The sequence below is a fragment of the Carettochelys insculpta genome, chromosome 3 (assembly GCF_033958435.1).
Source record: "Carettochelys insculpta isolate YL-2023 chromosome 3, ASM3395843v1, whole genome shotgun sequence".
NCBI lineage: Eukaryota > Metazoa > Chordata > Testudines > Carettochelyidae > Carettochelys > Carettochelys insculpta.
The window spans coordinates 18,255,228-18,543,585 of record NC_134139.1 but is presented as its reverse complement, the minus strand read 5'-3'; the positions used below and the strand labels follow the sequence as shown (position 1 = coordinate 18,543,585).

Below are 288,358 nucleotides of genomic sequence, written 5' to 3'. Positions count from 1 at the left end.
TCAACTCTCACTTTTTGAAATCTGTTAGTTTATGCTTTAATGGCTTTGATGGGCTTTACTATTCAGTCTTCTTACTTAAACCACTTACCCCATATTCTTAAACTCTGTTTTCACTCATTCTTACCACTTGGAACTCTTTGATGCTGGAAGGATTTATTCATTAACAGAATATTTTTCATAATTTTGGAAGCATACATTTTTAAATGGCAATATGACACATTTAGGAGTATTTTCTAAGCCTGGAATCTTAAGTGTAAAACAAACATCATGTTAGTGTTCTGATTTGGTGACAAATCCATAGGCAGCTTTCGGGCTGTCATTTTTCCAGCAGATCCACCTCAGCGACAAACAATTGAAATGTTGCACTTATCATGGGTTTAATGGGATTTGAAATAACACTCTCTTCAAATTCAGTCATTACTGGTGTTAATAAGAGCTAATCACTGGCAAGAGTGAATGTCTGGGAGATTATTGCATATGAACTGTAATTCACTGTCTTCAAATGCATCGTGATTTTAAATTAAACTAATCTAGACACCTAGAAAATGTCAACCAGGGTACCACTGTATAAACACAGAGAAATATCACAGAGGAAGATTGGGAACAAATAAAGTCAACTGAGTGACTTTGTGCTTAAATCAATGTTGACACTTTCTCTGCTCCTACAGTGACAGTGTAACCAAGCTCTCTTTTCAGGTGATCATTCTTGTGTAATAATTTTCTCATTTTTCCATTTGACAAATATATTGAAAGGCTTGCAACATTTCTGAAAGTAATATCAGTCCAAGGCACTGAGTTGTGCCTGTAAAACAGCACTGTGGTTCTCTGAAGTTTGGAATTGTGTTTGCACGCTCTGCACACAAAAACACGTGTGCATGCACCCGTTCTGGGGGGCTGCCAATGTTTTCTGTGCCAAACTATTGATATGTTCAGACTCTCCAATAAAAAGTTATCAGCACAGTCAGATGCCTTGGGGCATTTTGATGCAAAGTTTCCAAAACTAAATGGTTTGACCCAAATTTAGCCCAGTTCATAATTCAGTGTGCCTCTTTCCAGTGATGTCAATCAGCTTAAGATGAGGCCCTGAAAGGAATGGATCTTATGTTTACACAGAGCTTGATCTTGCTCTCATTGGCTTCAGTGGAGGCAGGACTGAGTCCATATCAAGCACAAAGTATTAGCTTGATGTGGAATAGCCTTTGTGTAACAGCCACTGTGTCTTAGTGTGTAACTGGATATAATGAGCCCATCACCTGTTCAAAGTAGTTAACTATATACATGGGTTTCTATGGCTAGTGAATGAACTTCCCAGGCACTTCTCTCATGTGTGTGACCTCTTTGCAGCACATAATCACACAGAAATGGAATGGAGTTCTGTTCGGTTGCAGTTAGCTATTGGCCCTCACAGGTTTTGAATTTCCACATGGTGACCCATCTCTCTCATGCTGCAGTGCCACATTATGAGTTGCAGGTTGGTACTTTAGTTCTGCAGGAGTGGTCTAAGCAAGCAGATAGGAGCCAGGAGCTCCAGATTCTCTAATCCTGGCTGAGTGGCTTTGGTCCAGTCATTCAACCATGCTGTTGACATCTTCCTGTTTACAAACTGGGGATACCAACACTTATTTTACTGGCTTGCAGAGTTTTTTTTGCGGCTTAGTTAATGCTCACAAAGGGGTCTGAAACTGCAAAGTGTTTTAAGTGCTAAGTCCTGTTGTTGTGCTTGGAACATGACAGCATACCCCATAGTTTCACTGAATCTCTTTGGGGAGATGGTCTTCGCTGGGGGACAAGTATCACTCGTCCAAATCATGCACGTCCAGGTTCACGGATTATGTAAGAACAAAGACAGACTTGGGATCACGCTCTGTGCAGAGAAACCAAACTGAAACATCCAAAAGTACTTGCAGGATATTTTTTTCATATTTATTTAATAAACAAATATCTTGGGGTTAATTACATCTCAGCAAATTCTTACCTGTTTTCACAATGGATTTCCTAAAAGATCAGGAATGAAATTCACTGTGCTCTGCAAATGAATTCTGGTCCAGATCCTTATCTCTATTAAGTCACTAGGAATTTTGCCGTGTACATCTAATAAAGTCCTACAGCTGTGCCCTTATATTTATTTATACTGCAGTAACATTTAGAAGCCCTGATCCTGGATTAGGGCTCCATTGTGGTAGTTGCTGTCCAAACAGAGACCAAAAAAAAAAAAAAAAAACCAGCCCAGTCCCTGACTCAAATATTGTACAGACTTAATAGATTAACTCTTATTTAGGTGATAAAGTTGAGATTAAGGCCTTGTCCACATGCAGGCTACGTCTACTCTTAAAAAAAAATTTTGAAATGGCCATGATAATGGCCAGATCGAAGAATACTAATGAGATGCTGAAATGAATATTCAGTGCTTCATTAGCATGCCACTGGCCGCCACGTTTCGCTTGCCCGTGGCTCATCCACATGGGGGTCCTTTTCAAAAGGACCCTGCAAACATCAGCTGATAGGAATAAGGAGATTTCAATGTTTGAAGGGTCCTTTTGAAAAGGAACCCCCTGTGCATAAGCCGCGCGCGAGCAAAATGTGGCAGTCCTTGAAGTGCTGTGGCAGGCGGCATGCTAATGATGCGCTGATTATTCATTTCAGCACCTAATTAGTATTCTTTGATTTGGCCATTAGCATGGCCATTTCGAAGTTTTTCTAAGTGTAGACATGGCCACAGTGTTTTTATCTATTTCAGTTAGGGTGTGTTTTTTAAACCAAAATAGCTATTCTAGCACATCTCCAAGGGTGAGCAGAGTTATATGAGTATAAGGTGCCTTATAGCAACATAGCTGACTCCCCTTCTCATATGGGTATATAGCAAGATTGGGGTAAAGCACCTTTATACAGGTTTAGCTGCATACATACTAGTGGGGTTGTATCATTTTAATGAAACTGGTATGGTAAAGATGGTTCAGTTCTGTGGGTAGACAAGTCCTAAAAGACAATCGTAATTAAGGTAACTAGATGTCCCAATTTTTAGGGACATTCAGGGCTTTTTCCTTACAAAGGTGTCTAATACCTCCCACCTCCATCCCAGTTTTTCATACTTGCTATCTGATCACGCCCTAGACAGAATGTTCCCCTCCAAAAAATATTTGCAAGATGCACTCTGTTTGGCGTAAGTCCATCCTCTTTACCCAACATAGGCTGCGTCTACACGTGACGGCTACTTCGAAGTAGCGGCACCAACTTCGAAATAGCGCCCGTCACGGCTACACGTGTTGGGCGCTATTTCGAAGTTGACATCGACATAAGGCGGCGAGACGTCAAAGTCGCTACCCCTATCGGGAGATGGGAACAGCGCCTGACTCCGACGTTGAACGTCGAAGTAGGGAACGTGTAGTCATTGTGTGTCCCGCAACATTGAAATAGCGGGGTCCGCCATGGCGGCCATCAGCTGACGGGTTGAGAGATGCTCTGCCCAGCCCCTGAGCTCGATGGTCGCCACGTGCAGCGGCCCCTTAAAGCTCCCCGCCCCCTGCCTTCCTGTGCAGGAAGCTGAGAGAGCGTGCAGGCGGCAGCCCAGCCACGCGGCCAGCCTGCACGCTCTTCTGCAGCTAGAACAACCCCCCAGCGCTGCGATGGCCGCCCCCCAGGCCCCTATGCGCCCCCAGGGCACCCCCCCAAGGGGAGCCAGGGCTCCCAGGCTGGCAGCCAGGCCGGGAAGCGGCAGTGGGGCCCCTCCTGGATGGGGGCCGAGCTTCAGGACCTGCTGGGGCTCTGGAGTAAGGAGGAGGTGCTCCAGGTAATGGGGAGCAAGAGGCAGAATGCAGATGCGTTCGCTCGGCTGGCCAAGGGCCTGGCCGCCCAGGGTCACCCTGCCTGCACTCTGGATCATGTACGCAGTAAAGTGAAGGAGCTGCGGCAGGGTTACGCCCGGGCCCGGGATGCGGCCAGCCGATCTGGGGCCGCCCCCGTCACTTGCCCCTTTTACAGGGAGCTCAGGGACATCCTGGGCCCCCCGGCACACCTCCTCCCCTCTGGCCACGCTTGATACATCAGCCGACAAGCCCCAGCAGGCCCCAGAGGCAGAGTCCACCCTGGAGGTAAGCCCTGCCCCCCGGGGGCCCCCCCAGGAGCCCACCCCCAGGGCACCAGAGAAGGAGGAGGGGGAGTCCTCCTCGAGTGATGTGGGGCTGCACATCGTCATGCCGTCGAGGAGCTCCAGCCAGGCGTCCGCCCACCGGGTGTCCCCCAACCGTGGGAGCGGACCATTAGGTATGTACCCCCCGGTGTGCACCCCCAGGGTTGAGGGGCGGTGGGAACAGATATAACCAGGGCCCTCCACATGCCCAGGTGACCATGGCCCCAAGGACAGCAGTGGCATGTCCCTCAGAAGAGTGCATCAGCCCCTGCCCCCCAGCACGACAGTGCCATGCCCCATCCCCGGGGCTGGGGGGAGTGGAACCTCTAGTGTCCCCCGGGGGGAGGGGGTGGGACACCCATCAGCAGCAGCAGCAGCAGCATCTGCCGGGGACGTGGATGGGGAACCAGCAGCAGAGGGGTGGGGGGACAAGGGCCACAGCTCAGGGCCCACACTAACGGCTGTCTCCACTCTTCTTCCCCCCCTGTGTTCCGCAGCTGCACCATCGGAAGGAGCGGAGAGCGCCGGCAAGGTGTCAGTGGTCTTGGAGAGCCCACCGGGGCCATCACTCCAGGCCAGTCCATCGGCGGAGCACCGACCAGCCCCATGGTGGGGACAACGGCGGAGCCAGCACCACCACCGGACGGCGATGGACCCCCAGCTGCTGGCCATCCATCGTCGGCAGCTGGAGGTCACCGAGCAGTGGCTGCGGGTGGAGGAGCGGCGCCTTCAGCTGCAGGAGCGGGCACTGGCCTGGCGCCAGGAGGCATGGGGGGCCTTTATGCGGACATTCAAGCGCATTGCAGACTACCTGGCCCCCCATGCTGCGCCGGCCGCCGCTCTGCCCACCCTGCCCGCTCCACCCACCGCTCCACCCGCTGCTCCACCCGCCGTCGCACCGCCACCCGCCACCGAGGGCCCTTCCGCCGAGGGGGACCTGGGGCCAGCTGACACCCGCTGGCCTTATCTCCCGGTCCACCCGGCCCCCAGCCAGCCCCAGCCAGGGCTGAGGCCAAGGCGTGGATCACGGCCGCCCAACCCCAGCACTGGACATTAAGGGGTGTGGGGCCCAGGACGTGGCCCGCCCCCTCCCCCTTTGTATATATTCCCCTCAGTTTTATGTTTGTTTGTAAATAGTTTCTATTAGACCCCTGTTGTTATATTGTTGTTGTTATGGATGCTGATACCTGCCCCCCCATGTACATAGTTCTCCCCTTCCTTGTCTTCCCCTTTTTTTCTTTCATCTTATTGGAGTTATAATATATATATATATATGTAATATTTATTCGGCCTATAAATACTTAGTTAAGAGATTAATAATAAGGAGAGTTCAACAGAGATCTGGTTTTACAAACAAATGTCTGTTTTTATTTATTTTCAAGAAAGGTGTGGGGGGGTGCTCTTGGGTGCTCTGTGGTGTGGGTGTAGGGGCAGGGAGTGTTGTGGAGGTTGGGGGGGTTGCAGTGGGGGGCCTGCCAGCATTCACCCCGTGGCCTCATCGAAATGGGCCCACAGGGCTTCCCGGACCCGGGTCCCTTCGGGGTCCACCTGGCAAGTGGGGGCGGCGGGTGGCTGCTCATCGGCCCTGCCAGCCTCCACAGCCCAGCCTGAAAGAAGGCCTCCCCCTTGCTCTCGACGAGCTGGTGGAGGGCGCTGCACACGCCCACCACCTGGGGGATGTTGGTGAGGCCCGCATCCAGGTGGTGAGGAGGCACCTCCAGCGCCCTTTGAGGCGTCCAAATGCGCGCTCCACCACCTGGCGCGCGTGGTTCAGGCGCTGGTTGAAGCACTCCTGGCTGGCAGAGAGATGGCCCGTGTACGGGTGCATGAGCCAGGGCCGGAGGGGGTATGCCGCATCTGCGATGACGCAGAGGGGCATGGTGGTGTCCCCCAGAGGGATCTCCCGCTGGGGGATGTAGGTCCCCGCCTCCAGCCGGAGGCACAGGCCCGAGTTCCGGAATACCCGGGCGTCATGGGTGCTGCCAGGCCAGCCCACATAAATGTCCAGGAAACGGCCCCGGCTGTCCACCAAGGCCTGGAGGACCACTGAGTGGTAGCCCTTCCTGTTTAAGTAGCATCCTCCACTGTGCTCTGGGGCACAGATGGGGATGTGGGTCCCATCCAGAGCCCCGAAGCAATTGGGGAAGCCCAGGGTGGCAAACCCCGCGATGGCGGCATCCGGGTCCCCAAGCCTCACGAGCCTGTGGAGGAGCAGGGCGTTGATGGCGCGGACGACCTGCAGGGGAAGCACATGGGAGAGCACCAATGAGGGGAGTGCAGGGTGTGTGTGGCCCTCTCCTGCCAGGGCCCCCCTCCCCTGCCAGGGCTGCCTCCCCCTTCCCCCGTGGGTCCTCTTACCTCCATGAGGACAGCCCCGACGGTGGCCTTGCCGATGCCAAACTGCTGGTCCATGGATCGGTAGCTGTCTGGAGTGGCCAGCTTCCAGACTGCGATGCCGACCCGTTTCTCCACAGTGAGGGCACGCCGCAGGAAGGTGTCCTGGTGCCTCAGTGCGGGGGTGAGCCACTGGCATAGCTCCAGAAATGTCTGCCAGCTCACGCGAAAGTTCTGGAGCCAGCGGTCGTCGTCCCACTCTTCGAGCACCAACCGCTCCCACCAGTCGGTGCTGGTGGGGTAGCTCCACAGCCGGCGGCATATGAGGCGGGGGGGTGCTGCAGGGTTGGGGGTTGCATCCTCCTCCCCTGCGGGCAGCTCCTCATCTGTGGCAAGGATGTGTTTAGCTGCCTCCTGCATGGCATGGAGCAGGGCGAGCACTGCTCCTACAGGGGCGGCTGGGTGGACCTCTGGCAGCTGCTGCTGCTGCTGCTGCTGCTGCTGGGGGTCCATGACTGCATCGCTCGAGGTGTGCATGCCTATGGCTCTGCAGACCGCGTGCTGTGCAGGCTCCATGTGTCTGGGAGGGGCCCTTTAAGGGAGCGGCTAGCTGTTGCCCCGGAAGCGCTAGTCCGCCCTGTGACCCTGTCTGCAGCTGTTCCTGGCACCCTTATTTCGATGTGTGCTACTTTGGCGTGTAGACGTTCCCCTGCAGCGCCTACTTCGATGTGGTGCTGCCCAACGTCGACGTTGAATGTCGACGGCACCAGCCCTGGAGGACGTGTAGACGTTATTCATCAAAATAGCCTATTTCGATGTAGCGTGCACGTGTAAATGTGGCCATATTCTAAGAGTGCATTGGGTCTGAGTATGCTGGTCATTGCTACGTGTAGGTCCTGGAAACACGTAAACTCTTGCGTATGTCATCCTGTGCCCCAGAGAATATGGATCAGCTTCTCTTCAGTGTCCCAGACGGGTCAGAAAAAGGGTAACAGACTTTTGCTTGTGCTACTGCAGGTGCATGTTCTCATTTTTCTAGTGTGCAGCTTCAGCACGCACAGCCGCGGCCCAGGACCTGCTTCGGTCAGACTGAACTTTTTGAACAAAGAACAAGCACCCATCTCTCTTTGTTCGCTGATTACTATCTTTCTGGCTGCCTCTGCTCAGTCTTAGAATCTGCACTTAAAGGAATAAAAACTTCTCCTCATTAGTGATAATAATCAGAGATGAAAATACTTGACTGGCTAATTATGGGTATTGTCTTCTAATTCCTTTAGCACTTGATCACCACATCTTAATTCTTCTTAGTTTTTCTTGTGGCACCATCCCTGCTTCTCTGGAGTGTGGTCCATTGAAATAGGTCATAGAGTCAGAAACCAGAGACCTAGGTGCTATTCCCATTTCTGTCACTGACTTGCTATGTAGCCAAGTCATTTCCTATCTCAAGGGCCAGGTTCCCTACCTGGACAATAGGGCTGTATCTACACTACAGCCCCATTTCGAAAGGACAGCTTTTGAAACTGAACGTCGAAAGACGGCCTTTCGAAATGGCACATCTACACAGACAAACAGGGAGCGAAGTTCGACCTGCCTTTTCAAATGGCCCCCACCGCAATTTCGAAGGAGAGTATCCACAGGTCCCAGGGCACTCTTCCGAAAGAACAGGGCCAGGAAGTGCCGTTGGCAGGGTCACATGGCAGATGGGTCCTTTCAGGGCCACCGCCTGCCATCCCTTTAAAGAGCCTCCCCACCCCAAACCTCGGCCTGCATGCCCAAGCATGCGGGGAGGGTGAGCGGAGAGGCACCCTGGGTCCCCATGGACTCCTAGCAGCTCCCTACCCCATCAAGGCTGTGGCCGGAGCACCGGCTGTGGTCCTGGCCACTGTGCACCAGTGGCTCTGGATGGCCACCCTGCTAGCCACCCTCCTGGAGGCCATCCTCAGGTCACGACATCCGCACCCAGTCCCCCGGGTCATCTGCCGCTTGTGGGGCTTCTCCACAACCAGCAACTAGTAGGACTGGCTGGTGCTGGAGGACTGAGGCGACAACCAGAGGCTACAGAACTTCAGGATGACCAAGAGGACATTCCTGGAGCTGTGCCACTGGCTCGCCCCACCCCCCCAGCACCATGACACCCACGTGAGGCCGGCGCTCCTGCTCCAGAAAAAGGTGGCCATTGCCCTCTGGAAACTGGTCACCCTGGACGGTCACTGATCTGTCAGCCACCAGTTCAGGGTGGGCACGGCCACCATGAGGGCTATCCTCAATGAGGTAAGCCATGGCTGTGTCACACCCCCACTGTGGGGACCAGTGGGCAGGGGACACCCCAGCAAGGGGCACTGTCAGAGACTGAGGGGGCAGCCCCTGCCAGGGACAGGGATGGGGATGAGGATGGGCAGGCACATGGGGCAAAGGGCAGGAGCCCCAGCGAGGCCTTGCCTGCAGGGTACGGGGGTGGGAGGGCAGGCACACTGCATCCCACCACACACTCACAAGCATCCCCCACCCATGCCCTGCAGGTCATCTGGGCCATCAGCAAGGTGTTCCTGAGGACGGGGGGAACCTGGACAATGCCATCCGGGGCTCAAGGAGTGGGGCTTCCCAAACTGCTTCAGGGCCCTGGATGGCACATGCATTGCCATCTGGGCCCCAGAGCACAGCTGCAGGGCCTCTGTAAACCACAAGGGCTACCACTCTGTGGTCCTGCAGGCGCTCGTTGACACCAACAGTCGGTTCCAGGACATCTGCATGGGCTAGTTCAACCGTACCCACAACACCAAGGTGTTCCGGAACTTGGGGCTGTGACGCCACATGGCGAAGGGGACCTTCATCCCCCAATGGGGGCTCCCCGTCGGGGACAGCACAATGCTACCCTGAATCCTGGCGGCGTGGCCTATCCCCTGCAGGTCTGGCTGATGAGGCCATACACAGGGCACACATGGCCTAGCCAGGACATTTTTAATGAGTGACTGAACTAGGCCCGCAATCCAGTTGAGTGGGTGTTCAGCTGCTTGAAGAGGTGCTTTAGATGTCTCCACGCCAGGCTGGAGGTAGGCCTCCACAGTGTCCTGGCAGTGGTTGAGGCTTGCTGTGCCCTGCACAATCTCGTGGAGGTGAAGCATGAGCCCTTCGTTCAGGGGTAGGCCACCAAGGTGGGGCACAGGTATGAACAGCCCCCTGCTGCCCCATGCCACCAGGCCCAGCAGGACGGGGTGTGGGTACAGGAGGCCCTGCACAAGGCCTTTGAGTGGGGGCCACAGTGACCCCCCCACCCTGAACACACACATCCCACCACCACCCTGCACACACAAACCCCACCCCCACACATGCACAGGGGACACAGGGTAAAACTGAACAATAAACTGTTTACTTGAACGTAACCATCTGCCTCTGCATGATCGAGGGAACTATGTACAGGTGGGAGGGGGAACAGCTAAGTGCGGGGGTGGGGGAACTCTTTACAGGGGCGTAGTGGCCCCAGGCAAGTGCCCTGTGAGCTCCAGGGGGCCAGGCTCGGGGCAGGAGGCTTTACCCTTTGATGGGAGTCAATGGCCGGGATCCCCATTGCCTGTGCCTGCCCCTTCCCCCCAAGTGTCCAGATGCCTCAGCGGGGCTGGCAGCACAGGGAGGAAGGGGTGCAGCTTGGGCACGGTCCCTGTGGCCTCACTGGGGTCAGCAAAGGGGAAGCGGGAGACAGGGTGAGGCCTCTATCTGGCTGGCCCTGGCCAGCAATGTGTGGGCCAGCTCCAGAAGGCTGGCCAGGGGGAGGTGGGGTGGGACCAGAGACATGAAACAGGGTTCATGGGGTGGGACTCTGTGGGTGGTGGAGTGGTGTGGGGGATCGGGGTGGGGAGGAGGGGGATGGGTGGGTGACAGGGTCACAAGGGATAGTGGGGTGGGGGTGGGAAGGGCAGGTGCAGGAGTGGCTCACAATGGGGTGGCAGCCAGGGCGAGGTGGCTAACCATGGCCTGGGTCAGGGTGTCCAGGCTGACTGCCACCCAGTCCCAGGCCTGCTGCTCCATGGCGAGTCACTCCCACTGCACAGCCTTCAGGTCCCTCAGGGCTGCATCCCCCACCTCCTCCTCCCTGCCTGGTGGTGCCAGTGGATGGCCCAGTGGCGGCCCTGCGCTGTCCCCAGTCGAGGTCTGGGCCACTCCCCCTCACCCTTGGTGGTCAGGCTCCCCAGGCCTGTGACTGGGCTGGTCTGGCTGCTGGCTGCTGGAGCTGTGGAGACAGAAGAGGGAGATGAATGGGCCATTAATCCCAAGCGACAGCCCCTGCAAACCACCCCCTTTCTCTTCCCTGTCCTGGGCGCCCTGCGGGGATTGCATCCTGGGATTCCCCATCTGAGTGCCATGAGCATGAGTTCCCCTCTTCCCCCACCCAGTACTTCCACAGCCAGGCGGCCTGTGGTGCTGTCCTGGCCACATGGTGCTGAGTGCCACACATTGGCCCTCTCAGGCCGGGGGAGTGGGGCCATCCGGCTTGCATATGGCCCAGGGCTGATGGGGGTGGGCTGCAGCCACCCTGGGCAGGACCACACAGCCCTTCCCTGAGCCCTGTGGTGACCAGCATGCACTATACATACCTCTGGGTCCCTCCAGGAAATCAGGCAAGGCACAGATGGAGGGGTCCAGCTGGATGGCCCAGACAGGACATTATTGACAAGGGCCCCCTTGCTAAAGCCCTCATCATCACTGATGGCCTAGAGCCTCTGTGGGTGCCTGGTGCTGGCCACCAGTCCTGGACGGTCCTCCCCCTTGGTCTCTGTCTTGGTCCAGCTCGGTGTCAGGATCTGCTGTATTGAGGACCATGGCTGGGCATCCCACCTTCTTGGGCCCAAGGAGGTGCTCAAGTTCCTTGAAGTAGGGGCAGCTGGTGGGCGCTGCCCTTGACCGCCCAGCTGTGTCCAGGCCCTGCAGTAGCCTTACCAAAACTCCTTGACCTTGGACCTTACCTGGCCCAAGGTGTGGGTGGGGTGACCCTGGCTGGTGAGGTCCTTGGACAGCCACTTGAACGCCGTGGCGTTGTGGTGCTGGACTCCCGTGTGGTCAAGACCTCCTCATCTGCCCAGAGGGTGAGGAGGTCCCACAGCTTGGCCTTGGTCCACAAGGGGGGCCCAGCACTTAGGGGCCTGGCTGTCCTCCTGGGAGGACTCCCCAGTGTCCTAGGGGGGGTCCCTGGTGCGATTGGGGGTCTGGGGTGCTGGCTATGGTGCTGGAGAGTAGGGCGGGCTGGCTGGGGCCTGGCAGCTGGGAAAAGGCTCTGTAGCAGCGTGGGCTCCCTGCTGCCTGCATTCTCTCAGCTTCCTGCCTGGGGCTTTGTGGGAGCCTGCTTCCTTAAATGCGGCCAGCACTGCTGCTCGCCAGCTGATTGCCACAATGGAGGACTTCCTCTTTCGAAATAGTGGGCTGCAGAGGGTCTACACTTGCTCTCTTTGGAAATAATCTCTCGAAAGGGGGCGCTCTTGCCACTGTGGGAACGGAGGACCAACTTCAATGGAACGGCCCTGTTCTTTCAATATTTCTTTTGAAAGATCAGGGAGTGTGTGTAGACGCTCCGCGTGTTATTTCGAAAGAAGACCATCTTTCAACCTCGCTTCCAAATGTACTTGCTAGTGTAGATGCACCCTAGGAGACATGATACTTACCCTTCTTTGTAAAGTACTTTGAAATCTAGGGATGAAGAGTGCTGTGTAAAATTATTCAGCAGACAGTAGCACCTGCACCCTAAATCAGAACACCACACCGTTTTCTCCAGCCTTCGCTATTTTCAGAATTTATTCTCCATCTCACCTTTGCTGGCATCTCTTTAACTCCACTCAGGGAAAGAAATCAGGTAAGCCATATCTTGCAAAAAGAGTAATACTGATATTACTTCCCAGATCAGCAGCAAGAGCTGTTGGATGACGGCCAAAGCAAAACATCATTAAGCTGCAGAAAGAAAGAAGTTTGAAGTGGAGATGAGCTTAATGTCCAAAACTGACATTTCCAAACTTGTTTTTATTAATCTTGTTTGCAGCCAGATCAATCTCATTAGAGCTGAATTTCTGCAGAGCATCACAGTGACATCCAGTGGGCCAGTTGCAAAGTGTGCATTTCCTCTAAATATCCAAAGCAAACCCGGAGCTACAGACAGCTGTTTGCTTGAAAGCCAAATTTGGGCAAAATAACGCTTCCACACTTGCATGCTTGCTCCATTTTGATAATTAGGCCTGTGAGATGACTAAGGGAAAATCACAGCACTGTGTTGCCAGAAAATTTCAAAGTGGTCCAAAGACAGGAGCCAGTTAAGCTACTGACATTAAAATATAACACTAAACATGAGACTGCTGCCTCCTGGCCTCTTTCTGCATCCTAGCAGCATTTGTTCTCTTTAAAGGGATCAATCTCAAGCACCAGCCCTTATGACTACATATGTTCAGACCTACCTATCTATCAGAGCACTAAAGGAAAGGCCAACATCTCTGTCCTGAAAAAGGGTGACAGTTTCTGTGTATGGAAACCAAATGGACAACAGCGTAATAGGGAACAGGTTGTACTAGTGAAGCACGGAAGTCAAAACCAATAACTTACTGGAATGCTGAAAAAAGGCAGGAAATGCTTGTACATCTAAATTACTGTGAAGTATTACTCCCAGCCACCTAACTCCCACAGCTGACTCATCAAAATGCCTCCCCAAAGAGTCCCGTTCAATATTTAGTATCTATCTCCTGTTACCAAAACCCAGAGAGGCATATAACCAGCCATCAAATAGGCTAGAATACATTACATGTTCGTGCTTGACACTTAATGTCAGCCTAAACCTAACCTCTAATTTTGCTCAAGCAGATTTTGGTTGTGTATTCAGTTGTATCTGAAATTTTCATAAACAGAGACTACTTTTCAAAAAATATTGAACTTTAATATTATCCATTCACTTTTACTCAGTTTGTCCAGGGTCCAGTGCAATGGTAAGTAGAATTATCTAGGTCTTTATATTCAGTCCCCTTTGATTTTACATTTTCAATGGTTTAAAATCTGAATGCATATAATCAGTAATTTCACCCTGTGATTTACATTTCCAGCTTTTCAGTTGGTTAGCTCTCAAAGTTATTAACACAAAATTTGACCAAATAAACTGTTTATAGGAAGGTATGGCTCAACCTAGCTATGAAATGCATGCTCTTTGCTGTACAATATTAATACTCTAATATTTCTTTTGATTTATGGAGACATAACAATAACCATTTGCTACTCTGGGTGCTTCTGACACTAGTTAGAGTATATTTAATATATACTGTTAGCCGTAATTGGATATAATACTCTGTATGAAAATAAAAAATTATGCTATTTCTCAATAATACTCCAAACATAATAGTAACATTCATGTCATCTAAGTTGGACCATTACTGTAGACTATTCCAGCAGGCTTGTTAAAGAAAACTTGCATAATTACTATCAAAAATTGTATATTATGCTATATTATACACATACAAAGTTTAAAACACAACACATTGGTTTTCAGAGCTTGCTTACGAAGCATTTTTCCCCAAATACCTCATAGCTCTACATCTATCCAATATGACAAAGCACTAACCTGAAGTGAAGACTTGCAGGGGTTGGGAGGGAGAAGGAAAGAGTTTTTTAAACCAAAAAAATCTTAAATGTGTTGGCCATTTTAAAATACATAAGGTTGCAACCACAAAATTAAAGTTTTCTGTTTTAGACATTTTTACGTACTAGTTTAACTGAAAACAGTTTCATACAAAAATACAGTTTTGCATGTCTGTAACTTCTACAGTGTGAACTATTCCCTTATGCTTTACAACTTATATGTCCTTTCCCTCCAGAAATTTCAGGGTTTTGGGTCTGCTGATGGGAGTTTTTCCCCCACCATAAACCACCTAACTGGTGAAGGCAGGCCTCAGAAATACCTGACCCAAATAAATGGGTGCAAAACCATCATTAATTTTTATATTTTTTTTATCATGCAAAATTGCTATGGGTTGATTTAGGTCCCAACCCTCTAAAGACTCTCACACATTTAATTTTACACACTGTGTCGTAAATGAAATTCTTCACAATGCAAAAGCACAGCACGCATGAACTTCTTTAGACTAGTCCAGGAGAGGCGTGGCCACCTTTGGAACTCTGAGAATGGCCTGTGGACTTCCAGGATTCTGAGGACCACAAGTTGGAAACCACTGTTCTATGGTAATGACAATCTTCTGTGCACCCCTTAGATGTAGTCTGTAGACCTTCAAGTATCTGCATGCCATGGGCAGAAAACTTCTGCGTTAGCAGGCCAGACCTTAGAGGCTGGTTTGAAAGATGGCCCTCAATATCACTTGAACAGTTGCCATCAATGTGAAAATCTCACTCACATCTGTAAATTCTGTATCTACATTCATTGCCTGTAACACCTAAGAGTAAAACAGCTGAAAGAAATCAGCAGGAAAACGCACACTCCTTTTCCCATTTTGTATCCTGTGTGCATTGGACAGGCCTTTAGGGATGCTCAGTGACGCCCCAGTCCTGCAGTTACCCTGGCACCCTGTCAGCCCATGTCACACCCACATGCAGTATTATGGATTTCACTTCAGGGCTCTGCATTTTCCAAGTTCGTGTCCCAAGTCAATTTTTCCTTGCTTGTAAATACTTTTATGAACAGGGTCATTTTGATAAATTTCAGTCATAGGATTTTAAAAATCTTAAGTTTCAGTGATTCAGGTACCGAGACTTGAAATTTTATGGTGTTACAACTGGAAGGATGACGGACCTGGGTCACGGTCAGGCAGGAGTGAATCTGCAACCTAAAGCCACATGCTCTACCACATGAGCCAAAAGCCTGCTGGCTGTCAGCCATGGCTGTACAGCAGAGACTTAACTCTCGCTTATCAGTGGTCTCAGTGCCTCTGGGGTTTCATAAGCATGGGGGTCCCAACCCAAACGGGTGTGGAGGGAAGGCTGCAAGGCTCTTTGAGTGTTTGCAGTATCACCACACTCATTTCTGTGCTGCTGCTGGTGGCAGTGCTGCCTTCCGGGTACATCTACAATTACCAGAAGGATCAATGACCTGGCAGTTGATCTTTCAGGGTTCAATTTAACACACCTACTGGGGCTGCGCAAAATCAATCAGGGCACCGCCATTGACCTGGTACTCCTCACATGGGGAGTAAGGGATTGATGGGAAAGTTTCTCCTGTCAACCTCTCACTGGCAGATGGATGCAAAAATCTATTTCAGAAATGTCGACACTAACTATGCAATTCTCAAAAATGGAGTTGCATATCTTACATCAATGATTTCTCCAGCAACTGCTCTCTATCCACTCAGTTGTGAACCCTGCACAGAAGTGAGGGTGGGAATACTGCGCCCCTGCCTATAACAGCCAGACTCCACTGGGGAGTAGTGTTCCCTGTAAACTGAGTGCTCGGACAGCTGCCCAAGAGAGATTCATGTGCCACCCAGCTGATTAGCAGAACGCCCACAGCAACCAAGCTGGCAGCCTATGTTTTCACTGGTGCTGCAATGGATGGTACGAATAGGAGAGGCAGACCCCACAGAGAATGGATAGATGATGTAGTAGATTGGTGCAGAGCAAGTCTACAGAAACTAAGCCACTCTGCACTGGATAGGGAAAGATGGAAGGAAATAGTGAGAGAGGCATCAGATACCAATGGGTGCTGAGCCCATGGGTATTGATGTGTACCTTAGTGCACATAAAATTTACTTCACCCATGGAAAGGAAAAGAAAATAGAGAGAACACTTCTGGGAAGTCCAGAACACTGCTGGAAGTGCATCCACCATCTGGGATGCCTCTTCAAATCCATTAATTTGGTAGAGCCAATTTATGATCATCAACAAGCCAGCAGAAAATAATTAAATCTGGTTTTTCCTAACAATCAAAACCAGATTATTTAAATGGTGCTAGTCTCTCAAAGTGGGACATTATTCCTTTAACGAATCTTCTTTAAAAAAATAAAAACAAATGAACAATGTTCCTTAAACACATTGTTATAACTACAGTAAAGACTGTGCTCTGTAAGGTTTTGAGTACCGCTTCTGAGACCCTTCAGCTTTTTCAGACTTTAGTGAGAATTAAGAGGTCAGCATTTCTTAGGATGGGGCTCCAAAACTAATTTACTTCCATATAACGAAGGATTAGCATGTTTATGATTAAACCACATTTTGCCTAATACCCTAAATTTATTCTCTCCTTTTTTGTACATAAATTATATATATTTTATATACTTATAACATTACACATCCTATTCAATTTGAAGTTAATTTACAGATTCTTGTCCTAAAATACAAGGGCTTCACAACAAATGTGTTGCTATAGTGACAGAGCAAGCCTATGTAAACTTCAGACATTCATATTCACCGAAACTCTTGAAGCAAGACTGAATCTTGGCCATAACATCCCTACTCTTGCCAAGTTTCAAATAGTGCGTGAATTATGCCAAAAATAAATGGGTGTGACTAATAGAAGCACAGCACACTGAAAAAACAAGCTTTTGCCTTTAAAGCAACATTTGCTAAAAGAGAAGATAGGTGTTTGGACAGCATAATTACTCCCCCATATATCTTTGCTTTATTTACACTCCACAAAAGACCAGCGTGCACATTTTTCCATAAATTATCCAACCACTAGGAATCGCGTCTTTGCACGCTGTTAAAAAAAAATATATCTATCTTTCTTAAGACTTGCTCCCTTTGGACCCTCCTGGCATTTGGGATCATGCATGTACCGGAGCAGGGAAATCAGTCTGTTTTAACTCATCATGTTTCACTCATACTCCACTTACAGAGTAACCCGCACCTTTCTACTGCCTTCAAACTTCAGAGTCAGATCCACCTTATCAACCCTACATCAGCAATGTAGAATCAGCCCTTCAACTTTCTTTCTTCTTATCTCCATCCCAGCCCATGCCAGCTCTGTGCACCCCAATCCTCATTCACCAAGGCCAGTCCTGTCAAAGAGCCTGTCCTGCATTTCGCATGCTATCTCCAGATCCAGAGATGTCCCACCAACTATCATGGTCACGCTTCCTACTCCAGCAAGCAGCAAAATGCAGGATAGTCTCACAAGGAAGAGGGTCACCTGGTTCTCTGAGCCAGGTCATTCTGTTGTCAGCTCTCTCCTGTTAAGAGAGAGCTTTTCAAGGCAGTTGTTCCAACATGAATGGTAATACTGGCTAATTATCTGATACACCCACTCTAACTCATGCGTCAGCATGCGGGGATGGTGGGAGGAAGTAAGACAGGAAAGTTTATGATGTACAAAAGCCCCTGTATTCACATTCAGATGTTTTTCCATCCCATACAGAATTCATGCCCTCTCTATTTTTCTTGCTATGATTTACTAACACCAAGAATGAGGAGTTATTCAAAGAAAACTTAACCACAGGGGTTAGCTGCCTCCAAGGGCAGCTCCTTCTCTCCCTTCACCGGCTCAGCAGCAGCTTCCTGCCACTGCTCCCCCTTGTCTCTCTGGTCTGGCTGAGCAGAGCTCCCCTCACAGCTCCCCCTCCTTGGCTGGCACACCGAAGCACGAGGAGCACTCGAAGTACTCTACGTGCTTCTTCCAACCTCCCCCTGTGCAGACTCAAGAAATTGCTCCAGCTGTGGGGAGCTGCAAGAATGGCTGGAAGAAACTGAATCTACCCCACAATCTGCCCAGAGAGAGTGTTGCCTGTCCTTAGCTGCTGCCCTCACCTATTGATTGATCTGGTGGTCACTGAAACCACTCTTACCTACTCACCTTCAGCCTATTCAAGGTTCCTCCAAGCCTCCCATTTCTCAAGGTTTCCCCCCAGCAGTGGAATTGGTGCAGCTCTCCTCTAGCTGAGCGAGTGGCTGAGCAGTGGTAGGGTTCCAGAGAACCATGCCAAGGTCAGATAGCCCCAGTAGGATGCAAAGGCCTTTCTTTAAGTTCTCTGCCTGACAGTAAGTGTGGAAGCAGTGGGAGCATCCCTGTTCCATTCTCCTTGTGCATGGGGCTGGGGAGCAGCATATAAGGACTGCAACAGCCCAGGTGAAATGATTCTTCAGCTACTCGTAAGATTTTAGAAGAGCAGGGGAAGGACACCGCCTCTGTACACATGACCTAAGTATTCAGCCAAGCTATTCAGGTGGCTATTGAGTTCTGGACTTGGTTTCTTCTCCTGTGCTTTAAGACCACTGTCCCCACATAACTGCAGCCCCTTTGCCTGCATGCCCAAACAACTCCTTTTGCAAGGGTCTGTTGAGAACTAGTCCAGAGTGCCTGACATAAAGGCACAGTGTCCTCTCTGTTGCCTGCAATGTGCCTATGTTTCCATTGTCCCCTCAGAGGATGTGGGGAGAAGAACATACATGGAACTTGGATAAAACAAAAGGTTTTATGTGGATGGATCTTCACCTGTGTATAAAAATGCTCTCCACATATTTTGACCTCCTCTGCAAGTCTACTTGCATCACGCCCTGTACTCTGGCCACTGGGCAGCCGCCTGAACTGTACAGCATCCCAAACCTGGTCTCGGGCAGGTTTGTTTGCTGAGACCAGGCCATGACAATGGCTGTGTGCAAGAATGTGAAAACCTAACAGGCAGGATGGCAGTATTCACCGCCTGGCAGAGAAGGGAATGCAGCAAGCAGCAGCCAGTTTCAAAATGTCCGCTTTAGGGCAGCAGCTGTGTGGCGATGTTGCCTTTTTCCTAGGCTGTTTATTGGACAGTTGTTTGTTTATTGGTCCCTGTAGCAGGTGAGAGGAGGAGTCGTTCTTTGCTCCTGCTGCTGTGATAGTTTATAGTTTTAGTCACACTGCCTCGCTGTGGCACAGGGACAACATATTCTGTACTTTTTGTTGTGGTACCTAGAGACTCCCAGGAATGGATGCCAAGGAACTTAAAAATAGACCCTTGTGAAATATGAATGTGAGAACACAAATTAGGTGTACAGTTTCATGAGAGCCCACGAACTCATTGTGTGTTGTCTGTGTTGGCTGCTGTTAGGAGCCAATGACTGGAAACTGGAAGAGCTCTTGGAAGAAACAATGAAAACACTGGTGCTCACAGACAAATTTCTTGGATTATTTCAGAATGCCCATCCTTACCTGAGGGACTGACCTCACTCTGCTCTGATGCACATTCTACTTCAGGTTCGTATCCTGTCTCCACTTACTAGAGCAGAGAGACTGGGGCCTGGCTCCAAGTGGTACAGCTTGAAACCACACTTAAACTGCACGCATGCGGAGGGCTTTGCCAATCCACTCTGCCTGGTTCAAAGTGAGGGGATGGCAACAGCTTACCACAAGCCTTCCTGTAAATGACAGCAGTCATAGCTACCAAATAGATCTTCCTATATTGCTCTGGGTGGAACCTGTGTATGGGCAGGCACGTGTAAGTGCATGTAGCTGCATGAGCCTAATTGCTCCACAGTCCACTGAAATCATTGAAAATACTGCGATTAAAACCAATGTGCTTTGAATCAGGCCCTCAGTTCTACCATCATTGGGCTCTTATGCACATGCGACACACAAACGCATGTATAAAGCTTATTATTGAGAGCATTCTTGTCCTCTCCTGCAAAATTGTAGGTGGTGGTTTTAAATGCTGGCCCATAGGTGCAACATGCTCCATTTCAAAGGCACGAGATGGGTGCTTCTGTATTTTTATGAGCCACACGGGTGCACGCTCAGGCATGGTCAGCTGAGCCCTACTCGTCGGGGGGGGAGCGAACACCATTAAAAGGAGTGTTGTCTCCAGCACTCGCTGTAAGCTGTGTGCTTGGGCATCTGCTCAGAAGAGATTCAGGTACCACCCAGCTGATTGGCAGAGCGCCCCTCCGTGCCCATAGCCAGCAGCATGTGTTTCTATGGGTGGTGCACATCCATACATGTCTTGGTGCACAGAACAAAATTTATTCCACCCACGGGTAGAAAAAATTAGCAGGAACCCTGATTGTCTCCCCTCAGAATTTTAGTAAAAGGCTTCTGGAACCTCCCTTTTTGCTCATCGCTGGCTGTTTTGCTCCCAGTTCAGGGTTTTCCCATTCCCAAAACTTTGACACATGAGCTCCCAGGGAACTGAGAGATACTCTGCCTCCTGAAGACAGGGTGGGACTGACTTTCACTCTCAGCCCAGTGCCTGTCTTTTTGTTGTGCTCTTCTCTATGCAGCTATATTATTGAGCCCAGGAGAACATATGGGAAGTCATGCTGCTCTAAGCTACTCTAGCATTCGTGTTTTGCCATCAGCGTACTGACTCTGAAGCTGCAGACTATTCCCATGTTCTACTCTCTGCATTCAGGAAGACAAGTGGGGTTACTGGAGGAGCAGGGCTAAGAATTTGAATTGGGCTGCTCTCTGATATTGTATTAGAACACATTCATTGATAGAAATCTTTATTGATCATTTCAGCATGGGCCAAAATTTCCACACTCATCTGACATTAGGCACCCCATGAACGTGACCTGAAAATGGTTTTTCTATTTAACTTAATCCCTCTTCTGAAAGAAATATTTCAATATATATACACAATTGAATGTTTCTACTATTGTTCCTCCAGTAATACTTGCAGGCACCTGGACTGGAAGAGTTTGAGGGGGCAAAACAAATTTCAGCCAGAAAGTTAAATTTAATTGGGATCCTGCTAATTTAGAATAGTTTCTGTAACAGCCTCAGTAAGTCTTCTATCGACCATTATAGCAAAGGACTATAGGTTGCAATTTGTGGACACTTGCTACCACCATAGGGATTTCTACCATGAATTCTCCCAATAACTTGATATAATGGATGTTTAAGTGAAATGGACAGGACTACTTACTGATCACCCTGGCCTTGAGCCAATCCCTGCCTCTGTCCCACCAAATTCAGTGGAAAGGCTCCATTGATTCTGATAGAACTGGACCAGGACCTAGGCTTGTCAGTAAATGTTTTCAGGATTGGACCCATAATTTGCATTGTATAGGGGAGCTTTGTTTCATTTTGCCTTTAAACAAGGGGCAAAATTGCATTCCCAAATGTTATTTATAAAAACTCTAGGGTTTTCCTATCAAATAGTATCTAAATGAAATCTAGATAAAGAATACATGCAAACATACACAGACAACAAATATCAAAAGCAACGGGGGGGTCCTATGGAACCTTATAGACTAACAGAAATGTACGAGCATAAGCTTTCATGGGCAAAGACCCACTTCATCAGATGCACCTGACAAAGTGGGTCTTTGCCCACGAAAGTTTATACTCATACATTTCTGTTAGTCTATAAGGTGCCACAGGACCCCTCGTTGCTTTTGCAGATCCAGACTCAGATCTGATCTCTGATCTACCCCTCTTATACTTGACAAATATCAAATAAATAGAGATGGGAGTGTCAACTTTTCAGAGAAGAAGAATGATTCTGAGCTTTCCAAATGAAAGCTGCCATCTTCCTCGGAACAGGATGGAAGTCCGGTGAATTGGGATGGAACGTATAACTCAGGGGAGCCGACAGTCTTGCCAGGCCCCTGGGCAAGGTGAGGGGTGTGCGGCTCTATACTCCTAGAAGGGGCAAGGCCAGGACAGGCAGCCTTCAGAACCACCTAGGCTACGTCTACACAAAAGAGTTTTGTCGATAAAACCAGGGTTTTGCCAACAAAACTCGCAGCACGTCCACACACAATATGTGTTTTGTTGACATAGTCTTGACAGAACTCAGTGCTGCCGACGTCAACCTTCTGCCTCTCCCCAGTGAGACTATAATGCCTTTCTCAACGGAATCTGTCAGAGAAAAGGCTGTGTGGACGAGCTGGTGGGCCCTCTGTCAACAGACAGGGCTTCCAGGTCACCAGGAAGTCCTGTCTGCTGTGCTTTCGGTTGGACATTCTCTTGAGAAAAAGGCTGGGCAGTGTGACCACTCTGCTCCCAGAACAGATCAACAGAGCGATTCACTTTTGTGGGTGGATGTGATCTGTCTACAGAAGTTTTGTTGGAAGATATCTCCTGACAGTAATCTCTGTTGACAGATCGCTCTGAAGTGTAGACGTAGCCCTAGATCAGTGGTGTCCAAAAGGGACAGACCCCACCCCCAGCACCACCCCACCCCAGCCAGGCACTCCCTCCCTCCAGATTACTCATGACAACTTCCCGGGAACACAGCTGCAGCCACCACTGCGCAAGCTGCCCCAGAACATGGCTGGAGCCCACCCAGGCTGGAGGAGCTGCCTCTGCCGCCATGCACTTGTCCCACCATGTCCACGGAGCAGCCAGAGGGGCGCCCCACGTGCACGGTTCTCCTGCGCTGCACTTCGCTACACTGTGTTGCGCCATTTACCACATGTGAAGCACCAGGCCCCAGGACAGTTGCCTCCTTCCTCCGCCCATTGGTGGGACTGCACATACCTTCCCAGTTTACTTTCAAATGGGGAAAGCATGTTACATTGGGTCCTCCATCCTTAAGCATGCACTTATGTATATTACTGAATAGGGAATGGACTAAGCCCCTTGTTTAAAACTTCTACTGAAGTGAGCCCTGAAAACAGGCCTATGAATTTCAGCATGGATTTATAGGCATGTGAAACAGACCTGGGGAGACACCCTGGGTTCCTTTAAAAAAAACACAGAGCCAACATAATTACAAAATAAGCATCTGAAGGGAGCATGCTAGATTTCACACACTTGGCTTTAACAAAGTACTTGGTACAGTGTTCCATGAAATCTTACTCTCATTAATTGATATTGCATTTGGATATAAACAATGTCACGTGGACTAGAAATTGGCTGAAAGACCATAAACAAAGGATTGTAAGTAAGGAGTGGGAAGAAGGTCTTTAATGGCATGCCAAGGAGAATTTTGGTTAAGTCCAGTCTTGTTGAAAAGTCATCAAGAATAAACAGCAAGTTAATGGAATCTGCAGCTGATTTTAAATAGGAAGGGAGCTAAAGCTCCAGAGATGGGAAAGAAATGCAGCCATACAAAGTACCTGGAGAGTTAGAAACCTGGGCAGAAAGTAATACAATGAGATTCAGTGTGGAAAAATGCAACCTGATATACAACTTTGTATCTCAAGCCTTTGGCTGAAGGCAGATGGATATGTACCAGCTTGAGAAACAACTACCAATAAGGGGAGAGCTTTATTCACCTAGGCTATGTCTAGATTACAGCAGTTTGTCGACAGAAGTTTTCATGGGAAGTTATTGTCTGCTCTCTCAAAACAACCACCAACCGGAAGCACAGCGGACAGGGCTGCCCAGTGTCCTGGAACCCCTGTCCATTGAAAGCCCCCTAGAACGACCAGACCAGTTTTCTGTCCACAGAGGCATTATGCCTCATGGGGAGCGGGATAAGACTTTTGATAAACAGTGTTGCGTTCTGTCGGTTTACTGTCGACAGAATGCCTTGGGAATCTGGACAGTCCCTGGGTTTTGTTGACAAAACCCTTTAGCATAGACGTAGCCCAAGACTGCTGGCAGAATGCACTCTATAATAGTCTGAACATTCACCCAGCTTTTGAGAGTAGATTCACATGTGGCGTATAGCACATATTGCTCCAGTCCAGTAGGTTGTGGTTTTAGAATAATAGAATCAGAGTTAGAAGGGACCACAAAGGTCATCTAGTCCAATTCCCTGCCAAGATGCAGGATTTGCTGTGTCTAACCCAACCAGGACGTAAGGCTATCCCGATTCCTTTTCAAAATCTCCAGTAAGGAGCTTCCATAACTGCCCCCACCCCCAGACCATCTGTTCCACTGACATTGGTTTCACAGTTAGGAAGCTTTTCCTGAGATTGAATGTAAATCAGCTATGCTGTAGTTTGAACCCACTGCCTCTTGTCCTGCCCTCTGTAGCAACAGAGAACACTTGTCTCCATTTTTTATGGCAGTCTCTCAAGTATCTGAAGGCAGCTATCATATATCCCCACCCTAATCTCCTCCTTTCCAAACTAAACAGATCCAGCTGCTTCAGCCTTGGCTCATATGGCTGCGTTCCACCCCTTTGATCATCTTTGTCACTCACTTCTGGACCCTTTCCAGTATCTCTACATCCTTTCTATACATTGGTGACAATAATTGGACAGAATACTCCAGCTCTAAGTAGCACAGAGTGAAGCAATACTATCGGCTCCTGTGAGTTGCATGCTGTGCCTCTGTTAATGGAACCTAACATTGCATTTGCTTTTTTGCAGCATCATCTTATTACAGTACAGACTCGTGTCGAGGTTGTGATCCACTACAACTCCCAGCTCATTCTTAGCTGCGCTGCTGCCAAGCCTGTTGTCCCTCATCCTATTTTTATTGGTGCATTCGGTTTTAATTCCCTAAGTGCAGCACCTTCCCTTTCTCTTTGTTAGATTTCATTTTGTTGTCTACAGCCCAGTTCTCGCATTTATCAAGATCCCTTCGATGTGTGGATCTAACCTCCAAAGTATCAGCAATCTCCTCTGCTTTTGTGTCAGCTGAAATCTTGATCAGGATGCACTTGCTATCTATATCTAGGACAGTAATAAAGATATTAAACAGCACTAGATGCAGAATAGGTCACCCGGGAGCTCCATTTTAGACCCCCACCCCAAATCTGACATCATCCTATTAATAGTTAATATTTGTTTGATGTTATTAACCAATTATGTGGTCGCTTGATGGTTATTCAACCAAGCTCACATTTCTCCAGCTTACTGATCAGAATGCTATGTTTTATACATTGCTCTAATGGGTTCCCAGGTACCAGAGTCAGGCTGATTGGTCTATAGTTCACCAGCTCCTCCTTTTTCCCCTTTTTTAAAAGAGGGGCACTATGTTAGCCCTTATCCTGTCTTCCAGGAGTCTTCCTGTCATCCTTCAGTTTGTAAATAATATTTCCAGGAGCTCTGAGATTTCTTCAGATTTCTTCAGTTTCCTGGGGTGAATAGAATCCAGCCCTGCTGATTTGAATTCATTCAAATTGATCAGAAGATCTTTGCCATGTTCTTTACTTATCCCAACCTGGTTTTCTTCCTCTCTGTTGTCTATGCTAACTTTGCTGCCATCCAGTCACGTTACTTTTTCGTGAGACAGCTAAAGCAAAGGGGGCAGTGAGCAGCTCTGCTTTCCTATTGTCTCCCGTCACCAGCTCACCTTCTCCATTGAGCAGGGGATTCACTCCATCCTGGATCTTTTTTTTGTTTGACATATTCCAAGAACCCCTTTCCTGGTGTCTCTAACATTTCTTGACAGCTGTAACTCATTCTTTGCCTTGATCTCCCTGAGTTTGTCTCCACATGCTCCCACTGTTCCCCACGTACACTTCCTTGGTGATATGCCCCTCTTTCCATTTCCTGTATTTATCCCTTTTGGGTTTTTGCCTCCCATGGCTCTTATCTTTCCTCAGCATCAGAGTAGCTATACATGGTCCTGCCATTGGGGCAGGGGGCTGGACTCGATGGCCTCTCAAGGTCCCTTCCAGTCCTAGTATTCTGTGAAACTTCAAGTATCAAGCCAGCCGCCTGTGACTTCTTTTCTTCTGAATTGGACTTTCCATGGGACCTAGCTTAATATTTCTTTCAGTTGGCTGAAATCCACCTTTCTGAAGTCCAGTGTCCTTTTTTATTTCTTTTCTTATGTCCTTTCCATTGGAACTTGAATTCTATCAGATCATGATCTTTTCCTCCAAAGTTAATGACTACCTTCATGTTCACAACTAAGTTCTCTTTTGGTCAAAACCAGAGCCAAAATGCATGTATTTGATATTTCTGCACTAGGTTTTCTACCTCAAAATTTTCCCGTTTCTTTAGAAGAAGTTTGTTGTCAGATTAATCTTAATTTATAGCTTGAATGAAACCCTAATTTAACAGTGCTCTTTAATACAAAATGACTTTAAAACCAAATGGATGTGTTTTCTGGCACTAAAGGCCCCAGTTCAGCAAAGTGCTTAACATGTGCTTAAATCCCATTGACCTTAAAGGGGCTTATGCACCTGCTTAAAAGTTAGGTATGCAATTGAATGCTTCATTGAACCAGGCTGCTTCTACACTATCACTCTCCCATCAGAGGTGGCATGGTAATAAGGCAATTCAAAGCAGGCTAATGATGTGCTAACATCCATATTCAGTGCCTCATTAGCATAATGGCAGCTGCACAAATTTCAAAGTGCAGACTTTGAATTGCAAATTGACAGTGTAGAGATGGGGGCAACTTCAAAATAAGCACTCCACTTCAAAATTCCCTAATTCCCACAGAACTAGATCCGAGTAAGAAAATGTCAAAGCGAGGCACTTAATTCGAAACTGCCCCCATCTTTGCTGTCAATCTGCAATTCTAAGTCTGCACTTTGAAATTTGCATTGCTGCCATTATGTTAATGAGGTGATGAGTATGCATGTCAGCACCTCATGACAATGCCATCTCTGATGAGAGAGTGATAGTGTAGAAGCAGCCCCAGAGTCTCAATATGCAGTCATGAAAGAAGAATGGAGTCAACTCATGACACCTAGAATTTCTCACATACCAATCCTGATGGGGGTGATTAGGCTTAATAATGGCAATAACTGCTAGGAAGGTCAAGACAGAGAAACATTCAATGCTGTCTCTTTACTTTGCTGAATCGTCAAAAAGATTCAAACAAAAAATAATGTGCATCACCTATAACTGCTTGACATCCATCACACATATCTCTCTATGGAAAATGATACAGGTGGGTGGAGGGGTATCACCAGGGAAGAATAAAATATACTTAGAAGAATAGTCAACTTAATAGAATATGTTCGTGAAATTGGCAATCAGATCAGAAAAGACCCCATCTATTTAAATCATTTTGTATCCAACTTAATACATTTGGAAAGTTCAACCAGCAAAGGTTTTTAAGTTGGCGGACATCCAAATGCCAAGACACACCTGACCTTTTGTATTCCACTTACTGTAAACGCGAAGTGACTCAATGTTCCCCTTGAGATTCTGCCGGAAAGTGGAGAAATTTCTAAATTTATTTAAAGCGATGCAGCATCCCAAGAAACATTCAACGTTGATGTCTATTAAAACTCAGGGCAAAGTGACTACAGGGTTCAACAACAACCAAAAAAAAGGACATCACTAGCATATAAAGAAACGAGATGGCACAAGAGACTCATCATAATAAACTTCATTATCCTCATTTTACACAGGCACTAAACGTTCTGCCTTTAGCAGGGAGGTTGAAAGGTATTGGCCTCACATGCAAGAGGTGGGCTGGTACAAATACATTTGTGCAGTTGTAATTGAGGTCTTGTGTTGGGGTTTCAGTTGTAAACTCCCACTATCACTAATGGTCAGCACTTACCCATAATTTCTATTCTGTGGGCTGTGAGACACCACAGTTCATTCAGCAGCTACAATGCCATAATTGTGGGGGATATGGTTACTTCTAAATAACTACCATTGTAGAGACAACCACAGTGGCCTTACGAGTGTCTATCTATACTCCACTGGGTGGAGTTAAAATTGTTTAACATGTCTTCTCAGAACAGGAAGACTGGGAGCCTATCCCCTCTGTCACTAAGACCTTCTGAGAAATAGGAAGTTTCATGCTGCAAACCCTAGTTGCCTTCGGTGACCAGGGATTTGATACAATACATTGTGCCTGGATCTTGCTGTCCTCCTGCGGTCATTTTGCTATCTAAAGACTTCAGTCTAGAGTGTACAGAATCCCTCATACTACTACACAACATACAGGCTAATGCTATTGGGGCATTAGGAAGCCACAGGAAGTCAAAGCTGGAGGGGTAGGTTCCATAGCTACAAGACAGTTTCTCCTTTGGCATTTGAGCAGCCTGTGTGGCTAAAGTATTAAGCACGTTCCCTTTTTGCCTGCATGGTGCAGATATTGGAGCTTCATAATATGGATCCTGCAACTGGTGCTCCCTCTAATTTTTTCCACACATGTGGAATAAATTTTGTTATGTGCACCAAGGCATGTGTGATGTACACCACCAATAGAAACACATGCTGCTAGCTGTGGGCTAGGCAGCATTTGACTCTTTCCTGGGTGGCCAGCAAAGCACTCAGCTTACAAGGAACGCTGCCAGCAGCCCTTCTAGCCCACTGGCATTATTTCACTCCAGCCTAAGAGGACCAGTGTGTGCCTAACTCTGCAGAGCTCAAAGAGGGGCAGAAGAGTCTGTGCACAGCTGCTCTGCCAACCGCCTCACTCCCAGACCCAGCATGGCCGTTAAGAGGGGTTCTTCTCCTGGCCCTCTACACCTGGGTTTCAGTAAGACACCCCTGGAAGGAAAAATAGCCCCTGCTTCAACCCCTGGGTGATTGTGTGTGAGCAGCAGACAAGGGACAGTACCGAGACAGGGGGTGTGTCTACACGACAAAGAAATTTTGAAAGGGGGAACATTGAAAAACAAAATCGAAATAAGGGATTTCAAAATAGTGCGGCTACACACAGAAACCAGGTCACTGTACTGCTCCGCTATGTCAAAAGAACCCCCTCCATTTTTCAAAAGGGAGCGTCCACACAGGAGTGCGGGTTCTTTCGAAATAAGCAGCCGGGAAAAACCAGGCACGGGGTCACACGGCTGCCAAGCCCTTCCGGGTCACACAGCCAGCAGCGTCCTTAAAGGGCCCCTCCCAAACACATCCACCCTGCACACACAGAGCACTGCAGAGCCGTACACAGCACTGCATGGACCTTGCTCCAAGAACGGGAGGAGAATGGAGCAACAGCAGCTGCCCGAGGCCGATGCTGCCACCCTCACCGGGACCCAGGTGGTCATCGCCATCCTGGGCGGGGTGGAAGGTCTGGAGCCCACCTTCCACCCCCCACCCAGGGTCCTGCAGGCCCTGGCAACGGGGCAACTGCCACTCCCTATCCCCCACGGCACCTCTGGACCCACCCCAGCAGCGGGGACTGGTGGGAGAGGCTGGTATTGGGCCAGTGGGACGACAAAAGGTGGCTCACGGACTTCAGGATGACGAAGCAGACATTCTTGGAGCTGTGTCACTGGCTCACACCTGCCCTGCAGCATGTGGACACCTGCATGCGGCCCGCATTCCCAGTCGAGAAGCGTGTGGAGATCACCCTCTGGGGGTCGCCTCTGGATGCTCGCCATCCCGCACATCCACCGTTCGGTGGGGCACCAATTTGGGGTGGGCAAGGCCACTGTGGGAGCCATCCTCCTGGAGGTAAGTCAGACAAGGCCCCCCCCCACCCACCCCAGTACGGGGCAGGGTGCAGGGGGGTCCCCGGCTGGGGGGCCTGCAGAAGAAGGGGTAGGGGACCCCCCAGTGTGCAGGTCCACATGTCAGTGCCCCACCCACAGGTGGTCCAGGCCATCAACTGCCTCATTCTGTGGAGTGTTGTCCGCCTCGGCAACCTGGATGATACCATGGCGGGATTCACAGCCCTCGGTTTCCTGAACTGCTTTGGTGCACTCCATGGCATGCACATAGCTATCCGCGCCCCAGACCATAGCATGGGATGCTATATAAACCGCAAGGGGTACCACTCAGTGGTGCTCCAAGCGCTCGTTGTTGCCCAGGGCTGGTTTTGTGACATTTGCATGGGCTGGTCTGGTCGAGCCCGTGATGCCCAGGTACTACACAACTCCTGGCTGGGGCAGTGCATGGAGGAGGGCACCTACATCCCTGCCCGGGAGCTCCCTCTAGGGGACGCAATAATGCCACCATGCATAATGGCTGATGGGGCGTACCTATTGGAGCTGTGGGTGATGCGCCCCTATGCTGGTCACACCACTGCCAGCCAGGACATTTTTAACAACCGCCTGAACCATGCCCGCAACACTGTTGAGTGGGCTTTCGGATGCCTCAAGGGGCATTTCCAATGCCTGAATGCATGCATGGACGTCAGCCTGCCCAACGTCCCCAGGGTGGTCACTGCCTGTTTTGCTCTGCACAATATAGTGCAGGGTAAGCAGGAGCGCTCCCTGCCCAGGTGGGTTGTGGACACCAGCCCCGGCTATGAGCAGCCACCCATGGCCCTGGGCCGCCAGGCACGTCGAGAAGGGATTAGGGTCCAGGAAGCCCTCCGGGAGGCCTTCGAGTGGGAGCCACACTGACCTCCACCTGGAGCATGGCTCACTCCCACCCTGCAGCACAGCCCCACCACACACACAGGGGACACTGGGGTGCACAAAAAAGGCTTTAATAACTGGGGGCCAACTATATACATGTAAATAAACAGCTGTTGAAAAAAAATGGTGTGGGGTTTTCCTATGGGAGCAATGGGAGGAGAACTATATACAATGGGGCAGGGGCATGCCCCCATGGCCAGGGCCACAGGCACGCTAGCCCCCCCCCAGGGGTGCGGGATCCCCAGTGGGTACGGGTGCCCCTGCCACCCCGGGTGCAGGGACCCTGTCAGGGCTGGGAGGGGGCTGGAAGGACAGGGGGGTAGAATCGGTCAGGGGCTAAGGAACAGGGTGGGCTGGGTGACGTGGGGAGGAGATCCCCCTCCTGGCTTGCACTAGCAATCAGCCAGCGACCCAGAGCGAGACAGGCAGATGGGGTGAGGGTGGGTGGGATGAGGGCGGTGTGTTCGGGGGCAGCAGGAGCGGTAGCAGGGGGGGCCAGCCGGGGGGCCAGCCGTCAGAGTGCTGCAGCCACCTCAGCCCACGCCTCCCTCCACCAGGCCCTGTCCTCCCGCTCCATCTGCAGCCACTCCCGCCACACGGCGGTCTGCTCCCGGATGGCTGCAGTGTGCGCTCCGCCGCCTCCTGTGGCTCGTAGCAGCATCACTTTTGGACCCTCCGGGGCTGGGCAGGGGGCAGCCGGAGCGAAGGGGAGGAGGGCTCTCCGGCAACGTCGGACAGTGGCACAGATGTGGTCTGGCCCTCAGAGGACAATGCTGTGGAGACACAAGGGGAGAGCGGCCACCCGTCAGTGCTGTCGGCTGGGCCCAGGGGCTCCACCCGTGCCACCCCCGCCATCCCCCGGGGTGGAGCCTCCCCTGCCAACGCCCCCATGGGGCTCCCACATGCCCGCCAGGACCTCGTCTGTGGGGCAATTGCTGGCTGCGGCCTGGCCCCCACATCCTTCCCTGGTTGGGAGGGCCGGGTGATGTCCACGGGTGTGGGTGCTGTATGGCGCTGTGCCTGGGTCTGGGACAGGGCAGGGGACTGTGGGATAGGCCCCCCCACCCAGGCCGCCCGATCCACCTGTCACCTACCTGGGGCTCCAGAGAACAGGTCTTCGGACACTGGCCTTGAGGGGGCCTGGCTGGAGGTACTGGAGCTGACCGTGATAACAAGCGGGACCCCCTCCTCTGAGTCACTCCCTGGCCCCACAGGTATGGTCTGGCTGGAGGGCCCCAGCTGCTCCTGCGGGTCCATCTCCTGATCAGTGTCAGGCCCGCAAGTGTCCACCACCACTGATGGCTCTGGGACGTCCTTTGGGCTGAAAAGCTGTTGCAGTGCCTGATAGAGTGGGCACCTCGGGCCCGCCCTGGCCCCCAGTCGGCTGCGGGCATCCTTGGCCCGGCTATAGGCCTGCCTCAGCTCCTTCACCTTGTATCGGACCTGAGCGGCTGTGCGCTGGGGGTGTCCCTGCCTCCGCAGCCCCAGGGACAGCCGCTCGAAGGCAGCTGCATTGCGGAGCCGCCCAGTGCTATGGAACAGCACCTCCTCCTCCACCCAGAGGCTGAGGAGGTCTTTAACCTCAGCCTGTGTCCGGGAGGGGCCCCTCCTTTTCTGGCCCTGTCTCTCCCCAGGCAACCCCTCAGGCAGGGCAGAGGGGGCCTCCTGGGGTGCCCTGGAGTGTGGGGGACTCGCCATCCTGCTGACAGACGTGCCACCCAGCCCGTCTTCTGGAGCGTGATGAGCAGAGCTCATGCTTCGCTATCCCTATGCGTGCTCTCAGCTTCCTGCAGGGGGTTTCCAGCTTTAAGGGGCTCGCCCAGGGACCATAGAGCCCCACAGGGACTTGCTGGTGCGTCTCCCGCGCTCCCTGGAGCCACCGCCATGGCAGACCCGCAATTTCGAAGTTGCGGGCCTGGAGCATCTACACATGCACTATTTTGAAATTTGATTTTGAAAGGGGCCGCTCTTCCCGATCCCAGATGGGAAGAGCAGTTTTGAAATTTGGGCCCAGTTTTAACGAAAACAATTTCGAAAGAGGCTGTTGGGCCTGTAGACGCTCCGCAGCCTCCTTCGAAATTGGGCCCACTTTCGAAATTAATTTCGAAACAGAGGACAAGTGTAGACGCACCCAGGGAGATGAAATAAGGTTAGTGGGGAACAGGCTGCACTAAAGCTGAAATGTAACTGTATTTAGGCAGAACTATAACAAGCTTTGGAATTATGCACCTGAACGTCTTAGGAGCCCAAGACCCATTTTCAAAAGCGACTAAGGGCAGATTTGTGGAGATTGCCAGTGCCTGAGCTTTTGATCATCTTTAGGTGATTAAATTGGGCCCTACGACACTTGCAAACCTAAGTCGCATTGGGCACATCTATACTGTGGTAAACAGCTGTGGCAGGCCAACCCTAGGTGGTTCAGGCTCATGGAGCTCAGATTAAGGGGCTATTTAATCGCAATGCAGACATTGAGCTTGGGCTGCAGACTGGGCTCTTGGACTGTGAGGTGGGAAGGTTGCACCTCATAGAACGCAAGTGTCTGCACCCCCGTAATTATCCCCCTAGCAGAAGCCCTGCAAGCTTGAGTCAGCAAGCACAGACCAGCCACAGGTGTCAAATTACAATGCAGCCATATCCATTAAAATTAACAGGATGGCAGCACCTCAGTCATCTAGAGATTTTTAAAAACGTTGAGCCTTAACGCTCACCTTTGTGAAGGTGGTTTCTCCCAGCAATGTGCATGTGCTGTACAAACAGATGACAGGTGCAGTCTCCACTGGGTGGAAGACAGTACGTGTTTTTCTCTCTCATAGAAGTACTGATTGGAGACACTGGTGCAGACAGTGCTCCAAAGAAGCTGTACTTGTTTACTTTTAGCAGGTCTTGGAGGCTATCACTTTGGTATCTAAGCAACAAACTCAATTATTTAAAAAGCAATGGATATTCCAAGAGGGGCCTTCTGGCTGGAACTCAGGGTTTAGTTGGATTTTTCTGGTTTCTCTTTCAAGGTCTTCCTTCTGTCTAAATTGAGTTACACTCAAACTTCAACTCAGTCTAATCTCTGGTCTCTGTTCCCATCCATATAGGCCTATAGCTACTTAAAATAGCATTTTTCAGAATGACTGGTAAAGCTAACATCTGAATTAGACTCAGAACAGCAGGGAATTGATTAAATTACCCTGACTGTATCTTACTTTCCTTAAACATTTCTGTTGACACTATGCACATAAGTTGAAACAAAGAAAACACACTTCCTTCTTTATATTCCCCACAGCATCTGTTGTTTTGCTTTGGTGTCAATAAGATTTGAAAACATGCTGAAATATTTCACTTAAGATATAAACAAATTTAAGGTCAGACATTCCCTGACTGAACAAAGCCAATGAAAGGTTTTCTAACTGAAGCATGCTTTTCTTCAGTTTTTATTAGAAGCTCAATGTGGTTTCTTTAAGGCAGATGATAAATTCAGGAATTGCTAGAGATATAATTTATTGTCTAAAACTTACCAGAGATCAAAGAATAGCACGATGGGCCTCTCATCAGTCTTGTTCTTCCTGGCGTGAAACTTTCAGATCTCCGAGATCTGGAGCACAGAAAACTGGAAGCCATGAGAAAAGGGAATATACCATGAGCCTATAAACTCTCCAGACAAGAGTCAGGTCTATGCTTGACTATCAGAGGGACATGAAGGCTAACTTCCAAAAAAACTTCATAATAATTAGACCCATATACCAAGTCAGATGCAGATGAAAAAGCGTGTGGGCCAGACCCAGGACTGCTGCAAATCAGCTTCAATGGAGCGATGCCAATTTATACCATCTGAGGATCTGGCCCCTTACTGGAAAATCCTGCAGTTTTTTCCTCTCATTCCAAGGAAATTGGGAAGAAAGAAAGGATGCTGCAGAGAGTTCTGAGAAGGAAATAAAGAGAACTGCCGTTCTAATGAACTTTTTCCAGTAAAAGGTCAAGATGACTAAATCTCCTATGTTAGTTGATTAATAAAAGTCACAGAAGTTTGCTTGATCTCCCATTGTCTTGCTTCCTAAACAGAGAGGACCCAGAATGGGACAGAGTTTCCAGAGGATAGTGTGATATAGTGATTACATTGTGATATACTGATTTCCCACCTCCCTTTCCCTGGTGTTCTCTTTGGTTTACTTGCAGCGAATCCAGCACTTGTGAAGGATACCTCCCCCAACAGCCATGGAGGCTAATGTTCCGGGCCTGTCCCCCTCTCAGAACAGGGAAAGAATCAAACTTCCTTCGGTGCCCAAACAAACAGTGCGCCTCCCTTCCACAGCGAAGGTAGGTCCGTCCACCCTTCTTCACCCTGAGGCAGTCTCCCAACAACAAGATCTTGGCCATTGGTTTAAAACCAATTATATTTAACCAGAAGACATATTTCCAGTACAACATGCTCTGCCACCATCAGGAGCTCATTTCAGAGATCACTGGACATCCAACAGAAGTGACTGAATGACTATGAGTTCAGAATGTCTATGTTCAGTCATTAAAAATTCTAACAAGAGAAACAAAATGATCCGCACATCCAATTACTTGTAAGGAGATAATGGTTGAATGAGGAAACAAGCTGCCCTACGCTGCTAGACAATGGGCCTGAGAGCTGTTCTAACAGGACTACTGCTAGAACACCACATGTGCATCCTCAGCCCAGTAAGTCTTCAGGCACTGTGTGTACATTGCCCAAGAGGTTTTATATTGGTGGTCTCTGTCGTGAGTTGTGTTGTGTGGCACTAGCTAACTGACTGATACTACCAATTTATTTTATGTGGACCCCAAAATCATGACCAAATACAATATACAAACAGTCATACCAAGGCTGTCCCTACACATATGCAGCCTATGTAGCTGCATGGGGCACCTGAAAATTTAGGGCACTGCTATGCTAGAACAGCAGATAATTGCAGGTCTGCCTGCTGTCTCAGTGGGGCCCCAAATTGTGGCAAAGTGGCCATGCCCTGCCCATCATAAAATGCTAGGTTACTGCTGCCCTCTGGCTCCAAGCAAGCTCCTAAGTGGCAGCCTCCACACCAACCAGACATTTAACCCCCATCCTACTGGACTGTCTCAGATATCAGCTGCTTTTGCTGTGCTGGGGTACTAGGGAAAGTACCATAGGGAGGTGACAGGGAAAGTGGGGGTTTAGGGGGGAACAAGTCACATGAGCAGGCATAGGAGGGCAAGTTGCATAAGGCTCCATAAATATAAATATCTGTAGGGCCCCATAAATCCTAAGGACAGCTCTGCCAGTATCCCATCATCAACAATGGCCTGCACCAAATGCGTGTGAGGAAGCTACAAAACTGCAGTATGGACGTGTAGGCAACTCCATTCTCCATCCTAACCTGAGTAGTTAGTGCTTTCCTCAAACCTTGAAGCATAAGGTTTCCAAAAGCTCTTTTGGTGTTAACTATTATCAGTCTGAATAGTCTTGTTATACAGATAAGCGGACAAAACAGGATAATCTGCCTCTTTAATAGCCTAAGGGATAGGGCATCAGAAGCAGCTGCCTTTGCCCCAGAAAGAAGCCCAGCAGGCAGATGCTGAATATTAGCTGACACAACTGCTCAACATTGCATGATTGGCCCACACTCTGAGTGGGACATCATGGGGTGGGATGGAGCGGGGGAGACCTGGAGAGAAAGGGCTGGAGATCAGTGATCCCTCCAACTTTTTTCATCCCTGTGTGGAATAAGTTTTGTTATGCATACTACCAATAGAAACACAAGCTATTAGCTGTGGGTGCTTTGGGCACTCTGCTAATCATCTGGACTGTATTTCAATCTCTCCTGGGTGACTCAGCTTGCGAGAAACACTGCTGGTGACCAGAACAGGAGGCTCCAAGCAGACTCCTCTCCTGGTGGGGGTCAAAGAACCAGTCTGAACCCTTAAGCAGATTGTTGTTTACTACTTTTTGCACACTTGTTCTTCTGTTTGTAAAGACAATAAGCAGATCCCTGAAGAAAGTGACATAAAACCAACCAGAGCAGGGTTAATTGTCTAGTACCAGCTGCTGATTAGGGCTCCCACTGCACAATGTACAACCTCTCTTTGGAATTGCTGGTCACAAGAACATCATGAGGCAAGGAGTTCCACAGACCCACTATACGTCACATGAAAGTCGTTCCTTTTAGCAGCTATTATCCTTCCAGCTCTTAGTTTTAATTTTGCCTCCTCGCAATGACTATCCCCTTGTTCTTATGAGACAGCATGAATAGAAGAAGTTCACTCTCTAACCTCTCTAAGCCAGCCATTATTCTATATGCTTTCATTATATCCCCTCTTCATCTCCTTTTAAAGGCAAACAACCCCTCTTTCAGACAGCATTTCAGACAGCATTTGCCTCCAAATGAGCCTTACCTTATCTCATGCTCTCTCTAACCTTCCCCTTGGGGAGGGTACTACCAAGTGAAGCTGCAGGAAGGGACGGTCTCTTGCAGTGGCCCCCAAGGAAGGGACAGTGCCCTGCACCCTGCTTCAGCCTGGGTAGAAAATTGCTTTTGTGGTTGAGCTTTGCTAATGTAATATGAACCTACACTCTAAAAAGTGCTATGACTGAGAGACTCTGGAGTTTGAAGACTGAGCTCAGCTGAAAAAGAAAACAAGGGTGGGGCACAATACACTCCCTGGCCATGAGGGGCCACTCAGCTGGTGGACGGCCCTTTTAAGGGCCTGAATTTCAGAGGTGCTGAGTCTCTATTTCCCCCATAGTCTTTTGCTAGGAGTTGTAGGGCAGAAAAAGATCAGCCCTTGCTTCTTAGGTGCAGCATTGCCTGCTCTATACCTTTGGCAGGCAATGTAAAGATGGTGAAACCTGACTGCTAAGTTTCACAGAAAGCAGTTTTATTTCAAAGGGAACTGGAATCCAATCCAAAATTCTGCAGTATGCACAGTAGCTGCTTCCAAAAAGGCAGCCACTTTTAAAATATTTATGGGCATGATTACTTTGCAGCCTGCAGAAATCTGATTGTATTCCCATACCAAAACATGGGCCTACTGAACATTTATAAAGCTTGTTATCTTTGCAAGTCAAAATGTTTGGAAATTACCAGAAAACTCAATAAACATAAAACCTATGCTGCCTTACAAAAGCCTGCTGTGGCTGACAGCTGCACAAAAAAGAATACACAATGAAATAAACATGAAAGCAGTCTTGTGCATTAATTTACTGTGATTCTTGAATGAACAGCAGAGAGGGCTTGGTAAAATGGGTATTTTTGGGGTAATAGCATTGTTCTGGTGCAATAGTGGTAAAAACCAATAATAGCTTGTTCTTAAGTAACATCTTTTAATCGCAGCTCTCAGCATTTAATATAATTATCCCCATTTACAGTTAAGGAACCTGAGGCACTGAGTGGTGATGCAATTTACATGAAGTCACCCAGCAAGCCAATGCTAGCACCAAGAATAGACACCCAGCGTGCTGAGTCCCAGGGTGGTGATGTACCTGCTCAAACACTCCACCTTCCGCAGTTGAACCCAGAATGATGATGGGTGATGGATCCCCTTTCCTGAAGGTTTTCACCTGGGGAGCCCCACCAAGGGCTCATACTCACTCTCCCCAGCTTTTCAACATCTGCATGAGACAACACAGAGCTAGAGTGAGAGGCAATGATAGGCTGATGGCAGTCAGCTGTGAGTCATTTTCCACAGCTGCAGCCAAACCTACTGCTAAGATACCACAGTGTTGCCAAGATATGGCTTCAGCTTCTGAATGAAGAGCAGCTGGTTGGAACTCAGCTCAGGTAAGAGTGAAATGAAGCTGTTCAGAAGGGAGACTGGTTTGAAGGACTGGCCAGGGTGCTATCTTTCCCTTCGTCTAAGGCAGGGATTCCCAACCTATGGGTCAGGATTAGACTTTCTAAGAGTCACCTGCTGGGCTCTTAAGGAGCCATTTGCAGCCACTTGACTTCTCCTTTGCTCCCACTCCCTGCCCTGTGGTGCTGAAATGGAACTCCGTTTAATTGGATCCTACCCTGAAACCAATTAAACTGAGTTCTATTTAAGCCTGCGGGGCCAGGAGCTACCTACAGCAGGTGTGGGAAGGTAGTAGGAAAGCTGGGTAGAAAAGGAGCTGGCCTGATGAAGGAGCAGTGGGGGTAGCTTGGAACTCTTCTGAGAGGGGGCAGTTAGGTGGCTAAGATAGTTTTAAGCCTGTAGATGCAGGGGGGTAGAGGTGGCTGGGAGCTGGTTGGGGCTCTATACCCCAGATGGTGCTTGCTGTGCTGCTGTGGGGTCCCCTGTACCCCAGCTGGGGATCCTTTGGCTGGCACTGCTGGCCAGAGCTCCATGCCCCAGCTGACCCCAAGAGATGGGGCTGCAGGGGTTCCCCCACCCCCAATCCTGGCTGGAGGTCCCCTGACTGGTGCTGCCAGTCAGGGCTCAGTGCCCCAACTGGCTCCCACCTGCAGGGCTGCTAGGGTCCCTGCCCTGGTTTTTTGGGAAGCCTTATGAGGGACAGGAAGGCTGGGCTGGGGATCCCACATGTCACACAAGTTTTCCAAAACTCTGGCAACCCAGCTGAGAGGGGTTTAAGCTGGGGGCATAGACGATTTTGTTTTCTCCCAGGGGAGAACCTCCTCTGCTCCCTCCAGTTTTGAATTTCCTTGGGTCACAAGGTCTTCCTGAATTGTCAGAATAAGTCCCCATCTTCAAAGGGTTGGGAACAGCTGATCTAAGGACTTTAGCGAGGCCTGCCTCGCTCATCAGTGATTGAACAGCGTACGTTGTCATTCACCACTCAGTTACGAGGAGACTTTACTCCTTCCTTCCAGACTAGGAAGGCCTGAGGAAAGAGTCCCACAAAAGCATTTTCCTTAAACCAGACTGGTGTCATTATCACATCACTAGCAGAACCTGACAAACAATGCCAAGGCTCCAGTTCCAGTAAGCGGCCTGTCTCCTTGCTGTGTGACAGCTGGGGGCATGTGAAGTCTGTGCTTTTGTCCCTCCACTGGCTCCTAGCCCAGTTCCATTAGCAGTTCAAGGCCTGGGTCCTGATCTACAAAGCCATCTGTAGATCAGGTCGAGGGCCAGGAACATTAGGGAGCGCATCTCCATCTGTGAGCTGCCAGGATGCCTGCACCCCTGGGAGGCAGAGCAGAAAACCCAACATGAAGGACACAAGAGCTTGAGATAAAGATTTCCTGGTGGAGGAGATGTGGCTCTGGAATGAACATGGTAGCTGCGTCTACACGTGCACGCTTCTTCGAAGTAGCGGCACCAACTTCGAAATAGCGCCCGTCACGTCTACACGCGTCGGGTGCTATTTCGAAGTTAACTTCGACGTTAGGCGGCGAGACGTCGAAGTCGCTAACCTCATGAGGAGATAGGAATAGCGCCCTACTTCGACGTTCAACGTCGAAGTAGGGACCGTGTAGACGATCCGCGTCCCGCAACGTCGAAATTGCCGGGTCCTCCATGGCGGCCATCAGCTGGGGGGTTGAGAGATGCTCTCTCTCCAGCCCCTGCGGGGCTCTATGGTCACCGTGGGCAGCAGCCCTTAGCCCAGGGCTTCTGGCTGCTTCTGCGGCAGCTGGGGATCTATGCTGCAGGCACAGGGTCTGCAACCAGTTGTCAGCTCTGTGTATCTTGTGTTGTTTAGTGCAAGTGTGTCTGGGAGGGGCCCTTTAAGGGAGCGGCTTGCTGTTGAGTCCGCCCTGTGATCCTGTCTGCAGCTGTGCCTGGCATCCCTATTTCGATGTGTGCTACTTTGACGTGTAGACGTTCCCTCGCTGCGCCTATTTCGATGTTGGGCTGAGCAACGTCGAAGTTGAACATCGACGTTGCTGGCCCTGGAGGACGTGTAGACGTTATTCATCGAAACAGACTATTTTGATGTTGGCTGCACGTGTAGACGTAGCCGGTGAGATTAGACTGACCCAGACACCCCTCAGGTCATGCTGCAAGACCTTGCTCCTCGAGAAAGCTTTCCTGGGATGTTTACAAAAACAAACATCCTGCAACACTTCCCAGGGCAGCCCAGGCAGAGTCACCTCTTTACCAGCTCTTTCCGGTGTGAGCAGCTCCTGCCTATGCCAGCTAAGCATTAGCTCCTAACAGAGCCAGCCAGCCAGTTACTCAAGCGCTCTCTTCTAGACAGCCTGTTCCCATCTTCTGCAGGCTGACAGCAGAGACACCCCACCCCTTAGGCCCTGCAGAATGTCCCCAGCCAGAGGTGCCAACAGGCACTGTGGGCCCCAGGGCAAGGTGGATGTGTACCTGGCCCAGTGCCCAGAAGGGGTGGGGCTGAGATCAGAAGCGGTGGAGTCAAAAGCAGTAAGTCATTGTTGCCACCCATACTGCAGCACTGCCCCCTGCCCACACACGCACTCCCTGACAGCTGTGGGCAGCTGGAGTAGTGCTGCTGTGGTCTTTCAAAGAGGCCCAGGGGCAATTGCCCCCTTTCCCCCCTCCCATCATTAGCCCTGTCCCCAGTTTGCCCCACTAGGATCACTGGATACCCACAGATATGCCAGGGCCTCTGTTCCCATGGGAACAGCATGCCTCAGTTTACCAGTTTTAGCTCAGAGCACTGCTCCTGTTTTACTCTAGTGCTTCAGTTTGATTAGAGTAAAACAAAGGGACAAAAACCAAATATTTAGATGTGTGACCTGGAAACAAAGGGTTACCCATAAAACAACACCACGCTATTCTTTCTAGACATTAAACTAACCAGGCATTCCCCTATCACTAACTTGAGAGCTAACCCCAAATTCTCTCCCCAGTGTTTTCAGCCAGTCTGGCTTTTCATTAGATCAGCTTGTTCCCACAGATTGAAGGAATGACAAAAGCGCCTTTCTGCGTCCCAAGTATAACAGAGCAGACCTTCGATGTCCAGCTCCACATAGGATTATTTCATACACAAACACCAGGCACAACCGATTAGGAGTGGCAGATGCTCCCTAAATGTAGGTGGTCCATCAGCTCCTGAACCATGGCCCTTCCCTCATCCTCACCTGCGGCCCTGGCCCCATGCCTCCCAAACCCTGAGCCTCCAACCCATCTGCCCTGAGCTCTTGATCTCTCACCACCCCTTCTCTGAGGCACATCTCCCGCACTGCCTCTTCCTCCCCAGACCCAGCTTCCTGGTCACTCCTCTGCACTGCCCCCCATTGCTCACCCTTCCAGCTGGCAAAATGTGTCCTGCGGGCAGACTGCCTCCCCCTACCTGTGTGCCTCCTCCTAATAATTCCCTTCTGAAGTAGCTGCCCACTCTTCAGTAGCATTTGCCTTAGCATTCTAATAGACTCTCACTGTGAGACAGAAAGTACTCCAGGGTTTGCCTTGGAGACCAGTGCTTCCCAGCCCTTGTCTGAAGGAGTCTGTCAGCTACGTCTGCACTGCAGGGTTTTTCTGAAATAACTTACTTCAGTGTTCTAACAGCTAAATAAGTTATTTCTGAAAACACTGCCAGAGCATTTCGAAATTGAGCATTCACAGCAGGGAGCCCAATTTCAAAATAAGAGCCGTGATGGGATGCCTCCCTGGAGGCCAGTGAAGGCCTAATTTACCTTTGCTTAGTACACACTGAGAAATTTTGAAATTGAAAAGGGGGCGGTCAGCAAAAATCATTGGTTTGAGTGGATTTTCTTTTTCAGGTTAAATGTCCTGTTACTCTGAAATAACAAGCTTTGCAGTATGGACACAAGGCAGGGTTTTTTCTGTTTTGGTTTTTTCTCCTGAAAAATGAGGGGTTTCCATTAAAAAAAAAAAAAGCCTTTTGAGTCACTAGTTTTTAACTAGAGGCCTAGGAATCACATTTTTAGTATATGTGTGTAAGTCCTGACGTAGTCTCCAAACATATATCTTGTAATGATTATGATGAGCAGTGTGACACAGGCTTTCACTGGAGATGTTATATGTGGTGGTGGCTGCCAGGAGCTCCAGGCCACTGCATATCTCTGGGCCCAAGTACAACTGCTCCCCTATTCCCCTCTCTCCCCCCACCCTGACTCCCCATCAGCACATCTGATTGTATGACATTCTTTTGGTGCACCCATATATTCCCCATGCACTCTTCCAGTTGGCATCCAGAGGTTCTTGAGTCATACCTCCACACCCACACAATCAACTTGGCCTAAGGCAGCAGTGCCCACGCTGGGGAGTAGCCCCATGGGGTGCAGAGGAGAGTCAGGGTGTGTGTGGAGGGCATGAGTTGCAGGGACGGAGCTCCACATTTGCAGCCATGTGCTGCCACACAACCAGCTCTGCCCCAGCCTCGCTTCTCCCCCGACCCTAGTCAGCCCCAGTCCCACCCTGCCTCCGCACGCCTACACCAGCTCCACGCTCAGCTGCAACTCCACTCCCGCCTATGCTCTTCCCCCTCAGCCCCAGATTGCCCCACCTGCTTGGCATCCAGGCCCACCCAAATCTGAGCACTGCCACAGCAGCCTGCAGCTTCTTTCAGGCACCTGAACTCCGGGATGGAGCTCTGTGCTTGCCCGTCAGAAAGCTATGCTCCAGCAGCTCTACCAGGCCATTTTCTGGGCTGACCCTGCCGCCTGCCCAGCTTGCCAGGAGAAGCCCTGTGGCTGGGGGCACCAGGACTAGGAAGAGGGCATGACCTTGGGAGAGAAGCTGAGCTAGCACAGTCCAGCTAGACTGACCCAAATTTCTACTCCTAGCCATGCCACTGCTCTGTTCCCTGGCCCCGCTATGCTCTCATTCCCTCTGCACCCCATAACCCCTGCTCCTTCCACATCCCCAGTTCTGTTCCCAGCTCCTCCTTCAGCACAAGCTCAGCAACTGAGGAAGCCTTGGATGTGCAGTGACGGGTGTGGGGGCACAGATTTCATTACTGGTAAGGGGAGGCACAACTGAAAAAGTTTAAGCACTTCTCCTCTAAGCACTGCTTCCTATAACCAGAGAAGGGAGATGAATGGAGATTCCATGAACCTGACTATGCCAATCTGTTAAACCTGGGAAATCCTTAGGCTACATAACACCCCAAAGCCGTGTCTACATGTGCACGTTACTTCGAAGTAGCGGCACTAACTTCGAAATAGCTCCCGTCACGGCTACACGTGTTGGGCGCTATTTCGATGTTAACATCGACGTTAGGCGGCGAGATGTCGAAGCCGCTAACCCCATGAGGGGATGGGAATAGCACCCTACTTCGACGTTCAACGTCGAAGTAGGGACTGTGTAGTCGTTGCGCGTCCCGCAACATCGAAATTGCCGGGTCCTCCATGGCGGCCGTCAGCTGAGGGGTTGAGAGACGCTCTCTCCAGCCCCTCAGCTCAATGGTGGCTGCGTGGAGCGGCCCCTTAAAGGTCCCCGCCCCCTCCCTTCCTGTGCAGGAAGCTGAGAGAACGTGCAGGCGGCAGCCCAGACACGCGGCCAGCCTGCACGTCTCTGAGCCACCGTCTGCCACCCTAGCTGCGATGGCCGCCCAGCAGCCCCCCCCAGCGCCCCCAGGGGACCCCCCCTAAGGGGAGCCAGGGCTTGCGGGCTGGCAGCCAGGCCAGGAAGCGGCAGCAGGGCCCCTCCTGGACGGAGGCCGACCTTCGTGACCTGCTGGGGCTCTGGAGTGAGGAGGAGGTGCTCCAGGTAATGGGGAGCAAGAGGCGGAACGCGGATGCGTTCGCTCGGCTGGCCAAGGGCCTGGCCGCCTGGGGTCACCCTGCCCGCACTCCGGACCATGTCCGGAGTAAAGTCAAAGAGCTGCAGCAGGGTTATGCCTGGGCCTGGGATGCGGCCGGCCGATCTGGGGCCGCCCCCGTCACTTGCCCCATTTACAGGGAGCTCAGGGACATCCTGGGCCCCCGGCACACCTCCTCCCCTCCAGCCACTCTTGATACCTCGGCTGAGGAGCCCCAGCAGGCCCCAGAGCCGGAGTCCGCCCCGGAGGTAAGCCCCGCACCCCGGGGGCCCCCCCTGGAGCTCACCCCCGGGACACCGGAGCAGGAGGAGGAGGAGGAGGAGGGGGACTACTCCTCCACCAACACCGGGCTCCAGATCTTCTTGCCATCCCGGAGCAGCAGCCGGGCGTCCGCCCCCCGGGTGTCCCCCGACCGTGGGAGTGGACCTACAGGTATGTACCCCCCCGGTGTACACCCCCGGGGTTGAGGGGCGGGGGTAATAGATATGTGGCCAGGGCCCTCCACATGCCCAGATGACCATGGCCCCAAGGACAGCAGTGCCATGTTCCTCACAGGAGTGCATCAGTCCCTGCCCCACCCCCCCAGCATGACAGTGCCATGCCCCATCCCCGGCGCTGGGGGGAGCGGAATCTCTAGGGTCCCCCGGAAGGAGGGGGTGGGACACCCCGCAGCAGCAGCAGCAGCATGTGATGGAGTGGGGGGAGTGCAAATGCAAGTCTCAGGCTAGATATGGGCAACAAGCTGAATAGCTCTCAGTGGCTAAGGATGATCCTGGGGCTACAACTGGCAGGGTACACCTCTGCCCTGAACAAAGAGGAGGGAGGAGCCGAGCTGGCTTTGAATCGAGGGCGGCAGGTAGAGGCTAGGGGAAGGGAGAGCTGGAAGGCAGCCAGCCTGAGGAGGGGGAAAGCTACACCCCAGAGGGACACCCCTTGGGGTCTTCTCCCCAGGACGGGTTGGAAGGACTGTCTCTGACTGCTGTACTGTCACTCCTGGGAGAAACTGGGCATCTGTGGCCTAAGAAACCTCTCCTGTCATACCTGCTGAGTGAAGTGAGAGTCACTCCCACCGGGGGACGGGGTGCAGTGCAGGGGGACCCTTGAACCCCATCACAGCAGCATCTCCCGGAGACGGGGATGGGGAACCTGCAGCACAGGGGTGAGGGGACAAGGGCCACGGCTCGGGGCCCACACTAACGCCTGTCTCCACTCTTCTTCCCCGCCTCCTGTGTTCCACAGCTGCACCATCGGAAGGACCGGAGAGCGCCGGCGAGGCTTCAGTGGTCCCGGAAACCCCTCCGGGGCCATCGCTCCAGGCCAGCCCCTCAGCGGAGGACCGACCGGCCCCATGGCGGGCAAGACGGCAGACCCAGCACCACCACCCGACGGCGACGGACCCCCAGCTGCTGGCCCTCCACCGCCGGCAGCTGGAGATCGCGGAGCAGCGCCTGCGGGTGGAGCAACGCCGCCTCCATCTCCAGGAGTGGGTGCTGGCCTGGCGCCAAGAGGCATGGGGGGCCTACATGGACACCTTCAACCGGCTAGTGGACTACCTGGCCCCCCATGCTGCGCCGGCCGCCGCTGCGCCTGCCCTGAGTGCTCCACCTGCCGCGCCACCCGCTGCTCTGCTCGTCGCCGCGCCGTCCACCGTTGCCGCGCCACCGCCACCCGCCACCGAGGGCCGTTCCGCCGAGGGACACCTTCGGCCAGCTGACACTCGATGGCCGTATCTGCTGGTCCACCCGGCCCCCAGCCAGCTTCGGACAGGGCTGCGGCCGAGGCAGGGCTCCCAGCCGCCCACCCCCAGTGCCGGACTATAGGGGCTTGGGGTCCAGGATGTGCCCCCCCCTGTATATGGTTTGGATTTATTTATTTGTGCCCCCCGTTTGCCCAGTCTGATCCTTCCCCCCCCATGTAAATAGTTCTCCCCTTCCTTGTAATCCCTGGTTTTTTTGGTTAATATATGCATACTTATTTAATATTCAATTATAGTTAGAAGTTCTTGTATATAGTTTAGTATTAGTTAAAATAACAGTTCAAAGAAAACCAGTTTGATTTTACAAACAAGTGTCTGCTTTTATTTGTCCAGGAAAAATGGTTGGGGGGGTGTGCTGTTGGGTGCTCCGTGGTGTGGGCGTAGGGGCAGGGAGTGTTGTGGAGGAAGGGGGGGGTGCAGTGGGGGGCCTGCCAGCGTTCACCCCGTGGCCTCATTGAAGTGGGCCCGCAGGGCCTCCTGGACCCGGGTCCCTTCGGGGTCCACCTGGCGACTGGGGGCAGCGGGTGGCTGCACGTCGGCCCTGCCGGCCTCCACAGCCCAGCCCTGAAAGAAGGCCTCCCCCTTGCTCTCCACCAGATTGTGTAGGGCGCGGCAGGCACCCACAATCTGGGGGATGTTGGTGGGGCCCGCATCCAGGCGGGTGAGGAGACATCTCCAGCGCCCTTTGAGGCAGCCAAATGAGCACTCCACCACCTGGCGCGCGTGGTTCAGGCACTGGTTGAAGCACTCCTGGCTGGCAGAGAGATGGCCCGTGTACGGGTGCATGAGCCAGGGCTGGAGGGGGTATGCCGCGTCTGCGATGACGCAGAGGGGCATGGTGGTGTCCCCCACAGGGATCTCCCACTGGGGGACGTAGGTCCCCGCCTCCAGCCGGCGGCACAGGCCCAAGTTCTGGAATACCCGGGTGTCGTGGGTGCTGCCAGGCCAGCCCACATAAACGTCCTGGAAACGGCCCTGGCTGTTCAGCAAGGCCTGGAGGACCACTGAGTGGTAGCCCTTGCGGTTTATATAGCGTCCTCCACTGTGCACCGGGGCGCGGATGGGGATGTGAGTCCCATCCAGAGCCCCGAAGCAACTGGGGAAGCCCAGGGTGGCAAAGCCCATGATGGTGGCATCTGGGTCCCCCAGCCTCACGAGCCTGTGGAGGAGCATGGCGTTGATGGCGCACACGACCTGCAGGGGAAGCACATGGGAGAGCACCAATGAGGGGTGAGCAGGGTGTGCGTGGCCCTCCCCTGCCCTGCCCGGGCTGCCTCCCCGCCCCCCCCGTGGGTCCTCTTACCTCCATGAGGACAGCCCCGACGGTGGCCTTGCCGACGCCAAACTGCTATGCCACAGATCGGTAGCTGTCTGGAGTGGCCAGCTTCCAGACAGCGATGCTGACCCATTTCTCCACTGGGAGGGCACGCCGCATGGCGGTGTCCTGGTGCCTGAGTGCGGGGGTGAGCCACTGGCATAGCTCCAGAAATGTCTGCTGGCTCATCCTAAAGTTCCTGAGCCAGCGGTCGTCGTCCCACTCCCCAAGCACCAGCCACTCCCACCAGTCGGTGCTGGTGGGGTAGCTCCACAGGCAGTGGCGTGTGAGGTGGGGGGGGGCGGGGTGCTGCAGGGTTGGGGGTTGAGTCCTCCTCCCCTGCGGGCCGCTCCTCCTCCTGTGTGGCAAGGAGGTGCTCAGCTGCCTCCCGCATGGCATGGAGCAGGGTGAGCCCTGCTCCTGCAGGGGCGGCTGGGTGGACCTCTGGTGGCTGCTGCTGCTGCTGCTGCTGCTGCTGCTGGGGGTCCATGACTGCATCGCTCGAGGTGTGCATGCCTATGGCTCTTCAGACCGCGTGCTGTGCAGGCTGAGTGTGTCTGGGAGGGGCCCTTTAAGGGAGCGGCTAGCTGTTGCCCCGGAAGTGCTAGTCCACCCTGTGATCCTGTCTGCAGCTGTGCCTGGCACCCCTATTTCGATGTGTGCTACTTTGGCGTGTAGACGTTCCCTCGCTGCGCCTATTTCTATGTGGTGCTGTGCAACGTCGATGTTGAACATCGACGTTGCCAGCCCTGGAGGACGTGTAGATGTTATTCATTGAAATAGCCTATTTCGATGTCTCCACATCGAAATAGGCTACTTCGAAGTAGGCTTCACGTGTAGACGTAGCTCAAAAGAGGTATCTAAGGAATAGACGTGTGAGCTTTCTTTCTATTAATATGGAGAGCTATAACCAGCTACATCTAATTAACTCATCCTGCATTTAAACTTTTCTTGTAAGGATTTGATTTAGCTGCCGCTGTCCTTAATCCATGCATGTGCAGCTTTTTTATTAAAGATAAGATGTGCACACTCGCTTTTAAAAATGTAAATAAATAAATAAACCCCAGGATAATTTAAAAAGGTCTGTAGGCGCAGATAATAAAAGTACCACAAGATGTCGCACTTACCTAAGCTAGAGGTTAACCTGGCCCTATACTAATGCATGCTGAATAGTAACAGAGAGGTAGCCCTGTTGTCTGTATTCTAACAAACCAAACACGCAGTCATGTAGCACTTTAAAGACTAACAAAATAATTTATTAGGTGATGAGCTTTCGTCGGGCAGACCCACTTCTTCAGATCTGCAGATATCTGGAGATCTGGGGGCTATCTTCAGGTCTGAAGAAGTGGGTCTGCCCTACGTCAGCTCATCACCTAATAAATTGTTTTGTTAGTCCTTAAAGTTCTACATGACTGCTTGTTGATTCTATTCGAGTGTAGTTATACTCCAAAAAGGGAGAAGGTAAAATTGATACCTTCTTGCTCAGTAGGTGTGTTCATTTTCATCACACACATACTCAAAACATATTTTAAACTATTTAGGCTCTATCAACCCTGCAAAGTCAACACAGAGTGAAACAATACTACAGGTGTATGATTCATGTGGACAGTAACAACTGTGGCACCAGCTCATGCAACAAGGTCTACAGCAAAACAAATTCAGCACTTGTGTAATTGAATGGATGTATGTTTTATGGGTCACATTCACAGCTGGCATAAGTCTAACTACTAACTTGCGTGGACTTGATGATAAGCTCTGTAATACTAAAGAATAAGATTCAGAAACCCCCCCGCAACTCCATTCATTTAATCATCTTTTCTCTATCACAATAATTGCCACAGTCCACCATACTTTACAAAGCTACCTTAAGCTGCCATTTTTATCCATTACTTATTTTCCCTTTCATTGTATCTCACATGCTTTTCAAATAGGAAATCAACATGACTATCAAGCAAAGTGAGAGTTGAGGTCTGAAACGGCCGATGCCTGCATATGGTCTTGCAAATACTACTTCTTCAAAAAATAAAAGGCAGTAGTCTAAACAAATGCTTGCTGTTTTCTGTTGCTAGCAGCCTTCTATCGATATTTTATGATGACTCATTATTAAGGTAGAAGAACGAGTATCTTTACTGAACACTTCATCTGGACTGAATGTCCTTTTAAAAATGACTAAACACTTCCAAACTTCTGATCCCAGCATGCAGTGGGTCTTTCTCACAATTTGGCCAGAATTCTTAAGGGTCTGCCTCTGCTTTGGTGCAAAGGAATTCTGGAAGAGACATTACAATTGCACCCAGCCTGAGTTTTTTCCCACTCAGACCAATGCATGATCCAGTTGTATGAACCCTAGACTAGGGATCAGGAATTCCTGACCTCTACACCCAGCTCTTCAAGTGACTCACTGGGTGACACGTCACACCATAGGAACACTAACCCAGGAACCTATCCTTGCAACAAACCCTGTTGTCAACTCTGTACACATATCTAGACAAACAAAACCAGCACAGGACTTAATTACACCAGCCACACCATCAGGGGCTCATACTCCTGCACTTCCGCTAATGTAAGATATGCCATGTGCCAGCAATGCCCCTCTGCCATGCATACTGGACAAACTGGACAGTTTCTACACCAAAGGATAAATGAACAAAAATATGACATCAGGAATGGTTGCATATACAAACAGGTAAGCCCTTATTTTAACCTCCCTGGACATTCAATAGTGGATTTAAAAGTAGCTATTCTTCTACAAAAGAATTTTACCACCAGATAACAGAGGGAGACTTCTGAACTGGAATTCATTTACAACTTTTAACACATTTTATCTTATCTGAATAGAGCGCTTACCTGGCATATGCATTGCAAGAGCAATTTCCCCACCTTTGATATTTGCCGGAATGAGACACATCTAACTAAATTTGCCTCATTGACTAGTCCTACTAGTGACAGGGATCTTCTTTTTTCTTGTCCCTACTACATAAACTATGGGTTCCTGTCTTCCAATCCATTTTCATCTGATGAAGTTGGTTTTACCTGTGAAAGCTCATGACCTAATAAATGTGTTAATCTCTAAGGTTCCACAAGACTGCTTGTTAGGGGTGACCTTGTGCTTCTGTTTCCCCATCCGTAAAAAGGTGATAATGATACCTCCTTACTTCAAAGGGGTGTCATGAGATTTAATTATATAACATTTGTAAAGTACTTAGAACTCCTGCAAAAATGCTTGGTATTTTTGCTGTGTGCAAAAAGAGCCAAGCTGCACAATGACCCAGAGGAGACATGGAAAAGAAAACCACTGTGAATTGCCAGGTGGCTTTGATAGTTTGCAAAGCTCCACTCCGGCACATCAGCTGGAAAAGACTGAGAATGAGGTTAACTTTCTCTCAAACTTACTACTAAACCTCTACCATCTGCATCACTACAGTTACAGGGGCTGCCCACATTCCCTGACATACATAGCACCCACACATCACCCACAATAAACACTCTTTGGCCGTGGCTACACTAGTCCCTGCCTTTTGAAAGGGGGATGCTAATGAGCCACTTCGGCAGACGCTAATGTGAAGCTTACATGAATATGCAGCACCTCATTAGCATAATGGCGGCCGCGCGCATTTCGAAAGAGCAGCTTTCAAAATGCACATTGCTGGTATAGACAGGGGCCTTTCAAAAGGACCTCTGCAGCCTTCAAAAATCCCTTCTTCCCCTTTGGTTTTAGGAATAAGGGGCTTTTGAACACTGGGGGGCGGGTCCTTTCGAACGGTTCCCGTCTACATGGGCGGTGCGCAATTTGAAAGTGGCACTTTTGAATTGCAGCAGCCACCAATATGCTAATGAGTTTCTGCATATTCATAGCAGTGCCTCCTAGCATCTTCCAAACTGCCTCATTACCATGCCCCTTCCAAAAGGAAGGGGCTAGTGTAGACAAAGCCTTTGTGGATGGAGGGGAAAACATCCCTGACAGCAGCCCATTATGGCTGAGAAGCAATCCCAGGTAAGTAAATGATGCAGGAAAAATATTTAGGGCAAGAATCTGCCACCTTCATTCACACTGGCTACGTCTACACTAGCCAAAAACTTCAAAATGGCCATGCAAATGGCCATTTCGAAGTTTACTAATGAAGCACTGAAATACATATTCAGCGCATAATTAGCATGCGGGCGGCCACGGCACTTCGAAATTGACGCAGCTCACCGCCGCGCGGCTCGTCCAGATGGGGCTCCTTTTAGAAAAGGACCCCACCTACTTCGAAGTCCCCTTATTCCCATCTGCTCCTAGGAATAAGGGGACTTCAAAGTAGGCGGCGTCCTTTTGAAAAGGAGCCCCGTTGGGACGAGCCGCGCGGCGGTGAGCTACGTCAATTTCGAAGTGCCGTGGCCGCCCGCATGCTAATGAGGCACTGAATATGTATTTCAGCGCTTCACTAGTAAACTTCGAAATGGCCATTTGCATGGCCATTTTGAAGTTTTTGGCTAGTGTAGACGTAGCCAGTGTGAATGAAGGTGGCAGATTCTTGCCCTAAATATTTTTCCTGCATCATTTACTTACCTGGGATTGCTTCTCAGCCATAATGGGCTGCTGTCAGGGATGTTTTCCCCTCCATCCACAAAGGCTTTGTCTACACTAGCCCCTTCCTTTTGGAAGGGGCATGGTAATGAGGCAGTTTGGAAGATGCTAGGAGGCACTGCTATGAATATGCAGAAACTCATTAGCATATTGGTGGCTGCAATTCAAAAGTGCCACTTTCAAATTGCGCACCGCCCATGTAGACGGGAACCGTTCGAAAGGACCCGCCCCCCAGTGTTCAAAAGCCCCTTATTCCTAAAAAATGTTCCCATGGCCATTTCAAAGTTTTTGGCTAGTGTAGACACGGCCACTGAGCAATATGTTTATGCGTAGTGCCACCAATGTCAGTGCTGGATTAGGCCTCACAAACCCTGGCCCTCAGAAAGGAATCGGGTTTCGTGTGAAAGCGTTCACAGGGTTATTATGAACATCTGTGAAAACACTTCTTTTAAAAGTTATGGATAAGATCTTGACAGTCTCCTATTTAGCGATAGCTGGTTCTTAACAGGAGAACTCAAAACATTCTCGCCATACGGCTTTCAGCACACAGCTTTCTGATGCCAGTTTCTTTTGCATTAACAACCCAAGAAGATTACAGCTCACTGTATAATTAGCTTCACAGACAAATTGTAGCCCCCCCGTTGGGAGAGTTTTCCCGAAAGAGTGCATTTATATTTAAGCACTTTTGCCTTTTAATGCACAAGCTTATTATCATATGATTAATACAATGGCGATTAGACGTTCATTTGGAAACTTTACAGGAGGATTTAATGGCACTAAATACTGCGCAGGAAGCTATAAAGAGATGAAAGTCATAGAAATTCGAGGCATGATTTACGCAATATGGAGACCTGCAACAGTAGAGGATCCTGCCTAATCAACTCACTGTGTCAGATTTAAATGGCCTTTATTGGGAGAGGGAATTATGACAAATTTGGGGTATTCCTATTTAAAAGAAGGTGTGACATGACTGACTGTTTTTTGTAAAGCTACAGACTAACATGGCTAGCCCTCAAAGAAATGATGTAAGAGAACAAACTATAATTCTCCATTAAGAATATGAGTATAGTCAGTCTGAATGATCTTCTACTCAACAAGGCAAATTTCATTACAATACTTACTTATATGGACCCTATGAGATTTAGCATCATAAGAAGCTTATTTTCTGTTTCCATAGTAAAAAGAAGATTTTATTGTAGTCAATCATCATCACCTCTTTAATCTGTGCCTCCCTGGTTTGCCCATAATCCCTTTCAACTCCAGAATGTATAAATGCTGACCTTTATGGTTTGTCCTTTTACCCGCCTAGGTAATAAAACATAAAGGTCTCTCAAAAATGTCCAGTGATGACACTTGTATATTAGCTGGCCTGGGAGAAAGAAAGCCCTGTGTCTGAAGGAATATTCAATACAAAGCCAAGACTTCCAATAACTAGGAGTTAAATCTCCCTATCTTTTATGTTGCTGTTGTCCTGCTGGATTTACCCACCTTGAAAAAGCCAAAATAATCCTTTGTCCATAATACCCTTTAACTACTCTTTATAAATAACTTGGGTGGGGGGAAAATACGTACAAATACATTACTTATCTTCCTATAGTCACGACCTCTAGATAGGCAGCAGGCACAACCCCACATCCTGACCTTTGATCACTCGAGCGGTTCTGGATCATATGCAGATTCAATCAGTGACACCCACAAGGAAAACAAATGCAAGCCGTTCTTATTCAGTACGTTTTCTCTTTTCTATTAACCCTGCCTGTAGCTTGTAAGTTGGTAGCATTCTGAAGCAGTTCAGCAACCTACATACTTTTTGTGAACACTTAAAAATTCAAATGGTCACACCAGTCCTGGAGATTGTCCCTGTTAGGTCTCCTTTGCTTTAAGGTTATCAGTCCCAGACTCTAACCTCTATTCCTGACCCAGTCAGTCAACAGCGATTGGCTGGATGCCCTCTGAAGGGTTCCCACACTTGATAATTGGTGGTTGTAACAACATAACAATGGCTGCATCTACGCTACCCCTCCCTTTTGGAAGGGGCATGTAAGTGCAGCCGATCAAAAATGCGAATTAGGCATGGATTTAAATATCCTGCCTCATTTGTATATTCCCACTGAATCTTGCTTCCGAAAGGGGCCACTCTCAAAACACAAACAACCATGTTGATGGTATTCCTTCGAAAGGAAACCTCGCTTTCAAAGGAACCCCATCTCCACAGCTGTTTTCCATTTAGAAAGCAGCTCTTCTGGAATGGTGAGTGGCCATTACTATTCAAATGAGTCCCTGATTATGCAAATTAGCAACTCGTTTGCATTTTGACCCACCGCGTTTGCATGCACCTTTCAAAAGAGAGGGGCCAGTGTAGACATAGCCAATATGTTTTTTTCTAAAACCATATTGAAAGGCCTAACGCCTTCCTCTGCAGCCAAAATGAAGAGCAGCGACCATTAGGTGTAAAGCTGCAAGTCACGTACTCACATGCCATCTAAACTTCATTACCATAGTTCCACACCTGGCTTCTTAAAAAGGTCGTGATGGCACCAGCCACCATCACCAGATAAAGAAACAGATCTCAAGATGGGTAGAGTAAACTTAGTTAACAGCATTTGTCTGGCAAGAAACGTTTATCAAGAGCTGAGATTGTGGAATCCTAGTTCTATGAAGATTGTCCTCACTTTCCTACCGTTTGTATGATCTCTGTCTGGTCTGTCATTGTTTCTGTCTGCTGTATAAGTAATTTTGCTAGGTGTAAATCAACTAAGGTAGTGGGGTATGACTGATTAGGTAATTATTTTGCAGTGGGTTACAACTGGTTAGTAAATTATACTAAAATAATTGGTCAAAATATAGCTAAGCAGGACCCACATTTCACTACGTAAGCTGAGGCCCAAGAAGGAAAACAGCAGGAAGGAAGAAAGGGAAAAGAACACCAAGAACACAGAAAAAACCTGGAAGAAGAACTCTGCTCCAAGACACAGCCTAGGGTCAGAGCTGCCAGGACTTCTCTGCATGACCGTGAGATGGACCAACCAGCATCCAGAGAGACTGACTTTGTCTGGCCTGCCTTTGACAGGATTGGTGAGCATTACACTGTGTGCTTAGTATGTACTCTGCTAATAAATAGAGACCAAGGCAATAAAGGCAATAAATAGAGACCAAGAATATTACTGTGTAAAGCTTTTTCAGTGGCAGAGATCCTGCAGACCCACAGGAAGTTTGTTTTGAGCACTAGCAATTGGGTAAAGTTGCATGTGTGTGTGTGTGTCTGAAGTGTGGAAGGGATAAACAAATTTGGGTGGGTCACAGTCATAATGCTTATGGAAACTCCAAGCTAACTCAATCCTCCAAGTGAAATCTCAGTGAGGTTTTACTACTAGTTGTGTCCTCTACATACAGTACAGATACCTATACAATTCAGTATAGTTCTGTCTTACACATTGTCTGTTATATATATCCGGGGGGGATTTTACATTATGTTCTATCTCACACCAAATGACAACTTGCAAACAGAGGCTATCTGCATGGTAATGAATCTGCACCAGGTGACCAAATAAAGTAGTTAGTGAGATTTTCATGTAAAACACCTGCTAGGCATGCCTCCATAAAAAGGCTCAAACACTCTCATCTAGAAAGAGGGGAAAGTATATTACCTATAAACCAGTATCCTTTTAAGGACTTCAACTGCAAGAGAAAGCAGGTTGGAACAAAGACACACACAGTATTGGTAGCTTTCATGAGTGTCAGAATACTTGATGGTCTTACTTAAAGACCCCGCTCATGGAGTCAAGTGATGACATGAGAATCTTGGTGGGGTTTTTTAAGTAAGTTTCTAGTCTCTGGGGTTTCACAGAAAAGCTTCAAAACATAATCCAGATGTATCTTAAGGGCCCAAAACTTTAAGGCAAATAAAAGATGCACATTTCTTAATTTTTTTAAGTTAGTCAATCTGTGACATTTGGGGGGCCTGATTCATGAATTTTGATCATTTGGGATTGGTGATACTGAAGATGTTCAATCAATAACTAGTGGTTCTGTCACAGGAAGCAACATTATATTACTGTGTAGCTTTCTCCAAGAATAGCGAGACCCTTTCACAGGAGAGTGGGTAACGTGGTACCATAAATGCTTCCTTTTTACAAGAAAAGCTCAGAAAGTAGACATCAAGAAGAGGAGGAGGAGGGGAAGGGGACTGCATACTGCTGAGATGAAGGACAGAGACTTCTAGAGCAGTGGTGGGCAACCTGTGGCCCACAGGCCACATGCAACCCGGGGTGGGGGGGCCATCTGTGGCCTGCAGACTCCCTGTCTGCACTCCTGCATCCGTGAATTATGCATTCATGGCTGTTCAAGCTTCTGGGTGGAGAGTGGGGATGGAGCAGCAGGTTGGTGGTGCTCCAAAAGAGCTACGAGGAAGAAGAAGAAGGAATCAGAAGTGTGGGGCTCCAGTGCCCCAGTGCACAAGTGGTGTGTGTGTGTGTGGGAGGGGGAGAGACAACAGGTCCATGGGCCACAGGTGGAATCCTAGTGGGCCACAGGCTGCTGCAGCCCATTGACATGAGGGAGGGGCCACTCATGCAGCCCACTCACTCTTTGTGGGCTGTTCTTCAGACATGCTGAGGCTGTATGGGCAACATTCGCAGACCTGCGTCACTCACACAGGCCAGCCTCTTCAATCAATATTTAGGCATCTCACTACAGAGCCTGGTATTCAGAGGTGCTGAGCTCCTGTAACTGATATCAGGAGGGAGTGGAGCAGCTGACAGCTGTACGGTTCTGATTACAGATGTTCTATTTCCTTGTTTCATACCATGAAGATGAGGTGGGTATGTGATTTTCAGGGGCGTGTTCCTTTTATCCCGGTCTCCATATGGGTTGACTAAAGCACAGGAAGGTCAGATGACTTATACCGAGGTCAGAGAGTGAGTCAGCATCTCATCCCAATGACTATAGCATAATGCTTAGTTGTACACTGTAATTTTTAGTGTGGTTGTATAAAACTTTTAAAATGAATATACGGGAAAATACACCCACAGATGACAAATGTACTTACACGCTCTCAGCTTTGGGTGGACGTTCTGTTAGTCACCAAAAAGCATCTGTGCAAATCTTTTTTTGTTGTTGTTGTCGTTCTTCACTTCCCTAGACATTTCATCAAATGGTCACTGAGTCAGAGTCAGTGGGTTTCGCTATTAAAGTCTGTGTGGAGGCTGCATTCCAAACTGCATGTATGGTTGGAAGACAAATATCCCCACACTGCAAATCAAACACCCTTTGCAAAAACCGAATATTTATAAAGACAGCTTCTAACAAAAGACTTCACCAGAGCATCATTTTGGCTTCAAAAGCAGGGCCCTGCAGATTTTCATTTTGAGGCAGTAAAGTAGGAGTTAATTTCAACAGGTGTCAATTATGCAATGCCTGTTCCTACAGTGTTAAAGAAAATAACACTTTATACGTGACCTAATTCCAGAGGGCAATCAAATGTCAACTAGTAACCTCATCCAGCCACTGACCAGACAGCTAAACAGCTTATTTACGTCGTAAGGTATCATCTTTCTGTTCTGTGTTGGCAGAGCCCCTCACGAAGTTGAGTCCTGGCCCACGACTGGGGCTCCTACAATTCTGAGCTATGCATGGGCATGGTAGTGAGTTGAGCATAGTTGGCGGGGATGGTAGCCAATGACAGAAATGGTGGTTCCCTCCCTTTCCTCCTCCTCAGCCTACCAATTCTGCCAGTGCCCTGCCCTGCCACCTTCTTCCCATGTCCCATGCACAGGGGAGGGGTGTTTTAAGGACTCAAACTGGAGGTTGAAGAAGGCTTATTTAGGAAGCAATTTGCAGATGGGGGACTAGTTGGATGGTGGGGAAGGGTAATCTAGATAGGTGTTTATACCACAGTACTTTGATAGCCATGGTGTCTGGTGGCTTGAGATGTATTTAATACACACAGGTGCTCATCCAGCCTGTTGCCTATTGCACCAGCCCATCAGACAGCTACATAAGGTAGCCAGAGTTAGACTTGATTGCTCACTGTGAGACAAAGCACTATTGTCTGTACAGAGAGGCCAGGACAGGCCCTGGATGCAGGGATGTTCCCATGCCTCAGGGACACATGCTTACCAGATGCATATCTGATGAAGATTTTTTTTTAAACAATCTGTAGCTTAAACCCTTGGGGGAGTAAGTGGCCAGAGCTCAGAGCATGGGCCATGCTATGTTGTTGAAAGTAGCACTCCTTGGATTATGTGCCTCAACGAGAGCAAGGGTAAGGAACCCAAGAGCACAAGAGAGGAAACCTAAGTGTACTGCAGCAGTGAGGGGAGAACAGGGAAGAAGGAGCAAGATGCCCCCCAGAGGAGCGCAGTCAGGCAACAGCTGCAGTAAGAAACCAGCACATACTCTAATCAGCCTGGGCCACCCCTGGACTGGCTCCACATGCATTTGGGGCTACAGTGGCTTGTTTGAGGCCCCATTAGAGAAGGGTATGCCAGCTGCTGATGCCACTCAGCCCCACCTGCAGGTGGAAGTGCAATCAGTGCTTGAAACTGGGTGAAGGAAAGGGTGCCATTGAACTTGGCCCATGGAATGATGTCCTGGCTGTGTTCTCCTTATGGCTGAAGAGCTGTAGTTTCAGTCCTCTCAAACACAAGCAATTTCTTTTCGGCTACCAAGGAAGCTACACGTAAAAGCCAATCTCCTGAGTGTGAGCATTTATTTTTCCACATGCAAATAGATATGTGTGTGCTCCTGGTGTGGCCCTCCATGGTGCAAAGGATGACCTGTGGGGACTGACTTACTAATGGGAATGTGCAAATGAGTTTGAATAGGGTTTCAGGGAAACCCATCCTCCAAGCACAGGGCCTGACACTACCCAGTCCAGAAGTTGAGCGTGGAGCCCAGTGTCAAAGATTAATAAGCAGAAGCTGAGTCTGCCCTGAGCAAAAAATTTGGGGGTAAGGAGATCTATTGCTGCCTTGGCTCACCCCTTGAAAGAAACAGTTCTTCTGGTCATCACAAGTGGCCCAAGACAGCGTAGAGCATTCCATTCTGTGAGACCTCTCCCCGCCCTTCTGACAACATCATGGGACTTAAAGCAGAAAGTGAGTGGTCTCCTCTCCCCTAGGTCGACCCTTGTGTTTTCTTCATTCTGGAGATATTTCCCATCTTACCCAGCATTCCTATCTAGCTCAGCACTGGGTCAGATCCGATCTGCAGCCAAGAAGGTGCCCAAGCCGATCCCATCAAGAACAGGCTGAAATAATATAGAAAGTTTACTACTGTCTAGGTACTTATCTGGGTCCTATCACCTTTGTATCCAAGAACGCCACCATCATAAATGTATTTTACATACAATTCCTGCAAAGGAAGAAAATGTTTCCTTTTTTACCGATGTGGAACAGAGGCACACCACACATTAAATGACTTACTCAAGGACACAAAGGAAGTCTGCAGCAGAGCTAAGAATTTAACTCACTTCAGTACCAGACCATCCTATCTGCCATGTGCCGATGCTACCTAATATGGGATACAAACTGCTTCATGCTGTGCAAATAACAGAAGCCTTTGAAAGGAAGACACAGACATCGCTATACTGCCCTACACCCTCTGGCTCTTAAAAGTCACTTGTATGGCTGGTTGCAGAAGGTAGGGAATGGGAGAGAAAGTCAGACCCTAAAATCTGGGCTTTGCAGGAAGAAGACAATGAAATGACTTTGGACAGGTGATGCGGGAAGCAGAAAATTTCTGAATCAGCTCACTGTTGCCATTCTGATAATAGCCTGCGGGGGGAAAAAACTGTGTAAAATTGACACACTTAACCTGATGTGCCTAGTTAGTCAAACTCAGGATCCGAACACCCAGGCAAATACAATTACCGTCCAAGAAAAGCTAAGAAGATGAATGAATAATGATGTTGAAATATCAGCTCATCACACGAACAATGTAAGCTTCAAGCTGTTATAAGTAATATTACTGTTGCCTTTATTTAAACTATCTATTTAAAGCTGAAAACCTGTTCAGGCCAGAATTCTTTGGAAACATGCTACTGAACATGCTTCTGGTGCAGAGATAAAACAAAGGCGCTAAAGCTGCTTGGAGATTTGATAATGACGATGAGGGACTGGTTGCAGCCTGCAGAAACCTGAAAGGAAGTTGGAGAGTGCAAGAATTAGAAGCCATTGCTATGGCAACAAAGCAAACAGCCCCTAAAGAGACTAGAAAATATGTATAGCAAAGCTAGGATCGTAAGCAAAGAAATGTATATTCCCAGTGGAGGTGAATGATAAATTGACTTGAAATCAAAATCAGGCCTTTAGCATGACTTCTTATACATTTTAATTATGTACTTTTTCACTAAACATGTGCTTTAATTATCAAACCAAAAAAGCAGTAAAGTAGCACTTTAAAGACTAACAAAATAATTTATTAGGTGAGCTTTTGTGGGACAGATCCCAATAAGTGGGTCTGTCCCACGAAAGCTCACCTAATACATTATTTTGTTAGTCTTTTAAGTGCAATTTTACTGCTTTTTTGGTTTGGTAGTATATAGGCTAGCATGGCTTTCTCTCGGTTACTATTCAATGTGCTTTAATTATGCTAGGCTAGACTAGGCCTGGGAGGGGAGGAATAGGTTATTGGTTTGAGCAGTGGCCTCCTAAACCCCAGGTTGTGAGCTCAGCCCTCGAGGGAGCCATTCAGGGATCTGAGTCAAATAGATAAAAAAGAGAAGGCGGGCAGGGGACTCTGTTCAGGGTGGTAAATAGGTCCTGCTGCAAGGGCAGGGCACTATAATTGATGACATTGGAAAGTTCCTTGTATAGGGCAAGGGGTAGCTCAGTGGTTTGAGCCCTGGCCTGCAAAATCCAGGGTTTGTAAACTCAATCCTTAAGGGGGGTCATTTAGGGATTGGGGCAAATAGATATCAGGGAGGGTGCTTGGTCCTACCAAGAAGTCAGGGGACTAGACTCAATGATCTCCCAATGTCCCTTCCAGTTCTAGGAGATGTGCATTTCCAATTTAATGTATATAAATGTCCTCTTTCACTAAACACATATTTGCCCAACCCAGCACTTTGCCAGGTCTTTAAGCTTTAAGGAGAGGTAATGATAACATACAGTAATTAACATGCAGGATTAAAACAAAAATATTTAATCACTGAAGTGGAAGGGAATGGAATCTTCTTTAGACAGTTCTACCCTTTCCCCAGTCCCAACCACTGTGCTTTTATTTTAACTCAGTATTAAAGATCTTTTTCCTCTTTCAAATAAAGTTGAGATCATTTACAAATAGCAAGCAGCCTTTTTTTAATTTTTATTCAGTCCAATGCTCTTCATTCTCTGAGGCAACTGTTTGGAAATTCTTTAAGAGCTGCATTTAATTTTTAAAAGTGGTGTGGAGAGAGAGAAAATTAACTCATAAAAATGAATACGACAGTCAGTTCAGTAGCTCTAAGATGTGTGCGCTGCTCCTTTAAATCTGTAGCAATATGCCACACAGGAAGAGAAACTAGGAAGTCTTGGGATGATGATTGGGATGTGGATTGTATAACTGGAGCTCTGGGGGTGGCCAGGGCTGGAGGTTAGAGTGGAGCTGAACTGGAGTCAATAATCAAACTGGTGATGCCAAGCTAAGGGACATAGCCAGTTGCCAGAGTGAGTGGGTGAGCTGGAGATATGGTCAGGAAGTGGTGCCCGGGGTCATCACCAGAGTTTCTAAGGGTGGAGAAGGGCAGAAACTGAAGCAGGCAGAAGACCAGGCTGGGGAGGAGCAGAAGCAGAGGAAGCAGAACTAAGTTCAGCTGTGGGCAGAGCTCTGGCTGCTGCTGGGGTCAAGTTGTAGCAAGCGTCACCAATCCAAAATGCAATCTGTCAGGCAATCCTTGCCCAGATTAGCTGTGTCCACTGTACTGCTAGGAGATTGACCCAGACGTTACCCTCCCCCAGAGGATATCAAGTGTCTGAGGGATTTACGGCACTTGCAGGTTTTTAGTAGTAGAGTCCAAATAAGGGACATAAAATCCAGGGCTGCGGTTCCACAGATAAAATCATAGGGTCGTAGCACAGTATTTCAGGGAGCCAGAATTGGCTCAGTGTACTCACCCTGCCGAAAAGAACATCTGCTTTCCCATATCCTGACTCAGGGTGGTAGATAATGATGAAGTCAAATCTGGCAAAGAAAAGCAACCAATGGATCTGCCATCGATTAAAATTACGGGCCAGTCAAAGATACAAATTTTTGGGTAACCTGGACTGGGAACAGAGTATGACAGACTGTACTCCTGTGTTCACCATTTTCACATGATTATGATAAATTTTGTACAGAGCCTAGCCTATGAGGTATAATATGAAAACTCATAATTGGCTGATCATTATTGTCCTGGTAAAATTTGGATGGCAACATTCAGTGGTGTAGCCATGTTTGTTTGTTTCTGCAAAAACAACAAGGAGTCCTGTGGCATCTTAGAGACTAACAGATTTATTTGGGTATTTTGCCTGTGAAAGCTTATGCCCAGATAAATCTGTTGGTCTCTAAGGTGCCACAAGGTTCCTCTTTGTTTTTCTGGCAACATTTTACATAAAGATAAGATTCTATTGCATGATGTTGCTAAAGCATATTTCAAATCTGGGGAAGCAATCACAAATCAGCTCCTCAGAGACAAAATGGCAAACTGATGCCTGAGCCTGGTATCAGCAAAATCACCTGGACTATCACCTAGTTAAGCAGTCATTCCGTATCAGAAAAACGGGTCAGAGTGAGAAATTTACATCTTGTCAAGCAGACTTGCTGATGCTTATTCCCCAGCTGAAGATTATTCTCAAAGAGGAGAAAAATATATAAGAATGAGAAATAGAGGCCCCCAAACCTCTCAGCTCTGCTCAAGGCATCAACAATGTTTAAAATAGAAAGGAAGCAACACTGAAGTGGGGGAATGGGCCCATCTGAAGCAATCTAGTCAGACTGCTGTGAATATATAGTGAGAGAAATCCATTTGTTTTAAGTTAATTTAACTTGTTACATTAGATATTAATTTGTATTTTACCTTGTTATTTCTTTGTAACCAATTCTGACTTTCATGCCTCATTATTTGTAACCACTTAAAACATTAACCCTGTGTCTACATGTACCCCTTCCTTTCGAAAGGGGCATGTTAATGAGCGGGTTTGAAAGATGCTAATGAGGCGCTGCAATGAATATGCAGCACCTCATTAGCATAATGGCAGCTGCGGCAATTCGAAAGTGCAGCTTTTTGAATCGCATGCCGCCTATGGAGATGGGACCTTCCGAAAGGACCCCGCCCAGTTTTTGAAAGCCCTTCTTCCTATCTGGTGATTGGAAGAAGGGCTTTTGAAAACTGGGGGGGGGTCCCTTCAGAAGGTCCCGTCTCCACGGGCGGCATGCGATTCAAAAAGCCGCACTTTCGAATTGCCGCGGCCGCCATTATGCTAATGAGGTGCTGCATATTCATTGCAGCACCTCATTAGCAGATTTCAAACCCACTCATTAACTTGCCCCTTTTGAAAGGAAAGGGCACGTTTAGACCCAGCCAAAGTGTATTAATTACAGAAAGATAGATTTTACCTAAGACCATGTGTTTGCATTGAAGTGTTCAGGAACACTAATTTGAGATAACAAAATTTGTGCATATCATTTTCTAGCAATGAAACGACAGACTTTCGGTAAGCTTCCATAGTTGAGAGGGAAAGAGAACGGTAGTACAAGATGCACATTTCTGGGGATGAGTCTGAGACTGGGACATTCCTGATGTTGCTCAGCAGTACAGTTTGAGGTTGGCTGGCTGGAACATTCTTGCAGTATATTTGAGGGGTAATTTACATGCTGAAGGCTGTGTGTGAACTAGCCAGAAGAGGTTGCTTTCACAGTGAAGTAGTGTAAAAGGCACCACAGGCTAGAGAATTAGGGACACAGATGCTCAACAGTCCAGACTGTACCTTGCAGAATATCTTTCTTACCCTCCAAAAGATGCCTCCATTCTTCAAATGCTATTTTGACTGTGAGCAACTCCTTGTCCCAGGTACCATAGGGTGTTTCCCTCGGTACCCCTGACTGGAACTGTATTAGCTGCGAAATGTACATAAAGATGGAACAGGTTAAAGGGCCCTGCATTTTGTGAAAGTACAGTCCTGACTGAAAAGTCTGAGGCATCTGCTTCCACAATGAAAAGTTTATCGTGGGCTGGATGCACAAGTAAGAGATGGGAAATGAAGTTCTTCTTTAGCTGCCTGAAGGCGAACTGTACCTCTGGCAACTGGACAAAATGAACCAAATTTTGAAGGAAAACAGCTAATGGATGCTCTGAGTGCGGAGGCTCTTAATGAAATGGCAATAAAAACTGGTAAAACTGAGAAACTGCTGAATCTCTTTTCTACCTTTATGGCCCTCCACCCTGTGATAGCAGGTACTTTCCTTGGTAGGATCTCTGGGAAACTAATATCAATGAAGAGCTCAATAGTTTCCCTATCAAATTTGCATTTCTCTGGTTTGGCATAAAAGCAATTCTGGTGAAGTCTGTTAAGGACAAGGTGAACACATTGCTGATGCAGCATCTGGTGTTTGGAGAAGACAAGACTGTCATCTAAATAAAGAACAAATCAGTCCAGTACGTCTCAGAAAATGTCACTCACAAAATGCTGAAGCATAGCTGGAGCATTATGTAGCCCAAATGGCATGCCTGAATACTCAAAATGCCCATATTGAGCGTGGAATGCCTTCTTTTGCTCACCTCCTTCCCTGACATGAACGAGACTGCAAGTTGTATGAAGGTTCAATTTAGAAAAAACCCTGGCCAAGTGAAGTCTTTCAAAAACCCTCATCACTATGGGGCAAAGGATAGCAATTTCAAACTGTCAATTCATTGAGAGCCCAATGTTAAGCAGGGGTCATAAGATGCATTCTTCCCCACCCCACCACATGACAAAGATTTGATTCCCAACTGCAGAAGGATGAATAAACCCCTTTCTAAAATTCTCACAGAGGTATTCCTGGAGCATCTGGAATTCTGATGCTGAGAAGGATTAGAGACGACTGAAGGGCATGTCAACTGGGGGTGCAGATGGATTATTAGAGCAATCATAACTGCAACACAGAGGCAAGGAATTTGTCCTGTTTTGTCATAAATATCAGCATGGTCTCAATATTTCTTTTGAATATCCAAAGTGGATGAAGAGGTGACAAAGTGGGCAGGTATACCTTGGAAATCCCCACTAGGTCTGACACCCAACTAGGGAGACATGACTAGAAGCAAAATCTTGACATAAAACACAGCATGCCTGATCCCTATTGGAGACACAGGTTATGGGTGACCAGCCAACGAATGTCAAGGGAAGAGGAAAGCAAGGGGTGCAGGTCAGTCCAGACTGCAGAACCTCATGGTGGCTCTCTACAAGGTATCCCCACGCAGCTATGCTGTTTGATGAATAACTGGGCCAGAGGAAAGGGAGGACCCGTCATTGGATTCCACCAAAATTGGGATGCTCTTATGCTGAGTAGGAAATTTAGGGATGCAAGCAAACCTTAATCCTTGAAGTTGTTGGGGCTGGAGTCACCAGCACCCTCTGCTTGACTTCAGACATGGCAAGATATCATAACTGAAGAGCAAGTTGGAGGAAGGTGCCTCGCTGGCTAACACGGAATCACAGTACCTGTTGACAAAATTGGATTTTCCCAACTAGGCAGGACCATTGTTCCCTTTAATTTTTTCCATCCGTGACACGTGCAGATGCGCACCGCCAATAGAAACACATACTACCCACTGTGGGCACTCTGCTAATCAGCTGGATAGCACCTGCACCTCTCCTGGGTAGGTGCCCATGTACTCAGCTTACAGGGAGCCCTGAGCAGGACCCAAATCTTACTAGGGCATCCTTGCATGTACATTCCATGTGATATATGTGTACACCTAAAACTCATCACCAGCTCCTTTCTCTGTTGAAAAGTGAGGGTCAAATCTGGTCAACCTCTGGGAGGACAGAAATATGATTCAATTTCTAGGTTGTATTCATCCAGGCAATCATCGATGCTGATGCAGCTTTGACCAGAGCATGTTGGTCAGATGATGGCTCTACAATGCCAGCACATCCTGGATTATTTTCATTCAAGCCAGCTGAAAATGGTAAGTGATATACTGCCTCACTGCAGCTAGCGTCAGCTGCTAAGCACTGGAATTCCACAGCAAACCCACCAATTGACTTATTACCCTGGCATAGGTTCTAGAACGCATTCTTGGCCAAGTGAGTACAATTCAGGCTATCAGAAATAATCCTGGCTCAGATTAATTCCTTGGGCTGCCCCATCAGAGGGCTGTAGGTCTCCAGAAGTGGAGAATGCCCAGGCCATGGCCTCCCACCGGCTGATCATGAATCCCACTTGGGCCCAGTCAGTGGGAAATGGCACAGGTTGTGCACTGATTCAGAAAGCCACACAATTTCCCATAGTCACTGTCCAACAGGACTGCAGCAGAATCTTCAGTTCCTGAGAGGCATGGACCCCAGGTAGCGAGGACTGATCCTGCAGAATTTGACATGGGTCTGCAGCATCTGCAAGAAGTCCATTACCTCAATCAAGAAAAGGGAGGCCTTACCAGGAGTCATCCTCTCAGCTCCACAGGGGGAGATTTGGTCAGGGGAAGCAATGAGGCTTGGGTACCTGCCCACAGGAAGGAATCTATTGTGAAGATGATGGGACTTTGCAGGTGGGACTGGAGGACAAGCATGTGGCTGAAAAATCATGAAAAGAGCTTCCCCTGGGAGGTCATGCTCCCCCACTCCTGTCTTGCAGGGTGTGCCTGGCAGGAGCAACACCTACACATGACACCATGCTGCACTGCAGGAGACGGCTGCCTTGGAACCCGCCTGGACTTGGGGGCTGACTGAGGAAGGACATGTGCAGATTGCAATCCTGCCAAGCAGCAGGAAAATGCCCATGGACCTGCTGTCCCAGTGATGGAGGCAGCCTGTTTTTCTGCTGCCTTGGAGGCTGTGGCCACCAGAGGGTTCAGAGAGACTCCCCTGCACCAGGATGCTGCCCTGCACTTGGCTGCCCTGGAAGTGGGGGCTGCTGGAGGGCCACCCCCCAGGCTGGGAGGCTCTCTGGCTGCCTGCTGCCATGGAGATGAGAACTACTGGTCAGTCCTCACCAGACCAGAATACTGCCCCCAGCATTGGGGTCCAAAGTACAGTGGCAGCGAGGAGGTTCTCACTGGCTCAGGATGCTGCCTGCTGCACTGCTTCCCCGAGGATGCTGGCTTCTGGAGGAACTTCTTGGGACCAGAATACCACCGTATAGAGTGCAGTGCTGACAGAGGTAATGCCACAGGGCTGAACCAGAGTCGGAAGTCTCCCTGCTGCTCTGTTGCCCCTGGAGCAGCTGCTGCCATGGGAGCCTCCCTGATGTTCCAGACCTGCGACATGGACTTATTCACCACCATCTCCCCCATTTCCCAACAGGGCCATTGGCAAATATATGGCTGCTGCAGTTACTTGCATAGCTGCTGCCTCACACTGGGCCACTGTGCAAGGAGAAGCCCAATCTTGAGTCTCTCCCTCTTGAACAGCTCAGATTGCCAGGATCACTACTGGGACGTGGTCCGTTGGAGCTAATGATTGGACCCATGCCTGGAAAGCTGAGCTGGAGTCAAAATCAAGACCACAGGATGCCTGGGAAGTGTTGCAAAAAGATCACTGGATCAGAGCCCAGGGCCGGGGCCAAAAGCCAGAGCCAATGGGTGAGCTGGTTGAGAAGCAGAGCCAGAGGTCACAGCAGAAGCATCATGGATGGAACTGAAGCAGGCACAAGAGCAGGCAGGGAAGGAGCAGCAGGACCAAGTGCAACTGGGTCCATAGCAATGGCTGTCCCACCATTTCGTAGTAGCTACCTCCACCCCACCAGCAATCATGAACTGCAACCAGTCAGGCAGTCCCTTCCAGGATCAGCTGAGTTCAGGGTGTTGCTAGGAGACTGATTCTGCTGTAGGTGGTTCCCCGAAAGGAAGTTTCTTGCCAGCAGCTTTGCTCTGGAGAAGAGAAAGTGAAAGACTTTGTTCTCATTCTAATTGCAGTTCTTTTTGCAATTTCCTTTAGTTACCACCTACATGACCCTCATCAGCACAGTATCTGTCACAGTACAGTACTCATGGGAAGCATGAAAATGAAATTAACCATATTTTACAGAAAGTCCTTTTTTGTCTCAGTTCCCTAAGTGACCTGACCAAGATCAAACACGAAGTCCGTGACAGAGCAGGGAATTGACCCCTTGTCTCCTGAGTTCCAGGGTAGGACACCAAAACTGTTAACTTTTGAAACTCTCTTAGTAAGAAAAGAAGTGGCCTTATATTAATTAGCGTAAGTAGAAGAAGAGAAAACATGCCATATTTCAACCCTCCACAAGCTATTTCATCTGATTGTTCCTTGGGATGATGTGAATGGCTGTGAAAACCAACAAAGCTGAATATGGAGACCAACGAAATACAGTTAAGCTTGTTAATTGGTACCACAGGAAGTGAATCTGAAAACATTTGTTCATAACTTGCCTTTGCTGTGGAAGGAGATGAAACTATGACACTGTTCTTAAAAAGTTTGAGGAACACTTCATTGCAAAAAAGAAATGCAATGCACAAAGAAGTATACTTTTGCCATATGGCGCTCATAGGCCCAGAGGAAGTATGGGCATATTTATAAGGGATATATACGAACAAACAAACGGCAGTGACACTTGCCTATCTGTAAGAAAAGCCACAAAGAAAATGTCCAATAGTTGAGATTTTTAAATAAGGAGCAATTTAGAAAAATGACAGTTTATATCTGAGCTAAATAAGCTGGCACGAAGCCTGAGCCAGTTGAAAGGTAAGTCACTGAGGCAGAAGGCAATTGCAAGTAACAAAGAACGATTTTCCATGCAGAAAAGAGAAATGCCAGAAATAAAACCCTTTTAAGAGTGCTGAATTTACAGGGCAGAAACATGAGGGCTGTAGCAAGGAGCAATACCCCGAAAAGGAGGTTTGCCCACTCAGAAGCATGTGAGAACACTGAAAGCATGTTCTTTGAAGCAAAGGAATCAGGGAGGAAGGGTGAGTGAGTGGTGTCCATTTCCTTGATTGTGTTGAGTGTTAGTCTCAAGATCTGTAATACTGTTGGAGATTTAAATACATATAAAATGGAGTCAAAACAGACTACTGACTGTGATTCCTAGTCCTGAACTGAAACAGCCTTGGAAGTGCTCAGTTTCCCAGAGGGACAGATAAATATCTTGGGGTCAACTAATGGCACACATTAGCTAAAAAGGTCAGGAGTAGGTGTATGGCACCTTCATCACTAATGGTGCTACTCCAAGCACTCTTCTAGACCAAACCACAGATAAAGTGATGGACCACATACAGCCCACTGGGTAAGTTAAAATAGTGGGGAGATTTGGCCTTTGGAGGAAATGGTCTTTTTAAAGGAGAATCATGGGAAAAGTGTGGATCCCATGGATAGATGGATCCCCTGTGGGTTTATCCAAAAGGGGTCCATTTCACTGCATCCCAAAGTGAAAGAACAGAATAGGTTGGAAAAGAATGATTTAATGGTGCAAGAAACTGCCGCAAGTGTGTCCCCGAAGAGCCTGTTATGCAAAACAATGGGCTTTTCCAAATCTAGGATCTTGTCTGCAGGTGACTTTCTTCCAGTTCTAGCATTGTAATTAAACCTCCATGGTTATAGCAGTAAAACGCCCTGCCTGGGCACTTGTCAAAGTAAGAGTCTCTTCCCCATTTAGTTTGTGTCGCTTTGGAAGTGGTTTACACTAAGCCTAAAAGAGGCTAGAACAAGGCTGGCTTCCCCTTCCCCACTAGTATTTGTTGATCTGGGACATTCATTTATTCCCATATTTGCCAGCACTCTATCATCAGTGCCATCAGTGACTGCTGAGGGACCCAGCAGTACCAGCACAGAAGCTTGTTTATTGTCCAGATGCTGGTGTTTCGATGCCATCATTTGCTTGATAGCATTACCATAGGAAAGGCTGGAGATTGGGATGCAGTTGCTGGTCACTGGCAAAGGCATATGCTTCTTCTTTGAGGTCTCCCACACTAGTGCATGCCTTAGAGTATCAAGTGGATTGCCTTTTTTGAAGGAAGTTTTGATGACAGTTATCAAAGGGCCAGATAAGATTTTATGAGGCATGAAGATTTTATAGATGGTGGACCAGCCATTTTCCAGAACCTCCTAGTTTTCTGACTGAGTGACTGGCTGGAACTCCAGCAAAGGCAGTAGAAGGTGTGAGAGGGAGTAAGGTGAGCTTCACCCCTATTGTGGGATGTTTTCCCTTGTCACTGTAAGGCCCTCTGTGATTTTTGTCCCTAAAATAAAGAAAAACAAACACCTCCCCTCTCACACAGACTTTTAAGACTAAACTGAATAATTCTGTATGATGTTCATTGCCCACTTCAGGCTTGTAAACATCACAGCTTTTGCTCAAAATTCTGCCTCTACTGCTGCCAAGGCTGGATTTACCCAGGGTTCCAAATGCCGTACTCAGTTAGAGAAAATAACGATATTACCACAATACACTCACTGCATTACGACACCAAATTACTGATGGAAACAATCATCATTCCAGAACAACAGCAGCTTGCATTGACCAACACAAATATTATTTTCCTTCTCCAAAATGAATGGTTCTTCTACAACATAAAGTCACCTCTTCAGCACACATACATATATATAAATACATACAGTAGTCCCTCGAGTTTTGTGAGGGTTGCATTCCCATGCGTCCTCGCACAACTCTACTTTTGTGTAAGTCAGGGGGATGGCATTTTTCACCAGGAGAATGCACCTTCTGCAGCCAGGGAAGCAGCAGGAGCACCTGGAGCTCCTTTTGAAAGGTAAGTCCTGGGGTTGGGTTGGGGTTACTGACTTTCTTTTGATAAGTACAGCTGGGCTTCGCTCCCCTTTCATAGATTCGTAATTATATCATGCAGTGGGTAGGCAAGGTCTCTTTGGATTGCTCTAGGGGGGAGAGGTGTACAACGGTCAGCTTGCTTAGGTAACATACCTTCAAAAAATCATTACATTTCTTACAGCTTTACAATTATTTTTAAAAATTAGGGTTTCAGCTCATTTTCTCTTTCCTTTAAAGCTAAACATCGTACTTCTAAATTAGCACCCACCAACTGAGCCATGCCTACACCAGCAGTGCTTCAGTGGTATAGCTAACAGCACTGCAGCAGTGCCATTGTGGCATCAAAGCGTCCATACTTGCTACAGCAATGGAAGGTGCTTTTGTATTCCTGTAGGTAATCCACCGCTCTGATGTGAATATGCTTACAGTTGCTACCCTGTTTTGGGCCCTTCGAGAGGCCCCCCTGGGATTGTTTGCTTGCTATGAAGCTGTGGATGTACAATCACAGTTATACCAACTGTGCTGTAGGGAAGTGAAATCTGGACACTGAGGAAAACTGAAAAACTATCAGACTGATGTTTTCAAATCTCATTGTCCATGCGAGCTGCTTCACGCTAAGCAGCAGGACAAACTCAGAAAAGGAGATATTTGAAACCGTCTGCCTCCATCAGCACTGGTTTGATTTGAGCAGACTTCTTGGAATGGGCATGTTATTAGAAAGGGAGACCAACGAATCCCGAAGTTGAGGTACACAGCTATGGTGCTACACAGCCACCAATCATGGAGGCGTCACAAGTTTCAGTCACAACCAGGAAAAATTTAGAAAAGTTTAGAGGGAAAAATGCTACTGAGCCCAAAGATCAAGTGTTAAAATCTCACACCTTATCTGCTCTTATTCATACTCCAAGGTGACATTTTGGTGTGGTACAAGGCTGTTGCTGTATATACTAACATTCTTGTTAAAAGTCTCCTTGCTTCACCAACCCTACTAGTTAGACTGGGAATGTTAATGTGGATGGGTCGTCGCAACGCGGGTGTGTTTAGTTACCATGTCATCTAGACCACTCCGCTCCAAGTTACAGGATACGGAAGTGGGTTGTCTACATTAGCATTCTGGTAACTGTGGAAGCCATCTAATATAGAAGCCTCTTCACGTTTCTTATTTCTGCACATACACAAGAGCTTGGACTTTTCCTCACCTATTTGGGAATGGCAGGGAGGATGAGCTAAGCGGAATGTGTTAATGAACTGTTTGGAGTTGGGGCTCTTACTCCCTGATACTTGTTCCTCCTTACTGATAACAGTTTTCCCTCTGAAAATGATTTGTTTCTCTAACTAATTGACTCTGATGTTGGACTTGTTTGGGTAAGGGTATAAAATACTAGAGTTAGCTGCATCAAGCCGCTTTGCTGGACCTAGGTTTTCCTGGAGTCCAGTTTGGCTCATCTGTTGCCTTATTGAATTCAATAAAGCTGAATGTTAGCCGCCAAAACACAGAGAAGTCTTTTGCTTCAACACAACGCAGTGGTTGGTGATTTGAACAAAGGGTGCCAACCATCTCCAAACACCCCTCCCCCACCCCTTTCACTCCTCTGAGGCCACACCACCCACTTGGCCAATCACTCCTCCTTCTGCTACTCACTTACACTGGACTGGGGCAAGAGGTAGTTGTGTGGGCTCTGGAGTGAGGCTGTGTATGAAGCATTTGGTGTACGGAAGAAGGCTCTGGATTGACGCAGGGGTTGGGGTAGAGGGAGCAGGGTGTGCAGGGTTTGGGCTTGGGAGGTGAATCTAGGCTGGGGAAAGTTGTTCGGATTCATGGGCCGTATTCAGGGTGCACAGTGCTGGAGGCTCTCACCAATGTTCTTTAAAGCATGGTCATGTCCCTGCGGCCCCTATGCCATGGGGGCTCCAGAGTATCATACACTGCCCTCGCAACTGCAGGCATGACTCCTACTGCTCCCATTGGTTGCAGCTCCCAGCCAATGGGATCTGTGGGAGCAGCACCTGTGGGTAAAGGGTGCTCACATAGCTGCCCTGGCTTCCTCTGACCCTGTAGGGTACGGGGACCACCTGACTGATGTTTCTAGGAGCCAGGGAAACCAGGGCAGGTAGGGCACCCTTATCTCCAAGTCCCCACTGTGTCACCAACTGAACTTCTAGTGGTCCAGTCAGTAGTGCCAGCTGGAGCTGCCATGAACCTTTTTCACTGGCATTCTGGTCAAAAACCAGATACTTGGCAACCCTAGGTGTTAGTGTAAACAAGGCCTCAGAAGGTGTGTCTTCATTACAGCTCAGAGTGGACCTTTGAGTGTGGGCAGACAAAGATTTGCTTGGGTGAGTAGCCTGTGCTGCCCTACAGCCTGCAACATTAAACCCACTGTTTTTAGCATGTTAGCTTGGGCAGAGCTAGCTCATCTGTTTCACCAGACTGGCCACATTCCCAGCTGCAGTGTAGAGATACCCAGAAGTTCTGTCTTCGGCTCAGATGTTAAACTGATACAGTTCTAACTACTTTGAGCAGTTGTCAAGGTGGAAATTAAAAATGTCATTGTGATTTTAAACAGAAAAAAAGAATAACTTTAATCCCCATGCTTTGGCCAACATTGGCTGTGGCAGGAAAATGAGTTCTAATTAGAGTTGTGCTAAACTTTCACAACTAAACCTGAAACCAGTTGTTTGTTTTAGGTTTTGTTACAGCCTAGAAGTCAGACCAAGTTTGCAAAACCTGGGCTGCATTTCAAGTGAATCTACGCCAGCGTATGGTTTTTGAGTGGAAACCAGGCTCAATTCAGTAGTCTCAGTGTTTTGATCTGAAACCAGGCACAATCTGGCAGCTGTAAGTGAGGTTTGCTTTGAGATTTAGTCTCAAACTACATAAATTTGCATAAGCTCTGTGAGCCAAAACCACCAAATTTCCTCTAATGTCCATGACTGTGGGGCCCTAGAGGAATGAAGGGAGGGAGGAGACATGCAGTGGGAGCCATGATTGAATATCCAGGCAAAGCACTGCTAATGCCTACAGGCCAGAGTCAATTTGTGATATATTTTGCAAAAATGTTTGAGTAAAGAAGCTGTCAAATCAGCCTAATTCTGCTCGATAGTTGTCTGCTTATTTTCCTTTAAAAATTGTTTGTGTTGCTTTTAGTACAGTTGACTTTTTAATTAAATTGCAAACAAAACTACAATGGTCTGGTATCACAGGTCACAAGTCACTTTCATTCCAGTGTGTGAGAGTACAACTGGGGACCAGACAGTAATACACCATTCGCTTTAAAGAGAAGGCAAATGCTGTAAATCATATGCATTGCTGCATTAGCTTTGGATTTCCTCTCAGCCTGCTGAACACAAATGTATGAATGCTTTAGGGTTGTTTATTATTTTTAAATGACATTTTTGAACATTTTTAAAAGTTATAGCAAATTATTGTCTTATTGACAAATGTAATCTCAGTGGTCCGCCATGTGTAAAGACAACCTTTAATACAGCCAGAAAGTTAAACAAGAGGATTGTACAACAGGTGTTATTGTTTAAAAATACAGATTGGACACTCTGTAATCCGGACTTTGGTCAGTTGGCAACATCTGTGGTCTGGCATCCCCAAGGGTGCACCTGGACTGGAGCACTCCTGGGGAAAAGCCAGCCCTGTGCTCAGCAACTTCTTCACCACCCTCCCAGAGCTTCTGAAGCACTGCAAATAGCAAGGATGAGGGGAAATGCTCAGGGGAAGAAGTAGGGCAGCTGCAGAGCTCCACGGTCAGGAACCAGGTGTGCAACTGAGTGCCCATGGGACTCAAGCTGCTCCTGTGAGGCTGTACCTCTGGTCCCCCGGCCATGGAGTTCCACTTGCACCGGGTCTCTTCCCAGGAGTACCCTTGTTCGGAACCAATCAGGTCCCGAGGGTGCCGGATGAGCGAGGTCCAACCTCTCTAGTACATTATTTCATAAGATTATTTTATTCTACAAAATTGCCTCCCCTATACCAGAACTGTCTCCTATCTTTCTGTCCTACCTAACATGGATACTGCTGGGCATGCGGTAGAATGGGATCTTAAAGATATGTGTGGAAAATCCTAGCTGAATGTAGATGTTAACATCTAGCAGAAATGAGCCTGCGCTTCAGCTTTGAGGCAACTAGGTTTCTGATCCCACAAGACTTTATGCACTGTGAGTAGTTTCATTGGCTTCAGTGGGATTATGAGGAATGTTAAGCACCTGCTTAAGTCTTTGCAAGACTGTGGGCCTTAGTTATTAATAAAACAAAACAAATACAGAAAGAATTTGCACTTCCATAGCACCCGCCATCTTAGTGTTTTAGCACTGCAGTAGAGTAAACTTTGCAAAAGTGTAGTATTACATGACAAAAATGTGAGCGAAAATTAATCTTTGGGCAGGCTACTGAAGAGCCAACATGAGATGCAGCTTTGGTTAAGTAAGAGATCGCCAGCTGGCATAGAGCGAGTGAACCTTCTTCAGCCATGAATATTCCACAATGAAGCCACAGGGAAGTTTGGCTCATTGTTCTCTATAGTGGTTTAAAAAGGAAAACTGATAGTCAGTAAGATGGGCTTCACATATGAGCAGTTCTCTAGTCAGTCAACTTGATTCACCTCTGTGGGTGCCGGGGAATAATTTACTCCCTCTGTACTCCCCCTTCCCTGTATTTCCCAAGAAGCAGTTCACCCGCAGAGAAAGCAGAAAGGAGAGAAAGGGACCCATGTAAGTCTGTGGAAATAGACCAGGGGAACCACTCAATCAGTGGATCTCCTGGAAGTCTGGGTTCCACACACGTTCCCATGATGAACTAGCACATCGAGTGGGCTTTGACAGCCATCTTCAGATCCTTATCAGAGCAACGATTGCAAGGAAGCACTGTCTGTGTGCTGCCCATCCCTCCAGGTGGACTTTCTATCCTTAGGACCACAGCCCAAGTTCTGCCAGAAGAAGATGGTTGAATCCAAGCAATGAATGGCCCAGTGCTGCCAAAAATCATGAGTAACTCTATTCCTTGCCAGACAGAAGGCAGTTTGAGCTGGTATTCCTTTATTTATCATTCCCAAATAGACAAGGCTATGAGGTTTGCTAAAAGTGTAAATCATCCTAGGCACACCAAGTTTGGGAGGCATTTCTAGATGTGAATAATGACTGCCAGAGACTCCACAGCAGTCCACACGCTAAACAAGCCAAAGCTGATCCCCGAGGTAGTGGCACTGAAACAAAACTACATTCTGCAAAGGGTAAATTTGGCTCACTCCTTTTAAGGACACATCATGCTATAATCCACTTCTCCATTTAAATGTTAAGTAACCCTCTCAGACAACAACATGAATTAAAAGACAAAGCAGTTCCGAAGAAATTTATGCAACTTACACTGATCACAAAATAAAATTATTCCATTTGGGACTCAGCTAGATGACTTTTTATTGTTATTGTTTTCTGCCCTTTGGGATATAAAGTAAGTCCCCCCTCCAACGTTCCAGTCATAGAACAATGCATGCTTGGGTCTCATTTCTTCATTACAAAATAATGCATACTGAGGGCACCAGAGTGGATCAGACATTATCCAGCTCCAGCTCTGAAGACTTAAAATTAAGAGAAAAAATAAGTTATCTTAAAATGATGTGCAGAATTCCCCTCCTGGAGCATATTAATTATTTGATGGTTTATAAATATCACATAGCACCTAAGGGTGGAGCACCCATCACCAACAATAGCACTAGAAAGGTCTGATCTCATCCTAATCATCTTGACAAATCCCAAAGGCACTTGTTCTTTTTGCAAATTAAGCGCCGCCCACCACAGTCTCCAGCAATGTACGTAAGGTGGGCTGATAATTTATTCAGCTTGATCCAAAAATCTAAAAGTGCTACCTTTAAAATGATCCAGAGCTCCATTACATGCATGATCAGAGAGGTACAATATACCTTTGACTTGCCAAAACAGAGCTCCAGCAGACTTCTAAAGTGATCAGGCTCCTCCACTGAGAATGCCTTGCCATCCACCATGTAGTGTTCAGCCCTAGAACATGAAGATACAAGGCTTTGCTTTCTCCACTAGCTGAGTCATCCAAATATAAGCTGCTGGTGCACGGACAGCCTACCTAAAGGTTGGAGCAGGACCTTGTCAAGTGGTCGGCGTGACAGAATAGAGCTATGGTGAGCACAGATCCTGAAAGTCAAGCCAGGCTCAGGGTCACAGAGGCGAGCCAAAAGGACAGAACTGGAATCAGGATCGATCAGAAACCAAATAAAAGGGTAGGTTGGAGTTAGCATCAAGAGGCCACACCAAATATCAATGTCTGAGCCAGAATCAAGGCAGGGAAGCAAGGGCTAGACCAAAACTGACTCGAGTCAAGGCAGAGGCAGGACTGGAACAGGAAGTGGAAGCGAAAGCAAAAGCAGAGCAAAAGCACAGAGCCACTCCTGCAAGTCTCAAGCCGCAGGCAGGCCTGCCCCATCAGGAAGCATGACCACTGGGAGAAGACTCAGCATGACCACTGGCTGAGCTTGCTGGGTTGCCTAGCACCCAGACTGGGAGCCAGTTGTCTCCTGACACCAGGTGCTTTTCAGCCCTAGCCCCAAATATGCTAGTGATCAGTAACCCTCCAGCTGTGGGCTACAAAAGCGTGAGTGACTGGGAAGAGGTCTGGGTCAGACCTTGAGGCCTCAGGGCTACTCATTAAGGAAAAAAGGCACTGCATGCCACTGCTGAGGCCTGAGAGTCCAAGCCAGGCACAGCACTGATGATGCAAGTGGTACAGATATACAGGGGCAACAAGATTATGGAGACCCAACCAGCAGAGGCTGCTGCTTTATCTTCGATGCCATAATTGTTACACTCTGGTCTACCTAGAGGCAGACAGAGCTCTGAAGAGCAAAGAGGAGCCCACAGCCAGGTGGAGAAACCCTCTTGCCCCCTCCCCAACCAGTTCCAGACCCCAGTGTGAATGAAATTATGGGTGTCATGCGTCAGGCCCTGACAAGCTCAGGGCTGATTCTGGAGGGTCTAGCCCATACCCTCTGCCCCATATCAGGCCCCTGGCCTGGCTGCTGCTGCTGCTGTTGCCCTGGACTTGCACTGTGGGTTCTGATTAAATAGCAAGAGCAGATTCAGAAAGGCAACAGTCAGGGGGCTGAATGGGGGTACAGTGGGTCAGGGAAGGATATGGGCTGAGCTGAGGGTGACTGGGATGACCAGGCTGGGCTTGCAGAGTGTGGGAAGCAAGCAGGCTGGATGGGGGTTCCTCCAGAGAACACGAGCCCTCTGACTCTGCTTCTGCTCACCACGATACAGACTTCAGGAGTTGAGGAAACAGGGGGAGGGGACAGATGGGGAACAAGCCTCTGACCTGAGATGTTGGAGGAGGAGGTCACGAGAGAGATGCAGGAGGTTGATGGGGAGCGGCCTCTGGTAAGAATTAATCTCCTTGCATGCTGTTAAAATGTATTTATCCTACCACAGATAGATTCACTTTTGTATTGTAGCTCCTATACAACATTTTGGCATGGAAAACCACTGCCTGCTTGGTACTACCAGCCAGTTAAAGGAATGCCCCCAAAGTAGCTGAGGTGGAGTTGGATCAAATCCATTCCTAAGAGGGGATGTACTGTAGAGATACTTAGATGTTAGCAGTAGTGGTGAGGGCTGGCCTTTTATCAAGATCAGTTAATATTCTGATGATACGGAAACAGCCGTACCCTAAGTGCCTGACCTACACAGTCACTCAAAATGGACCTGGAATCACAATCCTAACAGTGCTGAGGCTGTTATTTTAATGTGTGTAATTTTACAGCAGTACACATCTTTGCGTTTGGTTTCTGGGACACAGACACCACATCCTCCAAAGTGGTCTGTACATTTGTGATAACACTCGTTTGCATTTGGAGCCTCACGATCAGTGAATGCACAGCTAATGCTGCCTGTGCTCAAATCACAAGTCTTTCTATGGGCAAAATTGTGGGCTCAGTGATAAAGATCTGGGGCTGATTCCCTAATACATTACACCTCCTTCACAGTGGCGTAGCTCTAGACATTGAGTTTCAGTAGAGTTGAAACTTGAAACTGGAGTAACACACAATGATGACTCGGACCTTGGGGTTTTTGACTGACTATGAATCTTGCTGCTTGATTTAAATTCTCATATATAAAATGTGAGTTATTTGTATTTGTTTGTATTACTAGAAATTTATGTATTTTTTTAACATGCTGAAACAACAGAATGCAGCTGCTAAATCAGGAATGGGCAATAACTTTGATGGGGGAGAAATAGTTCAGTGGTTTGAGTATTAGCCTGCTAAATCCAGGGTTGTGAGCTCAGTCCCTGAGGAGGCTGTCTAGGGCAAACAGATTTAAAAAAAAAAAAAACAGCTGGGATAGTGCTTGGCCCTGCCAAGAGGGCAGGGGACTGGACTCAATGACCTCCCAAATTCCCTTCCAGTTCCATGAGATGTGTATCTCTATATCATAACCTTTGATAAGGCCACTCAACAAATTTGGAAAGCAGTCAAGTGCCACACTTTTCCCATGATATTAATAGAGGAGGTGCAGAGACTGGGATGAAGGTTGGGTGAAGGAGGCAGTTGTGACCTGGGGCAAGGGTGTGGGGTTCACAGGGGGTTACAGAGTTTTTGGCAGTGACCTGGGGCAGGAGGATTTGTGACCCTGGGCAGGGAACTGGGGTACAGGAGTTTGGGTTGTGACCTAGTGCAAAAGGGGGTTGTGACCTGGGGTAGGTTCTGGGGGGGGTATGGTGCAGGAGGAGGAGCAGAGGCACAGAGCTATGAAGGGTAGGAATGACTTCCTGAGGTCACAGACACACATGGATAACCCAAGGAACCACCTACAATAGAAACCTCTCAGAGACAGCACTGCACAATGGGAGCTGTTTGACCTAGGTCACAGCAAAAGAGCCGTCCAGCTAGTGGGAAGAAGAAATAATGACATCATGGGGTGGCCTCACTCTCCCTGCATCTACACACCTGGAAACCTCTGAGGAACAAAGACTTGACCTTGAGAACTGCTGGTCCAAGGCTGGAAGGATTTTTCGCTTGTCTAAGAAAACCTGGGAAAGCCCAGGTAACTTATGCCTTAAGAATATGTCAGCCTATTTATCGTTCAGGGTGAGACTTTGCTAATGTATATCCTACCTATTGTGCGAAGTTCAGTATACAGAGCTTGGGGAGTGGTCCTTCTCCCTCTGGATCAGGAATGGGCCAATCCACCTCACTACAGGGGTTCGATGAAAAGGTGATGCAGAGCTGAGTAACATCTTTCTACTGATGACCTTGCCAGCCACCTCACTGTCTCCTTTAGCAGCCTCACAAACCCCCTGAACAAGAGGTGTGACAAGAACCCTGCAGGTGCCACATAGGAAAGGCTTTCAGGAAAAGGGGTCACTACTCACACCAGCCTTCAGCACCACAGAGAGAGGAAAGAATGACCTTGACTTTCCCATCCACCTCTGCAAGAATCCTGCAGGCAAACTAATAAAACCTCAAGGTCAATAGTATCAAAAGCTAATGATAGCCCTAGCTAAACCCACCCAGACTACTTTTAGGCAGCTATGTTTAGAAGATCGACCATAAATAGCAGTACCATCCCCCAAGCACACCCACATTTAAAATCAGACTGATGGAATAGAGGACAGAAGACAACTGCAAGACTAAGATGCCAATCCCGCTGTTCCAGCACCACTTTTTCAGTAGTTGTCCCCTAACACAGACTGTATGAACTGGCAATGCTCCTAACAGCAAAAGGTATTTCTTACAGCTGAGTTAACACAATGTCTTATTTGAGTGTTGTCCCAACCGTCCACACATGAATCGCTCTTACCCCAGCTAATTGGTGCTTTCAGCCAGACTCACTGGCCTGTTCTGAGCTTGTGGGCTAGAAGCCAGCTTCTGTTTTATTTGGCCACCCAGCGCATTCTTACATTTCTCCATAGGCCCAGAAGAAATGTCATATTCCCTCACTATGACTGGGAAAGAATCAGAGAGACCCATCTTAGAGCAACCCAAAGAAGCATACTCCCAGGAATACTAGCAGCACCAGGATTCAGGTATAGCTATGAAATGTGGCTGTTCACACATGAACTGAGCTAGCCCAGGTGCTGATTAACTGAGGCTTGGTCTACACTAGGCACGTAAATCTATTGCAGATATGCAATTCTAGCTACAGCAATTGCATAGCTAGAAGCAACTTATTTGCAATCCACTGACCAGGCCGTCCTCACTGAGTTTTCTTCCATCGACCTCCCTTACTCCTCACAATAGTGAGGAGTACAGGGGTCGACTGCTGACCCCTGATAGGTCAATTGTTGCACGTCCCTACCAGGTAATGTAGATGTGACCTGAGTTAACTCTGCGGTGAAGATATACCACTAGAAAGGGTCTTAGTCACCACTGGCTCATTAAGGGTGGATGGCACCACGTTCTCTTCACTTCATTTCTGTTTGCCTTTTCCCCATTTTCCATTGAACTCTGTTTTCCTCTTTACCCCAGTGGTTGTCACAGGAAGTGGTAGAGCTGCCAGTAGCCAGCTTGATCCCAATTGTGGGTGGACACTTACCTCACAGTCTCCCCTGCACACTGATCACAGCTTCCAAGAGACAAAAGAAGCCCTCTCACAGAGAAGACTATTGGTGGAATAGAAGCAAGATTAGTGTGGAAGTAGAAAGAAGAAGGGGAGCCCTCTTCCCTTCAGCTTGAAAAACGTTACTGTTAAGGAAGGATGTGAAAAGAGAATGTTTCTTTCTCTGGGACCAGCTTCCCCCCAGCCTCACCTGCTCAGAAATAATACACACCCAGGTGAGGGTGTGAGGAATCATTCCACGGATCAAACCCACCCTCTTCCTCCCAATATCCCGAGGCTCAGAACAACTTCACTGACAAAAGTCTCCAGGCTCAGAACACTTCAGTCTCATCTCACCTGACTCATAGCACCTCAGGTACAGAATCCAACCCCCCCAGGAGCCTCTATTCCATGTCCTGAACTCCCCCTTTACTACTGGCAGTATAAGAGCTAGAGATTTCTGGAAGACCTCTAATTTGCCTTCTGGGAGCAAAACTAATTAGTCCCTCAGAAATTCATTTTTATTCCAAATACTTCACCTCTTCCATAAATTTGACCTAATTTGCGAACCATAGTCTTCATCCGTATACCGTTTGAATGGCACAAGATGATGGGAGATCCTGAATTCTAATCCCAGCTCTAACTCTGACTTTCTGTGTGGCTTTGGCACCTCATTGAACTTTTGTGCCTGGGATTCTCCTTCTAATAAATGGAAATAAGCTTTATCAACCTGGCAGGTGGCTTAGAGGCTTTGTTAATTTAAAAACAGCAAGAAGTCTTGTGACACCTTATGGACTAACAGATATTTTGGAGCATAAGCTTTCATGGGCAAAGACCCACTTTGTGCATCTAACGAAACAGATCTTTGCCCATGAAAGTTTATGCTCCAAAATATCTGTTAGTCTATAAGGTGCCACAGGACTTCTTGTTGTTTTTGAAGATACAGACCAACACAGCTACCTCTCTGATACTTTGTTAATTTATACAGCCATCTTGAAAAATCTAAGTTCTGTAAGCTTCTAGACTACTGTTACACAAAGACCTTCATTACCCTTCATTTCAATACCTACCAGTAGGATAAAGAAATATTATAGACTCTAAAACTACCAAAGATGTGTGCCTATTTCATGGAGTTATGCTGCTCATAAATACCACCTGCAGCCAGGCATTTAGAAAAAGAAAACAACTTTTTTTCACCTTTCACATTTGTTGCATCCTCTTCAGTGGGTTTCCGGCGGTTTGCTATGGTCCCACAACAGACAGCTGTGCTTGCAGTACCTGTAGGTGTATGCCTTTCTCACTTTTCCTCCTGTCTAGAAGATAAAAACAAGCTCACGGACCTCCTACGAGTCTAACTGTGAGAGTGCTCTCTGACTGGGTCAGTGCGAAGGAGGGAGATTATGGTGACATTTCAAATGTCCTATTGAACCCCTCCCACCAATATCTTTTACCCCCAGCCAAAGAGACAGTAAAATCTAAAAATGAATCCTGAAATGCTGAAGCCATCCCTCCCCCACCACAACTGAATGAGACTTGCCTGCAACCCTGTGATTACAGACACCAAAGCAAAATTTACTTTCACTTCCTAACAGCAGATATGCCCACCACCCGGTCTCAAAGAACAGGGAACTCCCTAACACCTAACCACACATACACCCAGAGAAACCATATGCACACAGCAACCTGAGTACCATACAGTAGCTGGTGTATTTATCCTCACGACATCCCTCGTGAGGCTAGAAAGGGCAATTTCCATTTACAGATAGGGAACTGAGACAGAGAGGGGCTAAGTGACTCACCCAAGATCACACAGTAAGTAGTGGGTGGAGTCGGAGCTTAAACCTGCCTCCTAATCTAGCAACCTGACAACTGGTCCAGTCTCCTCTCCATACCCTAACTATGGGGACTGCAACCTCTCCTTGTGCTGTACGCACTATACACATAGAAACAACTGGTCTGGGTTCCTCTCTGTTAGACAAGTACAAAACCTAGTAACTCATGGTGTTGTTTCATTTTTCCTGATTTTCATCGATTGAAAAATGTGCAGAGCTTTTGGTGGTTTTGATTTTAGAAAAGAACAGAAAATTATATCTTTCCCACAAACACCAAAAAAAAAAGTTTTTAAATTGTTGGTAAGACATATTTACTATTTTTTTGACCAGCTGTACTTTGAACTAGTTTCAAGGGCTCAGTGCTGGAGTATTCTGGGACCCCAGAAAACTTAGAACTTCCTGATACATAATAGCTCAGTTTTTTCAAATCAACTGGCTGAAATTCCTCTCTTTTTTAGCAGAATATGGAAACAAAAGGAATAAAAAATAAACCTCCTTGGAGAGGGCCGAGGCACCTCATCTAGGGTTTCTCCTTAAATCAGAGACCTCAGCTTCCAGAGGCAGTTTCTCAAAGTGGTGGCCCTTGAGAAGGAATGGCTGAGAGGGCAGTTAAGAGATGGGGTGGAGAGGAACCCCTAAGACTCAACAACAGTAAATAATGCCAGATGCTGCCGCAGTGGAAAATAAAGATATTGCCCCAAAAGAAAGGGAGAGGGAAAAGTTCTGTAGCACATTGTAGTTCAAGGCTGTCAGGAAACATCCCAGAACTGTTGTTTTGCAGACGCACACAAAGAAAGAGCAAGAGTAGAAAGGATAGGTAAATAATCTCAGGGGGTAGTAGCCATGTTAGTCTGTATCTTCACAAATAACAAGCAGCACTGTGGCATCTTAGAGATGAACAAATGTATTAGATCGTGGGTAAAATTCACTTTCTCCAATGAAAAACTGAATGGACAAACAGAACCTAGGGTTTTTACAGCAGGCAGGGGACGGAGGAAGGACTACCTGTCAGTAGTAGGACCAGTTAATTAAGTAAATTAAGTAGCAGGTGTCTCATTCTTGCAAATATCAAAGGTAAGGAAACTGCCCTTCTAATGTATGTTAGTTAAGCTCTCTGTTCAGGCCAAGATTAAAGGTGTCCAAGGTAGGTAGTTTCTATCAATGGTGGCAACACCTGTAGTACATTTTCCCCTTCTGCAAAGTCCTTCTGCTGAGCCTGGTAATCTGTCTGAACTGCGGCTGCTTCAGATTCTTGCCATGAGAGAATACTGCAGCTACTCAAGTAGGGACTCTCACGCCTTAGCCATTTAAATGAGGGATCGTAAATGTCTGATCACAGAAACATATTGCAAAAGCCTTTCCTCGGAGCAGTGAGTTACTTTTAAAGATTTAAAAAATCTCATTCATCATTAAATGAAACTTGGCAGGTTTGTTTGCACACCAGAGGACCAACAGCTTCTTGAACTCTAAAGATACACATTTGGAATTGCAAAAGGACAATGGGACTTCTGTGGTATTGCTGTTACGCTGATACAAACTTAGAGAAAGACTGACCGAGAAAGAGAGCCGACTCCTCATCTGCAGGCTTACAGTGTTTATGGCTGTGCCCACACTAATGAAAATGTGCTGAAGCTATATTAAAAACCAGATTCTAGTCTCATCCCTGTATCAATCCAAAATTAAGAAATCAATGGAGTTATACCAGTGTACATGCGATCTGGTCCCAATTGTTTAATTTAACCTACAAAAGAAGAGGAGGTGTAGCGCAAAGAACTGTAACCATATAAACTCATTTAGGGACCGATTGTCAACCCCTTATTCCCACCAGTGAAGTTATTCACACTAACCAGTGATTTAGGCTGGGATTTTGAAAGAAGCCTGCATGTTAGTGGATTTTGGATGCCTAACTCCTGTAGGCCCCATTGAAAAGCTCAGCCTTGATCTTCTTTGCAGTTAGCTGTAGTGATTACAATATCTGTTATATTTCCTGCAGTTTCCTTTCAACTTGCCCATCTGAGTTTGTACTATAGCCTATTATAAACAACAAGAAGTCCTGTGGCACCTTAAAGATTAACAGATATTTTGGAACATAAGCTTTCCTGGGCAAAGACCCGCTTATACTCCAAAATATGCGTTAGTCTATAAGGTGCCACAAGACTTCTTGGTTTTGAAGATACAGGCTAACTCAGCTACTCCTCTGATACTTGTAGCCTATTATAGTATATTCTAACCTAATATAAAGTAGTATGTAACTTACTATAGAATACAACAGAAAAGGCAACTAAACTTATCTGTAGAGACATGAACATGACACTATAAAGTTTCTTGGTGGACTACATTCTTCATATAGACCTTCATTATAAAAATTACAGTTAAATAAGGGAGATGGTCCATGTTTTACAATAAGGATTACATTTTTTAAAAGAAATGTATTACAATCAGGAGTCAAGGTTTTATGTTTTATCCAAGCTGCATGTTGGCACCAATGCAAAGGAAGGGGCTCATGTTTAGGCAAAAAGAATTTGTAAGGGAAAACAATTCTTTGGAAAGGAAAAATGTGTTTAATATATGGGGAATATTTTAAAAACAAAAAAATTAAGAGGTAGCAAATTTTCATGATAGTGAGATGGAGATGTACAATTGATGTTCACTGCTTGGATCAGATCAAAAAGAATACAGCTCTGTCCAATTTGACTGGGACCTTTTACTGTCTTTTTCTTGATTTAATCAACATAATGGCAAACTAAATATACATGAGAGGAGTAAAAATATTTAGACTTGGAAAGATCAGATTTTATCTTACAAATTTCACTACACATGCCCATAGCTACCTCAAAAATGGCAAAAAAAAAGTTTAGTCCTTCCAAAAAACAATTTACAGAGAAGACAAGTTTTTAGCAGTTATTTAAACATCATTTATAGAGAAGGAAGAACCTCCACTCAATATACATAAACCTGTATTGGGAAAGAAGTAAAGAAGAAGCAGTGACCTTGTGGATAAGACACTGAACTACTTCTCTGGAGAGCTGAGTTTTACTTCTGGCTCTACCAGTGGTCTTCTGAGTGACCTTGGGTGAATACATGTGCCTCAGTTTTTCTATCTGTAAAATGGGAGTAAACACAAAATCATAGTATCATGGGGCTAGAAGGGACCTCAGGAGGTCATTGAGTGCAGCCCCCTGCCTAAAGCAGCATTATCCCTATCTAAATCATCCAAGCCAGAACTTTGTCAAGCTGGGACTTAAAAACTTCTAGGGATGGAGGTTACACCACCTCTCTAGGTAACACATTCCAGTGGTTCACCACTCTCCTGGTAAAATAGTTTTTCCTAATATCCAACCTTCACCTCCACCTCTGTAACTTGAGACCATTGCTCCTTGTTCTGCCATCCACCACTAGTGAGAACAGCCTCTCTCCATCCTCTTTAGAGCCCCTCCTCAGTAAGCTGAAGGCTGCTATCGAATCCCCCCTCACTCCTCTCTTCTGCAAACTAAGTAAGCTGAAATCCCTCAGCCTCCCCTCATAGGTCATGATAATGATACTGCCAATGATACTGCCCACCTTTTAAAAATGTCTTGAGATTGAGTGATAAAAATCCAGTAGGTATTATTACATACATACCCTGATCGTATTAGTTGCTGGTGTAGAATTCTCAAGTACATCTGTGGGTGTCTCTTTTCAATACATGATGTTTGAAAACAAAATATGAGGAGCTTGCTATTATGCAATTCAATCATGAAATATGATTATTTTATTTTGGAATAAATATATTTGCTGTAAAGAGAAAATCACAACAAATCTTCTGTCACTTTTTGCTGTATAATTAGTCAAAGTAAAAAAAATTATCATAGCTTCAGGTGAAAACCCTGTACAATATAACTTGAGTCTTGAGCAGAAAGAAAAGAAATACAAACAGACCAGTCAAAAACAAGACGGTAAGCTCAGTGGATGAGCAGCTAGACAGATGGAAGAAACATTTTGAAGAAGTGTTAAATAGACCACCACCCACAAACCCACCACAGTTAAAAGCAAGACAACCCCTAGATATCAACACCGGGGCAATTACAAAAGAGGAAGTCTGCAAGGCAATAAGGAATCCAAAGAATGGCAGGGCAGCCAGACCTGATAATATTCTACCTGAAGTACTAAAAGAAGGAGAAGCTGCTGTAGTGGACCAGCTACAGTTTTATAAATCTGATCTGGACAACAGAAGAGATTCCAAAGGAGGATTGGCTGCTAGTGAAACTCCCTAAATCAAGAGATCTGTCACTGCATGAAAAAGTAGAGGGGGATCACCCGCCTGTTCATTCTAAACAAAGTACTAACCAGAGTCATCCTGGAATAAATGAAAGATGCCATAGACCACAAACTACAAAAAGAATAAAGAGGTTTTAGGAGAGGACAATCCTGCACAGACCAGATAGTAACACTTTGGATCATTGTAGAACAATGAATCAAATGGCAAGCACCACTCTACATCAACTTCATAGACTTCATGAAAGCCTTCAACAGAGTGGGCAGGCAGTCCATCTGGTCCATCATGAAACATTATGAAGTTCCAGGCAAGCTGATTACCATCATTAAGAAACTGTATGAAGAATACTCTTGCCAAGTCATCCATGAAGGAAAATTGTCAGAAAAATTCCAGGTCACAACAGGTGTACACCAAGGCTGCCTTCTTTCTCCATTATTCTTCCTGATTGTCATAGACTGGGTCAGAAAAACAGCATATGCCGACTCAGGAAGGGGACTCCACTGGACCCAAACCAGGAAACTTGAAGATCTAGAGTTTGCAGAAGACTTAGCCCTGCTTCCAGACAAACTACAGTATATACAAGAGAAGACAAACGCCCTACAGGAAACAGCTGAACGAGTGGGCCTCAAGAGCAGTCAAGAGAAGATCTATTTGATGTGCATTAACAGCATCCAGGAAAACAAAATTACAATGGCAGGAAAAGCAGTGCAAGATGTTGACCAGTTTGTACACTTGGGGAGCGTTATCAGCAAGAACGGGAGCACTGAAGAGAACATCAATGCGAGACTATGAAAGGCACAACAAGGTTTTGCCATATTACGACCAGTCTGGTGTACAAGAGCTATTTCATCAAGAACCAAGCTACGTATTTTCACTTCCCATATGAAATTGGTGCTGCTGTATGGCTCGGAAACGTGGCACGTTGTCTAGAGCAACACTAAGAAAATTCAGACGTTTGTCACTAGATGCCTCAGACACATTCTCCAGCGAAAGTGGTGCGATAGAATGGCAAACGAAACCTTGTGGACCAAAACAAACCAAAAGCCAATGGAGGTCCAGATCAAGAAGAGACAATGGTGATGGGCAGGCTGTACACTGTATAAAGACTGTAAGGAATGTATCATGGGACAAGTCTTAGAATGGAATCCAAAGGGAAAGAGAAAAAGGGGACATCCCAAAAAAACATGGTGATGAAGCTTCCTAGACTAAGTAAAAGCAGCTGGTTTAACACGGGATCAAATCAAGAGTATCACTGAGGATTGCAAGATATGGAGACTGACTGTGGAGGCCCTATGCTCCACTAGGACCCCAAAGAATTTTTAAAAAATCAAAAAATAAAAACACAGCCTCTTTAACATACTTTGCAAACATTCAGAGCCACATTCTGATGCTCTTTACTCCATGCCACCCCCAGCTAATTGATTTTGTTGGAAATAATCATGTATACTGAACAGGAGTAAAAGGTATGAATTTGGCCTTAACGAGTTAATTTTCACACCAACCAGTGGGTGGGGCAGATAAGGGAACTAAAACAGGGAAGTTAAGGCCAACATTTTCTAAAGATGGCCCCTGGTGCATCTAGCAAAGTGGGTCTTTGCCCACAAAAGCTTATGCTCCAATAAATCTGTTAGTCTATAAGGTGCCACTAGACTTCTTGTTGATTAGACAGATACAGACTAACACAGCTACCCCTCTGATACTTGCCACTGTATTTAGGCTCCCAACTGGAAGTCATTTAAAACTTCTAGTATCCAGCACTTCTGAAAGTCAGATTCAAGATTGGACCCCAAAACCGGTGGCCACTTTTGAAAGTTTGGGTCCATGCCTATGTAATCACTGCAGAGAAAGGTGTATCTTTACATAGCTATAATAATGATCTTGTAAAATCCTAGTGGAGCCCAAGCACTGTAGTTTTTACCTTGATGTAATTAACACAGATAATAAACACCCAGAAGTGGGGAGATATAAAGTTAACCTTCACTAATCACATCAAAACAAAAATTGTCTATTTGTGTCCTTATTAGAATTTTACATGTCTCTGTGTGTACAATATCTAAGTGATTTGTCCAAGGCCACAGTGGGAAGCAGTGTAGAAGCACAGGATTCCTTAGCTCAGACCACTGGTGGTCTCATGTTTCTCAGTACTCTTGTAAGATCTTTGGGGAGCTTGCAGAGTGTATTGTTTTGGTAGAATTGGAGAAGTCAGAGAGAGGATCCAAATCATGTTAGGACTGACTGGAAATTATTTTACAGGATGCTTTTCAGAGTCAGAGTTTCCCGAAGCACAATACATTACCAGCGGGTAGTATAATGATTGTACAAGCTAAAAGAATGTGTACTAGGCAACCACTCACACACAGCACTCAGCATTAGGCTGTGTGTCACTTCCAGCTAACTTTTGAGCTTGGTTTCCTGTGACACCGCACCAAGGTACACGTGCAACAGATCTGACAGAAAAGAGCAGAGCTGGAAGTAAAAACCGTAGACAAGCCTACATTATGTGATATGTCTGGAAAAAAAAAGCAAAACCAATGCCCCTTTTTTGTTGTTGTTTTTTTTAACAAAAATCGATCAGTCACTAACAAAAAACTAAAACCAAACATTTTTCATAAATTGTGTGAAAAAATTGGTGGACTACTTGGAACAACAGGCAACATATTCTACTACTGCTGCTCCTGGTTGTTCTGAGCCTATAGCTTGCTGACGGGTATGGATCTAGTTATATCAATAACATGGACCATGTAACAGTGAGACTTTAAGTGGGAGCCCTCTAATCTTGCAAAGATTTGTTGGTGTTTAACTGTAAGCACGAGTGATCCCTCCCATGTTAACTCTGCTATTCACACACTTAAAGTTAAGCATAAGTGTTGGTCTTTGCAGATCAAGGCCTATGAGTTTGCACAGAATCCATGCTCTAGATCAGTGGTTCTCAGCCTTTGCACTAGTGTGGGCCCCCAATCTAGCCACCAAACTGTTCACAGACACCCCTCAAATCCAATTCTAGCCACTATGTACACTTCATTAAATGAAAAAGAAACCCACAACATATATTTTCTGATAGCAATTAATAACATTATTAAAAGATGTGAAATTAAAAATAGTAACTGATTTTAACTTTGCAATTTATTTGAAACTCATTTTCTACGATCATTTTAGTATAGCTTTTATTTTTTTCACAGACCTCCTGCAACACCCTTGCAGACCCCAGGGTCAGAACTACTGCTCCAAATTCTTGTAACAGATTCTCCCTTCTACAAATTTTATCCAGATTCCAGTGACTTCATTGAGAGCTAGGCCAGGATTTATTGTCTGTCCATATTTTCTAAGTAAATCAGCCTCTAGATGTAGTGATGACTGATGGTTTACAAAGTTGCAATTTGATGTGTGTGCAATGCATGATCTTATCTTCCCAAATAGGAAAAGACGGGCATTTATTTTAATGTGACAGTGGAAGTGTAAAGGTCATAAAACAAAACACATGATTTGAACTAGGGAGCGGAGAGTAAACTAATACAAATGTTACTCTACCATGGATCAGTGAGTGCACTTCACAATCCCTGAGAATCCTCTTTCTTAATGCACAGTTTATCTAAAAATCATACATTCTACAAAATTCTTCAAAATATAGAAACATAGTCATGACAAATATTGCTGTTTTCCATTTTATTTCAAGGAATTCTTTTCTATGACAATATACAATCAAATTAAGAACAAAAAGTTTCACATAGTAATGGGATGATTTTGGATTAACTCTAAATGAGAAAAAAAAGTTGCCATTTCATTATGTAGGCCACTTTAAGACTGTTTTCACGGATTTTTAAGGTCATAATGGACAATTAGGATCATCTGATCTCCTATAACTTTAAATCAGTGCCAGCCTATGTGGGGATTGACCTAGAAACCAGGCCTAAACCACTCAGCCTCAAGCAATCTAGCTGCTCCCAATTTGGAAAGGCTGAAAAATGAGGATCTGATCATGCCCTATGTCAAAGGGAGTTTTGTATCCCAACTTCAAAGGGAGCAGGACCACAGCCTAACTCATCCCAATATTAGGGCTGGTCCTGCTTTGGGCTGGGGGTTCTCAATGACCTCCTGAGGTCTCTTCCAGCCCTATGATTCAATGCAGTGGATTTCCACAGGGCCCTACACATCTGGGGCACTGTCCTGAGAAGAACCGCGACCCAGTGTTCTTGTAATACTGACTTGCATTTCATGCACTCATTGTATTGTGATGGAACTATGAACCTGGGTCTGGCTGATGTCCCATAGTCTTCCTGAACTGTTGGTAAACATGTGAAAGGCGTGTATCCTGTTATGGCAAATGAAAGTATGTCAATACCTAAGTATTAGTCCTTTACATCTATTTCCATCTGTACCCAGAGAATGTGTGTGTTTGGATATGCAAATTGTACTGGAAGGTTTGTATGTGTGGATCAATCTGACAGGACCTCCATAGAAACTGGGGCTGGTTAATATATATTGTCAGTCACTACAATATCGAAGGCACACGTGATTGTTGTTCATTGAAATTCTTTCCACAATGGAAAGGGGCTAGCGTGGCCACAACATATGGCTGTGTCTACACTACAAAACTAACTTTGAAGTAGAGCATCTATACACACCCTACTTCGAAGTTAAACTTCAAAGTAGGGCACTACTTCATTGCTGGGAATGGAGTAAGGACGTCAAAGCTGAGTTAACTTTGAAGTAAGGGAAAATGTGTGTAGACTCTCTGCTGGCTACTTTGATGTAGTGCCTAACTTCGAAGTTAGTTCCTAGCGTAGATGCACCCTATAGATATAACTCAGTGCTGTGCTGCACTGTCATTTAAGCTGTTCCCTAGGAACAGCAACTTGCCATAACTTCGAGTCTCCAGTGAATAAGGACCTGAACACTAGCAGGGAGCCCACAAACATGGCTCAGGGACTGGGGTACAACTATTGTTAACCTGAAAAACACAGTGAGGACTGACATGACCCAGCACAGATTGTTTGGGCAGCTAAGACAATATAATATCTAAGAGTACATGTACACTTACCAGGAGATTGACCCAGTGAGGGTCGATTTTTCTGGGGTTTCATTTCACATGACTAGTAGGGACACATGAAATCAAACTATCAGGGGTCAACAGTTGACCCCTGTACACCCCATTATTGCTAGGAGTAAGGGAGGTCGAAAGGAGAGTTTCTCATTGGACCTCCCTCAGTGAGGATGGCCAGATAAGTCAATTGGAGATATGACGATTCCAGCTACACAATTGCTGTAGTTGGAATTGTGTATCTAGGATTGACTTTAAGCTCTAATATAGACCTTCCCTAATAGATGAGATGAGGGAGCTGGTGCCATGGGTGACAGCTAATAAAGGCAAGGGGAGGCACTGCTTTCCCAAAAAGACTGGGGTGGCCTCACCCACCACACTCCGACTGGCTTGGAAGGCTGGAGCTTCAGCTGTGGTGTGATTGCCTGGCCAACCGGTGCTCCAGCCACCTGGGAAGGCTGGGGCCATGTGGTTGTTTGGCTGCTCCCTAGGCTGGATTTGGAGCTGGCCTGCATGGCTGCTTCCAGGGCTGGCGCTGTGTAGCTGCCTGGCTGCTCATGGAACTGAAGCTGGAGCAGCACTTGCCCAGCTGCTCCTGGGGCTGGAGCTGGAGTTGGACAGTCTGGCCGCTACCAGGGATGGAGCTGAGGCTATCTGGCTGCTCCTGGGACTGGGATGGAGGGAAGCTAGGGGTGCCCAGCACTCTGGGAGCCGGGGCTGTGTGATTGCATGGCATTGGGGGCCCCCTTGTGGAACAGCACCGTAATGGAGAGGACTGTGGGAGCAGGACCAGGGCTAGCAGCTACAATGGGGACTGGCCTCTCGTGGCACAGAAGGGGCAGGGCAGGGAATTGCCTCCCCAAGCCTGGCTTTCACCCACCACCCATGGCTCACACCAGGTTAAGCCCAAACACAGGACCATAGAGGGTGGGAGGGTGATGAGCTAACTCACATTGCTGGGCCCTGCAAAACGGTGTCACCGTCCTTCCCAGCAGCACCCTTGAAGTCTCTTTTCAATGTTCTTGCTCTAGGCTGTGGCTTTCAGTTTCAGGATCATGCAGAATTGCCAAAAGTGCCCCAACCCATTCATCAGGCACTGGGTATTCCAGTACCCTCCAAGAGGGATAATTCGGTGGCTGTATACCTGCCCAGTCCAAACTGGCATGTAGGAAATAGTGCAATTGAAAGTACTTGTAACTAGCTCAATGTTGGAGATGCTACTGTTCAACATGCTCAGATGATTTCACCTTTGAGCTCTGGAAGAGTTGGTCTAAGTGAATCAGTACGTTTTGCATTTATCTCTTTAGACCATCATGGGCAGGGGGCAGGAGCAGAGGCTGAGGCCATGGCTACGTATGAGCAATAAAGTGGCAAAGCCACAGTGCCATGACTGTGCTGCTGTAAGCCTGTAACATAGCTGCAGACTGCAGTAACAGAAGAAGTTTTTCTATTGTTGCAGGGACTCCCACAGTTGGTTGTCCCCCCAGCACTTCGTTCTCTGCAGAATGGTGGCTCCCAAGAATTACCACCCTGGAGAGTTACCTCTGCTTTGGCTGCTTCACTCTTATCTACCCCCAGGCCATCTGCCTGTCTGTTGGACTTCTCCTAGGCCCAGTCTAGGCTTCTCCTTCCCCCCTGCTTCCCTCTCCCACTAGGCCCATCCCAGGGGAGTAAATGCTCTCCTGAAGCTCCTCTTCAGTTGAATGTTTTCCTGGATTTCTTCCCTGGAGGCCCGAGTCCTACTCTTTTGTCAGGGCTCACAGCAGCACACTGTAACCCAGTGGGTTGGGATGTCGAAGTGGGTCATGAGCCAGTGTTAATGAGGTTGCCACTGCTAGTGTTAGACTAGCTGGCATCCCAAATGAAGGCAAAGCCCAAGAACCACCCCCAGGACCAGAGCCAAAGCTCAAGGACTATAGGTCTGGGAGGCTGGTCTCAAGTTACAGTCCCCCTTTTACACCTATACCCACAAACCTACACCTGAAGCCCTTGGGTTTGGGCTCTCCCTCCTGCCACACACATACTCACACACACACACACACACACACACTGCTGGGATCACATAGCAAACATTGTTGTCAGCGATGCAATGAAGTCTGAGAGCCCCTACTCTATCCTGTAGTGTCTCTTTATCGCCCCTGGGTCAGAGGGACTGCAGCAATCTTTGTCCTTCTAATTTGTGCTTCCCATTTTTTTACAGTCACCACCTAGCTCCTTTCCAGCCAGGCTTCATCTTCAATTAAACCTGGCCCAAACTCCAAGTGCAGAGAGATGGGCTATTGGCCTCTCAGGCCACATGAACCCTTTCAGAGGCATATTACTAGGATGGGGCGACCAACTCATCACACAATTCTATTCCAGAGCAGAGCATTTTAACATTACTTTGGCCCCAAGGACAACATGTCCTCTTCATCTGAAATTGGGGTTTGGGTTTATTATCTTCTGCTTTTGTCTAAAGCAAGTGGTGCAGATAAGAGAACATGAAACCATCATGCAATGAGCGGAACAGGTTTCAAAGGCTCCATCTACATGAGAGGGTTTTGTCGACAAAACCTAAAGAGCACGTACACACAAAATGAGCATTTCCACTGACAGCATTCCGCCTCTCCACGATGAGGAATAACGCCTTTGTCGACAGTATCTGTTGACAAAAAAGACATGTAGACACTCCTGGGGGTCGTCTATCAACAGACAGGGCTTCTGGTTCACCAGGCAGCACTGTTTGCTGAGCTTCCGGTTGGCCATTCTGACAAGAGAGCAGCTGGGCAGGCTGGCTGCTCTCTGTCAACAGAGTGGATTGCTATTTCAATCTGCTTTTGTGTGTGGACGTGATCTGTCAACAGAAGTTTTACTGGAAGATCTCCTCCAAGAGTAACTTCTGTTGAGAGATTACTGTAGTGTAGATGTAGCCTAAATGTTTACTCCTAAGGCTAGATCGGAATTTTAAAAGGGAGCAAGACATACAAGTGAAATGATTTTCTTTAATAGACTAAAAATATGTGTTAAGCGTTAAAGAAGTATAAAAAAACTTCGTAAGAAAAGTTAATGAGGATTTTCCATCCATCAACAAACAAAACACAATAAAAACCTAACAAGAGCTTTAGGACTTCCAGATCTCATTCAAAACAGCAGCCTTCAGCATTTTGGCCATATCTGATTCTTCCATGTGATGTTACAACCCTGTAGAGCCTTTATATCCTGCATTGCTGCTCTCTTCATATCTCAGAATTACACATTGGTGAATATACAACATTCCTGAGTATAACTCTGTTCCCTCAAGAAAAAGCCTCACCTCCCTAACCCTCATGGAAAAAAGATCCAGTGAAAAATCCCACCCAAAGTGAAGAATCTGTAAAGTTATATTTCAAAATTTTACAACCTCAGGACGGCGTCTACACTGAACTGTTTGTGTTTGCAAGCTTACATTTGCTTTGGCTATAAATTCTCAGAAGTCTTCCTAGAAAAAAACACTGATGCTCATTTTTGTTGTTTTTAAAATGTAATTGACTTGTTCAAGGACTATCCTGATGAATGTATTCAGGACTACAAGGGTTTAGTTCTCATTCATCAAAGGTCACAGGGTGAGTCCATGGCAAAGCCCTTTAAATCATAATGTTCAACTTGGATGTCTAAAGACAGGTGCCTAAACTCATATTAAGACTCCTAAATAAACAGAATGGAAAGTTTCAGCCCAAAAGAAAAGTTTCTAAGAAAGATGAGAGTATGAGAAAACCGGAGGTTTGAATGGAAGTCTGGAGGTTTGAAAGGAAGTCTGTAAAGAACCTTATCTACAGACTTTATTATTGCAAAAGATGATACATTAAATCAAAGCAACTATAGGAGACAGCTAAAGCCACATCAAACTTTGGTAAATTCCATTTTCCTGTCCAAAAAAAAAAATAATTTGGAATATACTAGATTCTTTAAAGCAGCTGCAATATAACTTTGCATCATAAACTTTCCTTAAAAATGTAATGGAGAACAGTCATATTATGCAGACAGACATTAAGCTGAAACTGCTGTCTTAAAATACTCTCACCAGTGGCTAATTTTGTGTACAGGAATGATCATATCACAGGGAAAACTACATTCTTAATGTGAGAAGGAACACTATGCAACCAACAACAAGGAGGGCTATACAAATAGAACAATTAACCCTGAGAGACATTCAAAATGTCCAATCTTTTCCATGGCTTAGAGCCATCACTGTATCTTTCTGATATTTCATTCAGAAAAGCCAGATGTTTGTAAGTCATCATCCCTGGGACTGACCAGCATAGTAGCTTCAAATACCAGAAAACTATACTTTAGTGTTCATAAATGTTAAAGGAATGCCAAATAACTATATATTTCAAGTTGTATAACGGGGGAAACAATTTGAGTAGTTATTTTAATAACATTTAAATTATTCTGGCAGTGAAACAGATCAGTGATCAACTCTTGAGTCCTAAGTGAAATTACTTTTATAATGAGTTATAGTACAAAAGTCAATTCTTAAGTCTAAAGGGAGTCCACGTTTGATCATTGTTTATTACAAACAGAAGAACAAGGTTAAAAAAAATTAAGTTTCTCAAGTATGGAAGAATTTGGAAACACCAGGTTGCCCAGGTAATCTTAATTCAGACGTCTTTTGCCTATGTACTTTATTATGAGTAGGCTTAGTAGAATTTTTATTGTCTTAATAATTTCTCATAAACCAAACTTCATTTGAATCATTTTTTTCAAATTGTCCTATTTACATTTTCACAGTTGCAGGAAATTATGAGTGTTCTGTCATTTACTTAATGACACTGCAATTCAAAAAGCAAAAGCTTTCTGACAGCTAGTACACAACTCGTTACGCTGCAGGTCAAAACAAAGTTAATAATCTTAAGTCAAACTCCAGCAAGTTTACAAATAGGATTTTTCTTATTTTGTCCAACAGTATATTTTTATTATCATCCATAGAAGCATTTTTCTTTGTTTTTTGTGAAATGGATATTTATTGACCTTTATAGAGAAAAGTCTAATACTTCAAACCTAATTATGATACAGTCTTATGTGATCCCATTCTGTTTTTTCCACATGACCCCAGGTATGTCTTAGTTCCATCTTCTATACACATTCTGGAATGAGCATCTTTCCTTGGATCCACTTTGTGAACAAAGAGTGATTTTTAGCCAGCTGTCTTCACCTGCTCTTTTAGTGGATGATGCCAGCGCCCTGAGAGCCATGCCGCCGTGGGTCGGGTGGCCAGGCCTGGCCCTGCCCAACCCGCCGGCTCCCGCCAGGCTCCGCCGATTATTTTCACTTATAGAAAGATGTCATTAAAGAGATACTAAAAAAGTCAATATGCTCTAATCTAAAAGCGAAATGAAAACTGAACTGGACATGATACGTTGCTTTATGCTAATCATATTGACTCAACATGCACCATCATCACACATGGTTTCATGTGTACCTACTGTAGTGAAACACCTGATCAAGCATACATCTGAAGCCCTGATTGCTTATTAAACAAAACCTCTTTTCCAGGCCTTCAGAATTATTTTCATAAAAACCATGATAAAGAAAATAGGAGTGCCAGTAAAATTTCACAGCAGTGATCCTTGCAAATGTCTATTCCAATATGGTAGATCATACAGACCGAAGTATTGATTAAATAATTTCATAAACTTAGTTCCCAGTATAGACATCTAGATAATGTTTGATTTGTTTATTCCTACTTCAGAGTCATATCAAAATGGAATCCATTGTTGTATATTTGTAATTCCTTTTCTACTAATACTTGCTCTTTGTTTATAAATTAGACTAGTTCATTAATCCTATTGCAAGTTATGATTTAAATATTCTCAACTGCTTTGTAAATTTAGACTTACTGGTTCAATTCCTAATTAAACTGATAGAATAGTACAACTTTCTCAGACTGAAAGCTTTGTTTAACTCTTATTTATGGGAACCAACCAACTTTGTAATAATTACTGATCAAAAAATCAAATATACAGTTATTTTACAAAAGCCCACCTAAACAGTAATCATTTCCCCCAGATTTAAATACAGCATTATTCCAACTTTAAACCGCAGATATACACATTCTGGTCCTGCAGCAGTTAACAATCAAATACCGTTGTCAGTGCTCTGCTGAGATCGTCAATGGTTTTGCTGTACAAAGACATTTTGGCATGAAAAGGTGTAATAGAATTTAATGGCCTTTGTAAACCCAGCAACATTTGAAACACAGGGAAAGCACATTCCCTATAGGAAAAGGACCAAATCATTAAGGAAAGTTTGGTTTCCAAAATGTCAGAGGATATTTACAAATGACAGACAGCAAAAACAAAAGGCAGCACTATGAAAAAATGGTGGCAATGCTTTCTGTTAGCATTAGCGTACACTAAAGTGAGTTACAAACACAGAAGGCAAGAGATTGAACAGGAAGTGAGATATCTCTTTGTTGCTGCCTTGATTAGATGTATGAACAAGTTTCTTCAATTAAAAGTAAGCAAAACATGTTGGAATGCTCCTGAAGGTGCCATTATTGTGTCTGGGTTACAATGCAGGCTTTTGTTTGAATGTATGCCATCGGGTAAGTATGTTATTCCGCAAAGTGCTTTGAGATCCTTAGGAATACAGCAGAACTACAAGTTTACAAACAACAATCTTATGACCAATCAGTTATATGAGCAATTTTTCTAAATAGGAAGATACAAAATACAAAACAACAGTGAAAAAGCAGCCCTGTAGAACCTTTAAAGACTAACGATATTATTTATTCGGTGATGAGCTTTTGTGGGACAGACCCACTTCTTCAGAATTTCCAGATCTGGAGAAGTAGGTCTGCCCCACGAAAGCTCATTACCTAATAAATTACACTGTTAGTTGTTAAAGTGCTGCAGGACTGCTGGTTTGTTTTGTGACGATACAGACTAACATGGCTCCCTTTCTGAGAACAAAAGTGATGCTGATGAAGAGCACGTTGATATCCCTCCCGTTCTGATGTCTTAAATGCGTTGGAAATGGATTTTCCATGGTTAGAAGGAAGTGATGTGTAGGAACTGATGCACTGTGCCTACTGTAGCTGGTTTTATGAACTCCTCAGTCCCCAGTCGGTTTGTGAAACAGAGGTTCTACTGTAATGAGATGCTCGATTTTTATAGTGCTGAAAGTATGGAAGTAATATAGATATCTAACATAATTATACATTATTTTACAATGCCAGTATCGTTCCATGCAGCTTACAGATTTATGTGAAGACAAGCACCAAGCAGGACTGTGATTATAAAACATGACACTGCTTGGGGGAAGAGTGTGCTGATCTCTACCAAGATGAAATGACGGCAAACAGAACAGGAGACAAAACTCAGTGCAAAATGCACATAACTGGCATGAACGGATTTGATTTACAACCCTGGAAGCAAAGAAAGCAAAGAGGAAAAAATATCTTTTCTCTTACACCATTTCTTACCAGTGCGTCCCAGCACACAAGCAACTTCCTAGAGCCAACACACACACTGCAGTCCCTGAGCACGAGGGGGTGAGCTGAGGACAGAACTGGTGCTCCAGTTCTGTTTGCATGAATGGCCTTTGTGTTGGATGATCAGGCACAGAGGCCTTCCCCATTCACATTTGGCAGGCAATAGGTGCATTTGGGAAGGGCAAATGAAAGGTGCATCTTTAACTACTTTGAGCCACATGTGTGGAAGACCCTAAGAGTACAAGAGGGGTGGGTGAGAGGGGTTACAGGTATTACCCCGTAAAAGTAGGGCAAGACTCCATGTGATGGGGTTCGAAGAGGTACAAGAGATACTAACACTTCCTTAGGGGCTTGGGATATACCAGGTAAACAGATGCTGTTCTGGAGGGGGCATTGGGTCATATGACAGCAGAGGCATTTTTGAGGCAGACCTGGGGATATATAGCAGCAGATGCATTCCTGGAGTCTTGGGTTTTACAAGGGATCAGATCCATTATTGCAGGGACTGGGGTTTATAGGAACAGTTGCATTCCAGAGGAGGCCAAGGTTATACTGTAGGGTTGGGTTACACAGGGATCAGAATCATTAGTGAGGTTGGGCAGTTGTATTACTGTACTGTAGGGGCAGTTGGACTATTGAGGGGCCCAGTTTATACTGTGGGGTTGAGTTATATGGTGTATCAGATGCATTAAGAAGCTGGATGTAGACAGTAGATGCATTTCTGAGAAAGATGGAGTTATCAGGGGCCGGGGGGAATCACTACCAAATAGCTGGGGTAATATGGGGGATGCAATGCATTACTGAGGGGCTGGGGTTATCTGGAGACCTGATCAATTTTTCCTTTAATTTTTTCTACCCATGCGCAGAAATAAATTTTGTTTTGTACACTGGGGCATATGTGGATGTGCACCACCAGTAGACATATGCTGCCAGCTGTGGGCGCTCTGCTAATCAGCTGGGCAGCATTTGACTTTCTCCTGAGTGGCCGCCCAAATGCATAGTTTATGGGGAACATGAATGCTATGAACCACTAAAGGACATTACTAGGATTACATAAAAGATCTCATGAATTACTGAGGTGTTGGGATTATATGCAGTACAGAGGGGATGGGTTTACACAGAGGAGCCCATGCAGAGCAGGGAGGGTTCACAAGGTGGGATCCCATGCAGTCGTGAGGGCTGGGTTTGTCTGGAAGATCCCATGCAGCAAAGGGGCCAAGCTGGGATTGTTGTGGGGGTTATCTCATGCTATACAGGGGAACAGAGCTATACAGGGAGACCCCATTCAGCATGGAGGGATCAAGCTGGAGTTATATGGGGGATCCCATGCAGCACAGAGGACTCCCCAGCTCCTGCTGGCTTTAATAGGGAATCTTATGAAGCACAGAACAACCAGGCTGGGATTATCAAAGGGTGGGGGATCCCATGCAGCAAAGGGCAGCCAGGCTGGGATTATCAGAGGGTGAGCGATCCCATACAGCAAAGGGCAGCCAGGCTGGGATTATCAGAGGATGGGAACTCCATGTAGCACAAAGAGGCCTGGCTGGGGTTACACAGGGGATCGCACGCAGCACAGAGGAATCTGGCTGGGGTTATCTTTGCACAGGCGGCAAATTTACAGAAATTTTGGTGGTGCCCAGGACCTGCACCCTTCCCCCACCCAAACCTCCTCCTAGAGCAGAAGGCAGATAGAGAAGGGAGTTAAGGTGCAAGCTCTGGGAAGGAGTTCAGGTACAGGCTCAAAGCTGGGGCAGGGGATTGAGGGGCAGGCTCTGGGAGGTCGCTTGGGTGCAAGGGAGGGTTTGGGGTGTATACTCTGGGGTGGGGCAGGGGGCGGAGAGTGTAAGAGTGGTGCAGGCTCTGGGAGCTTGGCTGAGGTGGCAGTGTGCAAGGCTTACCTGGGGCACCCCCCTCTGGCAGCCATCCATAGATAAGAAGTGGGAGGGTTGCCACACGCTGCCCCCTGCAGGTACTGCCCCTGCATGCCTCACTGGCCACAGGAACCCTTGGGGCAGGGACAGCTGACAGAGACTCCTCCTTCGCAGGGGCTGTGGTGCTGTGCTGGTGGCCGCTGCCAACCCACTCTGCTGCCAGTGGTGGCAACAGGGGCCCCTGGGCCATTTTAAATCCCTCAGGCAGCAGGTGGGGGCCATGGGAGAGACCCAGATGATATCGGCTGGACACAGGCTCCAGGCCAGGAATATTCCTGGTGCCCAGGCACCATGAGCTTGTGTAACATCACCCACGCTCAGGGACCCCATGCAGTACTGAGTGCTGGGGTTATACAGGGGCCTGCATAGCAGGAGGAGCCCAGCCAGGGCTACACACAGTGAAGTGGGCGGGGGGGGGGGCACAGGGCCAGGCGGCAGGAGGGGCCCGGCTATGGTTACATGGGCATGGGTGGGAAAGCCCAGTCAGTAGGAGGGATCTGACTGAGGCTGCACAGGTGGGGAGAGAAAACTCATGCAACAGAAGGGTTCCAGCCAAGACTGCAAGTGTGGGGGGCAGGCCCACTGTGTCAAAGGGGCGATGGTGATGGGGTGGGGGGCAGGCCTATGCTACGGAAGGAACCCAGACAGGACTGCATGGGAGGGGGTCAGCACCACACTACGGGAGGGGCCCGGGTTACATGAGGGCGGGAAAGCCCCACGCTGCCGGAGGGGGCCCGGGTTGCATGGAAGGGGGCAGCCCCACGCTGCAGGAGGGGCCGGGCAGCGGCAGCGGCAGCGCCGCCCAGTGCAGACTGAGCGCGGCTGGGCCGGGCCCGGCCGGCCGGGAAGGGGGGGGCAGGGGGAGGTGCTACTTTGCAGACGCGTCTCCTCCTCCCCTCCGCGGCTCGCTCGGGCTCCGCCGTCCCCGCGCTCCGGCGGGACTGGAGCTGCCGCGCGGCTGCAGCGGCTTTGGCAGCAGCGGGGCCGCCCGATCACGTCATCGCTTCCGCCCAGCTTCCTCCTGTCCGCGGCGGCGGCGCGGCCCTGGAGTGACGGCGGCGGGGATGGGGCTCGCGCGGGGCCGCCGGCTGCACCCGGGCGCTGCTGCTCCTCGTGCCGCCGCCCGCTGACCGGGCCCCCGCCCCAGCCCCGAGCCAGGCCCGGCGCCCCCCGCCCGCAGGCCTCTCCCCGCAATGTGAAGCCCGGGAAGATGCGGAGGTGCAGCCCGGCTGCCCGCGGCGGGGGATGAGCCTCGAGGGGGAGAAAATGACCGAAGAAACCCACCCAGACGAGTAAGTGGCGGGGCCCGCTCCCAGGGAGGGCTGCGGAGTGGTGGCACTTGTGCCTGGGAGGGCAGCGGGGGGAGGAGATGCCGGGACGGGCCAGCGGGGGCGGTGCATGCTTGCTGCTGCTCCCTGCAGTCCTGCCCAGCCCGTACCCCCCGCGGGCTGCAAGGCCCCTGCTGCGGGCAGTGGGTGCGCGGTGCGTGGTTCTGCAGCCTTTGTTGCTGGAGGGGAGGCCCCGTCTGCCTGGGCCTGGGCCTGGGCCGTCTGCTGGGTCCTGCAAACCACCCCAATCCTCCCGGCTCTGCCCTCCTGCTCCTAGCCTGGCTCCCAGCGGCCCCAGAGCTTCTAGCCTGGGCAGTCCCCTCCCCCTCCCCGGCCGTGCGCGCTGCAGCCCTCATATCCGCCATTTCTTTTTTCTGAATCGCCCTCATTTGCATACCACATTTTCATTCATAAAAAGCCCCGGCCTGGGAGGCGAGGGCGCGGCGTGCGGGGCTGGCCGCTGGCGGAGCGGGCCCGCGGGCTCCCGGGAGCCGCGTGGGCTTGGCGGGGGGACGGCCCAGGGTCCCTGGTGGAGCGTGCCTGGCCCGGCGGCCGCCGCCGGGGCTCTGGCGAGCAGCCTGGCCTGGCGTGAGGGCGGCTGAGGCTCGGCTCGGCTCTGCCTGCCCCGCCGGGCAGGGCGCAGGGCAGGCGGCGGCGGGTAGGGGCAGAGCTCGCCTCTCCCAGCCCCCTGGGCCGGCCCAGCCAGTGGCGCGGCGGCGTCGGCTGTTTGTGAATCAGACGCGTTCCCGTTATCGTCACGTGACCCTGGCATTCATAAATCCGGTAACCTTCAGCCTGTCCCATTCACTCGCTCCGGCTGCCCGCAGGGGCTGGCGGGCAGAGCCTCTGCTTGCCGGGGTGGCTGGCTCCCTGCAAAACAGCCCCAGCCACCAGCTCCTCCTCCTCCTCCTTCTCCTGCCTGCGCTCGGCTCAAGGGGAAGTGACTCAGATCTGCAGCACAGCCGAGGGGCTGCCGAAGGTGGAATCGCGCAGACGTGGAGAGGAGCTTGTTGCTCCTGCCCCTAACTTGGGGGGCGGTCGGTGCTGTGCGAAGAGCCGTTCTTAGCTGTTTGTGTGCAGATGTATGTAGGCGAGTGGCAGCCACACTGGGCTAGGGGATTCCACTGGCTGTATATTACTTATTGCGAACATTAAGCAGTCCTGTAGCAGCTGAAAGACTACAACATTTGTTTATTAGGTGATTGAGCTTTCCTGGGTAGGACCTGGTTGCCATCATATGCAAGGAGCTTAGTAAGCATAAATAAAAGGTTAGATGTCGAACAATAAAGTAGCACTGAATCCTATTTTTTAGCATTTGGTGTCACAAAATGTCTTTCGAAAGCCTGCTTCCCTCTGTTGCTTACAGTCTTGAATGCATATTTAGTAATTGATTCTTCAATCCATGCCCTCACCTTTTGTCCAGAAATCTTGACTTGATATGGTTGACACCACGGAGTAGCTGAATAAGGTATATACCACCATTACTTTATTTTTCAATTATAATCATGGCTCTGATTCTGCAGTCATTTACATGATGTTAAACATACATGTAAATCAGTTTGTTTTTTTTTAAGTGTTTGTAGGATCTCATTTTAGATATGAAATCTTGCTGTGAAATATGGTGGTAGCCACCAAGAAAATGCACAGGAAATTTAATTTAATTTAATTTACAGCATGCTGTTAGCATGGCATTTCTATTTCAATAGCAATGGAGTAGAAACATCTGAACTCCAATATTATAATGCTTTTTTTTTTTTTCCTTGTAAATGTTGTCTAGTTACATCTGTCAGTATTAACCATATTTGCAAATAAGAAATAGGTTAATATTTGGCCAAGATTTTTTTTTTTTGGGTAAATGCCAGGGGCACCACATTTACATTAATTTCATAATTATTGAGGACTTTTCTGAAAATATAAAATTAACAAATATGTTACCACAGCGTTATAAGAAACCTGTTTAAGAGATGTACTCACCACACCATTGTTCTGGCTATCTTTTTTAACAGGTTTGATAGACAGAAAAATGAGTCTCAACATAGGAAGTGGGTTCATGCTCTGTTATTTGGAATTTAACCCATACTTACAATGACTCCAGCTTGCAAAGCTTTCAAAACAGCATAAAACTGTGCAGTTGTATTCATATTTACAATAAAAATGGTAGTTCAGTGCCGCATCCTGAGTTATCTTTATAACTAAACATTGAATCAACACTAAGTCAGGTTGCTGCAGAAAGAGTGATGATGAAAATGGCTTTTGACTTCATCCTAGGTGTTAAAAGGAATTATATTTTTGGTGTTTCTCAGCAGACAAGCTGTAAAATACACGCATAGCTTCTGAAATTGTGATTGGCTAGATGAATAATAAACTATGTTGGCATTTGGAAAACTAAGGTTATTCTTTCAAATAAGAGATTAGTTTATTCTGGGTATTTTCTTTGCGTTATAGAACTACGTTTCAAACAAACTATATGGTGGATTTTTTTTTTTTTTAAGTAGTATTACAAAAAATAGCTTCTGCACTTTCCAGCTTACTAGGCCACGTCTCAGTATGGAAGCACAGTTAGTCTGTAGTGGAGTAATTAACTTTCTGGTTTACAGTGGATTAAGGTGGTGAGTGATTATGTATTTCTTTCTTTAGCTAATTAAACAGCATTGTACTTTTTATGGTATTAGAAGACAGGATTCTAAGTGCATCTGGGGGCTGCTGCCAGGATAGATGTTGGTTTTAAACAGCATATTAAAAAATTGAGACTTCTGTTCTGAAATCTGATGCTTTGATTTTCAGTAGTTCATCCTGATTTGTTTTGGAATCATTTTTCTTTTTAACTATTCTACCACTTACATTTGCATTTCTATCACACTTTTAAAAAGGAAACTAACTTTATTCTGTTGGGTTTTGGGTGGGGGGAGCTGGGGTGGGGGGAGGGTTTGGCAGTGCCGCTTTAGCTTGCCCTGGGATCTTCACAGTTTAAGTGAAGCTGTCCCTGGCTATTTCTTAATTGACTGATTTACAAGAAACTCTCATGGGCCCCAGGAAGTGGCGCTTGTGACTCAGTGGGCAACGCTCTTTAGTCTGAATAACCATCGAACCAATTTCCCAGTTCTGTGTTAATTGTCATCATGCTGTTGGAGAGGCTTCTTTCAGGTCAAATGTAAAACAGAGGTCCTGACCAATTGTGGTCATTAAACATCCTGCGCAACTATTTGCAAGACTAATGATGTTTGTTCTGGTGAAACAAGGATTGCTGCAGTACAACTCAGGCAGTTTACATTATGGCTTGGCTCCATATCCTCTGTAACTTCCTTTATAAGTAATTCTTCTCCTCCTATCCTTAATTGATGGATAATGTTACTGAAGTAATGACTTGTCCATTGTTTTTTCACTTCATTAAAAAGAAGTAAGGACCGATACTCCAATCAGTTTCTTCAGGCTCCCTGAACAGCGTTAATAAATGCTATTTGCTCTTGATACATAGCTCCAATTTGCTTTGTTGTTCTCGTTTCACTGAGTACACACTATGAGTAGGTCCATTTCATGATTTAAAAATCTAAAATTTAATTATTTCAGTGATTTAAATCTGAAGTGTCATGGTGTTGTAAACCCACACAATTACACCTATAAAGGAGAGTGGGGAATGCACAGAGTTTTGTGGCGGGGATGGGGTCGGGGGCAATTCGGTTCAGTACTGCTGTCCTTACTTGTTCAGCTCTGAAGGCAGTGAAACTGCCAGCAGCATAGAATAGCAGCTGCTGGCTGGGGTCTCAGCTCGGAAGGCACAGCCGCTGCCAGCAGCACCTCAGAAGTAAGGATGGCAAGAAATGGTATTGTCACCTCTGTGCTGCTGCCTGGAGAGCTGGGATTTCTGTCAGCAGTGCTATTTTCTGTCTGTCCAGCTCTGGCAGTGATAGCAAGGGTGGCATGATACAGTATTGCCACAGGATGGTATTACCACCATTACTTTATCACTGCTGCTGGAAGGGCACCCCGCCAACAGCTGTCACTCTCTAGCTGCCTAGCTCTGAAGGTAGTGCAGAAGGATGGCAATAGCATAGTCCCTCTAAAATAACCTTGCAATACCCCTCCTGTAAAATAACCAAGACCCCCAATTTGAGAACCACCCAACTCCCCTGTGAAATTTGTATAAAGTTGGGTAAAATAACACAAAAGACAAGATTTCCTGGGGGGGAGACCAGATTTACTGTCTGTGGCTTGTCTTTCATAGCTGAATTTTGTAGGAGCCTAGCTGTGAGCAAATGGAACAATTTGGTTACAAAAATGGCCACTGTTTAGATGAATTCTAAAATAACCCTCTTCAGAACAATATTGTTTTGTTTTGGTGTTTTTGAACTGTGCAAACCCTCAGGCAGGTGAAAACATAGCTTGCACAGCTCAGAGGATGCTGGATTTCTGCGTCAGTGTCAACGGCTTTTGCCCACGTGAGACAAAGGGTCTTTGAGAACTGGGCCACCTATGCCAAGATAAAATGCCTTGTATGCCGTGCGGTGATTATTCCAACACTACTGTAGGCATGTGAAAACTGGACAGCATACAAGCATCATTTGAAGGCATTTGAACAATATCAATGCTGTCTCTTGGGAGGATAGGCACACACAAACATTAGCATTCTGGAAGAGTCGAACATGACCAGCATTAAAGCCGTTATCATTCACCAACAACTTTGTTGGAGTGGTCACATGGTTCAGATGTCTTATTAGCACCTTCCAAAACAGATTGTTTTCCAAGTAGAAGGAAGGACGGAGGAGCATTGGGGGCCAGAGGAAGCAATTTAAAGACACGCTGAAGGCATGCAAGAAAAAGTTAGGAATTGGTGTGAGCATTTGGGAGAACCTTGCCCAGGACTGTTCCCAGTGGAGAGTGGTAATTCATGAGGGGGTGGTGCAAGAGAGATCCTGCCACACTGCAGATGAGAAGAGGCAGAGAAGCAGAAAAGAGCTGCAGAAACTGCCCTGTACCTCTCCAATAGCTACTTGCACCTGCTCCTTCTGTGATAAGACCTGCAACTTCAGAATCAGGTTGATCAGCCATCAATGGACTCGCAAATAATAGGGTGACAGGAAGACAGACATGCAACTCATTATCAAGTGACTGCCAAGGGAGGAAACCGTTCAACAATTCTGCAACTATTTGTAAATCTAAAATGAGTGTTTGCAACTTTGAAGGAGCATTTGTGATTATATAGAATGCGTCTTTTCTACATCTCGGGCTTTATTTCTGCCCCCATTACTTACCCTACCTGCATATCACGACAGTACTTCTAATCCAGGTTGGTGTTTAATGGGTCTGCAAATATGTAATAAAATTGAAACCTAATTAGGATGTAGTTGTGAGTGGTTTGAAGCTATAGAGACTTTTAAAAATGTTAAATTTCTCATTCCTCTGGGATATTCCACTATAATTGTCTATAGAATTGAAGAATATAGGTCAGTCAATTTTACGTTCAGTACAAATGTTAATTTATTTTCAAGACATGGGCAGGTAATATGGAAGATTCCATCGGAATTTGCAGAAAGATTGTTATATTTAATGCATTTAGCATGATGCATATCTCCAGTGTCAGAAGAAATTACAGGAAGTAATTAAATGGGAAAGGTCAGAAAATGAGGAAGTGCTCGTGTAGGCTTGGTGGTTGTTCTGTGTCAAAATAATAAAGTTAGTCTCGGGGTCTGTCTATATGGGGACACCCAGGATAAGTTCAGACAAATTAACTGAAGATGTGGAGGTTCAGTACGTTAAATAAACAGGCTTTAACTCCTCCACCAGTTACTTGTAGCCTGTGTATGGCATTAAGTTGAGTGGGGGGCAGATAGTTTGTAGTCTGATTAGATGCGTTTAGCGTTGCTTTACAGCGTGATCCTTCACTCTCACAGACCTTGGGAGGCCGTCCTGTCCTCGCCTACAGCCAGCCTGCCACCCTTAAACAAATCCTCACCACCAGCTATAGATCACAACATGGTAGCCATAAACCTCACTGCCAACTCTGCTCACATATCTACACCAGTGATATCGTCACAGGACTTAACATCAACCATACCATCAGGGGCTCCTTTACCTGCACATCTACCAATACAATATATGCCATCATGTGCCAGCAATGCCCCACTGCAATTTACATTGGCCAAACTGTACTGTCTCTACCAAAAGAATAAATGGACATAAATCAGACAACAGGAATGGTAATGTACAAAAGCCTTTGGGAGAACATTTCAATCTCCTGGACACTCAATAACAGATTTAAAAGTAGCAGTCCTAGAACAAATAAATTTCAAAAATCAAAGGGAGAGGGAAATCTCTGAGCTGCAATTTATTTGCAAATTTGACTCCATCAACCAAGGATTGAACAGAGACTGGGAGTGGCTGGCCCCTTACAAAAGCAGCTTTGCTGCTTTGGGTGCTAATGTCTCCACATTAGATTCTGACAATGGGCCACATCCCCCCCTGACTTATCTGACTTGTTTTTTCCTCTTTTGATACATACTACTGATAATGGGCCATTTCCACCCTGAGTAAGTAGACCTTGTCAGCTCTGGCCCTCCCTTTTACTAGGACCCCACTCTTTAAATACCTCCCTGAAACATATACACACACCCACTTATGCATCTGATGAAGCGGGTCTTTGCCCATGAAAGCTTATGCTCCAAAATATCTGTTAGTCTATAAGGTGCCACAGGACTTTTCATTGTTTTTTGCAGATACAGACTAACATGACTACCCCTCTGACCTTGTAGGAACTTGGTCTTCTGAAGAACAGTAGAGACACATCCCAAACATGACTAACACGCCTCTTGGAGTGGTTCAACTCAGTTTAAAGTGGAATATTAATTTTGCATTGATGTGTTTTGCAGCTGGTTTTATTAGGTCAGAGACACTGATCCCAAAACCCACCCACCACTGAAAATAATAGCAATAAATCACCGCTAAACTTGCTGTGAATGCTGAACACATTCAAGCTTTAAGTTTGCCCTTTAGAATTAGACTTTGTCTCATTTTCAGTGTAAATGTGTCTTCTCCTAGATGTAATAAACAACCAATTCCTTTTTTGGGGCATGATTATAAGCTGTGCAGGAAGACACTAGCCACACTGTGTGTCATGACATCATTGCTTGCGCTTGGGACAGGAAATGCAAGCTTGCCAAAATTTAACCATTTACTTTTTGGCCTAAAAATGTAATATAGTTATTTAAGTTTTATACATTACTTCTAAAAAAACTGCAAGTAACTAGCTAATTTATTCAGTTATATTGAGAACTCACTATTTGCTAGAAAAGTTCTCCATGAGATAATTGAATCTCTCTTTTTCTGCTTACTTCTCCCAGGCCAGGGCTTTAAAGGGACTTGTAGGTTTGTTTATGTATACTACTACATCCTGATTGGTTTATGGTGAATGTATGTAGCACATGGTGAAGTCAGAAAAGCAAGGGGAAGAGAAGTCAAGACAACAGTGAGAAACAACTGGTAGAGAGGCTCTGGAATTGCACTACACTCTTAACTGCAGACAAGCTCAGTTTACAGAACAGCGGGTTTCGGTATTGGAAAGGGAGAATGAAATGATGTGATGTCCTTTTTAAAGCCTCTCTTTTTCTTCTGGGCAATTGTGAGTCTTACGTGGACAGCCCTGGAAATGGAGATTGTCCGCTACATATAAAGCAGATGTGAGACCGGCAGTGGCAGTGGAAGCTTCCTCCTCTGCAAAACAGCCACTTATAGCTGAAAGGTTCATCTCCGCTGCAGGCTTATTAAATCCTGATGCTGCAGATGAGACTGCCTAGTGCAGTGGGATGTTTTTCGTGTTCCACTCCGAGAGCTGGATTTAAATTATACATTTGTTTGTGAGAGCAGCAAGCTGCTATCAGATAGCATTTGCTTTTAGTGACTCAGCCCGAGCCATGTTAGAACCAGTGAGGTTGAGAGAAAAGGCCACTGAATGCCACTATAAATCCCTTGAGCCATCCAATTCCTCTGCTTCTCTGTATGCACAGTCATGTTTATTAAATGAGCTCTACTCATCTCACACAGTGCTTACAAAAGGAAATTACCCTCCAGATGGGAAATCCTGGGAGTGGAATCTTCAGGAGGTTGAGCACCTTTTCTATCACCAGGTGGACCATTTCCTTCAGGAAAAATGCAGAGCCAGTGTGTAAAACAGGGCCTCATGCCTGTCGTGCTCTGGGTGCACTCCTCTTCCACTGAAATCCATGAATGAAGAATACTTGCAGCCTTCCAAAGCAGTACCCTATCTATCTTTGTATGGGACCAAAGTCTGCTCAAGAAGATGTGTGCACAGCTCCTGCTCACTTCTGCAGACTATGCATATTTGTTTAAAGGCAGAATAATGCCTTTATGTGAGAAACTGAAATTCACGTAAACACACGTTTACATTGTAGGCACTCAAATACCAACAGAACTGATAAAGATACACAATCAGAAATGACAGGTTCAAGTGGAGTTTTTTGACATGTAACCTACTTGGGGAACAGGCCAGTTGGTTTGTGTGTTTAAACTGCTATGGTAGTATAGACAGCTGAAATGGTATGGTTCTGAGGCAAGGATTCATTTCGTAGAATCTCTCTGAGTGGATTCCAAGCCTGCCTGATGTTGTAGTTTGTGCTTAGAGAGCCAGAAAAGCCATGCTGAGGCCAGCTATCCATTTAGTTGAGGTGAATGGATGGCTGATTCTCTTGGTTTTCTCTGCAAGTATTTTGTGCCTGGACTGCTATTAAGTATTTAGGATGGAAATTTAGCAAATAAGAGTATAAGGAGAATCCTTGCACTTCACTTCTTTTGCCAGATAGGCTGAAAATTTAACCACCTACAAATGTATACTTCGCACAACTGGAGCTGCACAGGGGGCACTCTCAGTAAGGGCTGCAACCTTTCCCTAGTCATTTGACCTAGGGAAAAGAGGAGGAGGAACTTCCAGCAGCAGAACCAGCAACTAGGAGTGAAGGCCCACCTTCCCTCTCTAGTAGTTAGAGGTAGTGGGCAGTGTTCCCTGTAACCTGAGCATTTGGACGGTCACTCAGGAGAGATTCAAATACTGCCCAGCTGATTAGCAGAGCGCCCACAGCCAGTGGTGCACGTAACAAAATGCATTCCACCCATGGATGGAAATTAGCGAGAACATTGGTAGTTGGGCTTCTGTCAAACCCTTAGTCTGTAATGGCAACTACTTGCGACTTCACGTTGAAACACTTTTTGCCCCCATTGTTTTCTCTCAGACTCCTCTTGCTTTTCTCCCTTAATACTTCTGCTTTCTGCCTCACCTACATCCTTCTCTTTCCCTTGCCTTTGGCCTTTGCATTTGTTTGGTCTTACTGATTCTCACCCCCACAGTACAAATGATAATCACCTGTAGTCTGTATTTCTAGTGTGTATTATTATACTATTATATGCAGAAAGAAACACTGTACGGGCTAGTGCAGAAGAGAAGATTGATTCTTGCACTATATCTGCACTGGAGGATTTTCCCGTGTAGACAAGCCCTAAGTTTTGTAGCAGGTGTCACTTAGATAATTTACTTTCTGCATCCCTTTTCTTTCTACTCTTCATGTCTGTTCTGTTCTTTAGGCTATGAGCTCTTTTGGGAAAGGGGGCTCTCTTTTCCCGAGATTTTGAACGGTGCATGGTTCATAGCTACACTGATCTGGGTTGGGGCTTTAGGCACTACCACAGTATAAATGATAATCACCCATAGTCTGTATTTCGTGTGTGGATTATTACACTATTATACAAATGGCTGGCTAAGATGTACAAATACTGTCAATTTTTCAAAGGTTTCAGTGTAATGTAACATAAATGCCCTTAGGATATGAAATTTAACATTATACTAAATCTTAGTTCCATGCTGTTTTTTTGTGTGTTGTTTTTTTTTTATTGTACTTCATTTCTAGAAGCTTTCTGTAGACATAACATTTGAACTAATGTGTACTATGTAGGTAGGACAAAGTCATCTACTCTGGTACCAGATGTTATTCATGGCCCTGAAAGGCTTGCAGTGCATGAAATCAAGTAGCCAAGAACTGACTGTATTGCTTTTGCACCTGCATCCCCTGCTAAATGTATTTTGTAGTTTACAGACAAGAATGTGTTTTCTGGAGGAAAAAGCAATAGTGTCTCCCAGTGACATTAAAGAAAATGTGCCTTGGGCAGCAGTTTGAGCATGTCACATGCTTGCTGCAGAGAGAGGATGAATCTGATCAGTTTTCTCTTCAGGTGGAATTATCAGTCTTTTGCTCATATTTTTCCAGTTTCATTTTTTTTATTCTGAAGATTTTTAGCTCATATCCCTGACGCTGTTTGTCTCTCCAAATTGTCCTTTTCCACCCTATTACTGCTCCATCACTTGCTGCTCTCTCTCCTCCTAAGGGAAATAATGCCTCACTTCATTTCTCCTGTTCTGTAGGTATGTTGCCCAAAAATTCTCCTGTTTGCTATTTTGATGAGCAATGGAGCAACAGGCTATCTCTTAATGAGCCTATTACATATGCCAGCCAATACCTTTCTGAATGCCAGATATTGAATGCAATAGAATGATATATCACATTTAAAGGCAAAGAACATCACAAACTAGTATTCTAAAGTCACTTTCAAGGTTGTAAATATGTATTGTCATTTAAAACCAGGTGGCTTTAGGTTATTTAACCAACTGTCAAGCCGTCAAATTAGCATCACTGTTAGCGGTTGACCTGCTTCATCTGTCTTAGTACAACTTTCTTGTTGGGCTTGCTTTGATCTAAAAAACAGCAGCATCACCAGTAAAACACCCAAACCCCAGTCTTCTCTCCAAATGTAACTTTAACCAAAGATCCTCCCTTCCTTACACTTTGCGTAAACTCTGTCAAGGAGTGGACCCCCAGGGAGAGATGCTCTGAGACCCAATTACACAGCCCTCTTTTGGCTAATTCACTGTTATCTGGGGTGAAGGGGGAGTTTCCTCATTTTGGTGAGCTGCAGGACTCTCAGCTCTGTACCAGAACCAACTGGGCTCGCCTTTTATCTCCAACACTTGCGTAAGCCAGGTTGCCATAGACAAGGTGTTGTCTTCAAACTCACTTGTTAAAACGGCAGGCTTAGGTCACCATTGAAGGGCCTAGGAGGTAGAAGCTCCCTCAGAAAGGAGCAGCCTCCACCAGTGTGAAGCTACAAAGTATCTGAGCCTAGTGTGTCTATTGCAGATTCAGGCTGTGCAAGGCCCTGCCAGCGTGTGGGGGAGGGAGTCAGGGGACAATGGCCCTGGCAATTTAAAAGGTTTCAGGGCTCCTGTCGGATGCTGTTGCTACAGCATCCAGACCCCTGAGACCCTTTAAATTGCCACTGGAGCACCAGGTGACTTGTTCCAGCTGGTGCTGAATGGCTGGCAGGGACAGGTTAGTCCTGTGCCCCACCCCCTCTGCCTGAAGCCCCGCCCCTTCTGGGAACATGGAGCCAGCCACCTCATCTCACCTTGCCCTAGGGCCTGACGAATTTGTCTGACCCCCTGTTGTGCTGTGTCCTTAGTTAAATACTAGATAAATCTGACAGATTTTATTTTAAGGCTTTACATGTGTGTTAAAAGAACTAGTTTTTGTTGGTGTCCGAGAACAGCGTTCCTCTCTCAACAAGTGCAGATACCTTTTTTAACAGCAACGAAGGGTCCTGTGGCACCTTATGGACTAACAGAAAAGTTTTGAGCATGAGCTTCCGTGAGCACAGACTCACTTCATCTGATGAAGTGAGTCTGTGCTCACGGAAGCTCATGCTCAAAACTTTTCTGTTAGTCCATAAGGTGCCACAGGACCCTTCGTTGCTGTTACAGATCCAGACTAACACGGCTACCCCTCCGATACTTGATATCTTTTTTGTGACTTTTAGCAAGGCAGGTAGAGACTGCTTCTGCCAGAGCTAACCTTTGATCCTTGTGGGGCACTGCAGCCACCCAGGAGAGAGTCAAATGCTGCCCAGCTGATTAGCTGAGCATCCACAGCCAATATGTTTTCCACTGGGGGTACACATGCGCATATGCTTCAGTGCACATAACAATTTATTCCACAAACAGTTGGAAAAAATTAGAGAGAGCATTGATTCCCACTGAGGTCAGAGTCTTGTGCAAAAGATGGCTGCTGCTTTTAAATGTCCTTTAGTACTATGGGAAAGTGAAGGTCCCCATCCTGAAAGCTTCTTTGTACAGGCAGACCCCTGCACTAGTGTGGGGCCCTGCGGCTGTACCAGAGCCTAAATGTGTTGGCAAGCTGAGTTCTACTTAGCACTTAAATGCATGTGAAGACTTGGAAACATTCAGATTTTGAAAGTCGTGTTATTCAGGATAAAAATGTGCATAGAGTTGCAAGTTAGTCTAGGTTCTATTAGAAAACGCGCAGGGCTCTGTTTTTTCTGATACATTGAAATGAGCCTCACTTTAATAAACTATTAGTAGCTGAGCAAGATTAGTTTCCTGTTCCAGAACTTAAAAATATTTAGTTATGTAACTGATAATATACTTGTTTAAACACGTATATGTAGTAGTTGCCATTGTGTGTGTGGGGGGGGGGATACTGATTTCATTTACAGGGATATATTTAAAATGTACCACAAATTTTATTCATGCAGGTCTGTTGATGGCACTGAAGAGTCTCAAATGACAGAGGAAATCTCTTCTTTTGTTCTTCCCCTAACGGCTGAGCTGGTGGCCTTTTTCTATGTCCTGCAACACCAGTCTGGTCCTTCCCTTGCCTTCAGCATTTGTAATTGTTGTAAACCAGGTTTATTATCTGGGTTAATGCAAATTATTGAATAGATTGATGCCACTAACATAATTTCACTTGTGACCTAAAGATTCTCTTGCATTAAAGTCTCCAGTCAAGGATATGGTTCACTGACTCTTATGATATCTCATTGCCTTTGTCCTTATGCAGCGAAAGCATCAGCTCTCTCGAGGCCAGCCAAGCGCCTCCCATTCGCCTTGCTGCTAGGAATCCCTCTTGTAGGCATTTAATTTTATTTCTTTTAAATACATTCTGAAACAACCAGACAGAGTGGTTTGCATTGTACAAAAATCATCAAGGAATTATTCCTTGCAGCTGAAGTGCTGCCCAACAGCATCTATAGCAGTAATGGGCAATAATTTTTGATTGGGAGGGGCACTCTAAGATTTTAGTAAGCAGTCAAGTGCCACGCTTTTCTGTGGAGTGGGTGTGGGTTCTGGAATGGAGTTTCAGTGCAGAAAGGTGCTTGAAGTAGGGGACTGGGTTGCAGGAGGTGTGTGGGGTCTGAGAGTCAGTTTGGGCAAAGGAGGGGTTGTGATCTGGGGCAGGGTATTGGGGTGCAGGGGCAGGGAGGGAGTATGGGTACAGGAGAAGATTCGGGCCTGGGGAAGAGATGTAGAAGGGGGTGCAGGGTCTGGGAAGGAGTTGGGGGTGAAGTGCCGGAGGCAGGCTCTGGTCATGAGGGGCTTACCTGAGCAGTTCCCAGTCAGTAGCACCAGCCCACTGGCTACTCCATATGGCTCTCCATGCTGGTGGGGAGGGCTTCAAGTGCTGCGCCCCCCCCCTCCAAATATCTGAGCTCTTGTTGGCTGCAAACCAACCAATGGGAACTGAGATGTGCTGCACTGCTTGCACCACCAGCAAAATCTCTCAGCTCCCATGAGCCCTTTCCGGGGGCGGCATGTGAAGCTCTCCCTGCTAAGCAGCACAGCGAGCAGTCAGCTGTTTTGAGCTGCTCCCTGCTGCAAGGGTAAGTGTCTGGCTGGATTAAAAGGCTTGGTGGGCTGGATTTGGGCCATGGGCTGTATCTTGCCCTCCCCGATCTGTAGTGTAGTTACTACTGGATGGCACCAAATGGTCTCTCCTGTCCATGTTTAACTCCCTATCACAGTGCTTCCAGAGCTGACAATGTTACGTGCCGTGTTCAGCGACAGCCAGGAAGCCAAATAACCTATGTTTTCCATCTGTTTTTTTACATTAACATGTCTTAACAATTTGGTTCTTTTGCGCTGTAGCACGTGGAACATAGGCTACCTGTCTACTTGGCTTATGAGTGGAAAGGTGTGCCCTGAAGCAGCTATAAGGTTACTAATACTTCAAGTTACAACATATAAAGAAGAGAGTGTTTTGCCTCAAGCTGAGACAAAAGTGAGTTAAGACTGTGACTCCATTGGCTAATGGCTCTGAAATTAGGTTAAAACCGGGGTGGGTCCTAACTGTATTTCCTCTTGCACAGCCTCCTCTCTTTTGGCATCAGGACTGCTGCGTAGTGACTTTAGAGTAGGAATTGACAGCCTTCAATGCTGGAATTAAAGCTGATAACTCTCATGATCTTTAACACAGCTTTTTAAAGCACCCGCTATAAATACAACCAAGTTACTATTTTTTGATGTTCTTAGCCAAAGAGCACGGTGGAAGGATGCCAGGGGGCACCCATAGGGTTGATGAGAGCCTAACTTCAAACGTTCCTGCTTGGCTTCCATATAGGCTGTTGCAAGCTATTGAGTGTATGAGTAAATAGGTTATCTAATCTTTTGAGCCGCGGAAGCTACTAAACCATTTATTTAATTGTAAGGGCTCTTGTTAAATATACAGTACTTTTAAGCGTTCAGAGTTTGGTACCGTCTTTCTAAGATAATTAACTTCACTGCCACATCAGGCTTGCGTTGTAGGTAGGAAAGCTAAGACAGAGAGGCTGAGTGTATTTGCCACACAGTGAGTCAGTGACAGTCCAATTGAAACCTAAGTAGTTTGATGCCTGACCCTGTGTTCTTTTTGTGGTTCTAAATCATGGTGTGCTGCCATTTTTTTTAACAACTCCTTGGATTCAACGCTTGAAAAGTGTCAGTGATAAGCAGAAGTGAATGTATGCTTAAACAGTATAAAATCAAGCGATATTTTAGTGATGCATTGTGGTGCCTTTATACTTAAAGTTTTGTAGTGGAAAGTTTCTCAAGATTTATAACTCTGCCATCATAATTCACTCCCGATTGAAATGTTGTACAAAAGGTAGCAGGCAGGGAGGTATTCTGTTCCCTCCTGCCTCTTTACATGCTCTTAAAATGACAGTATTTTAATTTATTTTATTGGTGGTGGAAGGAGGAAAAAATAAAAGTAGTAAATAATGTTGGCACGTGCCTTTTTAGTAGCACTTTTGATACTCTCTCTGTATTCATATGATTTCAATCATTGTGGTTTTAAAATGGAAGTTGTCAAATAATTACTCCAAATAAAGTCGATTAAACTTGAAAATAAGATTGCATTTGAAGTTCAAAATTTAGATTTTGTAAAAAGTAAGCGTTTTACAAAAGTGGAGATTAGTAAAGCTTTCTAGAAAATACATCCAATAGGAACATTTTTTTAAAAGAAATAACCTCTCTCCCCAGCTGTGTTTTTTAAACCAGAGATTGTGACATTGTGCAGGAGAACGAGAAAGTTACCTCGGGTAGACAGTGACTTCACAAAAATGATAAAGGCAAGTCTATTTTTGTTGTCCCAGTTGATTAATATGCAGAAAGTCAGCTAATAGCATCAATGACAAAAAAGTAATGTAGACTTTCAAAATACTTTCCTTTTTAAGGACAGAAAGTCATAGTGGTTGTAAGGAAATTTTGTAACTCATGAGTCTTATTTTTCCTTAAAGTTGCATGTAAATAAAAAACACTCCTGCAGACACGAGGAGTGACTTTACTTAACCAAGTAATTCCAAATCTCAGTAGAACTGCTTAATACAGGGTATCTGTGGAATGAGTTTTTGTATTACAGAGACGTGTAATGTTGTAGATGTGCGACATCTTTTTAAGTGGGGATCCAGTCATGCAGAAGGTCATAGGAATATTCTCATTGTAAGTGCTATGTCCATGAGTGAGGCTTGTGCAAGATGGGTTTTCTATTTAAATTTTTTCCTATGTACTTATATAAACTATCATGACTCTAAAGATCTTATCATGGCTCGAAAGATCTTATCACACAGGTGATGTGCCTTTTAAAAGTACTTCATGAAAACAAATTACACAGTAGACTTCAACAGCTACTTCTGAGCCATTAGTCAAGTCAGTTCATGGTTTTACAAGTTCTTGCAAGTTATATAAATACTTGTGCATCTTAGAGTTTAAATTTAATAAGTCATAAGGTTTCCAGAGATCATCACTCTCTTTTTCTACATGGATTGCTTTTATAAAAAGATGATTTAAAAGTATAAAGGTAATTGAGACACAAATGGACTTCATCCTTTTTGTCTGTTTTACAAGCATTGGCACACAAGACGCTACCTTTTGTACCCTTGCTGCAAAGTGTCAAGTGTTTGGGCTTCAGCCCAAGCTCAAATGTTTTTTAGCTTTGCGAGTTCAAATTAGCTGAGCTGGGTTCCGAGACTTGATTCGATAGGTGGTTTTTTTTTATTATTCTAGTGTAAACATACCCATGGGCTATGTCTACACTAGAAGCATCTGTCGACAGAAGTCTGTCAGAACAGATGTTCCCACTAAACTTCTGTTGAGAGATCGCATCTACACATAAAAGCGGATTGATCTCTCTATCCACTCTGTCAACAAAATGGCCCCTGGAGAATCTACCCTGCTTTTTTATCAACAGTTTCTGTCGACAAAACGCGTTTTGTGTGTTGGTGCTCTGCAAGTTTTGTCTATGAAATTCTCTTGTGCAGACGTAGCCAGAGTGTATGTGCATCAGGGGATCAAATTAAAGTTTCATGAGCAACTTTTATTCCTACTCTTCCAGACTTTTGAGTGATAGTTTACTAATAACCTTAACCTTGTACAATAACTTTTTGGTCTTCAATAATGTATACAATTAATGAGAGGAAGGGGAAATAGTCTCCATTAATGGTCCAGGTTCCAGTGATGCTCTTAAAAGTTGTGGTTATCACTTGGAATTGGAGTTCGTAGACCATAACTTTAGCGCACACGTGAAAGAAATCAGCATGCCTTGGATTTTCAAAGGTAGGTAGGGAAGTTGTTAAGCTAGGGCCTTACTCCCTTAGGTGCTTCAGAAAATTTCAGCCTGCATGTCTTGGTCTTAACTTGGAATGACCAGACTTCAATTTTGCTTTTGGTAAGTGCCTAAAAACAAAATTCCAATTCATCCGGCACCCAAAAATTTGCCTGATAAGACATAGCTGAAAAAAAAATACAACTTTTATATACCGAACTGAAATGTTCATAAACTATCAGACCTGTCAAGTACATTGTAACCCTTTACTTTTAAAAACTTATCATGAAAAGTATTCATTTAACAAATTTCTCATTTGTTTTTCAAAATAATAGTAGCATTAACCCCAAAGTTAAAAATTTTAGTAAATGGAGAGAAATGTTGTGTATGTATAACTTAAGATCCATAAAATATTTATTATCTCTTGTTTTTGGCTTTTATCTCATGCTTTTTTCCTTGTATGTACTATGAGATACTAAACTAATAATTTCAGTAGCTCTGTAACAGTTCATGACTATTGTAAGACTCAAGACTAAAGCTAGCCAAATATATTAAATTTCAGCACTTTAAAAAGGTAGATCAATTTCATACTGTTTTGTGGCTTAGTCTGAATAGTATCCAGATATTTTAATAATAGCTTAATAAAAATTAATTTTAGTAGGGTTTTTTTTGGTGGAGGTAGGGCCTGAGCATTCATATCACTAAGGAAGTACAGCCTACCTTTCAGGCTACTAGAAGAGCTTATTCCAGAATGCTGTGTGGTCAGAAAAGAACACATGACAAAAAATATTCTGGGGGCTTTTTTTTAAATGCATGCTGTCTTCATTTGATGGGAAGAATAAAATATATGAGCCTTGGAGTCCAGGCAGCATAGTTCAAAAATGGGTTGTCTGGTGTAGTGCAGACAGAGAACTTCGGGCATTTGATCTGAACAAGCAAAACACTATTATAAAACAGCCATGAGCAGGAGAGGCAGCTTAGATGTTACTGCTAGAAAAAGGTAGTCTGTGGAGGAGCCCCAGCATGGGAGGTAACTGATGGAGGAAAATACCAGAGATGATGTGAGACTTGCTCATATCAGCTTTCAGCTGTCCTGCCAGAAGTAGTTCTCTGACCCCAGAGACAGGTCCCTGGCAGTGAGAGAGGGCCCAGGTCCCCCTACTTTCACCCCAGCATTAAAGACTGGAAAATGACCGCCCACGCCGAGTTAGTGATCAGCATTTCATCTTTTGTTGACTGTTTCTTTGAAATGAGAACTAGCATGTAGTGTGCTGCTTAAGTTAAGAATGCCACTCGCAATGACCCCTTGATAATAATCAAGATGCAAATTACAGCATCTAAGTCACATCTGCAAAAGTTTAATTGAAAGTCAGTGAAACTTAGGCCCCTTACAAACTCATAACTTGCTTTTCTTGTGTGGGATTCCAGATTTCCAACACGTGAGTTAATTTGCTGTTCAAAAAATTCACATGGCTTATCTGAGAGCTAGATACAGAGTGTTAGATTGATTTGGAGCAGTCAAGTTGATCTTTTGCACTTCAGTCATCTCTGTGTGCTGTTTGCCTCACGGGGACATTTTCACCTGATGCCACTTTGACTTGGAGGTGAAGAAGTCTCTCTCTGATGTGTGAAAAACAGTAAATCTTAACTACTGCAACCTGGTGGTGTGAGAGAGAGACTTCTGCTACTAACCAAAGTCATGCAGTCCATGGTATGGTAGAGTGGCTGAAAGTTTACTCCTAACTTTACTAAAGGAGATTCTGGCTTAAAAGATCTTGGATAGTCGTTTGTGCCCCAGTTTACAAAAATTGGCTGAAATGACTATACAGAAACCGAGCACCTGGCATGCTTTACTCTAGTCCAGGATGCCATTTAAATAAGATTCAATATGCCCTTGTTCACACTCGACCAGGTCCCTTTGTTATTCTGTGCCAGTAGTCTGGGTTGTGTTTTTCTTTGCAGCAGTTCTGGCAGCTCGGTGTTGTGAAGCAGATGCTGGAAACTGCTCTTACAGTGCTCAGGTAGTCACCTGCAGAGATATTCAGGAGCACCTGGAGGTGTGCACCCCTTGCACAAAGGAGAATATAATAGTTTAGGGGCTGGTCAGGTGATAGTGGCTGACAGCTTGTGTCCAAAGATGATTTCTCCCTTATATTTTGTAACTGAAGGTTAAGTTGAATGTGGCATTAAAACTCATCTCAAACGTAGGAGAATGCTGTACTGTCTGTCATGCAAAACATTACAGCCTTTCTTATTATGAGACAAGCAACATGGCTGCCACCCCTCAAAACACAAGACATAATCAAAAAAACATATCGGATGTAGCCACATTTAGCCCCCTGCTTATGGAGGGGCTATGGTAATGAGGGATTTCAGCAGATGCTCATGAGGCACTGCCGCGAATATGCAGTGCCTTATTAGCGTAATGGCAGCTGCGTGTGCTTTGAAAGTGCCACTTTCGAAATGCAGGCCACCTGGGTAGCTGGGGGCCTTTCGAAAGGACCCCCTGATTTCAAAAGCCTCTTCTTCAGATTTGGTTTTGGGAAGAAGGGGCTTTCTAAAGGCCCCTGTCTACATGGGTGGCGTGTGTTTCGAAAGCGGCACTTTTGAAGTGCATGTGGCTTCCATTATACTAATGAGGCACTGCATATTCATGGAAGTGCCTCATTAGCATCTGCCAAAATCCCTGATTACCATGCCCCTTCCATGGCCACAGCCATTGTGTGGAGAGCAACTTACTTCCAGATCGCTAATGAAGAATTAGATTAGTTCAGTACTGCACAGAAATGCCTGATTTTATTACCTGAATGTAACCTTTCCCCACAACTGTTGAATGTTCTATAGATACTAGCTTAATTGTTGGCTTAGTCACTTTTTTTAAGTGACGTAGAAGGTCTAATGCATTTGAGTGACTGTTTCTTGTGACAGGCAGTTTTATGAGCTAGGAAGAAAAGAGCCAGCTCATTTCAATAATCTAAAAGGACATCATCTCTAAGGGGTGACCTTTTCTGATGTATGTATGTAGCCACCAAATGGGTTAAATTTGATCCTTGGCAGTCCATTGCCTCAGCCTCATTTTGGTGTTACTGGAAGTTCAAGGTATGCGGGAAAGCTTTGTGCACCCCCTGCACGGTGTCCCTTTCTGTGCCTCTAATCTGTTCCACTTTCACAAGAATCCTGCTTTCTCAGGTGTAGTCTACACTTGAAACACTACATTGGCACAACTGTGGTGCCTCAGATGCACTGTTGCAGTGCTTTGATGTAGCCCCTCACTGCAGTGACAGGAAGGAGTCTCCTGATGACCTAATTGATTATCGTAACCTCATCAACAGGCAGTAGTGAGGCTGGCAAGAATTCTTCTATTGCAGGGCAGGGGAAATAACTTAGTGGTTAGAGTATTGGCCTTGTAAACCTAGGGCTGTGAGTTCAGTCCTTGAGGGGGCCTTTCAAGATTCGTTCTGGGGTAGGTCAGATTTCATTTAAAAAAAAAAAAAGTCAGGGATGTTGAGAGGTCCTGCTTTGAGGCCAGGGGACCGGACTTGATGAGCTCTCAAGGTCCTTTCCAGCTCTGAGAGATATGTATATCATCTAGCACCATCTACGCTGAAGGTTAGAACAGCTTAACTACATGACTGCCTATGTCTTCACTACTGGAAATGTCTACTCTGATACAGTTGATCTTCTGAAGTTCAATTTAGCACACCTGATAGGGATGCACTAAATTGAATTTACAGGGCACCTATATCAGTGCCAGTGCTCCTGCCCCTCGTTAGGAGTAAGGGAAATCAACAGTGGTGAACAATACCGCTGACCTCCCTTAGTTGGAGATGGTGCAGAAGCACAAATTAAGGCACATTGGCTCCAGCTGTGTAATTAACATACCTTAATTGGACCATCTGTTGTAGTGTAGACCTGCTCTTAATGACAAGGTTGGGACAGGTTAATTTTTTTAGAGTGCAGACCTGGCCTCAGTAGTCTGAGTTCTTCCGCCCTTCTTGAGAATGTGATATTTACGGAAATAGCATCTTTGAAGTTAATGTCGCTACTTGCATAGCATGGCATGCTATGCAGTGTGTGTAAGGGTAGACGGTAGAGGCCTTGTCTGACTTCACTACAAGTATCCCAGAGTGCACACAATGGAGTATTAGAAATCTGTACTCTGCCCTATCCTAATGATCATAAAGGTTCCTTATGTAATGCATACCAGTCATCATCCATTCTGACATCTGCCAACCGTGTCATTCAAGCTTGTTGCGAATTCATTGCAAATATTCCTTTAAAACAGGAGGAGTTGTAATGATCACAAGGGAAACCTGGCCTGTTTGAAATAGTTGCCTCAGGCCAGATGTAATAGCAGCAGAAAATATTTTCACACACTTGTTCGGAAGAGTTGGTACAATTGAGTAAGATGGTATGTTATGTCAAGGAGCTGTACTCAAGTCCTGCCAATACATGTTGAACCTCTAGTCTGGCACTCTCTCATCTAGCAACACCCGTGATCCAGCATGATTTTAGTTACCCGGGTGACCACTGATTGTGGGTGTGACTGAGTGTTTTGTGGTCCCATAAAGTTTGTTTCCAGCTACCTGTCTTAGCTCTCAGTGTTCTGTGCTGTTATTCAGCTGTAATTTACCACTAAATGTCTTCTAAGAGCCCAGTAAGCAGTGGCAGTGTTGGTAATGCTGCTAGAAAATATTGACCTCCCGTAGTCTGGCAAATTCTCTCGTTCAGCCCAGTCAGATCCCAAGGGTGCTGGACTAGAGAGGTTCAACCTGTAAGGAATTTTATTCTAATTTTTTTTCCGCTGTTTGTGCACATAGCAGTATTGGTTGGACACATTTGATAGGCTCTTCCCTAGAGAGGTAAAAGCCTGGAAGGGCAGAGATTGTGATCGCATTCTTTACAGTGGTTCTCTTTCATCTTTTAGCTGCTTCACACACAGTCAAGCCTTCAATAACCCCATGAGCTTCAGGGATTCCCCTCTTTTACAAATGGAGAAAACACTGCTCACTCACCTACCTTAAGTCATTGCTAGTTACCTTCTCGTTTTAGGAGCACTCTATTATCCCACAAATATTTAAAATATATATTTAAAATAGCTCAGATGTCATAGTTATGTCAGAGACAGGTGAAAGCAACTTGAAGAAGGAAGGTTGTTCTCTTTAAAATACCACTCTGTCATTAGGTTTAGCATTGCAAAAGCAATGACTAAGTCAGTGCTGCAATGTCTAGAGAGGCCAGCCTTTCTCTCAGTTTCTTTCCTTTAATTAAGCAGAGTAACTACCCTCACACCTGGTATCTTTGGAAGCTTGTATTTAATAATTTAGTTACTATTATAGCCATAAAATATAGACCTTGAATTCTGGTTTGTTTTTTAGGGGAAGGGAAAATTTCCAAAGGAGTAAACCCACACACATGTGCATGACATTTTATGATAAAAATTATGCACAGATACTTTGTGGGAATATGGCTTTACCTATTCTAAACTCCTATCTATGCATAATCAAGAAAACATTTGTTTTCTGCCAGTAGTAACTTCCCTCTGTAGATTTGCTTTAACTTTCTTAAAGCCATTTGTCTGAAAGTTCAAAAAATGGTAAGTGGTGATTTTTTTTTTTTTCTTCCAATCCAAAAAAAAAAACAACCCACATCCTGTGGGTAGCTAGTTACTGGGGTTTTCGCTGTGTTTCGGATGAAATCATTCAATGGAGAGCTACCCTCTTCATTCCCTTTTTGACCCTCAGAGCCATTATCCATATTCTGAACTTGAAACCAACAAGTCTGTTATTCAAAGGCATATTCCCAATATGAATGTGGAATGGCTTGCAGATCCAAGTTTTTTCTGTATCAGAAGAAGCTTCAGTTCCCAGCAAGCCCTTTAGCTACATTTAAAGTTTTGGCACCTTAAAGAATTTTTTCAGGTTTACAAACATGATGAGTTCCCTAGACATGTTGGTACTTAACATTGTAAAGAGCATTGCTCTAATTTAGACTAGTAATGACTGAAATACATTTGCCTTGATTCCAGACAATACCTTGCAAGCAAAAGCTATAGGTATTTCAGTTTACTTTTTTCTTTATTTCAGCGCTGTGTCATGTTGACCAAATATCTTAAGCTGATATTTGAATTCAAGGCACAGTTTCCCTTGAAACTGTGGTCACAGTTGTATAATTAGTAATTTGGAAAAACTGCAGCACTTCAGGAATGACACAGACTTTACATGAGGTTCATATATGCAGCATTTTGCATAGATCTGCAAATGTAATCACTTTTGTCATCTGGGTCCCAATCCACCAGGCCACAGACAGTGCTTAAATATAAAATAATTACGTCACAATTTCAGCACTTGCTGCAAATCCCTCCGGAACACGAATCTGGACAAAACAATTTAGTTTTAACTCGGAGGTGTGCTGAATATTTCCCTTGTTTCTAAAATTAAACACTAATCTTCCCCACCCCAAATTCCTCCCACTCTTAGAGTTTCAGCATCCAAAGCATGAGAGATGTGCAAAACCCACGTTGAGTTGGTGTGGTATTTCAGTTAACTATTAAGTTCTTCAGAATGGTTCATGTTCTGATTTAATCTTGAAAAATCTCCTTGCCGTAAGTGAATAACTTGCCCTAACAAGAAGTGGGACTTGAACCAAAAGTTAAGCTTTCATTTGACATAAAATAAAATTACATTTGTGAAAAATATGAACCAGTGCAGTGCCCGTCTCCAACCAGTGTTTGTATTAGTTGGCCAAACAGCAGATTGAAACGAGACTCTGGTCAGTTTTAACTGCCACTTTCCAGAGCCTCATGAGCAGCCATGAAATGGAGAAGAGCCACGTCCATTTCATGCTGCTGCTTGGGAAAAATTAAGAGCTGCTTCTCAGCTAGGCACTGGGAGCAGTGTGCCCTCTAATTTTTTCCATCCATGGGTGAAATAAATGTTATGTGCCATGCCCAAATGTGCGCCGGCAATAATGTGCACTGTGGGTGGCCGTGGGCACTGTGCTAATAAGCTGGGCAGCACCTGAATCTCCCCTGAACAGCTACTCAAGGGCTCATCTGGAAAGGAATATTGCACTGGAGTTATGGACAGGGACAGGCCATGGAAAAAAATAAAGGCTGGAGGAATTGTAAAATGGTGGAAATCCCATCCCCCCAGCAGCTGTCAGGAGTCTTGAAAGCAGGAGAGGGATAACAGTCCCTATCAATAGATGGAGAATGTGAAGCAGGACATTGTAAGCTAATTGTCATGGGTGGGTAAGAAATGAGAAGCCCCAAGCAGCATCTATTGTGGTACCTTCTCCTGTAGCATTTGCTGGTCAGGGCTATGATGGGTCCACAGTAACTTTGGCATCTTTCTAGTTACAAATTTAATCTCGGAGGTAGTTTGGCATTTGGTGAATTTCTCATGCTTTCTGCTACTGAGACTAATGTGTCTGTTCTCTGTAAACATTTTAGAGGCTGATTTCTATGCACTATATCACTCAGTTGCCTTCAAAATCACTGTACACCTTTCTCCTTGCCTTCAAAAATCCAAGTCCAAAGCTGTGGAAATAAATCTCCTGGGGCTGATTTTGCGGGTCTAGTAAAGACCCGCTAAATCAATCACTGATGGTGCTCCTGTCGACTTCATTTCTCCACCAGGGTGAGACAAGAAAGGTGTGTCAATGGGAGAGTTTCTCCTATCAACCCCCTATAGTGGGGATGCTTTGGCAATTCGACTTAAGGTACTTTGACTCCAGCTATGCTATTCACATAGCCGGAGTTGCGTACCTCAGTTTGACATTGTCCCCCTAGTGCAGACCAGACCTAAGACAGCTGTTCTCCACCAGGGCTTCAGGGCCCCTTGGGGGGCTGTGATCAGGTTTCACGTAGGCTGTATAGAGGGACCTTGGCAGCCCAATGAGTCTGAGTATAAGGGGACTTACGAGTCTAGTGTAGGAGGGACTTCAGCGAGTTGGAAATCAGGTACTCAACAAAGCTGTAGGGAACAGGGTTTTTCCCTCATGGAGAACCACCCAGAAAGTTGTGATAGTGTTTTTGCCATGAGCTTGTTCTGGCAAGCAGGCTGAAGCAAGAGAAGCCACTTCTCTGCAGTATTGGTGGATCTCCCACCTCAAGCCCACTCACTTTTCCTTTTCCTGATGGCTGCATTTGTGTGCTCAATCTCTCTGCAGACGCATCTGGAAGGAGGAGAATTGAAGTAGAGAAGCTGGTGGGGGAAAAACAGATGAAGCTGCTTTATATTGCTATAATATGCACATTATCCTGTTGGGAAGAGAAAAGTTGTAATGTATGTGTTGGCAATACACAAATTCCCAAGGAAAGGATTGTGAATAGAGCCTAGAATATCCATGGATAATCCACTAAACAATATTGATGTGGAATCTAAATTCTGAAAAATGTAAATTTTAAAAGTATACATTGACTGTTTAAATATCTGCAAATTATGTTTGTTGGCAGAGTTTCAGCATTTAAATTGAGACTATTAACAACTTAGTGCTCTAGGCTTGTGTTTCTTAAACTTTTTGAGACCATGGAACACCAAACAGTGAAATTTTTTAACGTGGAACACCTGTGAAAAGTTTCTTAAAAAAAAGTTTGGACCCTGCCCCCCGCCAAAAAAAAAAAAAAAGTCCATACAGCAACATATACAGCAAATAGAAAATTGAAGTAATTTAATTATTATGGCAATGAAGACGTAACATTGTATCTGATTTTAATAACAGAAAATATATACCTCCAGGCGAGGGAACGCCAGTTGTTAGGAAAAGGCAGGTGTTAGTAGTGGGTGAGTTGATTGTTAGAAACATAGATAGCTGGGTTTGCAATGACTGGGAAAACCATACGGTGTCTTGCCTGCCTGGTGCAAAGGTTACCAATCTCTCAAGGCATCTAGATAGACTAATGCGTAGTGCTGGGAGGAGCCGGTGGTCGTGGCACATGTTGGTACCAATGACATAGGAAAGGGTAGGAGAGATGTCCTGGAGGCCAAATTTAGGTTGCTAGGAAAGAGACTGAAATCCAGGACCTCTAAGGTGGCATTCTCAGAAATGCTTCCTGTTTCAGAACTTCAGAGTCTCAAAGCATGGATGAGACGATGGCGTAGGGAGGAGGGGTTTAGATCTGTTAGGAACTAGGGACACTTTTGGGAGGGGGGAGCCCATGCAGGAAGGATGGGCTCCACCTAAATCAAAGGGGATCCAGGCTGCTGGCACTAAACATTAAAAAGGTCGTAGAGCAGTTTTTAAAATAAGAGATTGGGGGGGAAGTTGGTTGGTGCAGAGGAGCTCATGGATCGGACAGAAACTCCTCTTAGAGGAGAATCCATCGATAGAGAGACTCTAGGTTTTAGTAAAAAAGAGAGGAGAGGATATACCAAACAATGGGCTGGATCAGACAAGCAATCGCGTATAAAAGAATCTACATAATACATCTGGGATGGGAAGACAAATAAGCAGAGGCAAATCTTTAAAATGCTTCTACCGAAATGCTAGAAGTCTGACTAATAAGATGGGTGAACTAAAGTACCTTGTATTAAAGGAGGAAATTGAAATAATAGGCATCACGGAAACCTGGTGGAATGAAGACAATGTATGGGACACAATCATAACAGGATATAAAATATGTCGGAAGGATAGAATGGGCCGTGTGGGTGGCGGAGTGGCACTGTATGTGACAGATAATGTAGAATCAAATGAAATAAGAATTTTAAATGAATCAAAATGTTCCATAGAATCACTATGGATAGTAATTCCAAGCTCTACTAAGAATATAGCAGTAGGGATATATTATTGACCACCTGATCAGGACAGTGATAGTGATGTTGAAATGCTAAGGGAGAATAGAGAGACTACCAAAATAAAACACTCAATAGTAATGGGGGATTTCACTTATCACCATATTGACTGGGTACATGTCATGTCAGGACAAGATGCAAAAATAAGACTTCTCGATGCCGTTAATGACTGCTTCTTGGAGCAGCTGGTACAGGAACCCACAAGGGGAGGCGCAATTCTTGATTTAGTACTGAGTGGAGCACAGGAGCTGGTCCATGAGGTCACTATTACAGGACCGCTTGGCAATAGTGATCATAATGTAATAACATTTAATATTCCTGTGGTGGGAAGAACACCTCAGCAGTCCAACACTCCAGCATTTAATTTCAAAAGGGGGAATTACGCAAAAATGAGGAGGTTAGTTAAACAGAAATTAAAAGCCAGAGTGACTAGAACAAAAACCCTGCAAGCTACATGGAAGCTTCTCAAAGACACTATAATAAAGGCCCAACTTAAATGTATACCCCAAATTAAAAAACAAACCTAAGAGACCGAAAAAAGAGCCACTATGGGTTAACACCCATGTAAAATGAACAGTGAGGAATAAAAAGGCCTCTTTCAAAAAGTGAAAGGCAAATCCTAGTGGGGTGAATAGAAAGGAACATGAACACTACCAAATTAAGTGTAAAACAGTAATAAGGAAAGACAAAAAAAGATTTTGAGGATCAGCTAGCCAAAAGCTCAAAAAGTAATAACAAAATGTTTTTTAAACCCATTGGAAGCAGGAAGCCTGCTTAAAAAAACAACAACAGTGGGTCCCCTAGATGATACAAATACAAAAGGAGCAATCAAGGACGATAACACTATTGTGGAGAGACTAAATGATTTCTTTGCTTCAGTCTTCACGGCTGGGGATGTTGGGGAGATTACCAAACCTGCACCGTTTTTTGTGGGAAATGAAAACGAGGAACTGTCGCAGGTTGAAGTGTCATTAGAGGAGGTTTTGGAACACGTAGATAAACTTAACGTTACCAAATCACAGGGACCGGATGGCATTCATCCAAGGGTTCTGAAAGAACTCAAATGGCAAATTGTAGAGCTAGTAACACCAGTTTGTAACCTGTCCTTTGGATCAGCTTCTGTACCTAATGGCTGGAAGATAGCTAATGGACACCAATATTTAAAAAGGGTTCTAGAGGTGACCCTGGCAGTACAGACCGGAAAGTTTAACATCAGTGCCAGGCAAACTAGTTGAAACAATAGTAAAAAATAAAATTGTCAGGCACGTAGAAGAACATAATTTGATGGGCAAAAGTCAACATGGTTTCTGCAGAGGGAAATCTTTCTTTTGTAAGTGAATTAACTTCAGTGTTACTGCTTGTACCGCTGCCATGTATGAAAGTTCTGAAGCTGGGCTCCTATTTCTGTACTTGAAAGGTATTAAATCAGTATTTTGTTTTGTTTAAACTCTTCTGATTTGGTTAATGACCAGTCCTTTCCAGCGCAAAAATCAGCATCATTTTCTCTAGCTTGTTTATAAAATTCATTTCAATATTGACTGCTATGGGCAAATTGAGCTCTTTTCTTAAGGAAACTATCAGGTTGAGAAGTTGCTTTTCTGAGCTTGTGATTTTTGAATCTGCTGCTAAATTTCAATGCCTTTTTTCTCTTGTTTTTCGTTGGCTTGCTTTGTGCATCAAACATTTTGTGGACAGTCACTTTGCACTGTTCCTGCCCCTTTAGTGAAAAGGTCCTTATAAATATCAAACCAGAATCAGAAAGACACTCTACTGCAGGTGTATCCAGCCCGCAGGCCGCATGCGGCCCTGGACAGCTAGTAATGCGGCCCCACAAGATCGTAAACTTTTAACATTATTATGTGATTTATATACATTAACTATATTATATATTTTATATGCGGCCCAAGACAATTCCTCTTCACTCAATGTGGTCCGGGCAAGCCAAAAGGTTGGGCACCCATGCTCTAATGGGGTTTTTAGGCTACATCTCACTAGATACACCTATGGAATGCTCTTCCCAGTCTGATTTCTCTCTGTTCTTCCTGCTGCTAGGAAAAGAATGCTCCCACTGGTTTCTGAAAGAAGGCGGCTTCCTCTTCTTCGCCCTTTTCCTAACCAATAAGAATACGTTGGGGGTGGGAAGGAGAAGCTTAAGAGATCCAGATTGCTATTCATTATTTCACACTGGGCAACACTCCTATGTTTTCCTCACAAGTGAGGACTTGAGTAGAAATATTCTTGTGCAAGTGACCTCAAGTCTCAGTTCAAGGCATAGGGTGCAGTTTTCCTTGCCCCCTAGCTACTTGAATTTTGAAGAGGAGAAGGTGGGAGGAGAAGTCTGCCTGAGCCTGATTTTCAAGTCCTGCTCAGACCCTCCTCTCATGTGCGCCCCTGAACCAGACTCCATGCTGCCGCCACCTGCCTGTGGGGACAGTGCGGCTGCTGCTAAATGTGTTGACCTGAGGAAGTGGGCATGTGCCGGACAGGTCTGCTACACTGCATGTCAGTCTTCTGACACCCTCTGTGGCATTGACGCTCCCATTTGGGGTTTTCTTGGCATTAGAGCTGGGGAAAGGGACCAGTGTCGAGAAGTAGCATCATCTCAGCCTGGCAAATGTCTGAGAGGCGAGAGGACTTCTTTTGTGAGCAGTTGAGCAAGGTGCTTTTTGCCAAGTCATGACAGATTGTATTTGCACCTCTTAAATCTCAGCAGCAAGGGTTACCCTTTTTTCCCTTTTTTCCACCTAAGCATGGCTAACAATGATGTTGGCGTACAAGGCAGAAGAGAACACTGCTCATCATTCTGTATTGGCTGGGCAAGTCTTAATCATAGTAAATACCTGACTGTGTGGAAAGCAAGCAATATTAAATGTAAAATGAGGGGGTTTTTTCCCCTTTAATTTTAGCATATTTCCTTGAGTCTAGGTGCTTTTGACATACTTTAAAAATGCAGGCTTGGGGGTGGGGGAGAGGGGACAGCTATGTAGGAGTATTTTTAAAGTCGCTCTTCAACTGTAGCTGAAAACACAGCTAGGAATCTTCTCCTAGTCCAGCCCTATCTTTATGAGAAACAAGGTGTGAGTTAATTGTATATTTGCAAAATCTCTTGTCTAGTGACAAAGCAAGAGGCAGAACAGTTTCACTTTACACACATCCATGAGGTCAAAGGACAAGTTGGCATGAATAGGGTATACTTATTATTTGGCATAATTATTTGACCTATGTAGTAGAAGGAGAGAATAAGCTTTGTATTAGAGACATGTGGTCAAACATTTAACAGCAACCTGTCACCTGAAAACACTTGACAACAAATAAATATGGGCCTTGTCCTATGCAATATATATGGGACGCAGTTTCCTGGGGGCATACTTTGAAGTTTTGTATTGTGTGTGTTAGCTGAGTATTTATATTAGGAGAACATTTGAAATTATTTTCTTTTCATAGCTTTGTGAAGGAGACCACTTCTTCAGTTTCTTTTTAATTGATTTTATTCATTTCTTTTAATATTATAAATCTTTTCATTGGTGATGTTCCATCTAGGAAGTGGCCTAGTAAAACCCGGTTATCCAGCACCCAGATAACAGGCACATTTGGTTAACCAGTGTGCCCCAGGGCCAGCTGCGTAGCTGGCAGGGTCCATTAACTGGTACATTTTATTATTTGGCTTCCCTGGTTCCCTGGGGATGCCAGATAATAAAACTTCTACTGTACCCTGATTTCAAGCTGTGCCTTAGGAAGCATTATTACCAGTTACACAAGTTTAAATCTATCACTTTGGCAGCACACTGCTGGATCATGGGACATTTCTCTAATCCAAAACATCTATTGGTTGACTCAGTAAGGCAGTAGTAAACAAGCAGATCTTTCAAATAAAGAATAACGAGAAGTCCTGTAGCACCTTACAGACTAACAGATATTTGGAGCATGAGCTTTTGTGGGCAAAGACCCACTTCATCTGATGCATTGGTAAATGCATCTGGTGAAGTGGATCTTTGCCCCTGAAAGCTTATGCTCCAATATATCTGTTAGTCTGTAAGGTGCCACAGGATTTCTTGTTGTTTTTGCAGATACAGACTAACATGCCTACCCTTCAAATAAAGAATGTGTATGAAATGTAATGATTCTGTATCTAGAATGAGTTAATCTTTAAGTCTTTTTATTTGTTCATATGGAATAACTGTCTTAAATGGAAACCTTTACCTTAATTGCACAACTTATCATGACTGGTAAAATCTGTGGTTGTATTACCAAACTGGTGGTCTGACCCTGCATCTGTAGTAGTGTTTACCTGAGGAGAGCTGTCATCTGATTCTTAAGTCAGGATGTTACCTTAGGAAAACAGAATGAAAAGTAATCTTATTTTGTGATGTATCATCTATGCCTCTTCAGCTACAGTTCAGTTATGACTTTTGAAGGTTTCTAAATGAGGTAAATCGCAATGACTTCGGCTGGTGAAGTAAATAGTTTGTAGATTGGGAATGTGTCCTTTCTGGCCAAGGAACTTAGGTCTCTGGTGGTCTTGTGTAAAGATGCTTTTGTTGCAGCTGCCCTTGCTTAGAGTAGTAGTATCTGCAGCTGCGAGGCCTTTGCCAATATGTTAAGCCTTGAAAAAACAAACATTTGCTCAAAATAACATTTAAAAAAAACTTTCGCTTCTTCCTATTTTTACAATTTGTTTATTTTGTCAGTCATGGTTTTGTTCCCAGTTCTGTAGGTTATTAATCTTCAGAGGACCAGGACCTTCCTAGAAGTATTTCTGGTACATACTTAGCTATGTCTTTATCAAATTAGTTTTTATTAATTCTTTTTTCAAATTTTGCTACAAACAATAGGAAATTGTCCACAGTAATAAAGCTGTTTGACAGAGAAATACTAATGAAACGTTGTTTGGGATAACATGCCTTTTATGTGTTTTAGCCAATAGCATCCTTTAAGACATCTTTTTGCATCTAGCCCCAAATTCCAGAGGTCACTATCTTTTGTGTTAGTGTTGGCTAAGCATTACTTTAGCTAAATTTAATATTCAGTGATGTGGCAGCTAGAATCTTTTTATCTGTGGGATACGTCTCAATCCAGTATCCTCTCCAGACTGACATGGTGTTTGACAACAATCATTGGTTGGAAGAGCCTACATAATGGAAGCATTAACTACTAATCAACAGTTTGTAGTATTTTGGTAAGCCCAGACTGCTTTTTTTCTTGAACATCTTCAGTGGGGTGGTAGCAGTCATTCTGTTAACTACGCTATTAACTTGTTTCCCATCCAGCTAAGCTAAGGCTACACTACAGCCCTTTTCTGGGATGCCAGAGGTCTCCCAGTAAAGGGTTGCCATGCCCAAGGAATGCATCTGCTTTTTCGAGAACACTGAGAAAAGCGGATGCGTTCTTTCGACCGTCCTGTGAACCTTGTTCTATGAGGAAGAAGGGATGCCCCCAAAAGAGGAGGTTTTTCTGAAATTTGACACCATGTAGATGGGGCAAATTTCAGAAAAGCCTCTCTCAGCAGAAAAGCAGGAAAAGATACTCAAATTGCGGTGCGTAATTTGCGTGGGTTTGACCAATGTTTCTTTGTAGTCTAGCCATAGCGTAAGCGCAACTTTTGAGTAGCTAGATAGATGATGTTTTTAAGTTCCTCTAAAATATAAGTGTGGGAGGTTGGGATCAACTCCAGAATCCATTCCAGACTCATTATGTAACTTGCAATTGAGTCTTAATGAGCAAAACTGAGAGTGTGGTTTCTGTGTTCTAACTCTCAATTGATGAGTGAGAAAATCCTGACTGTTGACTGGCTACCTCTGCCTTGACTGCTAGGTTTAAGGATAGGTCATAATTTTTTATTAGTGTAACTAGACCACAGAAGCGAGTTACTGTTTAAACATTATTTCCCTTGCGGAGAAGAGTGGGCTTCAGACACCAGGCAAATCAACGCAGCTCCACTGTTGAACAGCTCACTGTGTGATCCAGGCCTCTAAGAACTTTTCCCATTATACAGAGGAGGAGAACATGCTAGCCAAAGGGATGCAGTACTGTTCAGGGGTCCTGTGGGTGCTACAGAAAGCACGGTGGTAGAAAACCTGATTTGAAAATTGTTTCAATTCACATGTTGTTTGCTTCCGTTGTAGACGGGACAGAATGTGATGGGTTTTATAACCGTTCTTCAGTCTTTCACAACACTCTACATTTTGATTACTACTGTGCAGTAGAAGATGTTTTCAAACCAGGCCCATAGTTAAGCATATCAAAGATATTGGGATGAGTGTCCACAACTAAAAAGTCAAGACATGAGTAATGTGGTGGGCTAATTCACCCGAGGTAGCATGACTTTCTAGTCTTTGCTTCCCAGCAAAGTGGAGATCAGCATGTCACTCTTCATCTTTGTGAACCAAGCCAACAAGTTCCTGGAACATTCCCTGCTAGGCTTGCTCTGGATTCGTCTCAGCTGTTGCCTGGCAGGAAAAATGCCATGGTGGTTGAGCAAACAAAAAAGCTGGGCTTATTAGCCAATGAGTGTAGAAAAGAAGTTGCTGCTTCTGATAAAATGATAGGCTAAAGCCCAACTATGAATGCTTGGACTTACGCACTCCCGTTAAAATAGGGGAGGCTTCATGAAGCGTTCATGTATTTACGCCGATTCCACCTGGAGAAGAGTAACTGGCTTTCTGCCTAGACGTTCTGTTTGGAATTGAACTCTTGTATTAAGCACCAACTTCTTGAAATCTTTAAATCCATTAAAGCTGGGTTGATCGGTTCAGCCTCCGGTAACTTGCCCTTTTCTTGGCAACATGTTAAGTTTTCTGTGGCATGTGCTGAATTACGCCACTGTTTCCAAACATCCCAATATTAGTGACTTATCTCCTCCTCCATGCTGCACTTGCAATGGGGAAAATAAGGGTTTGAGAGTTTTTGCCTGGTTATGTTGTTGGCCTTGATAAATGGGTAAGTGATTCTGGATGAAAAGGGAGCCTGTTTGGCTTCCTTTTCCTCCAGTCCTTTATAGATCCTGCTTTTTAATCCTGCCAAGCACGTCCACATTTTCTCATTAGATGGAAATCTGATGTGAACTTCAGATATAAGGAATTGATTTTTATTAGATGCAGATGGCAGCTGAAGTAAAATGGCATAATCTGTGTGGATTTTTTTTATATGTACTTTACAAAGAAAATTATTCTATTTTAGAATGTGACTTCTGAGGCAGCTCCTTTTATTTAACACTGGAAAGATCCATTGGTTAGATTCAAAGAGATGTAGATTTAGTGCTGCATGTTAGCAGTGTTGGCAAATGAATTATGATGTCCAGTCACCCGTCAGATATTCTGAGGAGTATATAATACTTAATTTAAGTGCAGCATATGTGTATTACCAGATAATTACCAACAACCTGTTACACTCTGCAAATTCATTTGTGGTGGACACAGGGCCTTGGATAATCCACTTGGAGGTTTGTGCATACTTAATAATCTTGTTTTAAAGCCAAAACATCCTGTTTGAATACTGAGCATGGACCTTCCATCTGTGTATATGAACTTGCCACAGCACCTGGGGAACACTTTGTCATTAGATCAGCCTTTTTAAAAGATTTTGTTTACTTTTTATGCATTTTAACATTCAAACAAGGTTGCTCCATTCTTTTGAGGCATGCTCATTATGCACAGTGAAGTACTGTCCATTATTATTCACCTTGGCATATGTGCTGATGTAATTTATGTTTGTGCTGTATCCCCATGGATTTTCTTGCTGGGAAAATGGATACAAAAATGTGTCCTTTCCTAAGTAGGACCACCTACCTCTGAAATGTAAGATTTTCCTTTTCCTCCAGCTCCACTGGTATAGATAGCAACCTAAACAAGGAAGCATTGTAAACATAGTGTAACTGAATAAAGTCCTCTTTTTAGCTTGTGCACAGAAGTCTGTCTTGCTCTTTTTGTAGAACACTGGAGAATTTTACATCACAATTAGCTGACTTTAAATGTCAGATAAATTTCTATTTGGGCAGTATTTGGTAAGTTGGTCCAGAATACTCATCTGTTGTTCAACTACTATCCAGTGAATACACATGGTTTGGATACATCCACAGTTAGGTAGACCCCTGCAGATCTGCGGGTATCCAAATTCATGCATATGAATGTGCATGCAGTTTTGTATGTAGAACCCTGCAAAATTGTGAATATCTGCTTTATATCCACAGATATTTTCTTGCAGAGGCAGATACAAATTTTATAGTCATGAAGGTCCCTACCATTAGGACAAATGAAATTCAGAATGGAAAAATGTACAAGAGGAAAATGTTGAACATTTTCTGAAATTGTCAGCAAAATTCAGCCACACATTCTAGTCAACATCTTAGCAACAATTGGGTGCGTGGGATGACAAGTCTGAAGACAGGTCTTGTCATCGGGCCTCATCATCATCAATAACCGTGGGCTCGGCGCCCGTTGGTGTCTGATGCCTCTCTCACTATTTCCTTCTATCTTTCCCTGTCCAGTGCAGAGTGGCTTAATTTCTGTAGACTAGCTCCGCACCAATCTACTGTATCATCTATCCATTCTCTGTGGAGCCTGCGTCTCCTGTTCCAACCAACCATTATGCCGAATACCAGGGTCTTGATTTTTCGTTCATCGTTCTTTCTGCAAATATGCCCAAATACTCGTAGATTCCGTTTTATAACCTTCTGCAGCAGGTTCTCTTTAGGCTGTGTCTTTCTTTCTATATAATTCCTCTTTGGTGACCTTCTGCATCCATCCTATTCTCAGTATCATTCTATAACAACTCCTTTCGAACGCCAATATTCTTCTTTTCGAATCTTTCATTATCACCCATGTCTCACATCCATACAACATGCTGCTGAACACACACATTTTCAAGATGCTCAGCTTCATTCTTAAGCTAATTGCTTTGCTTTTCCAGTTCTTATCTATTCCCTTCAAACTCGATCTTGCTTTCACTATTCTAGTCACTATTTCCTTCTTACAGTCTAGATCATACCTTATGTTGCTCCCCAGAGATGTGAACTTCTCTACATTTTCTAGTTCAATACCATTGACACTGATCTGCCTTTCTATTTCCTTATCTCCAAATACCATTGTTTTTGTTTTATCGATGTTCATAAGCAGTCCGTACTGCTTCCTTTCTTTGTTTAACACCTGCACATTTTCGCTAGCTTCTCTTCATCTTCCTCAATGATAACTATATCATCTGCGAACCTCAAGTTGTTAATTGTTTTCTTGTGCACAGATACCCCTCTGCCTCTTCCTGGATCTTGTCCGTCGCTCTCTCCACATGTGCTATGAAGATACTTGGCGATATCAGATCTCCTTGACTCATACCTCTTCTTGTTTTAAACCAGCTTCCCAACTCTCCCACATATTCTCACCGCTGCCTCTGCATTGTCATTGATATCCTTCAACAACCTTATCAGTCTGTTATCCACTCCGTATGACTCCACTACCACCCAAATCACTTCCTGATCTATACGGTCAAATGCCTTTTGAAAATTGACGAAGCAACTGTGTATGTTCTTGTTCTTTTGTCGACCTTTTTCCGCTATCGGTCTTAGTGCCAATATCTGCTGTCTGGTACTTCTATCTTTTCTGAACCCCGCTTGCTCGTCTGCTGTATGTTCTTCTATCTGTGATCTTAGTCTCTCAGTCAGTATCATCATCAGCACCTTGCCTAGATGACTCGATAAGGCAATTGTTCTGTAGAGCTAGCACTCCAGTGTACTTCCTTTCTTGGGTATTGTCACTAGCACAGATCTTGTCCATTCCTTAGGCGCCTTCCCTTCTTTCCATGCTATATTACATAGTCGGTGTATTTCCTGAATCATGCTTTCTCTGCCGTATTTGATCATCTCTCCTGTGATCTTATTTCCAGGGCTCTGTTGTTCTTTAGTTGTTTCACTGCTTTTTCTACTTCCTCCTTGGAAATATCGGTCTCGATGCTCAGTGGAGATATCTCTTTTAGTTCTTCAGTCAGTTTCTCTGGGACACTTGGGTCCAACTGTGCTTTGTAGAGGTCGGTGCAATATCTCATCCATCGCTGCACAATCTTCTCCCAGTTCATGAGCACTTTTTTGTTCTCATCTTTGATGGCCATCTGCTTCGGTTGCCATTTCCTATTACTATTCCTAATTGTTTTATACACCTCCCTGGTCTTACATTCGCCATAACACCTCTCTGTAGCAGTGTCTACACGTGCACACTACTTCGAAGTAGCGGCACTAACTTCGAAATAGCGCCCGTCATGGCTACACATGTTGGGCGCTATTTCGATGTTAACATAGACGTTAGGCGGCGAGACGTCGAAGCCGCTAACCCCATGAGGGGATGGGAATAGCGCCCTACTTCGATGTTCAACGAAGGACCATGTAGTCATTGCACGTCCCGCAACTTCGAAATTGCGGGGTCCTCCATGGCGGCCATCAGCTGAGGGGTTGAGAGACGCTCTCTCCAGCCCCTCAGCTCAATGGTGGCCGCGTGGAGCGGCCTCTTAAAGGTCCCCACCCCCTCCCTTTCTGTGCAGGAAGCTGAGAGCGCGTGCAGGCAGCAGCAATAACACGCAGCTCACCTGCACGCTCTCCTTCAGCCACCCACACCCCCAACCGACCTGATGGCCACCCGGCAGCCCCCCCCAGTGCCCTCAGGGAACCCCCCCGAAGGGGAGCCAGGGTTCCCAGGGCAGGAGCCAGGCCGGGAAGTGGCAGCGGGGCCCCTCCTGGATGGAAGCCGAACTTCGGGACCTGCTGGGGCTCTGGAGCGAGGAGGAGGTGCTCCAGGTAATGGGGAGCAAGAGACGGAACGCGGATGCGTTCGCTTGGCTGGCCGAGGGCCTGGCCGCCCAGGGTCACCCTGCCCTCACTCCAGACCATGTCTGGAGTAAAGTGAAGGAGCTGCGGCAGGGTTGCGGCCGGCTGATCTGGGGCCGCCCCCGTCACTTGCCCCTTTTACAGGGAGCTCGGGGACATCCTGGGCCCCCGGCACACCTCCTCCCCTCCGGCCACTCTTGACACCTCAGCTGAGGAGCCCCAGCAGGCCCCGGAGCCGGAGTCCGCCGCGGAGGCAAGCCCCGCCCCCCAGAAGCTCCCCCAGGAGCCCACCCCCGGGGCACCGGAGCAGGAGGAGGAGGAGGAGGGGGACTCCTCCTCCTGCCATCCCAGAGCAGAAGCCGGGCGTCCGCCCCCCGGGTGTCCCCCGACCGTGGGAGTGGACCATCAGGTATGTACCCCCTCTGGTGCACACCCCCGGGGTTGAGAGGTGGGGGTAATAGATATGGCCAGGGCCCTTCACATGCCCAGATGACCATGGCCCCAAGGACAGCAGTGGCATGTCCCTCACAGGAGTGCATCAGCCCCTGCCCCCCGCAGCACGACAGTGCCATGCCACATCCCTGGGGCAGGGGGGAGCAGAACCTCTAGGGTCCCCCGGGGGGAGGGGGGGGGACACCCCGCAGCAGCAGCAGCAGCAGCATGTGATGGAGTGGGGGGAGTGCAAATGCGAGACTCAGGCTAGATATGAGCAACAAGCTGAATAGCTCCCAGTGGCTAAGGATGATCCTGGGGCTACAACTGGCAGGTTACACCTCTGCCCTGAACAAAGAGGAGGGAGGAGCCGAGCTGGCTTTGAATCGGGGGCCGCAGTTAGAGGCTAGGGGAAGGGAGAGCTAGAAGGTAGCCAGCCTGAGGAGGGGGAAAGCTACACCCCAGAGGGGCACCCCTTGGGGTCTTCTCCCCAGGACGGGTTGGAAGGACTGTCTCTGACTGCTGTACTGTCACTTCTGGGAGAAACTGGGCACCTGTTGCCTAAGAAACCTCTCCTGTCATACCGGCTGAGTGAAGTGAGAGTCACTCCCGCCGGGGGACGGGGTGCAGTGCAGGGGGACCCTTGAACCCCATCACAGCAGCATCTCCTGGGGACGGGGATGGGGAACCTGCAGCACAGGGGTGGGGGGACAAGGGCCACAGCTCGGGGCCCACGCTAACGCCTGTCTCCGCTCTTCTTCCCCACCTCCTGTGTTCTGCAGCTGCACCATCGGAAGGACCGGAGAGCGCCGGCAAGGCTTCAGTGGTCCCGGAATCCCCTCCGAAGTCATCGCTCCAGGCCAGCCCCTCGGCGGAGGACCGACCGGCCCCACAGGGGGCAAGACGGCAGACCCAGCACCACCACCTGACGGCGACGGACCCCCAGCTGCTGGCCCTCCACTGCCGGCAGATGGAGGTCGCGGAGCAGCGGCTGCAGGTGGAGCAACGCCGCCTCCACCTGCAGGAGCGGGCGCTGGCCTCGCGCCAAGAGGCATGGGGGGCCTACATGGAGACCTTTAACTGCATAGCGGACTACCTGGCCCCCCCATGCCACGCCGGCCGCCGCTGCACCCGCCCTGAGTGCTCCACCTGCCGCGCCACCCGCTGCTCCTGTCGTCGCCGCGCCGTCCACCGTCGCCCCACCACCGAGGGCCGTTCCGCCGAGGGAGACCTGGGGCCAGCTGACACTCGACAGCCGTATCTGCCAGTCCGCCCGGCCTCCAGCCAGCCCCGGACAGGGCTGCGGCCGAGGCGGGGCTCCTGGCCGCCCACCCCCAGTGCTGGACTATAGGGGCGTGGGGCCCAGGACGTGGCCCCCCCTTGTATATATTCCCCCCACTGTTTTGTTCTTTGTGTTGTATATAGTTTGTATTTATTTATTTGTGCCCCCCGTTTGCCCAGTCTGATCCTTCCCCCGCCCATGTAAATAGTTCTCCCCTTCCTTGCTGTCCCTGTATTTTTTTGTTAATATAGACATACACTTTTCATATTTAAGTTAGTTAGAAGTTCCTGTATATAGTTAGTATTAGTTAGAACAGCGTTCAAAGTAAACAAGTTTGATTTCACAAACAAGTGTCTGCTTTTATTTGTCCAGGAAAAGTGGTGGGGGGGTGTGCTGTTGGTGCTCCGTGGTGTGGGCGTAGGGGCAGGGAGTGTTGTGGAGGATGGGGGGGGCAGTGGGGGGCCTGCCAGCATTCACCCCGCGGCCTCATCGAAGTGGGCCCGCAGCGCCTTCCGGACCTGGGTCCCTTCGGGGTCCGCCTGGCGACTGGGGGCAGCAGGTGGCTGCACATCAGCTCTGCTGGCCTCCACAGCCCAGCCCTGAAAGAAGGCCTCCCCCTTGTTCTCCACCAGATTTTGTAGGGCGCTGCACGCACCCACAATCTGGGGGATGTTGGTGGGGCCCGCATCCAGGCGGGTGAGGAGACATCTCCAGCGCCCTTTGGGGCGGCCAAATGAGCGCTCCACCACCTGGCGCGTGTGGTTCATGCGCTGGTTGAAGCGCTCCTGGCTGGCAGAGAGATGGCCCGTGTACGGGTGCATGAGCCAGAGCCGGAGGGGGTATGCCACATCTGCGATGATGCAGAGGGGCATGGTGGTGTCCCCCAGAGGGATCTCCCGCTGGGGGATGTAGGTCCCCGCCTCCAGCTGGCGGCACAGGCCCGAGTTCCGGAAAACCCGGCGTCGTGGGTGCTGCCAGGCCAGCCCACATAAATGTCCTGGAAACGGCCCCGGCTGTCCACCAAGGCCTGGAGGACCACTGAGTGGTAGCCCTTCCGGTTTATATAGCGTCCTCCACTGTGCACCGGGGCGCAGATGGGGATGTGAGTCCCATCCAGAGCCCTGAAGCAATTGGGGAAGCTGAGGGTGTCAAAGTCTGCGATGGTGGCATCTGGATCCCCCAGCCTCACGAGCCTGTGGAGGAGCATGGCGTTGATGGTGCACACGACCTGCAGGGGAAGCACATGGGAGAGCACCAATGAGGGGTGAGCAGGGTGTGCGTGGCCCTCCCCTGCCCGGGCCCCCGTGCTCTGCCCTGCCAGGGCTGCCTCCCCCCGTTGGTCCTCTTACCTCCATGAGGACAGCCCCGACGGTGGCCTTGCCGACGCCAAGCTGCTGTCCCAAGGATCGGTAGCTGTCTGGAGTGGCCAGCTTCCAGACAGCGATGCCGACCTGTTTTTCCACTGGGAGGGCACACCGCATGGTGGTGTCCTGGTGCCTGAGTGCGGGGATGAGCCCCTGGCATAGCTCCAGAAATATCTGCCAGCTCATTCTAAAGTTCCTGAGCCAGCGGTCGTCGTCCCACTCCTCAAGCACCAGCAACTCCCACCAGTCGGTGTTGGTCGGGTAGCTCCACAGCTGCCGGCGTGTGAGGCCGGAGGGGGTCGGGGTGCTGCAGGGTTGGGGGTTGAGTCCTCCTCCCCTGCGGGCCGCTCCTCCGCCTGTGTGGCAAGGAGGTGCTCAGCTGCCTCCCGCATGGCATGGAGCAGGGCGAGCCCTGCTCCTGCAGGGGCAGCTGGGTGGACCTCTGGTGGCTGCTGCTGCTGCTGCTGCTGGGGGTCCATGACTGCGTCGCCCGAGGTCTGCGTGCCTATGGCTCTGCAGACCACGTGCTGTGCAGGCTGTGTGTGTCTGGGAGGAGCCCTTTAAGGGAGCGGCTAGCTGTTGCCCCGGAAGCGCTAGCCCGCCCTGTGACCTTGTCTGCAGCTGTGCCTGACACCCCTATTTCGATGTGTGGTACTTTGGCATGTAGACGTTCCCTCGCTGCGCCTATTTCGATGTGGTGCTGCGCAACGTCGATGTTGAACATCGACGTTGCCAGCCGTGGAGGACGTGTAGACGTTATTAATCGAAATAGCCTATTTCGATGTCTCCACATCGAAATAGCCTACTTTGATGTAGGCTTCACGTGTAGACGTAGCTTATATCTTCATATTGCTCCTCTAACCATCTCTCCTTATCCTTTCTGGCAGCTTTTCTTCCCTCATTGCATTTCACCCTATATTGCTGTTCTGCCATCTCAGAAACATCTTTTCTCATCTTCAACACTCTCTTCTCTTGAACCAACTTCAGTGTCTCCTGGGTAATCCACTTCTTATTGATCTTTTCTTCGTCTGGAACAGTCTGCTCAATTGCCTCTGCTAGAGAGATGGCTATCCCTGCGACTTTCTTATCTAGGTCTTTCTCTGTGGCAATATTCTTAATCTTCTCTTAATGTGCTGCTCTGTATTCATTCCCTGTTTCTTCCTCACGCAGCCTCGCCATGTCTCTTCTTTTCTTAAACTGTGTCTTACATTTTCTTTTGAGTTTTATCTTGATGTTTGCGATCAGTAGACTGGTCTGAGTCTATATCCGCTCCTTGGAAAGTTCTGCATTGCTGTACAGATGTTATCCATTTTCTTCTTATCAATATCATAATCTATCATGTTCTTGGACTTCCTGTCATTCAATCAGCACGTCCACTTCCTACAGTCCTTTTGCTGGAATCTCGTGTTGCAGATCACCATCTCGTGCTCTGTAGCAAACTCTAGTAGTTTCTCACCTCGTTCATTTCTTTCTCCATATCCAAACCTTCCCATGACTCTCTCCCAACTTTCATTATCTGTTCCAACCTTCGCATTCCAGTCTCCTCCGATGATCAACACGTCTTTTTTCGGTATCTCTTCCACCACCTTTGTCAAGTCTTTATAGAATAGCCCAATCTCTTCCTCCCTACTTTCCGACGTGAGTGCATACACCTGAATGACTGAGATGTTGAACAGGTTTGCTTTGAATCTCACTACCATCATTCTTGCACTCTCTGGTTTGTATCCTAATAATGCTCTTCTTGCTGTTTTGCTAAGAAGGAATCCAACTCCTCCTTCATGCTTCGTTTCATTTCCTGACCAAATGACTTCACAACCGCATCTCTCTCCTGATCCTGTCCAACGCATCTCTGCCAGTCCAAGTATATTGCATCGGTATCTCTCCATCGCCTTCCGAAGCAGCTCTAATTTTCCAGTTGCCCACAGTGTTCGGACATTCCATGTTCCAAAGGATAGCATATGTGTTAGTTGTAATTTTCTTTCGGTAGCCAACTTATCGACCCAACCCCAATGGCTCGATTGGTATCACGGACCTTGTTTATCTGGGTGAAGTCCGAGCCAGCATCTTTTATCATTTAGTTGTACTGGCGTCAGATTTCAATCGTATTGTTGTTTGATGGTCAGCGCATCGATATACATCTGACCAATCCTCCTCCTTCATCCAGACTCGGGACTGGCATGGAGCTCATAGAGGCTTCATGGTGGAGTTTCATTGGACCTGCCCTCCTTTAAAGTAAGTATATTTTTAAAATGTAGGAAAGAAGGGGGAGAAATCTCACTTTTTGACAAGCAGGTACCTCAGAAGAAAATTAATAGATTCCCTTTACTGGTACTGTTCTCACAGGAACATGGAAACTGCATTGTTGACAAAGGGAGGACACTGCAAATGTCATTGTGCATATACTGAGAAATACTGAAAATTGGTGTAGTTAGAAGAAAAGCATATACTGTAAACTGATGCTTTCATGGGACTGAGGACCTTCAGTTAAGTAGTGTTTATTACCCATCTAGTAAGTCCAGCTCAGATACAGCTAATAAATACATGAAATCTGTCAAGTCTCTAATTTTCTTTTCTTTTTCAAAGACACGCATTCATCTGAGCTCCAGCTGAAATCTAAAGCATGGTTTAAAATGTCCTTTGATGAAATGATAATTTTTCACATGTACAAAATTGAAGAGGATGTAAATTATTTTATCTTTTTATTTAAAAGGTTTTAAATCTCATGCACAAACAAGTATTGCATTTAGCTGTCACAAATTGCTGAGAGCCATGGGCACAGTACTATTGTACTGGATACTTTTAAACAAATACATTTTGTTGCCATGGTTGTCAAGCAAATGGATTTTTCAGTTTGAAGCTGCAAGAGTTATGACCTCTTCTACTTTTTTTGTCATCTGGACCCTTTTGTATAAGAACTGAGAGTCCATCTACATTAGACTGTGGAATTGTCAAGTGTACCCAGTAGCCAGATGTTTAATGCTTGCAGTTGTTTCCAAAGGTGTAGACTAAAAGTGGACAGAAGATGTTGGTATGAGCCCACTGTGTATGACACAGTTTGCTTTTGGGTTCATCCATTCTCCAGCATTTGTTTATGTACTAAAGGTTGTGGGAGGGTGAAAAAATCCCCTTTATACATGTTAGTATTTAGTAATGACTTTATACTAGCATATGTAACATACTGTGGCTGCCCAAATATATTTTCGAATGAAATGGAACCATTTGTCAAGAATCAAACTGGAGCACACTGCTCTGATTTCAGAGGAATCATGGTTGCCCATTTATAAGAGGAGATTTCTTGTGTGAACCTTGTACAGTCACCATAAAAATTCTAGGGATCATCCAAAGAGAGATGGTTACATTCGAAAGGCCAGTGCATCTCTTGTATATGAAAAGAAAAAGTGGGGAAAAGAAAAAAAAAAAAACTTTAAACTACAAAAATGATAAAACACATGAAAATGCAGAAGTTTCCAGGCTGTTCCTTTCATGTACTTAAAGGGGAGAACTGCTTTTCCTGAGAATTAGGAGTACTCTAAATCTGAGTTAATGGTTTACTTCTCCAGTAACATCACTGTTTTTGGTATGTACCGCTGTGCTGATTTGAATGGAAGAACAAATCCCTCTAGTTTTTAACACTTCTGAGCAGAATGAATTTTCTTATGTCCACTAACATGGAGGGGATGTGCCACATGTCACCTTCATATTGATGCACATAACAAAATTCATGTGGCAACAGTGGGGCAGTGGGCTTCTGAGTGCGGGAGGGTGCTCAGGGTTGGGGTGCCTGGGTTCTGGCTGGTGGTGCAGGCAATGGAGTGGGGCTCTGGATGAAGGGTTTTGAGTGCAGAAGGGGGACTCCAGATTTGCAGAGGGGCTCTGAGCTGAGGGTTAGGGTGCAGCAAGGGGGTACAGGCTCTGGGCTGGCGATGTGGGCTTTGAAGTATGGGAGAAGGTTCTGGGCTGGAGCAGCTCACAATGGGGCAGGGAGCTGGAACTTGGGCTAACCTGGGTGGCTCTATGCTTGAAACATTGAGGAGGGACCCCCAGCCCTGGCTGTGGCAGGCCCATGCTGGGATCAGTTGTGGGGGTGGGGCTGCCTTCCACTGTCCCTGGCAGCTCCATGGGGAGGAGATGGGGAAGGGTGTTTCTCTGGCTGTGACAGCTCAGTCCTAAGCTGGTGGGAAGGGATGTCTCCCTGCCAGCCACAGCTTTGGGGCTTGGGGAGAGGCATCTCTCCTTGCTGCAGCACTGAGTCCCACCATGGGGAGGCTGCGTGGCTGCCACATGGCTGTGCAGCTTAGGGGGAACTTAGCTGAAGAGCTCATTTGAGTTCTAATGTGGAATCCTTCAGAGTCTCAAAAGACTGTTTAAAAGCGTGATGGACTTTAGATTCTTTCAAAATCTTGACAAGGAGGAGACGAGATGAAATTGTAGCACTCTTGAAGTCAGTGGCATTTTTACCATTGGCTCCGTTAAGGTCAGGATTTCACCCTGAGATCCACGTGGGCAATTGTTCAAACCTTCCAAAAACAACAAATACAGACTAACTCAGCTACCCTTCTGATACAAACCTTCCAGTGTATTGAATACCCACTTTACTTGGACTTTTTTCACGTGGTTGTCTCATCTTAGTTTTGCTGGTCTTTCACTGCATGTATTTTGTTTCCTCTTTTAGAATCACAGGTTTCAGGAGCTCCCAGTTTTGGGGGGAAAATTTCTCTGACTGTATAAATCGGTTTCTTATCTTTCTCCCCTCACACACATGTACTTTTCAAATCAGTTAAACAGATACAACCTGCTGCTGTGGCCATGTGTTTTCTCACCACTGAGAAGTAGCAGGGGAGAGTGATGAGGTCTTTTAACATCTCCTAGGTTTGCCAGCAGGAAATCATCACTAATTTTCAGTTTGGAAGAGCAAACAGTTTGATGTGTTGGCATTCAAACCCCTGAACAACAGAGGATGCAAAAATTCTACTGCGGTGAGCCTTCTGCAAAGGGCCCAGGAATGAGAAAAGAGCCCAGTAGAGCTTCGGGGGGGGAAAAATTAAACACTTCCATTGTTTGAATGCCACAGCCCTGCCTCTGCTCCCTGGATTATTAGAGCAATGTACTGCTGCTGTCTGGAGTTTCTCTCATGCAGAGTGGCAAGGTGGTGCGAGGAGCTCTTAGTCTTAGGGTGGTGTTAGCCTTATTATTACTGTCCACAGACGACATTATAAATATATTTTTAAAATTAAGTTTGAAAGCAGTCTCTGCCGGTCACGGGTCAGGAAGTGGAGAACAGGAAGGAACAGGAAGAGGTCACTGCTGCTTCAGGTGTCCTTGCAGGAAGTAGAGGGACAGAATGCTTGATGTCTCTTTCCTGGTCAGATGGTGGGCACAAAAAAAGCGTATTTAACTTTCCTATAACAGCTTCTAGTTATGCTGCAGGGCTTTAGGACCCCTCTGCACTAACAAAATACTTAAGTAATTACATTTAGCATTGCAGGGATGGGGGGCGGGATGTGCCTGTGTTATAAACATTGTCTGACCCTGATTCTGTGGGCAGAATCAAAAACATGTTATAACCAGATTAAAAAAAAATGCTTCATGCCTGGTGTTTGTAGACTACTTGTCTCTTAGCAAATACCTTTGTCTACACTATGGAGCCCAGTTGTCTTGAACATTTTGGGGTATTACTTTGGAATAAAAAGGCCGTGAATAGAAGAACCCTGATGAGAAAATTCCCTCATTATGTTAGAAAGCCTTGCTTTTGTTTCCCATCAGCAAAATAAACGTGTGGCATGGTGGGATCCTGCGGCTGGTTAGGATGTTTTCAACACCCGCCTGACTACAGATAAGTATACTTTCAGCTATTTTTGAGCAGACCCTGTAAGGTTTGGCATTTTCTTTCAGAGTGAAAGAGTAGAGCAGGGGTGGGCTTTACGCACAGAGCAGACAAGCACTGCTTTAAGCAGCTTTCTGCTTCCTGTAACTCTCCGCTCCAGTGGCCAGGAGCGAGGGGGAAGAGTGCAGCCCTTGACCACTTTCCAAAGTCTTGGAATGGCTCTCCCCATCAAAAATTATTTCCCACCCCTGGACCAGAGCATTCTCTTGGTCTCACAGCTCTAATCACAAACTTTGAAGACAAATGTGGTTTGGACATAGGCTAGGCTAGGCTAGGCTAGGCTAGACTAGCCCTAGAAGGGGAGGGATAGCCTAGTGGTTTGAGCCCTGGCCTCCTAAACCCAGGGTTGTGAGTTCAGCCCATGAGGGGGCCATTTAGGGATCTGAGGCAAATAGATTAAAAAAATGGGGGAGTCTGTTAAGTCTGGTGAATAGGTCCTGCTGTGAGGGCAGGGGACGAGAATCAATGACCTCTGAAGGTTCCTTCCAGCTCTGTGAGGTACACCTATCTCTACAGGCATTTTTTTTAGAAATCTTTGTGGGCAAGGAAGGTTATATGGAAGTAATAGGCACCCATAAAATTGTGATAGAAGATGTTCACTACTCCTCTTTGGAAGTGTGCTATCTTAAAGAAAAAAAATATTGACAAGCAGATGAAACACAGAACCACTGAAGAAGGGACCCATTGTTAATGTTTTGCTGTTAAATTTTAGTCTTGCTAATTTTTTTTTAAGTTGTTGACTTCCTTCTCCTTAATTGTAATTACTCCACCAGCCACAGAGAAAATATTCTCCTCTTGCCCAGACGGCTGCCTCAGCTCTTTGAAATGTGCTTGTCGTTTGCATGTAGACAGGAGAACACAGATGCAGGGCCTTGTTGGCTTTTGCAGTGTTTACTTCAGTCTTCTAGAAGCAAGACCAGGCAGCAGTAACTTGTTCCACTCCAAATTAGAAAAAAAGTCCTTAAATCAGTACAGTTGCACTGCAGTCCAAATTGGGGAGCACACTAAAACACTAGAGAATTGTCAGTGTAGCTCAAAACTAATGGGAATGCATGCATTTAGTCTCAAACGCTGATGGGTTTTTAAGGATTGTTGTACGGTTGCCAAGCTGGGAACTGACATTTGGTAGTATATCCTCAGACCTGGAAGGTACTTGAAAGAGTGACAGGCTGGGCTGATACTGTTATTGGCCACATAATGTTCTGTATTTTGTCTTCGTTTTACAGGAAGCCTTGAAAACCAGATGGTGCCACAAAATTAACTACCTAGTTTTTGTTTCATTCTTTTGGCTTTCATGCTTAGATTTCTCTGATCCTCAGATTAATGGATCTGATATTAGAATTCAGTTTCTTTGAAACTATTCTTAAACAGAAAATAAGTTTAGCCAATATTCATGTGACTGTCAGGAGAAGCCCTGTAAGGAGACTCTCTCTCAGCTTAGTCTACACTAGGCAGGTAAGTCGATTGCAGATGCACAATTCTAGCTCGAGCAGTTGCATAGGTAGAATTGACTTAACTGCAGTCAACTTATCTGGCTGTCCTCATTGAGGAAGATCGATGGGAGAGTTTCTCCCATCAACCTCCCTTACCCCTCGCAAGAGGGAGGTGTCCAGGGGTTGACTGGAGACCCGATAGGTCAATTTTGCACATCCCTACCAGGTGTGCAAAATGAACTCTGTAAGATTGACCCTGTAATGTAGATATGGCCTGAGTCTCCCAAATCTCCCCCTTACTCCAAGGAGGCACATGCCATGCTCCAGCTCTGTATTTGAGTCAAGCTACGTCCCTCATGCAGCAGCACTGCCCAGTGTTTTGGTAGGCCAGAGCCACCTATTTAGGAATGGAGATAAAGGATCTACAGAGGCTGCTTCTTACCCCTCCCTCATTGATCTGGAAAGCCAGAACAAGGAAGTAGAGCAGCAATTTACACCCCTGCCCAGATATGCAGGGCAGACTGTCATCTGGTCATATGTGAGGAAGTTGTAAATATTCGCATATCAAGATATACAGTGTCACTGTTGATCATTCATGAGGACATGCCTTAACTGGCCCTCTTTTTAGTGAAAGCAATTACCCATCGAATTTAACCTTTTTACACTACAAAGAGAATTCAAGATAGAGTACAACACAGTTGTCAGCTGACATAGTTACAACAAATTTAAAAGGTGTAGTTCCTATTTTGTGCTATTCAAATCTCTGGCTAGTCTGGGGAATACAGCTAGGGTCCTGTGTTTGCAACAAAATAAAGCAGTGTTATAAATGGGTGGCCCTGGCATTTTCACTTGTCCTGCAAACGGAATGCTGTAGTTAAAAATAAAATGTGCTTTTCTCTTCTTAACCCTTTGCACTTTCTCATTACTTTCTCACCTTTGGGACTGAACTCTTGGAGGATTATCATTTCAGCCACTTTGGAGTTATGCAGGCGTCAAGGGGAAAATAATTTTGCCTTACGTTCTGATTATACACTTTGAGATCGGATTACTCAAAAATGGCTGAAGCTGGAAGCCTCAGACTTACATTTTACACTTACAAAGAAAAACAGAAATAAGAAATGATGCTTGTGATGTGTGGCAAACATCATGGTAGAAACTTTTTGGGAATTTCCTGATGTAAGAACTTTAATGTTAACATTACACTAATTCCAGTTGCTTTTGCATTTTAACTACATGTGGCACTTGGAAATACCTTGACGTTATTGTCACTACAATTTGTAATCATGTTCATGACTGGGTACTAAAACGCCATTACAGATTATACCACAGACAAGACCATAGATAGGTACAGATTGCTGCTTACAGAAGTGTCAAGTGTTTTGAACTTTCACTATTAACATGGTACAACATGAACGTTATTCAGTATAAACAGCTAGCAAAGTACTATCTGGAGTCACTAAAGGGATTATACCTGCTTTCAGCTTTGAACCTGTTTGTAAATTTGGGTGATTCACTTGTACGATTCTGAGGATATGGTGCAATTTCTGACTGATTTGAGCAGTGCCTTCGTGAGCTGCTATGAAATTGCTGAGTTACTAATTAATGGTGGTGCAAAATTTTTTTTTTTTTAAAACAACATTGAACTAGGGTGGCAAGAGGGCAGAGATCTTCAGTCAGTTCAGTATGCCTCAATTCTGAGAAGCAGGATGTTAAATATGAGTAATGATACAACAGGCCAATAATATGCAGAATAACCCTCTGATGACTCATCTAGTACAATGCAGTATATTTGTCAAGGAGACTGAATCATACATGGGGGGGAAGCCACTTTTCAGGCAGCCAGCTGGTACTCAGGTCAGCAAAAGACGATCCATTTTATCTGAAGGTTTATAGTGCTAATTATGGTAAGACTGAGAACCCTGGGTATAAAATGTAGAAGAAATGGCATCTCTCAGCAGGTATATATCTATATCTATCTGTATATATATATATATTGGTATTCTCTTGATATCTGTGATTTCATTTTTACATTTCCTTTTTCTCTGCCTCCCCTTTCCTCCTCTGGTTCTCTTTATTCTGTATGTAATCTGTAAGTAAATATTGTGAGACTCCTTCCAAGGACTATATGTTGTTTTTGTTGATGCTTAATGTGTCAGGTTTTTCAAAAGTAATATCAATCATTTAATCTTCATCCTTTCATAAAATTTTGAGAGGAAGACAAATGCTGCTGAGGAAACAACTTGGCTTGGTGGGTACACCATCTTCATGGACAGTAATAATAGATGGGCGAGGGGTTAGGGTGCGGAGGCTCGTTGAATTGTGCATGCTGTACAATGTTTATATAACTTAACCACATAATTTTTATGATTCATTTACCTGGCAGGGAAAGAGACTTACATTGTGAATGTGTTTGTGGTATGTATTTTTTATGAAACAGAATGAGCTCATGCTGAATTACTGAAATATCCTTTGTGTATCTGCAAAATATTCTTACACATTAGTTGGTTGAATTGTAATATAGGCAGTAAAGGGAAGACTTCTTACCGAAATGAAAGATGCATTCTTCTTTTCACCAAAATGAAGCTGACTGAAAAAGTATATTTTGCATGCACTAAAAATATTGTGTGAATTGGTGATGTGTACACTTCAAAACTGTGCACATACCACATTTATCAATCATGCCAAAACGTTAATGGAGTAAATGTTTAAGGACTAATGGCTATAGTTGGAGACAAATGTGTTTTAGTGTAGGCGTCCCCAAGCAGGTTCGCTAATATGGCTGCATCAGGGCCAGTAGCTTTAGCCATTGAACCTGAAATTTTTTGGAAATAATGGGGATAATTTGATGTGTTGTACTGTACTGAATTTCTGTTCATGTTTCCTGCTGTAATACCTATGTACAGGATTGCAAGAAAAATCTCATCTGTGAAAGAGGGGGAATAAATGGTACAGGACTGGGAGTCAGGAGGTTAAGTAGACTTTTATCCCCAGTTCTTCCATTGGATTGCTCTATGATCTTGGGCAAATTGCATTTCCTCTCTGTGCCTCCATTTCTTTATTTGTGTAGCTGGAATAATGTTCACCAGTCTTGAGATCTGAACCCCCACAAGTGACAATTAGCATTGTTGTTATTTTTGCGATAATTACTCATTCAAACCATGTCACTGCTTGCTTTAGTTTCAACAAAATAAATATAATGGAATTTTTATGATCAGGATGTACTGCAATATAATTTTGCGTGGTAAAGGCTGAAAGTAGATAGGGCTGGCTTAGAAAACTACAATTCCTGCTGAATTGCCTGTTTCTATGTCTGGACTTACGAAACCAAGCACTTTTCATTTATCTTGCATATGCTTTGAAACACATGCCATCTGTCATGCAATAACATGCTAATTACAACTTGAGATAATGGTAATGAGCAACAGAAATCTGTGGGGAATTTTGTTGAAATCTGCAAGGATTCTCTGCCCAAATCAACAGTGGGTCTGGTATGCAATCTGGGGTGCTTCGTTGTAGAGTTTTCTGTTCTACTGTAGTGTCGTTTCCCTGCGATTTTAATGTGGGACAGGGTACATCATTCAGAAACTATTCAGTTATTAAACTGAATTTCTTTTGCGGTTGGTTGAATGTGCATCCCAGAAAGTTTATTTAATTGAATAATTGGTCTGTTTAAATGTAACAGTTTGATATCTTAAGATGTCTCTATGCAAATAAATAATAATCCATTATTACAGCCACCACAAACACTGAAACACATTTAAATGCGAATAGCTCCAAAACACCTTTGAATAGTAGTTTTTGACTGATATTATAAAACTGCAATTGAGCTTTAAAATTGACCCCATGATTTAGCTAAAATTTCAATGTAGTTTTCGAGATCATCATTAAGCAAACAATGAGCATGACCAATTTACTAAAAGGAAACTTAACGTTTTTCAAACTTCATTTTATTATCAGTGTAATGTAACTTGAAATTGACAATGTGTGAGAGGGGAAATACGGCATTGAAAATGAGCCTCTTACTGAGTTTAACGATGGAAATGATTATTCCATTTTCTGCTATCCGTGCCAGTGCACCTTTCATGCACATTCACAGCTTTGTCCTCTTTACTCATCTACTCCCAGTGCTGCTACTAGCTCTTCCTCAGAGCTACTTCTCTTCAGTGAGACACTCATGCATGGCAGCAGTTCCCTTGCTCGCCCGTTCTGCCAGTTCAGTTCTTTTTCTTTTACTTTCCACCTACATGTTTAATTTTAGCAAATATGTTGGTGGTATCATAGTATCCTGGAGCCAATGGCAGGAATTCACAATGACTGTTCTGCAAAGCATCTCAAATCTGTCTTCAGGAAGCCCTAAAATAAGTACAATAGAACCTCAGAGTTACTTATGCCAGATTACAAACTGACCAGTCAAACACACACCTCATCTGGAACTCAGAAGCATGCAAGCAGGCAACAGAGGTGGGGGCGGGGGAAGAAAGGAACAAATTCTGTGTGGTATACGTTAGACTACTAAGAATACAGAGGAAAGGCTAAAAGATTTGACAAAGGAAACTGTTTCTGTGCTTGTTTCCTTTCAGATGGTTAAAAGCAGCATTTTTATTCTGCATAGTAAAGCTTCAAAGCTATATTAAGTCAGTGTTTGGCTGTAAACCTTTGAAAAAACAGCCACAACGTTTTCAAAGTTACAAACATTTCGGAGTTATGAGCAACCTTTATTCACAATTCTTGAGAGTCTACTATATTTTTCAATAGTTTGTACTAGGAGTACCAATGCAGGTGCATGCAGGACAGTAAACATTGCTGTATTCCAAGGCTCACTACTACTATGGAATCTGATATAGATATTCATGGTTTCGTTTTGCCCTAGGGAGTGAATCTGCAAATTTTTGAAAAGCTTTAAAGTTGTTCTTTGGCTAAAATAGTTTTCAAGGGAGCAGAGGAGTACCTCATGAACATGAAAACATCTGTGAGTTAAGTGGTAAGAAGATAAGATTTTTGACTCTTACAGGGACATGGAAGGTAGAAAAATTAAACTGGCCTCTCTAACTCTGGTTGAGAATTTAGCTGTAGAGAATTTTACTCTTCAGAGCAAATACATGATATTTAAAATGGCAACACCAATCATCCAGGCAAATGTTCTTTTTCCCTAAAATGCTTGGCTCTGTCTGCTTCTCTCTTTTACCATTATATCCTTTTAGTTTATAAAGTGAATGAAATGGAATTAGTGCACATTCTGAATGGAATTACAGGCTTTGATTTGCCTTTTCAAGGGGAGGCTACTTTCTTTTGTCAGTTCTCAATAAACACCTCCATCTTAAACCTCTGATATGCTAGCATTCTTCTTCTTAGTTTCAGTTTAGATGGTTGTGTAGAGCCAGGTGACAGCCCTGTGAATTGGAGTCTGTTATCATGAAATGCATTTGAAACCCCAAGGATCCAGCTTACAGCCCCTGGTTTACAAGGCCAGTGCTCTAACCACTGATATTAGTGCGGTATTCTGCATTCTTAAAGCCTACCTCCTCCAAATACAGCTGCTTTAATATGGTGTCCATGTTTTGTATTCCTGCAGAGAAGTCAAGCTTTATCTAAGCTGGAGAGCTAAACCGGTTCAACAAATGGTTTCTGTACATCCACATTAAAGATGACAACATAGGGAAAACTGGCGCAAGTCACTTTTTAAACTGACACGTTAGGTCTACGTTACAGATCACTTTGTGGTAATACACTAATGCAGACATTCCTAGTGTCGGCCGCTATTTCCTCATTAACACTGTTCTAAATCATTTGAGTTGCAAGGCCCTCTAGATAACTGGACATACTAGATACAAACATCTGGGAGGAGGGAGAATGCCTTTGTTCTAAAGATTCAAGTTCCTTCCTTTTCATTTAAGAGACAAGAGAATCTTTTTTTTTTTTTTTTTTTTTTTTTTTTTATTGCTTCTGAATCTCATATGTCTGTTAATAAGATCGCTTGGTCTTCAGATTCTGAAACAAAATGAGACCTCCACTTACTGGCTGAAAGGGATCTGGCCCAGTCTCTGAAGATATGATCCAGTTTTTCTTCTGGATCAAACCCCTGAACGACAGAGGAGAGGCATGTGTAGACCTGGCCACAATGTTCAGGTAGCTTTCAACCAACCAAAAAACCTCAGCATCTAAAACAGCGGTGGACAATGTAGGTAGTGAATGTGCCACATGAGGTGCCCTCCTTCATCTCAGTGGCCTGCAAGATTGTTGAGACTAAGGTGCTCTCCCAGGATAGGGTAGTTTTGTTAACTGCTCTTGTGTACCTGAAGTTTGCAGGCAGGAATGCATGCCGATTGAACTACAGCAGTGGAGAAGATTGGATGCAGAGAGAGTGCATGATGGCTCTCACAGTCAGTGTTGTGTGCAACCAGCATTCACCTCATTTCACATGCTTTACATGTGTGTCACTTTTTAATAATGCTGGTAGGAAAAAACTACATGGATGGAAACTAGTGGAATCTGGCAACCTTGCACATGGGCAACAGTAAACAGAATGTCTCACTGGCCACACACAGAGCCCCAAAGGTCTGTATGTGGCCCAGGGGCTGCAGGTTCCCCACCACTGTTCTAGAATGTCTGCTCACCCACACAGAGAGCATCATGGTGGATGAGCCTATAGCAAAAACCATCTTTCAAGCCTACTGACTCTTTTATATCCTCACAGTCTACAAGGAGGAGTGTGTGTGTGTATGTGTGGGCACGTGCGCATCATGCTGTGTACACCATGCAGCATTTAAAAACAAGTCTTTTCTTTCCAGATCCATTTTATACAAACCTTAGGATATAGCTTAGTGCCAGAAGTTAAAATATATGTTAACCACACTGAAGATTTGATTCAAGAATTTATTCATTTTAAATATAGTTTCCACGTAGGTTGCCCAAGTAAATCATGTGGTTATTAAACACCATCTTACCCTTCACCTGCCTTAGCCTTCTCTCATCCACTTATGCATTTGCCATGGCTACTACCTGGTGAACGTACAAACATTTACTGCTTGGAATAATGGCATTGACTTCACAAGGCAACAACAAGGTCCTGATCCACTCACAGATACCTTTTAAAAAAAACAGAATTTTTTTCAGTTAAGTGTTTAATCTTGGATCCAAGAATTGTTGCATAGCAGCAGTAAAGCAGTCACAGAGAGGTAGCCCTGTTGGTCTGTATCTTCACAGAACAAAAAATCACTCCTGTAATGCTTTGAAGATGAACAAAATGATTTTAGTAGGTGATGAGCTTTTGTGGGGCAGACCCACTTCTTCAGATCAGTAATGCAAACTGTTCTAGGTCTGGAGAAGTGGGTCTGTCCCATAAAAGCTCATTACCAAATAAATCATTTTGGTAGTCTTTAAAGTGCTACGTTTCTGCTGCTTTGTTTTGTTGGAGTACAGACTAACACAGCTACCTCTCTGTTTTCGAAGTTGGTAATAAGGAAACAAAGGAAGGCAAGCAGGAGCCTTGCAGCATTGTGAGGGCTAAGTTAAGGCTGCTAGGGTGACTAACTATTAAATTTGCACACTTTCCACTTTTCAAATGACTTTAAATGTTTGGGGTCTTAACTTGGCATTTCCAGGCATTTACCTGATACGGGTGTATTTCTTAATGCTCTTACTACTTTTTAACTCAGCTGTAGCTTTCCTTTACATCAAAAGAAAGGACTGAGTATTGGAGATCTGTCTGAAGCCTTTGAAGCTGTAAGCTAGTAGAATCTTTTCTGGAATTGCTCCTTAGGTCCTTCTGATCATATTGTCCTTTGGTGACAATGATGGTGAAAGACTTTTGGCTCCAGGACTTTGTTTTCTTCTGTGATACTTTGTTCTTGCCCCATTGGCAAGAGATTAACTTTTTCTTCATTAGGACTTAAGCCCAAGGTTCCCCTTTGGTGGAGACAGAGCCCTGTGAAGCCAGAGTGAGAACTGGAGACTGGGCTTTTGATTCTTCTTGGATTTTTAGCACACCTAAAAATTATTGTGGTATAAAAAGGTCTTAACATGTTCTTTGTAGACCTTTAATTTTTTATGCAATTGTACCATGCCATTTTAGTACAAAAACAATTTGAAAAGGGTCCCTTTACTCTGTGAATTTCACCACATAATAATTTCCAATGCTTGTGGAGCTTCCCCCCTCAAAAACCCCCCAAAAAACAATACCACCCAAAAGTTATGAAAAGCAATGAGTCCTAGGAGCTTCTGAAAGCTGTATTTGTGCCCATCATTACATAAAGGCACTGAACAAATTATGCTGACATTACAAATTGTGATATTTAGCCTGATCAGATTCACAAGTTGGGTGGTGGGGGGAACATAGCTTGCAAACACAACACTTAAACTTACAGCAGGAGTGGTCCACTGGCCTGTAGATAAGTAAGTTGGGGGCCTCTGAAGTGAGAAGCTGGAAAAAAACCAACAACCCTGGGCAGGAGGAGGAGGTAGGATAGGCACAAGGGTATGGGCGGGAGAGAGGTGCAGGAGCAGGCTGAGGGTGGGTCTAGGGAAGAAGAATGCAGAAGTGTGGTGGGTGAGGGAGGGAGGGGGCAGGAGCAGGCTTGGGAGTGGGGAATCATGGTTGGAGGAAGGGGGTGGGAGTGGGCGTCTGGATGGGAGGGGGCACAGGAGTGGACAACAGGCCTGGGCCATGGGGTGCACTTACCTTTTGCATGTAGTTCTGCATGCTCTCCCCCCTGCTCTGTCCCAGGCACCACCATCCATTGCTCTGATTGGCCACCTGGGGGAACAGCTGTGACCGAGCTGCTCCCTGCCACCCAGCCCCTGGTCCCCTCAGAGCCTGCAGTCTGCATCTGGACTGTGCCTTGCCTGATCCAGCCCACAAGGGTCACACCCTCCTCCTCACCAGGGGCCAGACTCTATAGCGGGGTGCCTTGGGGTCTAGTTCCAGACAAACCACGGTTCACATCTGCACTGTGGGGTTCAGAATCCATTTTTATGGGCATCACCAGGGTTGGTGTTAGACTTGCGGGGATCCAAGGCCCAAACCCCACTTTCTGGGCTGAAGCCAAAAAGCCTGAGTCCCTCCAACCAGGGCAGAAGCCTTAGGGCTTCAGTTTTGTTCCCTCTCCCCATGCAGACCAATGGGGTTTGGTCCTTCCTCCTGGGGTTGAGTAGCAATTTTTGGTATCAGAGCAGGGGTCCCGGTGCAGTGAGGGTTGACGACTGCTGCAATGGATGTAAGCTGTGCACATGCAGATCAGGGCTGTCTCTTGTTTTTAACAGACTGGACCTTAATGTCTTAGTCTCCCTTTTCTTCAGGTGCCTGATGTTAATTTTTCCCCAAACTTCTTAAAGTTGGTGCCATGACAGTGCACATTAATATCAGGCTTCTTGAGCTACCTGCCTGAGCCCCTCCCCTCCCCCAAAGCTAGGCACCACCAGCCCCCTGCTGTTACCCCAGCCCCCGAGCCAGGCGCACCCCCAACTCCCCCATCTAACTCCATCCTCCTACTCCTCCCCCCAACCCACACTCACTCACCTTTGCAGGAGGCAGCTAGCTCCACTTGGGTCTCGCTGGCTGCCTGCTTTTTATAGCAGCTGTGCTGGGCCACCCACATAAAATGGCAAGGGCTGAGAGCCGGAAGCGAAGGCTGGATCTTTGTAGTGGGGGAGTGACGGGGGAGCCGGGTCACCTTGCACCCCCCTTGGAATTTCTTCACACCCCCCTCAGGGGGCACACCCCCCAGTTTGGGAAACCATGATCTGTACTGGGCGGGGAAAGGTGTGTAGCTAACGTTAGCTAAATATAACTTTTCTCCAAGTGGAGACATGACTTGACAGACTGGGAGTGGGACCTCTAGCCTTGGCTGTGTCTTCTTGTCTGTACTGATCTGTGTTGCACTCTGCAGTGGAAGAGGAGGCACAGATAGACGCTACCTTGAAGAGTTTACAGCGCTTGCAGCATTTATGTGTTTAGAAAAGGCAGTTCAACAAATACAACTTGTAGAGGAGTGTTGACAGTCTCTAAAGGACCTGCTCAAAATAAATCTATTTTAAAAGCCTGACGGGTGGCTAACAAAGTATTTTAAACTACAACTAGACAGGTTAGAAATGACAAATATAATTATAGAATTAATTTTAATAGTAGGGGGAGAGCATGAAGGAGATAGTTTCCACCAGTCCCTGTTCTTCCCCCTATGATTGTGTTATTTAAATTTGCTCCATCTTCTAAAAAGACAAAGATTCCATAATAGACCAACCTTAGAACAGGGATGGTTAGATAGGAAGCATCAGCTCCTCTCTGTTGCTGAGAAACTTTTAATAATCCACTCTTAATGCATGGCATTTTATTAATACTGCCTAGGCAGTTAGCTAGGAGAGAGTATGCATTCAATTAACAGTCACTATTCCCAGAACTGATGGAACGGCAGTGATGGGATCTTTAAATTACAGAGGGCCATCAGCTGAGAAAACTAAATAGTTGAGACTGTGTTTGCCAAATGGAAAAAAAGAAGAAAACTGGTAGGAAAAATGTTCTCCAAGTTTTGAAGTAAATGTTTGTAGGAGAAACTGTGCTCTTTTTTAAGACTCTTCTGTGTAATGAATAAATGGATCCTGTTCGGAGATGTGTGTTTGTTATTTCAAGAAACCCATCCTCCCCACCCCTCACCTCACCCCTCTCGTGTCCCTCTCTTCTGCCCCTTTCCTTTTAATCTCAGAGTTGCTAGCTGTGTCCACTAGCAGAGGACGAAAATAATTCAGCTGGGTCACAAAATTCTTATCTGTGTGAAATGAGGGAGGGCGGGGGAGAGAGCCGTTGCAAAAGCAGATTAATCAAGCTGTGAAGGGAAACAGACCTGCAGGTATTGGGGTTGAGCAGCGGGGGGTAAGGAGGGAGAGTCACTTTACAGAATATAGGTTGCAAAATATCCAAACTCCGTACCGTTTATTCCACTTCCCCTGAATCCAAGGGGTTAATCTTTCTGCCGCAAGACAGAAGTGCAATTTAAAATCTTAACTAGTAGAGAAATTATTTGATAGGATGAATTTTGGATGCACAGTGCAGCCATTGGTACCAAACCCCATGGTAGACATTTAACACAATTCAATTTTTGTCTTGATTTCTCATTCTGGTATGTTTAGTGTAACGAACACTATCAACACATTCACAATAATATCAACATATTCACACTTCGTGAAGCAGTTGTGCAGAATCCTCAAATACTGAAACTAAAACATCCTTTATATTGAAGCTACCCCATATAGGTGTCTCATCTTTTATAGGTTTGGGTTTTTTAGAAAAGGGTATTGGACTGTTGGTAAAATATTCGTGATAGTGATTTGCTTATTACAAGAGCATTGTTTGTTTATTTCTCAAGGGAGGTTCTTAGTAGCCTGCCAATTTTTTTTTTTAAATGCCCAGGAGCAATAACTTTAAATAGGTTATGTTTTTCCTTCCAATAAAAAAGTGTAGCAAACCACACACTACCTTTAGCCCTGAAGTTCAGTTATGGTTTTGGTTCAGGGTGGGGCTGACTTAATCCTTGAAACACAGTGATAGAAGAAGCCTTGAAACACAGTGATAGAAGAGGTTGGCTTCCTGCCATGCAGTTGGATAATCTGAGCAGATACAGGTTAAATCTCTCTAGCCAAGCACCCTTGGGACTTGACCGAGGCTGAACAAAAGAATTTATTGTCTAGCAGCATTACCAACACTGCAACTGCTTACTGGCCTCTGAGAAGTAGTTTAGGTGTAAATTACAGCTAAATGACAGCTCTGAACACCGAGAGCCAGGACTGGTGGCCATAAATAAGCTTTGTGGGATGGAAAGAAACTTGGCCACACCCATGATAAGTGGTCATCCAGCTAATTAAAATCATGCTGGATTACAAATAGTTCTAGATGACAAAGGGACGGGGTACAGAGGTTCAGCCTGTATTTTCTTCTAACCCTATGTAAGACTAATCATTTAGCGTTAAAGTAGCTGAATATTCCAACTAACTAATAACTAAGAGTGAAAACAGACTAGTAGGTAGACCGTAAACAAACCAAACAATTCAGGGCAGTCTTACAGTTTTTAGAAGCCAATAACATGGGAGGATTTTAGGCCACTTCCATTAAGTTTCTTCAGTAGTTTCACTGTAACAGGGAAAGACTGGTATTTATGTAACCTTAATGGTGTTCAATAAACTATAAATAGAAGTTAATCAAATACTTTACATTCCCTGAATGGATCTCCCTGGGAAAAAAATGGCTGCAGCACAATAAAAGTAGATGGATATATCAACAAAGATCCTGAGTTTCTAGCATCTCTGAACCAATAATGCTCATGGCATTTTTGTAAATTATTTAACTGTGGAGCATGAATCACTTGTAACTAGTCATGGCCGTAATATAGTCACTTGAAATTATATTGCAAAGAAAATAAACAGTTTGCATGCAGAAGACATTAAGTATTTATATGACCCAACACCACAGCATCTGAATACCTCCCAGGTCCTTATCTATGCTGTTGTATGATAGATAGTATTGCTTATTCCACTTTTACAAATAGAGACCTTAGGCATGGAGACATCAATTGAAGTTTGACAGAACTAAAGGTTCAGTCCAAATCTTCTGAGTCCTAGCACAGTGCCTTAGTAGTGAAACCAAACAATTATTGTCCTCAATCTTTTTTAATGGTATAGCTGGAAGTAGTTGCAGTGCAGTGTCTGGTGATACGTGAGGTGGAAAGCCTGTTCCTGTACAAAGGAGTGTACATACAATATAAATGTGACCTTCTGGTAACAGCTGGAGACAGAATTTCAACTGAGTATATTTGAAGAGCAATTCAGTTTTCTTCCCGTCTCTACAAGTGGTAACTACAGTCTGGCCCTGTTTTTCGCTAGGGCAGATGTTGATAAAGATCTCACTTTCAGGAGGGAAATCAAAGTTGTCTTCTGATCCAAAGCCTGAGTCCCCTGAAGTTAGTTTTTAAAATGGAAATGTCATCCTGGCTCTCTCTCTCTGGAACCTGCATTTATTATCTGCTTTCCCAGACACCTGCAGAAACCAGGCATCTGGGGGTTGTTTTTTGAAATGTACTACTTTCACCTCAAGCTGGTTCTTTAAGTTAGGATTTTGTCAATTATTACGATAAAAGTCCAATTTTTAGCTGCTATAACATTAGTTCAGCTGCTTGTTGTACAAGCCAGTCAACCGACTGCTGTATCACTTGTCTGCCATCAGGTGAACATTCGTTTAATGTTCTCTATGCTTTCGTCTGACTTAATTTGTGTCCAGGTCCCCAAGGCAGTGTCCTTGACTTTCTGGCCTTAGGGGGTTTCTAAATATAGGGCCTGATCCAAAGCCTATTTGAGTCTCTTCATTGGTTTGAGTAGAGTTGGATCAAGCTTTTAAGACATTCCTGGCTAATGATATTGGGAACCTTCCAACCAAACTGACTGCCCCAAAATGTTATTCAGTAGTGAAACTGTCAGTGCCAATTAACAAAGCATCTGTCTTTTCCCATGTTCAATGGCAGATTGAGACATCCAGAAAGACAGCTGTTACACACTCGGATACAGACGCAGGCCTTGGTAGTAAATGTTGTAAAAGAGCCATAGGTCAGAATATTAGCATAGATGTGGCAAAAAAGCCATTTGATTCACCTAGCTCCTATCCTCTAAATGTAAATCCAAAGGGCGGGGTATTTTAAAAATTCAAATCCAGCATTAGACTAATATTTAAAATGCAGGAATGCGTGAAGCTTGTCAGTGATAAGAGAGCGTTATCTGAGATAATGGAAACATGCAACCTTCCAACTACAAAAATCTAGTATTGTATGATTGGTGATTGGAATCAGTCATTAAGTCAAACAAAATCAAAATTAAATATTAGAAAGTTCCTAGTAGTGCTGTTTCAGTGAAGTGAAAGGCTCTGAATTCTTTCTAGAAAGTTTGTGCTAGCTTGGATAGAAAATGTAGTCTGAGCTATAATACACTCAAAAAGCTTTTTAAAAAGGAGATAGGCCATTCGTTCTATGAAAGAGTATTCTGAAGTTTGTGCTGGTGTGTCTTTCTTAAAATAAAGGTTGAAATTTCATGTATACTCCCCAACAGATGGTAAAGGTTGTAATACAGAATCAATTAAGCCTCAAATAAAAGGAACACAACCTTAGAAAAAACAGAGGAAATTGAGTAAGAGAGACAAATGATTAATCTTTAGTAATTAGCGCATAGAAATAATCTTCAGAAACTATACAAAAAACAAAGCACATGAGAAGAGAGCTCGAACATCACCATGGACAGTGCTTTCTTAAAGCCAGTCAGTTTTGTTTTAGAAGGATGTAGCATATGTAAATTGGCTACTTGGTATCCAGAATAGAGCAAATAAATTATTTAAAAGTTACCGTGAACCCAATTTAGAAATTTTTATTAGAGGCCAATGGTTGCATAATACATTTTACTGGGAAAACGCTGATGTCAATCAGACTATAAGGCTAAAATGTCTTGAAGGACAGCAGCAAGATTTCTGAAGCTATCCCTAGCTAATCTCAATTCTACTGAAGCTTCGTGCATCTCAGGTAGACCTTTGGGCCACGAGGCAGGCATATCTGACTTTATTAAAAACAGATGTCCAAGCAAAGCAGCTGGTGGCAGCATACAAATATGTTGGAAAACTTCATGGCAAACAATGGAAAAACCAAATGGCAGAGGCCCAGGGGAAACAGAAGATAAAACTTTACCTTGTACAAGTCCATGTGCTGAAGAATAAAAGCCATATTGATCCATGATAAAGTCCTTACAAACCTGTTCTGCATGCAAATCAAATAAGGGAACCATCCTGGAGAGACTTCTCAGAACGCTCTGTCTCCACAGAACGGACTACACAACTCTTAATACATCCAGCTGGAAGCAGAGGCTCTGCTTTTGGGCAGACTCCAGGCCCTCTGATGGGGGAAGGCAAAAGGGTATGGCTCGGGGCTCGCTGTGGCCTCTACTCTAGGAGCAGCAACCACTGGAGACCTGAACCCTGTAAATTTATTGGCACCGCCCCATGCAGCTCACTCTGGGTAGCTCTGACAAGGGGAGGGACAGGCGCTGCATGGCATGGCGCAGTTGAGGCAGCACTGAGGCCTAGGTTAGCATTAGGGTTACTCTGATCCTCTCCTTCCACCCAAGGTCCATCCCTTTCTGGGTTGTTGAGCCTCCCGCCTTTACTCCTCACCCTGCCTCGCCCAGGGGCCCTACAAGGCTGTCAGCACCACTAGCAGATCCATATTTGTTTTATCAGACTTAATAGGTTTTCCTTGTCCCGTAGGATGCTCCCAGTTTCTGCTCTGTGTACAGCTTTTGACATTCCAAGTGACCAAACTGAACTTGGGGCAGGAGTCAGATAATATCACTTACAGATGCTTCATTTCTACAGTATCTTGTAGAATACTCTCTTGTGTCTGGTGTTCTTTCAACTGGAACACTCAGATAACCAGTACAAACATGCTGCTTGTTCTGAGAGCAAACAGCCAAAGTTTCCCCAGCAGCGTCCCCAGCCCCAGAGTTACCAGTGCAGCCTAGTGGGGTCCCCAACCCCAGAGTTGCAGGGATGCTGCAGTGCTGCTGGCACTCCCCCGTACCCTGGCCAGCTCCCTGGCCCTGGCGCTCCCATGGCCTGCCTGCGTTCCCCGAGCCCCGGCCAGCTTCCCAGCCCTGGAATTGCCAGTGCTGCCCCCAGCTCTGGTGGGCCCCCAGCCCTGATGTTTCTGCCCCCCCACTGCATCCCGGTGGGGTCCCTGGCCCTGGAGCTCTCTGCGCTCCCCCAGCTGAGGCTGGAGAGCCCATGGCATTGTGTCTCCCCAGCTACCTGTGCCTCTCCTGAGCCCTACCTGTGCTCCCCCAGCTGCTCTCTGTTAACTGGCATATTTGAATATCCAGCAACCTCCCAGTCCAGAGGTTGCCAGATATGGAAGAGTTTACTGTATTTTCTACTAGTCTCTGCATGCATCCTGCAGCAGAATTACAGGACGTTGCTAGTGAGGTGTCTTTTTAGGTATACTTCTGTCTTGGAATTTGCGTTTAGTATACTTGTGACAGGGCAAAACCCAAGGTAGAAAGGGCTTAAGAGCTGCACCTACGCTGAAATTAGTTGCTATTTCTACTAAAGAAATGGGCTAAGAGGCATCAGATGGTGGACATGTAGGATTCATCATCCAAAGAGATTGGGTCATCTGTGACGGGGCCCGAGTCTGCAGGAGAACAAATGCCTTAGAGACTCTGATGGGCTCATGTTCAAAGACTAGCACTGAAAGAAGATTGGAGTCACGAAACGGGAGATTGAAGATGGATAGTAGACAAGGAAGGGTTGATTTTTGGAGAGACTTCTGATAGTGGTTGAGCTTTCCAAAGAAAGGGCATACAGGAGATGGCACTCTACAACAGTACCAAAGGACTGTAAAAAGTAAGCCAGGTAGTTGCTCTGTCATAAGCTAAAATAGTCCTCCTTTGGGCTTCTATTTTTCATAAGTCATTGCATTAATTTCACTTCAGTGTTCAGAGAGTCTTTAGTGTGCCGGAGTTTCTCAGGCTATTACTCTGCTGTTGTCCGGTAGTTATTTGTTTATGTAAAATCTGTAGGGTGCAAATAAGAATAAAGGATGCATGTTTGATTGCTGGGCAAAGGTAATTTTGGACTACATGCAAAGCCTTATTTTTAAACAGATTTTTGAAGTTATTTAAAGTGCAAAATAAACTGTTAAACAAAGAGGAAAACATGAAATAAACAGGATATTTATTTTTAACAAATGTTTTCCAAGTCATGTAGCTAAGCTAAAGCAAGACTACCTTTAGTGACTGACTAGATATTAAAACATGGTTGCAGTTGAGAAATGTAACTGTCATACATTAAACAGCAACAACTTTTAATGAAATGCTAACTGTGTGTGGTAATTTTTTTCAAATATTGCCAAACGAATGAGGGTGAATGTTACTGACTCGCTAAATATGGCAAGATCCAAGGTTAATAAAGAGATACTGTCAGCTTGCTTGGAGGCCAAGAACTTTCGCAAAAAATAAATGTCAAGCCTTAACACTCAGGTCTAGCCTATTTTCTGGGTGGATTTACCTTCCTTTTTATGGGCAGTATTATTTTGGGGGCTGAATGGGTTGTCGTTTCCTAGTACAAACTTCTTTTTTATGTTTGATTTGACCAAGCAAGTAGTTTTCTCTCTTTCTTTGCCGACCCTTGTGCAGTGGATCAATTTAATTTACAAGTATGCTCTGCATTAATATTTCTCAGTAACAAAGTGAGACTCATACAGGTTCACAAAGGTCACTGTAATGGGCTGTTGTGTCTCTGCATGAGGTGATTAGGTGTTGGTTGTAACCTTGGAACCAATTGTGATTATAATTGCGCAGTATGACTCTTGGTTTCAGCTCAGGACCACATAATCACTTAAACTATCCTTAAGCTCAATCAGTACAATTGGCCACTTGCTAGATGTAGAGAGTTTTTGACTCAGATTGGTGGTAGGTAGGTAATAATTACACCTTTGTCCAGGACCGACCTCTGGTACCATTTGGACTCACCTTTTTCAGTGATGTGTGGAAGTTGTTTATGATTGCCAGCTGAGACTGGTGAAAATAATGTGTTTATTGCGGGGGGGGTGTCTCTCACAGGGAGTACGCTTCAGGGGACGAGACCACTCTCTCTTCTTTTGCTTTCAATAACATTTCTAAAGTTTGAGACACGCCTAGTAATATCACAAGTCCATCCTTGGCTCCACTCTTGTTTCAGTCCTGGATCTAGTATGGAAATTATGCTAGTTGCATATGTTGATCAGCTCCTTCCAACGCTGCCCAAGCTATCTTGAAGGATCCTTCCCTACAGGTTAGGTGGAGCTGCCTTAGAGTTCTTGTGTGATCCTAAAGATTAATGTTGGACAAATTGGTGTTGTGCACACAGGCTGTACGTAGGTGGGACACATCAAGGTTCATTCTCTTCTTTCTCTCAGACAGCAGGTTGCAGATGAGTTTCCAAACATAATTTAAGGTGTTTAGGATGGCAGGTAGCCCTAACATTTTGGATCAGACACCTGCCTGATATAAGATACATTGACTCTGGAGCTAGAGTCCTTCCCCTTGTTCAAGAGTGGACTGCTAACAGTTGTCTTTTCAGCAAGGGGTGTTCAGCCCTGGAACTTGCCTCTCTTCGTAGTCCAATATAGAGCCCGCATCTGTAGATCTGTGATGCATGCTGCAAGGCTGATCGGCTGGAGTAAAAGGCTTCGGTCTTGATTGGGGTGTGGTGATTAATTTCCATACTGAACTCCTGAAACTAGACTGGGCAATCAATGGCTTTAGATTATATAGAGATTGTGGCGAAAGTGAACATCTGTTACAAACACTTCTAGCTAGCCTCAGATGAAACTTTAAATTGTCATGCAAATACCCGTAGTCCAGATCTGTTCTTTCTAAATACTTCAATAAGTAAAACTCCTGTAATATTATATGTGATTTCACACAGTTATTTTGTTGTTGTTACAGTGACAGCTATATTGTACGAGTCAAAGCTGTGGTAATGACCCGAGATGACTCCAGTGGGGGATGGCTACCACAGGAAGGAGGCGGTCTCAGTAGAGTTGGCGTCTGCAAGGTTATGTACCCAGAGGGCAATGGAAGAAGTGGATTTCTAATCCATGGGGAAAGGCAAAAGGACAAACTGGTAATAGAACCAAGTCAAATTTTGTCTGTTTTCTTAAGAAAGCTACCCAAAATCAACATATTCTGACAGCAGATTCAAACACAAAACAAACAAAAAAACCTTGAAGGCACTGCCAGATTGTGCAAAATTACCCCATCTTAATTCAGATGACCGAGACATTATCATGGCTTATTTTTTAGGATGCCATGTCATCTCCTTGAAATACCAATTGCACATTGAAAAGCAGTATACTGTAAAGACCAGCTTTAATGCCTAAAACATGAAGCTAACACATCTATTTTCCTGAGACCTAATAAGGATATGTGAGAAGAGAAGTGTAAAGAATTCATGAAGTTGGTCATGTTGTACTAAGTAATGCAAAGCAAGCGTTTAAAATGGCAATAAATTATTTGTGTTGCATGCTATTCAAGGTTTGGACTAGTAGAATAAGAGGGTAAGGACAGGTTGTTGTAATCTCAGTTCTTTCTAATTGCTGCTTATTTAGAAGACTACTTTCATTTAACAAAAATGAATAAAATATATTGTATTGTATTCACATATAAAGTAGAAGTTTCAGGTGTTTTAATTTCCTATTTAAATTTTTTCTTTTTGTTTTTAGCATACTCAGTTGTAAAGTAGAAAAGTTTAAAAATCCACCGCTTGCAAACTGTTGGTACAGGTTTATAACAGGTCTTTGAAAACAAGCTAGTTCAATAAAAGGAGATGTTACAGTGTTGTTTTGAGATTGTCTTATTGTCAAGAGAGCTGGTGTTTGTAAAGTGTTAGATTTACAGCTGCTTTTGACGTGATGTTATGTTGAAGGATGTTCTCTCACCAGAGTGACAGATTCTTAAATTGCTTATTTTGCATTGAGGAGGTTGTGAGGAAGGAGATTCTGGTCTATTTTAATGCAGGGACCGCCATGCCCTTAAAGTGTAAATGTAACCTTACTTTTTTGCTGAAAATTTTTAGGTGGTATTGGAATGCTTTGTGAAAAAGGACTTGGTCTACACTAAAGCAAATCCTACGTTTCATCACTGGAAAGTTGACAACAGGAAGTTTGGGCTTACTTTTCAAAGTCCTGCCGATGCACGGGCATTTGATAGGGGACTGCGGAAAGCAATTGAAGACCTCAATGAAGGTACTGAAGTAATTCTTCTTGTTTCTTTGCAGAGGATAGGTTCCAGACACAGGACTCAAGCTAACTTGAATGTATGTCTCATATTTCTTACTGCAGTCAGGCAATTAACCTTTAAAATAAAGTTAATTCTCGTTCAGTAGAGAATTAGATTAGTAGGCTCCCAGGGAGGGAAGGAGTTTAATTCAAACATTGCTTCAGAGTTTCCAGTCCCTATGTAGCCTAATCCATCAAGACCTGAGCTGTAAAGATGCATTAATTATGGCTGTAGGTCTAACTACAGCCAACAGAAGAACAAAGTATTTCACATCTTGTCTTTTAGGTCCCTTTTTGTGCCTTCAGCTAGTGCTGCACTGGAAATTATTTAGTGATTTTTTTTGTTGTGCCTTGTTAAATTATAATATGAATTCCTATATGGACATAAATAAATCTTAAGGATTTTTTCTGAGACAAAATTAATTGAATTAAGTCTTGACTAAATTGGGGAACTGTAGTGCTTGAAAGCTTCATATTTATTTAATCCCATCCATTTTTATTTTAATTAAAAAGAATTCTCCATTCTTGGAGGTTGTTATAAACATTTCCTGTGCACGTTATATTACATGCAGACAAGAATAAAAATGTATCTTCAATTCAGACTTATCCTTTATTTTGTTCTCTCTTCGGTGAAAAATAATTCAGTTATTTAGTAATGATTTTTCATATGTAGATAGTTGAGCTGCTAATGCTATCTTTTTGTCTGAATTACTAGAATAAATTTATCAATAGTATTTAGTATATTTATGCTAAACATCTAGTTCCTTGCGTTTTGGGATCTTTAGCTTTTGAACATGTATAGCTATTCCAGTGTCAATACCTGGTACTCTGACTTCTCATCCAGGCCTTTTAAGGCCTTGCCCATCTCCACACCAGCCCACATCTCCCCATCCTTATGCCTAAGTGCTTTTTGTGTGCATCCTTTTTCCATTCTGTTCCTTTTCCATTCTTCTCTGCCATTCCTGAGGCTCAGAATTCCTGCCCTCATCATTCAGTTCCCTTCTTTACAGAGGGCCTTTCAACAATAATGCACTGAGAGATGAGATCACATTCTCACTTGTCATCCGTGCGGTGTGCTCTTGACCCTGTACCATGGAAATCAATGGGCATAGGGTTAGGCCTTATGCTTCTGAGCTGTATTCATTGTCTTCTTTGTCGCGTTTAAAGTGTAAGCTCCTTGGGACATGAAATTGGGCATCTTCTGTAGTACAGTTCACGCTGAAGCTCAACATATTAATAACGTATATGTCCCATATTTAAGGGAAATAGTGATAAAAGGGTATTTGAGGGCATTTGTACATGGCAGCATCTCCTAGCTGAAGATGTATTGAAATCAAGTAGAATTCAAGATTCAAGCATAAATTTAAAGCTGTGCTGCTATTTTAGCTACTTTCAAAATCAGTGCATCTGTGTATATCATGGACAGCAGTCCTGATGAATGCAATCTTTACTTAAATTCCCAATATCTGTGACTACCCAAATTAAAACCAATAACCAACTCTCATATATATAGACACTAAAGTTCTGGATTTGAGTAACTATTATTCAGTATTGTCTGTAAAATCTGGTCAAATTAGCATAACCAAGCATATGCATTTGAAGCTTCACTGCATTCAATTATTCTTATAGGCAAAAATTTAATTCTCAGCTTGTTTCTTGAAGTATCAAAACTACAGACAGGATGTTTGGTATCGGTGACCTTGCTTGGCTCTGGAGAGATGGTAGCTGGGCGTTCAACCTGTCACACCCAGAGGTGTGAATATGCACACACATTTCTCTTTATGTGAAAATTTTGCCTTCAATTCTGAATGTCTGCATGAGATTTTTAAGAGCAAGTTAGACAAACCACCTGTTTAGGGAGGGTCTAGATAGTGTTTGGTCCTGCCATGAGTGCAAGGAGACAGGACTTGACAATCTCTTGAAGTTCCTTCTGTATTCTATGGTTCTGTGTCTTCATGAATTCTAAACTTATGTAGCATGTCACAGATAAGATTAAGGTCTAAAATCTTTCAAAGTTAAGGTAATTCATTTTCTGCCACAGTACAAACAACTTAATTGATTTTTTTTTTAAAGTCACTAAAAGCTTTGCACTCATAAGCGATAACAAAACAATGTGCGGTGTAGGAGGGAGAGGGTTTGGGTACAATAAAGGTTTTGTGATTATTTTGGTTTACTATAAAAACCCCACATACAGAAGAGTTTCCTCCCCCTCTTGCTGAATATGTAGAGAATACTGCAGTGTCCAATTTTACGTGCTTAAAATGCGAAATGAAATGAAGGATTCGTGGATGAAATTTGCATGTTTCGCGTTAAACTGTAGTAATTACCACAAGGTTAATCAAAACCTCCTCAAATGAATGTATTATTCTACATGTTTCTGTTCTTCTGTCAACTCTTACATGTTTTGTTTACATGGAGGAGGTGAGAAGGCAAGAGATGGTTCTCAGACAAATACCTTTTAAAACAATAAATTGTCAGAGTAGGTTATTTCCTGAATTCTAAAGACTGGATCTGATTCTGATTGAACTTTTTTCTTTCCTGTTGTTTGTTTTAGTAGAAACAGGTTTCTGACTTCAGGGGTCAAATCCTTAGTTTCATGTAATTTTGTGTAGCTCCGTTGATATACATTGGTGGAGGATTTAGCCCTGGATGTTCGTTCATTATACTTTTATCCTATTTTCTAAATGAAAATGCAATTATACAGTAAGTGCCTATCATTATTCTACCATGATCTGTTAGTATGGGCAGCCATACAATATTAGTTCAAGGAGCTCTTTATGGATGTCACCTTCCTAACCTATGTAGCAATAGACCTATTTTCTTCTTTCTTGTTAACTTGGTACCACTAGTTCACTTCATATTTATTATGTCAGTTTCATTTATGTGGAGAATTGTGTAATTTCAGTGATCAAAATCCAAATAAAAATCCACCAGTTTTTAATTTTAAAAAATCTAATGTATAGAGATGTCTTATATTTTAATAATGTTTTTTCTAGGATCTACTACATCGTCTTCAACAATCCACAATGAGGCTGAGATTGGTGATGATGATGTCTTCACAGTAAGTAAAGTTAGTTCAACATTGTTCTCTTTTCGCACTGTGGTTCACTTGAAAAATTTTGAATGGTCCTTTTTTCATCGTTGTGCACCTTGTGCATTCCATAGCCCAAAAGAAGGTTTAGCTTTCTTAACCCCTACCATTGTCATCCCAGTATATGGCAAATATTTTGACCCTTTCACAGCAGTGAAATGCAGAGTTAAAGTACATGTTACTTCTACTTTGGTTTCTGATGATATGCACTCTGAACCTTTGCTTTCTTCAGTTAAAAAAAAATAATAATCTTCATTACATTGTAAATGTAATGGGCATTACTGGAGCTGAGCAAACATTTTGATTAATTTATCTTTTTTCTGCCCGCGGAATGATAGTATCCCAGTATATGGCAAATGTTCATAATGTCACAGAGCTGAGTAGAAAATGGCAAAAGAATAAAACACTTGTTTAATTTTCAAGCAACTTGGCTTTGGGGGCGTTCACACCACTTTTGTGTTATCTCTCTGCTAGTGTTAGAGACATTGAGTGTTTCTGGGGCGTTTCTCAGATTTTTAAGTACTGTAACGTGTGTGGTTATTCACAAAAACCAAATTTTAAATTTGCTTGTTCAAGAATTAACATCAGAAGTCCACGGAAGATCTTGTGACTTACCTAATCAGCAATAGAAAATCAGTTGTTGATGCTGATGATGCTGATGATGCTGTTGCTATTTATTTTATTTTGTGGTATCAAATGAAATGTGTCTGGAGTTTTCCTAAAAGACAGTGACCTTGTCCCATTTATAAGCTAAACAAACGGAAGGAATATAATAAATGAGATTGCAGTCTGGTCAGGGATATTATTCCGCAGGCAGAAAAAAAGATAAATTAATCAAAATGTTTGCTCAGCTCCAGTAATGCCCAACAATGTAATGAAGATTATTACTCTTTTTTTAACTGAAGAAAGTGAAGGTTCAGAGTGGATATCGTCAGAAACCAAAGTAGAAGTAACATGTACTTTAACTCTGCATTTCATTGCTGTGAAAGGGTCAAAATATTTCATTTATTTCCCATTTCAAAAATGTGCTTTTTCTGCATATCTAGGATAACTGAGGGAGGAAATTGAGCAGGAAACATTCAGTTAAATCCTGGGAAAGAAGGGAAAACCTGAAGCTGAAAGGTGGCTCAAGATGAATTTGGCTGAGCTTCCATTATATCAGCATGATGTGGTTCTGGGCAAGATTCCTGTACTGTTTTAACCAGATCCTCCTGACAGTTGGCATGTTGTTCACATCTGTTCTTTTGTCACAGTTCTAAGAGACAAACAACAGCAGGCAGGGTTAAAAGGTGACTTCCTGTGCTCCAGAGCAAAACTATCATTAGCAGCTGCTTCCCAGCTACCTGCCAGAAGTGATTTATAGAATCTGAGATGGGAGAGGGTGAGGCCACGTTGGAGACAGAGCGGTTTACTCTTTTGTAGTACTTACCCAAAAGTTACAAGATCCTTCAAAACAATGTTTTGGTGCCATGTGAAATTCACACCTTTTTGCAGACTTGTGTGTTGCTTTGGAGCATTTATTGCAAAGTGGAGATACTCAGAACTTGTCCTGTATAATGGGTACAGGTCAGGTTTGTTAGCTGTGTGAGATACAGAAACTGTCCAATGAACAATACATTTATATTTCTCTTTAAGTGTTTTAAAGGGAAATATAGAAAATAGTTATTATTCCCAATTTGTTGAAGGATCAGATGCAGCCACTCAAGTAAACAGGGCTTGAAAATTACCATGTTTTTGTCCATTATGTTTAGGTTTGGGCCCAAGTCTAGATTTTAGGTGAATAGAAATTTGGGTTTTTATGTAGGAACAAATGTTGATGGCCATTTACTATTTTGTGTTAGGAAAGCTGAATAAATTGTGCACCCACTATTTTAAATATATCGTGATCCTAAATACAATGTTGAAAGCTAGAATGAAAAATAAATTCCTTTTTTTCCCCACTTGAACCCAATGAGGTATACATACATTAGGTATCTGTACAGATATTACTACAGTGTGGATTATTATATTATTATATTATTACTACCGTGTGCACCTTCAGGCTTGTTGAAGGGGTAGACCCAAGATTCAATTCTTTCATATAATTACACTTGAAAGATTCAAGCTGTGTGGTTGATAATGGTAGCAGGCAAGTAGTCAAAAGTTAGCTCTGATCAGAATCCACTTAAGATGAATGGTGATAGTTTATGCCTCATGTTCTTCTACGCCAATGTATCCGGCAGCACTCTCAGTAAGACCATGTGTTTATTTTTGTAGTAAAGATGAGGTTGCGAGATCTTTGTGTTTCCAAGGACCAAGGCCATTTCTCACTAGCCTCAGGCGGCTCTGCTTTGGATTGTCTTTTGTAGCTGTTGCTGGTTTCCATAAGGCTGCTTCTGTGCCATTATGTTGACTATAATGCTTAATTTCACAAAATCCATAGTACCTGTGGAGCAGGAAAGCCTTTTCATCAGATGACTGGCTACTCTGCCACCTTTTAAGCTATGCGTTAATAGTTAATACCCCTCTGAAACCACCCCCCCCCACTCATGCATTGATGAAACAGGTCTTTGCCCACAAAAGCTTATGCTCCAAAATATCTGTTAGTCTATAAGGTGCCACAGGACTTCTTGTTGTTCTTGAACATACAGACTAACACAGATGTCTCTCTGATACTCGTTAACAGTTTGTTGTTATTGCTGCAGTAGTCAATGACATGTTGATGTCAAGATGTCCTCTTTGGTTGCACAAGTTAGTAAAAGAACTCAAACTTGAACTTTCCCTTTCCAGTGTCTTTAAGAGCCTTTAGGTTGTTATTTTATAGCCCATCTCACCAGGGAGCCTTAATGTATGAGGGAGGAGTGAAGGAATCTTGTCATGCCAAAAATGTGTTTTGGTTAGGAATGTGGTGGTGGTGTTTTTTTGGGTAGTTGAGTTTTTTTTGGTTTTGTGTGTGTGTGTGTGTGTGTGTGTGTGTGTGTGTTTTGTTTTTCAGGCTTACAGTTTAGTGCTTTTAAACAGAAAGAGACTGAACGAAAATTATCTTTGTTTGGTGGACTGGTTGGATGCCATCAACATTCTCTTGTGTGGCTCTTAAGCTCTCATGCGCCCATTTTCTTGACCACTGTCAAAGTACTCTGAACATTTGAGTTGGGTTTCCACTGTGCTTCAAGAGGAAGATGCATTAGTTCTCTTCTTTAGTGTATGTATATATTTTACAAAACAGTAACAATTTAAAAACACACATTCAGGTGAGATTTTCAAAAGTGCCTAGATGATGTGAAAGCACAGAGTCACTTAGGACTTTTGAAAAATCCCAGTCATAAGCTGTTCAGTCTAAAGACCTGTATATGCTGGGGAGATTTGCATCGATACAGTTTCGGGCATGCAAAACCCCAGTCTAGATGCAGTACTCTGGGGTAAAACAAAGTTACACCAGTGTGGTGTACTCTAGTTTGAGGTGTGTCTACACTGACAGTTTAAATTACTGGTGTAATAACATCAGTGCAAAATCCCTAGTATAGACAGTCACCAAAGTCTGATCTTTCCAATGGAGACAACAGTATATAGTGTTTTCATATGCTTAGCTCTGTTAACTTCAGTAGATCTGTGTGTGGTATTAAATAATATGCTTGGAAATAAGTGGATGGGATGGGGGTGAGGGAATTAAGACTGTAATTATTTGTTAAATTTTCCCTTTCCCAGTGAAAGCCACACCCATACCTAAACAGAACAGAAAACAAAACACTATATAAGGAAAGGACTGGCTTGTAGATAAAATGTCTGTTTTAAAGATGAAGCCTTCATTTAAGTTCAACAGCATACAATAGTAACAGAGAGGAAGCAGTGCTAGTCTATACACTATCAAAACAAAAAGCAGTCAAGTAGCACTTTAAAGACTAGCAAAATAGTTTATTAGGTGAGCTTTTGTGGGACAGACCCACTTCTTCAGACCATAGCCAGACCAGAACAGACTCAATATTTAAGGCACAGAGAACCAAAAACAGTAAGCAAGGAGGACAAATCTTTTTCTGATTTCCAGACCCTCACTAGAATCCATAAATGTTTTCCATATGTTTGCAAATAAATTTCACATGTCCCTGTATATCATAATTATTCCTCTCAAGAGAGACCATCTGAGTAAGGCTAGCTATCTATTCTCTTTCCATTGGGGGAGCAACTCTCTTTCCAGGGATCTGGGTTTGTTCTGTTTGCCTCCGCTAATCCAGTCTTCAGGTTGACTGCCTTGCTCAATTAAATGTTCTTCAGTTCAGAAGTATAATTTATATTTCAGGCCACAGTGTGTTCTGTGCTTCTGCTGCCACAGAGTTTACACAACTGTATCCTCCACCCCTTGCTGCAGAATTATTTTTCAAAATCTAAGCTTTCACTTTTAAAAAGTTTTTTCTCCCATCTGATTATCAACTAAAAAATGAAAACTTAGTCCACTGAACGATGGATTCGTGTCTTCCTGAGCCTGCAGAGTATATGAAGCAATAAATAGGTCTCAGCAGTGTGAGCAGCCCACTTGAATAAATAGTGGCTGTTAACTCTGAAACCTGTTGACCATCATAGCAGAAACATTGGTCAGGTCCCTGTGTGTCATAAATCCAGATGCCTTTCCTGAGTGCCAAAATTGGATCTGTAGCAAAAAAAAAGTTCTAACTTTCCTCTTGACAATTCCTCAATGTATTTGTATTTTACAAATACAAAAAAAACTCTATTCTCCTTATTCCCACATTCAGTTATTAATATGCCCCATGTGAAATAGTTACTCTAATATCAAGCTCTAACACACGGCTATAGTACTGACTGTTTTAATATTTAATCAGAAACTTAAATGTAACTGCTGAAGAATCTGCAATCTGCCACACCGGAATGCTGCAGAATCTACAGATGATGGTTATACTGCTAGATGAGAGCTCAGGCCAGCTGGGTTCAATTCCCTGCTCCCTAAAGTTGCCATTCTTGGTTGGATGTATTCCTGCAGGTTTCATCATGCAACATAATCTTTTTAATTCCTGGAGCCTCCAGGGCAGTCCTGGAGAGTTGCCAAACGTCCTGTTCCCTCCAGGCTTCTTGTGGGACTGTATGCCTGTGTTTGGGCTGTAGTTCTCCCTTTGTAACAGGGGGATGAGATTACTCCCCTGATTCACAGGGGGAGTTGTGCGGATAAATATATTTTAAGACTCTGATACTGTGGTGAAGACCTGAGTTGGGGAACATACAGATACTTTTGATAGAATCCTCCTTCTATAACATTAAGTCCGTCCTACTGTAGAGTATGTTGATTCTTGCACTGCGTATGTGGAATTTTTGGTTGAGAAGGCCTTGAAATTCATAACCAGAGTGAGCCTTTTTCCTCTTGAATATTCTCAGTATTCATGTGTAATCACAAAGTCCCATTGCCCCGGATAAAGGTGTGACATTGTTGAATGTTTGTGTTGGGTTTTTTTGCTTACCGTTTTGTAGTCCTTTAAGCCTGAGAGAGACTGAAACAAAACTAGCCTTTGTGAGCAGGGCCACCTTCTGATTTATGGAGCTCTATGTAGTACTATTAAACTAGTGCCATGTTCCTGATGGCAGTGAAAGGGAGGTGGAGTTGTTTTTTTAGAGATGTGATTTTATAATCTTGAGCAACATACTAATGAAACATGTTAAAGAAAATTTTAAACTATGGCCCTACAGACACTTAAATTCAGAAACTGCCGGTGTATGCCTAGGACTGGCAAATGGCTTGAATGGCCACTTGAATGTCTCACAGGTTAAGTGTCCTAATACGACCGGTGGCCTTTTTCACTTTTAAATTAACTAGCTCCTCTCCAGAGGAAACAAAGCCACGGAATCGGGATAGGAAACAGTAAATGGGTGGACATTAAGATCCAGTGGTGCCCAAGATTTTTACATGCCCAATGCAACTGCATATTCTTCATATGGGTAAAGATGGCCCTGGTTGTGATGCTGTTGAGTGTTTGTTGCGTGTTTTGGCTACTTCTAACAAGCATTTAGGTCTCAGGTCTGTTCCCTGTCATGTCATTATAGATTATGTTGAATGTTAACACTGCATTTTTTTCATCTTAGAGTTTTATAATTTAAAAAACAGATCTCATCCCACTGCCTTTCCATGAAACCTTTCCCCTATTTTCCTCTCTCATGGGGTCTCAGGCGCATTAAGGCTCTAGTATTAAAATTTATATGATTTATTATGTAAGATGGATATGCACTGAATCTGATTTTCTTGCTAGCATGTCGTTTACATTCAGATAATATTTAAAAACTCATTAAAGATTTTTTTACTGGCCGTGGGGTATATATTTTAAGTCACATTTAAATTTGGAATAACCTTTCTTTTTTTCTTTTTTTCTCCTCTTGGAAAAACAACATAATCTGTCTATTCTGGGGAAGGGATTCTCTGTGGACAATGTTGAAAGCTAGAGACAGGCTGTAAGTAGTAGGATTCTTTTGTCCACACCAACTCCTTGAGGCAGTAGCGTGAGCAGCCACATCTGGCTGTAACTTCCTTCACAGGCACTGAGATAGAGGCCAAAAGGAAAGCTGCCTCTTTACAAGGCAATGCAAGGTACAAGAGGACTAGATAGGTTCTACTATCCACCCTGACAGTTCTATAGGCTGGGCAGAGTTCAGGGCAAAGCCACAGCAGTGAAACCAGGTGGTATGTGTATATTCTTCCTGCTGCTCAGCTCAGCAACCAACCATAGCTGCTGCTCCTAGTTTCTGTTGCTGTTCTGTACATATGACAATGGGCTCAGCGCTCCCACCACATCCTCTGAGGTCTGCTTTTGGGCGCACATGCAAACCACAGCTGTTCCGTCTGGGTTGAAAATACCAGCTGAGAAAGTGAACCTGATCCCCTCCCCAAATCCTCCCTCCAGAAAAAACCCTCTTGTCAAAAGAAGAAAAAAAATGAAAGACTTAGAAATAGATAAGGGTTTTTGGCACGTAATGTATTTTTCATTAAACCAAACTTATGACTGTGCATTAAGTCTCCAGCACTTGAATACCAAACTTGTATTGGCTTAATATTTCTGTATCTCAATACATCTCACATACTTCCTGCCTCATCACTTCTTCCAGATCTCTGTCTTTTATTTGTTGCAACAGGCTGACCACTGAGTTTTACATCCTCATAATGAGTCTCATGTTAAATGTATTATCATCAGTTTAGTTATGATTCTTTTCCTTCCATTGACACTAAGATGTCTCCTATTATGACACTTCTTCCTGGCATTACCTCCAATAGAATGCTCCCGAATGCTGTATCTGTGGCAAAGAGCTGTGAGAGGCTATTGGGAGATGTAGGCGCGGTGGTTCCCAACTGCGGATTCGCTGTCCCCTGTCTGCAAGGGTATTGCAGGAGGTCCATGAGAGGAAAAAAGAAAAGACAAATAAAATGGGCATAGAAAATAAGTTTTAAATAAATTGCAAAGTTACAATAATTATTTTTAAATTAAATATCTTCCAATAGTGTTATTAATTTCGGTTTCCTTTTTCATTTAATGAAGCGTACATAGTGACTAGAATTGGCTTTGATATGGGTGGGTCTGTGAATGGCTTGGGGAGAAATTGGGGGTCCACACTAGTGAAGAGGCTGGGAACCACTCTTTAGGTTGAATATACAGCATTTACAACTTCATTGCTTTTATCTTGGGGATTATAGTGGACATTCAGTGGGATCCAGTAATGTGGTGTATTGTTATTTTAAATAGTATATCAAACACGTGGAACTTCTGCTCTGCTCGGTAGCTAGGTTTACACTAGAAGCATCTGTCTACAGAAATTACTGTCATAAGAGATGTTCCAGCAAAGCTTCTGTCAGTGGATCGCGTCCACACATAAAAGTGGATCGATCTTTTGACCCACTCTTTCAACAAAAGGGCCCCCCCAGAGCATCTATCCACCTTTTTTTGTTGACAGTTTCTGTTGACAAAACACATTTTGTGTGTAGAAGCGCCATGAGTTTTGTCAACAAAGCTCCAGTGTAGGCGTAACCAGAGTGTAAAGGATTTATGAAGAAGAGGTTTGTATGTTTGATTTTAAAAAGGCATGGGTTTTCTTGGGTTTTTTTTGTAAGCCTTAAGAAAAGAAGACTGAGAGAACCTGGTAAGTCATCAAATTTATCAAGGATTGTAATAAAAGGGCCCATGTTCTCTTGTTCTCCGTGTCTACTGGAAATAAATAGTTTTGAACTGCAGCAAGGAACATTGAGGTTAGATATTAGAGGGGAGACTTTCGGGGTGGTTAAGTACTGGAATAGGTTACTAAGGGCGGTTGTGGAATCCCTGTCATAGGAGGTTTTTAAGGTCAGTTTAGACAAACACCTGTTAGGCATGGTCTGGGTATATTAGGCCCTGCCTCAGCATGGAAGAGAGAGACTAGATGTCATTTTGAGGTTCCTCCCAGCCCTACTTTTTGTTTGATTCTTTCCTTTTCTCAGATTAATTATACTACTAACTAATCCTACATTAGGAACCTCCACTGTTGGGAAATTTTTTGTTGGAAGAAATTCCTTCAGAAATTAAATCCCATGTTGTGGAGTAGTTCTGCCGTTGTCCACAATAATTTTTTATTAGGCTGAAAAAAGCTACATTAAAGTTGAATTTGCTGCCAATACAAGCCGGTTTTGTTTTCTTCTGAAACTTTTGTTACTGGATTAGGCAGATGATTGGTATGAGCTGAGATGGCAATTTCTGTGTTCCTGAACTGATTAAACTACAGGAGTAATCATATAGTTCAGGCTCTAAAGTAGCTCTGTTGCATTGCAATTTGTAGATTAGAGAAAATCAGTCATAGATACCTAGATAGTTATGCAATCCATAAAATTGGTTCATTACAACATATTTAACTAATTCCCCACCCCCATTTTATTTACATGCAGCAAGTACTTGGAAAACATGGTTGCAAGGTAGAGGTTTTTTAAGTATGCCTAAGATTTAGTTATTTTTAAAAATTATTGAAATAGTTAACCTCCCAAATAATATCACAAGAGTGAAGCTGAATTTTGTTTCAAAAGTATAGGAGAATGAAATTGGTAACACTAAACTACGGATAGTTCTGAATCTCACTTCCTTCTGTTGTATGAGTTTAAGGTCTTAAAAAAATAATATCCCTTTGTACCAAAGATTTCCCTGTCTCTGAATAATTTCACACAGTTCTGAAAATGTTTTACGTAACAGGTGAAGTGAAGAGTATTCTCCAAACATCTCAAAGTACTTAACAAAGCACTTACGCACCCCCGTGCGCCAGTGACGGTATGTAGACAGAATGGATTCTGCAACTAGTGTGTATACATCATAATATGGGATATTGCCAGGATCACTAAGCCAATTGTTCTGAGGTAAAACATCAGATCTAGATGACGGATGACTTATAGCTCCTGATTATCTGAAAGGCAGAAGACCAGTGCCTACTGTGAACGTGCTTGAGCAGTTTTGTGCCTAATTTACATAAAATTATCATGACTGTGCTTAAAGTTGAATATCTGTGCATGGCTCGCTCCCTGCTTCTGCCATTTTATTAGTCCAGGGTCTGGTGTATAATTTGTGGAGAAAAGCTACAAATGATAGTACATAATTTCTTTTGTTTCGATCTTATTGTAGTAGAGAACCTCAGAGTTACAAACAAGAGAATTACAAACTGACTCGTGAAACACACACTTCATTTAGAACCAGAAGTCTCCAGTCAGGCAGCAATAGTTTTAAAAAAATAGCAAATGCAATATGGTCCTTGTGTTAAATGCAAATTACTAAAAAGGGGGAGAAGCAGCATTTTTCTTCTAAAGAGTGAAGTGTCAAAGCTGTATTTAATCAATGTTCAGCTGTAAACTTTTGAAAAGAACAGCCATAACATTTTGTTCAGAATTATGAACAATAGCCATTTCTAAGGTCCAAAGGTAACTCTGGAGTTCTACTGTATGTGTGCAGAGGCACAGATAGCATTTGTTTTCAATGCTGAATTTGTAAGCAAATCTGTAAATAATAAGTACTGTCTACTCTACACACTCTTTCCAGTGATGGATTCTACTAACATACAGTTTTTCCATAACTCATAGTAATGTTAAACTACTTTATCTAAAAGAGGCAATTTCTGTTGCCTCTAGTTCCCTCCTCCAAATCAGTTTGATAGAGAGCCAGGAAATACACTATCTGCCCATATACGTATGCAGTCAGGTTTGCAGTGGGACAGAGATGTATCCTGTAGGAAATTGAAAAGTGATCTCTTGCAGTGATGTAAGTTTCCTTACAGTTATGTCTTGCCAAAACATGTAAGCTTTGTAATAAGATGTGCCAGTTGGGTATCATTTTGTATTGTTTGCCTCTTTTAAATTTAACTGCCAGGGTAGGAATTTGGGGCAGTTTTTTTCACGTGCAACACCTTTCCAGCCCCAAGAGCTGCACCTCAGGTGAACTGGGTATGGCAGCACTATTTCATGAGCTGATTGTTTTGATTTTGTGTATTGCATGTAATTAGAATTGGAAACATTCACATATTCTTCAGAATACCATGAACCAACACATGCTCTTGTATCTGAGATTTCTCACCTGCTAAAATTAACAAAAGAAAAATGCATACTCCCTCAACTCATAGGGCTGTGTCTACACTACCACCCTCCTTCGAAGGAAGGATGGTAAGTAGGGTGTTGGGAATTTACAAATGAAGTGCTGTGCTGCATATGTGGCACTTCATTAAGCAGATCAACACCCCTCCACCCCCCCGGCAACTTCGACATTTTAAACTTTGAAGTTCCGGCTCGCATCTAGCCGCAGCACACCCACCGGTACTTCAAAGTTCCAGGGCAACTTCAAAGTCCCTTTATTCCTCAAAATTTTAAAGTTTAAAACCTCAAAGTTGCCACGGGGGCAGAATTTGCTTAATGAAGTGCTGCGTATGCAGCTCAGCAATTCATTAGTAAACTCCCAGCACCCTACTTACCATCCTTCCTTTGAAGGAGGGTGGTAGTGTAGACAAGCCCATAAAGTACATAATATGGCCTGTTCTGTGAATGTTGCCCAGAGATCAAAATGAAATAAATAGTCACCATTTTCAAAGTTGTAGTCTCTTGGGCTATGGCTAGACCAGTGGTGCCCAACCTGTGGGTTGCAACCCCCTTCAGGGTTGCAGGTGTCTTTCTGACTGTCACAGCTCTGGAGCCGCATGTGGCTCTTTAAAGAGCCACTTGCAGCTCCAAGCGCTGCTGCTGTTTACTCCTCTTGCAGCTCCAGAGGCTGCTGGCACTTAAACAGAATTAAGGGGGATTTTTTTGTTTAAATGGTGGTAGCCTCTGGAGCCAATGAGCAGTCAGCTGCAGGAGGGAAACGAGCAGCAGTCAGCTGTCAGGGCAGGGGGCCCTGGAGGAGAAAGCCGCGAGAGCAAGGAGCTGCCCACCCTGCACGTGGAGGAAGCCTGGCGGAGAGCTCTGGGGGAGGCACAACTGAGCCTGCTGGAGCCATGCAAAGAAGGAAGAGGTGGGGTAGCAGCATGGGGGAGGCGGCAGCTATGAAGGAGAGCTGAACTCATGATCTGAGGCACGTTAAAACTGGAGGGCAGGGGCAGTTTGGGGCTGATAGAGGTTAAGCCTGGGGATGAGGGGGTGCGGTTTGGGTCTGATGGGGCTTATGGGATTTAACTCCAGAGTCATGACGCAGGTGCAATAAAATATGGCGGTTATGGCTGAAAAAAGATTGTGCACCACTGGGCTAGACGATTATTGCTATTTTGGGATACAAATGTATTCCAAAATAGCAACTCCAGGGCTTAACGCCACACTTGAAATAGCAGTGCTATTGTGAGTGCGGTATTCCATTTCCGCTACCCCTCATCATGAGATGGCAGCAAGTTTGAAGTAAGGTAACTCAAAATATTGTTTTGAATTACAGCTACAGTATAGCCGTAGCCTTGCTTAGATGAATACATCTATGCTGTTGAATGAATGTGTTGTAACGGAGTCACACTTTCATATATCACTTGCTTGAAAGTGTTTCGGTTTCTCTAGTTTGGCAACATGATTTGTATGTGCAAGTGTCTGTATTGAAATAACCCAGCTCAAATCTCTGCTCTTGCCTCAAAACACTTTTGTGTTAGTTTTTACACCTCTCTCTAGGGCAAACAAGGGAAAGGGTTTTTCCAGCTTGCCTCTATTTTGTTGGCCTTTTGCTATAGTTGTTGAGTGCAAGGGTGTTAAAACCGCCACTAACAATTGCAGAGGGCATGCACTCACACAGTTTAGCGTCACGTTTTATCACAAGGGCCATTTCTATACAGGCCACTTGCTTTGGAAGTGGGATGCTAATACAAGGAGAGAAATATGCTAATGAGGCAGGGATGCAAATTTCCCATGCCTCATTAGCATAACATCACGTGATTTGGAGTCCAGAAGACCATTCGTCCAGGCTACAAAACATCATGTAGAAGCACGGCCCCGGGGTGGGGACGCTTCCAGAAGGAAGTCCTCCTTCTGGAGGCCCCTAAGGGACCTCCAGAAGAAGGACTTCCTTCCGGAAGGCCGCCGCCCTGCACCCCCCGGCCGCGCTTCTACATGGCGTTTTGGAGTCTGGAAGAACAGTCTTCCAGACTCCAAATCACATGCCGTTATGCTAATGAGGTGTGGAAATTTTGGATATGTGCCTCATTAGCATATTTCGCTCCCTGTATTAGCATGCCACTTCCAAAGGAAGTGTCCTGTGTAGAAACGGCCAAGGAGATCCTGGCTGAAGCTTGTTGAAAGTAGGACTTCAGTCATTGAAAACTGCAGTAGCTAAAACTTCGTGGCAGGAGTGGGGAACCTCATGCGACTTGCCTGGATCCAGCCCCCAAGGCTCGGGACTCTCTCCCCTCCCCTTCAGCATCTGGCCTGCTGAGGTTGGTGGAGTCCTTGAACTTCATGTGCCAGAATCAGGCGAGCCAGAGTTAGATCTGGCCTATGGCCTCTGCCTGACTCGGGGAAAGGGGTGGAAAGAGGTGCTGCTGCTCCTCCTTCTCCCAGGCGGGGGAAAGGCAATGTGAAGAAGCTTTGCGTGCAGGCTTTTTCCCCACTGCTCTGATTGGCCAAAATTGTAGCCAGTCAGAGCTGTACCTGTGAGCAGTGGGGGACATGGAGCCATGTGTGCCCTGGGGGAACTGCAGCAAGTATGCAACCCCCATCACCCAGACGCCACACCCCTCCGCTTGCTCCTACACCTCAGTCACAGATCCCCACACCACTCCTGAACCCTCCCTCCTGCTCAGACCTCACATCCCCAGCCTGGAAGACCCCTCCCACACTGAGCCTTTCATTCTGACACCACCCCAGAGCCTGGGGAGGAGGCCACAAAATTGCCTAGCCCTGGCCCTAGGCCTGGGGATGGTATGTAAGTGCGTCTCACTTGTATGACTTACAGCTGATTTTGTGTGGATCAGTGGCTCTCCTGCCCGAAAAAGGTTCTCCACCTCTCTTTATGTTGCTGTACAGACTCTTAGCATACTGAGCCCCCAGTTCCACTGATAGCCAAGTTCTGAGCTGGGTGGAAAGCAAACATGGTTTGAGAGGGGGCAACTTAGTGGTCTCCAGCCACTTTCAGTTCATCTTGTGCTGCATGAGCCCTGCAAGTGAACTGGGCAGATTGGAGCTCGTGTCAACCCTGGCCCTCCCCTTGACTGAGACTCCGTCTTTAAATGCTCCTCTGGAACCCCCCCCCATTCATGCATCTGATGAAGTGGGTCTTTGCCCACAGAAGCTTGTGCTCCAAAATATCTGTTATTCTATAAGTCCACAAGTCTTCTTGTTGCTTTGGCAGATTGGAGAATCTGACTTTGTAACTCTTTCTAATCTAGCCCTGTTGTTTAAAATTACCCATTGGCTCTGTGCACTCTGTAGACTGAAGGAGGATAGCTGAGGGTGGCAGTCCAAATCTTTTGCCCTTATTGTTTATGTTTGCTTCTTTAACAATTGCAGGTCTGATTTTTACGCATGGGGTTTTTGCAGTAGAGGAGACAAGTTGCATGGCAGCTGCCTGTTCAGAAGGGGGTGGAAGAGAGTCAAGCAGACATTATGTATTTTCTTAGAGGGTTACATCATGACCAACAGCAGCCTGAGTTTGTTTAGACTTACATTTTTGGTTTGTCTAAAGTAAGATTTTTAAGAAGGTGTATTTTAAAAAGGAGTTAGCTAACACATTGTAACGCCATTGACGACAGGACAAGCTTTGTTTTAGCATGTGCTAGTTTGTCAGGGTCAACACTAGGCACCATTGGAGGTTCACTTCCATAAGCTGACACCCGCAGAAAGTACCCTGGATACTCTAATGCAGTTGCCCAAACTTTTCTTGTCAGACCCCTTTACCGGTAGTGGAATCTGTGCTCTCCCTCCTCTATTCCTTCACTATTGGCTCAGTAGGGAACCTTGGGCTGAAGATGGAGCTGGGGACAGAACTAGAGACGGGGGAAGAGCTGGGCTTAGGGCAGAGCTAGGCTCGGGGTGGAAAGGGAATAGGGACAGAGCTGCGCTGGGTCGGGGCAGGGCAGAGCTGAACTGTGTGGAACTCCCTGTCTGCCTCCCCATGGGGGCTGGGCTAGGCTCTGCAGTGGGGACCCCAAAACATACCACACAGTTGGGGGAGAACTGGTTTAGTGCACTAACACATTAGATAACCTATGTCTAAAATATGCCTTTTATCCTTTTTTGGGCAAGCTCTTTGCATGTCATTGCTAAAATGTATGTGGGTCATAGCTGATTAAAGTAATGAATCCTGTTCCTGTGTGTTGTTTGCAGGGGAGTGTTAGGGAAGGATGTGGGGGAGGAGAAGACTTTATTTATCAGATTATTTGTATATAGTTAAATCAGTTTAATAGGTTACCTAGGGAGGCAGTGGAAACTTCCTCACTGAGGGTTTTTAAGAACAGGTTACCAAGGATGAACAAGCTTTGCATCAGGCCCCACAGTTGGCAGGGTCTCTCTCCCCTTCCCCCAGCCCATCTTATGTAATCCAAGTCGATAGAAATTTCAGTTATGGGGGAAAACATCCCACCTTTTGGCACATGTAAGAAAATAAGCTTGTAGAATATAAAAACTTTATTAACCGGTATATAAAAGCGAATACATGGACATAAAAACAATGACCTATTTCAACATTTTAATGAGGAGGATGAGCCTGAGACCCAGCCTCTGATTGTGCTGTGCCCCGCTTACAAAATGTGATGCCCACACCCCACTTTGCTCACCTGGATTAGACCAACATCAGTCAGGGATAATCTAAGTGTCCTTTTAATCCTGCCTCAACACAGGAGAGGGACTTGATGTCCCATCAGGAAATTCTGTATACTTGCATAGACCATGGCTCAGCAATTACAGCATTTTGCCCTCCTTAAATCCTGCTGGAGTTACCCAGAATACATTTTATCAGTGCGCACCCTGAAATAAATATATTAGGTGAGAGAGTAAATGACAGTAACCTAGCTAAATGCTGGCAGTAAGAGGAGTGATAATAGCCTGCTTCATGTACGATAGGGTTTATCTGATTCTCTCCTCGGGTCAGAGAAAGCTCTTCACACTAATATCTGAACTGTAAAATATGTACAGCTTTTTTGTTTTGTTTTGTCTTTTGGCTCTTTAAGATACTTGAAAATTTAATTCAGTAGTAAAGGGTGAAAATGTCTTTTACTATTGCATATAGCTAAGGAAGCTGTTCTTTGTAAGAAGCAGATATGTAAATGGTGATCCATTCTGCTGATAGGTTAAAACAGACTTCCTTAGTTCCCTGGGCTGTGGCCCATGTATTTTAGAATTAAAAGGGCTAATGATCAGCGCAGAGGAGCAGTCAGAAATTTCTGCTTCTTGCTCCTCATTCAGGTCTGCCTTCTGCTCTTGAAGGTGACATGCTGAGCAGGCCAAGCTTAACATGTAAACATGGTTTGAAAGAGAGGCAGCCTTGGCAGCTTGACAAAGAGATGATTGACAACTTCCTGTTACCACAAGTAAAAAGGATTAGGGAATCGCCTTTCAGTGTGTAGCACAACAATGTTCCTGGAGCCTGAGGAGAATGCTGGAGGGAAGTGGCATCTGGAATGATGCTGTGGGATCCTGGCCTCTAGTGGGGGGAGGGGAATTTGCCTCCCATAGCTAGCATGGACCATCTGTCTTAGTGATGACAGGAAGAAGGTTGATTCAGAACCACAGGGCAAATGACTACCTAACCACCACTCTTCAGGAGAGAGACTATGATTTCCACATGCTATTTAAACATAGAGAAATCTGGTTTGAGTCCTATTGTCTCCTGTAACTTGAAAGAAACATGTAGAGGCTTCAGTCCCCTTGGAAATGTACACGTGAGCATTGTTAAATCAACCGTTGTTCTGTTTTTATTCTCTTAAATGTTGCAGAAAGCTGTTAAAGGAGAACAAAAGTCTCTGCAACATTTTAATAAAACTAAAGAATAAATGTGTTTTGATGAGTCAATAACCAAACAAATAAAAATTAATAAACCTAGAACAATTTGTTTCAGTGGCACATACTTGCATTCGATCCTCTTCTTTTAGTGTGGTTCATTAAGGAAGTGGAAGAGGGTTACTGTAATATTGCCTGCTAATCAATTTTTTCCATAGATGTGTGTTGCTAAAAGATGGAGTGGAAGAACACATGCTATTGGATATTTGAATGTGGGGCACTGAAAATTTAACTCTGCATAACGTAGAAATCCATTGCAAATGATTTCTTCTAATAACCTTCCTCCCTCATTTAACTGCTTCATAAGATTTGTTAAGAGCCAGCTTTCCCTGCATCTTTTAAATGTTTTATGAAAATCAAATCAGAAGTGATTATAAGTAAGCAGTTACATCATCCTCCTCTGCTTATTTCTGCAAAAAGATAAGCTAGTAATAAATAATTAGTACTGCCCTTTTAAACAAAGCTTGACATATTTGCAAGGCTTGCAATGAATGTATTTTAAAAGTTTGCCTCAGCTGTTGAGTTCTATTTTGGTGATGGATTCCAGCTAAAATAATGGGTTAGTTATAATTAAATAAATTACCCTCCCCTCCCCCCTTATTGACTTAAAGTATCGGTTCAGTCTGTTAAACTATTTAAAGCTAAATGTATGGTGTTTTAGTTTGGTTTTGTTTTCTTTTGTTTTTAAGGTAAAAAGAAAAGGTTTTAATGTGGGGGTTGGATGCATATATTTTTAAGTTCATCTAACTTAGTTTTGTTGAGGTTTTTATAATTCTAGTTTTTCTTGGAACAACAGCTGCTACCAAATAGCCCGTTTTGTTCAGTTATCTTTCATGTCAACTGCTCCTACCAATAGATGGAACAGAACAAACTTACTCGTACTTGTGTACCAGTTCTCTGTTCCTGATTAGTTCCTCTTGGCTTGAGAGTGTTCACACAAATTTCTGAAAGATAAGTCTGTAAGTAACGTTGGGTATTTAATCACCTGAAGAGGCCTGGCCCTTTATGAGCTCTAAAAGGGGTGTCTTTGCTAATCTTAAAGCAGATCTCTGTCAATGCAAAATCTCAGACTCTACACTTGATCTACAGGCCGTCATAAGCTGTCACTGGAATGCTATTTCAAGGCCTGAAAAAATGAACTAACTGAAAGTACTTGCTTGTGCACTTCATATAGCCACGGTGCAATAAGTACAGGTGGAAACCCTTGAGACCTGACCGTTGATGAACCACAGAATTTGCTGAACCACGGGAGGTCAATCTTGTATCGAGCAGGTCTTTTTTACAGTTTTTATTTCACTCAGATGAATAACAGAACAAGGTTTGGAACACTGCTTTATATTCATAGTAAGTGCATTAGAGATGTAAGAGTTTAACCAGTTAACAAATAAGCATCAGCTGATTGGTTTCCGGTAACGGTCGAACTCGGCTAGAGTTCCAGGAGAAGGGGCAGCTGGTATAGTGTGGAGGGGCAGGGGCCTGCGAACTTGCAGTGCAGGGCGGAGCCAGCTGCTAGGACCCTGTCAGCAGCCCAGATCCTGAGCACAAGGCTGACACCCAGGACAGCATGATGGGGCATGAGGCCAGCAGCCAGGACCATGCTAACAGTGGGGATGATGGGACGTGGTGTGGGGCCGGTAGCCCACAGTGCAGGGTGCGCATGGTAGTAACCCTCCCTACCTGGGTAAAACGTCTACCTGTGTAACGATAGAATTTTGATTGGTTACATGGTTACTATGTGTGTGAGGGGGGGTTGTATCCCTAAACTATACCAATACACCCTGCATAAACCTGTGCCCACTGATCATTGATCACCCACTATTGCTTCTGTTTGGAAACAAAGACCAGTTGGTTCTGCGGCCCCTTTCTCTCTCTCTCAATGATGTTAGTCGTACAGTCTTCCTTATTCACCAGCCTGTGCACCCCTTTGTCTGTGTGTGATGGGCTTTTCTGACACTTGAAGGTATCTGCATCCGTTCAAGTGCAAACACATGCAGGAGGATAACTTCCTTGACCACAGGAGGTGGGAGCGGGGAGGGAAAAAGGAGGCTCACTTTCCTTAGGCCCTTCCTGGTCTCTCTCTCGTCGGCAGGAGCCACACACATGTAGAGATGCACCAAACGGAACCTCAGAGTGTGCCACCCAAACACTAATGTTGATGGTGATGATGATGATGATGAGAGACATTCCTCCTCATCCCTGTGGCTACTGGGAGGTTTGGGACAAGAGGAATAACTTATTTATGAAAAGGAATTATTCGTTTTGCTCATTCCTCCCAAGGAGTCTGGTGGGAGGATGTTGGAGTGTCTCAGTGCATCTTCCTGCTGTCTGAGAATTTCAGTGGCTGGTGGGGCTCTGAGACAGTTCCACAAGCATGAGGTGGGTGGAGAGAAGGAGATGTGAGTGGTTGTCTTGTCCTCCTTACAGGATTCTGATGACTGCAAGTTTGAAAGTATTGGGCTCTTCAAGGTGAGATAGGGGACTAAGGAGGCAGCTACCCTGGGGCCTGGCCCGTCAAAGGGGCCCAGCGCCCTGGCTGCTGCTGCTGCTGTTACAGCAGCAGCAGCAGTTGCAACCTCAGGCCCTTCAAATCAGTATCAAGAGTGCCATGCCACACACTCTCAGCAGTGCTAAGAGCCGGTGGAGGGCACTGAAAGCTGGGTGCCTTCGCCCTGGCCCCTTTTAGGAGCACGGAGCTGCCCCCACCCCACACACACACACTTGCCCATGAGTCTATGGAGTCCGTTGGCTCCACTGCTGACACGTTCTGGGTCTTGGACACAAGGCTGTGTACTAGTAAGTCAGCTGTCCTCTATCATACTCACATTCAGAAGGAAGAGCCAGTGAATGGTGGCAAGAAGGAGTTTCTTCATAGGAAAGAGGAGGTTTTCTACCATATAAAGCTTTCTCCGTCCACCCATATTCCCAGCAATCCGTGGATGATACGATGTAGGATTGCATAGTGGGGAAGTGACCAAAGCAATGTGAAGCTACCCAGAGAATTGGTCAGTGAATGATATTTTATACTTGATGTGAAAAAAAAGACCAAGCCAATATAATATAGATTCAGGTTGTGCTTAAGCTCATATTTGTGTATTTCCTGACTAACTTTAAAAAGCATGATTACTTTTTCTGTGGAATCATAAAATCTAGACAATCTTATTGCATCATATAAGAATCATTCTTGACAGTACGCTTTTTGGTCTTATTCAGTCAGCTTTTAAAAATCCCAAGTGATAAGACTTTTCATTCTTTCCCTTGAGCAACTAACTCCTGACACTGCCTCATATTACGTTGCTTCATATTTTCAGGATGAATCTTTCAAATTTCTTTATACGTTCATCCTGTACATTGCATAAGAAATGGCAAAACAATTCTGAAAAGCCAGCAGGGGCAAGGTGACCAGTCTAGTTTTGTCACTGTAGGGGAGTATTCTTTTCACATCTTGTTCATGATGGGTACTTATCTCAGGATATTACTCAGACACCTGATTAGCTATTCTTGAGCAACAAACACATTTAGTGGGAAATGGATTGCTGTAAATGATTAACACACTACTCTTCACTAATGATATGTATTGACAGGGCTTTTAACATTTTAAATGACTGAGTCATTTTAAAAAAAGGAACTTCTCAAATTCTGAGAAGGAAATGCAAGTTAAATAATTTTTTAAAAATAAAATCATAAATAAATAAAAAATAAGTAAATCTACATTTCACACAGGCACTGGATAATTTGTATTTTCTTTGCCAGAACCCACGTCTTACCTGTTATGCACACACTCCTTTATAAACGTATGTAACTCACATTTTTATTTACCCCGTGTAACTGGGCATGACTCATCGCCATAGTACCTTCTGCTAGTCATGTGGGAATTAGCTCTAGTGCCCCTGGAGCACCCTGGCGAGTGTCTTGCCTGCTGTTATCTGCTAGCTGTACACCCAGCAACTGCATCCCTCCCAGACCACAGTGCCCTTCCCTCAGGGTGCTGCCACAGCGCCCCTCTTAGGAAAGCCTGAAACCCACCTTGCCTCACTGACTCTTTGCCAATCCTCATCTAGCCCCTTACCTCAGGGGTAAACTGCAGTCTGGAATGGCCACTCATCATTGCCAAGGGGGTAGACCTGCTGCCTTCTCCTACCCTCGCTGCCTGCTTGCAGCCCAAGTACCCTCAGGCCCTGTTGCAGGCCCTGCAGCCTGGGAGCTTGCCTGGCCAGAGTCCCCCCAGCTCTGCCTGTCTTTCTCCCAGCTCTCCTCTGTGTTAGGAATCCTCTAGCTTCCCTGGTAGCTAGGTCTTTCCTGTTCCACAGCAAGAGTCTTCTCTCCTCTTCTCAAGGAGCCCTCAATTTATAAAGCCCCAGCTGGGCCCTGATTGGCTTCATCCATAAATGGCAACTGAGTGCCCCAGCTGCTATCTCTTCTAGCCTCAGTCCTCTCCCAAGACTGAGTTTAACCCCTTTTCTCAGGGGAAGCACTCTGCTACACTCCAGTATTTAATAATAGTGCTTCATGTCAGTGACTTCGGTGTCGATGTGGATAACAATCCTGCAACCACATGGAATGTCTTGGTCACCAATGAGTGTCATGGAATTCTTGTGGGAGAATACTGAAACTCTTACCCATGTTGTGGACAGAGGGTTGCCTCCTTTAGCTTCAGGTTTGATCATCTACCTTGGTGAGCTAATGGAACGGGGATGGTTCTAAAGGGTTCTGCAGAAGAATGTTGTTCCTCCCACAGATCTCTCTAGCAATGGTTTGGAATGATATGACGCACTTTGCCGCTACCTTCAGTGAAATGGTCCCAGAAGCACACATGTCTCTAACTGCATCCCCATCAAGCATACTGATGGCCTGCAGTGATTGATATGGGTAAGAAGACTGCTAGTGCACAAGCAGCAGAAATCCCAACTCCTACATCAGTTGCAGCATAAAGGGCTTTTTAAAATCATATGCCACGGCATCATGGGAAGCAAAAAAACAGTGTTGGGTTGTATACTAACTAACAACTTCATACTTTTGTTGTCTGTGGGTTGTTATCCTGCAGGGATTTTTCTCTTGCACTTCAAGACATCTGCATCAGTACAACTCCAGACTCATGCAACAGTACAGTATTTCTCACTGGTATCTAGGCAATGTTTATGACTTCTCTTGGCTTCCATTCCTTCTGCTCTTCATTCCCAGTGCTGCTTGGCAGGTGTGCCGGCAGGTGCTATATGGCGTACTGATTCTTCTGCCGGTTTCTGTGCTGATACAATGAATGTTTTCATGCAAGTGGAAAAGAACATGCAGAATTTTGTAAAATAAATCTCTCTGTGGATTATATGTGGTACAGTTGAAAAGTTGGACCAGTTTGTGAAAAAGATTCAGTGGACAGCCTGAAATGAGATGGGGGGGCATATTGTTTGCATATCAGATTCAGAATACTCAATCAAGATCCTGCATAAAGTTATTTGTTATAACCTCCAAGCTCTGATCAAATAGAGATGCTGATTAAGAGCCTTTGCAATTTCTATTGCAGGAGAAATAATCTTAATATGAAGCTACTGGTATTATGATGGATCTTGGTGGCAGTATGGCAACATATGATGCATCTCCCATTTGTTGAGATACTTATTGCAACATAGTGGTGCATTAATATCAGATCCAAATAAGCCCAGGACTGTAAATAGGATTTGGGCTCGCTGAGCTCTGGACGTACCTTTAGAAAATTGAAGAATATCCATTGAGTTTTGAGATTTTGAGACTTTTAAAAAAAAACAGCTTAAAAAGAGAATTGATCAATTTATGAAAGTAATTTGTGGCCCATTAGAGCTAGTCAAGTACTTTGAGAATTGCAAAGAAGGTTCCATTGGATTTTATTTTTAAACCTGTAAGAGATGATTACCAAATCTAAATCTGCTGCAGCCTGACTATCTAGCCTGCATGCATAAATCAGTTAGTTGCGCCTGTCATTGTCTGAAAGCATCCCATTTAAATTCCTTTAAATGATGCAATCGTTTAATTTTGCCATCCAGAAGGAGTTATCGTATGAACATCCTGTTTTCTAATGTACATTACAAAAAATGACATGCTAGGCAAATAAAAATTGTGTTCTCACCAAACACTCATAGGCATGTTGTATTTTCTGTCTCTGGTAACAACTTCTGTGGCCCACATATAGATCCATCTGCTTTTCTGTAGTATGTAGGGGATGATTACATTTAGAATGCGGTCTGTGGTTGTGTGTTATCAATACTGCAGGTGTGTGAGTGGGTGCTTGCATCTCAATACTATATGCAGTAGTAGATGGAAGTATCAATTAATTGTTTTTTTCCTTCTCTTTTAAAATAGAATGCTACAGACAGCTCTTCTAATTCTTCTCAAAAAAGAGAACAGCCTCTGCAGACGCTAGCGTCTCCCACATCCTGCGAACATCGCAGAATTTGCACTCACGGTCACATTCACGACCCGTATATTTCCGACCACTATCAACTAGAACAAGTGAGGGTCTTATTAATTGCTATTAACGTAAAAGGATACTGTGAGGAAGCTCTTGTATCAAGTTCTTTAAAAGTCAAATATTAAGGGACTTGTGAATTTGTTTTTAAATGTTTTCATTGAAAAGGAGGGTATTTTTTTTAAATGGGAATATAAACATTCACCTGTGCTGTCAACAAAAGGCAACTGCAGCATTGCACTGCCATGTAAATTCTTAACCTGAGGTTGTGTCCCTGTACTGGGTGGTTACGAACGTGTCTGGCAGGATGGGGGAGGGGAGTAGAGTGAGCAAAATGCCTTTCCTTGTATCTAAATGGAATGCAGGTTTAGAAACTATTTTCTGTTGCCACAATTTGATCAAAGCAGGTAGAAGGTTGTTCCCACCATGCTAGTGCAGAAAGCAAGGCACACTCTAAAGGATAAGTTGGTTATTTTGTTAATCAAAGCTCACTTGCATACAAAAATGAAAAAGTTAATTGTGAGTTGTATCATTTTAATAATGTGTGTGATCAAGAGACATTTAAAAAAAAAAAAAAGAAAAAAACACTGAGGATATGCCTTTACTAAGCTGGGAATCCACCTGGCAAGGATCAGTCAACTGGGCATTGATTTATCACATCATCAAAGATGCAATAAATTGATCTCTGAACGCATTCTGGTCAACACCAGTACTCCAGCAAAATGAGAAGAGTAGCTGGCCTTGACAGGAGAGCAACCTTGATTGACCTTACTTAATGGAAAACTCCACAGTAGGTATGTCGACTTCATCTATGCAATTCGCATAGTTGAAGTAGACCAACCATAAAGGCCTCCGATGACAGTGATTTAGAATTATTTCCTAAATACACACGATAAGTAGCGCGTGGTCAAAAATGTTGACAGCCTTTGCCAGTTTTTAATAGAAAAATAAATTGTTTGCTTTTTCTCCAGGAGTCAATACCAAGGGCCTATCGCCACGTCAGCTTTCCAGATGATGAGGAGGAGATAGTGCGCATTAACCCTCGGGAAAAGATTTGGATGACCGGTTACGAGGACTACCGCCATGCCCCATCACGAGGGAAGTACATTGATACCGACGACGTGGACTCGTATGTACGCTTTGCCAAAAGTGATGCCTCAAAACACGATTACAATTACCCTTACGTAGACAGCTCAGACTTTGACGCGGGTGATGATATGAAGGGTGCTGTGATAAAGACTCAGCCTGTCAAGTTCAAATCCCGACGGAAGGAAGATGGAGAGAGATCACGGTGTGTGTATTGCAGGGACATATTCAATCATGAGGAAAACAGGCGGGGTCAGTGTCAGGACGCACCAGACCGTGTTAGAAGTTGCATCCGTCGAGTCAGCTGTATGTGGTGTGCGGACAGTCTGCTCTATCACTGTATGTCTGATCCAGAAGGAGACTATACAGACCCTTGTTCATGCGACACCAGTGATGAAAAGTTTTGCCTCCGGTGGATGGCCCTTATCGCCTTGTCCTTCTTTGCCCCATGTATGTGCTGTTACTTGCCCCTTCGGGCGTGTTACCACTGTGGGGTTATGTGCAGGTGCTGTGGTGGGAAACACAAAGCAGCTGGATGACTACACACAAGTTTCAGTTGTCTTATGCTTTCCCTGTAGTTAAGGAGCACGTTGGTTTGGAGCAGTCAAATCCTTTGTATTTTGATCTAGCCAGTGTGCCCAAGAGAGTCCGGAAACCAATTGGATCGTTTTATATTTGGTTTTTCAGGGGCCACTCTCCACTGGTTTGCTCTTCAAGTGTTCTAACAAACTAACCTACAGCGTAGACTTTTGTATTATTAATCTGTAATCAGACAGAATGCCATGTACATGTTTATATTTTTTCAGTTAAAAGGACTTTGAAATATGGACTGTGGATGGTGGTGGATTTGAGAACATCTCTAATTTGGATGTGTCTTGCCACAGCTTGCCTTGAGCGATGCCATGTGTACCTAGCAAGCATTGGCACTTTGAGAAATGTGGCATAATGGTATGAAATCCCACCTAGAAAGTATTTTAACCTGCGATCAATTATTGTATGTATAGAAGGTGTTCTAGTAACAAACTTGTACCACAACACAGTACTGCTGTCACTGATTGATTTTTTTTTTAAAGCCAGAATATTAATGTAAGCTGCCGTTTTTCTTTGAAGTCCCTAATCGTTTCTCTTGGCAAACATCTTAAATTATTTATCTGATGTTAAAGTTCAAATAATAAGTGAATACGGAAAATGAGCCTTATTTTCAGTTAAATTTTGAGACTCTGATAGTTCTCCAAACCGCAGTCATTTCAGACCAGTACTTGAAAGGGAAATTTAAATTTAGGCTGTTTTCTTAAATAATTTTGCAAATAAACCCTTAGTTTTGGAATTCTACATAACAGAGGGGAACTTTTCATTACCCTGCTATGTCTTTATTTGAGAATAAAACACTAATATTTCAGCTGAAATATTTTTTTCTTGCCGTCATGCAAAAAATTAGTAACAAGGTAACCAGGGCAGCCACAAAATAAATCGTATAATCCACTGTGATTTTGAGAAACCTTGAGCAAATGGTGGATTATGCAGAAAAATATTTTAGATTATAATTTGTTCTCTAGAAAAGATACATGCACATGATAAATTTACTTTCACAATGGAACTCGTGTTTGAGTAACTTTGAATATTTATTTATTTAAAATAAAAAGTCTAAATTTAACCACCACTCCCGTTTTCTAAGGACCTGACCCTGCAAACGCTTATTACACCTGTGCTACTTTTATACACGTGAGTAGTTTTGTTCAATTCAGAAGCACTTACTCACATGTGTAGAGTTAATCATATGGGTAACGGTTTGCTTGAGTGGGGTCTAATTTTCTCCTATACCCTCTCCTCTCACCTTATCGCCCAGATATAGCAAGTGAATCCAGAGGGTTGTGTTATGCATACAGCAAGACGAGAATGCTTTACAAAAAATTTAATGTCATGTCTTGTGTACAAGGCTTGTAATTAGCTGGGAAATGAGTATTTTTCTAATATGTTACAAGGAAAAATTACAAGCCAAATAATTTTTATTAAAAAACAGATTTAGAGCAGTTAGCTATAACTAGCATAGTACAATCTGAATATTTTGAGGCAGCTAGGGATTGGCTTGTCAAAACTGGCACTGCTGTTCCTGCCATAATTTTTTTCTGCAGTAAATTGCCAGTGGGTGCATGCCCCTTCCCTCCCTCTTCTTGCACATAGACATCAGTCTTAAAGAAAAAGAACCTTTTATTTTTGACAAACAGATGTAAGAAATGCTTACCATTCTTTGGGGTTGGAATGTTCCAGCAGTTCCTCTGAGAGTTAATCATAGTTTTTTTGTAAACCATCCATTAATTATACAAATGCTTATAGAATAGAGTTTGGTAAACTTATTTTGTAGCAATTGCTGGGTTTAGGTTTAAAGAAAAATGGAATTATAGTAGAAAGGGATGGATTTTTGCTCTTGGTGTAACAAGTCTGGTTTCACTGAATGAAATATAACTATTTTGTGCCTGATCGCAAATGACAAATCTCTCAATGGTGTCTAGTAAACATCGAGCCAGCCTCAAAAGATGTGATGGAACAATCCTTTTTTTTTTCCCCCAAGTTGTTTCCTATCAGCAAACATCTGTAAGGTCTTGCCTCTACAAAGCACAACACTATGAAGAGATCTTACAGTTTTTTGTCAAATCTCTGTCAAGTGCCCCTATTTATTTAATTAAATCAGAAATACTTCCCAGCCTTTATGCCTGTCCTCTTTTTTAAAAATCCCTCTTCCTTACCCTCTTGGTTTTTGTAATACTTGCAGATTTTGTTACATGTTTTCTTTAATTTGTGAAGGCAGCGGTGTAAGGGCACAATGGTAGAAAATGGAGGCGTTCTTTGTAAATATTTCTCATTGGTTGCCACACTGCAGCTGAACAGTGTGTAGTATTTTCCCCAGTCAGCTTTGCAATACTGACATCAATCATTTGAGAGAAATTCTCCAGATTTTATTTTTGTATCTGTGATAACAAAACATTAAACAAAATTTTTTTTCAGTCGTGAAATGTTCTTTTCAAGCTATTGCTCACATTAACAAATTAAAGTGCCTGAAGCCTACATCCATAATGTATCTGTATACTAAAAGTTACAACCCTGTTGTATTGATTTTTATAAGCCTTTTTACCTCTGTGTAAAAAAATATATATACAAGTGTATGATGTACATTTTAGTTAACTTCCTTTTTTATTGTTTCTAATATGTATGATCAGCGTAGCCCATGTAAATATAAACACGTCGTATCAAAATGCTGCTGCTTATGTTATTTGAAAATCTGGAAACGAGATGGGGATGACTTTGTTGTCAGTGTAGGTAACACAAAAGGGAAGCCTGATCAAGGGTTGGCTTGGAGGAAATGATGGAAGATTTTTCCCTCTTGTGCACCTGGTGCTCTACCATAACTCAATTATTCCTCATTTTCCAAGTGTGGAATTTCCTCTCCCTCTAGTCTACAGTGGCAATGTGCTGCTAGCAGGTTAAGATGTTCAAAGGCTTGGCTGTCTCCCATTATTTCATCTCCAATCAAAGAAACAGGAGGTTCCCCTAGGACTCTTGTCTTTTTGTCTCTGGGCTTCCATTTTTGTTTGATTTTGATTTTTCTATAGCAGGCCCAATTAGCATCGGAGGAGTTCTGGGTCTCCATCACTGTACAGCAAGCTGGAGTAGAGCAGCCTTGTCTGATTCCAGCAGCTGCTGCACTGGCAGGCAAGACTTGAAATGTTTGGAGTGGAAATTCAGCAGAAGGATCTGACGCTTTGGAAGCAACAAGCCAGAGGTCCTTGGCTGGGTTTTTTGGGCTATTTCCTCTTCTCAGTGAGGTGAAATAATGCGTCCAGGAGTGTTATTAAGAGACTGGTACGTTAGGTTATGGAAAACCCACACCACAAGAACACCACCACCACTCTTTTCAGACTGTCTCAGTAGTCAGATTTTGGATAATAATGCTTGGAGAGTAGTTATCAATGGTCCATAGTCATACTGGAAGGGCATGAGGGAAAATTGAAAGAATTGGGTTTGTTTAGTCTAAAAAAGTGACACTGAGAGGGGACGTAACTCTCAAATGTCTATAAACAGTTGTTACAGGGAAGAGGGAGATAAATTATTCTCCTTAACCTCTGAGGATAGGACAAGAAGCAGTGGGTTTAAATTGCAGTTTAGGGAGGTTTAGGTTGGACATTAGGGCTACGTCTACACATGCCCCAAATTTCGAAATGGCCATGCAAATGGCCATTTTGAAGTTTACTAATGAAGCGCTGAAATGCATATTCAGCGCTTCATTAGCATGCGGGCGGCAGCGGCACTTCGAAATTGACACGCCTTGCCGCCGCACGGCTCATCCAGACGGGGCTCCTTTTCGAAAGGGCCCTGCCTATTTTGAAGTCCCCTTATTCCCATGAGCTCATGGGAATAAGGGGACTTCGATGTAGGTGGTGTCCTTTCGAAAAGGAGCCCCGTCTGGACGCGATGCGCGGCGGCAAGGCGCATCAATTTCGAAGCACCGCTACCGCCCGCATGCTAATGAAGCGCTGAATATGCATTTAAGCGCTTCATTAGTAAACTTCAAAATGGCCATTTGCATGGCCATTTCGAAGTTTGGGGCACGTGTAGACACGGCCTAGGAAAAACATCCTAACTGTCACTGGAATAAATTGCACAGGGAAGTTATGGAATGTCCATCACTGGAGAGATATAAGAGCAGGTTAGACAAACATCTGTCAGGGATGATCTAGATGCTGCTTAGTCCTGTTGTGAGAGCAGGCGACTGGACTCAATGGCCTGAGGTTCCTTCCAGCTCTAGTATTCTTTGGTTTTTACCCAGTAATTCCAGAAAGAGGCTTTATCCAGGTCTGGATGGCCTCTTGAAACCCAGCCCCTCACTAATTCTATTCACCCCCTTCTGTGAGGGCACCACTGACTTTACAGTTTCTGAAACCAAAACCAGAGTTCAAACTAAAAAGTCCCAAAACTCTCATGCTCAAACAGCTCAGCTCAGCTTCTCCCTGTTTGGTACCAGTTCCCATGACATCACGGCAACCTGACAGGTTTCTCAGTTCCTTCAGATGTGGGTTTCTGCAGCACAACACAGCCCAGTTCACTGTTGCCCCATTTTCTTCCCGCTCCCCCCCGCCGATGTATTTCTCTCCACTCCCTTCCAGGCAGAGCCTCATTCCCCATTCCACCAGGCTGTTGGTACGAGTTAACCTTCAGCTCCCCTTGCTCCCTCAAATGCAGCCTTGTCCAGTCCTCTCAATTTGTTTTTCTTTGTGATATAGCCTGTACTCCTAGCCTATTCATTCCAGCCAACTTTCTCATTGGCCTCCCTCTGGACAGTGTGGTTCTAACTCAGCCTGCCACACCTGCTGATTGCTTTGTCTTAGCAATGCAGCCCTGCAACCCACTGCGCATGTGCCATCCAAATAGCTTGTCCATCTCCCCAACACAATTTGGTCCAATAAAAGATATTGTCTCACCCACCTTGTCCCACTAATATCCTGGGACTGACATGACAACATCAGTGCATATACCAAAATAGCTAAAATCTGCAGGGAGATTTTTCTCTTTCCAGTTTCCCTTTGTGTTCCAGTTTGGCCTAGACAGCCATCCTCTTCAGCCTGTCAGCTTTCATCTAGTTGCTACTACCATCATCCTGCCAGTTCCAGTGGACAATCATGCTGCACTAAGATGCTAAGAGCTCATCGTCAGGAGAGGAAAGGGCACCATTTCGTTGTGTAAGTGGTTTTTAAAACCACTTCAGCAATGCTTTAACGCTCAGCGTCACTGCAGAGAGAACGGTATTTGGACTGGGCGTGCATGTGTAAGCCCACTGCTCCAAATCATCCTTCTTGCTTCTATAAAAGATTATTGTTTTCAAAAAGTGGGAGCCGTTCCCTTGCCTCTCCAAAGGATGGGCCACAGACTGGGACAGCAGCAAAAGTTGTAGCTGAGGAAACAGCATCCTTAAAAGCTGGGATGCCTGGTAGATGGGACTCTCCTTTCCGAGTGGGGAGTTGAAGCCTTCTATAATCTGGCCTGCAGCACTTTCAAGACTAACAAAATAATTTAAAAATATTTAATAAATTATTTTGTTATCTGAAGAAGTGGGTCTGTCCCATGAAAGCTCATCACCTAACATTTTGTTAATCTTTTAAAGTGCTAAAGGACTGCTATTTTTTTATGAAGATACAGACTAACATGGCCACCTCTCTGTGTCTGTAATATGTGTTAGTGTACTATAACCAAAACAAGCACCCTGAAAGGGTAGGAGACCAAAAAAGAGTAAAGAGGAAGTAAAAAGTATCATCTAATTGGTATTAAATTCTAATTGGATGGGAAATATTCACTCTTTCCTTCCCCCCTCCCCATTACAAGGAAAGTGGGAGAGATGTAGACAGCTTGGAATTCTTTGTGATGGTCCTTCTATGTATTCCAAACTCAGGTGTGCATGTATTCCAGGAGCTGGAAGCTTTTTCTGCATCTCTGCCCTTTGACCTACACAATCTTATGTCACCCTGGCTATGTCTACACTAGCCCCTTCTTTTCAACAGGGGCATGGTAATGAGTGAGGTTGGAAGATGCTAATTAGATGCTGCCATGAATATGCAGCACCTCATTACCATATTGGTGGCCATGGCGATTTGAAAGTGCTGCTTTCGAATTGCGTGCTGCCCGTGTAGACAGGGGCCTTTTGAAAGGGCCCCATCTACATGAGCAGCGTGCAATTGGAAAACAACACTTTTGAATTGTTGTGGCTGCCATTATGCCAATGGGATGATGCATATTCATGGCAGCACCTCATTAGCACCTTCCAACCTTGCTCATTACCATGCCCCTTTCAAAAGAAGGAGCTAGTGTAGACGTAGCCCCTGTGTTCTATGAGAGGTTATAGGAGGTCATGCAAGGCAACACATCCTCAGGTCCTTCTTACTGTACAGGTCGAGGAGTCAGAATCCTTTATTTGCACTTGTAGTTTCTAGGAGAACAACAGTCTGTTGTAGGTAGATAGTTCTCTTCTTACTACTGAAATGTGAGTTTGTGTATATAGCAGCACCCATATAGGGCCCTCCAACCCCTTCAAGGGAATTATACCCCATCTTTCAGGGTTCAAGACCTACAACTCAGCCACGTCTACACTAGCCCCCTCCTTTTGGAAGAGGCATGGTAATGAGCCACTTCAGATGCCATGAATATGCAGTGCCTCATTAGCATAATAGTGGCTCTGCACGTTTTGAAAGTGTTGCTTTCAAAACGCACACTGCTCGTGTAGACAGGCCTTTCAAAAGGCACCCCTCCCGCCCCCCCGGACTTCAAAAGCCCCTTCCTCCCAAATGGGAAGAAGGGGCTTTCAAAATCAGGGGTCCTTTCGAAAGGCCCTTGTCTACCCAGGTAGCATGCATTTCGAAAGCAGCACTTTCTAAACATGTATGGCTGCCATTATGCTAATGAGGCACTGCATATTCATGAAAGCATCTCATTAGCACTGCTGCTGGCTCATTACCATGCCCCTTCTGAAAGGAGGGGGCTAGTGTAGATGTGGCCCTTGTGTTCTCATTCTCTGTGAGCAACAAGCACATGCGATGGGTGAGCTGCGGCTAGATGCGAGCCAACACTTCAGAGTTTAACACTTCGAAGTTGCTGCAGGGGGGAATTTGGTTAATGCAGTTCTGCATATGCACCACAGCACTTCATTAATAAATTCCCAACACCCTACTTACCATCCTCCCTTCGAAGTAGTGAGCTAGTGTAAACAAGCCCCTACTGTTCTTCCTATCTTTCCTTTGCACTGGGATGGTTTGCAGTTGTGCCTTTAATATGGTCTCTGAAAAACTGCCAGTGCTCTCGACTCGTTTTTCCTTGAGGTATTCTTCCCCTGGGTCCTATCAGTTCTGATGCTGGAAGAAATCGTTTTTGAAATTTTCCATCCTCCTCCTGTTTCTTTCACTTCTCTTTCCTTAGAATGCTAAAATCTGTCATTTCATGATAATATCTTTCCTCAGAACTGCTTTCAATCTTCAGGTTCATGCTCAGTTCCTTCCTGTTAGTCAGAGTCAAGTCTAAAATGTCGGTTCCCTGGTTATCCCCAATACCTTCCAAGAACTTAAGGAACTGGTTGTGTTCTGCTGTGTTACTTTTCCAATGGGTATAAGCTTAGTTAAAGCCCATATTGCCACCAGGTTTTGTCTTTTGGATATTTATTTTTTTCTAGAAATGCCCAACTCACTGTCTCCTTTTCCTGATTTGATGGTTGATAGCAAGCTCCCTACTATGTATTTTTTTTTCTTTTGCCCTTTTATCTTCACCCACTTGTCTGCTTTTCTCCTTCTGGACCTGAGAATAAGAGTGTGTGTGTGTTTTTCAGGTACAATGCAACACCTCCCTTTTTCCCTGGTCTGTCCTCCTTGAACAAGGATTCCAATATTCTGGTCATGTGATTTATTCTACCAAGTTGTATGAAGCCGGTTAAGTCATAATTTACCTTAGGTATAAGATTCTGTACGACTATAAAATAAGTAACTATTCCTGCTCCAAAAGAAGTTAAGTTAAAAGGTTATTTAATCAGAGTAGAGATTTGCAGAGTACACAGCGTTGCAATTGCTGAATTCAGCAGTCTCCAGTAAAAATGATACACGGCAGTTTGGTTTGGGGCTGCTCTATCTGTACTTGATGCAGAACACTTTCCAGGTTTATTATCCATACTTTCTACAGGTTAAACCTCCATAGGCCGGCACCCTCAGGACCTGACCGGTGCCAGACAAGAGAATTTGCTGGATCATGGGAGGTCAGTGTTCTCTCTAGCACATTACCAACACTTCCACTGCTTCCTAGACTCTTATAAAACACTTAGGAGGTAAATAACAGCAAAATACCGGCACAGAACACGGAGAGTCAGGACTTGGGGCTGTAAACAAACTATGGGACCATGGGAAACTTGGCCACACATATGGTCAGTGGACAGCCGGATGACTAAAATCATGCCAGATTACAGATGTTGCCGGACGAGAGAGTTCCAGATTAGAGAGGTTCAGCCTGTAGCTATTTTTATCCCCAGACATTCAACAGCAATCTTTAAGTGACATTAAATAGGAAAAGAAATTTCCAAGCCTATACTGGTTCAACTGTAAATAGATCTTGGCTGAGCAGCAATCCTCACTGAGACGCACCTTGTGTTCTCTGCCCTAGTTTTTATTATACCTGGTTCATTCATAAACCGGTCTCAGACGATCAGCACAGGACTCAGTTTAAAACACAAAGCCCTGCCTTTGGAAAAATTGAGGCAGTGCAAGGGGTTCGGTTTAAGAGTTTAAAATGAAGATGGGGGAGACAAATAAATCGGAAGGGTCTGATCCAGCTCCCCTTGAGATCCACAGTGTAGAGCACCATTCTCTGCCTAGTGTGAGAACGATCTTTTTTAAAAACAATCCAGTTAGTGCTCTATATATTACACTCTGTTTAGTTTATAGCATGATTCTGGCCTCCATTTAATGTTCCTGACATGTTGCATTTGTGCTGTGTAGAAACTTCTACACTCTGTTGTAGTATCACCAGGTTTACAACTGATGAGCTGGCAAAATGTGGATGGGACTTCCAGTTTGTCTTGCTTCTGGTTGAATTAAAGGGAAGCAACTCCCACTGGTTTTATTATATGCATAATCTCCTTTTGTATCAGAAAGAATGTAGCTAAACATTTAAACAACAAACCCTGTTTAACGTCTGGCAGCAGATGTATTCTGCTCCAGCAGGCAGATTGGAATCTCTCTTCTTGCCTTACCTTTGCTCTCTCCTAGCTGTTGGGAAGTTGCAGAGACTCAGCTAGCTGAATAGCCAGGGCTACTCAGGAAGCTTGCAACCCCCTCTGCAAGTCCTACCTGCATCGAAACCGTAACAAAGCCAGAGAGAGCTGCTGAGCTGGTCCCTGCTGCAAGCATCAGGGTCAGTGAGGTAAGGCCATGAGACGCATGTTTGACTCAAGGAAATGGCAAGGAAGTTTAAATCCAAATACAGACTAGAGGGGAGGTGTTTGCTGCCCAGTGAGGACTGGGTGTTACGGTGAAGAGCATTAGATTGTTGCTTGAATAGGAATGCAAGGGGAAGGGAAATCAGCTGTGAGATAGTTGGGACAGCCAAAGGTAGGTAGCTAGTTAGTATGTGTCTCTGTATATATAACCGCTAATGTAGACAAGGGAGGCGGCATGTAGGGCAGAACCTTACTGTTGAATGACTTCAGCTTCGCATTGTTCTTGTCAGGCAGAACTCTTTAGCCAGGAAATGCAAAATTGATGGCTGCTTTTAGAACCGAGTACAGGGCTTCCCCTTGGGCATATGCCGCATATGCAGTTTCCTAGGGCACTGGAAAATCTGGGGGGGGGGGCAAATTTTCTGGGGCCCCTACACAGCCATGTGTGCTGTGCATGTAATGGGATGCTCTCAGCCGGCAGCAGGGCAGCCTTCTCCCTGCCCCTCCACCACCCGCTGGCTTCTCTCACCAGCAGCCAGGGTGGAGAGGAGCCCAGGCAGCCCATGCCTCAGCAGCTCCTCTATGGCTCCATCTCTCCTCCCAGAGGCACATACCACTTGGTGGTGCAAGTGGGGGTGAGGGAGAGGAGGGCTTGGGGCTGGCCTGGGAGTTTCAAGCTGTCACACCGCACCGCAGACGACTGGACTCCCCCGTGGCAGTTACCGCCTCCTCCCTGTGCTGGTGAGCTCCTGCCAGGCTAGGGTAGTGCTGGTGGAGGGTGGTGCGTGCCCCCCCCCCCCCCCCAGACCTGACACTATTGCAGAGGCCAGGGAGTCGGGGGGGGGGGCAGGGAGGGGGTTCCCAGACCACACCAGCAGGAGGGGGCACTGGTATCCTGTGATGGACCCTAGCCCATGGGTGCCCCCTGCTCTAGGTAAGCCCTCTCACCCAGGCCTCAGAGAGTAAATGAAATCCCAGTTCTCCCAATCACATTGCCTTCCCTCCCACCAGCATCCCAGGGGATCCCCAGTTCCCCTTGCCCCATTTCTCCCCGCCCCCCCCCCACACACACCCCAGCAGTGCCCCTCGAGCAGTCCCAGTTCCCCCACCCCTGTTTCTCCACTCCCACCCCTGGGGGGAAACTGGTTTTACTTGCCTCATCTCCCCACCACTGCCACTTTGGTGGGAGGGATGGTGGGGTCGGGTCAAGTTCAAGGGATGAATGATGACACTGTAAATAAATAGATTCAAACTTTTCATATTTTTATTTTTAAAATACTTGCAATAGTTTATAACTTTGCCCCAATTTCATGCAAAAATTCAGTTTAATCCCTGGTAGTTCACGGGCGGCGCTCTGCCTGTGGGGCGGAGGAGTGCGTGGGCTGGAGTGGAGCAACCTGGTTGCCAAACAGGTTTTGTGCAGGAGCTGTGCCCTCTTCATACTGAGGGGTCAGTGGGGCACCAGTTTAACAACCCTGCAGAGGGCCCCATAAATCCTAAGGAGCAGCCTGACCTGGAAAACAATAAAAGCAGGTTTGTAACCAACTAACTGATGTGTGTGAGGGGAGGGAATAAGCCTCCCCCTAGTCAACCCTATCTACACACACACACACACATTGCTCTCTCAGTATAACTATTCCACCATCGCTGCCACTGACTAGTTTGATTTTGGCTGTTACCCCCCTCTTTCAACTTTCAAGGTCTCTGGCTGCTTTTCTCCTTCTCCTCATCTGGACCAGGAGCTCTGACATTGTTATGAAATACTAGGTGCTGCTTAACACTAAATTTACTATCCGCTCCACCAAGGTTGAGGACTTACTGTGGTGGGAACACGCAGGAAGAGCCAGTCCCTGTTCTCAAATAGCCTGTCTAAACAGACAAGGCAGATGAAGGAGGTGTTGTTTATCCCCATGTCACAGATGGCGAAGTGAGCCACAGAGTTTGTCAGTTTAAGAGTAAGACCTGAAAAGCTAAGCTCATACAGGAAATTGGTGACAGAGCCAAGAATTGAAGAAGAGCATCATGTATTCTAGAGTAGGCCTAAACACATGACTATCCTTCCTTTCTTGCTAGCAGGTTTTCTGCTAAGCTTTCTGCAGATTAATTAAGAGGTTTTGGGTTACACAACCAACTTTCTAGATGGAGCATGAAACAAACTAATCATCTCAATTAGAATAGAACACATAAATCAGGGTCTTGGGCTAATTCCAGCTGGAAATGTGACTTGCCAGCCAGCTGTCATGACAGTTGAGGCATGTGTCTGAGATGGCCATTAGCAGACCCATTGTTCTGTGGGTTTCTAATATTTATTATGGATAAAACTTGGCTTCATAAATGACCAACCCTTTTTTTTTTTTTTTTGCAAAGTGACAGACTCTAATTGCATGACTAACACCAGAGGCCATTCAATGCCTTCCATGCATGATGCTTAAAGGAACAAACACCTTTCTGATAACTGGGCCTATCCCACCAGGATGTGCCTTCAGCTGTTTTTTTAACATTTTGAATGAGGGCATTAAATTCCTCAACGGCTCGATGCCACAAGTGGAAATAAATATAAAAATGTTTGGCTCTTGACCAGAGACAAGATATTTACAATGGTGGAAACTATGTATGTATTTTTGGTGCGTCGCGCTTAAATCTCTCAAAATATTTTTAGCGTGCCTCCCTGCAGTCATACACAGCCCGTCAGTGTCATTCATCTGATCCTGCCAGTCTGCGCCTGTAAACAAACTTAGGCAGAGCTGGCAGACTTGGATCTCCTTTCTGTTTGGTCACTTAGGGCAGCCCACTGTCTATGCAGAGTAAGACAAGATGATGACATCACTAGTTTTGATTGGTGTAACTTTTTAAGCTCTATTAAAAACCAAAAGTATCTTTGTGCATGCAGGCATGCATGACTGTTCACTGTATATTTATATATCAAAAAATACACTTTGGAGTGAACTCAACCACTGCAAAGTCAACACATATTGATTTAAATTCAGTCTGAAATCTTCCCCTTTTGCAATATAATATACTCTTAGAATGAGTTTATCTTTATATAATTATCATATTTGTGAAGTACACAGTGTATTATAAACCGGAATTTCTTTTTCAACACATACATTGGTTAAGTTACGATCGTATTCACAGATGATCATATTCAAGGCACTGGATGGTTTTAATATTGAGCTATGAATCTCAATGATGCGTTTCCTGACATGGGAGTTCTTCATTGCTCTGTCTTGTTGCTCTGTTAATGTCGGCTTATTTGGTTGTGTTTTTGGATCGAATTTTCTTGTTCAATTTTCTAAAAAAAGAAGAGAGATTTGCCAATGGAATTTTCAGTTTCTTCAACTAGAACTTTGACAACTTACCTGAGTTACCCTTAAATTTGAGGCCTTCTCATTCAGATTGCCTTTCGCTTTGGGTTGACTCAAACTCTGGATGCATTAAAAATATAGCACATTTTAAAAGTTTACATAGCAAAATTCTTCTGCCCTCATCTGACATTTCTAACTTCAAAAGCACAGCTTTAAAACTATCATCTCTACTTATTTTTCTTCAGATGTTGTTTATTAAGGATTACAAACCAAGCCAAGTTAGAAAATCCAGACTGTAACCATGTTTTGCAGACGTTCTGTGCAAAACACTGGGAACATAGGATTTTTAACGCACAGGCCTCAGAAACAGCACCAGAATTTAGGAAAAAACTTTGTTGGCACATGGGAAGTTTCAAACCGAAATGAGTTAGGGTTTAGAAAGTTTCATAACAACTAAAGAAGGTAAATTACAAACTGGAAGTTAACGTGAGCTGTAATGCGTGCTGCCCCTCACCCATACCATCCACAAATATACATAGAAGTTGGAAGTAATTTTTTGAAAGGTCTTATGTTCGTATTTAGGTAAAAGATGAAAGATCTTGCTATTCAAACGTGCTAAGTGTAACCCACACACCTAGGTTTGAGTCACTGTTTCATGTAGTGGCACCTAGACCAATTACAGGCTATGTCTACACTAGAGAGTGTGTAGACAAAACTGGTGTTTTGGCAACAAAAACTAGTGGAGTGTCCACCTTCCCAAGGCATTCTGTCAATGGTAAATCAACAGAACGTGGCACTTCTGTCAACAGTGTTCTGCCACTCCCCCATGAAACAGAACACCTCTGTCGACAGAAAGCCAGGCTGGACCTACTGGGGAAGGAGCTGCTTCTGTCGACAGACAGGGCTTCCGGGACACTGGGCAGCCCTGTTTGCTGTGCTTGCAGTTGGCCATTTTGTCGAGAGCGTGGCAGGGCAGTCTGGCAGCCCTCAGATGACAGAGAGAATTGCTCTTTCAATCTTCTTTGCAGTCCGGCCATGATCTGTTGACAGACGTTTTGTCGGAAGCTATCTTCTGACAGTAACGTCTGTTGATAGAGTCTTATAGTGCGGACCAAGCCACAGAGGCTGTGTCTACACTTGAATTCCTCTTTTGTAAGAGGCATGCAAATGCGGGAAATGGAAAATGCAAATGAGGTGCAGATTTACATACCTGGCATCTTATTTGCATATTATTCTTTCGAAAGAAGAAAAGCTGTGTAGATGCAGCTCTTTCGAAAGTGAAACCCCATCTTCGAAAGAATCCTTCTTCTGATTAAAAAAAGGGAAGAAGGGTGCTTTCAAAGATGGTGTTCACTTTCGAAAGAGTCGTGTCTACACTGCTTTTCTTCTTTCAAAAGAAGCTCTTGTGAAAGAATATGCAAATGAGGCACCAGATATGTAAATCTGCACCTCATTTGCATTTTCCATTTCCCTCATTTGCATGCCTCTTTCGAAAGAGGAATGCGAGTGTAGATGCAGCCAGAGAGAAAGACTGCATCTTCTCCCCCAACCTTAGATGAAAGGTGAGCGGGCTTTTAGCTCAACCTGTAGAGGCTCCTGCACTGAGCTTTCCAGGTTCAAGTCTGCCCCTGGGTGGTTACACTAAGCACCCATAAGTGGCTATAATGTCCACACCCAGCCTTCTTCTTCCCTGAAAGTGCTGATGTTTTAAGAGGAACATATAGAGAAATGAGCATTGCAAAGTTCAGGCTGCAAAAAAGAAAAGGTAGGAGAAAAAGGTTCTATGGGAGCAGAATCGTGAAATTACCCAAATGAAGTGAAAATCAAGATTCAAAGAATCTTTTAAAACATTAATAAATTAAGTCCAGCAGCTTGGTAGCCCCAGTGGCTTGACAACAATGAAAGACCCTTCCCTGAAATAGCCCCTGGACTGAGACTTGCCAAAGATGCTCCCTGCTTGATTCAATGAATGTGACTGTGCTGAAGAGACCACAGAACCAAATGGGCCTTTGGCCAGGCCAGTCCCAGAAAAGGGAAAGCTTCCAAAGGGGAAAAGGAAAACAGATCTATTCATTGATTCCATGCAGCAAACATCTGCCACCCATCTGGAAGGTATATCAGCCTAGTTCTCTCTTGCTTGCTAGCTCAGATCTGAAGTAGCAGTTACAGTTGTTTTTCAAGTGGACAGTAATAAGGAACAATACAGCTCCTAAGCTGTGGTTAGACCAGGAAGTTGGCACATCTAGGTGTACTGGGACATGGGCATTCAACTGGCTGAGATGAATCTGAGTGCCCTCTAGTACCCTGTGCTCAGATTGTCAGTATGAAGGGCCCCACTGCCTGCTCAGGCAGAGGCAACCAGCGCTGGGATCCCAAGGGAGGCCCCCCTCCCCACCCATGCCTCTCTCCTCCCACTCCTGTTCTGTCCATGTCCCAACCCTTCCCCCCCATGTCGCTCCCCTCCTGCCCTCGCTCTGCCCATGCCCTGCCCTCTCCTGCCCCTACCCACCTCTTCCTACAGAACTACTATACCACTCCCAGGGAGTGCAGACTCACCCTCACGCCCTCTCCGAGTGTAGCATGGCCTGAGAGTAATGCAAGCTTGGAATCTCATGCTGCTCCTGGGTGGCACTGCTCTGGGGGAGGGGCAGGACTATCCCTGCACTCATCAGAAACAATGCAGTGCTGATGAAACAGGGGCAGCTATTGCTGGGGCGGGGGTGGCCCCCAGTGCACTTTCCATGTGTTGCCTGTGCACTTGGGTACTTCTTGCCACCGGTGATGGTCACTGGAACCATGTTACAGTGCTTTGCAAGTCTTTCTCAGGGGACTTTCTTTCTTTTAAGTTGTTTATGGGTGTTGCTTATAGTTATTCAGTGTTAGCAGGTAGCGTCGTTAGTATTCTCTGTGCTCAGCTGGGTTCCGTCTGCTCACAGCACCAGGGAGTCTGAGCTTCGAGTCATGGGCCTCCTACAGCAAGGCCATGCTCCTGAGCAACCCATGCTCCAGCACTCGTAAGTGGCTGGGGGAAGCTCACATCAGGCATGGCTGCAAAATCTGCACAGACTTCAGCCCTTGTTCTAAAAAGGGTCAGGAGGCCAAGCTGCATTCCGCTGGAGCCAGGCTGTTCCAACTCAGCACCAAGTACCTCCATGTCTCTGAGGTGTGTTTCTCCCACCCTCTGGGAGTCCTGGCACTGCTCTGTATTTCCAGTGCTGAGGAAAAAGGAAAACAAGCTGCCAGAGGAGAGAGGACATTCCCTGACCCCCACGATCATGTCCAAAGCGAGGTGTGATCTGCATTGGACCATGCTGTCGTTCAGCAGCTCAGCTGGCACCTTTGACTCCAGCCTATAGACCAGATGTCCCATCAGCACTGGAAGGTCAGAGAGGTACTGGTGGTATGGCAGTAGCCTCAAACCGAGAGGCCTTTGCTGGGGTAAGAGATCAGTACCAGCACTGACAGCAATCCAAAAGTCGGTGGTGTCGAGGTAGAAGAGAACATGAAGTCCCAGCCCACCACTCTGCACTGAGGCCCTTGGTGCTGTCTAAGAGAAAACTGGCCGTGATAGTCCAGTCTCACTCTTCCCCTCCCCAGCACCTCTCAGGACCACTTTTCCGTGGTCACTGAGCATAGACCCCCCCCTCATCTTCAGAGAAGAGGGTGGCAAAGGAGTTGATTCTGTCCCATCACAGGACAGTGCTACCTGGTGCTGGACCTGGGCCAGGGAATGCTGTTGATCTCATTGGTTGGTTCCCATGTAATGGCCACTCGGGAGCCCATGGGGTTTCCTTAAATGCAGGGGCTGCAGTCAAGGGCTGTAATCTTTTAGTCGGATTGAAATCAGTGGTAAATTCACTTTGAGCGGAACCAGGGTTTCATGCTTGGCCTCATATTTAGACCCATATCTAAATATTTATTTTTCTAAAATCCTGGCCAATACATACAATATAAAAAAAAGCCTCTTTGTGTTTATTTTAGCTCTGTGGACAGCTCTTCTCTACACTTTCTCCTCCCTTATCCACAGATACAAAAGGACAACTGGTTCCTAGCCTCTGCACCCTGAGTGGCCATCACATCTCTGTACTGTATAAGGGCCAAAGTTATGGTCCTGCTTCCAAACAATGTGAGCAGCAGGTCTGCCATCTGTTTTGGCGAAAGCAGGAGTAGATGATTATTAATGCTGGACTAACTCATGAGAGTAGATCAGATGAGGTAATAGAACTTGATTGATTCAATATAACTCAAGCTCTGATTGCTGTCCTACCACTAACTGAATGCATGACTTTGGAAAAGTTCATTGTCAAAGACAGAGGTGAGCAAACTTTTTACGCTGGGACCCACTTTCCATCCTTGCAATTAGCAGGGCACCCAACCTGTGTAATCCAAACCAATGGAAATTTTGGTTATGCTCATATGAAAACAAACAAACAAACAACAAAAAAACCCACAAACCCTTTCAGCATGTGTAAGAAAATAAGCATGTAGAATATAAAAACTTTATTAATCAGTATATAAATATATGTAAAACCAGTACTGTATTTCAACATTTTAAATGAGCTGGATGAGCCTGAGACCCACCAGTCAATCGTACTACCCACCCTTATGAAATTTCATGCCCCCCACTTTGCACTCCCCTGGTCTAAGAGTCCCAAATATCTCCACTAATTTTGGAACCCAATTTGAGACCAAGCTCCTCATCATCACTCTCTGACAGCAGCATGAGCGACAGCTGGAAATCATGGCTAAACGTGTTAAGCTGAGCGCCTAAACTTGGTGAAATTTAGAAAACATGGCCCCCTGCCCTCTGTGCCATAGTGTAGTTTGTATGATAATAGTGCTAGCCATGCTTAGCTATGTTGTGAAAAACACTTTCAGACTTCTGGATGAAAGGCCATATACAAGCTGGGTTGTGTTCAAACTCATATCCTGTGACGCAGCCTGCGTGATGGAATGTGGAACATTTTCCTAGTCTGCAGCAAGGCACATATCAAATAATGCCCACTGCTTTCAGTCTAGCTCTGGCTGCTGCAGGGCTCGCCATGTGATTTGATCATTCAGCCTCAGAGTATTGGACATGTCACTGAAGTGCTGTAGGTGGATGGTTTGCTTTTGTTTGTTGCCAAGGTGAACAGGCTGCTCTGACATTTTTCCATCCTGTACTTCATCTTTCCATTAACTGGGAGACGTCTTAAAGTCAGCAATGGCAAAAGATTGCGTAGGCTTTCATTTCAGTAATGAGAATTATACCTGGGGTCCAGCAAACTTAAGATACTTGGATCTTGCTGTTGGTAACAATTCAAATGGGAGCATTCCACTGAATCTGTTTGGTCCAAAATGACAAGTATCAGAGAGGTAGCTGTGTTAGTCTGTGTCTGCAAAAACAACAAGAAGTCCTATGGCACCTTATAGACTAACAGATATTTTGGAGCATAAGCTTTCATGGACAAAGACCCATTTTTGTTTTTGCCCATGAAAGCTTATGCTCCAGAATATGTTAGTCTATAAGGTGCCACAGGACTTCTTGTTGGTTTTGGTCCAAACATTAGTACAGTGACACATTTGACTAGGCAGGGCTATCTGCAGTTTAACTTAAGAAGCCACGGAAATATATTCTCATAAACTACACACAGCCATAGGCATTGATCATTTCTGATTCCATGAGTGAGTCTCTGTAATACCTACTTGATGGGTGACCTGAGTCCAGAAGTGTTAGGTTTTCAGAAGAGAGATGCTTCCCTTTGAACTGCTGTCTGAAGCAATACCCTAATCTGGTCGAGAGGGAATCTGCTTCTGGAGGTTAATGCTCCCAGAGAAAGTGTAAAATTGAGGTCCTCATTACAAAAGGTTATACATGGTGGAAGGTCCCACAATACTTAACTTGATGCAGTATGAGTAACCCCCAGACCATGATACAGAGTTAGTCTATATCTTTGAGAAGTACAAGAAGTCCTGTGGCACCTTATAGACTAACAGATATTTTGGAGCATAAGCTTTTGTGGGCGAAGACATGCCTCTGATCAAGACCCATGCATCTGATTGGCCAAGCTGGACAGTGTCTACGTAAAAGAATAAATGGAAAGAAATCAGACATCAGGAATGGCAACATACACAAACCTGTAGGAGAACATTTCAATCTTCCTGGACACACAGTAACAGATTTAAAAGTAGCAGTCCTACAACAAAAAAAATTCAAAAATCAAATGGAGAGCGAAATCTCTGAGCGGCAATTTATTTGCAAATTTGACTCCATCAGCCAAGGATTAACCAGAGACTGGGAGTGGCTGTCCTCCGTCTTACAAAAACAGTTTCTCTGCTTTGGAAGTTCACACGTCCATATTAGAATCTGACAAGGGGCCTCATCCCCACTACTGAATGACTTGGTTTTTTCCGCCTCTCTTGAGCTATACTACTAATTATGGGCCATTTCCACCTTGACTGAAGAGACCTTATCAGCTCTGGCCCTCCCTTTTAATGGGACCCCATTCTTTAAATACTCCGCTGAAACACGCCCCCCCCCCCCCATCCCCTCATGCATCTGATGAAGCAGGTCTTTGTCCACGAAAGCTTATGGTCCAAAAATCTCTCTTGGTCTGTAAGGTGCCACAGGCCTTCTTGTTATTCCCCAGACAATGGAATTCTTTATGGTGTATAAAGTTAATCCCAGGAGTAAGTCACTGCAGGATTGTGCCAATATTTGAAAAAGTTGCCTGACTTGCAAGTTGAGTTTGCACACGTGTTCATTTTGTTTGTTCTTATGTAAATTGGACTTTTGCACTAATAACAAGAAGGCCTGTGGCACCTTACAGACTAACAGATATTTTTTTTTTGGAGCATAAGCTTTTGTGGGCAAAGACCCACTTTGTCAGATGCCTAAGAGAATGCATCTGATGAAGCGGGTCTTTGCCCAGGAAAGCTCATGCTCCAAAAAAATCTGTTAATAAATAAGGTGCCATAGGACTTCTTGTTGTTTTTACGGGTACAGACTAACACAGCTACTGCTCTGGGACTTTTGCACATGCACGTTTTCAAATGAGGGCCTCAGAGGTTCAGTGCCCTCTTTTTGTTTTGGCCAAAGTCTAATGTTTATGTTTATGTTTTCAAAGGGAGAATAGTATTTCTCTTGTTTCCTGTTCTACACTTGTCTTTTTGTCATGCACCCAAGCAGTCACTGCACTTCCGTGAGGAGAGAGATTATTATACATAATTTGAAATGTGCTTTGGGTTGCCAGGTACCTTTCCATTTACAATGACATAGTTTCCACCAAAGTGTGTGTGCCTTTTAAGAGTATTTCCTTTAGGTAAACATACTTCTCAGATGTATTTGAGAAGTAGGACGCGACCCATACAATGTCATATACAGGTAGAAGTCACTATTCCACAAGTGATGCAATACAGATCCCATTTACACTAGCATGGCATCAGTATCAGCCTGTGCCAAGGCTGTACTGCATATCTCACACAGCTGTCTTAGCTCCTGTCTGGAGTGTAAAACAGAGCCAGGATTTAGCCAAACTGGGGTACAATAGGCTGCAGCCAATTCCCCTCTATGTTTGACTTTGTTTTGTACAAAGGCAGGGCTTGCACTAGACGATGATGCTGGAATAGATCTGCTAAAGCCTAAATCCCACCGACTGCCTGAACTGCAAACCAATCCCAGCATGACTCACTGAAGTACACACCTCATAGAACTGGAAGGGACCTCTGGAGGTCATCAAGTCCAGTCGCCTGCCCTCCTGGCAGGACCAAGCACCATCCCTTTTATATCTATTTGCCCCATACCCCTAAATGGCCCCCCTCAAGGCTTGAGCTCACAATCGTGGGTTTAGGAGGCTGAGGTGCAAACCACTGAGTAGAAGAGGGGTGATGGCAGGAAACCACTAAGACAATTGCAAAAGTCTACTACATATCATGATGGAGTAAGAAGTACTATAAAAATAAATAGCTTTCTTAAAGAGCAAATTTCTCATGAGGAAGGATGGGCTATGTTTAAAGCCCAGGACTAGACCTTAGGCCAGAGGGATTCAATTTTCAGCTCTGCTACTGACTTCTCATGTAAGCCTGGGCAAGTCACTTAATCGCCTCATGTCTCAGAGGGTTCATGTACGCTATGGGGCTAATAAGCCTTCCTGTGTCTTGTCTATATAGCTCGTAAGCGCTTCAGGTCAGAGATTGCTTCATTTGGTGTAGGTACAGCTCCCAGTGCAATGAGGCCCTGGTCTCATATGGGGCCTTTAGGCAAAAATTCTAATAATGGCGTGTTTTCATTTTAGTTTATTACAACATTTTATACCCTAATTGAAAGTCCTCTGTTGAAAATATCACCCTTCTGCTAACTTTTAATGCCTCACCACAGTCAGAGCCTGCAGTTAATGTAAAGAATCAAAGGCTAATGATGGTGTTATGTTGTGTTTGCTGGTGAGCTACAGACAGCCATTGGACCAACAGCACTATGAGCTAGGGGGTAAGGTGTGTGTGGGGGTACTCCATGCCTCGAGGGGGTGGAGTCTAGGGTGGAAGGGGTGTGTTTCAAAGGGGCCGGGCTTTGGGCCCCTTTGAAAGGCCAGCCCCTTATGCAGTTGTCTCCCTTGCCGGTCTCATCAGCAGGCCTACAGCTCTAACGTGGGAGCCAGGGAATATTCAGCTACATATGGTGGTGGTATAACATTCTCCAAAGACTGGTGGTAACAGTCCAGAAACAGTTAATGTCAGGTCTGTGTGAGTCAAACCAAACTATAGATTTAAATATTCAGCAAGGTCTTGACATGCCAACTCTACGCCGGAAACTAGGAGCCTACGACTTCACAAAGCCGCTTTTGCACACGTCTGTTAAGAATGCATCATGACAAGGGAAAAGCAAAACCACTGCCAGTAGTAGAGAACTTAATGTGACTTGGCTAATGCTGTACAGGGCTAAATTGGAGCTAACCTCCATTAATCCACTTAAATGGAATGGTGAGCGTGATCAGGCAAAGGCAGGATCCTCTTTCAGGTTGACTAGACTCCTGATGACATGTAGCAAACTGGTCTGACTGCCAGCTGCAAGGCGACTACAAGCCCTGTAAACTGGCCTGAATTCCCCAAGAGATGTGCACCTCTGTGTCGAGATGACTTAGACCACAGGGTGTTTGCAGACCAGCTGGTGATACTAAATATCTACACACAGGCACTATGATATTACCAGATTTTTACAAGACATATAAAACCAGTTCTGTAACCACTGTATTATGTTTGCACCAAATCTTGTGCCAAGTGAGGCGTCGACTGAAAGCTAGTAATTCACTGGATTTGCTTATGTTACCTGTACAGCTGTCTCATTGTTGTATGTTAAGTTATAGATACTGGCTCTGTACCTGTACTAGAAAAGTTTTGGTGCTGAGATTCACAATGGAAGGTGTGATCATCTCCCAGGTAGGTGACATGGGCTGAACAAAGGAACAGACTTCAAGTCCACAGTGACTGAGATGTGCTGGCTAACCATGTGGCCAATGGCTGAATGTCCCAACAGGTACTCTGATTAGCTCCGTTGCCTAGGTGCAGAAGAAAGGGGTTTTCCCCTCCACATGGCAAGACTATAAAGACGGCCCTGAAAGTGGCCATCTTTGTCTTCAGTCCTTGTGAGCTAAGCCTGCATGGACTAGGGATGCATCCCTCAGGGCTGTATTTTCATAGACATTCAAGGCAGCAGCTTGTACCATTGGCTGCATCGTGCATCATCAATAGCTTTGATTGGTATATGTAATTTAATCGCTTTAACAATTTTTCTCTCTCACAGTATTCTTTCTTAATAAACCCTTAGATTTTTAGATTCTAAAAGGTTGGCACAACCTGATGTTTTGGGTAAGATCTAATTATCCTGGGAAAGTGGTTAATCCCTTTGGGGCTGGGCAAGTCTGTGTAGATTAGGTGAAATAGGTTTTCATAACTTCTCACCTGTATCGGAGGGGTGCTGGTTGGGACATTGAGGTTGCTGGAGAATCTGTGGGTTTGCTTGTGTAGCTTCCGGCTGGTCAGAAGGGCTGGCAGAGATACTTTTTGGCTGGTTTAGTTTGCCTTATTGAGAAGGAAACCCCAGTCTGGGCTGTAAGTGACCCAGTTTTAAGCAATTTGCCCAAGGTTGGTTCTCTCAGCTGTGCCCAGAAACCCTCTAAATATTACACGCGCTTGGGGCCAAGTATGGACTTGGCAATTTACAGGCCAAATCAGACCTGTACAAATATGAAAGGCGTTCTTAGAATGGAAAAACTAGACCTGAACTTGGAAGAAAACAAGCAGTCTCTTGGATATTTGGCATCATTGAATGGATTTGCTCACTCCTTAATATTTTTTTGAACTGCAAACAGCCCTTGTTGCTGATAGACTCACCCTGCCATGGAGGAGTTCCATTCAGTGAAGCAGTGCAAACATGAACTGCAACCTTCATCAGTCAATCTGGAAAGCGTTTCTTTTTGCTGAACCAAGAATGTATCTGAACATCTGGTCTGCCTTTTAAAGTAATATGTGATCCATATTCTTCTTTCAGTTGGCCACGTAATTTATGTCTTGTCTGCTATTCCCTATTCATGGCTGGGTCTTATGCTGACAGCTAAGAAGCTGTCTGGGAAAATGAGTAACTCTGTCATCTGCACTTCTGTCGGCAGTTGTATCAGCCTGTGCGTATAGGCATGTATTTCCCAGCCCCTTTTCTTCTTCACTGCTTCACTCTTTACCTGCCTTTCTACCCCTTTGCCTGGTGGCCTTTGTTTGGATTTCTCCGAGTTTGGAGAGGGAGGGCCAATGATGTATCTCTTTGTAGTTCAGATACTTGAAAACCAACTAGCTTTTATGCGAGGAAAGAGTCTTCCTCCTGTGCCTTTGGGAAATTTAATCTAGCTTAATTAGACTCTCCAGATTGGACTAAAATATGACCTTCACATATTTCAAATTTGCTGTTTGACATAAGAACAGTCGTTTTGGGACAGATTAATCGTCCATAGCTCAATAGCAGAGGCTGGTGCCATATTCAGAGGGAATGGACAGAACAGGGCACTCGTCAGATGATCCATCCGCTCTGATCTAGTCCTGACTGCAGCGAGTCCAAGGCTTACCGACATCCGGAGCATGGGGCTGCATCCCTGCCCTCTTGGCTAATCATCGTTGGACCCATCCTCCATGGGTTTATCTAATTATTTTTTGAACCCAGCTTTACTCTTGGCCTTCACCACAGCCCCTGATGATGAGGTCTCCAGGTTGTGTGACACATGAAGACATATTTTCTTGTGTGCCTATTGATTTCATTAGTTTGCCACGGCTCATTCTGTTCTGCGTTCTCTCTGCACTCTGACAAAGGGGCACAATGTTTCTGAACAGTGATACCCAGATTACAGCTAGATAACCTGAGGCACAAATAAGTGAAGCATCATGCCCACTCAAAGACAGACTCATCGGTCTTACCTTCTATTTTCCTGATCTAATGAATAGTCATTCCCACTCTCCCTTCCCGGCGCTTGCAGGTGTAATTATTTCCAGCACACACTTAATGGGGTGACCATTTATAAAAGTAATCTGGAGCTTTTGCTACTTCCCTGCAGAAAACCGGTTGGATTCTGGGCATCTTCTGTATGCTGTGGTGCCATCAGGAGTATTTCTTGTAAGGTTTGAGTATAATTCAATTAAATATATGTGGCTCAGGGAAAATAAACACCTGCCAAGGGCATTACAAGTATCTTATGTCACTAAAAGCAAACCCAACCTTTCCCCCGAGGCCTTCTTCCTATTGTGTATCACATTTGCTTTTACTATTTATACAGCACCCCAAAGTGGGTTGCACCCTTTACAAAGACTGGGGAGAGGCAGCGCAAGTCTTTGTAAGGTGATTGCAAAAGTCTCATTAGCTCCAATGCCTCCAGATTTTTCACCCCGCCACTTGTGTTGTGCAACAGACACTGTGACTTATAGGAAGAAAGCTGTGCAGTGTTATGTTCCATTGACCCCACTCACCCCCAGCAGTACCAAGGCCTGATTGTAGATGTAACTACGAACAAGCAATAGTTGGCAGGAGCTGAGGAAAGCAGGACAAAAGCAAGAGTGACAAGGGTGGAAAAAATTAGAGGAAACACTGACTATTGCAGAAGGAACATGTTGGAGATCGCACCTCTGCACAGGCCCTGCAGAGAGCAGCAGTGAGGTCCACTTGGTGAAGAGCGCCTCATCCCCAGTCGAGACACTTAAGGGTGAGGGAAAGAAGACTGATCTTCCAGTGCATTCCTGATGTCTGGGAAGCGAGCGGCATCCAGGTGATTGGCATGATGAATTCCAAAAGGCTGAGCACTTCTGGACAGAGGGACAATCCTTGGTAGGCTGCCACCACTGACATGGATACCACAAAGGGAAAAACTTCTGGCACCAATACTTGTGGCAAGCACCAAACATGGAATAGACATGAACAAGGTCTCTGGTCACAGAAGAGCCCTTCTGCCTTTTCAAGATGTGTTTTGCTATAATGGACGTTGGGGCCTGGTCCTGCTGCACGGCTGTCAATGGGTGTTTTAATGCTGATCTGAATGAAAGCAGCTCACGCTCTCTGAACAGTCATACACTTTCTGTTAAATGCAAATAAGATGTGGCTAGACAAACCTCACTCCTACCCTATGAACACCACTGCGGTTGTCATTTCTTCCTAAAGCCAGGTTGGTAACACAGTGGTCGTGTTTGACTATTGACTTCATTGTACTTGGTCCTTCTTTACACTGGTGAAACTGCAAACAGGGAGGGATGTTCCTTAGCTATTCCTTTTATTTTTTAATTACACTCTTCTGTCTGTGTGGCAATCAAGTGTTTTTCACAGGCCATTAGATCTTTCAGTTTTCTGAACGACACAGCAATAGAAAACTAACATCCTGACCTGGGAATCAACTATGTTAAAATAAATGTGCTCCATCTTTACAATCACCATTCAGCACATGCAATGATAGTGCTTGCAAAATCTGTGCTTCTTTACTAATAACTAAAAATCATTGACCAGGCTTTTAGCTTGGATAACTTATTTGTTTTTTTGTTTTTTTTCAACATTGCATTACATTTGACAGGGCTCCATGAAGCTAATTTAACGAGGCCCCAGATTGTCTGCCCCACCTCTTTTGTTTACATGTACGAAACCTGTGACAAATTGGGACACACCACTAGCCAGTCTCCGATCCTCCAGACAGGAACAGCTGCATAAAGTTGACTTAAAGCTGAACATGCCATTTTGCTTATTAACGCTTGGCATTCTAGAAGGTGGGATAATTTGATAATATAGTATTTGTCCTATAAATGCCTTTTCCCTTGAAAATTGCAGGTTGGAGGGCAAGTTTGCATTTGAATTGGCAACATTTCCTTGGGCATAGAGGGAACATATGGTGGATTTGTTTCAGTAGGTGGGTTAGTGGTTCCTGATTTGTGTTCCCCAGAAAATAAAAACAGAGGAATAGGTAGGAAAACAGTGAATCCATCAGATTTGTGTTCTTTTCTTTCTCTTAATAGGTCCTTTAATCCAGTTAGAGTTGTTGTCACACACAGCATGGTATAGTACTTAAAAGTAGCTATCCTACAGCAAAGAAATTTCAGGACCAGACTCCAAAGAGACATTTCTGAGCTGCAATTCATCTGCAAATTTGACGCCCTCAGCTCTGGCTTAAACAAAGACTGCGAATGGCTGGCTAAATACAGAAGCAGCTTCCCGTCCCTTGGTGTTCACACCTCCAGAGCAACTGCTGGTAGTAAGCCTCACCCTTGCTGACTGAGCTAACCTTGTTATCCCCACCCTTGCTCTGGCTTATTTATACCTGGCCCTGCAGATTTCCAAGACCAGCATCTGATGAAGTGAGTCTGTGCTCACGAAAGCTCATGCTCAAAACTTTTCTGTTAGTCTATAAGGTGCCACAGGACCCTTTGTTGCTGTTACATGGTCTAGTTCAGTGGTTCTCAACCAGAGGTACTTGTACCCTGGGTGGGAGAGGGGATCCTCAGAGATCTTCCAAAGAGTACTTTAATTCAGTTTTTCTCAACCTTTTTTATGAATAAAATAATTGAGCTTATTTTCTGTTCATCTCCTTTTTCATGTATCCTTTTTGCACAATCATAAGTACAATGGCAAGCTTATTGACTCTAGGTAACTTATTCCAACCAACCAGTTATGAATAAGTTGTTCAGATACATTTGTTGCAATGGTAGAAAAAAATTGTGTCTGAAAATTGTAGGTATGGGGGGTACTTATTCTTTTTTTAAAAAATGGGTACCTAATTAAAAAAAGGCTGAGAAGCACTGGTCTAATAAAACAAAGCAGCAGAAATGTAGCACTTCAAAGACTAACAAAATGATTTATTCGGTGATGAGATTTCACTGAATAAATCATTTTGTTAGTCGTTCAAGTGCTACATTTCTGCTGCTTTGTTTTGTTGGAGTACAGACTAAAAGGGCTACCTCTCTGTTACTAGTTTAATAGTTAGGGCATTGTACAGGCAGTCAGTAGACCTTGAACTGACCTTGGGCAAATCGTATCATCTCAATTTCCCCTGTGCCCTTATCTCTCTTATCTGCATCGACTGTGGGCATATCTACATTAGTGCCATTAAGGAGCCATACTTGTGCCAGCTCCAAAGGAGCAAGCACACTAAAACTAAGAGCAGTGAGAACGGCTGACTACACTCAGGAGGTCTCTGATGGGAATGTACTCCAGGAAGCTAGTACCTCATGCTGCTATGTTGCCTTGGGTTGGAATTTACACCTCCAGCCTGAAGGGTGGATGTTCCTTCCAGATGACAGGACTGTCTCCTATGGGTCTCTGTATGGTACCTCCCGCAGGATGGCCCTGAGCTCTCAGTGCTGTCATCAACCAAATAACATCAACCATTCAATTTGAATTGTAAGTGATTTGTATCCACACTTTTTTTAAAAAAATTCTAATTCAGCCCTAGGAAAGTAAAGTCAAATGGGCACACTTGCTCCCAAACTTGCTATTTATATTTTAAAACTATTAATACATTGGCTTAGAAAGTAACTAAATATACCGAAACATGAACCTGCTATGCTGTTAGTTCAGTTTTAGCTGAAGCCTCGTCTGCTTAATCCTTTTATTCCTTTTTTAAAACGTTGAAATATTAGCTAGGACTCAAACAGGTCCCTTGAGCATTTGACTTTTTTTACCAAGTCTTGTCCCTCTCAAATGCTTTCCTGAGGCTCTTTTTTGTTTATCCTACACAATTTCCTTCCTTCCTTCACGTCCAGTCCTCTTTGCTCCCCTGGGGCTTCTTATGACAGACTAGCCACTAATCATGTACTTCTGCCCCAGAAGCATAGATAAAGGCTTCCTCCCGCAGCTTCCAGTCCAAGGAGGATGTAAGTCGTAATGCTAATCTTAAACAACACAGCTATTCATTGTTTTGGAGATCTGGGAAATATCTTTAACTTCAGAGTGCTGAATGAGCTGCTCTTCGAGTAACCCACAGCTGCTGCCTATCTGTCCCATTTAGAAAAAATGCAGCAATTCTCATTACATACAATATTTTTTCAACATATGCGCCTTCCATTAGGTTATGTCTCCATGTGGCTCTGTTGCCATGAACGCATACACAGAAACTTTTTCCTTTGTATTCCATTTACCACCTCACTCCCCAAATAAATAACCCAACAACTCTGGAAGAAGCATTAGAAGATGGATTTTCAGTTACTCAGAAGGAGCAGGTCTTGAAGGTAGCCTCCATCAGGAGCTGACCCTTTTTAGATGAAAAGAGCACGTTTAGACCTTCAAATGGGAATGGGCAGCAGCTTTGGGCCAGATCCTGCAGACTGTTAACATATGAAAGCATCTCTGCTGGCTTTGGTGGGACTCCTCACAAGAATAACTTTGCTCACATGTATAACTGCTTGCAGGATGCCCTTCAGGGTCCCTTCCACCGAGGTTCAGAAGTAAATAATAAATGCCACAAGTGAAACCCTGTTCCTTGGGAGTGGTGGCAGAAGATCCTGGATGTACTGGGGTAGAGAAGGCAAATCAAGCTCTACAGATACCCTGTGATGATGAGATCCCCTTCTCAACGGGATCTGCCCGTGAACAGTCGACTGATCAGCAATAATTCTCACAAATTATTTAGCAAATGGTTTGGGATTAAGACATTTGGGGTGGGGGTGGGAGGAACCTATATCTGATCACAGAAAATGACTAAACAGACAAAATCAGTTTAACGATGTAATTCAAAGGGCATGTCAAGTCTTTCATTGACTTAAATTAGTCAAGAATTATTTCCCTGGCTAGTTTTTAATCACAAGCTCACATAACAATGGTAATGTCATCAAGGTAGAATAAGCGTTTCTCCCTTCAGCTACTGTTCAGGTCTTAAAGCTGCTGTGCAAAGGGGCTTTTGTCATTTACTCCATGTTTATTTTGTGTTGCTGCTGCAGTGTGTGTGTGTATGTGTGTGTGTGTAGCAGGGGAGGAAGGCACATGGCTCGAAAACCATCTTTTGGCCTAGAGTGGGAATAGTCTTCGCAAGAGTTTGTCACTGATCCAAGCCAGCAGGGGTTTAAATGGTTTCCTCAGCTTTTCTCCCTAAATCAATGTGAATATACTTGGCAAGCTCTATTCCTATGCATGTGGGGGGAGAGGGGGCAGCTGTGATTCAAGCAGGGACTTTTTCCCCCCTTTCCACTGTCCCAGTCTTCCTGTCTGATACAGATGTGAACCTTTCCCTCTGCCTGTCTAACAGCTAATCATTTTATCAGACAAGCCAAGAGGCTAAAGAAAACAGACTATGCATATTCTTGACAAACAACTGTACTAAAATTGCTAGGGGGTGGGAGGTGGTCATTCCTTTCTGACAGTCTCTACCTAACAAAATATCCAAAAATAAAACAAATTTGGTTCTACAGATGAGCAGCTGCCTCAGAAATGCCATGGATGTTGCAGCAAGTCTCTACCTGCACCCGGGAAAGGCCTGCAGCTACAACGGAAAAGAGACCTCACTGAGGCGCACAGCAAGATCTTTGAGGAGTCCAACTTTGTTCTTAATGTTTCTGCTGGAAATTGGAGGAAGAGCTGCAGAGCTCTTGTCTTAGGTTCAAAGGTGCCCTTTTGCTTTTTCTGTTTGCATGACTGTTCTTAGGCGACAACCCACAGAACAGCATGGGAAGGGTGTTAAGAATGCACCTTGGGTAGGGAAAGGCGCTGTATTTACACACTCCATTTTCATACAACATGGCATTTTGTAGTATCAGAGGAACACAAGACCTAAAATTATCCTTTCGACATTAAATTTCTTCTGTAGGAGCAAATAGGTGAATGGGGGAGGGAGAATCCCAGTCACTCATTTAACAATAGAGCCAGCCTAGTGAATAGATTCTTAGGTAAACAGGACCATTATAATCCACTAATCTGACCTCAACAGCACAGGCTGTTGAGCTAAACTAACCCTAAGGTATTCCAAAGGGACACTTGCTTATCTCCAATAATTCCTGCATCTGTCACTACAGATTGTTTAAAATGCAACAATTAGAAAGAACCAGCAGAAGACACCCAAACTTATGGTCTCATAGTGCCCAGTTCTCTGCACTTCCCTTATGCTGTTAGGCACAATACAATCAGAAAACACCATGTCTTGCAAAAAGGGAGACCCAATCTCACTCACAGGCCAAGCCATCCTGACTCCAGCATAAGCAAACAGGATCACGCACGCTACATCCTACCAGTGGCCAGGCATTACACCTTCCAACCATGGCTCAATGAAATAAAAATGTTATTAAAGCAAATGTTTGAAATACAAAATCCTCATTTATACATGTTTAAATGAAAGTTTCTCTACATATGGAATCAAGCTTGGGGTATCTAAAATTACAAATCTTGATTTGAAAATTATATGACATATAGTGTGCATCACATGCATTGTCCCACAGGAAAGTGGGAGAGTTTTTAAAGTGGCAGGGAATAAGCATTTTCAGGTATGCCACCCATGCAAAGTTTTAACAGAGTCAGTCAGGGTACAGTGGATACATATTTAGCCAATAACAAAGAGTGCAAATATGACTAGAGTAAGATAAAATAATATACAAGAAATCAGAGTACTTAGTAATAATCTTCTAGTCAGTTATTTAGTTCACTTGGTCACCCGCCAGTATTTTAAGTGCTTGTGTAATTAGGTAATTATCGATCCAATTACACAGTAGCTTGGTCTCATGTGTTACTGGGATTCATATGCCCATTAGCCTCTAGGGCTGACCATGTTTTAGAGGTTCTAGTAATAGCGGTTAACGTTTTAACATCCTATTTACAACTAGTCTTTCCGACTAGGAGAAACCTACTGCATTATGAGAATTAGCAAATCTATCTGGCTTGTGCTTGAGTTGTCCCACCATTTACAGAAGATGCATGTCCCAAAGAGGATCAGTGATCTAAACGTGAAGGACAAAACCCTAGGTATTCCAAAGAGACACACACAGTTTGTCTATACTAAGCGGAAGACTGATCCGGTCAGGATTTTTTTTTTTGAGTTTGACTTTTGCGCATCTGGTGAAGACACGGCAAAATTGATCTCTCTAGGCTCCGCAGTTGACCCCTGTATTCCATGCTATCATGTGGAGTAAGGGAGGTTGATGTCAGAGTATAGAGGCTAATTCTTCACAAGGGAAATAAGTCAACTCTGGTATGTTGGTTCTAGCTACACAAATGCTGTAGTTAGAATTGCATATCTGAAATCGACTTATTTCCCTAGTACAGACTTACCCTTGTGTCTGGGTGGAGCAGGGCCCCCTAACATGGCAGAGCTCTGTCCTTCAGCATTTACACTGCCCAACTTCTAGCAACACAGCTGTGTTGCTAAAAGCTGTGTAGTGTAGATAAAACCAGATTTTTTTCCCCACTAGTGTGTACCTTCTCTACAGAGGTACTTAATTCTAAATGCAATGCAGTGTGCTAGGGCATGTCCAAATGTGCCAGTGATCAATAGGGAGTTTATATTGAGGTCTCAGATTCTTTAGTTAACAGTCCATAACATTTCCAATTTAAGTAGCTAATTATAGAAAACAATATAAGAAATGACAGAATCATGACTTTCCAAAAAAGACACAACAAGCAGGAGCGACTTTGAAAAAATCTGATTTTATTTTTTAAATTTAAAAGACCTGTCCATTTGTTTACGTGGATGTTTCTATTTCCAATCATGGTCTCAAACGTCACTGTGTTTTAACATTGCTCATAACAGTATAAAAAGTCAGTCACTCATGTAAATAACTACATAAACATCCTAAAATACTGTGCGTTTTCAAAGCAGGTACATTTCAAAATAGGTTGTTCACAAGAGCTCTTACAATTGCTGAGGCATCCTGTATTTACGCATAGACTTTTGTGAAATTTAAATGGTAATTTTCACTTGGTATTTGTTTTTTAAAAAATTAAAACCAGATCATTTTCACAGCAACACAGAAGTTCTGAAGTGGGAGATCACACATCAGAGGGAACCACACTGAGCACAAGAACACCCATTCAACACACAAATGTGCAATTGCAATTATGTCTAAATACACTCTCTCAAATGCAGGACAGCAATAATTTTAAATGCTAAGGTAGAGTGTAAAATAAATACAGATTCTCCATAGAAACTCCAATTTCTGCAAAACTAAGCAACATCTGTTCTCATGGTACTATGAAGTTCTCAAGCTTAAGGGCAAGATCTTGAGATCATTACGCTATGTCTACACTAGGCAAAGTAAGTCAATGTCAGATATGCAATTCTAGCTGCAGCAATTGTGTAGCTAACATCGACTTATCTGCACTCAGCTAACTTGGCTGTCCACACTGGGGAAGGTAACTCTCTTGCTCCTTGCATCTCATGAGGAGTAAAGGAGTTGACTGCGACCTCTGAGAGGTCAATTTTGCATCTCCATAGTAGATTTGCAAAATCGAACCCCAGAAGATCAACCCTGACCAGGTCGATCCTCTGGGGCGGTGTAGACATAGCCTCACTCACATACATACACCCATCTGAGGCCAGTACAAGAATAAACTTGAGAAAAAGATTGTGCAGGCTCAGTCCCTAAATTTGAATGTTCAAATAGAATATTATTCTACAAATGTCATTCTTTGGTTTACTTCCATGGCTTTTGGATACACTGAGAACAAAGAAACGTGCACTATGTAAGAAGCTACAACTGCTATTTTTTCTAAAAGCAAGTCTTTTACTATTGACAGCTGCACAGCATTTCTAAAGCATATCAGGTATGAAAGATACAGAGATCTACTGAAATTCAGAGTACCCCTTTAACAGATCCCCAAAATCTAGTAACCATTGTAAATGCATGCACCAAGGCATGTCCAGCATGCCTATAAATTCTTATTGTTCAAGATAAGGGTAATCACAGTTGCAAAAAATATTCTCCTGTCATTAAATGGTCACTATTAATGGTACTTTGGTGACTGTTTTAGTATTAAAGAAATGCAGAAATTGTTAACGCTTTCAGTCAAAAGCAAGGTCTCTCTCCATTAACTTAGGAATCAAAAAAAGTTTCTGGAGTCAAAGCAAGGTTTACATATTGCAATGTTCAATGATGGCAAATGTTCAAAGAGAGGTGTGTAACTGTCAGGTTTTAGCATACACACCAATGGATGTAACATCATGCACAACAAACTTGGAAAGCTTGGCCCTACTCCTGCACCAGATCCTGGCTCTGCCCTTGTTAAATGTAGTAGTAAAGTTTTGGAAAAACCAGGTCAAAAATGATACACGTGGATATTTTCAATGAAGGGCAAAGAGACACAACGAACAGTCTGAAGGAAATGTGTATGTGAGCACCTTTTACTACATTTTGTAAGAAGGCAGCAGAATTTATTCTGAGGATGGTACCTGTGTTTCCTGGTCACAAGAAAAATCATATTGGCAACTATAAAAAAAAAAACTAAAATGAAATAAAAAGCCATCTGATAACTACCAGTGATATCTGGTTTTCCATGCCACTTAGCTTTTAATGTGTTTTTTGGAAACGATACTCCCAAACTTGGCTTCACTCCCTGTAAGTATCAAAAAATCAAGACTGGATAGACTAAATTGTAGCTATTTACCAACTAACAAGTCTCACATGTCTATGTTTTTTTAACAGCAACAAATATAGGCCATTCTCCATAACCTATTCCAGTGGTTGTTATAAATATCTACTTGCTTTATTTAAACAAGCATTGGTCAGTTAAGATGAAAGATTCATTTGCAATAACTACTTGGCACTTCATTCACAGACTTGCAAATTTTAATAGATGTGCTTCTGATGTACACAAAAGTACTTGCAATAAATTTTTACAACTCAGTGTGACGAGATATTTTATTATAACCAATTAGAATTATTACAAGCATTTTTGAAAAAAATTTTCAATAGATTAAGATTTAGACTCTAGTCCCAGCTTCTCTAAAATTTCTTAGTCAAAGCCTCAAACCAATGAAATTAAATCAATAATGTTACATCCTTGTTCTCTATTTCACAGACACATTATGGTACCAAAATTTAACTATAAAATGGAGAGTATTTCTAAATAAAGTTGAACCCCAGTGTCCCTAAGCAGTGAAGCGATACATTACCAAGAAATTCTTAGGCCCAGAATTTAAACTGTCAGTACACTGGAGGTTTCTGATAGTTTATTGGTTTGTGACAGTAACAATTTAGATAGCCATTCTGAAGAAACACACCATTAAAAGCCCTACTGACTAAGTCATTTTGTTTAAGAACTCTGTCAGACAGTTCCAGATAAACTGTATTAGAAGGCAATTTAAGTGGCCAGTGCATGTGGAGTCAAAGTAAGTCGGAACCCTCTTGAAAGCCATTTGGGCTGATTAAACCAGTTCCTAGCTGTGGTTTTAATCAGAATTCCTAACTGTGGTAAAAATGCTAATGGAGACGGAGGCCAAAGATGCAAAGATAAACACCACAATAACGTGATGGTAAAAGCGACTGCTGAAAGGTTTTCTTATGCTAAGACAGGGAAACACCACCTTCAGTGAGTTAGAGACAAATGCCAGCAGCACTACAGCAATAAACCCAGAAGAAAAAAGCCTACCAGAATTGCCTTCCTGCGAAGGAACAATGCAGTCTATAGGCTGCTTTTGCTCTGCTTTGTTTCCAGGAAGTGGTCAAATTTAGCCATATTAACAAACATTTAACAAAAGCTACCCTAAAATGCCAGGACAAAACCTGACCTTAGGATCAAAGGGCACAGACAGGCCTTTCCAGGTCATGTAGCTGAATGAGTTCAAAGATTGGCAATGAAGGAATAAAAGCTTTAGACATGTGACAGGAATAAGGTTGGGAGTTTATCGAACGGTCACCCCAAGCTTCTCCAGCACACGCACTCCCTTTTCTTGGTACTCTTGTCGGGTCATCCAGAAGTTGTCTTTATCTTTCATGATGTCTGCGAGAACTGCACCACCCAGGAACACCATGTGCTTTCGACGAGGTGGATCTTCTATGCGGATCTTAAATTTCTAAGAAGGAAGAGGAAGACGGTGTTGCTTGGATTCTTGGGACAAAATTATCAGTTCTACTCGAACAGTGGAATTGACATTGTGCTTAGTGGGAAGAAAGGGAATGAAAGGCTAGGAGAGGGCATCTTACATGTGAGCTTTCTGCTTGTGCAGCCTAAGATGCAATCATTCATAAGTCAATTAATCACGACATAAAACTAATTTTGCGTTGGAAATTAGAAACAATTAACCTGTTCTCCAAAATGGCATCTTGAGTGTATCCATAGAAAAGCCCACAGCTTAGAATCACTTCCTAAATTATTTGTTCAGCTTCGATGGACAAAATTATCAGGGAAGTTACCAGTTCATCACTATAATGCACAAACTACTGCACTGTTTATATAATACTAAGTCTTGGGTGGGTGAAGGAATAGAAAAGATGCCCCGCCTGAGATTTCTACTTTAACTATTCCATATTCCCTTAAGGAGCAAATGACTGAATCCCCAGACTGCACTATTTTGCATTTTAAATGTTTGATTATGAAATACATAAGCTACCAAACCAGGAAAATTTAAAAGATTACAAAAGAATGTTAAGCATTTTCATGACTAATTAGTAGAGTTCAAATATTCTGTTTATCTATACAATTAGTTCAGTCCATTTATGATAAAGAAAATAATTTTTTTAAGTAAGTACTCTTTGGTGATTTAGAGAAAACATTTTATTAAAATGTATTTTGTTAAAAGGTATTTAAAAAAAAGCTGGAGATAATGCAGAACTGAAAAAAACCCAAAAACCTCAACTCCAAAAATCATTTCCTCTCTAAAGAGAAACTTTTTTGCTCTAAGCAGACAGCAGTACAGTGCAATCTTAGATCTGCAGTTTTCAGGAGTGGTGTATGTTTGCTCTTGACAATTACCAATCAATTAAAGGGAAGGAAAAGACTGAACCACACGGAGTAATTGTCGAATGTGGTATTAAAAATTCAAGTAGAAAGAGGCAGGTAAGCCATCCAAACTCAGAGCTGAAATTCATACCAGGCACTGCTACTCTTTATAAAAGGCAATTACTCTTGTTGCTAATAGTAGCTGATTCCTCAGGTAACAAGTCAGGTCTGAGTGCAGGGCGGATCACCATTGTAACAACAGATACATTAAAACTCCACTTAACCTTCTGAAGTGACTTAGTACTGAGGCCTTGTTTCAAGTATATTTAAACCTGTCACCAGCATGACAATACAAAATCTGCATTAGTTATTCTGAAACACTGAAGTTCCAGTTAAGATGGCATGTTAACACTTCACATACTTGGCAACTATAGGCTGTTTCTGTTCTATGGCTGACCATCTTGCTCCCTCTAGCGGTAATAACAGAGAGGTAGCTGTGTTAGTCTATTTTAACAAAAACAAACCTGTGGTCATGTAGCACTTTACAGACTTAACAAAATAATTTATATAGGGATGAGCATTTGTGGGACAGATCCATTTCTTCAGATCTAGTGGTAGTTCAGGATATTTGTTCTATCTATTAATGAAGCAAAATAATCAGTCAGGTACTTACAGAGAGTTTTTCCACATCTCCTTTCAGAACCCGTTCCAGGTACAGCTGCTTAAGTTCACGTTCCAGTCGTGAAGGCAGCCCAGGGTACATAGTGGAACCTCCAGACAACACAATGTGCTTATAGAATTCAGACCTAATAGAGGAGAGAGAACATTCTTTCTACAGCAAGGTTCTCCTTTGTAGAAGGACGATAGAAACTCCAATGTACAGGTAAGCACGTAAGTGAAAGTCCAAGACATAAGCACAGCTGTCATTATGCAGACAGCTGTCATTATGCAGACAGCTGTCATTATGCAGACAGCTGTCACTGAACAAACAATGCTTTTGGAAAGAACTCTGAACTAGCTACATATTCTCTTGCTCCAAATAAACTTTCCATGCAACATACCTTGGAATAATGCTGCTTGTCTTAAATGTATGTTTATTATTGTTTAGTTCTAAGCACTACAAATTCCACTTCAAAGAAATTGTGTTAACACTGTTCATTAATACAAACTGCTCAAGAAAACATCTTACCACGCTCACTATTATGCTGTATTTAGAAAATGGCTTTCACCTATTCTTGTGCAAGGTCCATTTTTGTGGATGAATTGGATTTTTCCTTGTCTGCACTTGTGCCTTGATGGAAATTTTACAGAAGATCTGTAGCATTTTAGAGGTCTTGCTCTTACCTGGTGTCAATGTCAGCAGCCTGTATGGTATTAAACAGCAGTTCAGCAACACCAACTCCTTCCACATTGATTAAGTGAGGCTGAAACAGAGCTTCTGGTGCCTCAAAACGCTCTCCACCAACTTTGATAATCCTGCCATCAGGGAGCTACAGAATCAAAAGCACAAATTAAAGCTTATTCTGATATTACAGGCTGCACCTCCTTGGTCTGGCATGTTCGGGACCTATCAGGTCCCAGACAAGAGAATTTGTTGGACCAAGGGAGGTCCATGCCACAGGCCGCCAAAGCCCTGCCTGATCCACTCTCACCACATGTGCTGGGCTGCTTGCCCAGCTGCTGCATGGAATGGCCAGACTATGGCTTCTACTGTGGCCACAGCCCTGTACTCCTTAAGTCTCCTGAGGGGCTTCAGTCACAGCCCACATTGCCATGGGGCAGCCAGCAAATCCCAGTCCTGGCCCCCAACCCCTGCCCTGCATCATTGCTAGGCAGGCAGCCAACCTCAGCCCTGGTGAGGCAGCTGAGAAACTCTGGGCCAGCCTGCTCTACGTGACTGTGGGGCTGTCAGGGAACTCCATCCTCAGTCCAGTGCTGGAGGACTCTGCCTCAGCTCCCTGCACTGCTCCCAGTTGGACTCCCAAGGCTGCTGCCCCTCCTGCCCTTGGGCTCCCAGGCTCTCCAGTCGGGAGCACCCCTGGTACAGCCCAGTCACAGATGCTGCCAGACCAGAGAGTGATGGTTTTCAGAGGTGTGACCTGTACTTGGATAGTAACCCACAGTAGACCAGAAAAGCAGGATCTTTCACTATGAAACAGTATGTAAGAGGAAAAAAAAATGTTTTCCAAACTTACTATAGCTTCAAGCCATTACAAAAAACATTGTTTAGTACTGTTAAAAGAGAGTTCCAGGTTTTGCTATCACTCTACAACTTCACGTACAGCTATTTACAAAGGCTTGGAACCTGCCACTTGAAATGGTGTTAACTTACGCTGTAATAGGCAATGTCTAGACTAGAAGCATGACTACAGACAAGATGTTCCAAAAAAACTTCTGTCAACAGATCCTGTCTACACATAAAAGCGGATCAATCTTTTGATCCACTCTGTCGACAAAAGGGCCCCCTCAAAGTGTCTACACAGCTTTTATGCCGACAGTTTCTGTTGACAAAATGCATTTTGTCTACAAAACTCTCTAGTGTAGATGCACCCTAAGAAATTCATCATCATATGGGTTATGGGTTTTCATAAATGAATGTGTGTTGTGTATTCCTCATACACTCACCGTGTAGGACTCCACTAGTACTGTGGTCTCTAAGGCAAGTTTCTGCTCCTGCTCAATATTGTATCCCACATAACATAACTTTTCCTTGATCATACGAACAGTTTCAAAGTCAGCAGAATGGTTGAAGGCATATCCTCGCAGCAACAGCAGCTGATGGGAAACAAATGTTGGCTTAGTAATAAACTTGAAAAGGGGCTCAGGGGTGTGTACATTTAATTAATTACTTTCCTTCTTTTGTATTTTTCAGAAGTAACAGAAACTGCTCCAAACACAAATTCAATAAAAAACGTGACTGATGTGACAAGAATCACGTTTAAGAAAACAAGGGGATAGGTCTAACAGCATCAGTGTGAATAGGACAACAACAAGCTGTCTTGTGGCACCTTATGGACTAACAGATATTTTGGAGCATAAGCTTTCGTAGGCAAAGAAAGCTTATGCCCCAAAATATCTGTTAGTCTATAAGGTGCCACAAGACTTCTTGTTGTTCTCGAAGCTACAAACTAACACGGCTACCTCTCTGACACTTGTGAATATGAAAATGTAACTCTCCAAAATGGAAGATAAGTTCTGCACTATAGTTTTCACTATGATCTTTCACAAATGAAAAAGGTCTCTGACCAAATGTTCTTTTTCGTGGGATTTCATTTCAAAATTTGGAGACTCATTGTTCTTTCTCAATCTAGTTGATTTCTTTCAGGTCTTCTGAAGGTTGTAGTAATAACTGATTTTCATCTGACCACTTTAATGCCTGGGTCAGAGTCACTTTTATTATAAAACAATGTTCACATTCCTCATTGCCATATGAATATTTGAAAAGACTTTCCCACACATTTGAAAAATCTTAAAAAAAAAATTACTCTAGCTCTGAAAAATGACGAGCACAGAATTCAGTCCCAATCAATTTGAGTGGCTAAATCCCAGGCTACACTGACAGGAAGGGGTTGGTTTCAGATATGGAGGTCAAAGGGGTCATGAAAATTATCCATTTTACCAAACATGATATGTGAAATCCTCTCTGGTATGCAGTCAATCTAATAATTAACCAAAACTCACTATGGTAGCACTCTCCAAATGGATTTCCCCCACATCAGGTGGGGCCAATGTAGTAGGGCGAAAGTAAGTTACTTATCAGCTTAGACTCTTCTGCAGATATAGTATCAATGAACCAGATGGTATAATAAGTCACACTAACTAAGAGCTCCCATTTGAAGTCTGACTCTTATGCCGCATCTACATTAGCAAGTTCTTTCATAAAATCCAGCCCCTTTTTGAAAGAACGTGCAGAGTGTCCACACGCAAAATGTGCTTTCAATCCAAAATCGAAAGAATTCGGGTCTCCTTCCGGAAGCCCTCTTCTGCTCCTGGATCAGGAAGTGTGCCACGCCTCCTTTCAAGAGCTCCTTTCCAAAAAAAAACACATGTAGACGCTCCACAGGCCCTCTTTCCAAAAAAGCAGTCCTCATGGTGTCGGATTTTTCGACCCCTGGCCTGTTCTTTCAAAAGAGTGGGAGCTGTGTGGACGCGCTCTATCGAAAAAGCAGATCAGTCTTTCAATCTGCTCTTTCGTGTGTGAATGCGCTCTTTCAAAAGATCGCTGTAGTGCAGATGGGGACTTAAAGAGTACAACTAAAGCTAGAATTAACATTTTTAAAGCGAGATGAGGCACAATTTGATGCAGCACATCTCTAGCCCATCATTTTGGAAACTGGTGCAAGTTTTAATATACACCAGATAATCACAGAAGTCTGTGTTTAGGGGTGGGCTGGTGAAAGAGTGGGGCTTTTGGAATATGGAAGGCAGTCTGTAATTGTGGAATAACTACTACAGTTGGAAGTTTCATCCTAAATAATGAGCAGTGACACAGACAAGCAATTTAAATATTATTGTACACTAAACTCTTGTTTAACAGCTATTTGATTAGTCGGCACACTCGAATAACTGGCACGACTCACAGCCAGGCAGGTTTGGTCAACGGGGAGGAGCGCAGAGGGAGCCTGCTGGCTGCACTCAGATGCAGCATGCAGGCACGCAGTGCTGAGCGGGGTGGACCACCCTCCTTCTCGTACTGTGTACACAAACCCCAGACCTGATGCCACTTCTCCTCTAATCAGCGGACACTGGGTAGGAGCCTGGAGAGATTTCCTCTACTGCCCTGCATCCCTCTGTGCTGCGTGAGTGCAGCTGCCAGGCTCCTCTGCTCTCTCTGCATTCCCGTCTGGTGTACCACAGGGGGCCAGCCCCCTCAGCATTGCCCTGCGTCCCTCCATGTTACATGTGCATGCAACCAGCAGGCTCGTCTGCTGTCCCACCCAATGTCAGTACTCTCTGTTATCCAGAATATTTGATTACCCGGCAACCTCTCAGTTCCATGTATGCCGGACATCAAAGAGTTTATTGTACTTAGGGTCCAGAGGTTAGCATGTCACTTAGCTGAATAGGCCACTGAGCTCTTTAAGGCTGACTGCAGCGACTACTACTATCTGTTCAATGACATTCATTAACCGTAGATGGAGATTCTTCTTGCAACCCATAAGGACTAGAAATTTCCACCATTCCGCAGTAAGGGATAAATCCCACAGCAAATTCCATACTATCTATAGGGCCCTGCTTTGGGTTTCCTGGGGAAAAGCATACAAGAACATCCCTGTCCCTGTCCCCATCCCCAACTCCAAAGAAAGAGAATGGATTTCTCCACTGATGATAGCAAACATTTCACTTTCCAGGTTTCAACTGAGCTTAACTTGTATTGTGGTCACATAGCAAACTATCACCCGGACAGACACTAATTCCAGGAAATTTTTTTTCAGCTTACCTTGATGAGGTATCTGGTAATATCCCTCCCAGCAATGTCTAGTCGTCTGGTAAGATGAGGAAGAGAGAAACCTTCATAGACTGGACAAATGTGAGTTACGCCATCTCCAGAGTCCACAACAACACCAGTCAATAAGCCTAAGTAAGAACAGTAATATTACCATCAGTGACCAAATATGGAAAATGAAACCTCACATTACATTAAGGTCATAACTGGACTATCCCAATGACCAGCTTACTGTCCTGCTGAAGTAACTCTCCTGATTAACAGAAACCTTTTCCCTTATGAAAGAAGTCTGATACCATTTTAAAAAACAAGTAATAACATTAAGTGTTCCACTTCATTTCAACTATTTGTTTTAAGCTTTACTTGGAAAATTCTGTGTTAGAGATGAACGCCTCTGCCCCAATATTTTAAAAAAAGCTACTAACCTTTCTTAGCTGACTGCAACCCCATCAGATAGATTTTTTTCTCATGCCCTAACATCCAAAGAAATCATATCCCAGTTAAATGGAGAATATTTAAACTGGTTGGGACATAAACTCCTCCTCCATTTTCTGCATTAATGTGCAAATAAATTAGACTCATTTTCCAAGATGTTGAACACTTGGAATTCTCATTCGTGCCACAAGTAATTTACTTTACTTGAATAACAACGCAGTTGTGTAATTTTGGGTTTGCTGGTGATGGAGTGCATGATTTCACGGTTCCACAATTTCATATTTTGAAGGGTATAAACAAAAACCACTTAAATTACAGCAAACTGGCCATTCTAAGTTTGTTTTTCAAAGGACAGAGTTTCAGATTAATCTGGGTTTTGTAAAGGGATTTGCCAAACCCTTAGGAAGTCTAATTCCAATGAGAAGTTGGGAAGGGCAGTGGTAGTTGTTGTTGTTGGAGTCAAGTTGAGGGAAACACAGCATTGTGGTATTTATAACATCCAGAAAGTGAAACTTGGTCTCAAAAATTGCTCACATAAGCAAAATCCAGGACGCAACCCATTAGAAGTAACAATACAGATTTTAAGTGTAGACCAAGCCTTATTTTTCATCAAGATAGCTGGGCAGGTCAGGGGCATGAACCCTTGATCCCAACTGACATATTCCACTGACAAATCTCCCCCCTCCATTCACCCCCCGCCCCAGGGGAGACTGCTAACTCAGCAGAGGAATGTTTCTATCAGCACACCCAATGTCGTTGCAGGAGGTGGTGCTCCTTCACTTAATGCCCCAGAGAGAACACTCTCACCTCACACCTGGATTCCCCCATGCTAAGCCCCTCCACATTAGAGCCTGTTGGGCTGAGCCTGCCTGCTCACACCTAGTGCAGAGCAGCAGGGCCTGGCGGCATTTTAAGGGCAGGCTTAGTCCTTGTAGTTTATCAGGCCTGGGCACAGCCTCACTGTCAAGTCCATGTCTTGAGTGTGGAGAGAAGATGAGCTCCCACCTCTGCACAGCCAGTAGCCAGTACTTCCCCCATGATGCATGTTAGAGCCTCCACATTTATTTATTGACATAATCTACAGAAATTTAAAATATAGTGCCAAGAAATTGTAATTTTTTTTGGTACAGAACTGCCCTCAGACGCATAGATATGCAAACCACAGGGCAAAAGCAGTAGCTAGTTTCTGGGGACATAGCTTTATGAGTAGTTATAAACATGATTTCTCGCTCTCCCGTGATGGTCACTCGATAACCCAGTAGGACGTACAAGCATAATATGGTCTATAACGCTTACTTCGAATTTGAAGGCTAACATCCAGTTTGATAGGAAAAGCAAAGAATGAAGTTGCACAACATATGCGTTGCAATTCCTAACACGTGACATATTACAGAATCTTAACACCGGAAGGAATCACGATGGCTCACCAACTCCAGTCCCCTGAACTCATGGCAGGACCAAGCACCATCCTGACTGTCCCTGAAAGATGTTGGTTTAATTGGTCTTAAAAAAAAAAAAATCTCCCATGACATAGATTCCACAACCGCCTTAGGCAGTTTAATTGAATGCTTCAGCACCCTGACAGTTAGGAAGTTTTTTCTAATGTCTTACCTAAACTGCCCTTGCTGCAATTTGAGCCCACTGATCAGAGGTCAAGGAGAACAATTTTTCTCCCTCTACCTTGTAACAACCTTTTAGGTACATGAAAGATGTTATGGTTTCCCCTTTCAGTCTTCCATTTTCCAGACGAAACAAACCCAATTATTTCAATCTTTACTGACAGGTTGTGTATTCTAGACCTTTAATCATCTGTGTTGCTCTTCTCTGAACTGTCTCCAAGTTGTTCACATCTGTCCTGAAATGTGGCACCCAGAACTGGACACAGTACTCAAGCTGAGGCCTAACTGGCACGTAGTAGAACAGAAGAATGACTTCTCATGTCTTGCTTGCAAACACTCCTGTTACTACATCCCAGACGAATGTTTGCTTTTTTTTTTTTTTGCAAGTGTCACACTCTTGAGTCATATTTAGCTTGTGGTCCGCTATGACCCCTGGCTTCCTTTCAGCAGAACTCCCTTCTAGACAGTCATTTCCCATTTTATGTGTGTGAAACTGCATATATATTGAAAGATATGAGTATTTTCACTTCTGCTAATAGTGCTCATGGGTATGTGTCAACCAGAGCTAACCCTTTGGAAACTGGATATATTAAATACTTTGCAGTCTCATATATTCTGCACTAAGCATTCATTTGCTTGACAACCTATACATCTAAGTGTTCTAAAATATTAGATTTGTTTCACAGCTTATTATTTACATAGGAATTGTCTCAAGAACCATATGCCATGAAATACACATGCAGAATTATAGGTTCAATTTTCAAACCCACTGACGTCAGTGTTCCTTGCAGGTGTTCGGCTCCACTGAAAAAGAAATCCAGCCATGACAAGGGAGCATGACTTTAGGCAGTATCAACAAAGAGTCTCAGGCAGCTCTTGAAGTTGACTGGGGAGGAAGTCTGCAGCCCATGCTGCCCTCTGGAGTCCTGTCTCAGAGCCTGAGGTTAGGACAGCAGCTTGGGACACAGACCCTTGGTCAGAAATAGAGCGGTTTATCACGTAGGCTGTGCAGTGGGAAGAATGGTACTTCCCTCATGCCTAGAAGGAATATAAATTACCAAAAGAAAAATCCTTCCCAGTGAGATATGTGCACGCCAAATTTCAGCCTGGAAAGAATTCATATTGTTCAGCTATGAACCAAATCAAAGTGGATTTAAGAGAAGTTGGAGCATTATCTTAACTCAAGCACCATAAATGTGTCAGCTGAATTTTAGGATCATCTTTTACAGTCCTTCTATAAGTTCTGAATTATTGCAGACGGATCTCCCCCACACCCCCTTTTTAAAGGAAAAAATATCACAGCTGGTACTAGACAGAATTGTTTCAACAGTTTTCCTACTAGCACTTACATCTGTAAATATAACCATATTTGGTTGTTAATATCTTGCTCTTAGAATGTAGTGTAGGAGAGCAAATTTATACCAGTCTTGATATAAAAGCTATGACAAAACAGATGTTACTGCAAAAAGGTTTGCACATCCTACCATTTAAAAGGTAAATTCACCATGCTACTAATAAAAGGTGTAAGGAGTCATGTTATCAGACACATGCTTGAAATTAACTGTCTTTCATGTCCTATGGTGAAATCTAAGCCCCACTGCAGTCTATGGCAAATGCCCATTAGTTTCAACATGGCCAGGATTTCATCTCCAGTCTTTCAACTCACAAACTCAACCAGCGATTTACTGCAACTTTTCTGCAGCAGAGAAATTTACTTTCTTTGATTGCCTCAGAAAGAAAGCACAGCCATCTTAATGGTTTCACAACTTTTAGGCATCAACTTAATGCAATTTAGCTTTGCTTCCATTAAATGAAATCAAAGTTTAAAGGACTGGTTGTTAAACCATTTTCTTGAAAATATGCTAAAGACTTTCTGAAAAAGACATTTTAAACATCTGAGATTCACGAACAGTTTTGTTATATATTACCAGGTCCTAGCATTTACAAAGAAGAATCTAGAGTGTTACTTTTATAGGGAAAGGAAGAATAAGCTACAAACCATGGGCAGTGCTACTCCTGTTGATGGTCATCAGCCCAAACTTTTGATGAAGAGTCGGTCAGCTCGTTTCAGTTATGCTGGAGATGAACTGGGACCAAGATCTTTCCTTAACTAATACTTACGAACTTGTCAATTTTTTGAGTTAATCACATGAGTTAACTGCAATTAATCAGCAGCTCTATTAATAACTTAAGACTTGAGCAAAGCAATGCATATAGATATTCAACATGCTAAGTATTAATTTTTACTTACCTTGTGCATATAAAGTAAGAACAGCCTGAATGGCTACATATACCCCAGAAAACTGGTACGTCTCGAACATTACCTGAAAAAAAAGAGCAAAACAAACACCAACAACAAAAATTAGTGTTCAAACAAGAAGAAAATTCTCTAAAGATTTATAGCAGTTTAAAAGAAAAAAGTTTCTCTTTACTGTGATTATTAGGTGAACAAAACAACACACCTTTGCTATCTTTACTGAACAAATATTTTGTAGCACTATGTTGTTGCATGTTGGGTCAACAACTACATGTTTTGCTTCTGATGGGTACAAAGGATCATCTTGTAATAATTGGATTTTATACCAATATTCTTTTTTAAAAATAAACTTCAGAAAATTATTTCATTCCAACAAACACCACCTAAACTGTTCCATAACAAATGCAAATGAGTGGAACTATTGGTAGGCAAGTTTGTTGTTGCCATGTCAATCCCAGAACACTAGAGAGAAAAGATGGGTGGAGTAATATCTGGACCAGGTTCTGCAGGTGAGAACAAAGTTCTTCTTCAGGTCTGGAAACTTAATTGTCACAGCTAAATATAAGGTGGAAGAGATTCTTTAGCATACGCAGTTAATATATTTCAAATGACCAGTCAAAGTGAAGTGGACTGTTAACACACCTCCAAGCAGAGAGGGAAAAGAAAGGAGAGAGAAAGGCAGCTGATCTGGGGTGGTTAGTGGGTTACAGATTGTAATAAGCCAGAAACGCAATCCATGATTTTTAGTATCAGGCAAAGTTAGGACTGTAAGCTCCAAGGCTTGGCTTTTGAAAGCGCTGTGCAGGGTTCCTTTGAGGATGAGGATTGATGGGTCAGACGTATTGTGATTGCTTTGTGAAAAGTGCTCCACGCTCCATTAGCAAGGTGTTTTTGCCTTTTATCATCTTCCTGTGAGAGATTGTTCCAGCACGTAATGACTGTCATTCACATAGCTACTACTGCAGCATCCAGGGCACCAGATCAGATATACCAGATGTAGTGATAGGAATGAGCAGGTCCCACGACAAACGGTTACCAACCTCTCCGTAAATGTTTTTTGAGAAGCACTGCTTACGTTCATTTCACAAGAGGCATGTGTGCCACATGCACTGTTACTGGAGATTCTTTTCCCCTCAGTGGTATCCTTTGGAGGCAGCTCTAGAGCCTTTTGATGCCAAGCACTTATGTGCTGGCACAAGGGGGCTGCAAGCCCCACAGCTTCTCAGTACTTTCTTGACGATTTACTCAAACAGAGGAACAGGGGGCTGTGGTTGTGGAAAGCACATTAGCAACACGCCCCGAACAACCCCTATGGTAATGTTGTTAACCATTTTTTCCCCTTCTTCAAGTGTTTGCTCATGTCCATTCTATATTAGAGGATCACAAGCAGTACAGAAGGAGGTGCGCTCTGAATTTATGAACGTGTGAACTATAACACAACTCTTGTGAACTTGATATCACCTCAAGCCTATTGGGTGATGATGAAGTGGGACGAGAAGTTCACTTGAATTGGAACCTGTGTAAGGAATGGTGCTGAAGAGGTCTGAGCTCCCATGGAGCGAATAGTCATAATGGATGGAGGTGGGACATCTGCCTGCTTGTAAAATGCCCAGATACTGGAGATTCTCTGGGCTGATGCTGGTAGACCTTTCATCCTTTCTGCTACTGCCATGAGGAGATGCATAGATCTATGAAAGGATTTAGTTCTTTTGATGTAGAAGCTGAGGGCACATCTAAATTTCAACTGCCACCGCTCTTCTGAATTCTTGATAAGCTTTAGGAAGAAGAATGGAAAGAAAGTAGCTTGGCTGCAATGGAACTGCAAAACCAACTTTGGCAGGAAGACTGGGTGGGGACGTAGTTGGACCTTGTCCTTGAAGAACACTATGTATGGTGGCTCCTAGGGGAAAGGTTTAATGCTTATAAATAAAACCCACACACCACTTTTTTTCTTGCTTTCATGATTTTTTTTTTTAAATCCAAACCCTAATTGACGAGTGGGAGGCAGCACTTTGTAAAGCAGTCACACACTTCATTACTGCAGTCTGACTCTGGAATGATGTTAAAGACACAAAATGACTGAGGTAATACCTTTAATTAGACCAACATGTGTTGGTGAAAGACAAGCTTCCTTGCTCCCAAAGAGCTCCTCTTCGGGGCACGGAACATGCTATTTGTTAAAGGTGTACAGTCATTTTCTGAAGATAATCTAACTTATCTTCTATTGCCAAGGTCAAACTGACTCATTACTTCAACTGTTCTTCGTGTAATACATAGAAATAAAACTGTAAGGCTGAAATGTAAGAAATAGGACCAGGCCCTTACAATAAATCCATACACTGCACCAACTGTGAGCCTCCAAGACAGTATTGCGAGCTATATTCTAGAGCTCTACCTTCCTGTTCTCTGTAAAGAGTGTGGCCCACTCATGTTTTTATAATCTGTCTCACGGCATTTGGTGTTTTAAAGCACTTGCTGTTGGAATGAGGAGATCATGTGAGAATCTAAGGGTTCATTATTTAAACAGGAAAAAAAAACCAAATTCTATGTTTGCAAAAAAAATCTTAAAAATGTAAGTGAATGTATCCTAAAGCTTGAAAAACCACATAGTAATTTCTTGGTTCTTTGCTATTAAAAATAGTACTGTAAATATCTGAAGCATTGCTACGGAATCTTAAATGATGTAACATTTTAAGAAACAAATACATACTGCATGCAACACAAAGTATTGGAAACGTCTCTTTCAAACATTTAATACTTGTTTACTGCAGCAGGACACAAATGACACATACTTCCTGGATTTAGAAAAGCAGTATGTTAAAGTCAGACAGTTGAAATCATACTACTAAATAATCACTATTATGTTTGATAAGAAACAGCATTCATCAAAACTTACACAATTTAGACAGTCAGAGTTCTTACTTTGTGCTCTAGCTCTCCTTAACCATTAACACATACAATTATGTAGTTTATTCTTAATTTGCCTGTAACTTACAATTTTAAATACAATGTGACTATTTCGTTAAACAGACCCCATGGACAGCGCTTCACAGAGTTGTTCTTAGACACATTTACAGTAAAGGCAGGAAAGGCTGAGTGAACAAAACACTAAGCTTATTACATCCATGAATCAGAAGTGATTGGCCACTTCCCCCTTGTCTCAATATGCTTTTACCAGAGCAGAAAACAACTGATAAGATTTCAGTAGCTTTTAGCCTTACAGACTGATTAAACCAGAAATGCTCTGACAGCTGACGATTTCAAATATACAGCTCCAGGAAAAGATGACATTTCACTTCTCTTTTAAAAATATCTAAATGAATTAAACACTGACTTTTTCCAACTTCTCTTTGTTGCTATTTCAAAAAGTCTGCTGTCGACACGGCTCAAATTAAAAAAGACTGGACAGTTTCACAAACTTGTTCCTTGACAGGTTAAGGCCTATAATCATATTTCATAGGCTTTTTGGCTGAAGAAATGAGCGTAGTTTTAGGTGATGTTAAAATGTTTTCCAATAAGGGTGATTTCTTTTTTTCAAGTGCATAATTTTCTTTCCACCACCTCTTGACATGCTCTCACATACCGTAGAACCTCGGAATTATGAATACCAGGGTTGCAACCTGACCAATCAACTGCACTCCTCATTGGGAACCAGAAGTATGCAAGCAGGCAGCAGCAGAGAAAAATAAAGCAAGTACAGTACAGTACTGTATTAAAAGTAAACTACTAAACAGCGAGAAAGCAGTAGTTTTCTTCTGCATAGTAAAGTTTCAAAGCTGTGTTAAGTCAAAGTTCAGTTGTAAACTTTTAAAAGAGCCAGAAGATTTTGCTCAGAGTATGAACAGCCTCCATTCTTGAGGTGCTCGTAATAGAGGTTTAATCATACCAGCTTTCAGATTTCTCGCACATGAAGCACTGTACCATATACTCTCCTGGAAGTAAGTCTCTAACTTCAACAACCCCTCTGCAGACACTACTAAGCTTCTATTTGACCACTCTGTTTGCATTTTACTTCCTCAATTTTCTAAAGGTGTAAGTGGCAGCTAAACGCTTTTGAAAATTTCCCCACAGACCATACATCTGCAGCATGTGAGAGTAACACACTCCATAAGTTAGACCGCATTTAACCAATCCCTCCAGAACGCACACATCCTTCACAGGGTGAACACTACAAGAAAGGAAGGAGCAAAACGTACTTCTACTGACCTGATTTTTTAACAGTAACTAGGTTAATTCTGCAATGTGATAAAAGTTGAACCTCTTAAATCTGGTTCTCTCTTATCAGGAAACATTTGTGATCCTGCAGGACTAGAGTGTCCCAGAGCTGTGGCTGGACCTGCATCCGCAGGGTAGGAACCGGGCCCAAAGCAGTGGCCAGCAGCCTGGGCCAGGCCAGAGCCCTTGCTGGAGTTCCCAGCCACAGCACAGGGCTGAGGCCAGAGCCCCTGCGTTCTGGAGACCCATGGCAGTCCTAGGAAGCAGAGGACTGGGACTGCCTGGGGCACAAGCCCTGGACCTCCCCTGGTCCAGCAAATTCTCTCGTTAGATGCAATCTGTAATGCTGTGCTTAAAAAATAAAGTCATGCCAGCATATTTAGCAATGATTGCAAAGAACTTGACCAAAAAAATAAGATCTTGTGTGGTTAAAAATTGACTCTCCAAAGCCTGCTAGCCCACGCACACTGCAAACAAAACTGGAAAGACCAGCCTACATTTTTCCAAAATATTTGCATGAGCACACATATACAGGAAGAGAGATGTCAAGGAGTAAGAAAAGTACAAAGATCAGGCTATGAAACATCTTGCTGTAGGGTTCTTTAAAAAAAAATCTGCATGATTGACTGACTGAACGAAGCGATGTGGAAGACAGCTTGAAAGAATACCTAATCACCTTCCACATTCATGTATGTGCAAGATACCACAACTTAGGAATAGGTTCTGTAGCTGCCATGCTTTAATGTGCACAAACAGCAGTTTAGTAAGTTACAAGGCAGAAACAGTATTCTACCTCAAAAAGGAGCATGAGAAAGAACAGAAAGCAAAACAAGAAACTGAGCTTCTAGACCTCAAGCAACATACAATTATTGCTGTTCCCAATCTGTATGAATTCTATTCCTCATAAAATGAGCCAAAATTGTAATATGAGAGGGATATGTATCAACTTCTATCTGCCAATAACCATATTATGCATACAGGATTAGTTATTTCAGTTGCACGTTCCAATATATTCCTAATATTACGGGAAACCTACACTTTTTGCAGAAAACACATACGGTTTCTGGTTTTAACTGTGTTTATTTCAGACATTTTAGACCCATTTTGTTTGACATCTATAATTGCAGTCTCACCACACACATGGCGCACACCACATCTGACAGATCTGATAGCCCAATAGCGACAAGAATATTTTCCTCAAAAAGAATCTTTGCTTGTTTTGTTGCCAGTCCAATGTCCTTCTCTGAGGGCAGAAGCCCAATGATAAAGCATTGGAAGCTTAACAAATGAACGATCCAGAATATTACACAATGGAGTTGTAAGGGGTGATGGTGCCAGAGAGTACTTCCACCACCACAGATACACAATTGGGCGGTACAAGAGAGGGGCTGTCCAAGGCATGAGAATTTAATGGAAAACTAGAGGTAGGAACATTAAAAAATTATACCAAGCCACTAACAGAGCTAATTACACTGAAGAGCAAAGAGGAAATTGTGTGTCTTTGGGTATGTTCTGAAGTAGAGGGCATCTCTGGGTATTGTTTGGTTATCACAAACCACTAAAATATGAGGACGGGATGCAAAAGTTGTCCCATGACATTTTCCATCTTGCTCCACAAACACTGGCATTTTCCAATTTAAAAAAATCACACAACTTTATTTACAGAAGGAAATTACCAGTGTGTCCTTAAGTGAAATGGGGAAACAATTCACTAAAAACAAACATGGGGTGCCATTTTTAACATCACTAATGAGGGGATGAGGAGAAGTGAGAGCCCCATTTGTGTTCTGTAAATACTGATGCACAGATGAGGCCAGAGAAAAGTAACAGAAGCCAAGCAGACTGAAATAACTGTTAGGATTTATCAGTATACATAAAGCGCACATAGTCAAAATGACCTTACATAAAAACTCATTTAAATTAGCTATTTCTTCAAGGAGTTCATGATAAAAATACCAGTATTATAACAACTTCAGTATATATAGATTATGAAACTCTCAAATCTGTCTTTCAACCCATTTTGAAATGGCCTCTCATAGCTTCAGAAATAGAAAAAACCCAACACTGATTTTTTCTAAAACATTACTTTTAAAACTATAAATATTTAATTTTATCATGCTGTGCTCCAGTACCTATTTGAGGTCTTTTAATGTTACAAGCTTGTACTGCACTCAAAAAGCCTATAAAGGTGTTTATGCAGAAGGCTAGAACGATTGTTTTTGTGGACTGTTCTTAATTTCCTTACTTATATATAGTGTTCACATTCTCTGAATAGATGTAATAAATTACTGTCATCTTCCCTCAGTGAATTCTATGAAACAACAGACTTGAAAACAATGTCAGAAGTTATGCTGAGCTTTAAACAAGGTAACTTTAATATCATATAATCGGATATTTTAGACCCATCTTATGATAATAGCATAATTGCAACATCATTTTTGGATAAGCCAGAAAAAACAAAAATCAAACACACCTTGATACACATATAAAGGGACAAGAAGCCTGATGAGGCAATTCAATCAATCATTCATCCCATGGAGGAAGAATATATTTGTTAGAATTCAGTCTGTCTATTGTACATGCTAGCCAGCCAGCCAGTCATGAGTGTATCTGATAAGACAGACATGACTAGCTAATGACCTCACTTCCCCTAAACTTCAAGTTTCATATCACTTAAGCCTAACATTTTAGACTGATTATTAAATATTATTGATATTTTAACTGACATCTTTCACTTTATTTCTGCAACAAAGTCTACGACAGAAGAGGTTTTTACCAAAGTATTCTCTGTCACACTTGAAAGTATACTAAATATTTACGTACATTTACAAGTGTCTAAAATGTTGGAATATAAAGGGACAAAAAACAACAAATGTTATGCTATTCTCACGTTATCATCTGTGTATAAGACGACATTTATTTTATACGAGACATGTGCCCACCTAAATTAAAGCAAGATTGGGGATGCTGCTTAAGGGTATGTCACTCCACCACTGGCTTGTGCTAGCTGACTTGGGCTGACAGTCTGTTTAATTTTAAAGTAGACGTCTGGCTTCATGGGACTGCCAATCTGTCCAGGCTTTAGGACTAAGTAGACTTGCTCACCCTTGGATAAATTAGGAAGGTGACTATTCTGGGCTGTGACCAATTCATGTTGCCTGGAGGGGTTATCTTAGGTTTTCAAAAATCACTGACTCTTGTTGACACACTATCATTATTGGTTCTGGATCTCCACAGATTGGTTTTCCTCGGTGCCTTTTTTGTAAAAGAGCAGCTGCTGCTACTCCATTGGCTCCCCGGCCCCAACCCCCAGCCAGTTCCAAGGTGCTGGTACTGAGTACCGACACAAGGAAAGCACTGGTTTTCCTTATTCAAGTCAAGAAACATACCTCTACAATCTTCTCCCTGTTTTTTGTTGGATTCATGGGAGGTTCTGTGAGCAGAATTTTACAGTTTTGCGTGTCGATGTTAAGTTTTTCTGGTCCAAATGTGTAGTCCCAGAGGTGCTTCATATCATCCCAGTTCCGGACTATGCCATTCTCCATCGGGTAGTTAACTTCCAGCATTGAGCGTAATTCACTTGCTTCATCACCAACCATAAGATCCTACAAAATCACAGTATTGATGTTTGTATGTCACTTTGCAGGAATTTTCATTATTCTTTAGCAGTTTTTTTATGTTCAGGTATTAAACCTTGTAACTGAGCACATGTACTTAATGGCCACGACCTCAAATTAGTTTTTGTATATTTGAGTGAAAAGTAGTGTTTACCTACACAACATATTTAGTCTGGTTGAGACTCACAAGATCTTCAAGACAATCCTTACCTAGAAGACTTGATAATCTTAAATTAAGCTTACTTTAGTAAGAAGCTACCCTCCATTTTGTCACAATGGAACAAGTAAAGAAACCTAAGCATGTACAGACTTTTATGTATGGAGACCTCCCAGATTACTTTATCAAGTACTCACTTGAATAAGTTGAGATATGAAATAAAAGCACATAAAAGGTGGGGCTGCAGAAAAATTTCCATGCATGCTGCAAGTTTCTGTGCACATTCCCAAAACAGGAATAATGAGAGATGCATAAGCATACAGAACAAGTAGCAAAAGCAAATAAGGGATTGGAAGTACCACACTAAACATTAAATTAAAAAGTGGTTTAACTAAACCTCTGCCAGTAGTTTTAAGAGGGCAGACAGAAATAAATATCCCATTTTCTCTGCATCTAAAACAAAGAAGTCTACCCCAGTGTGATACTTATATAAAAGATACACATTACCAAGTTGTGATTCATACAGTCAAAGTCTCAACTGATTATATAAGAAAACCCTTTCCTTTTCAACAGGCACGTCCTGAGGGAAGTACATACAATAAAATATTACTTTTATTTCCCACTATAGCTTATCATCTTCCAGAGAAACCTTAATGCATCACCTACCACCATATTTAACGACATGAATTAAAATATATTTTCTTTTTAAAGATCCTTCTATGAAATCTAGCAAAACAATGTTTTAATTGTTAAAGTACAATAAAATGGTTGCTTTTGACCAAATACTGCACTGCAAAGTTTGCAACCCAATCACTGTCAGTGAGAGGTAAAAGTGACTCAGATTCTCTGTGTACACTAAGGCTAGGTCAAGACTTAAGATATCTGTCAGCAAAAGATACACAAACTGCACAAAGCATTTGCATATCTCCTGCTGACGGTTCTGCTGGGAGAGGCTGTCCCGACATTTGGCCCTTCCACATGGAGCCAAATATTGGGAAAAACACCTTTGCTGACACATCCCTTTTTCCCCGTGGAACGAGGATGACCAGGATGTCAGCAGAAGGCTCCCCGAGTGACAAACTTCTGCCGAGAGACCGCTGGACTCCCGACAGAAGCCTGAAATCTAGACATAGTGTAAGAAACAAACAAACAAAAAACAATAAAAAACAAATTGGAACTTTTAAATTATTTTCAGTTTAATAATCTAAGAAGTTATTAGTAACTAGTGAAGAAATAATTTTAAGACATGATTTTGAGTTCCTTAATCAGTTTTCTTAGTTTTATAAAATAGTTTTAATTTAATAGAACAGAATGGAATATTTGTATAATAATTACAAACCTACATCCCTAAACATTAGGAATATGATGATTTGCTCACCTTACTCCAACAAACACACCACTAAATTACCATGTGACTACATTAGTTATATCACAACAAATTCATAAAATTCTGATTTTATTTAACAATCACTAGTTAAAGAAAACACATCTAAAATTTGTTTTGTCCATGGTTAGAACAGGACAAAAAAATCAAAGAAAAGCCACAATCTTATCTTTCCCTTTCTCCATTATTTTATTATGAAGCATTTTCTAGCATTAACATTAAATTCATGTTGATCCGATAGAAAAATTAATTACTCTTGCAGCTACACATAACTACAGGTTATGTCACATTCAGAAGCCATATATGTGATTCTTTTGGCATTAGTTGCTACTAAATCAAAGCAATGAACAAAGTTAAAAGTAAGTAATCAAAACATAAAATGTGGGACAAGACAAAACATTAAAAAGCTTCAAAATAATGCAACTACGTCCCACAAAGCAAAAAATGGGAAACAAACGGGGGCACCTCACTTACCATCTTTTTGTTATTCTACTTCAACAGGTCAAGAAAGGTGAAGAAAGAAGGTAGAAGCAAGAGTCAGAAAAGGCCTAAAGGAAATCCTTATTCAAGTTATTTTAATTACACAATAGATATAAAGCAGAAAAGAGATGCATGTATTGCTGCAAGTGTTCTGAGTTAGCGTAGTTAAGGCCACACTAACACTGCCTATGATATTGCTGTTCTTCTCAAAAGCCATTTGTCTGTGATTAACTTGTTTCCATTAGTTTAGTGGCTCTCACATCCCTTTCCCCCCACAATATGGTATCAATATCGCCTCTTAAAATGGAATTTTATCCAGTGTGACTGATAGAACTCAAGCAGACTAACTGCCTAGTGGGTTTGGAAGTAACTAACGTTAGTACATCGCTACCAGGATTCCTGCTTTCCTCCACCTATTCTCTTTTTCATAAAATATTCATCCTTCCAAACCTTGGATTTGGATTTTTACTACAATTAGTTACAAAAATATTAAGCTCAAATACAGACTTACGAGTTCCTTTGTAGCACTGAATTATGGGATAGCTATATGAAATGAAATTGACCAAGTGCATACATTGCAATGTTTATTTATTCATTCATTCCAACTGAATTAAGTGTTCATGATGTGACACACCAAGAGCATCTCAGTTCTTCTGTGCAGCACACTGCTGTGCTGGAAAGGGACTAGCAGAATTAATAGTCATTGTGATACACAGCAAGGAACATAGTTCTGTGGACAAGCAAGGACTAGGATGTCATTTTTACTTGTGACCTAATCCAAGATCAAAACCCAGGTCTGCTCAGTCACTAGCTTTTCCAACAGCATATTAGTAAGAAAAATATCAGCTCCATTAAGGAGTGTTTACTTGCTTTTACCCATCAGAATAACATCAGGGCAAGTATGCTACATAGGCAACTACCAGAAAATCCATATGTAGTCTCTGTTTACACTACTGCAGAAAGTAGACTAAGGTACACAACTCTAGCTACATGAACAATGTAGCTGGAGTTGACGTATCTTAAGTCAAATTACCATAGAGGTGGGGTGGGGAAGGTCAATGGGAGAAACTCTCCCATTGACTTATCTTATTCTTTTTGTCGGGGGTAGAGGGCAGGGGTCGAATGCTCAATGATCAGTTTGGCAGATCTTCACTAGACCCACGAAATCAACACCAGTGGAACAATCTCAGAGCATTGATCCCAAGCGTAGTGCAGATGCAGCCTCAGTAGAGGGAAGAACACAGGATGAATGCCGACTATATTCTCCACCTACTCAAAACCTACAGAGACCTCAGTCAATGGATTTCTGTGATAGAAATTAAAGAAGAAAACCGAGGGGGCGTGGAGTAAGAATAAAAATGAGGGAAAGTGCACACCTGAGTCTCTTCTATTCCCAGAAAGCATCCCTAAGGTGATCCACCAAAATCTATTTTTGATCCATCAAAACCTAGTTAGGAGAATAACATAGTTTAGGTTTCATAAGCCAAACATTTTTATCAAAGCACTTTCAAACACTGCTGAAGGCAGTTTGGACTCTGCCTCAAACTGCCAGGAACCTTGTCTCCACTACGGCTTGAAGCAGTTTTAAAATCCGCTTAGTTCAGCAGGTTTTTAAAATTGGTTGAAATACTGGGGCAATCTATTCCAGTGAAAACCACACCTTTGTCTGCATATACCCGTGACGTAGCTTTGTCTCCATATCCACAACCCTCATTTGCTTTCCTGACAGGAATAACGGGCCAGGAAGGATTAGGCTGCTTTTATAGACCCTGTTTTAGGGCTCACTTCGTCCAGTTCCTGAATTTTGCTAGCTTTTCTGAGTATTTTTAAAAGCTATAAATTGATGATGTTCTTGTTCATTTCCTTTGCTCAGGAGTCTCCTGAATGAGCAAGAATGCTTTTTGGTGGGTAGCTGGAATTAATCCATTCAAATTTTATTATAAATTTATTTGCCAAAAATATCTGTACAGACAAATGTTGCAAACATGTAACAACATTGAGAGGAGGAAAAAATGGTCCTCAGATAGGTTTCACTGTGCTCTTCTACTGTATTTCTCTTACATATGCCCCAGGAAGGAAGATCTGAGACAGATCAATGGAAGAATTTTTGCTTCCCCTGACCTGTGGGATTTTTGACCTTGTCATACAGCAACTACAATAAAGTAGAAGAGTGCTATAAAACAGTTAGGAAATAAATAGGAGTCCAAGTCCCATTATTTGTTAAAAAAATATCCTGAGCAAGCCCATCTGTAGAAAGGGAGATATGATGTAAGAGACTAGATGTGAAAAGGACCAACCCATTATAGAGGAAACTCCCTCAACCCCATTCTAGAGCCTCAACTCATTACTAAATGAAATACTTAGATGATCAAAGGTCATCCAAAACTGGCCTACCAGCACTACATCAGGGTCTGAAAAGCGTATTATGTTTATTACTCAGAACACTAAAGCTTCTAGCCTAAGGTAGAAATAAAGGAGAAAGAAGATGGAACCATATCAGCAATCTCCAAAGGAAATTCGTTAGTGAAAAAAGCTTTCTAATCAAGGGAGGTTGTGGAATCTCTACCACTGGAGATATTTAAGAGTTGGTTAGATAAATCTTTGTCCAGGAGGATCTAGACGGTCCTGCTGTGAATGCAGGGGACTAGACTCAATGATCTTCCAAGGTCCCTTCCAGTTCTAGTAGTCTAAGGAGTCTAAGATTTCTGACCATTGTATGGGGCAGAGGTGGGAAATTACTTTGGATGGGGAGCCACTCCAAGATTTTGGAGAGTAGTTAAGGGTGTACTTTTCCGCAAAGCACGTGCAGCGCCTGGGATGGAAGTTGGACACAAGAGGCAGCTTGGGGCAGCAGACTGGTGTGCAGGAGAGGATGTGGGTCTGAGAAGGAGTTTGGGTGAAGGAAGGGATTGTGACCTGGGGACTGGGGTGGGGGTATGAGTGCAGGACAGGATTCTGGATTGGGGAAGGGGTGTAGGAGTGGTTGCCGTATCTGAGAGGGAGTTGTGACTTGGAGCAGGAGGGGAGGGTGCAGAGGATTTGGGTGATGACCTGGGGCTGGGGATTGGGGTGCAGGAGAGGATTCTGGCCTGGAGGACGGGTTTTGGAGGGGGTGCAAGATCGGGGAAGGAAGTGGAGTGGGGTGACAGAAGCAGGCTCTTGCTGGAAGACATGTACCTCGGCAGCTGCCAGCCAGCAGCACACTGAGGCATGCTTCCCTGCCTGTCAGTGGCCCCAGACCACCTGACTCTCTGCACTGTGGTGGGAGGCTTCACACACCGTCCCCCCGCCACAGCCAAATCTCTCAGCTCCTATTGGCTGGAAACCGAACAATGGAAGCTGAGAAACTGTGCTGCCTGGCTCTCGTCCATAGCAAAATCTGGTCTCTGGCCAATAGGAGCAGAGAGATTTTGCTGGGAACATGGGACGAGTACAAAGCTCTTCCCCCATCCCTGCCAAGCACAGAGAGCCAATGCGACCAGCCAAGCTGCTTTGAGGGGCACTGCTCCATTCTGCTGGGGCAGCTGTGGACTGGATTAAAAGGCTTGGCAGCTGGATCTTGCCTGTTTCTGGCGTAGGGTGAGGGGATTTCTGTTAAAATTATACTTGGGCTTTGCTTGGGGAACTTCAGCTTCTGGTAAGTAGATGTCTAAAAATATAAGCCTTCAAACTGCTCCCCCTCAAGCTTCTAAAAATAACAAGATGTTTCTCTTTCTCTGTCCATATCCTACCAGCTCCTCTGAAGGTGAAAAGTCCTTTACTACAAGATGCTGAGGGCTGCAGGGGAGGAAATCAAAGATCTCTGTTTTTCTACACCTTTCCAGTCTAGAACTTTACTTTGCATATTTTTGTCACCCTTCCCTTTGAATAATTCCCATGTCACTTTCTGCTAATGCTGATACCCTCTCCAAAGCACCAGCAAGAAACAGTTTCAGTGCTGCCTATAGGATTCCAAATATAAGGAGTAAAACTAATCAGAGTTTTGTTGATTTCATTATGTTGCCCATAGCTTTGCCAAGCAGCAGCAACAAAGACTCAAATTTTATCTGCAGGCTCAGGAAGTCAACAGAACTGCATCGGCTCACTTCTGAAATACTACCTTTGCAATCAGAAGCATTCGAAACTTAGGTCTCCATCTGCCACAAAGAAGGTTTTCAGCTCAATACTAATGATTAGAATTTTTTCAAACAGGGAAGAGTCAGCATTTGGAGACTAAGCTCCCCAGAACAGGGATGGTTTCTCTCTTTATTCTGAGTAAAGTGCTTAGTGTACTATCAGTACATAAAACATAATGAAAAATAAATACAAGCAAGCATAGGCATCTCATACAAGTCCACAGATGGTCTAACTTACAACTAATTGTATACTAAATAGTACCAATTATAGGTTATTATATCCATGATTCATCATTGTCTCAATCTCACACTAAGACTGTATGGAAAGGAACAGCCATCCAACTGCTTTCTGCCTCATGTCCCAAAATCCCTTATCAGCTAGGAGCCCCAGCCCCATATGCACACCAGCCTCCTTACAGTCAGCATCCAATAATATTAAATCTACCCTTCTGCATGTCACACAATGACACCAAAAAGGTGCAAGTGCTAAAGCTCATTACTTGAGCACAGCACAGACTGCCAGAGGCATGATATAAGGAGAAAATACTTTAATCTACTATGGTAGAACCTCAGAGCTATAAATACCTTGGAAATGGAGGTTATTTGTAATTCTGAAGTGTTCACAACTTTGAAAAAAAATATTATGATTATTCTTTCAGAAGTTCACAACTGAAGGGAGCCTTAATATAGCTCTGAAACTTTACTATGCAGAACAAAATGCTATTCAACAACCCTGATTTCAACGAAATATGCATATATTTAGCAATGTACTATGCTTCTCTTTTTAGTCTCTGCTGCCTGATTGCATACTTCCAATTCCAAACAAGGTGTGTAGTAACTCTGGTGTTCATAACTCTGAGGTTCTGTTGCATTCTATTCAAAGACTACCCTAAATGCTGTCATCTGCTATAGGAAAAAACATTACCTTGATTTCAATGTTTCCCACTTTGGCAGTTGATCTTATAATTGGTCTTCCAACCAAAGCTGGAAAGATGTGCTCCGGAAAATTCGAGCCAGCATACCCACATTTCACAAACTGAAAAGAAAAAAGTTGAATAATTTGAATAGTTAATGTACCCATTATATATGTTTATTACTATTCCTATTAAACATATGTTAGTGTTTCAGAGGAAATTTTGAAATGCCAGAAAGGAATTTAAGAAAACAAGGGGCTGAAAAAGCTCAAGGTGTTAATATGATACTGACTGTCCAACATTAAAACATTTTAAATAAGATTTGGGGTTTGGAATTCAGGGACATCAGCCACAGTTCTATGGCAAACACACCACTAAGGATCCTTATTAAAGAGACAGAAGAAGAAAAACCCTAAAGGCCTTTGAAATGGAATGCATTCAGTAGGGCTCTTATTTTAAGAATATTGCTCATTCCCTATCGGTTTAGCTGAAGTAAGCTTTTAGAAGGAAAATATCAGCTTGTTTGATGGTACTGAAGAAGGCAACTACTGTCCTTTTGGGGAAAAGAGAAGAACTTAGTTGAGATGAATTGTTATTAAAGCCCAATTAATTCAATTTCCTAAGACGACAAAGCAAACACTCGCAGAGTGCGAAGTGGGGAGAATAGCAAAGAAAGGAAATTCAGCTTGTCCCTGGGTATTTGAGCTTCCCATGCATCCTCACTGCCGAACAGACAGACACAGCACACAGACTTCTTACTTGCTCTGACACCTGGCAGAGGCCTTGCCTTTCACTGCCTCTTTTTCGTCACAGGCCCACAGTAAGGGAATGTTAGACAAGGAGGTGAAATAAGGTCAGGAAGGAAAAAGGCATATGAGGAGAAGGAATGACAAGTCTCTCACATCCCAAGTGGTGTCTGGGAAGCGGACTGATGAGAGTGGCAATATCATTTGGGCCTATTTAGTAAGGACATCTTGAAGGGCTAGACTAAACGTCTGAGTGCCTAGGAGACAGTGGGGGATGGAGCTCACTCCACAGGCCAGTTTTTCTCCCCAATGTTTCTTTAAGGACCTCAAAAAGGAGCAATGGCTAGAATGGCCCATCTCCTTATTATACTATCCAACAATTCTGTCTAGTTTCCAATACACTGATTTTGGCATACTGGTTTCTGCTTCCACACTTGCGCCATTTACCAAGCATGATCTTACCATAGTTCTTGAGTAAAATCACTAGGTGTTTTTTGCTTGAATTTGTTGTCTGTCTCAGTTTTGCATCTTTTCCCTCCAACACTTGGGATCAGACTTGCAGCATCTGACGAATGTACTTTCACTTTTTACAGAGGAGCTCCCACTTAGGGTAAATTTGTACTTTGGAATATTTACAAGTCTCCATCTGGAACTTTAGTCCCCCATTTTAACACTAGCTTTAGGGACATAGCTTCAGGGACATCACATTACAATGTGATGGGGGCAAATTTAGATACAACAGATCAGGAAAAGGATCTTGGAATTATAGTGGATAGTTCTCTGAAGACATCCACGCAGTGTGCAGCGGCAGTCAGTAAAGCAAATAGGATGTTACGAATTTTTAAAAAAGGGATAGAAAATAAGACTAAGAATATCATACTTCCCCTATATAAGACTATGGTACACCCACATCTTGAGTACTGCGTGCAGATGTGGTCTCCTCACCTCAAAAAAGATATACTGGCATTAGAAAAAGTTCAGAAAAGGGCAACTAAAATGATTAAGGGTTTGGAAAGGGTCCCAGATGAGGAGAGGCTAGAGACTGGGACTTTTCAGTCTAGAAAAGAGGCGATTGAGGGGTGATATGATAGAGGTATATAAAATCATGAATGGTGTGGAGAAAGTGAACATAGAAAAATTATTTACCTTTTCCCATAATACAAGAACTAGGGGACACCAAATGAAATTGATGGGTAGTAGGTTCAAAACTAATAAAAGGAAATTTTTCTTCACACAGCGCACAGTCAACCTGTGGAACTCCTTGCCGGAGGAGGCTGTGAAGGCCAGCACTCTAATAGAGTTTAAAATAGAGCTTGATAAATTTTTGGAGGTTAGGTCCATAAATGGCTATTCGCCAAGGGTAAAGTATGGTGCCCCTAGCCTTTAGTCAAAGGCTGGAGACAGATGGCAGGAGACAAATCACTTGATCATTGTCTTCGGTTCACCTCCTCTGGGGCACCTGGCGCTGGCCACTGTCAGCAGACAGGATACTGGGCTGGATGGACCTTTGGTCTGACTTAGTATGGCCATTCTTATTTTAAGCAAATGCCTGAAAATTTTGGAGAGATACTAAAGCCTCCTGTTTCCTTCACTAGAGATATGCACCAGACGGCTGACCTTCACTACGCTATATTTATCAGGGCACTTCTACACTAGGAACTAACTTTGAAATTAACTTTGAAGTTAGGCACTACATCGAAGTAGTCAGCAGAGAGTCTACACACATTTTCCCTTACTTTAAAGTTAACTTCAAGTTGAGCTGCCTACTTTGAAGTTCCTTATTTCATTCCCAGGAGTGCTCTACTTCGAAGTTTAACTTCAAAGTAGGGTGTGTGTAGACACTCTCCTTCGAAGTTGTACAGAAGTTACACAGTTGTACAGCAACTTCAAAATTATTTTTGTAGTGTAGACACAGCCACAGAGAGTATCAGAGGGGTAGCTGTGTTAGTCTTAATCTGTAACAGCAACGAAGGGTCCTGTGGCACCTTACAGACTAACAGAAAAGTTCTGACCATGAGCTTTCGTGAGCACAGACTCACTTCATCAGATGCTGGTCTTGGAAATCTGCAGGGCCAGGTATAAATAAGCCAGAGCAAGGGTGGGGATAACAAGGTTAGCTCAGTCAGCAAGGGTGAGGCTTACTACCAGCAGTTGATCTGGAGCTGTGAACACCAAGGGAGGGGAAGCTGCTTCTGTATTTAGCCAGCCATTCGCAGTCTTTGTTTAAGCCAGAGCTGAGGGCATCGAATTTGCAGATGAATTGTAGCTCAGAAATTTCTCTTTGGAGTCTGGTCCTGAAATTTCTTTGCTGTAGGATAGCTACTTTTAAGTCTGCTATGGTGTGGCCTGGGAGATTGAAGTGCTCTCCTACAGGTTTTTGTATATTGCCATTTCTGATATCTGATTTGTGTGCGTTTATTCTTTTACGTAGAGACTGTCCAGTTTGTCCGATGTATATAGCAGAGGGGCATTGCTGGCACATGATGGCATAAATTATATTGGTAGATGTGCAGCTGAATGAACCCACGATGGTGTGGCTGATCTGGTTAGGTCCTGTAATGGTGTTGATATGTGGGCAGAGCTGGCAACGAGGTTTGTTGCATGGATGGGTCCCTGAGTTAGAGTGACTGTGGTGCGCTGTATAGTTGCTGGTTAGGATTTGCTTCAGGTTGGCAGGTTGTCTGTGGGCAAGGCCTGGTCTGCCTCCCAAGGCCTGTGAAAGTTGGGGATCATTGTCCAGGATGGGTTGTAAATCCCTGATGATACACTGTAGAGGTTTTAGCTGAGGACTGTAGGTTCAGACCAGTCCTTGCCCACAGACTGCATTTCAGCTGTGCCTTTAAATACAAACTGTCTCTCTCAGTTACTGTTGTGAAGAAAGCCATCAATAAATTCAAAAAGTAACTGGTGCAGTAACCAGTGCAATTGGCCTGAATTCTAAAGTGTGACATTCCCTATTCATTACAACTGAAACTGACAAACGCCAGTTAGGCTACTTTAAATATCAACACTGCTCATTGCTTGAAGAATGTAAGAAAAGAGGCAAAACATATTATCAAACTATACACCAATAGTTCCAGGAGGGAAGAGGAGAAGTGATAGAAAATGAAGACATAAAAACACAAGGAACAGTAGGCCGTTAAAATTCTCCAGGGGACTGTGGGGCAGAGGCATGTTTGGGATTATTTTCCAAAAGGGAGGCTCAACTTTAGAAGTTTGGGAAACGTGGATAAAAGTTAAGAACCTTAAGTACAATGGCAAGAACTACAATTTAACTTACTGATGACTGACCTGTAAATAATCACTCCACTCATCCTATTTCGAGCACTATTACCATTTATGTAAGACAACAGACTTTTTTTGATCAGTCTGTATCAGCACATACCATCAACTCATTTGGTCCCAAACCAAAAGCTAGTCATTCTCAAGTCCCACAAAGTCTCTGAACTCAATACGTATATTAAGAGCAACAAGAATGATTTAAAGTGTTAGGAATAGGGTCCCCAGGAAATTAAAGGTCTTTTTCCAAACTTACTACTATTTGTTGCCAAATTGGGCTCTGAAAATCCTGCGTCTGTTGAGACTTCCTAAACAAACCATGAAAAGGCTTCTTTATGCTTTACTCTATTGGAGAAAAACCTAAATTTGTCTGGACCCGGCTGCACAAACTGGGGGTGGAGGCATGTGCAAAATTTCAAAAGAGGGGGCATTTAACTTTGCTTTGGGGGTGGGACAAGAGGGCTCTCTAAACAGCATGGAGCTGTTGGGTTCCCCCCTAAGCTTGAGAGTGGGTGGGACAAGCTCTTCACACAGTAAGATAAAGAGTTTTTAATATACATAAAGAACTCTCCATTGCACTAAATTTTTGAAATGTTACTGTTTTTATGTATGTACATTCAGATTTATATACTGATTGATAAAGTTTTTATATTCTACAGACTTACTTTCCTATACATGCTGAGTGTTATGGTCATACTCTACTCATCCTATTTCATATGACCATAACTGAAATTTCCGGCCATTTGGATTATATTAGACAGGTTGAGGGGTGGGGGGGCTAATGGCAGGGATGAAAAGGGGCAGCCAACATAAAATGTTTCAGAGAGGTAGCCGTGTTAGTCTGTAGCTGTGAGAACAGCAAGAAGTCTTGTGGCACCTTATAGACTGACAGATATTTTGGAACATAAGTTTTTGTGGGCAAAGACCTGCTTCATGAGATGCATGAGTGGGGGGTGGTTTCAGAGGGGTATTTAAAGAGTGGGGTCCCAGTAAGAGGGAGGGTCAGAGCTAACAAGGTCTATTCAGCAAGGTGGAAATGGATTTCTTCTTTCAAAAGATCTCTAAAATTCACCATTTCTTCAGTATCAGTTGCTAAATTCTAAGTCCACACACTAATGTCTCCCCCATTAGACTGACAAAGGCTCACATCCCCCTGTTTTTAACTCTTTTGATAAGTATTGATACTGGGCCATTTCCACCTTGCTGAATAGACCTTGTCAGCTCTGGCCCTCCCTCTTACTGGAACCCAACTCTTTAAATACCCCTCTGAAACCACGCTCCGCCTCTCATGCATCTGATGAAGCGGGTCTTTGCCCATGAAAGCTTACGCTCCAAAATATCTGTTAGTACACAAGGTGCCACAAGACTTCTCATTATTCATAAAATGTTTGTTCATCCCTGTCTACACAACAGACATCAAATTAAACATGTGGAAATCACCAAATTGTATTTTTAGTTAAGGCCCTGGGCTAGGGCTATGAAGCTATGGGGACAAGGCACAGTATATCTACACTGCAAAAAAAAAAACAACCCACACCTACACCACAGCAGCAGCAAGTCTCAGAGCCCAGGTCAACTGCCTAGCAGTGTAGACATTCCCATTTAAGCTCGGAATCCAAGCCAGGAGAAGGTCCCAGATGCCAAACTCCTGCCTCAGCGGGAATGTCTCTACGTGGCTATTTTGAGCCCCAGAGCACAAACCCTATGAGCCAGAGTCAGTTGACTCAGGCTTTGAGCTTCACTGCCAAAGGACTGTTTGTTGTTTGATTTTTTCACTGCAGATGTACCCATAGGGGAGAACCCAGGAACAAACCTCTCAGGCTGGGCCCACATCCTACAGGGACTTGTGCTGGTGCTCTGAAAGCAACTGTATAGACAATCCTTCAACATTATGGGTCAGGCTGGAATCTGGGCTCCCATCCCCACCTCACCTTCCCCAAAAGGTAATGAAATGGCAAGGCAAGTTCTTGTCAGTCCTTCAGCTTATTTTAGGCTACCAATATCAGGGACTCAAGCAATTCCAATCTACATATGCAAGAGAGTGCTACTCCTATCTATGGCACAAATTAATGGCCAACTGTATTTTGAACAGGCTCTGCAAGATGGGGCCCCACATTTATTTGCCAATGCACTTATTTTAAAGAATCAGAGTCAGAAAAGCTATGAAGCCAGTCTGATTAATGGTGGATAGAGCTTCACAAGCCTATTACCTCAAACATGCGCTTTAATACAAAGGTGCAAGTGACCTCATATATTTTAATATCAGTTACATGAACAGATAAGTACACCTGTCACATTTAAAGCACCAGGGAAGTGAATTTGCCTTAACACAGCTGAAATCACTCACATTTGATCAAGCAGAGCTACATATTACTTTTGAGAATCTACTGGAAATTGAAGCCTTATGGAGTAACAAAGCACATGTCAAAAGTGCTGTCTTCAATAGGCAGGTAGAAAGGAGTGCTTTCCCCAAAAATTCTTTCCATAAATCCATGGTTTCGGGTGACTGAGATATGCCCTGTTGCAGTGTTAAATGCCATTATGTCATTTTTGTTTATTAATTTCTTAGCTTTTTTATACAGTTGAACCTGCTTCAGAAGACTGTGCTAGGCTGATATGCTTTGTTAAAACTGTGTGCCCCACAACACTTCATTCACAATCCTCCAGATTTAGCAGTGGTCAGTTAGAGTGAATTTTGGGAAGGCATCTATGTAAACACTCACTTCCCAAACACTCTCTTCAAGCCCCTCATAGTCCCCAGAAACTTCATATAACCATAAGGAGCTGCAGTAGCACTTTACCAGCCAATCTATCTGTTGCTTGCTTCCTTCCATGCTGGTATTAAGCATGCGTGTCCACCTTCAAACATGCCAACATGAGTGACCTGCAAGCACGATGGACTTCATGTCGGACAATGTTATGGATTGAAAAAATGACCTCAAAAATTGAATAGATGAGTCAATACAGCTTCTGCAGGATACAGGATCAAGCTCTCCAAGTGAGAACTGAGACACACACATCCTCTCCAGACTGGGCAGAGGACGAAATAGAATACAGATAAGACCTACAAGGAGAGTGACAAAAGTTAAATGGGCAATAAATGAGTGAAAGGTGAAATGAGTTTTGGTGATTCATGCAACCTGAAAATTTGTAGGTTGTAAATTCTCTACAGTACTGTTTTAAAGTGGTTATTTCACAGGGCAAATCATACACACACCCAGATATCCACACCAACCAGCATATTCACCTTGAGAGCACCAGCTCAGGCCACCAGTATTGTGCCACTAACTAGTAAATAGTTATATAACTCTCTGGGATAGTGTACTTCAAATCCTTCTCCAGACAGATCGAGGAAGGGGAGTGCCAATTCTCCTATAGTTCTCTATAGGAGAATTGGCACTCCCCTTCCTCGATCTGTCTGGAGAAGGATTTGAAGTACACTATCCCAGAGAGTTATATAACTATTTACTAGTTAGTGGCACAATACTGGTGGTCAGGAATCTTGGATTCAATCCGAGCCTCTGGAAGAAGAGTGGGCTCTACAGTGGTTGGAAAAAGTACAGCTAAACCAGTTTAGTCATTCTGAAAGGCAGCACAGTACAGTGGATAAAAGCAGTCACATTAGAAACCTGTGTTCACAGTGCCCTGCATAAGCTTGCTACTAGCATATTTTAAAATGGAGAAGGAAATTTTTCAAAGTTCATCCCATCTTCCAAATTGGGGTTCATGGCCTCTCAATCAATAATAAGTTTAGCAAGTCTCAAAAGAATTTAAATAGTATTTAGAAGTGAGAACTGAACTCCTGGTCTCTGTCTCAGCTCAGCAAAGCTTTCCTTCAGCTACTTGAGGATCTGGTGAATGAGGGAGGCCTATAGCCAAAAGAAAAAAAGGAAAAGAAAAGAAAAGAAAAACCTAGAACCTAGAAGTTAATAGTGTGACTTGTATCGCAGCCATTTTTACCATCAAATAAAAATTCAGTAGCTTCAAATGGCTGAATGTATTTGACCCCATAGCTAAAAGTTATAACCCTTTATGTATCCTACTGATATTTAGGGATTGGCACAAGCAGTAATGGTGCCACCAAAGGAAAGGTCTCAGAGTTGGTTATGACTTCTTGCTAAGAGATTAAAAAAGCTGGTGGGGGAAAAAAAAAGTCACAAACATCTATTTTTCAGCAGCTTATAAAAAACTTTATAGAACTGCAAATACACCCCCAATTCTTGACCCAATTAGTCCAGGATAATCTATTTTTCATTTTACTACACAACCAAAGACCCCAGATAGTCACTACTCTTTCCACTGGTAAATGAACTCCCAAATGCAATCAAAATCGGGGGCAGGGATAGCTCAGTGGTTTGCACATTAGCCTGCTAAACCCTGCGATATGAGCTCAAACCTTGAAGAGGCCATTTAAGGATTGGGGCAAATAGATGGCAGGAATGGTGCTTGGGCCTGCAAAGAGGGCAGGGGACTGGACTAGATGACCTCCTGAGGTCCCTTCCAGTTCTAGATGTGTATCTCCAATTATTTTAAAATTGAAATGTATGCCCCTTGGGGGCAGTTATCAAATTCCAAGTTCAGCACGTCTAAGCATATTGTAAATGTTTAACAGAGCAACATTTAAATGCAACTTTGCATCTTTGCAAAGTAATGAACTACTCAGAGCAAAACATTTTTGCAAGATGTTCGTGGCATATAGTACAATACACAGAAAGAATGTCTGTTGTACTTATAAGTGTGTTTTAAGAATAGTTACTTTGTTTGCCTGGTGTGTGCAAGAATCCGGTGTGCAAAATTATTTTACCATATATAGTTTCCTCTTCTTAGCATTGTGGTTTAAATTGGCTCTCTCACTTCCCACTGAGTCATCAAGCAGTAAGAACAAGCAGTGTATAAATATTCTTTCAAATAAAAATAAGTACACCGGTTATATCTACTCACAAACCTGTCCTGAGACCAATTTTATATTGAATAATCTTATATCTCATCAAGTCTCAATGTTAAAGTAGTTTTAAGTATCATAAATCTTCCAGACAAAAGATTTTTAAATATAATTAAGACAACACTTCAGGGTAAAAGTAACTTACTTGTCATTCTAAAATAATCAAAAAATCTACAACGTTTGAGGTGGATGTTAAGATCATGCTTCTGACCTTATTAAAGGTCCTCCTACATTACACATGTTGTGAAAAAACATGTTTAAATTACTTTTTCTTAGAGACAGATTTCAATAAAAACCACTATAAGCTCATGCTACATTAAGAACTACAGGTTTTCAATCAATTTATAAGAAAAAAAATTGGCTGTAATTTTAAGGTAGTTGAAATACAGTACACATTTTATATTTTATTTCTTGGGGTTCTTAATGCTAATGCTAATCTTAATGCTAATCAGGGTGAAAGTATTCAACTTAACATGAAAAGATTTTATTTAAAATAATTTCAAAATAAGGTGGTTCACTGGCTTTATCAGACCCTGTTTACCAAAAAGTGGAAAGAGAAACTCAATTTTTGGCACTCTGCAGATGACCTATCTGTAATTATAAATTTTCAAATTTCCTCTGTGTTTTAGTGATCTTGAGAGACAAGGTAGATGAAGCAATATCTTTGATTGGACCAACTTACGCTAACAGACAGAAAGCCTCATAGAGCTCTTCTTCTGGTCTTGGAAACTTACAAAAGCTTGCTTACACTTCACCACTGTTGCTGGAGCACTTAATGAAGATGTTATTCATGCCAACAGGACAGGTTCTCCCTTGGTATATGTACTCTACGTCCTGCCCAGGCAGTGGCTATGTTCATGCGAGATGCCCTAGCACTATCTACTCAGGATATTAAGTCAGTACAGCTATGCTGCTCAGAGTTTGTGTGCTTCCCACACTGATTGACACAGTTATATCAACAGAGACGTAGCTGTGTTAAAAGTGGGTCTGTCCCACGAAAGCTCACACCAAGGATAAAACATTTTGTTAGTCTTTAAACTGCTATATTTCTGCTGTTTCATTTTATAGTTATATCAACATAAGTTTGTAGTGTAGACCAGGGATCAGAGTGTCACAGCTGAATACAAAGATAGAACAGACTGTTTAGCATAACATGTATTTCAAGGGACCATTCAAGGTCAAATCTCACATTTCCTTCCAATGATTAAAGTGGGCTAAAGGGGAGGGCTGTTTACTGAGTTAGAAATTATTGTAATAAGCCATAAATTCAGTGGCCTGATCTATACTATAGTCAGGATGGCACAAGGCAGCTTTCACCCAAGTAATACATTAAGCATCTATACTAAAATGTTGCTGGTATAAGTTATCTGCTACACCAACTAAGGGCTTATCTACACTAGGGATGTAAAATCTCACGTAATGACTTAACTGCTTAAATGCTAGGTTTAACTGGTTAACCACTAAATGGAGGAGGGAGGTCTGGGATGGCTGCAAAAAGGGTTTCCTCCAGTTGGCTGGTGTGCCCCTACCCGCAGTGCACCAGGATTTGGGGCTGCTCTGGCCCAGCTGGAGTGTCCCTGCCCACAGCACTGCCGCAGAACGGTGGAGTGCTCCAGTGCAGCCCCCATACACAATGGCCCGGTCTGGGAGTGCAGAGCGTGGGAGCACATGAGCCTGGCTGAAGCAGCATGGGTGGGGGCACTCCAGCCTGGCTCTCTGGAGGGGCCTCCTTCAAGCCATCATAGACAGGGACTGCGCTGGCTGCACTGCAGTACTACACACCTGCAGCAACTCACTATCCACACCAGGCAGGAGGCTACTCCAGCTCCTACCAGTTAACTATAACCACAAATCACTAACAACCCTAGTCTACACATACAGCCACTGTGGCGCATCAGGTGCAAACATAAGTAGTAACCTAGGCATTGCCTTAGGGCTTGTCTACACTACACAGTTTTGTCATTAAAAGTCAGGTCTTATCAATAAACAGTGGAGGTGTACACACAACAATGCCCCACCTATCAATTTAACCCTTCTATTTTACCAGCATAATAAAACCACTTAGACAAGCAGTATAGAGCTTTTTATGACAAAGTGAGAGTGATGCTGTGTTAATTTACACTGCACTTGCTCCTGTCACCCTAAGTGGCCTCCAGGAAGTGTCCCACAATGCCCATCATGACCACTCAGATGAGCAGTTTCTCCTCTGCTGCTCTGCAGCCAGGTACACTGATAGGCACCTATCCCCCTTTTAAGCCCCAAGAATTTCTGAAATTCCATTTCCTATTTTCTCTGCATGGATGACTCACATTTCCCATCTGAACTTGCTGGCTTTCACACACCCACTTGGAGCTCATCAGAGTTGCAGCATTTCTTGGGCATGTGGGGAGAGGCAGGCGTGCAGCTGCAGCTCCAATCCAGCCATAGTAACTTTGAGAGCCACGAGCAGATTACTTGTGAGAAGGAGCACAAATGGGACATGCAGCAGTGCCTTGTATTTATGTCACATGAGGTGATTACTGCGGAAGCTGTATGTAAATAAGGTCAATTTCATTTTGTAGCATAGAAGTGGCCAAGGTCTCCATTTAGTCCATAATTTTAGTGTCTAGCAAAATTACAACTTTGAGCTCCCAGGCTCATCTTCCAAAAGCTTTGTCCAAGTTTTCTTTGAGAATAGGGACTGATAGAGTGATCAGTAAAAGTATCTGCTGGTTTTGGCTTTTATTATTTTCTTATAAAAGTTCATTCAAAAGCCTAGTGATTGGTTCTACTCAAAGTTATAGTTTAGTGAGCTAGAATCATCTAAAATAAACCGCTGTTTCCACCTTCATTCCTGAACAAAATTTTTTTAAAGACATGCCAAGAAAACAGACTTACCTGTGCATACTAAAACAAATAATACAGGAGCATTAATATAACAATCAATATTAGAGGCTCCTTTATTCTAAAGTCAATTTTTTGTTAGTTTCCAATACCTCACTATCTGTAAAAACAGATTCACAACTCAGAGTAAGAAAATTGTTCAACTTGACAGGCTCATTTTCTCTTATCCTCACATTATAAACAGTAAATTTAATATTATACACACGCAGGGAAATGCCAACAATATTCTATTTTAGCCTATGAAAGAAATGAGCTTCTGGGCTTAGTGGACAATCATCCACATTTTCCCAAAGCAATGCAAGGAGCACTGATGTGCCCAAAGGATGGAAACCCAGAGCACTGGGTTATCCTGCTGCTCTTAGGATGCATCTATACTGTAAAAATTATCAGACAAGTGACTTGCCCTCCCACCCCGGAAACCCCTGCTTATGGTGGCCATGGTGGAAGCTACAGCACAGCAAGCAGCTGAATGCCTTGCACCATCTCTGGCAGGATGAGCTGCCCTGGTGGCAGTCTAAGGAGTGGCTTCATCTTCACTGACAGGCCTCTTTGGTACAGGATGCCAGGGTGGGGGACAATTGATGCTGAGGGGAAAGGGATCCCACCCAGCATAGATGGTAGGCAGTGGGGGAGACAGGTACATGGTAGGGGATGGGTACTTCCATGAGATGGGTTGTGGCGCTCTAGGGCAGAGGCACAGGAGGAAATCCACGTAGGTAAGATACAAAACTATAGGGCATCGGAAATCACATCTAGGGGCGGCTTATGGAGTCTGACAAGGTGGTGTCAGGAGGGGGAAAGAGATCCTGCAGAGAGCGGTCGGAAAACACAAACAGGCCGGAGCTAGAAAACGACCCCGAGGGGGGCATGTAGAGGTGGGCAGGTACAAGCAGAGAGCCGGTACTGTGAAGAGGGTGATCCCGGAGGCTTCAGGCGGCATTGGGCCAATGTCAGAAATTGCAAGAAGGGGAGACTCCCGCCGGGGAGGGGGTGGGGCAGGGCCGGGGGGAGCTGGGGGAGACTCCCGCTGGGAAGCGGGGGGCGCTCAGAGCAGGAAGGTACGTGGAGAGGCTCCCGCCGGGGAGGGGGTGGGGCAGGGCCGGGGGGAGCTGGGGGAGACTCCCGCTGGGAAGCGGGGGGGGGCTCAGAGCAGGAAGGGTACGTGGAGAGGCTCCCGCCGGGGAGGGGGAGGGCTCCGGCCGGGAGTGGGGGCTCTCGGCTGGGAAATGGAGGCGATCTCGCCCGGCGGGGCCGCGGCCAGGGCCTGGGCGGAGACCTCTGCCAGGGCTGGGAGTGTCTCGAAGGGCGCCGAGTGACGGGCAGCCGGGCCAGGCCCCGCTCCCTAGGACAGGTCCGTCGGGGCAGGGCCGCTATGCGCTCGCCGCCCCCCGAGCCGCGCCCGGCTGCTCACCCCGGTGCCGTTGTCGCACACCACCACCTTCCTGCCCAGCGCGTCCATGCTCGCCGCCGCCGCCCGCCCGCGTCACCCGCCGCCGCCCGCGCGCGCACTGACACGCCGCCGCCGCCAATCAGCCGCCTGCAGTTCCCGCTGCGGTCCAGAGCCTGCTGCGCGCGCCGCCCTGCTCTTCGCTTCGGGCCGCCCAGACGCGCCTCTCTGCGAGTGAGGGCGGCAGCGCCCCCTGTCGCGAGCAGGAACAGGGGCCGGGCCGCTGGGATTGCACCAGCCTCTGCCTTCCGTGCACCCCCCCCGACAGCTCCAGCCCTGCTCCTGAGCACCCCACAGACAGCTCCACCCCTGCCCCATAGGCCTCCACCCCTGCTCCTGAGCACCCCACAGACAGCTCCACCCCTGCCCCATGGGCCTCCACCCCTGCTCCTGAGCACCCCCACAGACAGCTCCAACCCTGCCCCCTGGGCACCCACCCCTGCTCCTGGGCACCCCCACAGACACCTCCAGCCCTGCCCCATGGGCCTCCACCCCTGCTCCTGAGCACCCCACAGACAGCTCCAGCCCTGCCCCATAGGCCTCCACCCCTGCTCCTGAGCACCCCACAAACAGCTCCAACCCTGCCCCATTGGCCTCCATCCCTGCTCCTGGGCACCCCCACAGACACCTCCAACCCTGCCCCATGGGCCTCCACCCCTGCTCCTGAGCACCCCACAGACACCTCCACCCCTGCCCCCTGGGCCTCCACCCCTGCTCCTGAGCACCCCACAGACAGCTCCAGCCCTGCCCCATTGGCCTCCATCCCTGCTCCTGGGCACCCCCACAGACAGCTCCACCCCTGCCCCATGAGCCTCCACCCCTGCTCCTGGGCACCCCCACAGACGGCTCCAACCCTGCCCCATGGGCAACCACCCCTGCTCTTGAGCACCCCCCCAGACAGCTCCACCCCTGCCCCCTGGGCAACCACCCCTGCTCCTGAGCACCCCACAGACAGCTCCAACCCTGCCCCTTGGGCACCCACCCCTGCTCCTGAGCACCCCACAGACAGCTCCACCCCTGCCCCATGGGCCTCCACCCCTGCTCCTGAGCACCCCACAGACAGCTCCAACCCTGCCCCATGGGCAACCACCCCTGCTCCTGAGCACCCCACAGACAGCTCCAACCCTGCCCCTTGGGCACCCACCCCTGCTCCTGAGCACCCCCACAGACAGCTCCAACCCTGCCCCCTGGGCAACCACCCCTGCTCCTGGGCACCCCCACAGACAGCTCCAACCCTGCCCCATGGGCCTCCACCCCTGCTCCTGGGCACCCCCACAGACAGCTCCAACCCTGCCCCATGGGCCTCCACCCCTGCTCCTGGGCACCCCCACAGACAGCTCCAACCCTGCCCCATGGGCCTCCAACCCTGCTCCTGAGCACCCCTCCAGACAGTTCCACCCCTGCCCCATGGGCCTCCACCCCTGCTCCTGAGCACCCCACAGACAGCTCCAACCCTGCCCCATGGGCAACCACCCCTGCTTCTGAGCACCCCACAGACAGCTCCAACCCTGCCCCTTGGGCACCCACCCCTGCTCCTGAGCACCCCCACAGACAGCTCCAACCCTGCCCCCTGGGCAACCACCCCTGCTCCTGGGCACCCCCACAGACAGCTCCAACCCTGCCCCATGGGCCTCCACCCCTGCTCCTGGGCACCCCCACAGACAGCTCCAACCCTGCCCCATGGGCAACCACCCCTGCTCCTGGACACCAACCACAGACAGCTCCAACCCTGCCCCATGGGCTTCCACCCCTGCTCCTGGACACCCCCACAGACAGCTCCAACCCTGCCCCCTGGGCAACCACCCCTGCTCCTGGGCACCCCCACAGACAGCTCCAACCCTGCCCCATGGGCCTCCACCCCTGCTCCTGGGCACCCCCACAGACAGCTCCAACCCTGCCCCCTGGGCACCCCCACAGACAGCTCCAACCCTGCCCCATGGGCCTCCACCCCTGCTCCTGAGCACCCCACAGACAGCTCCAACCCTGCCCCATGGGCAACCACCCCTGCTTCTGGGCACCCCCACAGACAGCTCCACCCCTGCCCCATGGGCCTCCACCCCTGCTCCTGAGCACCCCCACAGACACCTCCAACCCTGCCCCATGGGCCTCCACCCCTGCTCCAGAGCACCCCACAGACACCTCCAACCCTGCCCCATGGGCCTCCACCCCTGCTCCTGGGCACCCCCACAGACAGCTCCAACCCTGCCCCATGGGCCTCCACCCCTGCTCCTGGGCACCCCCACAGACAGCTCCAACCCTGCCCCATGGGCAACCACCCCTGCTCCTGGGCACCCCCACAGACAGCTCCACCCCTGCCCCATGGGCCTCCACCCCTGCTCCTGGGCACCCCCACAGACAGCTCCACCCCTGCCCCATGGGCCTCCACCCCTGCTCCTGAGCACCCCCACAGACACCTCCACCCCTGCCCCATGGGCCTCCACCCCTGCTCCTGGGCACCCCCACAGACACCTCCACCCCTGCCCCCTGGGCAACCACCCCTGCTCCTGGGCACCCCCCCAGACAGCTCCAACCCTGCCCCCTGGGCAACCACCCCTGCTCCTGGGCACCCCCACAGACAGCTCCAACCCTGCCCCATTGGCCTCCACCCCTGCTCCTGGGCACCCCCAAAGACAGCTCCAACCCTGCCCCATGGGCAACCACCCCTGCTCCTGGGTACCCCCACAGACAGCTCCAACCCTGCCCCCTGGGCAACCACCCCTGCTCCTGGGCACCCCCACAGACAGCTCCAACCCTGCCCCCTGGGCAACCACCCCTGCTCCTGGGCACCCCCCCAGACAGCTCCAACCCTGCCCCCTGGGCAACCACCCCTGCTCCTGGGCACCCCCAACAGACAGCTCCAACCCTGCCCCATGGGCCTCCACCCCTGCTCCTGGGCAACCCACAGACACCTCCACCCCTGCCCCCTGGGCAACCACCCCTGCTCCTGGGCACCCCCACAGACACCTCCACCCCTGCCCCCTGGGCCTCCACCCCTGCTCCTGGGCACCCCCACAGACAGCTCCACCCCTGCCCCATGGGCAACCACCCCTGCTCCTGGGCACCCCCACAGACAGCTCCACCCCTGCCCCATGGGCCTCCACCCCTGCTCCTGAGCACCCCCACAGACAGCTCCAACCCTGCCCCATGGGCCTCCACCCCTGCTCCTGAGCACCCCACAGACAGCTCCAACCCTGCCCCATGGGCAACCACCCCTGCTTCTGGGCACCCCCACAGACAGCTCCACCCTTGCCCCATGGGCCTCCACCCCTGCTCCTGGACACCCCCACAGACACCTCCAACCCTGCCCCCTGGGCCTCCACCCCTGCTCCTGGGCACCCCCACAGACACCTCCAACCCTGCCCCATGGGCCTCCACCCCTGCTCCTGAGCACCCCCACAGACACCTCCAACCCTGCCACCTGGCCCTCCACCCCTGCTCCTGAGCACCCCACAGACACCTCCAACCGTGCCCCATGGGCCTCCACCCCTGCTCCTGGGCACCCCCACAGACAGCTCCAACCCTGCCCCATGGGCCTCCACCCCTGCTCCTGGGCACCCCCACAGACAGCTCCAACCCTGCCCCATGGGCAACCACCCCTGCTCCTGGACACCCCCACAGACAGCTCCACCCCTGCCCCATGGGCCTCCACCCCTGCTCCTGGGCACCCCCACAGACAGCTCCAACCCTGCCCCATGGGCAACCACCCCTGCTCCTGGGCACCCCCACAGACAGCTCCACCCCTGCCCCATGGGCCTCCACCCCTGCTCCTGGGCACCCCCACACACAGCTCCACCCTTGCCCCATGGGCCTCCAACCCTGCTCCTGAGCACCCCCACAGACACCTCCAAACCTGCCCCATGGGCCTCCACCCCTGCTCCTGAGCACCCCCACAGACACCTCCAACCCTGCCCCATGGGCCTCCACCCCTGCTCCTGAGCACCCCACAGACACCTCCAACCCTGCCCCATGGGCCTCCACCCCTGCTCCTGGGCACCTCCACAGACACCTCCACCCCTGCCCCCTGGGCAACCACCCCTGCTCCTGGGCACCACCCCAGACACCTCCAACCCTGCCCCCTGGGCAACCACCGCTGCTCCTGGGCACCCCCACAGACAGCTCCAACCCTGCCCCATGGGCCTCCACCCCTGCTCCTGGGCACCCCCACAGACAGCTCCAACCCTGCCCCATGGGCAACCACCCCTGCTCCTGGGCACCCCCACAGACAGCTCCACCCCTGCCCCATGGGCCTCCACCCCTGCTCCTGGGCACCCCCACAGACACCTCCACCCCTGCCCCATGGGCCTCCACCCCTGCTCCTGGGCACCCCCACAGACACCTCCACCCCTGCCCCCTGGGCAACCACCCCTGCTCCTGGGCACCCCCCCAGACAGCTCCAACCCTGCCCCCTGGGCAACCACCCCTGCTCCTGGGCACCCCCACAGACAGCTCCAACCCTGCCCCATTGGCCTCCACCCGTGCTCCTGGGCACCCCCAAAGACAGCTCCAACCCTGCCCCATGGGCAACCACCCCTGCTCCTGGGTACCCCCACAGACAGCTCCAACCCTGCCCCCTGGGCAACCACCCCTGCTCCTGGGCACCCCCACAGACAACTCCAACCCTGCCCCCTGGGCAACCACCCCTGCTCCTGGGCACCCCCACAGACAGCTCCAACCCTGCCCCCTGGGCAACCACCCCTGCTCCTGGGCACCCCCACAGACAGCTCCAACCCTGCCCCATGGGCCTCCACCCCTGCTCCTGGGCACCCCCACAGACACCTCCACCCCTGCCCCCTGGGCAACCACCCCTGCTCCTGGGCACCCCCACAGACAGCTCCACCCCTGCCCCATGGGCCTCCACCCCTGCTCCTGGGCACCCCCACAGACAGCTCCAACCCTGCCCCATGGGCCTCCACCCCTGCTCCTGAGCACCCCACAGACAGCTCCAACCCTGCCCCATGGGCAACCACCCCTGCTTCTGGGCACCCCCACAGACAGCTCCACCCTTGCCCCATGGGCCTCCACCCCTGCTCCTGGACACCCCCACAGACACCTCCAACCCTGCCCCCTGGGCCTCCACCCCTGCTCCTGGGCACCCCCACAGACACCTCCAACCCTGCCCCATGGGCCTCCACCCCTGCTCCTGAGCACCCCCACAGACACCTCCAACCCTGCCACCTGGCCCTCCACCCCTGCTCCTGAGCACCCCACAGACACCTCCAACCGTGCCCCATGGGCCTCCACCCCTGCTCCTGGGCACCCCCACAGACAGCTCCAACCCTGCCCCATGGGCCTCCACCCCTGCTCCTGGGCACCCCCACAGACAGCTCCAACCCTGCCCCATGGGCAACCACCCCTGCTCCTGGACACCCCCACAGACAGCTCCACCCCTGCCCCATGGGCCTCCACCCCTGCTCCTGGGCACCCCCACAGACAGCTCCAACCCTGCCCCATGGGCAACCACCCCTGCTCCTGGGCACCCCCACAGACAGCTCCACCCCTGCCCCATGGGCCTCCACCCCTGCTCCTGGGCACCCCCACACACAGCTCCACCCTTGCCCCATGGGCCTCCAACCCTGCTCCTGAGCACCCCCACAGACACCTCCAAACCTGCCCCATGGGCCTCCACCCCTGCTCCTGAGCACCCCCACAGACACCTCCAACCCTGCCCCATGGGCCTCCACCCCTGCTCCTGAGCACCCCACAGACACCTCCAACCCTGCCCCATGGGCCTCCACCCCTGCTCCTGGGCACCCCCACAGACAGCTCCAACCCTGCCCCATGGGCCTCCACCCCTGCTCCTGGGCACCTCCACAGACACCTCCACCCCTGCCCCCTGGGCAACCACCCCTGCTCCTGGGCACCACCCCAGACACCTCCAACCCTGCCCCCTGGGCAACCACCGCTGCTCCTGGGCACCCCCACAGACAGCTCCAACCCTGCCCCATGGGCCTCCACCCCTGCTCCTGGGCACCCCCACAGACAGCTCCAACCCTGCCCCATGGGCAACCACCCCTGCTCCTGGGCACCCCCACAGACAGCTCCACCCCTGCCCCATGGGCCTCCACCCCTGCTCCTGGGCACCCCCACAGACAGCTCCACCCCTGCCCCATGGGCCTCCACCCCTGCTCCTGAGCACCCCCACAGACACCTCCACCCCTGCCCCATGGGCCTCCACCCCTGCTCCTGGGCACCCCCACAGACACCTCCACCCCTGCCCCCTGGGCAACCACCCCTGCTCCTGGGCACCCCCCCAGACAGCTCCAACCCTGCCCCCTGGGCAACCACCCCTGCTCCTGGGCACCCCCACAGACAGCTCCAACCCTGCCCCATTGGCCTCCACCCGTGCTCCTGGGCACCCCCAAAGACAGCTCCAACCCTGCCCCATGGGCAACCACCCCTGCTCCTGGGTACCCCCACAGACAGCTCCAACCCTGCCCCCTGGGCAACCACCCCTGCTCCTGGGCACCCCCACAGACAGCTCCAACCCTGCCCCATGGGCCTCCACCCCTGCTCCTGGGCACCCCCACAGACAGCTCCAACCCTGCCCCATGGGCAACCACCCCTGCTCCTGGGCACCAACCACAGACAGCTCCAACCCTGCCCCCTGGGCAACCACCCCTGCTCCTGGGCACCCCCACAGACAGCTCCAACCCTGCCCCATGGGCCTCCACCCCTGCTCCTGGGCACCCCCACAGACAGCTCCAACCCTGCCCCCTGGGCAACCAACCCTGCCCCCTGGGCACCCCCACAGACAGCTCCAACCCTGCCCCATGGGCCTCCACCCCTGCTCCTGGGCACCCCCACAGACAGCTCCAACCCTGCCCCCTGGGCCTCCACCCCTGCTCCTGAGCACCCCCACAGACACCTCCAACCCTGCCCCATGGGCCTCCACCCCTGCTCCTGAGCACCCCCACAGACACCTCCAACCCTGCCCCATGGGCCTCCACCCCTGCTCCTGAGCACCCCACAGACAGCTCCACCCCTGCCCCATGGGCCTCCACCCCTGCTCTTGAGCACCCCCACAGACAGCTCCACCCCTGCCCCATGGGCCTCCACCCCTGCTCCTGAGCACCCCACAGACAGCTCCAACCCTGCCCCATGGGCCTCCACCCCTGCTCCTGAGCACCCCCACATACAGCTCCAGCCCTGCCCCATTGGCCTCCATCCCTGCTCCTGGGCACCCCCCCAGACAGCTCCAACCCTGCCCCATGGGCAACCACCCCTGCTCCTGGGCACCCCCACATACAGCTCCAGCCCTGCCCCATGGGCCTCCACCCCTGCTCCTGGGCACCCCCACAGACAGCTCCAACCCTGCCCCATGGGCAACCACCCCTGCTCCTGGGCACCCCCACAGACAGCTCCACCCCTGCCCCATGGGCCTCCACCCCTGCTCTTGAGCACCCCCCCAGACAGCTCCACCCCTGCCCCATGGGCCTCCACCCCTGCTCCTGAGCACCCCACAGACAGCTCCAACCCTGCCCCTTGGGCACCCACCCCTGCTCCTGGGCACCCCCACAGACAGCTCCAACCCTGCCCCCTGGGCAACCACCCCTGCTCCTGAGCACCCCCACAGACAGCTCCAACCCTGCCCCATGGGCCTCCACCCCTGCTCCTGGGCACCCCCACAGACAGCTCCAACCCTGCCCCATGGGCAACCACCCCTGCTCCTGGGCACCAACCACAGACAGCTCCAACCCTGCCCCCTGGGCAACCACCCCTGCTCCTGGGCACCCCCACAGACAGCTCCAACCCTGCCCCATGGGCCTCCACCCCTGCTCCTGGGCACCCCCACAGACAGCTCCAACCCTGCCCCCTGGGCAACCAACCCTGCCCCCTGGGCACCCCCACAGACAGCTCCAACCCTGCCCCATGGGCCTCCACCCCTGCTCCTGGGCACCCCCACAGACAGCTCCAACCCTGCCCCCTGGGCCTCCACCCCTGCTCCTGAGCACCCCCACAGACACCTCCAACCCTGCCCCATGGGCCTCCACCCCTGCTCCTGAGCACCCCCACAGACACCTCCAACCCTGCCCCATGGGCCTCCACCCCTGCTCCTGAGCACCCCACAGACAGCTCCACCCCTGCCCCATGGGCCTCCACCCCTGCTCTTGAGCACCCCCACAGACAGCTCCACCCCTGCCCCATGGGCCTCCACCCCTGCTCCTGAGCACCCCACAGACAGCTCCACCCCTGCCCCATGGGCCTCCACCCCTGCTCTTGAGCACCCCCCCAGACAGCTCCACCCCTGCCCCTTGGGCACCCACCCCTGCTCCTGAGCACCCCCACAGACAGCTCCACCCCTGCCCCATGGGCCTCCACCCCTGCTCTTGAGCACCCCCCCAGACAGCTCCACCCCTGCCCCTTGGGCACCCACCCCTGCTCCTGGGCACCCCCACAGACAGCTCCAACCCTGCCCCATGGGCCTCCACCCCTGCTCCTGAGCACCCCCACAGACAGCTCCAACCCTGCCCCATGGGCCTCCACCCCTGCTCCTGAGCACCCCCACATACAGCTCCAGCCCTGCCCCATGGGCCTCCACCCCTGCTCCTGAGCACCCCCACATACAGCTCCAACCCTGCCCCATGGGCCTCCACCCCTGCTCCAGAGCACCCCACAGACACCTCCAACCCTGCCCCATGGGCCACCACCCCTGCTCCTGGGCACCCCCACAGACAGCTCCAACCCTGCCCCATGGGCCTCCACCCCTGCTCCTGGGCACCTCCACAGACACCTCCACCCCTGCCCCCTGGGCAACCACCCCTGCTCCTGGGCACTCCCCCAGACACCTCCAACCCTGCCCCCTGGGCAACCACCCCTGCTCCTGGGCACCCCCACAGACAGCTCCAACCCTGCCCCATGGGCCTCCACTCCTGCTCCTGAGCACCCCACAGACAGCTCCAACCCTGCCCCATGGGCAACCACCCCTGCTTCTGGGCACCCCCACAGACACCTCCATCCCTGCCCCCTGGCCCTCCACCCCTGCTCCTGAGCACCCCACAGACACCTCCAACCGTGCCCCATGGGCCTCCACCCCTGCTCCTGGGCACCCCCACAGACAGCTCCAACCCTGCCCCATGGGCAACCACCCCTGCTCCTGGGCACCAACCACAGACAGCTCCAACCCTGCCCCCTGGGCAACCACCCCTGCTCCTGGGCACCCCCACAGACAGCTCCAACCCTGCCCCATGGGCCTCCACCCCTGCTCCTGGGCACCCCCACAAACAGCTCCAACCCTGCCCCCTGGGCAACCATCCCTGCCCCCTGGGCACCCCCACAGACAGCTCCACCCCTGCCCCATGGGCCTCCACCCCTGCTCCTGGGCACCCCCACAGACAGCTCCAACCCTGCCCCATGGGCCTCCACCCCTGCTCCTGAGCACCCCCACAGACACCTCCAACCCTGCCCCATGGGCCTCCACCCCTGCTCCTGAGCACCCCACAGACAGCTCCAACCCTGCCCCATGGGCCTCCACCCCTGCTCCTGGGCACCTCCACAGACACCTCCACCCCTGCCCCCTGGGCAACCACCCCTGCTCCTGGGCACCCCCCCAGACACCTCCAACCCTGCCCCCTGGGCAACCACCCCTGCTCCTGGACACCCCCACAGACAGCTCCAACCCTGCCCCATGGGCCTCCACCCCTGCTCCTGGGCACCCCCACAGACAGCTCCAACCCTGCCCCATGGGCAACCACCCCTGCTCCTGGGCACCCCCACAGACAGCTCCACCCCTGCTCCATGGGCCTCCACCCCTGCTCCTGGGCACCCCCACAGACAGCTCCAACCCTGCCCCATGGGCAACCACCCCTGCTCCTGGGCACCCCCACAGACAGCTCCACCCCTGCCCCATGGGCCTCCACCCCTGCTCCTGGGCACCCCCACAGACAGCTCCAACCCTGCCCCATGGGCCTCCACCCCTGCTCCTGGGCACCTCCACAGACACCTCCACCCCTGCCCCCTGGGCAACCACCCCTGCTCCTGGGCACCCCCCCAGACACCTCCAACCCTGCCCCCTGGGCAACCACCGCTGCTCCTGGGCACCCCCACAGACAGCTCCAACCCTGCCCCATGGGCCTCCACCCCTGCTCCTGGGCACCCCCACAGACAGCTCCAACCCTGCCCCATGGGCAACCACCCCTGCTCCTGGGCACCCCCACAGACAGCTCCACCCCTGCCCCATGTGCCTCCACCCCTGCTCCTGAGCACCCCCACAGACACCTCCACCCCTGCCCCATGGGCCTCCACCCCTGCTCCTGGGCACCCCCACAGACACCTCCACCCCTGCCCCCTGGGCAACCACCCCTGCTCCTGGGCACCCCCCCAGACAGCTCCAACCCTGCCCCATGGGCCTCCACCCCTGCTCCTGAGCACCCCCACATACAGCTCCACCCCTGCCCCATGGGCCTCCACCCCTGCTCCTGAGCACCCCACAGACACCTCCACCCCTGCCCCCTGGGCAAACACCCCTGCTCCTGGGCACCCCCACAGACAGCTCCAACCCTGCCCCATGGGCCTCCACCCCTGCTCCTGGGCACCCCCACAGACACCTCCACCCCTGCCCCCTGGGCAACCACCCCTGCTCCTGGGCACCCCCACAGACAGCTCCACACCTGCCCCATGGGCCTCCACCCCTGCTCCTGGGCACCCCCACAGACAGCTCCACCCCTGCCCCATGGGCAACCACCCCTGCTCCTGGGCACCCCCACAGACAGCTCCACCCCTGCCCCATGGGCCTCCACCCCTGCTCCTGAGCACCCCAGCAGACAGCTCCACCCCTGCCCCATGGGCCTCCACCCCTGCTCCTGAGCACCCCACAGACACCTCCAACCCTGCCCCATGGGCAACCACCCCTGCTTCTGGGCACCCCCACAGACAGCTCCACCCCTGCCCCATGGGCCTCCACCCCTGCTCCTGGACACCCCCACAGACACCTCCAACCCTGCCCCCTGGGCCTCCACCCCTGCTCCTGGGCACCCCCACAGACACCTCCAACCCTGCCCCATGGGCCTCCACCCCTGCTCCTGAGCACCCCCACAGACACCTCCAACCCTGCCCCCTGGGCCTCCACCCCTGCTCCTGGGCACCCCCACAGACAGCTCCAACCCTGCCCCATGGGCCTCCACCCCTGCTACTGGGCACCCCCACAGACAGCTCCAACCCTGCCCCATGGGCAACCACCCCTGCTCCTGGGCACCAACCACAGACAGCTCCAACCCTGCCCCCTGGGCCTCCACCCCTGCTCCTGGGCACCCCCACAGACAGCTCCAACCCTGCCCCATGGGCCTCCACCCCTGCTCCTGGGTACCCCACAGACAGCTCCAACCCTGCCCCTTGGGCACCCACCCCTGCTCCTGGGCACCCCCACAGACAGCTCCAACCCTGCCCCCTGGGCAACCACCCCTGCTCCTGGGCACCCCCACAGACAGCTCCAACCCTGCCCCATGGGCCTCCACCCCTGCTCCTGAGCACCCCACAGACACCTCCAACCCTGCCCCATGGGCCTCCACCCCTGCTCCTGAGCACCCCCACATACAGCTCCAGCCCTGCCCCATGGGCCTCCACCCCTGCTCCTGAGCACCCCACAGACACCTCCAACCCTGCCCCATGGGCCTCCACCCCTGCTCCTGAGCACCCGCACATACAGCTCCAGCCGTGCCCCATGGGCCTCCACCCCTGCTCCTGAGCACCCCACAGACACCTCCAACCCTGCCCCATAGGCCTCCACCCCTGCTCCTGAGCACCCCACAGACACCTCCAACCCTGCCCCATGGGCCTCCACCCCTGCTCCTGAGCACCCCCACATACAGCTCCAGCCCTGCCCCATGGGCCTCCACCCCTGCTCCTGAGCACCCCACAGACACCTCCACCCCTGCCCCATGGGCCTCCACCCCTGCTCCTGAGCACCCCACAGACAGCTCCAGCCCTGCCCCATGGGCCTCCACCCCTGCTCCTGAGCACCCCACAGACACCTCCAACCCTGCCCCATGGGCCTCCACCCCTGCTCCTGAGCACCCCCACATACAGCTCCAGCCCTGCCCCATGGGCCTCCACCCCTGCTCCTGAGCACCCCACAGACACCTCCAACCCTGCCCCATGGGCCTCCACCCCTGCTCCTGAGCACCCCCACAGACACCTCCAACCCTGCCCCATGGGCCTCCACCCCTGCTCTTGAGCACCCCCCCAGACAGCTCCACCCCTGCCCCATGGGCCTCCACCCCTGCTCCTGAGCACCCCACAGACAGCTCCAACCCTGCCCCTTGGGCACCCACCCCTGCTCCTGGGCACCCCCACAGACACCTCCAACCCTGCCCCCTGGGCAACCACCCCTGCTCCTGGGCACCCCCACAGACAGCTCCAACCCTGCCCCATGGGCCTCCACCCCTGCTCCTGGGCACCCCCACAGACAGCTCCAACCCTGCCCCATGGGCCTCCACCCCTGCTCCTGGGCACCTCCACAGACACCTCCACCCCTGCCCCCTGGGCAACCACCCCTGCTCCTGGGCACCCCCCCAGACACCTCCAACCCTGCCCCCTGGGCAACCACCCCTGCTCCTGGGCACCCCCACAGACAGCTCCAACCCTGCCCCATGGGCCTCCACCCCTGCTCCTGGGCACCCCCACAGACAGCTCCAACCCTGCCCCATGGGCAACCACCCCTGCTCCTGGGCACCAACCACAGACAGCTCCAACCCTGCCCCCTAGGCAACCACCCCTGCTCCTGGGCACCCCCACAGACAGCTCCAACCCTGCCCCATGGGCCTCCACCCCTGCTCCTGAGCACCCCCACAGACAGCTCCAACCCTGCCCCTTGGGCACCCACCCCTGCTCCTGGGCACCCCCACAGACAGCTCCAACCCTGCCCCCTGGGCAACCACCCCTGCTCCTGGGCACCCCCACAGACAGCTCCAACCCTGCCCCATGGGCCTCCACCCCTGCTCCTTAGCACCCCACAGACACCTCCAACCCTGCCCCATGGGCCTCCACCCCTGCTCCTGAGCACCCCCACATACAGCTCCAGCCCTGCCCCATGGGCCTCCACCCCTGCTCCTGAGCACCCCACAGACACCTCCAACCCTGCCCCATGGGCCTCCACCCCTGCTCCTGAGCACCCCCACATACAGCTCCAGCCCTGCCCCATGGGCCTCCACCCCTGCTCCTGAGCACCCCACAGACACCTCCAACCCTGCCCCATAGGCCTCCACCCCTGCTCCTGAGCACCCCACAGACACCTCCAACCCTGCCCCATGGGCCTCCACCCCTGCTCCTGAGCACCCCCACATACAGCTCCACCCCTGCCCCATGGGCCTCCACCCCTACTCCTGAGCACCCCACAGACAGCTCCAACCCTGCCCCATGGGCCTCCACCCCTGCTCCTGAGCACCCCCACATACAGCTCCAGCCCTGCCCCATGGGCCTCCATCCCTGCTCCTGGGCACCCCCCCAGACAGCTCCAACCCTGCCCCATGGGCAACCACCCCTGCTCCTGGGCACCCCCACATACAGCTCCAGCCCTGCCCCATGGGCCTCCACCCCTGCTCCTGAGCACCCCCACAGACAGCTCCAACCCTGCCCCATGGGCAACCACCCCTGCTCCTGGGCACCCCCACAGACAGCTCCAACCCTGCCCCATGGGCAACCACCCCTGCTCCTGGGCACCCCCACAGACAGCTCCACCCCTGCCCCATGGGCCTCCACCCCTGCTCTTGAGCACCCCCCCAGACAGCTCCACCCCTGCCCCATGGGCCTCCACCCCTGCTCCTGAGCACCCCACAGACAGCTCCAACCCTGCCCCTTGGGCACCCACCCCTGCTCCTGGGCACCCCCACAGACACCTCCAACCCTGCCCCCTGGGCAACCACCCCTGCTCCTGGGCACCCCCACAGACAGCTCCAACCCTGCCCCATGGGCCTCCACCCCTGCTCCTGGGCACCCCCCCAGACAGCTCCACCCCTGCCCCATGGGCCTCCACCCCTGCTCCTGGGCACCCCCACAGACAGTTCCAACCCTGCCCCATGGGCAACCACCCCTGCTCCTGCGCACCAACCACAGACAGCTCCAACCCTGCCCCCTGGGCAACCACCCCTGCTCCTGGGCACCCCCACAGACAGCTCCAACCCTGCCCCATGGGCCTCCACCCCTGCTCCTGGGCACCCCCACAGACAGCTCCAACCCTGCCCCCTGGGCAACCAACCCTGCTCCTGAGCAACCCACAGACAGCTCCAACCCTGCCCCATGCGCAACCACCCCTGCTTCTGGGCACCCCCACAGACAGCTCCACCCCTGCCCCATGGGCCTCCACCCCTGCTCCTGGACACCCCCACAGACACCTCCAACCCTGCCCCCTGGGCCTCCACCCCTGCTCCTGAGCACCCCCACAGACACCTCCAACCCTGCCCCATGGGCCTCCACCCCTGCTCCTGAGCACCCCCACATACAGCTCCACCCCTGCCCCATGGGCCTCCACCCCTGCTCCTGAGCACCCCACAGACACCTCCACCCCTGCCCCCTGGGCAAACACCCCTGCTCCTGGGCACCCCCACAGACAGCTCCAACCCTGCCCCATGGGCCTCCACCCCTGCTCCTGGGCACCCCCACAGACACCTCCACCCCTGCCCCCTGGGCAACCACCCCTGCTCCTGGGCACCCCCACAGACAGCTCCACCCCTGCCCCATGGGCCTCCACCCCTGCTCCTGGGCACCCCCACAGACAGCTCCACCCCTGCCCCATGGGCAACCACCCCTGCTCCTGGGCACCCCCACATACAGCTCCACCCCTGCCCCATGGGCCTCCACCCCTGCTCCTGGACACCCCCACAGACACCTCCAACCCTGCCCCCTGGGCCTCCACCCCTGCTCCTGGGCACCCCCACAGACACCTCCAACCCTGCCCCATGGGCCTCCACCCCTGCTCCTGAGCACCCCCACAGACACCTCCAACCCTGCCCCCTGGGCCTCCACCCCTGCTCCTGGGCACCCCCACAGACAGCTCCAACCCTGCCCCATGGGCAACCACCCCTGCTCCTGGGCACCAACCACAGACAGCTCCAACCCTGCCCCCTGGGCAACCACCCCTGCTCCTGGGCACCCCCACAGACAGCTCCAACCCTGCCCCATGGGCCTCCACCCCTGCTCCTGGGTACCCCACAGACAGCTCCAACCCTGCCCCTTGGGCACCCCCCCCTGCTCCTGGGCACCCCCACAGACAGCTCCAACCCTGCCCCCTGGGCAACCACCCCTGCTCCTGGGCACCCCCACAGACAGCTCCAACCCTGCCCCATGGGCCTCCACCCCTGCTCCTGAGCACCCCACAGACACCTCCAACCCTGCCCCATGGGCCTCCACCCCTGCTCCTGAGCACCCCACAGACACCTCCAACCCTGCCCATAGGCCTCCACCCCTGCTCCTGAGCACCCCCACAGACACCTCCAACCCTGCCCCCTGGGCCTCCACCCCTGCTCCTGGGCACCCCCACAGACAGCTCCAACCCTGCCCCATGGGCCTCCACCCCTGCTACTGGGCACCCCCACAGACAGCTCCAACCCTGCCCCATGGGCAACCACCCCTGCTCCTGGGCACCAACCACAGACAGCTCCAACCCTGCCCCCTGGGCCTCCACCCCTGCTCCTGGGCACCCCCACAGACAGCTCCAACCCTGCCCCATGGGCCTCCACCCCTGCTCCTGGGTACCCCACAGACAGCTCCAACCCTGCCCCTTGGGCACCCACCCCTGCTCCTGGGCACCCCCACAGACAGCTCCAACCCTGCCCCCTGGGCAACCACCCCTGCTCCTGGGCACCCCCACAGACAGCTCCAACCCTGCCCCATGGGCCTCCACCCCTGCTCCTGAGCACCCCACAGACACCTCCAACCCTGCCCCATGGGCCTCCACCCCTGCTCCTGAGCACCCCCACATACAGCTCCAGCCCTGCCCCATGGGCCTCCACCCCTGCTCCTGAGCACCCCACAGACACCTCCAACCCTGCCCCATGGGCCTCCACCCCTGCTCCTGAGCACCCGCACATACAGCTCCAGCCGTGCCCCATGGGC

The 288,358-nt window shown here is 45.8% G+C and overlaps 2 protein-coding genes and 1 long non-coding RNA gene across 5 annotated transcripts; 1 reads left to right on the top strand and 2 right to left on the bottom strand.

Moving 5' to 3' along the window:
- Positions 1 to 30,676: 30,676 nt before the first annotated feature.
- On the bottom strand, positions 30,677 to 36,953 carry LOC142010205 (uncharacterized). Its single transcript, XR_012644722.1, has 3 exons — positions 36,838 to 36,953; positions 33,963 to 34,054; positions 30,677 to 31,229 (listed from the first exon to the last, which is right to left on the bottom strand). It is a non-coding gene; the product is annotated as an uncharacterized LOC142010205 (long non-coding RNA).
- Positions 36,954 to 102,608: 65,655 nt separating this feature from the next.
- SPRED2 (sprouty related EVH1 domain containing 2) lies at positions 102,609 to 200,705 on the top strand. The gene is made up of 6 exons (XM_074988485.1): positions 102,609 to 102,979; positions 169,426 to 169,603; positions 170,555 to 170,723; positions 173,753 to 173,817; positions 196,589 to 196,738; positions 197,666 to 200,705. The coding sequence occupies exons 1-6, from the start codon at positions 102,933 to 102,935 to the stop codon at positions 198,317 to 198,319; spliced, it is 1,263 nt and encodes a 420-aa protein (XP_074844586.1). The 5' UTR covers positions 102,609 to 102,932; the 3' UTR covers positions 198,320 to 200,705.
- A 29,429-nt stretch (positions 200,706 to 230,134) lies between these two features.
- ACTR2 (actin related protein 2) lies at positions 230,135 to 272,433 on the bottom strand. Of its 3 annotated transcripts, XM_074989429.1 has the most exons (10): positions 272,279 to 272,433; positions 259,029 to 259,139; positions 253,983 to 253,997; positions 251,740 to 251,955; positions 244,130 to 244,202; positions 239,819 to 239,955; positions 237,004 to 237,153; positions 235,723 to 235,868; positions 235,052 to 235,184; positions 230,135 to 233,512 (listed from the first exon to the last, which is right to left on the bottom strand). In XM_074989429.1, exons 1-10 carry the CDS (start codon positions 272,324 to 272,326, stop codon positions 233,342 to 233,344), a joined length of 1,200 nt encoding a protein of 399 aa, XP_074845530.1. In that variant the 5' UTR covers positions 272,327 to 272,433; the 3' UTR covers positions 230,135 to 233,341. The 3 variants fall into 3 exon arrangements, with proteins under 3 accessions (XP_074845530.1, XP_074845531.1, XP_074845532.1); XM_074989430.1 differs by lacking the exon at positions 253,983 to 253,997 and having other exon boundaries at positions 272,279 to 272,432; XM_074989431.1 differs by lacking the exons at positions 253,983 to 253,997; positions 272,279 to 272,433 and adding an exon at positions 255,365 to 255,435.
- Between the last annotated feature and the right edge of the window lie 15,925 nt (positions 272,434 to 288,358).

Excerpts from the sequence above, each read along its gene's own strand:
- SPRED2 (XM_074988485.1), top strand. The coding sequence starts at position 102,933 with ATGAGCCTCGAGGGGGAGAAAATGACCGAAGAAACCCACCCAGACGA. Across the intron at positions 170,724-173,752 it reads AATTGAAGACCTCAATGAAG|GATCTACTACATCGTCTTCA; the intron begins GTACTGAAGTAA and ends TGTTTTTTCTAG. Across the intron at positions 173,818-196,588 it reads GTGATGATGATGTCTTCACA|AATGCTACAGACAGCTCTTC; the intron begins GTAAGTAAAGTT and ends CTTTTAAAATAG.
- ACTR2 (XM_074989429.1), bottom strand. The coding sequence starts at position 272,326 with ATGGACGCGCTGGGCAGGAAGGTGGTGGTGTGCGACAACGGCACCGGG. Across the intron at positions 237,154-239,818 it reads TTACCAGATACCTCATCAAG|CTGCTGTTGCTGCGAGGATA; the intron begins GTAAGCTGAAAA and ends GTTTCCCATCAG. Across the intron at positions 235,869-237,003 it reads TACTAGTGGAGTCCTACACG|CTCCCTGATGGCAGGATTAT; the intron begins GTGAGTGTATGA and ends TTGATTCTGTAG.